The 243,004-nt window shown below is 36.9% G+C and overlaps 1 protein-coding gene across 8 annotated transcripts; it reads left to right on the top strand.

Moving 5' to 3' along the window:
* The first annotated feature begins 20,513 nt into the window (after positions 1-20,513).
* Positions 20,514-241,882, top strand: LOC120634676 (IQ motif and SEC7 domain-containing protein 1). 8 transcript variants are annotated; one of them, XM_039905432.1, is made up of 22 exons: positions 20,514-20,737; positions 116,671-116,990; positions 210,169-210,347; positions 211,683-211,827; positions 214,269-214,358; positions 215,410-215,627; positions 222,630-222,750; positions 223,329-223,458; positions 225,569-225,665; positions 226,453-226,603; positions 228,299-228,446; positions 229,239-229,433; positions 230,015-230,232; positions 230,720-230,900; positions 231,547-231,756; positions 231,988-232,125; positions 233,117-233,243; positions 234,006-234,209; positions 235,208-235,286; positions 235,906-236,036; positions 237,129-237,269; positions 238,167-241,882. In XM_039905432.1, exons 2-22 carry the CDS (start codon positions 116,842-116,844, stop codon positions 238,268-238,270), a joined length of 3,156 nt encoding a protein of 1,051 aa, XP_039761366.1. In that variant the 5' UTR covers positions 20,514-20,737; positions 116,671-116,841; the 3' UTR covers positions 238,271-241,882. The 8 variants fall into 8 exon arrangements, with proteins under 8 accessions (XP_039761366.1, XP_039761365.1, XP_039761364.1 ...); XM_039905431.1 differs by having other exon boundaries at positions 211,683-211,845; positions 237,132-237,269; XM_039905430.1 differs by having other exon boundaries at positions 211,683-211,845.
* Positions 241,883-243,004: the final 1,122 nt, after the last annotated feature.

Genomic DNA, 243,004 nt, shown 5'->3' with positions numbered 1-243,004 from the left:
AATTTCCAAATTTTCTGTGATCTGATCCGGTGGGCTTCAGCGGTGGCTGGTCACCGCCCTACCGCTCAGCGATTTAGCGTTCCGGCACGATGACGCGTGAAACCGATTCTGATATCCGAAACAAGTGCAAAGGCGAAAGTTATTTCAGGTTAACCTCAGTTTTTGTTTGATAAATAATATTATTTTCGAAACTAGCAATTATTAATTTAATACGACTGTTAATCTAGTAAACATTAATTATTTGTAATTAAAAAATGATGTCATAAATAAGTTTCACTTTTTACGTGTGTACAATTATATAAACACATATTTTTTTCATGTAGACTATCACAAGCGTTTAGGTGTGAAGCGTTCATACACATAATATGTTACCAGTAATGTACGGTGATGGTGATTACAATATTCGTTAACCTAAAACCAAACCCATAGCTTTAGTAATATTGCTATGACTACCGAACATTGATAGCTATGGCTTTAGTTTTAACTAATTAACTAACGAGATTTTTAAGTTGAGTTCCAAACGCCCTGCTGCTTGGTTTTTTTTAGTTATCACCATCTCAACTTAATATTTACCTATGAAGTTAGAGCAATTCATACCCAAACTTATTTATCATTCATGTGTCATTCTTAATAATAAAATAGGACTTTTCTCTAGGCTTACGTTTTATATAGACTCCGTAAAGACTTTGAAGTTGTGACTTGGACTTTGATTAGTATAAAAAGAGCCAAATGATAACACAAAGGAAGGTTTCGTTTTTGGGTCACCTACAGAGATCCCTGTACGCGTTTTCAAGTTGAAGGGAAAATTAAATAAATAAATATACTACGACAATACACACATCGTCATCTAGCCCCAAAGTAAGCGTTACTTGTGTTATGGGTACTTAGATAGCTGTTGAATATTTTTATGAATATAATACATAAATACTTATAATATACATAATATAATCACCCAGACACTGAAAAACATTCATGCTCATCACACAAACATTTTCCGTTTGTGGGAATCGAACCATCCTTGGACTCAGAAAGCAGGGTCGCTGCAAACTGCGCCAATCGGCCGTCAAAAAAAAAATTACCGGGAAAAGAGCAACCGGGAGAAGTGGTTGGACAATATAAGAGAATCTGAAGAAGATCTGATACTACTGATGACGTTAATGGGCTTTGAACTAATTGAGAGACATCTTTATTCTTCTTTATTAATCATTATTATTCTTTTATTCCAGTACAGTTGGCCCTTGACTGCAATCTCACCGATTGATTGATTGATGGTAGCGGGCTAACCTGTTAGAGAATACGGTAGTCCCTAATTAGTTTCCGCGCGACATCGCACCGTAACACTAAATCGCTTCGCGGCACATCTTTGTCGGTAGGCTGGTAACTAGCCACGGCCCAAGCTTCCCATCAGAGAAAATTCAGAAATTATAAATTCCCAATTTGACCCTGCGGGGGATCGAACACGGGAGCTCCTACTGAAATTCACAGCGCTCACCGTTGCACCAGGGAGGTCGTCATAACTCTTAAATCTTTCATCAGCAAAGGTGACTGGCTGACTGACTGACTGACTGATCTATCAAAGCACAGCTCTAATCAGTTGACGGATCGGGCTGAAATTTTGCACACAGATAGTTATTACAACGTATTACGTAGGAATGCCGTGAGCGAAGCCGCTGGCAAAAGCTAGTTTCTTATAAAATGATACAGGTACAATTACCCTTGAATGATTTATAATTAAGTAAAATGAAGATGCACTACCAATGCAAATCAGAATTTGAACAGAATAATTATCTATTTGTTAAGTGGAGTGCAAACACTCACCGCGGCGTGTGTTTACCGCGGTGACTGCTATCCAAATGTTTTCCCGGCGATGACACTGCTGACGACTCAAGCAAGTCCAATTTTCTGGGAAGTTCTACAAAAATTCCTGAGCCTATACTTACATACGTTGAACTAGTTGCCTTAATAGGGTTTAACAAAGTTCAGGTAACTTGCTTTCTTAATTATTTATTTATTTCTACTAGTGGTCAAAATATGACCAGAATTAATTGAAATTGTAAGTTTAAACATTATAAAGATTCTATTGTCAAAGACTATCCAACTAATATTACAAATCACGCAAAATCGGCTGAAAGGATTCGGATGAAATTTGGCATGCATGTAGCCTTTGGCATGGAAAAAAGCATAGGCTACCTCTTATACCGGGAAATAAGAGAGTTCCTGAGGTAATAAGAAACCTTAATCCACGCGAACGAAGTCACAGGTATCAGTTTGTACTTCTATAATAACAGATTTCTGTTAATTTGCCTATTTCTTTCACACAAATATGATATTTTTGCCTTTTTTAGACAATGATTGGGCCTCGTGAAGTTGTGGGCAATGTTAAGTGTGTGAGTCAATTTCAATTAATTCAGCACAATACATAATTTTACATTTATAATACAATATTTAAAATAAATAATATTTAATATAATGTAACGTATGTTCACACAGATTAGCGCAGCCTTTTTTAAATTAAATAATTCTATGAATTTAAAAATATAAGTAAGACAATAAAATCGGTTTCCCTAATATATCAGGGAAACTGATTTTATTAGGGATGCTCAAAATAAAAAAAAACATTTACAGAATAAAAGCATTGCTCTATGAGGTATTTTTTTGATCCGTATTAATATTATAAATGTCAATGTAAGTTTGTTTGTTACGCTTTCACGCGAAAACTACTTAACCAATCCTCATGAAACTTTGTACACATATTCTTGGAAGTGTTATAATTAATGAAGGATACTTTTTATCCCGACATTAAGCTCGGTTTCTTTGGGAGAGGGGATGAGTGTTTGACGATTTTACACCATAACTCCGACAAATACATTAAGTAAAAAAGCGATTTAAATATTAATTTGTGTACTATAGAGGTTATAATATATGTCTAATTTTGCCCAAACTGTGGTTAGAGATAGAGGACAGAACTCCTCAGCGGACAGCAGCAAACCTCTCATTTAAGGCTTAGCGATACTGAATACTTTAATTTTTTTTAGATCAACAACTAAATTGAATGCCACATCAAAAAACAAAATCAAACGCAGACGAAGTCGCGGGCAACAGCTAGTATTCTAATAAATTCATTTTCATTTTCAGTGTTCCTAATAAAATCAGGCAGATGGTTAAATAATTTTATAGACATTGCGTATGGACTTTGCTTGTGGATCGCTAATTTTGAGTAGGGGGCATTCTATTTATTTTTAGGACTCCGACTCGCACTAAGCCTGATTCAGTGTCCTTGGTCTTGCGAAGCTAGCATGACCATTAGGTCTCAGCTATAAACGTGAAGCCATGTGCCTACCTTTTCCTCTAAGGTCTACCATCGCTAATTCGTTCGATATAAAGACACTAAAGGTGGTTAAAGTGCTCAAGAACACTTTGTTAGAGCAACCTCTGCTTTTCGTTAAGCTTTTCGCACTTACTACAGGTTTATGAATAAGGATTACGTGGTTACTGAGCTGATAATCTTAATTAAATACTAAAACTAATCTTTCTTAGTTTATAACTAATATGAGTTAAGTAGTCAAGCATTTTTTTAACTAGGCCGTTTTAGATATTGGATAACACAACTGGAAAATGTTTGTGTGATGAACATGAATGTTTTTCAGTATCTGGGTGTTTATCTGTATATTGTAAGTATTTATGTGTATTATATTCAGAAAAAAATATTCATCAGCTATCTTAGTGCCCACAACACAAGCTACGCTTACTTTGGGGCTAGATGGCGATGTGTGTATTGTCGTAGTATATTTATTTATGTAAAAAAAAAAAAAGTAGGCGTTACTTTGCGGAAATCCATGACATATTACGAAAATTAGTACCTTCAAATCAAGAGTGAATAGGCACCTTCTAGGCAAGCGCGCTCCACCTTAGGCTGCATCATCGCTTACCATCAGGTGTGATTGCAGTCAAGCGCTCGTCTATAAATATAAAAAAAAAAAAAAAAAAATTAATCTTAATTTGTCTGACCTAACATTGGTAAGTAAACAACTCCTGAGGATGCTTCGGTTTCGGAGCGAAACGTGCGTAAAGGGGGTACATTGCCGAAGATCTGTTTGGTGTGGAGTATAAGGACTGAAGAAATTATAAATTACACCACACAGATTCTCCTGATTTTTGCGGAGTGTAGCAAATTAAACTTTATTTTCATAATAGGCCTTTTTAATTCATACCCCACAAAGCTATTACTAAATTCCTGGAGGCTGTTAATTATTACCTACTAGAATCCCTCGTTAGACTACCGATTTTAGTAGGTAATAATCCCGGATAAACCTTCCTTTATCCAGAAAAGGTTTCTAAGATGCTCTTAAATCTGAAACTAAGATACAGTAATACTGTCATAATAAAACTGAACTAAAAATCTTAATTGCTTAATTAACTAAAGTAGTCAGAAAGCCTAGATGGTCTCCAAGCAATAACAATCAAGTTCGGACACTGAAAACGTCAGCGCAAACATCTTGCGTGAAATCACATCACTCGCAAAGGATTTCGAATGAATCATGCATGAACCGACTTGGAAAACGAAGGTATAGTGCAATGTTAGTATGTCTTAATGCACATCCAACAAAAAGAGAAAATCCACATCTCGCATCGAACGTGACAATAACATCTTAACGAAAACATTCCCAACAACCTATCTTATCAACAACAAACACGCTATATTAACACCTACATCTCTGGAAATAAAGTTGCATTTTACACGCAGTGTCGTGGCTTTAAGAAGTTTAAAGAATTGAACAGGTTTACGTTACGAATGAAATGCTCCAAGAAAAGGGACGGGACTACAAAAAGCAATCGCGGTAAAGCAACTAAACTCGAAAGCTCAAAGGACTTGTGCTGTATTTTGTTTTGTCTGAGCGAGATAACTTGATCATTCTTTTAATTCAAAAAAAGTTATAACTAACAACGTCTCTATTTTATTTCCAACCTTATTCTATCACAAGTAAGAGTTTTAATTCTTCGTTGTAAAAATGGTTTAAGTCGTTACCAACCGGTCGTATCGTAAAAAGAACAATTTACAAGTTCGTCTGGAGCAAAAGAGGACGGATGTTGATAATGTATTACGTAAGAGAGGGACAAAAAGCTGCCTCTGACCGCAGTTAAGGCTGTGTATTTTTTCTGAATTATTATGCCGGTTTCGGTCTTAATTAAGACATTTGTGCATTTATAATGAAATAACAATATGCGTCAACTTAACGAACACCTAAACTCGTGAAATATTTAACCTGAACCACTTTTTATATGGACAAATGTGTGTTATTTATAAGCTCATTAAGTAGCCATAGTTTCTTTTTTTTTTCTGTGGCCACGGCGTTACAATGTAACGATCTATTGACGGCCAACTGGCGCAGTGGGCAGCGACCCTGCTTTCTAAGTCCAAGGCCGTGGGTTCGATTCCCACAACTGGAAAATGTTTGTATGATGAACTCAAGTGTTTTTCAGTGTCTGGGTACATATCTGTATATTATAAGTATTTATGTATATTATTCATAAAAATAACAATAGAAGTCTTTTCGTCTATTCCTACTTGGATCAGTCACGGAAAGCACGTAGGTAGGTCGAATAGGTTGATCTACATTCCTGATTTTTTTTTCAAAATTCAAATATAGAATTTCGGACTACGAAAGATGCCATAGTTGAGAAATAAAACAAAAGAGGAATCAGGGTTTAAAATGTAAAAAAATAAATAATAAAATAAGTAAATATACTACGACAATACACACATCGCCATCTAGCCCCAAAGTAAGCGTAGCTTGTGTTATGGGTACTAAGATAGCTGTTGAATATTTTTATGAATATAATACACATAAATACTTATAATACGGGGATAACCACCCAGACACTGAAAAACAATCATTTTCATCACACAAACATTTTCCAGTTGTGGGAATCGGACCAACGGCCTAGGACTCAGAAAGCAGGGTCGCTGCCCACTACGCCAGTCGGCTGTCTAAATTACAAAAAAAAAATGGGTATCTAAACGGTGGTATGAGGATTCGGTTGTTGGTAGTAACCACTTTACCATTAAAAGCGTGTCGCAAACGTTCCGGTACGATCACGCGTAAAACGGAATAGTGTAGACCTCCGATTAAACAGTCACACTGTTCTGCCAGGGAGGTCTTAAAAAAAACTCTGACATTAGTGTCCTTAACAGGTTGCAGAGGTTAGATAGCAATCTCATCGTGTCAAAATCAGTAGCCTGTCATATCTGTGGGTTATAAGAACAGTAGACCTTGGTTAAATACTAAGAAAACACTAGGACTTAAATGTTAATATTAAAGTATCGTATTACGTATACACCGAGAAAGGCTTGTAAGGCGTGGTAAACCTTGGGTTCCGCCGTGCATTCAATTTTTACTACCTCTTTATTAAGACTAAAATATAGGCTTTGATGAAATAAATCTCGAGTATCTCTACATGGTCCATTTAGAAATGAGGATATTCGTAAAATACACAGTGTTATCAACAGCTGTAAGATCGATTCTGTCGACTAAAAGTGAACTGTGGGACATATAGCTTGAAGTAATGATTGATATTGGAGTTATTTCGGAGACATCGTTTGTAGACCCCTTCTAGGTGGACAGAAGACATTAAACAAGTCACAGGGAATCATAAAACACATGTAACAAAATCATCAAGTGTGGAAATCCGAACAAAAAACTAAAATCCAACCATATCTTCAAATTATGGGGATGACGGATGATGAATTGAATCTGTTCTTATATACTCATCACCATACTGATGATCACATACAAGATGACCAATTGAAGACCATGACAAAGTCAAGTTTCAAATTTGGTTGGAAAAGGTATTTCTACTTACTCATACTGGAATTTATGCTAGTAGAGCCATACAGCTACCAGATATGACCATGAAGTTTTATTAATACGAGAGTTGTTACGTAAAAGGACATTTGCTATATTAGACAGTATTAAAAAGGTTTACCATCCCTGATAAAGAACGACCAGTGTTTCTTTCTGAATCCGATATTTTGATTAGGCAAGTATCTTTATATTTATTAATATGCAGATTTAACAGTAGGTAAAGATTTCATAGATCTACTTCAATATATCTTCGTCAATATTTTTTCCACCCAAAATGAATCATTAGTTCTGATTGAGATTTCGGTGTGAGGAATCTGCCGTTGCCTACGGAATGTTTGTCTGTCACGATCAAAATTAAATTCAAAATTCATTTATTTCAAGTAGGCCTAATCAATAAGCACTTTTGAAACGTCACGTCAGTCTCTACCACCGGTTCGGAAGGCAGATTCCACTGAGAAGAGCCGGCAAGAAACTCAGCAGATTGCTCTTTTCCAACATGATTTTAAAGTTTAACAATCTTTAGAATTTTTCTGTTTTGTGAGAGATGAAAGCGGAGTGGCCTGCTTCCAAGCAGCCTTGTCGTTAAGGAATTCATCAATCGTGTAGTAACCACGATTTGTTAAAAGTGTTTTAATATATTGTTTAAACTTAGGTAAAGGTAGATCTAATATTACCTTCGGTATCATGTTATAAAAGTATATACCCATCCCCGCAAAGGATTTCTGTACTTTTCTCTGACGATATGCAGATATCACTAATTTATGTCCGTTTCTAGTTAGTCGACTGTTTATATCGACTTTTTGTTTATAATTACTTATGTTTTGTTTAATAATGATTATATTATTATAAATATATTGCGAGGCTACTGTAGGTATATCTATTTCTTTAAATTTGGTAATCATGGTTATTTCAAGTTCTGGACGTTGTCTTATAGTCAAAGGTGTTTATAGAGATTTTCACGCTCGACGGTTTTGTGCTGCTTTTTTCTAGGGACTTGACCATCAACACCACCATGCTTATTTCTGCTGCTCAGCAGCATTGCTGTGTTCCGGTCTAAATTGCGTCTTTGCCGGTATGAAAACTTATTTAGGCTTAACATCTTCGTCTCAGGTTGATGGACGGGGCACCATTTTTAGAACGTGTTCATGCATGCCCTGCGAAGTGTTGCTTTGTTTATAGGCGATGTTTTTCCACTTAGCATCAGGGGGACCATCTGTTTGTTCTATCATTTATAACTATATAGCAATAACCTCGTGTGTCTAACTAGTGGTGGGCTTCCCAACCCTAAATACTAAATATAAATATACTACGACATACACGACATACAAAAAATATATTATAAGGTTTCCATATGAAATCTTAGAAATGATAAAAAGTAGATACCTACTTAGATACGTGGGAATGTAACTATAGGGGGCGTTCATAAAATACGTGAGATGTTTAAGGGGGGGAGGGGGCCGAGTCAAATCTCGTTTAATCTTAAGTTGGTGAGATCTCTGGGAGGGGGGTCTCGGCAAATATCACGCAATTATTTTTCTGATTAAAACAACAAAAAAAAAAAAATTATACTATTCTGGTCCATTGGTCTTTTTACAATAACAACCCAACGCGTTAACGTAAGAAATCCACATTTAGAAAAACTCACGCGAGATTGGGGGATGAGGGAGGGGATTGAACAAAATCTCACGATATCTCACCAGGGGGGGAGGGAGGGACAGAAAATTTAAAAAAACACCTCACGTTTGCGTTTTCCTACGTGGGAAAAATAGTATTAATTATGAATATGTACCGTATTAATAAGATAACTTGTTTACGTTTTCGCTGGAAATAGGTAGGTAACTTCTGATTAGGTAATCAATATGACAAAAAGTGTAACTTTCGCACGGTACTCCAAGTTCAAGTCTTGATAGTCGGCGTCAGCAATATTGCACGTGCATTGATACCTGTCAGCAGTAGGATACAGTTTCACTTACGTAGATAGGTAGGTAATAATGATTCACATAATATTGGTGGAGTGGTGATAGCCTGGCAGCAGTTTACATATAACTTCGTGTTTCAGGAAAAACTAAAGCTGACAACTTGAAATTTTGTCTTAAATCCAAATAAAAAATAAAGTAGGTTATTTTTTCTAGCTGTGCCCCAAAGTTTTCTAACCATTAAGTACATTATTTCAGACTTTCAAACAATATAAACTTTGCTATCTAACGCAAGACGTTAATGGATTTCGCCTTTTCAAATTCAAATTCAAAATTTCTTTATTCATGTATGCCTATCACAGGCTCTTATGAAGCGTGCATACATATGTGTTCACATAATTGTAAAGGGATGGAGATAACTTTGTTCGCCAACTTAAAACTAAAGCTACGAGGGTTCCAAAGGCGCCCTGGTCGTTGGAGCCCACAAAAAACTTAGCCGGATAAATTTTTTGTTATCACCATCTCACAGTAAAATTATATTAAGCTATGAGGGTAGAGCAATTCACAACCAAGCTTTTTTATCTTTTAAGTAATCCTTAATATTATAATAGGATTTTTCTGATCTTCGGGCTTAATCACACCTTACTTTATTTTAGTTCCACCGCCAGACCAGACCAGACCCGAAAAAATTCGGCAAATATAAATTTCAAAATTTCTCCAACGCGGCTACATTTTATATCCACTGACAAGGTATATTGACTTGTGCACCTGCAAAGCTCTGCAACATGGAAAGAGTAGAGTTAACCCCGTTTGAAATAACACGTTTAAATGCTTTGTTACAGGGCTATGAGATGAGGAGAAGGTCCCGTGCTGGATTCCCGGGACCTCCTACTTAAATATAAGGGGGCAATTTGGGCACTTATAATATCTGAAATTTCTCTGGTCTGGTCTGGTTGGAAGCTTTGGCCGTAGTTACCACCCTACCGACAAAGATGTGTCTCTAAGCGATTTAGTGATAAAAAAAGTACAAGTAAACTACCTACTACTCCCTAACAGGTTAGCCCGCTACCATCTTAGACTGCATCATAACTTACCACCAGGTGTGATTGAAGTCAAGGGCTAACTTTTAGTGGATTAAAAAAATATATACATAATATTAGTTAGATCTTATTTCCACCGAATATCAACCTTTTATTCTTTCTCCATAGAGAAAATGTTTTACTCATGCTATCCGTGCTGAGGTCAACACTATACAGAAACCGTTCATCCGTAAAAAACCTCGCTGGTTTAATCTCTCCCACATATTCCTTTTTATTTCCCCCATATGTTCTACGGGCAGGTGCCCCATTCTCTACTTGAGATAACCGATCACTGGAGACGTTATAGTTTTCTCTATTTTTTTTTCGATTCCGATTAACATAAATTCCTTAACAAGTGACATGCGTTATCGAAATGTTTATTTTTAACTTTTACGCCGGCGGGTTAATAAAACTGATCACTTATTTTCGGACCGGTTCCCGTCCGGGTTGAGATAAACACATTCCGGGTAAAATACTGTTGGTATCTAAGAATACTTACTATTAGAATAGTTTGGAACTGATTATATGAAGGTATATAATGTAATCAATTAGACAGATAAGTTAATTAGTAGATAGCTGTTAAAAACATAAAGGTATTTGGTCCCAGAGTTTTTTTTTCAGTCTTAGTTTCACCTCAATCCCACCTTTTTTTAATAGAGAAAATGCCGAAAGCATTAGGGGAAACAGAGTAGTTATGTGGGATTTGCACCCACCAAAACTCTACGTGTCCCTCGACAGACCTATAAGTGAGAGTACCGGATTCACTCACGTAATCACCGCACTACTCCAATCCCACCTGATCGTATCACAGTCATATTAAGCCAATACCCCTTATCGGTTTCTACCACGCGCGAAATCGTACCAGAACGCTAATTCCTGTTTTAACAACGAACAAGGCAATAAGTGAGTACCTAGGTAGGTAACGCGTGAACAAAGAAGATTCCTAGGCATACATACCTTCACCAATTGATGAGTAACTGAGTTTCTTGCCGGCTCTTCTCGGTAGAATCTGCTTTCCGAACCGGTGGTAGAGTCACTACAAACATACATACTTGACGTTTCAAAATTCAAATGAATTTTGACTTGACATATAACCTAACTTCTCTATGAGTCTCTTCACAAGGTGTGCCGTGTGGTTTTTTTTTTTGTAGTATCATATTTTTCATTTTTCGTATTGATTTAAGATTATTAACCAATAATTTAATTTTTTTTTCATCTATCAAAGTCAAAGACAAAATTGATTCAAGTAGGCCCATAGCAGTGGCGTGCACTTCATACACTGCCAGCAAAAGTAAAAGCACTGCCTACCCTAAAATTGATATATAACTCGTATAGGAGGAGGATTTCTTCCATTCTATGCAATATTCCTGCCTTATATGCCTAATATGCATACCCTGGCAAGAAATTCAGTGCACGCCACTGGCCCATAGGTGGCACTTTTGATGTGTACATTACATGAAAATACACGGTAGTGAGATGATGGCGATAACCATATTCGTAAACTTAAAACTAAAGCTACGAGGGCTTCAAACGCGTCGTGGTCTAAAAAGACGCCCACAACAAACTTAGCTGGGTGTTTTTTTTTTATCAAGTGACGGTTGCCGAGGTCCTTAAACATTATACGCGCCGCTGAATAAGTTTCGTAACTTTAGGAGGCGCCTAACTTCATTAGACAGCATCTAAGAGTTAGAAAAACCTTTTTTACCATCACCCAAATCATCAGGCATCCAATTTAACTAAGTATTTCCTTCTTCTCAGTCAGTTCGCTCTTTTCAAAGCGGTCGTGGTGTTTTGGCACGCTTGACTATTCGTCGCCACTCCTCAGCTGCCTTTCTAGCACACCCATGTATGGGGACAGCCACTGCAGCCTTTATTTGATCAGCCCATCTCATGGGCGATCTTCCGCGTGATCCGGTGCACTCGATTCTTCCTTGGACAACCAGACGTTCAATGGAGTCGTATTTCCTAGGTTTAGTGAAAACGAGCATAAATCTATTGGATAGAAGCAGGCGTTACTTTGCGGAAAACCATGATATATTATGAAAATTAAGCTTAATTTGCTATACTCCGCGAAAAGCAGGAGAATCTGTGTGGTGTAATTTATAAAATCTTTATATATAATCTTTATAATCCACACCAAACATAACAGATCTTCGGCAATGTACCCTCTACGCACGTTTCGCTCCGAAACCGGAGCATACTCAGGAGATGTTGTCTTTGCAGTGAATAATTGAATAATTGTAAAGTGATTCTCATACAGATTCTCCTGCTTTTCGCGGAATATAGCAAATTAAGCTTAGTTTTCATAATCCCTACTAATATTATAAATGTGAATGTAAGTTTGTTTGTTACGCTTTCACGCAAAAACTACTTAACTGATCCTTATGAAACTTTGTACACATATTCTTGGAAGTGTTAGAAATAATATAGGGTATTTTTTATCCCGACATTAAGCTCTGTTCCATTGGGAGAGTGTTTGACAATTTGACACAATAACTCCGACAAATTATAACCGATTTAAATAATTATTTTTGTACTATAGAGGTTACAATATGTGTTTAATTTTGCCCAAACTGTGGATGGAGATACAGGACAGAACTCCTCAGCGGACAGCAGCGAACTCCTCATTTAAGGCTTAGCGATACTAGTACTACATACTATAATTTTTTTTAGATCTACAACTAAATTTAATACCACATCAAAAAATAAAATCAAACGCAGACGAAGTTGCAGGCAACAGCTAGTAGGGCATAAAACTCTTAGCGACAGTTTTTGTCAGTAGTAGGGTCGTGACTAGCCAAACAAACAGCTAGTAATAATTGCACGTTTTCATCGCAGTTACGCGGTATTAGTAAAATGATCCAGCACAGGTGCCGACGTGGTATTTTTCCTGATCGTAAAATACTAAGAATAATTGCGTTTCTGTTATTAAAAATACATTACCATCGCAATTGCGAAGTTGAACATACATTTTATGTGAATCAATTAATATTAAAATTACCTATGTAGGTAATTATTTCACGTATGCATACTGGTATTATAAACAAGCTATTGCCCGCGACATCGTCCGGGTTTATTTTTTGAATTGAAACTTCTTTATAAACGTATGGGAGAAATTTTATAGCAATGTAACCGCCAATCCAATGTTATTCTGTTATGCGCCATCTTCATTTCTAAGTATTAATTCCCAAACTGCCCGGGCTGGGAATCGAACCCTACACATACTACGCCACGGCGAAACGATGAGCGCTGTGAACCTTTGCGCCAGGGATTTTGTCATACACTCCGGTTGCCGAGTCGTGGTCTTCAAGCGAAGGTCTTTCGGCTCAATCGCTCATCGGTCCTCCGATTAACGTAACCGTCCCGCGGCCACTTCAGCATGCTAGCCCTAATTCTTTGGCGAGTAACTTCGTTCTGAACGTTTTCCCTCTAAGAAATTCCAATCGTATCTCTCTCCATAGCACGCTGAGTGACTTGGAGCTATACCTTGCTGTCAGACGTCTGTGTACATGACTTGGCTCCGTTAGTCATTACTGGTAACTCACACAAAAAATTCTTGTGCACCATTATATACCACGAGGCGAGATTGCATTCAAGGGATAGATAAATTAATTTAACTAACTAAACGACAAAATAGCAAAAGTTAAAACTTTTAACGTACATAAACAGGATATATGAGTTTTTTTATACTTTTTTTAGGGCTGATCAGACCCAACTATTCCCATCCTTCATTTCCACATTACCCTAAAAGCTTGACAAATTCAAATCCTATACCGCCACCATTTAACTAAATCATATTCAAATTTTTGAAAAATCCCACAATTCTCACAAGGAGGTGTTAGAGCGAGATGGAAGATGGATATGTGATGTGTGAAAGGGACGAGGCGATATAAAGTCATAAATATCGCACAGCTGGGTGTTTCTTACCCGATACTTTTTTCTCCAAAAACGAAGATCACCTCGTCGCTTACGAGTAAAGACAGTTGTGTACACAAGTGCTTAAATAATATGAGATTAAGTTCAAAATTCAAGAAATTCATAATTCATTTATTGGCCTTGTCTGCTGTGGCTGTTTTTAAACACATTTTAAACTCTACTAGTAGTGACTACTACACCACCGGTTCGGAATGCAGATTCTAATGAGAATAAATCAATAAAAAACTCTTAAAAAGTTGCTCTTTTCGACCATCAACATATTAAGAATTTATTTTATTTTCTTATAAGCGATGAAACTGGATTCTTCTAAGCCAAAGGAATATACCTACTGATTTTTTTTTATGACAAGCTTTGTCATAAAAATATTTCAGCATATTCCCCAAATTCCCAAAAATAAAACAGATTTAGGATTTATTTTCAGCCCGGGTCTACTAATTGTTTCCCTTGTTGAAAGTAAAAAGCAGTAATATAGCCGTATCCATCATATAGGCTAGCCTACGCATTAATCTAGTAAAAAGTGACTAAGTAACAAAATAACGTTTTGTATCCCGCGAGAAAGGTATACTGTAAGTCGTAAGTAGTAAATAATTTTGTGACAGCGCTCTTTCGGCTAAGTACCATCGACATGCGTATTTTGCTGCTTGTATAAGGAATTTGAGAGTATATCTGTTTGTTAACAATTTTCTTCATGACAGTACAATAAAGAGCCAGCTAATAAATTCAAATAGGCTTTATTGGAAACCCTACGGCATCCGACACCGGTCGTATCAATGTAGTGTGTTTTATTAATTCCACCCTCCCTCCCTCGATTACTCACCGCGATATCGGGTTAAGGAGTTATTTGTATTGGCTATGCGATGGACGATTATTGTTTGTTGACTCTCGAGAGTTAAGTGGAGATGGAGGAATTAAATCATCTCGCATTGATTTAAAGTTTACTTCGAAAGATAAAGAAATTATGAACTTCAAGAGTACCTTAGTATCGTTAACACGTATCTAAACAATTATTCATTGTAAAGTCAACGTCTCTTGAGAATGCTCCAGTTTCGGAGCGAAACGTGTGTTTCATTGCCGAAGATCTGTTTGGTGTGGAGTATAAGGATTGAAGAAATTATAAATCACACCATACAGATTCTCCTGCTTTTCGCAAAGAATATTAACCTTAATTTTCATAATATATCATGGATTTCCGCAGAGTAACGCCTGCTTTAATCCAGCCGCTATTAAAAAATAAAATCGGGCAAAGGCCAAAGGTACGGTAGTCCAACCAGACGTACCATTATTGACGTTGCTTATGGGGTAGAAACTGAAGCGCAACTATGCTACTGACATACAATTATGTGCATAGTCTAGCTATGACTTCTCTATGAATTAATAAATAAATATATATTGACAATAACTGTACATAGAATTTTTTTTAGTTGAGGTGTATAACTGTCCATAGCTCGGAGAACCGATGGACGTTGGGGTTCCAAGGTGTTGGAATGGCGACCCCGCACAGGTAAACGCAGTGTTGGTCGGCCCCCAACGAGGTGGACAGACGACATCAAACGAGTCGCTGGGAGCCGCTGGAAACAGCCCAGGACCGTGGATTTTGGAACTCTCTACAAAAGACCTTTGTCCAGCAGTGGACTTCAATCGGTTGAAGATGATTATATTGAAAATCAGCTTGGATTGGCAATACAGCTTGTGTTATATGTACTAAGAGGACTGATGAATATTTTCATGGATACACAATAGTCCAGGATCCAAGGTCCATTTTTGCACTTCATTCCGTAGCTTCATTTTGATGCGACGCCCAACAATTTCCTCTACGAAACCCTCGATTGTGGTAGCTAACAGAGATCGCAAGGATAAGTTATGTCGATTTGATGATGCTCAAATATTACTAACTAAATTTATTGAAGATTACATCTTAGAGATGGTATAGTTTCTATCCTCAGAAATGTACGGCTCAAAAACCCCCGACGCATGTTATACCTACTAAACGCTTTATTAAAACATTCATCCAGCCATCATTCCACTTTGCTGATAAATCAGTTTCTCATTTTTTTTCAATGAACATTATTCTACTAGTCAAGCCCTTTAATTTCATACCCATATTTAGGGAGATGCAGAAAAATTTGTAATTTGCCATTTTGTGACGGCGGCCATCTTTCATGAAACATCTAAAGAACACTCTCGACTTTCAAACAAAAGAAAATCGAATTTGGTTGACCCGTTGGAAGCTATAATGCCACAGACAGACACGCACATAGACACTTCAATATTATTTTATTTATTTTTTTTTTTTTTTTTTTATCCTACGACAATACACACATCGCCACCTAGCCCCAAAGTAAGCGTAGCTTGTGTTATGGGTACAAAGATAGCTGTTGAATATTGTTATGAATATAATACATAAATACTTATAATACATATAAACACCCAGACACTGAAAACATTCATGCTCATCACACAAACATTTTCCAGTTGTGGGAATCGAACCCACGGCCTTGGACTGAGAAAGCAGGGTCGCTGCAAACTGCGCCAATCGGCCGTCATTAATAATAAACCCATGTTATGGGGTTCAAAATAAGAATCCAGGGTTAGTTCATAAACTTAACTTTCGAAGTTCATTTTAAAATTGTTATTTTCACGTGGGTGTGATTTTTAATAACAGAGAATGCGTTGGCCCCTAGCGGGGTCCATATCTACTAATTATCACGTCTAAGCCGATAGATAGAGATATTTTTGTTTCTTTTACTCTTCTGCTCACCCACTTAATAACATTCTTCACGGTCAGAACAGGGATGGTGTAGAGATGATATTCATGTTAAAACATTATTAATAATGATAAAATACAACTTATAATAATATATATAACTTATTAATTGCTGTAAAAGTCATGTCCGCGTGAAATAGTGCCAAAAATGACTCTATGGCCAACGGAACGCATTATTGTGTAAAAGTTTTTTTAATTTATTTAATGCACTGTAAAAGTAAAGGCTAACTTTATGCCTTGAGGCATCTTTTTGTGGTACCTACATAATAAATGTTCAAAAAAAAATCACCAATCTTTTTGTTTCTTTTTTTTGTTGAAATAATTTATGATGGATGGTTTACCTGAGTAAGTGGAAACCCATCGCCTATAAACAGAGCAACTCTTCACAGGGCATGCAAGAAGCACGTAATGCAACGCCCTATGACCAGCTATTTAAGGGTAGAACCCTCATGTACTCACAACAACGATGCTGCTTGTTAACAGAAATTAGCATAGCGGGAGCACTTCCCCGGACGAGCTTTAAATTAATATATAAATAAATGTACTACGATAATACACACATCGCCATCTTGCCCCAAAGTAAGCGTAGGTTGTGTTATGGGTACTAAGATGACTGATGTATATTTTTATGAATAATATACATAAATACTTATAATTTACATACAAACACCCACACACTGAATAACATTCATGTTCATAACACAAACATTTTCTAGTTGTGGCAATCGAACCCACGGCCTTGTACGCAGAAAGCAGGGATTACTGCCCGCTGCGCCAATCGGCTGTCGAAAAATACTCTACTACTAAAATATATTGTTTAACAACATCGTCTCTATTCCATTCGCTGTCGAATTCGCGCCCTAATGCCCTCGTCAGCAGCGGTCAATTCTGGCGGAAGTGAAGTAACCGTTCATTTTCCTTCCAAACCTTATCTTAGGGTTCCCTACCAAAATTATGAAACTGAAACCTTTGTAGTGTGTCATAGCGATTATTACACTAATGAGTTACTAAAACTACTGCCATGAAATAGGGAATAGTTGTATAAAGTCAATTGTTGGAGAACTTCTCGGGATAGGACTTGGAATAATACTTTTTTTAATTTTTTACATTTGACATATAATCGAGCAGAGTTTCCCCCTACAACTACTTGATACAGAATGAATGATTGAGAAGGTAATGCTTCTACTTTTATTCGGCTCAGGTACCGTTTACAATGTTGACGACGAAACGAACCAATGATATTGTTTTACGATATTAGTTTCCGGTAAGTTATTTCACAAAATATATTGTTATTTTTCTATTTGGAAAACATTAAATATTTAGATAAGTTTTATTACGAACTAGCGTACCCAGCACGCTTCGCCGGGCTAGATTTTGCTTTATTTTATCTAAACAATAAACTTACATCATTAAATTTTTTTTAAAACCTGTATTTGACAGTTCAAAAATATGAGTGCTCCGATCGTCAACAAACTTTACAGGATTACTCGCCAGGTCAATCCGGAGATTCCAGATGGAACTGGTGAGTAATCGGATGAAAGTTTCATTGAAATCGGTCCAGCCGTTTCGGAGCCTATACGGAACATACCCACACACTTTCTCTTTTATTTATATAGATAGATTATATAAAGCATATAGCAATAGTACTATTAAAGCAATTCAATAATAATGAATCTTGTAGTGACGTCACAACATGTTTATGGCGTAGCGTAGGTATCATTTAGGTGATCAACCGCTAACACAATATCACGATCAACCCATTGCCTTTGTCGGCCCTCTACAGAGCACGGGGCTCCTTCAAGCTTAGGTCATAGTCCATCACGCTGGCCAAGTGCGTATTGGTCGACTTCACACACCTTTGAGAACGCTATGGAAGATCTGGGAAAGAGAATAAAGATTGAACAAATAATAAACTACTGCCTGCTAGTAACTACATACAGATGATCCTGCTTTTCGCAGCTTTAAGCTTAATTTTCATCGTTCAATGAACGTCCGGCTATACACAAAATATAAAGCTGAACATACATAAATAATAAATATACTACGACAATACAGACATCGCCACCTAGCCCCAAAGTAAGCGTAGCTTGTGTTATGGGTACTAAGATGACTGATGATAATTTTTATGAATTATATATACATAAATACTTAGAAAATACATATAAACACCCAGACACTGAAAAACACTTAAGCTCATCACACAAACATTTTCCAGTTGTGGGAATCGAACCCACGGCCTTGGACTGAGAAAGCAGGGTCGCTGCCCACTGCGCCAGTCGGCCGTCGAACATAAATATTACCTATATCATGCATATTTTGTAGGGAGTTCCAAATACCACGGTCTTTTTATGATGCAGTAATCCAACTTAGATAGACAACGTTCGGGAAAGTACGCGAAAACTTTTGGTGCAAAATCCCAAAATTTATGAAGACCTAAGTATTTGCAAGTAATGTCTTATGACTTCAAAACTTGGTCTAATGGGGCCTCAACAGAATTCTCAGAGTCTCTCAACGGGCGATGGAGATTGCTATGCCCGGAATATTTTACGTGATCATTCCATAAATTAGGAGTTTCATTGTGAACCTTGTAAGTATAAAAGATGCGATACTGGAGTTGCAATAAGCAGGGGACCCAATAAAGACAGCGTTGATAAGCCACCAACTAGATGGTCTAACAATGAGCGGTAACGTAACCTAGTGCAAAAAATCCAGTAAACGCCTATAATTTGATATGATTACGATGATAGTGATTATTTTTATCCAATCCATTCTCATTTATAGTACGGAACCCTAGGTACACGTGTAGGATTTGTACTTTGCCTTTTTATATTTTCTTAGTGATCTCCTCCCAGAAAGTTTACGATTTCAAAAAGTGACAAAAAAACAAACAAGTCGGGTTGATTCTATGGGAACGATCCCGCATACCGATTGACTTATCCCGCCAGCTCAAAGTGTTTAAATGAATTAATTAGCACTTTTCTTCCAATTTACATGACTTTGTTATTTAGGTATCTATTTACTTTTTGTAATAATTGTGAAATATGTTGCTTATGTTCCTAAGTCTACGTTATTATTGATGGATATTGTATTTATGTAATTTTGTTTTAAATACCAAGAAACAGACCAAGCATGTAGGAGGTGGCTGTCCGGCTAGCATGGGCAGAAGACAATTACCTCCCCGGGGAAAGGATTAAAGTGTATCTTCTCCCACAGCTTTATCAACTCTCTGAGAGTTGATAAAGCTGTGGGAGTGCGCTCATCAAGAAGTCGAAACAATATCCAAATGATAAATGTGTTATAATAAACGTGGGTTAACTTGTCCTATCCCATGTTCCCGTGCTTTATTAGTTGGATACGTAAATTATTTCCCCCGTTAGAGGATATAATTGGGGGATACAATTTTTGTCTCCTACCTGTGCTAGCCCTGATAATAGTGAAATACATACTACAAAGTATCGCCCTGTCTCCATCAACTTGAGGATAAATATCCAACCCTAAAGATAACAAACTCTTTTCAGTTAAGAGAATTCATCAAATAAACAAAATAAGCTATTTATCAACAGAACTAGGTAGTAGATCTACAACAATTTTAATATTTTTCAAATTTAAAAGCGCCATCTAAGGAATTCTTATAAACTACACAGACATTAGTACAGTTAGCGCCACCTATGCATAAACTTGCGAACTACGATTCAAATGAATAAGCGAACATGGCTCCGAATGAACGATCCCGCTTTATACATCAAAAGGTTACGCATATTGTCAGTAGGTGTCGCAGTTATAACATTGCTATAGTAAATGTTCACTAAAAATAAGAGCTCACTAAACACTCAAGCGGCATTTCTATTTTGTTGGGTAACATAAAATGTAAGTTTCAAGCGGCGTAGTCAATACAGACAAAGCGCGCCCGTGTCTATGGGCGATTTGTTCCTTTCTGTCAGTTTGTAATCGCTTCTGCTGGAAGTTGTTTGTGTAACTGGATCGAACGTATTTCTATCGTGTATTGCTTATTGTTTTTTTAAATGTTGTGACTGACATAATTAAGGAATAGTGTTTTTGTTTATTGTAAATTAAAGTGCAGTGGTTTTTGGTGTTCGTGAGTTAACGATTTTGTGTTAGAAACATGGTGCAGTGGACATAATTCTTGGTAACACCAAGTTTGCCGGCAGAATTTTTGTTGTAAGTACAATCGATATTTACCCCCTTTTATTCCCGTACGGCCACCTATTCGGCTTTTAATTTACACTCGCTTCATTACCATACAGAATTTACAAAAGGTACGATTAATGTAACGTGAGTAAACATAATTTGCTTGGTACGGTAAACGTAGCGCATGATTGCTTTATTGTTTTTACTTGAATAATGACTTAAAACAGTCAAGTTATTTCTCTCTCTTGCATTATTACTAGTTTCTGGCCAATTAGACATCTAGTTGGTCGGCAAGTAACAAGAAAGATCGCGTCTAGCAGTTAGTTATTCCGGTGAACTTTTTTTATTACAGTTTTCCAGTTAGTACCAACTACTAAGTAAGCGTGTTAGTCGGTAGGTACATTACTAATAATTACCTACTCTTTCCGAACGCAGTTTCACATACATATGTAACTTTGTGATGAGATTTTATAACGTAAAAGTAAAAATAAGTGCATAGTTAATTACACTTTTTAATGGCTCAGTTATGATAACTTAAAAAGTTAATGGTATTATTTTAATTTGAAGTAGGTAATATTGCATAAAAGTTAATGAGAAATTTTAATATCAACCAGGTAAAAGTTTATTGAGGGATTTATTTGATGATTTGTTTTCAAATTTCTTTGCTTTCTTCTTTTATGTCTAAATAGGTAAGTGAACTCCTATTTAATTTTCGAGATTAATTATGATAATTTCTACAAAGTCTCCCTTGATACTAAAAGTTTTTTATTATTAAATAATAGTTTTTTATATTTTGAAACTGAGGATAAGAATCTATAACTTTAAATAGAAAATCAAACATATCCTCAACTTTGTAACTTATTCCAAATATTTTAGTTTTTTAATCTTAAAAATTTATTAATAAATTTTATACAATTATTGCTCAAATAGGTAAAACATACTCTACTCTTGTCAGAAATTAACTAACTATTCAAAACTGCTGTAGGAGTGAGAAATATAGTGCTATAACCCACCACACTGTTAAAAAGTAAGTGGGCAAACAAATTAAAGTTATTCATCATGACTGAAGATAAATGTTATGTCATTTCACACTACATTATACTGTATGTTTATTTTCACACCCTGTAGGCTGAGGGTGAACTGTTTATTTATAGATCAATTATATTCCATGATCAAGGGCTTTATAAATACAGGACACAGTTAGGTATGTATATATAGTATAATGTACCCTGTAAGTTTGTATAAAACTTGATTATAAAAAAAAATCTAAGCATCTATGTAGGTTATCTACTCATTTTTAACAGATGCTTCATATTTGCTTTTATTTTACATAAACTTGCATTATTCTTACCAAGAAAATTGAGAGGAAAACAAATGATTCCCTGATTTGTAAAAAATCATAATAAAGAACATTCTTCAGTTCTTTATTTGAAAAACAGATATTTGAAAAAAAAACATTAATATCTTGCATTGTTATGCTCACCGCCTCAGCTTATAAAAAATTAATTTAAGATTAATAATTTATTTATTTATTTATTATTTATGTACCATAAATTGTGATTGTGAACATAAGATACATGAAGTGTACAAAGGAAAGCTTATCTCTATAAGATATCTCTTCCAGCTACCCCAGGTTGTGAGTAAGATGATTTATTATAAATTCAAATAAATTCTCCGTACCCATGGGGTTACAGAAGAAAGCGGGCTACAACTAGTTAAAACATAAATATTTTGCATTGTAGTGGTCAATAGACTACCTCATCAGCTTTGTTTTGCAGTACCATCCACCATGGCAGTATCTGCTAAGAAAGATTTGTAGAATTAGTACCAGTGGCTTCCCTTACTTACATATAATTGCAGCATATCGATAAAATTAATTGTCGACAATCACAGACATGTATGTCAAATTCATAGATATTATATCTATTCTTGTGAGGTTATGAAGGCCACTGGCAGCCCTTATACGCCGTTGAGAACATTATGGAGAAATATCAGCCATGCTGTTGAGAACATTATGGAGAAATCTCAGCCATGCAGGTTTCAGGGTAAAACGCACATAACTCCGAAAGGTTAGAGATGAGCGCCGGGGTTCGAACTCGGTCGCTCGACAGGGAAGCCGAAGCCATACCCACTATCCTATCACCGCGTCTGGTGAGATTTCAGTTATTAATTTACATAAAAATTTCGTTAGATGAGATCAGTAATTGTAATACTAGCTTTAACTATTGACCAATTGACCTTGTTATATTGTTTTGTAACAATTGCGCTAGTTTTTGTGCTAGCTCGGTTTATTAACTGGCTATGCAATTTAATACAAACTATGACTAATAGTGCATTCGTTTGTTTTTAATTGAATAGCTAAATTAAAGATTATAATGGAGGTTGCAAGTAATACCTAGTCTTTATAATGGAAATAATAATTTTATTTCAAGCGTCTTATAGGCTTTCGATTACCGGGAGGGGCAGTTTGGGAATTTAAAATTTCTGAATTTTCTCTGGTCTGATCTAGTGGGAGGCTTTGCCCGTGGCTAGTTACCACCCTACCGACAAAGACTTGCCGCTAAGCGATTAAAGTGTTCCGATGCGATGTCGTGTTAAACTTTTACAGAGCCTTTAAATAGCTAACTTAGCTTTATATTGCGAAAACAGAAGTAAAAGGGCCATTATCGACCGCCATAACTCTAAGTCTTCGCGAACGCGTCTTGGAAACTAAGCGAAAGAAACCAAAGCGCAGTAAAGGATGCTGATTTACGATTCTGATGTGGGGCAGATAAAAGACGCTCATTGTATCTCACAACAGGGTCCGCTCGGGCATAATGAATGAGTGTACTCACGGCCTTAAAAATATTCTCGGGGTATATGTAGTAAGAACTGTGATGAAGACCAATGGGGCAGTGGGGTAAAAAAATAGTACCTATTAAATATATTGTGTATGTATTTGGACCGCAATTCTCTTTCGACGATCGCGTACTGAGTGCTTTGAAATTGTTATTTTGAAATTAAAATTTAGAAATTTAATTTTATTCATTTGCAAGAAACATTGTAAAAGGATGATACAATATTCTTTTCGTGTCCGAAGATGTTTCGTCAACTGACCTGCAAAATCAATGGGTAGACAATTTTTCGAAAAACAACGTTTTCGGTTTTTTTTGCCAAGCCACGGTCGGCATCAGTACATAAGTACTGTTGCCGAAATAACATATATATGCAAATACCTTGAAAGAAAATGCAATGTTTCCAACTTAAAGCTGAAAGACTGATAAAAAAAGGGGGCCTTTTTTTTTGCGCAAAGTTGCCGGGCTGTTTAGCGCGGAAATGCAGCCAGCATTCTTGGCACCTTGCGCAACTGCTACTGTATTTAATTAAAATATAAGTTTTATTGTAAAATCCTTATTATATTATAAATGCGAATGTTTGTTTGTTTATCCTTCATTGGCGCCCTAATTAAGCATCCAATGAACTAGTTTTTGGGCACATAGTTAGTTTCTTTTATCCATACAAGTTAGCCCATTGACTGCAATCTTACCTGGTGGGAAGAGATGATTCAGTCTAAGATGATATCGGGCTAACCTGTTAGGGTGTATGGTAGCCATACCCCTAATTGGTTTCGACGAGACATCGCACCGGAATTTTAAATCGATTGCGATTGCTATAGTCTCCTACCAGACCAGACAATAGAAATTCAGAAATAATACATTCCCAAAATGCCCCAGCCGGGAATCAAACCCGGGACCCCCAACTTAAATTCATAGCGCTCACCGTTGCGCCACGGAGGTCCTAAAAGAACGGAAAAGTTGAAAGAACTGAGAGTAACATAGGGTCCTTTTTATCCCTGGTAAACAAACGGTTTCCGTAAACGGGATTTGTAAACAAACTGTGATAAACGCGGACAACAGCAGTAGTTATAAATATAGGTTCAGGTAGTATATAAAAGGACCACAAGTAACTAATTACCTCGAACCGGTAAATAAGAGAAAACCGACTTAAGATGCCACGTAAGAGATAATCTAAAATTAGTATTCCTCTGGAGTGGAGAGCAACGCCCTAAGCGACTTCATTATTTTTTTTATGTGACACATGCGGTTCGGACCGCATGTTTACATTTACACAGCAGACACATATTTGGCTGCTTTATCTTTTGGCCTTCAACAGATTTCAATGCAGATCCGCATTGGATATCCTTGACCAAATTCGAAGGAGAAAATTGAATTTTCTGATCCCGTTTTAAGCTGAACATCGCTAATGTCCAGGGGACAGCTGAAAAAAGGTGGGAGGCTTCGCGCATGGCGGACACGGTTTTTTTCAGATTTTTCTTTAAATTTTTTATTAGTTTTAAAATTTAATAGTTTCAAATTTACAATATATACTGAAGAACTTGCCTACATAGGTGGCTAGCTACTGCGGGAATGTCGCTGGTACTGCGGTAGGTGCAGTATAAATAAAATAAATAAATAAATATACTACGACAATACACACATCGCCATCTAGCTACAAAGTAAGCGTAGCTTGTGTTATGGGTACTAAGATAGCTGATGAATATTTTTATGAATATAGTACACATAATTGCTTATAATACACAGATAAACACCCAGGCACTGAAAAACATTCATATTCATCACACAAACATTTTTCCAGTTGTGGGAATCGAACCCGCGGCCTTGGACGCAGAAAGCGCTGCCCACTACGCCAACCGGCTGCCAAATAAAATATAAACAGCACCAGTCCATTTCGGGGCGACTTTGCGGAAGATTTAGGAAAGTGTTTGGAGGGGGCGCGTCCGCCATGTGCGAAGTTTCTCGCCCCCTTTCGTCAGTCAATTAATTTCTCCTGATGTTTTATATTTTAAGTATCCCTAACTTTTATTAAAGATACACCTGACATTGGCTAATCTGTGTAAAGCCAGAAGAAGAAAAAAAAAGGGGACAGCTTTGCAGGACATTTTATTTTTAGCTAACGTAAATTCTTACGTATATCGTATATCTGATATAGTATAGACTTTGAACTTAGAATTTTTAGCTATTATGGAGGGGAAAAATTGTTGCGGAACACGTTAACATGACGTGGAAATGGTCTCCCGAAACGGAAATAAAGGTGCCTACCTGGTTTTTCCTGGATACCACTAAGTCCGAATCTCGGCTTAATTCTCAAATGGCTTAACATATATTCATCAAAGCCGTTTTTAGCTAAGAACCTTCGTCATTAAACACTATAAATCGAATTCATGAATGCCCATTGACGTATTGGAGATGCCTCTCAAAAAGTTCAAAGTTTATATTGAGTAAAGGTGGCCTAGAAAAGTCCTTTTACAGAGTAATGGATTACTTAACCGACATAAAAGCTTGGGTATAGCTTTTTGCTTTAACTGGGTAATTGTTTCGTCTTTCAATAGTTTGTAGTGACAATCTGAGATGGTGATAACAATATGAACACCCGGTTAAGCTTATTGTGGTCTTACCATCGTTTTAAGTGTTTTTTTTTAAATAAAGCTTGACTGCAATCACACCTGGTGGCAAGTGATGAGGTGCGTCTGCCTAGAAGATGCCTATTCACTCTTGATTTGAAGGTTCACAGATTATAGGTATCGGGGAAGACGGAAGATGGGAGGGCATTCCAGAACGGAATAAGAAAAAAGCTTAGTGAGTTTTGATTATGGTATTTCAACAACGTAACGGTGCAGATTCTTTCGGTGCCCCGCTTGACTTCCTAAACATAAGTGTTAATTCTAGAAACATCTTCAACAATATTAAAAGAACGAACTATCAACGAACCTATTTGTATGTTCGTATAAAAAGTGCTTTCTACAAACCTATTTGAATAAAGAAATATGTGAATTTGATATTAAACCATTTAAACTGTTACAGACAGATAAAGCTGTTAATTTTATAAACCCTTTTTTGCGTTGGAGGTTGAAGAATACGTAAAACAATTCATAAAGTTCAACATCCCATTCTTTTACCCGAAAACATTTCTAATATGGGGCGAAGTCCGAATAAGCAAAGTTTATAAAAGGCCCGGTTCGGTTTTTGTTTACTACGAGTATATCCATATACGATACGGTTAATGTTCCAAAGCTTTAAAATACTACCTAAAAAGGACAGATGTGAATTAAAATGTGGACCATGTAAGATGTGAATTAAAATGTAGACCATGTAACTAAAAGGTAAATGTGTGTACACTCGTTAGTGTAAACAAAAGGCTTTTAAATGTTTCTTACAAATGCATGTGTCCCGTCCAGACACATGCAGTCATAAGAGCCTCATTGGTCTATAGGAAATGTTTCTTACAGCAGCGCTTCTAGTCAGTGGCGTGCACTGGTTTCTTACCAGGGTATGCATACAGAAGGAAAAATGCATAAAATGGCAAAAATCCTCCTCCTATACGAGCTATTAAATATCAATTTTAGGGTAGGCAGTGCTTTTGAGCATGTATGAAGCGTACGCCACTGCTGCTAGTACAGACAGGAGACGAAAAATTTATCCCCCCGATATCGCCTGATAACGGATTAAATTTACTTATCCACCTGCCCGAACACTGCAACAGTGAATAGGAGAATTTTTACCTCCGATTATTATGTTATCTGGATATTCTCCACCTGTATGCCATTGCTTGGAGAGTTGATAAATCTGTGGGAGAAGATAACATTTTGTCATTTCCCCGGGGAGAAAAATGTCTCCCGCTCATGTAAACCGTTCTGGAGGTATTATTTCGCGGCGACCTTCTTACTAGCGAGTTTCTCTCTACGTGATGAAATCAGAGATGAGGAAGCTGAAGTGGCAATGGGCAGGGCACATAGCTCGGAGAACCGATGGAAGTTGGCGTCTTAGGTGCTGGAATTGCGGCCCCGCACCGGTAAACGCAGCGTAGGCCACGAGGTGGACCGATGACAGCAGGCGAGTAGCTGGGAGTCGCTGGAGGGCAAGCGGCCCAGGATCGTGGATTGTGGAACTCCCTACAAACCTTTGTCCAGCAGTGGACGTCCATTGGTTGAAATTATGATGATGATGATGATGATGATGATGATGATGATGATGACTATGATGATGAGCTTCTTACTAGTGAAGCAGAATAAATAGTAAATTATTGTAGGTATAACATACTTTACAATCATCTTCAACCCATCACCGGCCCACTACCGCGCATAAATCTCCTCTAAATTTGAGGATAGCTAGTACTAATTAAATAAAAAGACACAAATCATCATCACTTCAACCGATTGAGTCCACTGCTGGACATAGGTATTTTGTAGAGAGCTCCAAAATCCACGGTCCTGGGCCGCTTGTTTCCAGCGGCTCCCAGCGACTCGTTTGATGTCGTCTGTCCACCTCGTTGGGGGCCGATCAACGCTGCGTTTACCTTGCGGGGTCGCCATTAAAACACTTTAGTATCCCAACGTCCATCAGTTCTCCGAGCTTTGTGCCCCGCTCATAAGAAGGCTCAGAATCACTCAGCGGGCGATGAAAAGAGCAAACACACATAAATCCCAAAAATGTTGTATTCATGCCGGCGCACGAACTCCGAAAGAGAGATCGAAGTGTAAACCTCTAGGCTATCACCTCACACACTTAACAATACTTCACAAATACGGAATACACAGCCTGTACTGTATTTTACAATCAGTAAATAGCTCACAAAAAATATTATTACAATCTATGCTCTCAAACAATTTAACGTTCGCAAACCTTAGCGCTGTTACAGTTATTAATTGTAAATCTACTTATTTCTATTCTACTTCCACGGTTCTACTTTTATCAAAAAATGGCACAAGATAAACTGGATTGTAAGGGTGGTATCAGCCATCAAGCTTAATTATTAATAAAAACAATTATTTTATCCGGGTTAAGGACAACGTCAGATAGAACAGTTAAATATTATAATTGAAAACAATGACAATGGTACAGTTCTTCAGACCGTTAAATATATTATAGCCCACGACTTCGTCCGCCTAAACCACAACAAAGCAAAAATCATTTTTACCATTTGCCCTGTGTTTCCTGCCACGTATAACTTGAGTTACCTCCAAGGCAAGAGTGAAAAGGCTTTTTATAGGCACCGGTGCTCCAACCTAGACCTACTCATTGCTTTGTAATTTTGGTATCGGTAATAAAAAACGAAATACAAAAACCAATATATTATTCGTAGGAAACTGTACAGTATTCCAGGATGATGGCAGCATGTGTGTTATTGCAGACTATAATCCAGCCAGCCGCTCCAGCGTCATTTATAATAATAAAATGAGCAAAAGCTCAAAAATTTAGAACGTACCTCATTCAGTAATTAATGCATGCAGTGCATTGTGTCCAAAAAGAGAGAAAACGCCCCATGCACATCTCACTTTCCACCCGCGGAATGTTGCCAGCTCACAAATTTCTCCTATTTTCCCCATTTTATGGTAAGCGTTTAGAACATTAGAAGTAAAAAAATGACTGTCAACTGCTAAATCTAATGAACTAGTCTGTTCGATAAACACTTCTTAAGTGGTTCTGGCTTCAATATTAATCGTATACACGGTTTCTGTATCTTCTTTGTGTTTTACATTCTCAGGGTTTTACATGCAACTTTGTCGTCCTACCCTCATGTTAATGTGTAACAAGAAATGTTTTTGTAGTAATATAATATATAAGAATTAACTATTCAAAACTTTGTCAACGGGTGTACATAGCAAAATTCTTTTGAGTTTAGCTACGCTTAGCCCTTTAAATTAAGAGCTGTAATTTAGGTATATATTACGTGTGAAATAACATTGAACACAATTCATAAAATAAACGAATTACCATTATCAATAGAAATACGCAGACCAAAAATAATTCAAAAATTTCAAACTGCCAAAATGCCTCCTACTTCAAAGTCTTTTTACCCACAGCAAATGTTAAATCCAAGAGCAATAAAAATTCGGAAGCACCTAAACCGAAGGAAGCTCTGAACGTGGAAGCTCATACAAAATATTATCTAACTGTTTTTATCCAATGAACGTAACAATTAAACGTGGGTAAGTTCGTCCGGTGAGTTCATTACAATTGAATGGAATAGGCACAATCTTGATACTGCAGCATTAGTTCACAAAGTTTACGCGAAAGGGGCCAAGTATTGCCACGGTGTTCTCTGAGACCATTATTATTTGCTCTATGAACGTAAATTCAAATGCCTGTGAACGTTCTGTACGCGTTCGCGATTTGTCTTGACTTCTTGAGTTGCGAATAATAAATAAATATACTTTTATTAGACACTACAAAAAAAGCTATTACAACACAGTTTATACAATTTGGCATCCTGATCACTACATAGCGATATCTTCTTGTCCTTGTCCTCCTGGGCTTGTCTTCGAACTTAGATAGCCGGAAACTTCCGTTGTCCATACTGTCCCGCTGGGTCACTCCAGCCAGCCGAACTCACTCCAGAAGTTTAGCAGGCCGCCTTGATCGCTGAGTGCTTCAGGGAATGAGGCTGATAATCCTAAGCACGCTGCTCGTTGTTCTGCTACTCCGTTGCGTCGCGTCGGAGCATAACGTGTCGGTGTTACATCCGCCTCCATGCATGCTCTGCACAGTTATCATGCCTTCTACTATCCTTAGTTTGTCCCGGTTTAGTTGTAGTAGTTTGGTTGCCAGTCGTGGAGGTAGAGCTTCGATCAGGAAGGTTGAAGATATAACCTCAAGTTTAAGCAACTATAATATGTTTACATTTCAGGGAGATGATGGTGATAGCTGCATTCAACATTATGATCACCGATTACCGGTCCAATACATATCTCTGAGAATGAGAAGGGTTTAGGTCGCTATCCAATACGCTTGCCTATTGCAGATTGGTAGACTTTACACGCCCATGAGGACGTGAATCAGAACTCTCGGATGTTTTCCCTCAGCGTTAAAGCAAGTGATATTTTAGTAGTGCGTTCCTTCGAATGACAGGCCGAAGCACTAACCAGTAGACTAGTAGACTATCATCGCTCTTTTTGTTATTTTTGGAATCCCCTTGGTATCCTTAAAACCATATACTAAGCCCATCTTTAAACTTTCATAATTCAAGTAAAGAGGCACAATTAAATGTACCTACATATATATATATATATATATTATTGTCTAATAAAAAACCTCACAGCAAACTTAGCTGGGTCAAAGTTAATGGGGTGGCTACACTCGAGCAACTAATATGTCGGGCTACAATTCTCTAGTGTGCTCTTAACCTTATAGCTAACACTCTGTTTGTAAACGTGTGTGGCGTCAAAGCTCAAAACAAATTGGTCCAGGTGTACAATACAGCAAATTTACTGAGGCCCGCGTGTTTCATACACTTAAATACTTTGGATTTGCTTCAGAGAGTTCTATTGAAGTTGGTCCATCGAACAATAATACTGCAACTGTAATGGCGGTTGCATCATAGGATTCAATTGTGTGATGTGACTTAGTTTGTATTGTCATTGACATTCGATTTAACTGTGTTAGTTTTATCAAGGTTTTATCTGCTTATCTAGATTATCTGGGGAACATGTGGGGAAAAAGTTCTTGACATTCCTTTGTTATCAAATTGTATCAATAAAACTGTACTAGTTACAAATACGTACTGCCTAAACATAAATTTATTGTATTAATAGTTGAACCGTTTTTCATCATCGATGCTTTGCAGTTCTACCCAATCGGTCCACCGATTTCGAGGTCTTCAGACTCTCCAGTGCCCGTTTGCCGTCCATCAACATAGTACCTGTAGCGTAGCCCAGTCAATCTTGTCAAAATGCAGTAATTAGAATTTCCTATCCCTGCAGATTTCTTGATATTTGATGATTCCGATTATATATAGTAGATGTAGTTTATGTTATATATTTTTAAAATTTCACTATCCCGTTTCCATACTCCTTTTCTTCTTTCATTAAGGGTTGTCTGGAGGAGATCGCTTAAAGCGATAAGACCGCCTTTGCGCATTTTTATTCTTCTTATATTTATGTTTTCAATTTATATTATAAATTGTGTGCAATAAAGAATTTATCTATCTATCTGTCTATAAAATATTATGAAGCCTTACAATAAAAATAAAGCAAACGGATTGCTAAAAATTGTTTTTGATAAGATTTTTACTTGATTGAACATAGAACAAAAAACTTTTTCAGGAAAATATACATTTTACCTTTCTTGCTTTGAATCAAAAGAAAAGACTAAGTTTCTCGGGGATGGGGATGACATAATTGGAAAAGTTTACGTTACCTTGCCTAATAAAATATTAGACGAAGAAAGTTTGAGCGGAAAATCAGAAGAGAAAGAATTATATATTGTATATAATATATAATTAGTTACTTATAAATTAAAAGCTTTGAATAAAAATGAGTTCAGTTTTTACTGAATTATTGATAAACTTTTGCGAAGCGGTAACCTTTAGGGAACAAATCAGTTTCATGAGCTACTTTGCTTCTAACCACAAAAGACTGAATTTATGAAAAACTTATTTGACCTTTTATGAAGAACAATAAACTTTTAGAATTTTTGTTAACTAAAAAGTTTGACTTAACTGATTATCATACTTACTTTGACATTTAAAAGCCAAGGAGTTATATACACCGACATTTTGAATAGATTACTCAGATATCTATTTGATATAATAATATCGATATGACTAAGATATACTTCCTTGTTTAGTTCGTTGGTGGTATATTCTAGATTATTTAAAAGTTATTGTCCACTTCATTATAAAGGACGACCTTGAAACTCAACAAAGGTTATTTTCCGGACCAATCGTTAATATTGATAAATATTGTTAAAAAATCTGCATAGCAAAAATTTACTGACGAAAAAAGTCAAAGGTGCTCGCTACTAAGCTACACATATATGGAAATTTAACATGTTCTAGGAAAATTTCAGTCAGATTCCTGCCAGATTTAAGTTACAGCAAAGGGTCGGCGACAAAACTCATCAAGATAATTTTCCGGGCCACTAATAATTCATTAGGACGCGCTAAATCCGGGTCAGTGGCTGACTTGACCAGCCGAGCCGAACAAAAATCTTTTGACACCTCTCAATATGTTTCACATATTCCAAAGTAAGTGACGTGATTAATTTTCGTCGGTTTTGAAAATGCAATACAGTTTTAATTCATTATCGTCCTCAGATTATTATTTACCTTCTGCAGGTACAGGCCTAATAAGAGGAGAATAGAATTTAGCATGTTATACTTAAAAGCTGGTTTGCAATAAAGATTACTATCATATGCTAGTGATTATAATCGCAACCGACGGCATAGAATGTTTTTCGTAGTTTAGGGGCAGCAGTATCCAGTTCTTAACTTCGGGCTGGTATTGAGAAGACTATTGAATCCTTGATATCACCCAAAAATCATCGTGATCCTTAGTCGACATACTAATCACAAGACTTATCAAGGCGAGTTTTATACATTGGCTTCCAATAGATATCTGCTTGCAGACAACGTGAGAAATGAAACAGCGGTTTGTAACAAAAAAAAGCGAAAACCCCTTTATAATAACTGACCAAAACTTGAGAAACAGATCGATTCTATTCGAAGCTATGGCAATTAATCGAGTAATTACTTAGATGAAATAGAAATTAGTTGTTGGTTGGTAGTTATAAACATTGCGTAGCGGATAGAATCTCTAAAGACGAATTTTACTGGCTCCAAATATTTTGATTTAAGAATAAAATCTGTTTTAATTACTTTAAAACATGTATTCCTCGGATTTAGATATTATTTAGTATTATTGCGATCACTCTAATTTAAGAATACGTACGATCCTAATTACACACAATGATTTATTACATTTGATACTTGCCATCTTTCTTAACTTTTTATTTTCATGGGAAGAATTCTATATCCCATTTCTGATAAATCCGACCAATATCATTAAAATGGGAAAGATGTGGTAGTCGGGCCATAAGATGACATATATAATAAAAGCAAAATATCTAGTACAAATTTCAAAAATTCCTTGGCAGAAAATAGCTAGCCATTAGAAGTAAAGAGATTGCAATAATTGCTCACCGGGGTGTGAAACAAGTCGCCCGTCCGCAGCTGTGTCACCACTCTTAGTTTATTAGTTAAAGAGCGTATTTGTGGAACCTTCCACGTATAGAGTGGCGCAAATAAGATGTCACGTTGGAACAACAAAACTGGATCTTAGTTTGAAAATTATTTTTTAGATTTTGCAAAGACGACTCGGTGAATACATATTTATGTAACTAGTTAGGTGCTCTCCAAGGCTGTGTTCTAAATTGGTTTAGATCAGATATGTCTCTTGGGAGGCTTTTACCAAACAACTGACCTAATTTTAAACGTTTATCTCTCTACTCCTAAGGGATGTTCAGTACAAGATTACGTAGTTATGTTATCCAAGTTAGTTTTATTAAATTAAGAAAAAACCATCATTTATCATCTGGTGGTATACTTAGTTATAAAGGCACGTATGATGTCAAAATGTTATTTATAATTTTTAAGTAATTTGTGACCGACCGGATAACAGAACGGATTTCTCTTATAGGACGATGAAGATTTAACTGATAACCAAACTGCTTATTTGTTAGAACCCTAAACATTATATTTAGAAGTACTTACAAGGTTAAAACCAAGTGAAGTGAGGTGACCGAAGCACCGTTTTACACTTCACCGCGTATTTATCACGAGCTACGGGAGGGAGTATTTTAAGAGTGATATTTTTAAGTGACGATAAGTAGGTATCTCTGCCTCGTACGCCCACAGACAGATATGAGTAACATTGTCGATATTAAAGCGTTTAGTGACACCGTGTGGGCTTACACTACTCAGTAATGACTGACGATTGTGCGACATACTTTCATTATTAAAGTGTGGAACTGGGACTGTTTTGAAAGAAGATTTTCTTTGTCATCGAGGTTTGGTTCAATAGAAATAAATGCTTGGAATCTTGCATGGAGGCATAAGTTGCATGGCCCGAGCTTTATTTATTTTTCTCTGGATGATAACTAGATAAGTGCATGCAGTGTCACCGGCACAAGGGGCGTGATTGGAAGCTCTGTCAGAGATAAAGCCCTTTGTTAAAGTTGGGAGAAAGCTTTGCTGCACGTAAAATGTTGTATTTGAAACATCTGTTGAATAACAGGGCATTGAAACTAGCTTTAAGAGTAGACCTCAGGTACCAGAGGTATCAGGCTGCTTTCATAAGACAGTTTTTGGAAAACTGTCCTACCAAAATCCACACACAAATAATGACGTACATCCTAGTAATACAATAATAGACACAATGATCGTTTGATTAAGACAATAACACGATAATACAGTGTGAACCGCAAATTAATTAATATTCGTGATCTACAGTTTAGCTAAAGGCAGAACAATGTCTTATTGTATACACGGATACTTAAAAATGGGTTTCTAGGTTAGATACTCTGTTTATAGAAATTATTATAATTGCAAATAACGTATAACATATTTAAGGTTTCATATAAAAGTAACCAACAAAAAAAATTAACAAGTAATCACATAAAATCATATTTTATTCACGTATGTACTTCTCAACGTATTTGTAAACGTTCGTTTTAACATTGTATAGTGCCATATAGTTTTTGTTTTCGCCTTAGTAATACGTGATCCCATTTGACCTTAAATATTAAAACGGAGGGTGTTACGGTTGTCACTGCGTATTTTTATGACAACTTCGTAAGAGCTACGCACGGAGTATCTCAAATTGTGCTCTATGTAAATAAATCAGGAATGAGGAGATCCCTAAAAGAACCAGGGTTACCGAAATAGCTCAACGAGTCGCGAAACTTACGCGAAGATTGGCGGGGTACATAGCTCCGAAAACCGGTCCAAGATGCTGGAACGGCTACCTCGCACCGGTAATCGCAGGTACGGTATACCCCCGACGAGGTGAACAGATGACTTTAGAGGGTCGCCTGCCAGCCAGCCAACCACGACGAGTGGGTATGGGAAAACCAAATTGACATGATGATGATGACTTTGTACAGTTATTATTAGGTATCGATCCGAGGAAAAAGTTTTGGAACTAAAGTCATTACTGTAATAACCTATTAGATTAGTAGAAGTAGCTTATATCGTACATTTCTTTTACTTTATTTATGTACCCCTCCCCATCTATTAGCCAGTAACCACACCTTTGGCGGAAATTTAATCATCTGCCATATTGGATTCGCAGTGTCGTAATAGACCCATGGCACGCGCTTCGACGAAACTGATCGATGGGCAGTCACCTTATTGGTCTGAAGACTCATGTTTAAAATATAGACGTTTTTTCTATAAAACCAGAAAATATAAATTTAAAAAAAAATCCTAATCCTTGTGATAAACTTTCATAACAAGTTAAATATACCCAATTTTAATTATATCTATTAAATCGTAATTAGAATTATCGAAAAGGGTTATCGAGTCTACCGGTGATCCTAGAGCGGGCAGTTACCTTGGTCAACGAATTAGTTAGGCCATCCAAAGGGGCAATGCTGCCAGCATCTTAGGAACTGTGCCTCGCTGCGGTGGTTTCAAAGACATTTTAGATTTTATTTAGTCTTAAACAGTTTATTTTAGGTTATATTTATAAAACTAATATTTTAAAGAATGAATAAATTTAAAAGTTTTAATTAAATTATTGTTTAAACTAAAAGTCCTAGAATATAAAATTTAATATTGTCAACGCTAAGCTTAAATAAAAGTGCTATGGACTAGATAGTGTGAAAAGTATCATCTGTTTTATCGTGCGTACCTGAATTTTTAGGATCTGCTGATTGGGTTCTAATTTCTTCTAATAATCAACAAATATTAGAACTTATGTAACTATTGGTATTCCCTTTTAAGTATATGACACAATCGTATCGCATGCTGATTGGGTTCTAATTTCTTCTAATAATCAACAAATATTAGCACTTTTGTAACAATTGGTAACCCCTTTTAAGTTTATGACACTATGGTGTCTCATCATCGGTCCAAAATAGTTAGCTTTAAAGAGAATATAAACGATTCGGTCGGTACAGACATCACGCGAAATGTCCAAATCAAACCTTCCCGTTGGCGCGCCACATTTAGACGAATCTCCCCACCGACTACGATCGCGTGTATTCTAAGTCATCTGAAATAATACTTTGTATTATTGAAATTGGAAGTTGAGCCAAGTAATTTTGTGGGCTTGTTTTTCTTCGGAATTCAGTGTTTGAATTGACTTTGGAGTTAGAATTTTGATAACAATCAACCTTTCTAGAATACCTAGAACGGTAAAGGTCGGGGGCATTTATAACTGTCGGATGTTAATTATTTTAGAGCGAATAATTTCAAAATCATGCGAAAATCAAGACGTATTTATAAACAAATTCCTTAAAAGCTGGCAACGCATCGGTGGAGACTCTGGTGCTGCAGGTGTTAATGGGCGGCGGTGATCACTTATCTTCCGGTCGTCGGTCGTCAGACCCACTTGCTTTGCTTTGCCCGCTATTAATATAATAAAATAAAAAAACGTGACGCGTCTATGATGAGCAGGCTAGTGAACAGCAGCAACACTCTCATCAGTAAATCCTGGATAGCTCACTCTCGAGGTGCTGGAACAGGGTGAACACGAGTGTCAGGGGCGCTCGAGTAGGTTATTTTTGAGATTGTAATTTAGTTGTTAAGCACTTACATAGGTTAAGACAACATATTAACATGCTTGTGTGTAAATTATTGCTCTAACCAGGTTGCTTCTCGAATAGTTTTAAATGGCAATGTGAGATGGTGATAACAAAAAAACAACGCAACTAATACAATATTCAAAAATAGCACAAGAAAAGTCCATAGGTCATGTCTATAAAAGTATTTAACAATCTGCCAGGTTTAGTTAAGAACACTGAAAATGACAATGAATTTAACAAAATATTGAAAAAATTCCTCATACCTGAATGCTTTTATCCTGTATATGTTTTTTTATTTTTATTTTGAGCATCCCCAATAAAATCGGTTTTCTATACGATGTCTTATTATGTTTTTAAAATAAATTAAATTATTTAATTAAAAAAAAATGGCTGCGCCCAGACTGGGTGTACATACGTTACATTATATAATTAGAATTATTGTTAAATATTGTATTATAAATGTAACATTATGTACATTGAAATTGAAATATCATTGATCAGAGCCGTCAAGTCTAAAACCTCTAAGCCACAACAAGTAATTCACGCCACCCTCTTCCCAAAATAAATCCGGAGTCCGGACCGCCTATATGATATCGCGGTCTAATTCGATCAGCTCGATGTACTTGCACTTGACAGAATGATTCATGGTCGCGCAAGGCCACTGCACTCGCCTTAAAGCGGCCACACACGCACTGATTTTATCCCAGGAACAACCTGATGGTCAGGCTATATGGTATTGAAATCGTTACTGCTCTCGAAATTTTGTGGCGTTAATTTTGTTACCTTTTCGAACAAAGGTGGGAATAAAAGGTTCTTTCAATCGAAATGTAATAGACATTTAATCATCATCAATAGCTATAAGAGTCCACTGCTGGACTAGAGGCCTATCCCAACGGGATGGTTTGCCCATAATAACCACACTGGGCAGACGGGTTGGTGATCACAATAGATAGTAGTGGTAGGACAGAGGACGCCGCTGCCCGCTGTCCATTATGGTCCCTTAGTGGCACGACATTTGCGGGAACAAAAGGGCTGGTGGACCGGCAACAGATAATTAATGCCCAGGGTATTTTATTACTAAAGTTGAACGCTAGAGTTAATATAGGAAAAGAGGATTTTGATCGATGTTTTTAGAATGTAAGGACGATTTGAAAGAATAAATGTAATTTGTAAATTTATATAAACTGGATATTGCTGGGTTTGGGATACTCTGTTTAAATTGTCTTTCAGCTTAAAAGTCAGCATTGCAATGGCACTAAAGCTGTTATTCTACGAATACGACCCCATTAGATCAATTATTCGATCTATTTCTCGAAGTATTTATGATGCTCTGTTGACACTCTCTTTTTGCTTTGTATTATAATTCAGATATGCGCAGGCGCAGCCTAGCTGCCGCGCCGGGCCAAACCGACCTAATAAGTTTCTGGACGTGTGTAGCTTGCATTAATAACTTGAACATTTTGATTTAATAATCTCGGTTAGTTAGTTTGTTTGTTTATTTGATTAACTTAGTTGAATTACGAGCATGTCTATATACTTCTGAAGTCACCGCGACTTCAGCCGCTTACAAACTTTCGTCTGCTATCCTACACAATCCGACCGAGTCGACGTAGTGGGTCGGGGTACGGCCCTTTATGTCGACTAGGTCACCTGCCTACCTCATAATTTGACTGTGTAATACAAAAAAGATTTTTGGCCTGAATGGCCTGATATCTCGTGAGTTTGTTTAATCCCTTTAGAATTTGAAGACATTTAGAATTTGAAGACATTTAGAATTTGAAGCCCAATTTTGAGGAAAGCTGTAGTTTATAATGAAGTTTTCCTCAAAATTGGGCTAGCAACCAACTCTTCAAGTACAATCTTTACAAAGTAAGAAGGCGATGTTCTCAAGGTTTTGCGAGTTAAAAAATTAGGCCACTGTGTATATATGCTAAGCTTTCTTTGTGCTTTGCATACAAAGCTTTGTTAATGTTTACAACAAAAAAAAAAAAAAACAGTACCTACTTACCTAAAGTATTTTAATCGCGTACACAAGACTGCTTACATATTCAACGCAGACAGTGGTTGTACATTAAATTGCTTTTGTTCATGGTGAATTTTGTTTAAACAGTATTTCATAGATTGTAATCTGACTAGCTGTCATGTCGCCCCCGTTCTTCTTCCGCGTTTATTACGGTTTTTTTTTTAATCCTATGGGATTTTTTTTTCCTGGGATGAAAAGTAGTCTATGTTACTTTACGTCCTTTCGACTACGTTGATTAGTTGCTTAGTTATGACGTGAAGGATTGATAAATAAACAAGTACACTTTCGCATTTATAATATTAGTGAAGATCCTCGATAGACGGATGTATAATTTGGGGCCGAAAGCGCGGGCATAAACTACCTTTATTAATAAAAACTACTATATTTAGTTTTTTGTTTACATATCCTCTCAGTTTTGAGAAATTACCTCAGAGATCACCAAGCCTTAGAGTCGAAGTGCAATCAATGTTCGTTTAAAACACCCTCACTTCTTTTTCTTCAAGGTTTGCTGATAGACCAAAGTCGTGATACTTTTGATATTATTTCTTACAGCGTATGATAAGCAAATTATTAGCGGTGATAGCCCATTGGGTAGGAGCTCGAATAAACTTTCGGGGGGCTGAGTTCGAATTCCAGCACGCACCTCTAACTTTTCTAAGTTATGTGTGTTTTAAATAAATAACTATCACTCGCTTCAACGATGAAGGAAAACATCGTGACATGATGGGAGTTCTGAATAATGTTCTCAAAGTTTGGTGGAGTCCACCAATCCGCACTGGGCCAGCCTGGTGAATTATGGCCTTTAACCCTTTCCTATTGTGGGAGGAGTACCGTGCGCTGTTGTGGGTCGGGTTGACATGATGACGATTATAATAAAAAAAATTACAGAAGCAATATGTGGAAGATAACTTTCAACTGACACATAATGACTTATCCCTAAATGAAACTCTCTCTTGAATAAATAGTAAACCTTTAGAAATCTCATGTACGTACTTATTAGATAAGGCAGTAACTAACTCACAGATAAACCAATTTATTTGTTGCCGAGATCGGCCGGATCGGTCGTTCGGCCGGACCTTGGCCCAACAAATGTATCCATCATTGGAACCCGAGCAGTTAGACTAGGAAATACATTTACTCCTATGTATTTTAAACTTCTAGCTCCTAGCTTTAGTTTTAAGTTAACGAATGCAGTAATCACCTTAAGTGGTAACATTATACGTAGGAACGCTTCATAATTGCATGTGATAAGGTCTAAATGAAAAAAACATTTTTGAATTTAGAATTTCGTGACTAAACATGCATGCCTGGTTCGTGAGACAAAAGTACTGTAATAGACCGGACCCAGTCTGGGCAGGAAGAGACGTCTATCAAGTCCTATTTTATAAATCGCTCTAGCGGTAACAAAGCAGGGTTCAAACAGGATTGATTGGCATCCGTCACGCCCGAAACGCACGCCTCGAAGATGGAAGATAAATCAAGCGCCTCTTAAATAGTTAGTTAGCCCTTATTGTTCAATACCTATTTTATTAGTAGAATAACTGCCTCTATGGTTGGATCCATAGAGACAGTTATTCTGCACGTGGATTGCGAAGCCTTTGGTTCTATTCTCGGGTCGGAGCACAAAATTATCAGGTTAGCTTTTACTTACACCAAGATGCTGGAGTAGCGAACCCGCACTTAAAACCGCAGTGTTGGTAGACCCACGAGGTGAACAGACTACATAAAACGAGTTGCAGGAAGTCACTGGATACAAGCGGCACAAAACCTATGTCCAGCATTGGACGACTTGTGGTTGAGATTATGAAACATGAATGCAAAAAAATATTGCATATATACTTTGCAATTGTATGTTGTAAAGTCAAAATCTGAGGATATTTCGTTTGTCGAAGCAAATCCGGTTTTTGAGGGTCTGTGCCCACTGCTGGGCAATGGCCTCCTCTCACAGATAACGTTTTTACCACCCAGCTTCAGTGCGGGTTGGTAGCTTTACAACAATCGGGACCGGTGAATTAACTTGCTCTCCGAAGCACGGGAATGCACACCACTACTTTCCTACCTACGAGCTTGTGGCACGAGCACTAGACCAACCTGGCAGATATGCCTATAGTGGGCGACTGTGTACAGGTACACGGCGGTGACAATCAAAATCTGTTTATTAGTTTTCAAGACAGTCTTATTAGAACTGCAAGCGCCTATAAAGCTCGATAGTGTATTTCAATATACTGAAGTCGGTTCATTTGAAAATAATCGTGTGTGTAGTCAAGAGTTTGATTTCGATAGATTTTTGATTACGATTCGATTAAATTTAGTCGAAATAACTAATCTCGAATTGCCGTCGGAATGGAATAACACTCTGGAAAGTTATTTAATTTAAAACTTCGGTGTGTATGTATATCGTTGACCGCGTGTTCGTTCGTTTATCGAGTTTCGCAAATCAAACTCTGTACCGTTAAAGTAAAATGGACCTAATGGCACTTTTTTTTACTAATTTCTGTATTACAAACTTTCTGTCAAGAGAAGAGCTGAAGAATTGTAGGCAAATTTGAGCTTCAACATGATGCAGATAAGATCCATTTTACTCTGTGGTTCAGGTGGTGCCATACTCGATAACGACTCTTCGATTGCGAGCGAGCAAATCTTGAACTGAGGCCACTGGTTACCGCATGATATAGGCCGGCCCTTAACGAAATTGAATTTGTCCGAATGTCTATTTCTTCCGCTCGATGCGCCATATCCTTAATCCGTCCATTATCCACTGTGTAGAATACGATACGAAGACTGCTCCAGACAGTGGTTGACGCTGTGGTGCTATTGTTGCGAGGTGCCGGGTTCGATTTCTGGAGGGGTAAATTTGGTTATTATACCTATCTGAATTTCCTGTTTGTACTGCTGGGCGGCTTCGGCGGTGGACGTGGAAGTGCCGCCAAGTGATTTGACGTTTCGGTACTATGCCGTGTAAAGAAAAAGAAAGAAAGAAAACACATAACAATTTGCAAAACCTTGCGTGCTCATTAGGTAAATTACATTAGATGCAACCACCATATACTCCCACTACTAGAATAAAAGAAGCGCATGGATAAAGCTGTGTGTGTGTGTGTGTGTGTGTGTGATGTGTTATAGGTACAACCGAGTAAAAGGTTCCAGCTCAGCGTTGTGCTACATGTACTCAGTGGCGTGCACAGGGTTTTTGACCAGGGTATGCATAGAGCAGGTGCTTGGCATAAAATGGAATAATTCCCCTCCAATTCGAGTTATATAAAATTATTTGGGTATGCAGTGCTTTTGTGCAAGTATGAAGTGCACGCCACTGCATGTACTCATCATCATTATCATAATCATATCAACCCAGTACCGGCCCACTACAGGGCACGCGTCTCCTCCCACAAAGGGAAGGGGATAAGGCCGTAGTCCACCACGCTGGCCCAGTGCTGATTCGTATACTCCACACACCTTTGAGAACGTTATCTAAAGGACTCTTAGGCATGCAGGTTTCCTCACGATGTTTTCCTTCACCATTGAGGCCAGTGATATTTTCATAACTTAAAACGCACATAACTTGGAGATGCGTGCTGGGATTCGAACTCGCCCCTCCGAAAGTGAAGTCGAGCTACTACCCACTGAGCTAACACCGCTTGCTACGAGTATAATATGTCCTGCTAGGCATAAAAGCATGCAGCGATCATAATATTACTAAAATCTGGTTGCAAGTCGAATATACGTTGGAATTATAATAAATCAATTTTTTTTTTCGTGGGGAAATCCTCTTGGATACCACCGCACCACGGGGAGGCACAGGTTATCTCGGACTCGTACCGGCTAAAACCTTACGGTGTTCCAACAAGTCGCCTCGGAACGATTTCGCACACAACCGCGACCCAGCTAGCGGCGCCCGCCGTGGCAGACCCTCCTCTGAGACCCTAAAATGATTCTACAAATCGCCGAAGGCGTATGGGGAACACAGGCTGCACCTTCTGACCCGAGGTCTTATCTCCAACGGGAGATGGATTCCCCACATCCGTCCCCCGGAGGTCTTCATCAAAATTATGATCAAACCTAGGTTAAGTACCTACGGGAATGTGATGCGATGTGTTCAGAGCATATTCACAATAATTTGTCCCCCAATATACAATTAGCGTTGATTGTATACGGATTATATTAAACGAGATCGGAGGGATAGAGAATAGATTAGAGGATTTATGTCAAAGCCCGTTTTGCGAGAGATACATTATGTTGAAGGAATTTCCTTTATTACAAAGGATATTACTTTGTTGTTTGTAAGTTTTCGATGCTTCCACAATTTGGTCGTTTTGTTTTGCAATGTAAATACATTAGATACGTAACGATTGAAATCGTCAGATGTAAATGTATTATGATTTATCTTCTAACCCACTTTTGGTAAATTAATGTTTATTAAAAACTATAAATCAATTCACTGTTGCCAAATTTTTGTTTTGGCACTGAGGTCTTTTATAACTCAGGAAATGTTTCTGAAATCAAAACTTATTTCGCAAGTAAGAGATTTTCTTTGAAATAACTTTTTTTTTGAAGTCTCATCCGATAGATGCCCATAAGCTGGATATAAAGGTTTTTTAGGGTTTTTTCCTAATCCAAGGTTTGGTGTCCCTTGGCCTTTTGGCATCGTTGGTCGTCTTACGCCCGAAATTCTATTCTTTTTAATTTAGTAGTACAACTTCCGGATAGTACTACTAATTTATACATCTTTCATTTGATGATTTTGGATGAGATTAATTATTAACTTCTGTGTTAGTGAGGGTTCTACGGGTGATATCAATTCTGAGAGCATTGGGTCGCCATTTCAGCACCAAGGGACCATCATTATCATCATCGTCATCATCATCGTCATCGTCTTAACAACCCATTACCGGCCAACTACAGGGCACGGGACCCAAAATGAGATGGACCCAAGGCCAATAGAGCTTAACCCGTAGTCCACCACGCTGGTCCAGTGCGGATTGGCTTCACATGCCTTTGTGAAAATTATGGAGAATATTCATGCATGCAGGTTTCCTCACGATGTTTTACATAAGCGCTCATAAATTAGAAAAGTTAGAGCTACGTGCCGGGATTCGAACTCGGCCTGCCAAAAGTGAAGCCGGAGTCCTTACCACTAGGCTATTACCGCTAGGTATTATTCTATTAACTCTCCAAAATCATTTCCCGCTATATTATCAGGTTCCTAACTAGTTGAGCGGTATCGTAATCTGGTTCTTCTAATGAATCTCCTTTCTAAACTTCGGGCATAGCTGGCCTGATCTTACCTATTTATGTTACGTTTGTCACTTTCATCCATCCCATATGTTCGGGTTCAGAATAATTTAGGACACACCCATATGTTTTAATAGATGACATAACAAATCTGGCTGGGAGAATGGAAACCGGTCGGATCTTGTTTCCTTTTAGTATATATATGACTAATCCTTAAGACGAACAAGTATTATTTTAAATTTCAAGTCGTTATTCGATAGCGTTTGTAAACGTTTTACGTAAAAAACTATTTTGATAGGTCATTTCATTTCTATTAACATTCAAAGCCAAATTTTCCATCGATCGGTTATTTGACGCCAAAATTCAACCGCTTCATATTAATAATATCACAGTAATTTTGTGCTTTTAGATACATAATAACGTGTGTGCTAATTACCTACTTTCTCAATATCTGTTAACTACCATTTTTTTTTTTTGTATTAAAGGCCCTTTTGGCCGATTACTATTTAATAGTCTAAATAATAAAAACTGCGAGTATTTTGCCTATAATATGATAGTGAGCTAGCCGGCAGGCAACTTGGTCCGTAGCTGGGCAGCAATTCGGCTAATACTAGAACTGTCAGAAGAGACAATACCTGATTCGACTTCATTATTACGCATATCAATAATAGTGTGTAAGCAATATGTATGATAGTATTTTAGGGATGTAACTGATCGTAATGAATCAATGAAAAGCTACGTAATTGAGGGGGATGTTTTAAGCAACCTCAGCAAAAAACCTTTCGGGTTTGTCCTCCGTTCAAATGAAATTGAGCGTGAAACTATTGTTGTCTCTTGCATCGCGTTTTTTTTTTCAGACAATACAACTGACCGTAGTATCGGTTTATAAAACTGAATGAGAGCATTTTTCTGAGCGATAAAAACTTTGTTACACCAATATTGTCTCGGTTACAATCTTTTGGAGATAGGTGCTCTTGTGACACATTTATAGGTGTTTAGAAAAGTGTCTTGAAGGAACTAAGAGGTTTCGGGGTTTTAGCAAACTTTTTAAACTCAGATTTTTAGCGTCATCATCAACCCATGACCCTTCTACTACAGGGCACGGGTCTCCTCTCCGAATGAATAGTAGAATTTACACGTCTTTGATAACTTTATGGTGAATTCTTCGGCATGCAGGTTAAGTCACGATGTTCTCCTTTACGGTTAAAGCAAGAGATGTTTTATTGCTTAGATTTGAAACTCACGTAACTTCCGAAAACTTACAAGAGCGTGAGGGGGATTCAATTTGGTAACCCGAAAGGTTATCTGGAGCCTTACCCACGTTAATAAGCCGGAGGCTATCACCGCTACATCTTTAGCCTCAACTGACCATAATTAAGTGTTCAAAACGACCGTTAAGAAACGAGCCCAGTTGCCAAGTTAAAAACTGCTCTGGCAACGTTACTCACCTTTTCTTTATTATTGGATTTGTTACTAAATTGCGTTCCTTCAATGATATGATATTTATTTCCCTGTTTTGCCCGCTACGTACGAGAAAAAAAAAACATGTTTACGATACATTTACGACATTTCGTGACACTGTGTTTATTGAGTCGTGTTTTATTACTTCACTGGCTTACAGATGTTCTCAACATCGGCAGGTTCTGTTTAAACAAGTGGTTTCAAAATCTCCCAAGCCATTATATCCTCTAATGCGTTTTTCTTAAGTGTCACATTTATGTATTTTTATTGTAACATAAGCATTACAGACGGCAGTTTCTATACTGCGTCATACCGCTCTGCGGTGGCCGTTGCCCTCTTTTTCAGGAAATCAATACCAAGTTCATGGGAAGGTTCATCGCAAATCGAACAATGTTTAATGGTTTCCTATAACCTTTCCGCGCCATCGCCTTTTAGATCATACAAAGAGATTTATAGTTAAAAGAAATATGGTCAAACTTCTGTTCAAATGTGCTTGTTGAATACCCTTCTTGTAGTCAGCTTCATCCTTATTAATTTTATAAATGTGATAATGTGTTTGTTTGTTTGTCCTTCCTTCGCGCTCTAGCCTTTTTTTTGGCTGTGTAGTAAGTTGTAAGGACGGAGAGCATACTATTTCCTACACACACTACGAGACACGAGTCCCAAAGTTAGAAGGGTTTACTCAGACAGACGCCTCTGAGACCATTATTGAGAACTTACAATTTTCCTCACAATGTATTTCTTCAATATTGAAGATAGATTATATGTTTCATTGCTAAAAACGCACGTATCTCCGAATAGGCAAGGTGCTTGCTGATCAAACTCATTTCTTCTAATAAAAAGGCCGAACTCCTAGCCACTAGGTTATCACTAATAATACTACTATTTATTTACAGTTACCGTTAAAACACTAACTTTCTACCAAACATCCACTACAAAGCAAACAGCGACCCGGCAAGTTTTATTATAATGTAGAAAGAAATATATAGATCACGCAATAATGCATGTGAACACGTGGGGCCTGGCTTTTTGGAACCCCATGCGTATTCCCCATCATTGAACGTAAATCTGTTTTGACCCTTACAGCACTTGTAATAAGTGTCATGCAAACTTATCCCAAAGACCCCTCCCCAGTAAATCATTTGAAGCGGTGCAATTGCAGTATGCGGATCGATAGTGCGCCGAATTCGGACACAAATTTGAAGTAATACATGATTTCGGACGTTTTATTTAATTTGAGAATATCGCTATGCTCTAGAGAAACTGAAAAACAATAATTGGCGATCTATTTTTGTCCATCTCCAGCACGCACCTCTAACATTTGGTGTTATGTGCGTTTAAAGCTACTGAAATATCACTTGCTTCAACAATGAAGGAAAAAATTATGTGAAAACCTGCATGCCTGAGAGTTCTCCATAATTTTCTCAAAGGCGTGTGGAGTCCACCAATCCGCACTGGGCCAGCGTGGCGGCCTTAACCCTTCTCATTGTAAGAGGAAAAGGCCCTTCATTGGAAAAGGAACATTTTTGTATAAACTCAGTTTTGAAGGAATGATAAAACACCCGGCTAAGATAGTGGTGTCCTTCTCGTTAGACCAAGACGTGTTTGGAACCCTTATATTTATACGAATATTTTTTGATGTAACGTATATAATAAAATAATAAATAAATATACTACGACAATTCACACAACGCCATCTAGCCCCAAAGGAAGCGTACCTTGTTTTTTGGGTACTTAGATGACTGATGAATATTTAAATGAATAAAATACATACATACTTATAATATGTAACATATTAGTTTAACTATTAGCACGTAACAGTGCTTAATTTAAGGTGATTGGAAAAAGTAAGTTTTATCAAAAATACACACACACACAAATCATTATCACCTGGGTTATTAAATCTAACACTTCCATAAATTTTGGTAACTAATGCAGTATCAGTTATTGCAAATTGATACTCTTGATCAATAGGATTCTATCCCTCCCTTCCCCTTGAAATTGAAACCGATGAAGCTTACATTCGAAATACATTTCTGAATCGAAATAATCAACCATCATTTGTATCGGAGTGGTTAATAATTTAGAAATTTGTTCATCCCCATTACTTAAATACATTGGTTTAGTTTAAATTTGATTCAGGATAGACTAACGAATGTTGAGAGCTTTGAGCACGGAATTGGAGTTGATTCTACTATCGAATACTGATGAAGCAGTTTTGAATCTACAAACGGTAAAGCACTGGAATTTGGAATCGATAGCGATTTTGTGAGCCCGATTGTTTTATGTATAGACGTATCTTGTTACATGATAGCCCAAAAAAGCAGTGTTATGTTTTCGTAGTTAGTAAAAATAATGTAGTTTCTTTATTCAATATTATACCTTCTGAACGCCTGTATCTTTAATATCCTTACGACGATAAATTTGATGAAAAAAGTTGTATGGCGTAGTAGACGGCGGTTTTATGGCGCCATTTTCTAATTTAAAAATTGGCATTGTTCGGCCATCTGGTTACTCATTTTTTTAATTACGTGATTCTTAAGAGTGTGTTCCGTCTTCCAATGCTTGCTTACTATCGGATCTGATTAGAGGTTTGGCACCATTTTGTTTTATATTTTTGATAAAGGTAAGGTAATGTTATGTCTAATGTAGGTCAGGTAATGTCTAATTAATCTTTAGGGGCATAGATGTATTTTATTAACCTAATCCAAAATCATAAATTGTCAGATTAAATTTCATTGCGTTATTCCTTTTTTTTAGAGTTGAATTCTAAATCTGCCTTCAGATGTTTTTGAATTATAATGATTATTTTTTTTAGGTGTAAGTCTCCTTTCTTGTTGACATTGAAGTCGAAAAGATTTTTGACACCATCATACAAGAACTGTCAGCATGAACGTCTTCAATGGTATATTACAAAACATATCAATGCTAGTGTTACTCAAATTTTATTTAACGCTTTATCAGTGAAATTATCTTTTTGAAGTGTGTCAAGATTACTCACTAGATATTGGTATTTATTACCAAACAGTAAAGTTAATATGAGTTGATAAGCTATTCATATAACACAGGTATCAGTTACGTTTTCAGATTATAGAATATACCTAGAAAATTTTAACTTTCATTATAACACTTTGTTAGTCAACAATTAAGTTACATTGATACGTACATAATTATGTGCGGTTAAAAGTGGAGGGCATGCGGAAAAATGAGCTGTAAAGAACACATTTTAGTTGAGTTTTCTAGACTAAAGAAGTGTTAAGTGTGGAATCTAAAACCAAGAAAAGTTAACACATTTAAACTAAGAACGAGGTTCTGGTTTGCCACAAAAAAAAAAGTATCTTTTTAATTGCACCTAAGTTGTTACAAAACATAGACACAATTTTATGTTCAAAATGTAAATCAATATTAATATTATAAATTCGAAAGCGATTTAGTTTGTTTATTTGAAAACTATAATTATTGTAATCCAATATTATCAATCTCTTGACGATGCACGAATTTTGTCACATTGCAAATTAAAACATTTGTTACACAATCCTAGAGTCTATTTTCTTTCCTGTATCAAGTCGACGACCTCCTTAACGACGACGTAAGGTGTTGTTTTATTTCTACATATTGTATTCCCGGCCCTTTGTAAATTTGAAAGGCGTGACTAAAAAGCTATTGTTTTGTGAATGAGAGCGTTGACGTTATGTTATAATACTGCAACCTGTGCGCTAGGAGCTAGGGTTTCCTTGATAGACTTTCACTTGTTTTTGACTGCGGAAATAAAACGTACAGTCGCCCAAACTTTTTGACCGCTCTAAACTCAGCAGGCTTATTTTGCTTCTGCGAAACCCTTTTTTAAATCTGTTAAGTTGCCAACGAAGATCACGCCACAGGTACCTTGTGTATCTCGATTAAATGCGTAGATAACTTTTTATAATTTATAAAGTAGTTTAATATCCACTTAGATACAGAATAGGCGTAAAGTGCTATCAAAATGATTGCAAACTATACAACGTATCAACAATATAGTAATTCGCATGTATGTATTTAAAAAAAATTGTACCACCTGCAGTATGTTCTCCTCTTTTTTTTCCCATAATCTAAGGTTGTCTTGCGCGATATCTGCCATTCACCGCCGCCTCTTGTATTCTATTTCTTTCTTCATGTTTCCTTTTTTCATTTCTTGTAAATATTCTTGATGTGGTGTACAAATAAAGTGGTATAATAACAATTAACAACTCGATATGTTTGATCGCTCATAATGTTAGCTGTTATCGTAAAATTCATGTGTTCATTCCAAAGAGTGTTTAATCGCAATGGTTCGCTTAGACGCTCTATGCTTGATTCACATCTGTTTATCCGTTTGAGGATTAGAGGATTATTTTCTCAGCTGTCATACAATTGATAGTTATATTACTTCCACTTGGCTCTTGAAATGTATTACGCCGAGTAATTCCTAATGAGAGTGCAATAATACGGTAAACGTTGATGCCGATAATATCTGGACAGTGCGGACTGCGGACTACCCGTTCCTCGCCTTGTAGCAGGCGAAGATAACTCTTGTTTTGGTATTGATAAAAATGTTTTTAAAGATTACCCGTGGTCGCCCAGTGATCAAAATTCGATCAAAATTTAACTAATGAGTTTAAACATTATTATTAAAGTTCTATAATAACAGATTTTGGCAAGGCATTGACACTGCATATTTCTTTGAAACAAGTTCAAATTATCCAAATAAAATAATTTAAATTGAGTATATATCATGCGTTTGTTTGTCTCATACGCGGTATTATGTGTAATGTTTTTTTATTGATGAAATGTATTAATTATGTAAAATTAAAAAAAAATGTAGTATTCTGCACTCTTTGTCTATATCAACTATAAGTGTGGGAAATTTCATACTCCTGCGTCCGCGCAATTTTATTAAAAAGGGGTCCAAATTTTTTCCTTCAAGTTGAGGCATGGTTAAGTTTCGAGCATGGCCAATATTTTATATTTAAAGTTTTGGGAGTAAGATAAAGGTAAGTCATTATTATTATCACTAAGTTAGTACAGGCAAACTCTGGTCTAACGTAAAAGTAGTCGTGTCGACTTTACGACCGATAGACATCTTACAGTGCAGACATAGATCATTGGAGGGATGTGCCCCGCCCGTTGCAACTTAAGGTTTGCGAATCGCTGAGCTAGGTCGGTGACTATGGTTCTTATATGGATTACGTGAAAATACTGAATCGCTCGTTGAGTAACTAAACTTTGACGTTGCAAAATAAATAACTCCTATTTATTTAGCTACTCTTAGTACAAAATAGATTTTCTTATAATCTTCATCTATCTTCCTAACATCCTTTGTTTTTTAACAGTCCCAGTAGGTTCTGCTTCCATCTCCCCTATAGGAACGAAAGATTAAGATTTAATACAACCCACACAGCTTCAATGCGGCTTTATCGTTTTTTATCATATGTGTGTTTCTTGCCAGCTTCTTATCAGTAGAATCAGCCTTCCGAACCAGTCTCAGTGTCCGTTTTAAAAGTAGGCCATTTTGAAATTTGAATCTTTGTAATAATGATAAGGACCTACACCATTTTCTAAACTCCAAACTTGTACAGAGAACCCAGAAACCTACAAGTTTTATAACCGACCCCAATCAAATTCTTAATCTTTTGATCCATAGTCGAACATGCTAATCACAAGATACTGTGAAGGCGAACGCGCTCGGAGTTAGAGTTTTCAAGACACGATGAGAAAGAGTTATAATTTAAATTTAGCAAATTTGAGTATTAATGAAAGAATCCCTGAGAAACCTATTTCTTTAGCCGCAAGAGCCTTCTATGAGTTGATTTTAGAATGTATAATTAGATTTATATTTTTGTTAAGATACTTTTAACTAAAGCGCTGTCATAATCTCATATGTCACTAAGATGTTCAAAGAACAACAAATAAATTTAGAAAAAAAAACATCAACGAGGAAGTCGACTGTTTCAATAACGTGGTTCATCCATTCAAAGTCAGAACATGTGTGTCATTCAGGGATCAGATGAATGGTTTTATTGGGCCATTAACCAACATAAACATGATGCAAGCAGTAGTGCATTAATGCAATACTAAAACGCGTGAATATAGATAAACCATACTTTATTCTTAGGTTAAACTATGACGTAACCAGGGGTTCTTTGAGACTTCTTTCATCTATAACAACTTCTGAGAAGTCAATTTTTCCATTACAAACTTTCGCCCACTATTCTTACCCAATGAATCCTAACCCGCCTTCGCTATTAAGTAGTTCGTTTGCAAGGCTCTTAAGGATACGTAGTGTGTTGTAATCTATAACCTTCCGCAAATGTTGGGCTATCAAAGGCAAGAAATTATCTAATCCAACTAATATTTAAATAAGTTGGCTCGATAAAAAAAATTAAACTCTTATTAGCATAAACAAGTGTTCATTAGTACATACAAATATTAGAATAATTAAGATCGTCTTAAGAACAAGAGGTGAGGTTACAATGTAATTGTACCAATATTTAAATTGATAAAAATCTTACTTAAATGATGATACATGAAGCCATCAAGTTGTAAAATCACTCAATGATTTGTCTGTGGATGATATAGCTATTGTTTTGAAGGACCTGCTAAGAACACTGGTTCCAAATATAACTAAACATTACAAAGATTAGTACCACATCCAATAAACAATGTGGGACCTATAAATCCGCATGTTTACTACAGATCAGTATAAAGTTAAAAAGTATTATATTTTCCCGAGGGTTGATATAATGAATGTTGAAACTAATGTCATGTATTCCATTAAGGAATAATGAGTTGAAATAAATTAAATTATTTTAATAACGAAACATATAACTAAGGTAATAAACAAAAACTTAATAATTTTCGGCAATACATGAAAATTTCTTACAATTCTTTCCAAAACACAGATCCTACATTGTTGTAAGGGCGTGTTGGAAGAGTCTTGTCTTCATTTAATTCTGTCTACCTTTGTTAGAACCCTAAGCAGTGGCTGTGCACCGCTTGGGGGTAGGTCGGGGTATTTGACAAATTGCCCGAAGGCCAGACGGGGGGCCCTGAATGAGAACACCGGCGTGGTAATGTCGAGGGTGCGCCCAGGCCCCAGTATGATGTTTGTAATTTTAAATCAATAACGTGTTTCGGCTTTATTAGATGTTTGGGACTTGTTTTGGTGGAAGTAAATAAACTGTGTAGTTTTTTTGTGTGCTTTCATAAATATATTATATGCTACTAGCTGTTGCACGCGTTCATCGTCCGCGTTCATTATTTTTTTTTACAAATCCCGTGAGAATCGTTTCTTTTCTTCGTATAAAGAAGTTTCTAACCCATCTACGTTACTCTCCGTCCTTTAAACTAACTCTAGAAGTTAGCTAGTTAGAAGGCTTAGGAAGGACAAACAAACAAACACACCAGTTACCCGCGTTCTTTTATGAAAAAAGTTGTTGGTTGCTGAGTTAAAGCGTGGAGGATGGACAAACCAAAACACCTTCTTATATTAGCTAGGATTTCAATGACTGTGGAGTATTTTGTATATAACTAGTCTCTAAAAGTAGTATGGATCGTCTTATTTAATGGGCGTCTCACAGGGCTCACTTTAAGGTCTCGTTCTATATTTAATATATATTAATGATACTTATAAAGTCACACATTGCTTGCTAATTGTACCGACTTTCAGTAAAACATTGTTAATCTTTCAATTGATAGAATTACTCCTTATCTGGCATAAGGCATGTAATGCGGCAAGGTGAAGATCATACAGTGCGCTCGAGATAAATAACGTTCACTTCTTTTAGTAAATTGTTTATTTAAAACCGACTCCAAAATTCGATGTAAGTTATTGTAATTATTATTGTACAAGTGTTTTAAATGCGGTCGAGTATAATAAAACGAAATCAGCATTTGGATAAACACTTAAACGAACCAAATAACACGCAATATAATTATGTAATAAATATCTCAAGTCTAGACTAACAATTATGTGGGTATGCTCTTATATGTGTAGCGTGTAAATTGTATGCGGAACCAAACGATTTTCCTATCGATTCTCAGTTAAAGAGTTTTCTTGGCCAGCTCCCCTCTGCTTAACCTTAATGCTCGTGCAATTTTACTTAGTACCTTATTATTAAATGGGTAAAGTCTACTTTCCTTTAATTTTATACTTTATTTTAACCTAACGTATGCAACAAACGGATTCGGTCTCTATTTACATTGCAATAAGATTAGTTATACTAAAAACTAGTATTTCTTGAAAACCATTATGGTAGTAGCGGCCCCACGTTGGGCGCCAGTTATGAGATGTCATGGGACAATTTATAGCTTTAAATGTTTGTTAACACTCACATCCCTTGTTTGAGGTTTGCAACTTGTACTACTAATATACACAACCATAGTTGTATCTATATAGTTGTTGCATAGTTCAAGTAACTATAAGGTTGTTATTACATTGTTGTAAGTAGCAAACAGACATTCTCTAAATTTAATGAGTCTTCATAAAACTATTGCTCTGTCCCGTGCCTTGCGGAGAACGGTAAGCCATCGGTCCCGGTTATAAGCAGTACCTCGTGACAATAGTCGCTAAAGCCCACCACCCCGCAATGAAGCTGCGTGGTGGGTTTATGAAGACCGTCTCTCCTATGGGAGTGGGACTTTTAGCCCAGCTTTGGGACATTAATAGGCTGCGGATGATAATGATACTAATTGTTCTCTACACTCGAAGAAACAGCATGTAATAAGACCTTGCCAACTATTCTATGTAAGTCAGAATCTAAGTCAAGCACAGTTTTAGGCTATCGAATCGTCACTTCGAAAAACTATTTCCAACTGTAGGTGAAGTATAGTGTGAAAATATACATATTTTATAACATCATCATAATCAAATCAACCCATTACCGGTCCACTACAGAGCATGGGTCACCTCCCACAATTAGAAAGAGATAAGGCCGTAGTCCACCATGCTGGCCCAGTGCGGATTGGTGAACTCCACACACCTTTGAGAACATTGTGTAGAACTCTTAGGCATGTAGGTTTCCTCACGATGTTTTCCGTCACCATTGAAGCAAGTGATATTTTAATTACTTAAAACGCACCTAACTTAGGCAAGTTAGGGGTGCGTGCTGGGATTCGAACTCGGCCCCCCGAAAGTGACGTCTAGCTCCTACCCAATGCGCTATCACCGCTTTTTTATAACGTATATAAAGCCAAAAATATTAACATCACTAACCTACCAAAATGGCATCAACTATCGCTGACTCCTTTTTACACGCTTTTTATTAGTTTGTATGTTTGTAACCGACTTCTTTGGGCGCGATTTTGAACCACTTTGAACGATCAGATTTGATTCATTATCAATACCTCTAATTTTTTCCCTCTGTTTTGAGCACCGTCTATAGCTACAAAAAATACAAGTAGCTGGTATAGATAATTATCTTGTAGCGCGCATGCTAGCCCTATTGGGGGTTAGTAAAGACTACATGGGTATCATTGTAGACCCGAGATAACTCGACCAACGAAACAGTTTGAAGTTGGTATGTATGAGATAAATAATATTGGATATTGGATAGAAGTAGTCGTTAGGTATAAAAGGCATTTGGCAAATTTTTCACTCCCCTCCTATGGCGTCGAGCCCTGGGGCTCTTCTCATGGCGAGCTTTCGCGCTCGCCCTACTTCCCCGGTGACGCCGGAACAACCCCGAAAACCATATCGGCAAGTGTCCATCCGAAAATAGAAATCTAATTTTGCACTTAACGATTATTCATTGTAAAGTCAACATCTCCTGAGCCGGAGCGAAACGTGCGTAGAGAAGGTACATTACCGAGGATCTGTTTGGTGTGGAGTATACGGATTGAAGAAATTATAAATTACACCGTACAGATTCTCCTGCTGTTCGTGGAGTATAGCAAATTAAGTTTAATTTTCATAATATATGAGATAAATAGAGCGATGGTATCATCAGGTAGAATGTGTGTAACTGAAAACTTCAGCAAATGAAGTGTAATTGTCGACGTCCGGCACCCAGTAAATAGTCGTAACTCGTTAAATTACAAAATGTAGGTAAACAGTAGGTACTACTGTTATATGATTATTCGTCTCAAGGTTGTTTGAGAACGTCTTATCGCATAACCTTAACTAAGTATACTTGAGCGGTGATAGCATAGTGGGTAAGGCTTTCCGTTCTTGAAGACCGAGTTCGAGCCCCGGCTCGCACCACCGACTTTTCGGAGTTATGTGCGTTTTTTATTTAAGCAATTTAAATATCAAACAACTTCAAACGGTGAAGCAAGTGATATTTAAATCAGAGCACAAGCTTCGCTTACTTTGGGGCTTGATGGCAATGTGTGTATTGTCGTAGTATATTTATTTACGACTACCACACCACTACTTCCTCGACGACTGAGTGAATGCTTTGTACGTAACTGTTGCATAGTTCCGAGTTCTACCCTCGTTTAATTAATACATATAGGATTAATGTCTTTAACAATTAAATGCATTTAATTTTTATTAATAAACGTACTAAGTTCTACGTAAAACAAGTTATTGTCATCTGTTATGTGGCTCAATAAGTTGTTAAAAATATTTAGTTTATATGCTGTAAAGTTTTAAAAAGGTGTTGTAACCTGCTAAACTGTATGTAATATATTATTTATTTGTTCAACCTAGGCTAGTCACTAGGATATGAACTGTAATACAATTATTTAGGTTATAAAGATATTTTAAAAACAAACAAACAAAACAGTATATATTTTTTTTTTAATTAATATGAAAAATGTTTTGCAGTTTTGTACAAAATTTTAATAATTTTAATTTCTTTTCAAAAATGTTTGCATACGTTTAATTAATAACAATTATTTGAATGTAAAGGGACATAAGTAATTTTAAGAGCAAAAGTACCACATTCCAGCAAATAAAGATATTATATTCTCTCTCTCTGTCTTGAATAAAACAAGCTATTTCAATGCTCAATACCTCCTCATTACCACCTTAACTTCGCTACTTGCTGAACTATGTCAGTAACTTTGCGATTCTCAATGTTACTCAGTGTAGTGTTATCTATTGGGGATTTTGATTATGTTGGCTAAACTCTAGTCTGTCACATAATGTATTATCTATGTTCTACTGGTTGGAGACACTTACGACAAATATGCCCGTCAAGCGATTTAAGGCGGAAGTCCAGCCTACAGTTGCGTACCTTTTTGTAATAAAATCCAAATATTAATCAAAAGCTCTGAACGAAACAATTTCATTTTGTAAGAGCCGAGTTGGAGAAAATCATAAAATGCTTCACGGTCTTATAAATTTGGTGGCCACTTAAGCCATGGGCAAAGAGATTTACCTAAATGATAGAACGGGTATTAGTAGAATCACAACAAAATCTTGATCTTAGACGCGCACACGTGTCGAAAAAGTGCTTGAACATACTGGAGCATTTATCTAACAGACATATTTATAGTTAGACCAGTGTCGACGATATTTTGATGGTATTTTTCGCCCTTTACTGAATAATTAAAAAGTTCACGCAAATCAGTCCAAACGGCAATAAAATCCAAGCCTAAATATACTTCAACTAGTTTAATGGCTAGAATAAGAAAAGTGGTAAGTGTGAATAATACAAAAAATATCCAATAATAATTATTAATTAAAACAGTACCTATCTAACTTTCTTTTTTTTTGTTTGAGAAATTATTCATATTTGTACTCATTTTCACAGAACGTAAAAAAGTAAAAGTAATAAAAGTATTTTTTATTATTTTTGAAATATATCAAGTGCTTGACTGCAATCACACCTGATGGCAAGTGGTGATGCAGCCTAAGATGGAGCGCGTTTGCATAGAAGATGCCTATTCACTCTTGATTTGAAGGTACCCAAATTATAGGTATCGGGGAAGAAGGAAGATGGGAGGGCACTCCAGGCCTTTGCGGTGCGGATCAGAAAGGAAGAAGTAAAACGTTGATGGTATTTCAACAACGTAACGGTGCGAATTCTTACGGTGCTTCGAGTTCGATGGTAGAAAGGAGATGGTTTAACAAAATCGAATTATATATATATAATGACATTATTGTTAACGTACTTATATTAAACTAACATGAAATCTCTAATAAAGGTAACTACAGTAAAGAGAGTGAGATCTATGTTGGTTAAACTTATGAAAAAAAGGAGCCAAATAGCACTTTACACTTGTTCCTCTCTGTCGATTATGTAACATTTTCAGCCACGGGTCAAACTGTTCTCTCGCGAAAATAATTCATATCAAATCCGGTTTGGTGTCATGGTACGGTTCATCCAAATAAAAGTACGAGACAGTTGCATAACATTTACGAGTGTTATGGCAATGAAAGTGGAAAGCAGTGTTGTATGAATTCAAAATGCTTACGTTTTTAGCATACCTACTTGGCACAATCCTTGATTTAGAATTATTCTCCATACAAAAATCTGTGTCTTTTTGTTTTTGATTGTGTATGTTACTCTTGTTATAAGATTTAGAGATATGTATATTTTAACGACGGACAATTTAGCAATTTCTTATTTCCGAATTTTCTCTTGTCTGGTTTGGTGGTAGAGTTTTGTCTATGGTTAGTTAACCACCTTCAAAGCAGGCAATTGTAACAGTAGGCAAGTTTGTAGGAAAAATGGAAACATACTTAAAATTGCACTATTGCAGTTATGCCTTGTTAAATATACTACGACAAAACACACATCGCCATCTAGCCCCAAAGTAAGCATAGCTTGTGATATGGGTCCTAAGATACCTGATGAATATTCTTATGAATATAATATTCATAAGTACTGATAATATATTGATAATGTTCACCGCACAAACATTGCCCAGTTTTGGGAATCGAACCCACGGCCTTGGACGCAGGGTCGCTGCCCACTCCTGCGGGTGGCGAAGTTTGTCACCCGACTATTGACAGGCCCGAGAAGGCCGCGCGGCGTGCCGTGTAGCGTGCGCCTACCTGGAGGATTCGGCCATGACCAGGCCATCAACGGTGGGAACGAGAAAACTTAGCGAGAGTGCGGTGAATACGCAAGTGAATCCCGGACTTAGTTCTGTCTGAGGCAAAAAAAAAAAAAGGTTGCCGTCCACTGCGCTTATTGCTAGTTGATAACGCAAAGTCTCCGTCTCGATTCGCCGTGGACGAGATAAATAGAAGGGACTGAAAAAGATAAAAAACAAATTGCCACAAACAAACTTAGCCGTCCGTGATTTGTATGAAAACAAATTGCACATCGAAAGTTCCATACAAACTTTTTACCACACCGCGTTCGATGTTTGTCGATATATCAATCACGACACACGTCGATAAAAAGTTTAGTGTGATGTGACAAAGGAAATTGTGCGAGACGTAACGTTGACAATAATTGATTTTACTAGCTCGTTTATATTGATCACGAGGCTGGCCAGACCATGCATCCATTGATGCGAGAGTGTGTGTTTGTTTATTTCATTCTTTGCTACCAATTTTCGTCGCAACCAGTGTACTGATCTTGATGAAATTAAGACACATGCATAGTTTGCATCCTTGAGATGGGCATAGGATCTTTATACTTTCAGGATAGGAAACATACTGATATGTCATGGCGAGTGGTGCCACTACTGTTATGCACGATAATGAAAGTATGCTAGTGTTCCAAAATAAGATTGAAACTACAAAAGCCCATAATAAAATCTATATATGTATGTAGTTTTTAACAGCAAAAATGTTGTCACTCTTGACCATATTTCGGACTTAAAGGCAATATGAAGATCTTTCTGAAATTCAAAAGTTTTTTTTTATTCCTCTACAAGTTAGACCTTGACTGCAAGCTCACCTGGTGGTAAGTGGTCATGCAGTCTAAGATCATCAATCACCACCAGTCTGACCAATACCCCTAATCGTTTTCTACTCGACATCGTATAGGTGCGCTAAATGGCTTAGCGGCACGCCTTTGTCCGTAGGGTGGTAACTAGCCTAGAAGAAAGACCAGACCAGAGAAAATTTCAGAAATTATCAATATCCAAATTGCCTGCCGGGAATCGAACCCTTAAATCACAGCCCTCACCGATGCGCCAAAGTCCAATTTAAGGGATCATCTTGCCGGAGATCTTTATATATATATTTCTTGTGTGCGTGTGTATGTCACAGAACTCCTCCTAAACGGCTGGACCGATTTAAATGAATTTTTTGGTATGCGTTTGGCTGGCACCCTGGATGGTTTAGATTCACAAATCAGCCCGACAGATGGCGCTCGGGTCCGCTAGTGTTTATATATAAATGAAAGTTGTGTTAGTTACATCATTTATAACTCAAGAACGGCTGGACCAATTTTTATGATATTTGATTTTTTGGATATCTCTTAGACCGGAATAGGATAATAAACATTAAAATAAAACTCATAAAAAAAAAAAATTATCCGCTGTACGAAGTTCGCCGGGGCAGCTAGTATATATATATATATAAGAGTATTATCATAAAAGTGGCGGTGTAATTACCGGCGCATAAGGCTTAACACTTCGCCTCAATTTGATAGACACAGGGTGGCATTTTGCAGGGCAAGTTCCTTAAGCACCCTGCGAAGGTTTTTCCCTGTTTAAATGCGATGCTTACCAAAACTCCTTAAAAAAACATGTAAAACTAACAACCTAGGTAGGTACCTACTCTAGAAAGTTGCTCAATAAATCATATAGCAAAACTATACTAAGAGATTGGTATTATTACGAGTGCTGCATAAATAAATAAACTTAAAGATAATATAATTCCATACATATTTCATACAAGGTTTTTTATCGACCACACATCAAATATAATTCCATACAAGCGTATCTCTATCACCATCTTTTTAAATGCGCGTCGAATAACATGTTCATTAAGTGGAGAGAGAAAGGAAGGTAAAACAACCGATATGGAAGGTATACGTTACGGAAAATTTATGAAGCTAATGCATTGAAGTAAGTACGTGCGCTATTGGAGAAAACTGCAATTAATGATTGGAGATAGAATTTTTATTTAAGCGAGCAATCGTAGTGTATAATTTTATACAAATATCATTGTCTTTAATCTATGCTAATATTGAATGAAAGAAAGAACGAAAAATCGTCTTTATTGTCACACATTTGTATAAAACGTTGCATTTGTGTCATAAATTGTTAAAGAATAAAAATTTAAAAAAAAGGTGTGACAAAGGAGCTGGCTCAGTATAGCTGCATACTAAAACGCGCAGCACTGGTTTTCAGTTAGCCCCATTATCTTCGTCGTCACTGAATCCTTGCGACTAAAGATATTATAGAGAGGAAAGAGTTTTTTGATTGTTTGTTTGTACCCAATAGGCTCCGAAAGTTCTGGACTGATTCTAAACATTTCTTCGCCAAAAGAAAGCGAATTAACATAGGTAACATTAATTAAAAAGAAATTTGGAGATCATTAGGAAAATTACAATGATGTAACCAAAAGTAGCAAAATTTTGCCTATTAACTTCTTTTCTTGGCGTGCGCTGAGAAAACTATTAATAATGCATAAAAATGATGTACCTACTAAATAATTAAATGTAACCTACAAAATATAAAGGGCTTTAATTTTTTTTATTAATAAATAACCTACAAAAACGTCCGCGTGGGAATATATCTAACTCTCATAGTTACGACGCATTAACAGCTTTTGTTATCTAATTTTTTTTACAATTTTGTCCTATCCCCGGGTAGAAAAAAGTCTCCTGCTATCCGTGCAGTCCGGAAGGTTTGCACTTACTACAAAATATAATCAAGTTATATAAGAACGGTAGTGGGTACGGACTAATTGAACTAAATTGAACTGAACCAAAAGTTGAGTGACACATGTCACAAGCCAAACATAAAACGCCAATTAGTGTGACCCCCAGGGCAATCATTCAATTTAAGAGGCACAGATGCGCGCGCGCAGGCATTTCACTGGCGCTGTTTATTCCTTGTGTTGTGATTGAAGGAATAAGTAGTGTTGTTTTTCCTTTCTTTGTTAATAAATGAGTAGGTACTTATGATGCGTACCTAAATTACATGAGAAATGTGTACATGGCAATGAGATGATGGCGATTTTGAGATACATATATATATATATATAAGTATATATAGGGCATTTAAGGAACACGTCGTACAAAGTACCGTGTGCCATGAGGCGTATGTGTCGAGGCTCAGGTGCCTGTAGTTTCACCAGCAAACACGCCCTTGATTCGATTTCGATTTTCGGATGGACACTTGCCGATAACCACATGACCGGTTGCTACACGTCACCGGGGGAGTGGGGCGAGCACGAGAGCTCGCAATGAGAGCCCCAAGGCTTGACGATCGGGGGGGACTCCCTTGATACCGGAACATGTGAGCATGGCGATAGACGCCGGACATACTGAGACACAGAAAACTCTACTACCAGTTACAATAGTAACATATTCACTGTCACCAACGTTTGACGGCCAATTGGCGCAGTGGGCAGCGACCTTGCTTTCTAAGTTCAAGGCCGTGGTTTCGATTCCCACAGCTGGAAAATGTTTGTGTGATGAACATGAATGTTTAAAGTATTTATGTATATTATTCATAAAAATATTCATCAGTCATCTTAGTACTTATTACCTAAGCTACGGTTACTTTGAGGCTAGATGGCTATGTGTATATTGTCGTAGTATATTTATTTATTAAGTAGCCCTTTTTACTGCAATCTCTTCTGGTGGTGATATAGTCTGAGTTGGTAGCGTGCTAACCCGTTAGGTTTTAATAACTCGGTATCTTCGCGGCTTTAGAGCTAAATCGCTTAACGGCACGTCTGTATCGATGGGGTGTGGAAATTGTGCTATGAATATCCAATTTTAATTTCACAGAAAAAAAAACTAGAAAAACGTGATAAAAAGACACGTGGAGATAGAACGATCAATGCTTTCATATCAAGCCCCACGGCCTTTATTTTATATGGGTCATCGCTCATTTGTTAGTCCAACATAGAAAACTAGACGAACGTACAAAAATAACAAAAGCTTTATTGGAATTCTTAAACTTTGTATCGGAGGTAGATGCTTTGTGTTTACATGTTATTTTTGTTTTAGTTGATGATGTAATTCTAACCTAATCTAGAAGAACGAAGTCATGCAAGAATGTGGACGTACTCCGTGGCGCTGTGCTCTTTATTAATTTATAATTTCTGAATTTTCTTTTGTGTGGTCCAGTTCGGCCCTACCTACAAACACATGCCGCCAATCAATTAATCTGTGCTCTCCGAGGCCTTACTCCCTAACAGGATAGCCATGAATTAAAAACGTGCATAACTCTGAAATCTTTTTGGTACGTGCCGGGGATCGAACTCGTTCGTCCTAAAAGGGTAGCCGAAGCCCTAACCGCTAGGCTACCACCCCTAAAATACTCTCTCCTCATCGCGAAGCACAATCACGATGTTAGTTATTTGAGTCTGCAGGTTCAGTTGACAATAAGGGTGGTATTCAGCATTTAGCTCTTTACCACATATCCAGCGTATGAAAGCAAGACTAAGTATCTACTCAGACTTGCCTTCATAAATTATAAGTGTGGCCGCATTTAAAAGACGCCCGGGGAGCTGTTTTAAACAAACTTTCAAGAGTCAACGAGCACCTACAAATTTTAAGCAAGCTGCACAAACTTATGACGTGTATTCTATTCAGAATGTTTTGAATTTATTACTGCACTGAGTTTGCAATAATATACCTACATAACCATTTTTTTATTAAATAAATAATAATGCATAGGTACAGGGTATGCACAGGGTATGCAGATTATATAAAATAGAGAAAATTTACTGCACGATTTAAAAAAAAAAAACTTAAGGGAAGGCTATTTTTATGTCTAAGATTCCTCCTACCCTTAAGTTGTTTATAAATTGTGGTGCAGATTTTCTCCATTTTATATCATCTGCATACCCTGCATGCAAGCCACTGGCACCACGCCCCTTGCACTCTATATAGGATGCTTCTTGGATATCGCATATATGCGTTAAGTTAATTTTACTTACATAAATTATTCATTTTAGTCATTATCATATTAATATTGGCCAAGGTCTTAGTTAATTTTACTAAGATAAATTATTCATTTTAGTCATCATCATATTAATAATGACCAAGGTCTTAGTTAATTTTATTAAGATAAATTATTCATTTTAGTCATTATCATTTTAATATTGACCAAGGTCTTAGTCAAATATATTAGAAGACTTAGTATAGTAATTATTCATGTTAATATTGAATTAGGTCTTAATTGCCTTAGTTAAGTAACAATAATAGGCGCAATACAGTTGCCCAGTCCATTGAATTATGATAAACAATCATTATCATCTTATTTGATGTATCTATGTTCATGTTAGGCTCGTATGGGATCAAGATGCTTGATCACAACAATCACTATCTTGTTAGGAATAACCAATTTTTTTTAGAGTGTACTTTCGCCATTAACGTCTCACTCTTCAAACAATACACACATCGCTATCTAACCCCCAAGTAAGCGTGGCCTGTGTTGTCGGAACTAATTCACGAATAATATACATAAATACTTATAATATACAGATAAACACCCAGCCAACCAAAAACATTAATATATTTCCAGACGTGGGAATCAAACCCACAGCCTTGGACTATGAAAACAGGGTCACTGCCCACTACGCCAATCGGCCGTCGAAGGTCGACTAAAAGGTGGACATCGTCAATTCTTCTCCAATAGGTAGTAATATTTTTACAGATAAATGTGCAGTTAAAAAAAAACCAAAATAAAACAAAAACTTGGAACGTAGATTTTCTTTTTTTGACGGTTAAGTACGATAAGTCTGCGGTAAGGGCACAATACGCTACTATACTCTAGTAGTAAAGTCTCTGATGGTAATCAGACCCGCGGGATAGTAGTACCTAATAAATATAATAGCCTATTGGTTTTATGGTGGCATGACGTCACTTCCGATCTGCACGCGTGCGCGCGCACATGTCGCGGTCGGGTCTAAACAAAACAGTGGCAGGTGATTGACTTCTATCAACTGTATCTTTTTGTGCTCCTTAAGTGGTAAAGCGGGTTTGATTATTTGGGATTTTCTAATTTCTGAGTTCTGTCAGTCTGTGAGGCTTTGGCCATGGCTAGTTACCTACCACCCCAACGACAAGTACGTGCCACCAAGCGATCTTAGACTATATCGTCACTGGTGACAGGTGACTATACCATGATGTGCGATTGCAGTCAAGGGTACACTTAGAACAAAAAAAAAAACTTACCACCATAAAAAATACCTCCATAATAAATAAATAAAATTATGACGTTCTATTCAGAATGTTTTGAATTCATTACAGCACTGAGCAATAATATACCGACGTAACCATTTCTTATTAAACTGTATCCATTTTTCTACAAAAAAAAAGTCATTAAATTTAAAAGATTTTTTAATAGAATGACTAGCTTCTGCCCGCGACTTAATCTGCGTGGACTTCAGAAATAGGTCTTAAACTTAAGCGCTCGTTAACAATTTTTCCTTCGTAATTAGAAGGTTAAAATCATTAAAGATATATAAAAAAACCTACGCCTCTATGGGAGGTCAAAGGAAAATCTATTACGCCCACGTTCCTACCTTTGATCTTCCTATTTAAATATGTATGTAGCCTACCAAAGGTATCTAGTAATTAGCAACGTTGCTTAAAACACGGAACAAGCTAACTAGTAGACACAGCGAAATGGTAATAAATATGTACCTACTTACAAATAAATAAAGTGTCTATCTTTGATCCAAAATAACTGACCCTCATTAAATATTGAATAGAAGCAGAAACATTATGAAAATGAAGCTTAATTTGCTTAAAATGCTTAAGCTTCTTAACAATCATTCATTGTGCAGCGACCCTGCTTTCCGAGTCCAAGGCCGTGGGTTCGATTCCCACAACTGGAGAGTGTTTATGTGATGAACATGAATGTTTTTCAGTGCTGGGTGTTTATCTGTATATTATAAGTATTTATGTGTATTATATTCATAAAAAAATATTCATCAGCTATCTCAGTACCCATAACACAAGCTACGCTTACTTTGGGGCTAGATGGCGATGTGTGTATTGTCGTAGTATATTTATTTTTTTATTTTTTTTATTGTAAAGTCAACAAGGTTTCGGAGCAAAACGTGCGTAGGGCTACATTGCCAAAGATCTGTTTGGTGTGGAGGATAAGGATTACAGAAATTATAAATTACACCGTACATATTCTCCTGCTTTCGCGGAGTATAGCAAATTAAGCTTGATTTTCATAACGTCTCGCATTAAGCTTGCATAATCAATTGAATGGCAGCATAACCCAAATACAAGTTGCAAATTTTTTTTCCGGCCTAATATTTGGAACTGCATTGGCGCAACCATTTTCGACCGGACTTTTATAAGTTGACTGAGAAATGCGACACCGACCACAATAAGTCAATCAACCCAGTCAACGCTCATCAAGAGGATGATACTGATATAGGAAAACGGGCAATTTTGCTGCGATAAAGTCGCGGGTAGCTGTGATCTATTAGCAAGATCTGCTTCGTTGGTCTAGCACTCGTTGATTTCCGACCCGGGAGATAGTTTGGTATAGGATTTATCCGTTAAATATTCTCTACGCCTTTTAGAGCGCTCTAAGCCGTCAGTGCCGATTATTATCACGAAAATAAGGTAATCATTGTTAAAACCCACCAACCCGCATTGCAGCGACGTGGCGGGGTCTATCTGAAACTCTTCTAAGCCTGTAACCAGCGGTGATGTTAATGGCAACCAAGGTCTCAATGTGGGAGCAACATACCGTGTTTTCTTTGAAACCGCTAGTACTTTTTGTTCAACTATCATTCAATAGTGAGTTTATTGCGTGGGATGGCTTTAACGTTATGCCGCTGTTATGGTACAAAGTAAAAGCGAGATTTCTGCCCACGTTTTAATTTGTATTACCTAGGTCAAGTAAGCAGTCCAATTACATATTACAGCACATATATTCTAAATAATAAAATAAATATTCTACGCCAATAAGAACATCGCCATCTAGCCCCAAAGTAAGCGTAGCTTTTGTGAATGAATATTTTTTTTGTATAATATACATAAATTCTTATAATATATAAACACCAAGACACTGAAAAACAATCATGTTCATCACGCAAACATTTTCCAGTTGTGGGAATCGAAACCACGGCCTAGGACTCAGAAAGCAGGGTCGCTGCCCTCTGCGCCGGTCGGCTGTCAAATGTATGTGTGTGTAGATGTTGGAGACCTTTGCAATAATATAATACAAGCAATCTTATTTTATTTAGGTGGTATAATTTCCTTTTAATTATATTGATAACTAGCGGACCCACGCGACTTCGTCCGCTTATGAGTCAATCGAGAATCTAGAATATATCTAGTGCTAACATCCAGTGGCGTGCGTAGAGGGTATGCACAGGGTATGAAGAAAATCTACAGCAAGAGCTATAAAAAAACTTAAGGATAGGATTGTAAGAGTTTTAAAAAGCCTATCCTTAAGTTTTGTATAACTCGTACTGGAGATTTTCTTCATTTTATATCATCTGCATACCACTGTTAACACCATAATCATCGTGGCTAGCTATGTACATACTGCCTGGCAAACGAAGTAATAAATAGTAAAGGCGGGCGATAAGACACGGTTGGTTGGATTATTGTGTAGGATAGCTAATACATGTATGAGAAAAAATTACCAATCGTAAGTACAGCATTATGCGGACAAAGTTGCGGTGAACCGCCACTGTAAACATGTTCCGTACAAAAACAAAATAACGTAGGCGGTGCCATTCCATTTCATTTATTAACATTGTGTGGGTGAAATTGTTACAAAAATATGTGAACGTTGCACTCTTGCGGTTCGAATGCTATTCGAAAACAAATGCGCTTTTTCTGCTCAATCTGGTACATTCTAGTTTAATATTCACTAGTTAACTTTAACGTCAACTTAAAAGCGCATGGAATTTCCTTAATTATTTGGATTGACCATGTCTTTGCTTTTGGCTAAAGGCTAAAGGCTCTAGTTAAATACTGTGTCACATGACTTTTACGTGTAATTTTTTAAACGGCGGGCTTCAACGGGTTTTATTACGGGTTAGCAACGGTAACAGGTATTTCAATTTACTAATAATATATGTATATATAAATGGTAAATAATCTACTTAGTAATCGAGCGAATCAAAGATCAGTTTTAAGCTTCAAATTTATAAAGAAGTGGAGTGTTTAAACGCGACCTTTACAGTAATTATACACTGAAATCTTAACCCTTCTGTGCTCTAGTAAAAAAGGGGGCGAAATGTTGCTTGTTCCGAGCGTGCTTATTCTAGGTCGCTATTGATGTCTCCCACGCTGACGCCCGGCGGATTCTCTTTTGTTTACTTTAATAAGGTTATGGCGTTACGTTTAACTTGTTGCTTTGTAATTTTGTCCCTTTTGAGATAATTTTATGGTACTCGATCCGTGACGTTTGGGTACAATTTTAATTTCGTCATCGAATAATTAGTTTTACTTTACTTTGACGACTTAATTATATATACACTTATAGCAGGGCTTCTTAATTCGAAATTGTTAAAAAAAGATTTCATTCCAAACCATTTTTAAATTTAAATTACAGTTACTTCTTATGATGTCGTCTTTGGATTATGTTGTGAAAATTAAGCTTAATTTGCTATACTCCGCAAAAGCAGGCGAATCTGTATGGTGTACCTAATTTATTATTTCTTCAATCCTTGTAGGTACTCCACACCAAACAGATTTTCGGCAATGTACCCTAAATGTGTGTTTGGACGAGTAAAAACGGAAACTTTACTGAAAACTAGCTGTGCCCCGAGAAAAATATTATCCCACTTTTCCGGTGGAATTTCAAAACTTTTCATAACTAGGTATAAACCTCGTCCTGACTGACATTTTAGACCCGTTCTCTAGTGTTACTTACGTACTCTTTTATTTCATACACGCGGCAATTGTTTTTTGAAGTTGTACTTCTTTTGGCGCGTCAGGGAAAAATTATGAGAGTAAATCTATACGATGCGCGCGCACACCGTCACGAAAAACCGACACCTTGAAGTAAGCTATAGTCAATAATCTTGTTTTTCAATAAAAGGTTTGACACTGTAAACTTTGAATTGTCAAAAGCCTCATTCCGGTGATTTAATTGATTCAATTGTACAAATAAAAATCTCAAATTTTAATGATGAAACTTGGTTTTCCGATAATGAGATAACTAGATAATGCGCTATAATAAGTCTTTCAATGATGAAACATACCTTTTTCTATTGTTAGAGTAGTTTTTTCTACAGACGCAGAATAAGGCGATAGATACATTTTTTTAAAAGATTTTTATCCTGTTATGCCAAAGTATCTTGTGTACATATAAGTACACACACGTTTATTTTCTTTTTATTTATTTACATAACTTATTTTTCGAATATCGAATTCCTGATCGCCTGGCAGTTGGACATTTAAACAATTGACATAAGCTAGTAATTACAAATAAAATGTAAAAAAATGCGGCTCGTAGTTCAAGTCTGATTTCATTCCTCGAGGGTGTTCACTAATCTTTAAGAAATTTAACTGTTTCCTTTCGAGGCCTTGCGGTTATTAGAAAAGTAGTAAGTGGGTATATGAGTGAGAAGGTAACACAAGTAGAGGTATTTTCGCATTTATTATCACTGTGTCCCGCAGTTGTCCCGTAGTGGTCAAAATTCGACCATCATCATCATATCAACCCATTATCGGCCCACTACAGGGCACGGCTCTGCTAACACAATGACGGGTTAAGGCCGTAATTCACCACGCTCTCCCAGTGCGGATTGATGGACTCCACCCACCTTTGGGAACAGTATGGAGAACTCTCAGGCATGCAAGTTTCCTCGCAATGTTTTCCTTCACCGTTGAAGCAAGTGATATTTTAATTCCATAAAACGCAAGTTAGAAGTGCGTGCTAGAATTCGAACTCGGCCCCCACGAAAGTGAAGTCGAAATCGTAACCACTGGGCTATCACCGCTTCAGGTTTTAACATTATTAAAAGGTTCTATTGTCAACAGAAAGTATAGTCTACTTCTGTTATTACAATGTTAATTTGGCGATTTTTTACAGACAGTTTTTTTTTTGACAGATAATAATCCAAAAAATTATATAAAAAGAGTAAGCAGATATTATATATCTCCTAAAATATATATTATGCGTGTATGTCAAATACGTGGTGTGACACATGTGGTGTAACAGATGATGTGCATCATTTGCTGATGGAATGTGCTCGTTATGACGTAGTTAGGAACCAGTTGCATCTTTAAATCTAAACAAGTTGCACGTTGGCGTGTTTCATAACCTATTAGGAAGACCAGACTCCATCGAGGCGTGCCACTTGTTTAGATTATTTGCTGATAAAATATAGAGGTTAATGTTTATTAGGTTACAATAGGGCTGACATGCAGCTGTTCTGTAAAAGCCCTAAAAAAAAAAAGAAACGTGGTAGAATGTGTAATGTTTTTTTTTTTATTGATTTAATGTATTTATTACGCATAATTTAAAACGATATTAGTATTCTGCACCCGTTATTTATAAACTAAAAGTGTGGGAAATTTCATACTCTTCCGTTCGCGCAATTTTCGTAAAAAACTTTGTAGTTTTTTTTTCATTCGTATTAAAAGATAGATATATGGATTTACTAATCAATTCATATACACATAAGTTATAATAAACTATGAGATCTCGTTGGCACATACAACACTTTAAAAAAATTAGCTCATATCGAAAAGCTAAAGTGTTGGTCGTCTAAAAATACATTTTCAACTATTCGATTTCACCAGTTCTCAATTGGTGGTTAAACCATTTGCTGTGAAAATTTACTTTGCCGGAAGGGAGAGAGTATTTCATCCTGGGAAGCATCCCCCCTTCCTATATACCCCTCTAATATCCACCTGTCTACAGTGTTTCCCGATTCACTTCCACAAATTGTTCTGTGATTGGAAAGTTTCGTTTCCTAATGATTTTTTTGTTTGAACAACTAATCTGGTGCATTGTTAGAATACTCCATTCCAAAAACAATTACCACGAGTTTTATATACTTTCTATGACTTTATTAAAGATATCCTGTAATCTATATAGCATTATAATTTATGTTTGTAGCTCTATTTTGGAAATTGCACCATCCAATTGGAGTTGAAGTCGTCAGCGATTTAAATTCACGCATGAATCTACATAGGTTTAGAAAGTGAAACATTTTTTTATGGCGTAAGCCATTATGGATACCCATACGGAAAGGCACACAGGATTATGTTAGACTTACTATCTAAAACCGAACGCAGAGGGACGAAGTCAAATATTTCTTTATTCAATAGACGTGTACATAGTAGTGAAATAATGGCGATAACTGCATTCGTATACTTTGAATTTTGAATTTTGAATTGTTGTAAGCTATGAGGGTTCCAAACGCGCCCTGGTCTAAGAAAGAGAACACAAAAAACTAAGCTGGGTTTTCTTTTTCTTATGACCATCTCACAGTCAATTAAAACTATTTAAAAAGCAGCGTTGTTATAGCAATTATTCAAACCCAAGATTTTTCATAATTTAGTTAATTCTTTGTATTTTAATAGTAATTTTGTATAAATTATAGATGAAACATATTCATAAAAACTTGGAACATTTTTGATGAGACATCTCAAAGATGTGAAACGGGAATTAATTGTGAAATTCATATAATAGTACTGTGATTGCTAATGCTATGAAGAATAAGTTTACGTAACATAAAGTCCAGGTGAGGCCATTTCCCACGCCACTGTCTTTTGTTTACATAACATAAAATAACATGGCTAATGGAAACACACGTGGCGATTGGGTTTGTGGAATTCTTAATTTTTTAATATCTCCATCAATATACGTTGTTTTTTATGTATATTCTTACTACTATTATAAACTACTTTTTCTCCAGGGCTTCGCTCACATTGAAAATTCTTAAAATTCAAAATTCAAAATTCATTTATTTCAAGTAGGCCTAATATAAGCACTTTTGAAACGTCAAGTCTGTCTGTGTGTAGTGACTCTACCACCGGTTCGGGAGGCAGATTGTTCTTCCTGGGACAGTGGTAAACGCTGTGGTTTTATAAACGGTTACTCCTGATTTCGATCCTAAAATCACATGTAAAATTAAAATCATGTGACTCCTGTCACTTCATTAGGTACGCGTCGCGTAGCGTAGGTACTATGCTCGTGTCGGTCTTTTATCTTCAATAGGGTTCTCATAAGTACACACTCAGAATGTATTGAATTAGTTTGTATGAAAATATAAATATGCTTCTTTTGATTCAATATTTTTACGGGTTTTTTTTTTTTTTTCCTTATGAAATATACTTGTGCAGCCTTCAACAGTATTTCGTAATTCGGTTACACTTTGTATAACTGCCAAACTCCTAACAGATTAGCCCGACGCCATCTTAGACTGCGTCATCATTTACTTCTGAGATTGCAGTCACGTCACGTTCACCCGTCACGGGACGCCTGGCAGATGTGAAACATCGAAATTATTTTGTACAAGTAATAGGCACAAAAGTACAGGAACTAAATATGACATGATAAAAAATACAATATTACGAATTTTCTCTAGAAAATGATGACTGTTTATTTAATATGCATTTATTTTATTTGCATACAAAATGTTTAAATTCAAAAATTTCTTTAAAAATGTGACAACTCAATTATTTGCATCAACGTATAGTACATAATATATTCTATCATACAGCAAGGCGATGCGTCGCCACGGCCTGTGTCGCCACGCCAAAAATCAGGTTTACCCTCCGCCTATAGATGTTTCACATCAGAGTCATCGTGTGTTCAATATTACTATTAGCCTAACGGCATATCACTGCAAATCGATACGCACAGGTTAATCGATCGTGCGTACGTATGACATACCGATGCAAATTATTCGGTTTGCACAGTCCAACGCCACGCCGACTATTTGATTTTCTATTCGATAAATCGCTGACGATCGCGTTTTAGAGTACGCCGATTTATCGTAGCGTGTAGATTGCGGTATCACAATATCTCTTGGTTCGTTGAAGTTCGTGTTATCTTCATCGCTTTGCTTTGTTATTTTATCCAGAGATGGTAGCACTGACGCATTGACGAAAATATCGATAATATGTCATATATAATAACAGCTATCACCTTTTTAATTCAATTAAAAGTTAGTTAGTAGGCCTTAACTTCTAACGCACCTGATGATCAGTGATGATCCAGTCTAAGATAGAAGCGGACTAATCTATAAGTTGTTTGTCTAATCTATAAATAAGACTAAATCGCTTGGCGCCACGTGTTTTTCGGGTGTCGAGAACTATGTTTTTAGTTTAATCTCTGCAACTCCAGACAAATTTAGAATATCGTTCTTGAAGTAGGTTAAAGGCTACTTAGTATCACGCTTTACCCTCAGAAACCGAGCCAAAAGAATTCAGAAAGACCGAAGCTATAACGAAGGCGGGCGAGACGTCGCGGTTGGTTGAAATTTATTGTGTAGAATAGGGCTTATAAAAGTTTGTATGAAAATAATTATTTATTAGAAGTTGTCTGTTGAAACCGCAGTAACCGCACAAGCGGTTCCGTTTAGAGTGTGCATCTACAGCTACCCATCCAAAAGAATTTGCATTCATTCAAACAACCGCACGCCCACGCAAAAGTTACTATGGGGGAATGGAAATAAAATCCGCCAAGTCCTAGTTATGTAATAAATTTCGGGAAAGCTTTGCGTTAGAAAGGATTATGGCATGGCGCTGTGCCAAATACGCGGCGCGCTTCTCTCTTACCTATTTTCTTTGTGCAAAAGGAAACTAGAGGAGTATTCCGCAGCTATTTTCCCCTATGTAGTCCTCGAAAATCCTATACGTGTTGTGTTCCCTTACAGAAATGTGGCTTTTCAAATTCAATCGTAATTTTTGGGCATAGAATATTAATTTTGCCTTGTCCTGTAATGTACATAGGTACAAGTAATTTAGGAGATAATAAAATTCGGATTACGGGGCGTTCGATGATTTTATTTAAATTTATGTGAGCAAGATCTTTGCAGTGCGTTCTTGTAACGAAACAGGGTTGCTATTAAGCACTCCCTTTTTTCATACCACTTCAAGCTCCGGCTGTTAAGAGATGATACAGTCTTAGAAGGTAACGGGCATACCTAGAGCAATGGCAGCTGCTATAAACCGATAATCCTAATCGATTTCTACGCGTTATCGTACCGGAACGCTAAATCGCTAAGCGCCTCAGCTGAGGCCTCTCACCAGACCAGACGAAAATTCTGAAATTATAAAATAACCACGTAACTCAACGATGCACCAGGGAGGTTGTCGGAAGGATATCAAAAATGTAACGATGCAAAACCTTGCAATACCTCGCTATTCGATGTTACAAGAATACATTCTTGTCATTCTCCGAAACTCCAAGCCACCTGGTCTGATATGTCGTTAACTTACTAAAGCAAGTATTTGATTGGCCTGATGACGCACGCAACGCAATTCCACACCCCACGTTGAAAATTCACTCAGAAGCTATTAGGGATCAGGTGTTTGCGTTTCGGTAACCTTGTGTATCTTTCATTAGGTCCTATATACTAAGTGGTTATAAATTAGATTTTACGTGCTTCTCCTTATTGTCCGTTAAGCGTTCAGTTGTCAAGGAGCTCACGTGGCAGACCTCTGACGTCCGCTATTCATCTCTGGAAGTCACATAATAATATGGCGCTCATATTTTGTGAAAACTACGCTAGCTTGAGGCCATTTAGTTTAATAACGCAGTGACGGCCTCAAGATTATCAATTCTGGTTTGTTTTGTTCTGCCGGTCCCTATTGAGACTGAGTAAGTCTGTCCTTACGTAAAATAACTCTCGAAAAGAACTGAAATACAACTATCGATAAATTATCACAAAGCATTAAGCACAAATTACTAAATCGTGAAACATTCTTAGGGTATTTTTCAAAACCCAATGATTTAATATCACAATCATCATTCAGATGAATGTTGCGTGGAAAATCTGCGTTTAAAAGGAACTTTTGTACTCGCCAAAGTAGTGAAGGCTTAACTGCGATTTGCGAAACGGGTCACGAGTAGATTTACCATATAACCACAAAGCAGCTACACTGTTTCTGATCTAGAAATCCAGAAGTTTATGGGCTTTGATTGGTATTATGGAGAATAATTAGATACTTAATATGACAGGACACTTCATATATTACAGGATACTTAAGTAGTAGTAGACCTTTTTGTAACAGAGCTCGTCCGAGGAAGTACCTACTACCGTCGTGCTTATTTTTTCAGCTTTGTCTGAATGCCGTGGTTGCCGGTTCAGTTACAGATAGATGGACACTGGACAGCAACTTGTAGGATGTTCTTTGCATGCCCTACGAAGTTATCTGTTTATAGGACATGGTTTTTATATACCATCTGCTTTGTCACGTCAATTCTTGCACTATAAATGAAAGATATAAAAGACAGATCTGAAAGACAAAAGCAATTTCAAAAGCGATGCGTGGTTCAGACATTACTGAAGTGCGGTTTTAGCTGCTTTCGATGTGGTCACATAAATAACAAATGGCCATCCGATGGACGATAGTTTTTATTTGCAATTTGCAGTATTTTGCAATATCCTATGGATGGAACATTTTAGTTTTTTTTTTCTATGTAAACCCGGCAGAGCTTCGTTTCTGCTTATTCTGATATTAATTCTGTTTTTTTTAGGGATTAAGGGATAGAGAGTAAATCAACAAAAAAAAATGCAGCGCTGTGCTAAAGAAAAATATGTCGGTTACTCCATTCATTAAAAACGATTTTCAATATTATTTATGAAAGCTACCTACTTACATCTAGTGTGAAAGTGATCCCACTTTCACAATCTCAGGATCTGATGAGAAGACACATATAGAAATCGAAGAAAGTCCTCAAGTTTGACTGAGAGAGAGAGAGAGCGAGAGAGTCATTGAATTATGCAATTCTTTTGGGTGGAGTATATCGGATGAGCTTTTCGGGAATAAAAAGTACTTTATGTCCATCTCCAAAGTGTAAGGTATATATGTGCTAAATTTTCTCAAAATCGCTGCCATGTCTAAACTGAACATTGGAAACAAACATACAGTCAAGTGGTAACCTTCAACCAACTTTTTATAATAGTACCTTGTAATTTTCAAGTTATTTATAAAAAAAATCATCATACATCGAAAGAAATGAAATCGCTCCTGTTTTCAGCAAATGGCAGAATACAGTTTCCTGTTTAAAATGGAATACGAATGTGTGGTCAGGAGTGGTTATATCAAACGAACATCCAATTTCGTGTAATGAAGTCTGATGGAAGATAGATTCGTTTGTGGTTATTGAAACAATATCAATGCTTCTTTTCAATTTAGTCGTGCGGTGCTGTATTCCATTCTCAACGTTTGTTTTTCTGACGATCTCTTTGGCGTTATGGTGAATGCAGTGGTCTTATATTGTGAGTGTGTGGTTTGTATTGTCCACCTAATATCTGCGTAGCGTTCTTTTTCATTAGTAGGTACGTTTTGTTATTGATCTACCTAGCCTGCCTAAGACACAATTATTATTGTAATAACAAACTTGGAGCTTAGAAGGGGTAGGTACTTCTTTGACCCGTACTTTTCTTTGTCTCCACGTATTCGTCAGACCTCTGTGTGATTATCCTTCCATCAATAGCCCACTGCTGGACTAAAGGCCTCTCGCAACGGGAGGGTTTGCCCATAATCACCACGCTGGGCAGACGGGTTGGTGATCGCGGCAGATCGGGCAGGCCCGATGCTTCCGTCACCGTTTTTGACTCCAAGCTGACTAACCTCACCTTGTGCTAATAGTGTATATTTTATTGTTTCAGGTAAGTAACGGTGTTCCGAAGACCTCCCTGGCTCAATGGTGAGCGATGTGAATTTAAACAGGAGGTCCCGGGTTCGATTCCCGGCAGGTGCCATTTGGGAATTTATAATTTCTGAATATTCTCTGGTGTGCTCTGGTGGGACAAAGACGTGACACGTAAGCGATTCAGTGTTCCGATGAAATGTCGCCTAGAAACTGATTAGGGGTATGACTACCATTCTCCCTACCAGGTTTTTGATTGGGAGCAATTTGCGGAAGATCTGTTTGGTGTGGAGTATGAAGATTGAAGGAAACGAATTACAGTACGGACTTTCCTGCATGTTTTTCGCGGATTATGGCAAATTAAGCTAAATGTTCAATGTAGGTATATGTCGGCGATACGCCAGGGTTTTCACGCTCGGTGTCCATTATAATAAAATAACTCACAAAATATCACGTAGTTTATTTTCGCACAATTGCTAGTATAGAACAGAGCCGATTTACATAAATTAAACGCTTTTATAGTTTCCTTACAATGGCTAAAACGGATATAGTAAATACAACTTCTTTTGAAACAAACAAATAAAATTAGGTACTGCAAAATAATCCTTAAAATATTCCTTAATATTTATAATAAATGTTTAATCAATTTAAATGACTTAAAATGATTAATCATTTATATAATACAGAGATTTGTTCATTTAATTGCAACAAACATTAGTCAGTCTAAAGATGGCGCTGCAGGCCAGATTTAAAATGAATTAAAGAAAGACTTATTGCATAAAATAATAAAGTTTGATACAGAATAATGATATTAATTCTATAAGATATTAATTTGAACATTTTCACAGTAAATAAAGTAGTTTAACAATAAATGGAACATCAAACATCTTTAAAACATTCAAACAGTCAAAACAGTGTCTATTAAATATCAGGCCCTAATAAGTAGCGGTTTCATGTTTACAAATAACTATTTGAATTTAAATCTGATATATTTCAGATATTTTTATAATAAAATATTCACTTTAACGATAAACTAAAACGTAAATATCAATAGTCGCCAATTATTGCCGACAGGTGGCGATTTGCGCCCATATATATCATGGGATTCCGCAAAGTACCTACTTTACGCCTGCTTCTATTAAATAGTATCTGATCGTTTCTCAAGTCCGACAGAAACTCAAGCTTAAGTTTTTTTATTTTTTTATTTAGTTTTCTTACATTATCTTATTTTATATGCTTATAATTAACAGCTTCGAAAGGTACAATTTTTGAAAAAGTACAGCCCGGCTTCTGCGATTTGATACATCGGCTAGACTGTTCTTCCTATACACATAGACAAACTCCAAGCTCAAGTTAAAAAAAAAAAACGGACCAAACAGTTGAATTCGCGGGCAAAAAGCAGATGTAAGTAATATAATTTCCTATTGTAGGGTAGGAAAAGCTCAATGCGCGAGTCATTTATGCACTTTATGCCCCGCTAATTACCGCGACATTTTTATTTAAATAAAATCAAATATCAAAGTAACATCGCAGAATCGCCATCACTTTGGGAGCATTAAAATTTTAAAAATAACTCTCGCTAAAAGGCACCGGTAACATCAAAGCGGGGGTCCGGCGGGTTTTTATGTTGTGACGTCACAGCGAGCGAGTCAGCCGGGGTGCTAATTACTGTATCAAATATTCAAGAGGCGTGAAACTTTGAGCATACCGACATAGGGTAATATATAGGCTTTTTAAAAAGCAATAGAAGCGGTAAAACGCGTGAAAATTCATGCAAAAGTTGCATTTGGTGGATGTGCTGGACCTTGAGTTGGACCTAACATCATCATCATCATCATCATATCAACCGATAGACGTCCACTGCAGGAAATAGGTCTTTTTTAGGGAGTTCCAAATTCCATGGTTCTGTGCCGCTTGGAGCCAGCGGCTACCTGCGATGCGGTTAATGCAGTCTGTCCACATCGTTGGGGGTCCACCAACGCTGCGCTTACCATTGCAGGGCTGCCATTCCAGCACCTTGGGACCCCAAAGTCCATCCTTTCTCCGAACTATGTGCACGGCCCATTGCCACTTCAGCTTCGCGACTCGTTGAGCTATGTCGGTAACTCTGGTTCTTCTACGAATCTCCATATTTCTGATTTGTTCACGTAGTGATACTCCGAGCAAAGCTCTCTCCATCGACCGCTGAGTGACTCTGAGCCTACTTATGAGGCCCATAGTTAGCGACCATGTTTCTGAACCATAGGTCATCACTGACAACTCGCCAAGACTTTGGTCTTTGGACCTATACCTACTATTAATAATATTATCATTACCCATCAGCTGAACGAATCAGGAAGCTGAAGTGGCAACGGGCGGGGCACATGGCTCGGAGAACCGATCGACGTCGGGATCCCTAGGGGCTCTGGAAAGCGCAGTTTTGGTAGACTCCCACTCGGCAAAAGACCTATGCCCAGCATTGGACGTCCTATGGTTGTAGATGATGATAATCCACCCAGTACCGGTCAACAACAGAACACGGATTTCTCTGGAATGAGAAGGGTATAGGTTCCACGCTGGCCCAGTGCGGATTGATAGACTTCACACACTTTTCAAGAACATTATTTAACATCAATACACAGATAAACAAATTCGTTAACTAAACGAACAGAAATTTATTAACACTATTATTTATTCATAATATTATGAAGTTCATAATATTTGCTATGCTTTATCGGAAAATTTGCGACGAAAGGTCATTTCGCTTTTGTGCCACCTACGTAAAACCAGTCATACGTTTTCATTGTGTTTTCCACCAGGAGTAGGTACGTTAGTATTGATGTTACTTGCGCTGTATGTTGTTTTAAGTGTGTGTGTGTGTGCTATTTCTATATTTCTTATATTAATATGGGCTACATTATTTATCAACTATTTTACTGCGTATCTTACTCGTGCAAAGTAAAAACTTATTTTTATGCATTGGTTTGCTAGTTTCTCTGCGTTTATACGTTTGTATTGAAGCAATTATATCGAAATTTCACAGGAATAATAATAAAACAAGAGATCGTTCTTTGTATTAATAAGGATGTGTCACGATATAATAATAATATTGTATAATTTTTTACTAAACTCATATTTTAATGCGTAATTAATTTATTTAATTTCAGATGCGATCGAGTACGTACTTAGTGACGAACAACGCGGTCTGTTAGTGACTAGTAGTAGTAGCAATAGTTTTTGATAGTGACCAAATTCTATCATGCCATAGTGCCCCAACCGTATAAGTCCCATAAGATCTATCAAGCCATGGTATCAAGATTAGTGGCATCATTTTTTGTATGAGACAAAAATTGGACTTTACAATTATTTATTGTAACGTCAAAAGCGTGCGAAGAAAGTTTTGTGTGGAGTATAAAGTTCAGATTCTCCTGCTTTTCGAGGAGTGCAAATTTAGCTTCTTTTTCATCGTATTGTATTTGGTAGAATTTGTCTTTTTGGTACACTTCTGAACTATAACGATCGAAAGTTGTATTGAAGTAATAATATTTCAAGAATTTATGTTTAAAATTTGTGATTTCAGATGCAAATTTTAAACAGTGGCTCCAACGTATAGACCTGTTTTTTTTGTTTGTTAATAACCAGATATTTATAACAAATCCGATCTGGCAAAAGGCACCAAAATAACATTAATTTCTTTATACAAGAGAGTCCGAATAGTGAATACATAATTATGTCCATTATTAGCATTGCATGCTTATTTGCCATATGGTGACGTAAGCGTTGTTTCCCCTCATGACGCATTGCTAACTCGCATTAAAATGATAATAGTAGGTACCCTTAGTTAATGAACGCTCGAATAGTGAATATATATTTTGAAACACTGTCGTCGTCATCATTAGTCTTCAATAATCCACTGGTGGACTGGACTTTCCTCCCCAAGCCACACCCTTTTTTTTATAAATTGGAGAAGGAAAATCCTCATGGATGCCATTAACTGGCAGGTCTGACTTAACCATTATATTTATTATGAATTGGCGTGCGGACTAAAAATCCTCCATCCTCCACTGTACTTTCCGGTATTCCACTAAGATATTTTATCAGAAAGGTAGCTATTGTATTTAGATTTTGGTATTCTGCCTATCCCATTCGTCATCTTCCCGAATTTTCATACCGAGTTTTATTAATAGCAACTTTTCCTCATTCATCTTTATTTCTAATAAATCTGGCTATAAAATTTCTATCCGTTAAATTACTATCATTGCCTAAAGTCAGATTTCTTTCTTTTTCACTCTGGCAACTGGGTTTTGTAGCGTGACGTTAAACCTACTCGTTTCTGCCGTATTTAATAAACCAGGTATTTAAAGCACAACAAGAAGTTTAAGGTTAATGAAACTATTACAATACTTCCAGCTGAAAGAAAATTATCGAAATTTGACGGAGTGATGGTGTAAAATCGACAAATGCTTTCATTCCCCGTATACTGAATTTTAGGATTAAACGTACCTATCCTTGAAGATACAGGCAGTCACCTAAACAAAAATTTGTGTCGGGCACACAAATTTTTTAAACATTAAAAAAAACAATCTAAAGAATCGAACCTGTTACAGTTTTGTTTAAGAGTAGAGTAGTGAGTATAGAGAAAACGTTGTCTGATCCTAATTTTTTTTCTATTCGTATTTCATAAAAGAATTTTGTACCTTTACCGATCGTATTCCAATTTAAATTCAGATACTTTGAGCTTGTACTTCTGAGCTCTAACGGTCCCTATACACGAATCGCTTTGAGAAGATAGCTCCAACGATCCCATTTCAATTCAAATACTTCAGATAGGACTTTGCTATATAGTTTAATCGAGCTGGAAATATTTTAAGGTTCATTTTTGTGTATTTATAGTAAGTACGCAATAGTTTATTTATATTGTAAATGCGTTGCAAAAAATTAAGAATGTTTCGAAATCAGGGATTTTTTCCTTATTCCTAAGAACTTGCGTTGCGTAAATTGTTAAAGCTTAAAGAAAATTATCGAAATTTGACGGAGTGATGGTGTAAAATCGACAAATGCTTTCATTCCCCGTATACTGAATTTTAGGATTAAACGTACCTATCCTTGAAGATACAGGCAGTCACATAAACAAAAATTTGTGTCGGGCACACAAATTTTTGTTTTTGTGTTCGGGCACACAGTTTTGTTTAAGAGTAGAGTAGTGAGTATAGAAAAAACGTTGTCTGATCCTAATTTAAATTTAAAGTAAATTGTTAAAGCTTCGATAAAATCATGTATGAAGAAGTTTTTCCCCTTTAAAAGTTCTAAAAAAAGTCCGCGACAGCGTATGTCTATCTTTTAAGGTTTACTTATACGTGGACGAAGTCGCGAGGGATCGCTAGTCTATTATAGTTTGACATGACATTTTGATTAGCTGACAGGACCTGAAACGTAGTAGAAATGGCAACTGTACCGAAAATTTAATATCATGCTCGAGTTCAGGCGGTCGCTTACGTTTCAATCCTAGGTCCGGGTGACGCGGTGCCGTTTTAAAACATATAAAACATAAATTTCACTCGCGAAATGTAGTGTAATGCTGAGAGTTGTCTTGCTTTGCTGCTTGTTTTAAAAGACTACCTTGTGTCCAACAACGTTGACTTCAATAATAGTTAACATTAAACAACATTATCAACCCAGTTGCGAAATGTAGGTTAATGGTGAGAGTAGGTAGTCTTGCTTTGCTGCTTGTTTTAAAAGACTACCTTGTGTCCAACAACGTTGACTTCAATAATAGTTAAAATTAAACAACATTATCAACCCAGTTGCGAAATGTAGGTTAATGGTGAGAGTAGGTAGTCTTGCTTTGCTGCTTGTTTTAAAAGACTACCTTGTGTCCAACAACGTTGACTTCAATAATAGTTAACATTAAACAACATTATCAACCCAGTCGCGAAATGTAGGGTAATGCTGAGAGTAGGAAGTCTTGCTTTGCTGCTTGTTTTAAAAGACTACCTTGTGTCCAACAACGTTGACTTCAATAATAGTTAACATTAAACAACATTATCAACCCAGTTGCGAAATGTAGGTTAATGGTGAGAGTAGGTAGTCTTGCTTTGCTGCTTGTTTTAAAAGACTACCTTGTGTCCAACAACGTTGACTTCAATAATAGTTCACATTAAACAACATTATCAACCCAGTCGCGAAATGTAGGGTAATGCTGAGAGTAGGAAGTCTTGCTTTGCTACTTGTTTTAAAAGACTACCTTGTGTCCAACAACGTTGACTTCAATAATAGTTAACATTAAACAACATTATCAACCCAGTCGTGAAATGTAGGGTAATGCTGAGAGCAGGTCTACAGTCGTGCTTTGCTGCTTGTTTTAAAAGATTCGATTTTAAAATGAATTATACGTAAATTTAATCATTTATTTATTTATTAAAGGAACACCAACAGTTAATAAAATACTTCTTATGATTGAAGAAAGTTTTATCTTTAATTTTCAGCAGTCATTATCTTATGTATTATGTATAATTATTTTTATTATTTTATTTTATACTACTTGGTGCCCGCGACATGGTCTGCGTTTGATTTTGTTTTTTGATGTGGCATTAAATTTAATTGCAGATCTAAAAAAAATTAAAGTACGTAGTATCGCTAAGCCTTAAATGAGGGCAAAGGAAGGAACCGGGATAAAAAGTATCCTATATTACTTCTAACACTTCCAATAATATGTGTACAAAGTTTCATGACGATCGGTTCAGTAGTTTTTGCGTGAAACCGTAACAAACAAACTTAGATTGACATTTATAATATTAGTAGGGATATCGGTAATATAGATTTTTTATTCAACAGTAAACAACTTGATATAATTACAATTATTATAAATATAGGTACATTTTCCATGTACGAATAACAGTTAAGTGGATTTCCCTATATCGATAAACCTTTATCATTCTGAGGAGACCCGTGCCCTGTAGTGGGCCGGTAATGGATTGATGTTTTTTTTTTTAAATACAACTACAAACATATAACACAAGTTAGGTCGCGTAATGTTCTGTATTATTGAAGACCACACGACATAACATAAGCGAGATTTATAAAACTCAAACTCAACGACGCAAGGTATCAGTTAGTATTTTATGTCTGATATTATAATGCCCGCTTATCTTTAAAATACTGGTTTAAACGTGAATCTTAAGGCACGCGCCAGGTGCGACTGAACATCTGCGCGTATCTTTAAATATTATTAGTATATTGTACTCGTGCACGTCGTCTATAGATACCTTTTTATCTGTGGAAGGTAGGTTGATAGGTTTGAATACGATATGCGATATCACATCTTGCGGATTAATAAAAGAAAGGAACGAGTCTCAGTCATAACTAAGACAAACCTAACGAAATCTCTATTGTTATAAATATATTAACATTCTCACTCACTCACTGACTATCTCGTCGCCTTAATACAACGATATGATATCTTGTGGACGAATAAAAGAAAAGAACAAGTGTCTGCAACAGCGCGACTGCCATAACTAAGACTAATCTAACAAGATCACTATTATTAATCAATATATTAACGTTCCGACTAACTCACTGACTAACTCATCGGCTTAATATAACTATATGATATTTTGTGGAATAATAAAAGAAAGGAACAAGTGACAGGTACAGTGTAGTCAACACTAAGACAAATCTTACGAGATCTCTGTCATTACCTAATCAACATATAGAAGAACATTTTAACTCATTCACTGACTAACTCATCGACTGAATACGTTTAAGTTTTTGACGACCTCCCTTGCGCAGCCGTGAACGTTGTTTTTTTTTAAGTTGGAAGTAACGGGTTCGCTACGCGGTAAGGGTTTATAATTTCTTACCTTCTGTAGCCAGATTTAGTTGGAGGCTACGACTGATTAGTAAACAAAAAACTAAAAAGTTTTGGATAGGAATATATACAAAAAATGAAGAGTTAAATAATGTAATATGTCTCGTTAATCCAGTATTGCTAATCGGTTCTTCGATGGAGTTTAAGTAAAAATCAATACGTGTGATTAGGTATTCTACGGCCATTTTCCAGTCTAGTGATCCGACACCATAACAAAAGGCCGCCGGTTCGATGACCCGCGGATTACAATACCCAGTCCAGTTAAAGCTGGGCGTGATAATTTAATTACTGCATGTTTTGTGTACAATTATTTATTACGGTTTTTATTCTGTCAATTGGCAATTTCGTTTCACTAAGATTCGTTCTAGGATATTTTTTTATCTCAATACAAAATAGACTTTTTTTAAGGTAGATTTTTTACTGGGGTGACTTGACGATGATGATTTACTGTAGGTACACCGCGTAAAAGGCCTGGTCTGGTGTAATTTATAATCAAGAATCATGATTACCAACTTGACTTTTAAACATATTTAGAGGTACTTATGGGGCGGGAGGAGCTTAGATAGATAAGGTGGGGATAAGAAAAGTATAAAAGGCGACACATTTGGCGGATTTTTTTCTCCCCCCGATATCGTGGAGTCCTGGGGCTCTTCTCATGGCGAGCTTTCACCGCTCGCCCCACTCCCCAGGTGACGCCGTAGCAACCCCTCAGGTGGTTAGCGGCAAGTCCATCCGAAAATCGAAATCGGATTTTATACTTAACAACTATCAACATGTCATAACAATGTAAAGTCAACATCTCCTGATGATGTTCCGGTATCGGAGCGAAATGTGCGTAAAGGGTACATTGCCGAAGATGTGTTTGGTGTGGAGTATAATGATTGAAGAAATTATAAATTACACCATACAGATTCTACTGCTTTTCGCGTAGTAGCAAATTAAGCTTAATTTTAATAATATATCGTGAAATTCCGCAAAGTACCTAACGCCTGCTGCTATATCCTAGATAATGATGTTGAAATTGACTTCGAAGAAAAAGAGAGTCCTGTGGCATTTATCATTATGTATTCATTTATTGAAACAAAATATAACATACCTAGGTGAGACAGCCATTGATCCAAAAGGAATACCTTGTAGACTATGAATGATCGATCCTCCAATAAATACGTATCTAACAGTGAAGTGTGTAGTTCTATTAAACAAGAAAGAAACAACAAAAAACAAGTGCAAAAGGATCGAACCCTATCCAAATCCACATAATTCCAAGACTTTGACCCAGTAAGTAGAAGACAAAGCAGGAGTTTTAACAAATAACACTAAAAGTCTTTCATTAAATTTCAATAAGAAAATTAAAGAAGTTATGTTCAAATTTCAAAATAAGAACAAACAAACAAATTTAAAAGTTCACCCATTCCATAGATTATAATCCCCCATCATCAAAGGGCCAAAGAAGATACTAAATCATGTCGCAACATTTTGAGACATTGAAACGTTTTAAAATATAAAAGCCAGTATTAACTGCCGCTTTTAATAAAGGAGATTATCATCAGCTTGAATACTTTTGAGTACTTTTTTTACCGTCGTAAATGCTTTGTCGAGCTTTGGGTGATACGAATTGATCTTTTATCCATCACTTAATCGTTTCAATGTTTTCAATGTCATTTCTCGATGTAAAAAAGGTGGTCTTATTTTATAAAAACGAAAGTGTTTGTTTGTATGTCCTTCCTTTACGCCCTAACTAAAAAACCAATAAACTTTTAATCCGAGGAAAACAAACGGGTGCCTCGGCATTTGCAAAAAACTTAATAAATGCAAACCAAGAATGCGGGTAACAGCTAGTAATGTTATAAATTTTAAGACTCTATTTCATTGCGTATTTTTCCATAGGGATGGCATGCGAACATGCTCAAGGAACTAAGTCCCTACAGTACTAGTACAGAAATCCTTTGTAGGGATGGGTATTATATGCCTTTATAACATGATACCGAAGGAAATATTAGATCTACCTTGACCTAAGTTTTAACACGATTGATGAATTCCTTAACGATAAGGCTTGGTAACAGGCCACTCCCCTCTCATCTCCCATAAAACAGAAAAATTCTAAAGATTGTTAAACTATAAAATCATGTTGGAAAAGAGCAATCTGCTGAGTTTCTTGCCGGTTCTTCCCAGTGGAATCTGCCTTCCGAACCGGCGGTAGTGTCACTATAAACAGTGTCAAAAATGCTTATAAACTAGGCCTGCTTGAAATAAATGAATTTTGAATTTTTTTTTTAACTAAAGAAACGAAAAAAAAGACTAAGGCTAAGCAATTAATATCGTTGATAAATCTTTTACCTTTTTATTCTTGCTTCTAAGCCGTACTCTTTAGCATTGGAAGCATTTCTTGGTTAAAGTAAAGTATATTGTGTTGGGTCAAACAAACAATATTCTTTCTCTGTTATCGATTTCATACAAACCAACAAATATTTCCTCTGTATGGTATAAGTATTTTTATAAATATTGATATATACCTACAATACCTACGGTACATAATATAGATGTTGCTATGTCCATATACAAAACACAAATTGTGTACACAGGTTTTATAAATGAATAAAATTTGCATGAAGTAATTACAGTGACTGTCCGACGCTGGTATTGCATAAGCTTTGGGCTGCGGCATCAAATAATTGCTTTAATCTACGTGCTAACAATCATGAGCACTTAAAGCAAAACGGCTAAGATTAATTACGATCATCATCTTCAGCCTTTAATAAAGTCCCAATGCAACCCACAGGTTCCCGTCTCCCATATTACTCTCTGCTCTCACTTTCTTAATTAAATATATATATATTCTGTTTTCGATGTAAAAACAACTGGACAGTTACGCATATGTAGCTTAGCCGTTATTGCTAATCGGTTCTTCAATAGATTTTAAGATTTTGGCGACTTGGATTCAGGGTATCAGATCATAGACCCAACAAGCTGCTCCAATGAAAAAGAAAAAAAGAAATATCATCATCAGTATCAGTGGGCTTTATTCACCATTATCATCAGCGTCACTTCAACCGATTTAAGTCCACTGCTGGACATAAATGATTTGACTATTAGCATAACTTTGTCATGGGTAATGAGATCGAGGCTGATCCAACCAGCGAGGACTGCGACAGGGAGATGCCATCTCTCTAAAGCTGTGTACAGCTTCTGGATTGAAACGGGCAACTATCACAAGTTATATATAATGACCGAGACTATCCGAGCCTGAGTTGCTTAAAATTCGTAGTTCCACGTGAAGGTAGCCGCCTCCAAAACCAAGACTATGAATGCCAAAAACAGAAACCAATGTTGGTCAACATAGTCCTGTGTATTGAATGCAATTTCTTGCAAATTGCTTTCGTGATAGTATAGATATCTTCAGCGATAACAAACCTAGTGTTAAGCTTAGGTTAAGAAATAGTTAATTGTTTAAGTATTATAATTTCCGCAATATTTTTTTTAATTTTACATTTTTATTAGCTGTTCACAGCAGCCGCATTTACCCAGCGGATTTGCATACTATTTTCGCATCTAGAAGGCACTATTGTTTACATAAGAGTAAGCAGTGTTTATGGTCAGTTTTTATTTATTTATACTCTTATTTGCACACAAAAAAAATACAGAAGGAGAATAAAAAAAACACAGTAATAGCAGCATACAGAAGGCAGCCTTATCGCTTCGTAGCGATCTCTTTCAGACAACCTAAGGTTTGGCTTATTAAAAAAAAACGTGCGGTGAAATAAAAAAATTAAAATGAATAATTTTAAAATCTCAAGCGTAAAATTATCCCATTACGCTCATTAAAGCATAAAACAATCCCTACGCCTAAAACAGACAACCTTGTCATATGAGGGTTAGAATAATAAGCAGACATTTATTAATGCACAGACAAAGAAGCTTGTTATTAGATCATTGAGATATATCTTAATATATTTTAATTATAGCTTACCATCTCAAAGGGTTACCATGTTTAAGTACGAATCACGAGGTTCGAATCAACAATTATATGGTATTGTGTTTTTTCTCTTAAAGAAGTTTCAGTACCAGCCCGGAGTTAGGAAATTGGCGGTTTCAACCCCCGTGCCTCGGAGCTTTCGCTTTCGCTTCCGGTTATTATCACTAACTTGTGTCAAGAGCCGTTATAGCCCACCAATCTGCATTGGAGCAGTGTGATAGGTCTATGCTCTCAAACCGTCTCTTCTATGAGAGACTAGGTCTGTGGCCAGCAGTGGGACGTTAATATGCGGATAGTTATAATAAATAAATATACTACGACAATACACATATCGTCATCTAGCCCCAAAGTAAGCGTTGTTTGTGTTATGGGTACCTACTAAGATAGCTGATTCATATTATTTTTATGTATTTAATACACATAAATACTTATAATATTATATACTGTTAAATACCACCACACTGAGAAACATTTATGTTCATCACATAAAAATTCTCCAGTTGTCGGAATCGAACCCACAGCCTTGGACTCAGAAAATAGGGTCGCTGCCCACTGCGCGAACCGGCTGTCAAATATATGAACCACCTTAAATGAGCTCTTTATTTGAGTAGAAAATTTTAATATTGGGGAGGTCGCACCTCGCACCACACATGTACCTGTGTGCGTATAGTGCGTACCATATTATGTGCCCCGCATACTGCCACCAGCTATTCGTAATTTGGTCACGCAAAGATACTCCAAGAATAGCTTAGTGACTCTAATACTTTCTTAACAGGCCCATAGTTACCGTTCAAGTTTTAGAGTCATTAGGTACATACTAACAAGTGTCTAGAAAGTAGATCTCAAAAAAATCACAAATGATGATGATGCAATCTAAGATGGCAGTGGGCTTGTTTGGGGTATAGCAGTTAAAACCCATCACCCTGTTGGGTTTCTATGTAACGTCATACCTCGCTTGGGGGAACCTCGTTGTCGGTTGGGTGGTAACGAGCCACGACTTCCCTCCACTAGATTCAGACCAGAGAAAATTCACAAATTGTAACTTTCCAAATTGTCCCTGCTGGCAATCGAATCCGGAACCTTCTATTTCTAACACCACAATGCTAACCACTGCGCCACGGATATCATAAAAAGTTTGCTTGTGTATGTCAAGTGTTCATTATAAACAGAAGTAGGTTCCTACAGCTGCAACTTAACAGATGTTATCCACTGACTTTACATATCGTAATAGGTAGTAAGCTCGTACCTTCGAGATGTGAATGACCTGCGTTAGAACCTTAGCGTATAAGTGAATCACGAATCTCGTATAACACCTTTCTGTTTTGGTCTCTATTCGGTAATGATCGCTTTGGGGCTTATATAATGTGTTTAAAGAGAGTATCCGATCGGATTAACCTTGACTTAAACTGTCGTCATAATCATCATCAACGTCATCATAACAACCCATTGCCGGCCTACTACAGGGCACGAGTCCCCTCCCGCAATAAGAAGGGTTCAGGCAGTAGTCCACCACGCTGGCCCAGTGCGAATTGGTGGACTCTAAACACACATTATGGAGAACTCTCGGGCGTGCAGGTTTCCTCGCGATGTTTTCCTAAACCGATGAAGCAGGTGATATTTTAATTGCCTAAAATGTATATAACTAAGAAAAGTTAGAGCGTGCTGGGTTTGGAATTCGGACCCTCGAAAGTGAAGCCGAATTCCTAATCTATCTTCCTAAGCTAACACCGCTTATCACACAGCCACACCTTAAAAAGTCTAGCAGACTCCCAATTTATCAGGAATTTAGAAATTAAGGAATTATTTGTCTACATACCTACATATTTTAGAACTTTCCCTGAATAAAAGGAAAGCACCACTTTCACACCTACAATTTTTTTTAGTTTAGAGATTAGTGTGCGAAAGAACTGTCATTTATGGTACCATCGCATAAAATGGCAAGAAAAAGGTTCGATAAAATGCATGATAATAAAACCGTGTACTGGGAAGTCATAATCAGAAAGTTCGCCAAATAAAACTTTACTTAATATTTAAAGGAAGCCACAAAGCAGAAGCTTACCGGAAACAAAAATGGGTTAAAAGCATTTAAAAGAAAACATTTGCAGATGTGTTTTGTAGCGGGCATTTTGTGCTGTAAACAGTCTAAACAAAATCGTATGAAAAACTTTCGCCATGTCTGTTGGAAATTCTGGGAGGGTTGGAAATATTTCAAAGCAACATTACCTAACGATTTGTTTTAATTAAACCTTTCCGTTAAACTGTTCTTTTATTAATTGGCTGCCCGCGACTTCATCCGCGGACAATTTCAGTACAATGGTCGTATAAAATCTCAGACTGCAGATTTGGTTTCTCTTTTATTTTACCTTCTTAAGGATTCTTTGGAATAGATCTCACCGTACTTTGTTGATCATTAAGGGGTTTTGGGAATTAAGAACTGTGTTTCAAAGAAAGGTACCCCACCGTTGGCATCGCTGGGTTGCAGTTGTATTTGAGAGAGTTTTTACTTACAACTGCTCACCGGGAAAGAAACACCGTGGGGTTTTAGTCGGTAAGAGCCCGTCATTTAAACTGCGCCTCCAAGTTCTGCGTTAATGATGCATTTGGATGTGATGTAGATAAATAAGTATTAATTTCTTTATCTCTTATTTTATAGTATATCAGACGAGAAGCGGTTTTAGCGCATTGGATAGGAGCTCGACCTCGCTTACGGGGGGCCGAGTTCGAATCGCAGCACACACCTTTAACTTTTCTAAGTTATATGCGTTTTATGTAATTCAAATATCACTTGCTTCAACGGTGAAGAAGAACCTGCATACCTGTGAGTTCTTCATAATGTTCTCAAAGGTTTGTGGAGTCCACCAATCCGCACTGGGCCAGCGTGGTTTACTAGGGTCTTTACCCTTTCTGATTGTGGGAGGAGACCCGTGCTCCGTAGTGGGCCGGTAATGGGTTAATATGATGATGACGATGATCATAACAGATGGATGGATCGGAAAGCTATCGCCTACATACCTATATGGGTTACTTCGAAGGGCAGGCCAGAAATACATCCTGCATTAAATCGGATTCCTAATAATTTAGGTGATGCTTAAGAAAAAAAAACACTTCACCAACTCTAACAAAGTGTCTAACAACGTATGACGCCATGTAAAGCTACGAGACCGATTCGCCGGTGCGTTGGATAGAAACAGGCGTTTGTTTGCGGAAATCCATGATATTTTATGAAAATTAATCCTCCGCGAAAAGCAGGAGAATCTGTATGGTGTATTTTATAATTTCTTCTATCCTTATACTCCATGAAAAAAAAAAAGAAAGAAAACAATAGTTTCTTCGTTAAATAACCTTCCAATCCATACGAAAAATTAAAAATATGAGAATACAAACGAATATTAATGGCAGGAATCTTAGACAAGTTAGATTATAAAGTTAGGTTTGGTTAGTGAAAATCGATTGGTGAAAGGTAAATTTAGGATCTTCTTAAATAAGGTGCTACTTACTTAGGCATTGCGTTGATCTTTGTGAGAGAAAACGAGCATAAGAGTTGTAATAGTGTCTTTATAATACTCCAACTCTAACAGACTGGCAGACAACATATGGCTTTTAAAGCGGTGATACTAGAAGCATAATATGTTACAAAGGAATTCCTTATACTCGTATAACAAAGGTGAGCACTAAGCAAGCGTTTTCGTAAATCTATCCCTAAGTGGCTTGTGATGAGATAAATCGTCATGTAGCTTAGGCATCACCCGATATCGTTGATATAGAGAAATGCGTGGGTGGCGCATACCTAAACGTTAAGTTTCACTGAAGGTCAAGGCAACAATTTAAACTCTATACCAAATAATTTCATTAGAACTGAAATACGTTTTTCGTTATAGAACGCATTAGTTACCAAATTCGATATAAGGTTTCCAAAATTAACAAATGTTAAGTTCAATATGTATTGGTCGATATCTAATGGTCTTAACATAAGGTTGTACCGCGTGCTCGTAGACGTAAACTTACCACCTTAGATTTGTTTTTTTTTTTCATTATCCCTAAACTTTTTTTTTCTTTTTTATTCCACTACAAGTTAGCCCTTGACTGCAATCTCATCTGGTGGTAAGTGATGATGCAGTCTAAGATGGTAGAGGGTTAAACTGTTAGGGAGTATGGTAGTCATACCCATAATTGGTTTCCACGCAATATCGGAACGCTAAATATCGGAACACTAAATCGATTAGAGGCACGTCTTTGTCGGTAGGGTGGTAAATACCAGACCGGACCAGAGAAAACCCACTACGCACGTTTCGCTTCGAAACCGGAGCATCCTCAGGAGATGATGACTTTACAATGAATAATTGTTAAGTCAACATCTCCTGACAATTATTCATATCTTACTAAGTAGTTGGCTGGCGCAAAAACCTCCGTGTTATAATTATTGTAGCGACCCAGAATATTTTTTTTTTTACTGATATACCTACTTTAGTCCGGATAGATTAAATACCGTCGATATAACACGATAAAGTTAGTATAAATATGCCAAGCACGTTACGCTATGTGATTAATCAATACCAAATAAAGGTCAAGTGGGCCCTTTGTGCCAAAAACATTTTATGTGGCTCCTTGAATTATTACTCACGTCATATTCATTGTGGTCATATCAAAAGACTCCTCGCCAGAGTGGGCCCGAATGCCTATGAAATGTGTACTCCCTCAAGAGGACTTCGAATAGCAATCCTTATCTCATTGCTTTGATACTCCGATGCCTTTTGAAGGCAATTCTATCTAGCTTTATACTAAAAATATGGTTATGGAACCACTATTCACTTACAAGTTCACTTGATTTAGTTACGTACGCATTATAATAACTAAATAAACAAATAAATAAATCTTATATCTTTAAACGAGCAATTCTTGTATATGTATATATAATTGGAATCTTGTACGGCATCCGATTAAGGTAACTCTTAGGTTTAGTGGCATTAGTGTATGATGAATGATTAAATAATGATAATGATAAATGAAACAAACTATTTAATTATCTAATAGCGATCACTCCTAAGTTTTTTTTATTTTTTTATTAATGATAGGCCAGCGTTTGACGACAATCATGCCCGTTAGAAAGCAATGATGAGGTCTAGGTTGGAGCACGCTTGCCTAGAAAAAGCCTATTCACTCTAGCCTTGAAGGTACTTAAATTATACGTGGCAGGAAACACAGTTACCGGGAGGGCGTTCCACATCTTAGCGGCACATATCAGAAACGTGGATAAAAAACGTTTCGTGCGTGTTGATGGGATATCAACCACAAAAGGATGCCACCGCTCTCGGTGTCTCGCTTTTCTGTGGTTGAACGGGGAAGGGGGAACAAGATTGTGAAGTTCCTGAGCACACTCACCGAAGTATATCCGGTAAAAAACCGATAAACAGGCAACATTGCGTCGGTGCTGGAGACTATGTAGTTTCGCCTGCGTTAACGAATTGTCGCCTATAATTCTCCTGGCGCGACGATCCACCGAATCCAAAGCTTCAAGTTGGTACTTGGCAGAGCCACCCCACAGGTGACTACAGTACTCCATGCTTGTTCGCACTTGAGCCTGGTACAGTGCGAGGCGTTGACCTGGCGTGAGGGACCGCCTAACCTTATTGAGGATACCAAGTTTTTTAGCTGCCATTTTGGCTTTAGACTCGATGCACTTTGTTAAAACGGAGTTTGGTAAAACGGTTCTCAGAACGGACTGTCCTACTTTGTAGCATACATTATGGACACCCATTTGGCACATTGGGATACACTTTTACTTGCATTCCTAATACAACTGCAGCGCAGTTTCACTCGGCACGCTAGGGGCATACCGACCGTGATTTATCTGCTTCAGGTCATAAAACCGGCGGAAACATCAGCGCTGATGCTAATAACACGATAGACAACATAGTAATGGCGGCCTCAAAGTGGGAACGTAGGAGCGTTGATTAAATTATAAGATTTAATTACCGGGTGTCAGTAAGAATCCGTAATTAATTGTTTAGATTAATAATTGTAATTACTAAATATTGAGTATTCATATTTTGTTTGTGCCTCTCTGATAGATGTTAATGTAAGATTTTAAACGCAGATGTTTTCGATCTAATAAAAACAAATATACAATGTTTTTTCTTGTTGTTCGAAAACTTTTTCTATTGCTATTTGAACAAAAAAAAGTTGTAACATTTTAACATACCTCGAGCTTCCTAAATTAAATTTGAAATGAAAGCATCAAAAATATTAGAATATACTGGTAATAAGCACCTATGAAGATACCACGTTGTTTGAAATAAGTATATTAAACCGAATAAAAATTACCAGAAATCCAAGCATTTATATAATATATTTATATATATAAATCGCTATGCCAGTGGTTTCCCGCTCGTTTCGGAGCCCCAAACATAGCGCCATAGGAAACATAAACACACGTTTAACTTGTCAGTGTGAAAGTAATTAGAGCTAAAACTTAGAGTTAAGTTTCAATATTATCTCGACTTCGTTAAATAACTTTAACTACGAAAATTAGTCCTTTTCAAGAAACTTAATAAAATATAAGTCGCAAAGCAAATAAAAACGCGAGATTGTGACGTATCAAAAGTGCGTCTATGTTAAAACGTAGACGCACTTTTAATACGTCACAATCTCTTAATAGATTAGTCTTAATAGATTAGATAAATTTTGATTTTGATTAAATAATGTACAAAACTAAGCTCTGAAAAATGCACAGGACCAAATAAGAAAAGGTTTACAAGTATTTGAAGTCGGTGACGTAAAGAATAATCATGTATTTAAAAATACCGGGCTTAATTTATATTTGTAGTTTGTTCAAGACACTTCTACGTTGTATTGCACATCTTTCACGTTTTCTTTTAAAACTGTGCATACATAAAACAATTTTTTTAACAATCATTTAAAGAGGCAGAGAAATCGTCGTCTATTTATATCGGTGAATATATGAATACCAAAAAACTTGCGTCGCATTTATAAGTGTCACCTTTTAAGAAGTGTGCAATAAATCATGATTTCGTTTTAATAAACTTTATCATTATCATGATCACTTCAACCGATTAAGTCCACTGCTGGACATAGGGCTTTTGTAGAGAGTACCAAAATCCACGGTCCTGGGCCGCTTGTTTCCAGCGGCTCCCAGCGACTCGTTTGATGTCGTCTGTCCACCTCGTTGGTGGTCGAACAACGCTGCGCTTACCAATGCGGAGCTGCCATGCCAGCACCTTGGGACCCCAACGTCCATACTATCTCCGAGCTATGTGCACCGCCCATTGCACTACAGCTTCGCGACTCGTTGAGCTAAGTCGGTAACTCTGGTTCTTTTACGGATCTCCTCATTTCTGATTTGATCACTTAGAGATACTCCTAGCATAGCTCTCTGCATCGCTCTCTGAGTGACTTTGAGCCTTCTTATGAGGCGCATAGTTAGCGACCATGTTTTGGAACCATAGGTCATCACTGGCAACACGCGCCGTTAAGCGCGTCGCAGGTAGCCGCTGGACCCAAGCGGCAAAAACCGTGGAATTTGGAACTCCACCAGAAAAACTATAGAACAAACGAGGCTGTTTTGTAATAAAAATGTTTTTTTATAAAAACGATAAAAATAATAGAACTCTTATAAGTCTTACTAGAATTCTTACGGCCGACGGAAAAAACAAATTATTTTTCAATTTAAATCTCCGTAGCTTTGTAGCCTTTACCCTAAAAGCTTTTATGTACAGGGCTGTTTTTATTAGCCTTGAATTTTCCGGTATTTAACCTTCTTTTTATTCTTGTCCAGACAATAAATAAAAGAAACACTTTGGCTTTATTGTTGTAACAGTATTACACAAAGGCCCGTAGAACTAGAGGTTAGGTAAGGAATGGTTTCATGGTATTGGAGTGGTCGACCCCGCACCGGAAAGTGTATATAGCGTTGGTAGATTCCCCATTAAGTGGGCAGGTGGCATCGAGGGGCGAAGGAGTAGCCGGTTATATATAGGTATGCGGCACAAGACTGTGCTGGAGCGGTGATATCGCACTGGGTATGAGCTCGTCATCACCTCCCAGAACGCACCTCCAACTTTTATAACTCATGTGCGTTCGAAGTAATTAAAATATCACTTGCTTCAACGGTGAAAGACAACATCGTGAGGAAACCTGCATGCCTGAGAGTTCAACATAATGTTCTCAAAGGTGTGTGGAGTCAACCAATCCGCACTGGGCCAGCGTGGTAGACTACGGCCTTAACCCCTTCTCATTGTGGGACGAGACCCGTGCTCTGTAGAGGGTCGGTAATGGGATGATGATGACAAGACCGTGTAATTGAAAAATCCTTACATAAGAAGTATATTTTGGTTGCCTCGATAAAATATCTATGTATGTAATATATATATATACGACGGCCGAGTGGCGCAGTGGGCAGCGACCCTGCTTTCTGAGTCCAAGGCCGTGGGTCAGATTCCCACAACTGGAGAGTGTTTGTGTGATGAACATGAATGTTTTTCAGTGTCTGGGTGTTTATCTGTATATTATAAGTATTTATGTGTATTATATTCATAAAAAAATAATTATCAGCTATCTCAGTACCCATAACACAAGCTACGCTTACTTTGGGGCTAGATTGCGATGTGTGTATTGTCGTAGTATATTTATTTATTTATTATATAAAAGAGAAAGTGTGTGGGTATGTTCCGTATAGGCGCCGAAACGGCTGGACCGATTTCAATGAAACTTTCAGGGAATCTCCCGATTGACCTGGCGAGTAATCCTGTAAAGATTGGTGACGATCGGAGCACTCCTATTTTTAACTGTCAAACTGTCAAATACAGCTTTTATTTTCTATGATGATATTCTATTGTTGGGTGTACATGGGTGTAGATAATGATCTTCACCCGCTCGAGAAGAGTATAGAAGAGAATGAATACGGAGAGAAATAAATGATTTAATATATTATGAGACTAAAATTAAAAATTTAATGCTGTAAGTTTATTGTTTAAAGCAAAATCTAGCCCGGCGAAGCGGGCTGGGTACGCTAGTTATGAATAAAAATAAGGCGACATTCTACCTTATGAGCAAGCAAGTAATTCTATTAGCATCTTGTTATATGTATCTATAGAGTTACTATGTAGGTTTTTTTCAATTCATGTGCTATTTTTCGACTACTATGATGACGGGTCCCCACAATTTCTCTTGACGAATCTCTCATACAAACTTTCATCAGCTGTACTACACAGGACACACCGACTTACCGCGTCGCATTGCCCGTCACCTCTTTTACTTCGTCTGCTTGGTGCCTAAGAGTCGAAATATTTTGCTCTTTAGCCAATTAGGGTATCAAATGCAAAGAGGTATTGCAAATCCGACTAGTAGTTTTGGAGACGAGCGCGTTCAAACATACAAAATTTGTCTACCAGATTAATATTTTTATCTATTTTTTCTGGTAGGACCCGCTAAGACATGCCGCTAAGCGTACCGTTAACGATGTCACGTAGAAACCTATTAGGGGTAAGGGTTTTATAAAACTGCGATACCCCCTTCCAGATTAGCCCCTTAGTGGCATTAAAAAAAAAAAGGAATCAAAAGATAGGTTTGAACTATAAGGTAGTTTAGAAAAACTATTTAAAAATGCGTAACACAAGTGGGTGGCCCGTATAATAAAATTCAAATGGGTACATCGAATTAATTATTCCCGATCCGGCTCGCCATGATTGGGCTTAGGGCTGTCGATTTTATAGGGCACGCCATAAATCTACGTTTTACGCGACTATAAACCCCATACGGGATTAGGGGAATCAGATGCTGACCGCTAATCATGTGTTCGGTTCGAAAATCTTTTATAGAAAAACCACGACTGTATAGGTAATGTCTTGTAAACGGTATAGCTGTCACAGAAATGAGAACGTACAGAAACCGTTTACACGACTGATATTGAAGCATCAAAAACCACTCCCCTAACACTACTAAGTGTTTGTCGAACAGGTGTATAGTCACTAAATTCCATTTAGCAGTTGACAGTGATTTTTTACCTCTTATTTTCTAAATGTTTCCCATAAAATAGAGGAAATGTGAATGAATTATATAGATAACTTCACAACACAAGTTTGCTCACTGTATAATTATTAATAATTTCGAGAGTATTATTAAAAATAAATAAAATAAAATAAATATACCACGACAATACACACAACGCCATCTAGCCCCAAAGTAAGCGTAGCTTGTGGTCTGGATACTAAGATGACTGATGAATATTTCTATGAATAATAAACATAACTACCTATGATATACAGATAAACACCCAGACACTGAAAACATTTATGTTCATCACACAAAATTTTCCAGTTATTGGAATCGAACCCACGGCCACGGCCTTGGATTCAGAAAGCAGGGTCGCAGGCCACTGCGCCAGTCGGCCGTCTGTCTGCCTCTATTAAATTAATCATTCTACAATTTACAAATCCACAATGCAAATTCCCTTGAAATTATATTAATTACTCATGAAGTAGTTTCGAATATTTTGGATATACTTTTGCATGTTTTGCAATTCATAAGCTGCACCATTTCACATAAAAACTTGTCCGGGAGTTCGGCGGTATCGAATTTTATTTGGCCCGTTTCCAACGTAAGTCCGACGGGAAATGCTGCTAGTTCAGCAAACCGTTCTGTAACAGGTCAGAGATACTTGGCCAGCATTGTTCTATTAATGATATGTAAATATTATGTTTTCTATATTATATATACAGGGTCCTTATACTACAAGACCACCCCTCCTCGCGAGTGTCGTTATATGCGTCTGAGAGAAGAGTTCAAATCATGGGAATAGGCATCTTCTAGGCAAGCGCGCTCCATCTTAGGCTGCATCATCACTTACCATCAGGTGTGATTGCAGTCAAGCACTTGTCTATATATTAAAAAAAAAAAAAGAACAAAGGGACTGAATATAACAAAGACCGGGCAGCAGCGTCCTCTGTATTACAATCTACTGTAATCACCAGCCCAGCGTGATGATTATGGGAAAACCTTTCTGTTGAGAGGCCTTTAGTCCAGCAGTGGACTGCTATAGGCTACAGGATGTTCTTGATACAGCCAAGTGATTTATTTTACATGAAGGTTTTGTAATCCATCTATGACATGCAGAGCTATTATGAGCAGCATTCCACGATTTAAATCAAGCTTTTTTTTTTGTGAATTGAACCTGCGACAAGGCTATGAAACGCACTGATTAAAAAGAAAAACCCGTGGTAAAGTAACATTGGCGGGGGGACATGAGGAGAAGCAGTTGGTTTTCAAGTATTCTACTTGTAAAAAAAGGTATATTAAATGAACTTTTCTAAAATTGCTACAACGAAAATTATATCTTTCAGAAGATTAAAATAAGAACCTACTTGCATCCCAGTGTCGTAGTTTTTCACGGTTACATAAATAATGTTATCAATCTATCATAGCGCACAGTAAGAGCGATATCCAAGTAATCGATACAAATTTAACATTGTTTATTTTCTCTACTGTGCGCTTCGCCGTTTTTTTTAACTCAACCTTAAGAGAGATACAGTTTTTTTAACTATGAATCAGTTTTTCAGCGCAACAAAATGTCAAAGTTACAAAATTAATGAACTTAGCAGTACTGACTTATATCAAACAATCAAAAATTCTTTTTGGTAAAAACTGGGCTCAGTTTTTACATACACAGATTTGGTTGTAAAGCATTTCGTTCGCCCGCTCGAGTATGCTAGTTAACAGATGTTTGCTTTCAATTTGAGAGGGGCGGAAGAATTGAACACCCATTTTCGATTGTACATGCGATGGTGGAATCAATTTATGTCTTCAGCAAACTTTGTCTAATAACGTTAGGCTGGCTACACCATAGCAATCATCACTAGAGTTTTTGATTTAATTCCGACACAATAAATGTAGTCTGATCGACCAATTTTAATGCAGTTTGTCGGCTGATTGGCGCAGTCGGCAGCTACCCTGCTTTCAGAGTCCAAGGCTGTGGGTTTGATTCAAACAACTGGAAAAATGTTTGTGTGATGAACATGAATGTTTTTCAGTTCTGGGTTTTATCTGTATATTATAAGTATTAATGTATATTATTCAAAAAAAAAATTCAATCAGTTACCTTAGCAATCATAAAACAAGCTACGCTTACTTTTACTAGATTACTACGCGTGCTAGATTGCGTTGTGTGTATTGTCGTAGTGTATTTATTTATTATTTATGTATTATTATTCGTTTTTTTTTATTCAATTTAAATATGTGTCTTGAAGAGGATTATAGTATGGGCGGATTTAGTCTCTGTTGAACATTTTATAGATTGACAGGAGACTCTTCTGTTGTGGTTGCAGTTTGTAAACGAAGTAATTCTTATGTTGGTTCTCTTAAAATAACAGATGCAGCGCTAAGTTACATTTCAAAATGTAGATAATAATTAATTTGGCAGTATTCACTGAATTTAAACAATCAGAACCAATCCTTTTTGTTGAAAACTTGGCGCAGTTTTTACATGCACGTTATTCGTTATAATTCGCTGAAACGAAACTATTAAACTCGTTTGCCCCAGTATCCTAGATAACTGATGTTTGCTTTCAATTTGAGAGGGCGGGGAAATAGAAGACCCAATTTCGATCGTACCTGCGAACTTGGAGTAAGCCCATGTCTTCGGAGAACTTTAACTAATTACGTTTATGCTAGGCGCACTAGCACTAAACTAACTTGCTTGAATTTTTAATCAAATTTGATAAAGGAGGTTTTATTTTCGACGTAATTTGTAGAATGATTTTGAATAATCTTTTCAGGTTTGTAACAGTATTTCTGTCACTGTCGACGTAGTAATTTCACGAAGCCAGGATTTGATGAGGAGATTACATGGGAGTTGACGGAAATCCTTAAAAGTCTTAACTGTGTAGTTTGTTTGTTTAACTCTCTTCTCAAATGAAATATTTTAATGATTCTACTTGGCTTGCACACTGTATTTAAATAATATAAGTTCCGCAATAATGTTGTGACCTTGACCTAAATTAGCGTAATACCGATTTCGGCAATTTACAGCAATATAATTTATGAAGCGGTGATAGACTAGTGGGTAAGGCTTCGGCTTCCCTATCGACGAGCCCGAGTTCGATCGCCGGCAAGCCCCTCTAACATTTCGGAGTTATGTGCGTTTTTAATTTAAGCAATGAAAACACTGGCTTTAGCGGTGAAAGAAAACATCGTGAAGAATCCTGCAGAGTATAGCTGCATTCAGAAGACCGGTGAAGCCAAAACGCATTTTGACCACGTGGTGTACAACAGTATTTTTCATGTGTTGAATGAAATATAAACAATAACTTCAAACGTAAACGTACGTAACGTAATTTTAAATCGTTGTTTAAACTTAAATGATTTTATTGGTTATATAAATGTAAATTTTATATCGTGGACTTCCGCAAAGTAACGCCAGCTGACTTCTATTACAATGATTCGACCAACTACTTTCTATTTCCAGCATAAAGTTTAATATCCTTACCGTAATCATTGAATAATAATTCTTTACAGTTACAATATACGTAATTTTTATACTTAAGTATTATTTTAAATTAAATTTATCGTAGTCGTAATAGTAAAAAGTTTATTATGTGTAAAGCTGTTACCTGTGTCTTCGTCCGTGTTTGTTTAATTTTTTTTTAATTTCCCACTGTCGAATTGTTTTTCCAAGTTTAAAAAAGTATCCCAATGTTACTACCATGATGCACGCTATCTTTATGCAAAATTTCGTCACGGTCAGTATAACTGTTATGCCATGCCGGTAAAAAGACATTTTTTTTTGTAAACGCGGGTAGTTTTACAAAAAAAAGGTTGCGAGTCCTTTTTCGGGATAAAAAGTTAAAGCCTATCTGCAGGATCTCTCAGAACAGCTGTTAAGCTGAACAAAATTATATAACAAACAGACAGTCACCGTACACATTTTCAATATTAGTATGAATTATGACAACAATATTAGTTGTTCATTTGTTGCCTGTTTTTGGCTGAATCCCTGAACAAATCTTGACGAAATTTGGTAGGTAATGAGATAGTTTGCTTCCCGACTCTGACTCATCAGAGATACTTTCCGTCTCGGTAAATTTAAAGATTTGTACGGTTTTTTAATTGTTACAGAAGTTCCTTTTAAGAAATTTTTAATAAGAGAAGTTTACCTTACTTTTTTGACTGATCAAAAAATATTAAGCATTCATAAAAGTAAGTAGAAAGATCGGGTCTATCCCAAAATTCCGAGATTCTCTATAAAAGAGTCGGGATCCAATTCTCTACACAAGGGTTAACAGGCGAGCCACGTCTGGAGCACTGTGCACACCTTTCTGACACAGGTGTGCATATACCTTCATATTATATTAACGAACAAACTTCCGTAATAAACTGCTATCTGTTTCGGAATATCTTTCCCATAATTAGCATGGCAATACCATGGCAGGCAGCTAGTGTCTTGATAAGGCTTTATATGCAAAATACTATTTTTTAATCCGGTAAAGACTAGCAGCGACATCTACCGTGATCTGTGTGACTATTGATTCTTTAAGTGGCATAGTGTGGTAAATCTTTCACAGATGGCGTTAGTAGTGTTTTGCGATACGAATTAAAAGTTGAAAAATCTTTTCCGATATTTTGTTTTTTAATACGATAGCTAAATTGTGTGTGTGTGTACCTATTAAGAAAGAAATATTGCGATAATTAAAAATTGTATATATCTGATCTCGGCCGGTCCGTCTGGACCGGTTTAGAAGGGAATATCACAGCTTACAGTTTACAATAGTGACTAATTATTCTGACATATATAATATATATATTTCTACTAACACTAATTAGAATCCTAAGACAGAAATCGGGTATTTGTTATAATTATAAGGGTCAAACTGTTTCTTATTGCTACGCCCCGACAGGGCCTCATGACTATATTAAAACATGGATGCAAGTAAAATAAATATACAGCGGGTAACTCGAAGTACTTTTTATTTCGGAAATCTGCCCTAAAGGGTTAAACGTCCATGTTGCACGCCTCATAAGCGAAGCGTTGAGGTGGTTATTACTGTCAGTTTACGCACTAGTGATTCTTCAACTTAAAATGTGACTTTTTTTATTCTTTATTGCTTGTATAAGTGAATATAAATAGACAAATGTTGAGAAAAAACACTATTTTTAACACTCATGATATTTTTAAATCTCTTATTATTTAAACTGATTAAAAAATTTGTTTTAAAAAGTTCTGTGTTGGACGTCCGTGTGTCGCGGATCCCGTATCTTGTGTTCACGATAACGAGCGAAATACTTCACTTATCGAGTTTTTTTTTTTTTTAGGCTTCTGTATTTTGAGGAATAGAAGCCTATTACTTTTCACGGTATAATTAGATATAGTTTAATTATTATTTAGAAATAATCTCAATTTTATTGTAATAAATGAGATTATGAGGCGTGCACGTTTGGATTTTCCAACTATATCTTGTAGATAGAGCATTTGAATCCACAGTTGTAAATATCAACCTTAAAACCCCAAAATTTGTTATATAAAATGGTGAATACAAATTTGTATGAGAAAATTTTTCGTATTACTTCTTGATAATAATTTATTACACCAATATTTACGAAATTTCCATTCTATTTCAATACACTTACGATTTTACGAAGTTGAAGTAGGTGGGTTAGTAGTACATAATAGTCACCTACCTATTTGGGTATTTTAGTTAGTAAAATATGCCCGAGATTATAAATCGTTTATATCCAAGGTTTGCGGATTATTTTAATACCTGCCTAATATGGGCATTATTACCGCCTAATCTTTCAGCTCAGCTGACCTTCACCTGAACAAAGTCAAAGTCAAATATTTCTTTATTCAAATAGACATAGATGGCACTTTTGATGCGTACATTTAATGTAAAATATGACACAGGAGTGAGTTGATGGCGATAAATAAATTCTTCAACTTAATACTAAAGCTACGATGGTTCCAAACGCGCCCTGATCTAAGAAGAAGCCCACAACAAACTTAGCCGGTTGTTATTATTTTTTTGTTATCACCATCTCACATTGTCATTTAAAAACTATTAAATAAGCAACCTGGTTAGAGCAATAATGAACACCCAAGCTATTTTATCGTTGACATAGTCCTTAATACTATAATAGGACTTTTCTATGCAATATATACGGCTAGGTTTATTGTCACTGATTCATTGAGATTTGAGAAGCGGCGATAGCCCAGTGGGTAGGAGCTACACTTCATTTTCGGGGGGCCGAACTCGAATCCCGGCACGCACGTCTAACTTTTCTAAGTTATGTGCGTTTTAAGCAATTAAATTATCACTTGGTTCAACGGTTATTGAAAACATCGTGACGAAACCTGCATGTCTGAGAGTTCTCCATAATGTTCTCAAAGGCGTGTGGAGTCCACCAATCCGCACTGGGCCAGCGTGGTGGACTACAGCCTTAACCCCTTCTCACTTTGGGAGGAGACCCGTGCCCTGCAGTGGGCCTGTGGGATGGGATGATATGATAGTTCAGAAATCCATACTTGATACAGTTTTTATGGCTTATGATATTATTATTTTAGCGGTGGAAAGTTACAGCGGTTATTGTTTTTTTAGAATTTAAAAAAAGGTTAGACACATTTGATATACATAGGACTTAACACGATTGTCAAAAATGAGTTTTAAATTCAATGTTCTTATCCTACCGTATTTAATAGGCTGCGGTCTGCGGGCGATGCTGATAACAATATTGTAAGGTTTAAAAAAGTTCTGAAGAATATTCTTTTACGACTTAGGCGCTCTGGAAACTGACGGTGGTGTTAATTTAATCCGTGTAATCAAACTCAAAACCGTCACAAAAGGGAATGGGATTTAATTTACTTTTCTCGAGTTCAACGGATTTAACCAAGTAGGTAACCTAATTCTACTAACTTACTGAGTTAACAATTTGACAAACGCAGCTCCGAGTCGCGTCAGATCTTACTACTATCGTTGGCTAGCACTTCATATTTGCACAAAAGAACTGCCTACCCTGAAAATTATATATATAACCATGTATAAAAGGAATATTTTTCCTCCTTGCGGCTGCTTGATGCCGAGCCTGATTAAGAACCACGCTACTGCCAGCTATACATATATAGAGGGCGTTGTCAGCCGATCACACCAATTAGGCAACATTAACCCAATTAAGTAACTGGCTGGTCTAGTTCGACCGCACAAACAGACACAAACTAAAAAAAGGCAGTCTTAAATTTTAGGATGGGAAGTGCTTTTGTGCATTTATGAAATGCATGCGACTGCCCAGAAGGAAAATGGCATAAAATGGAAAAATCCTTCCCCTTTACGAGTAATACAAAATTTTTAGGGTATGCAGTGCTTTTGTGCATGTATGAAGTGCACGCCACTGCGACTGCCATGATGCCAGGGAGATGCTGGTTGCAATCCTGCAAGTTCTGAAATTTGTATATACCTACTTTTTATCATCATCATCAATCCATTACCGGCCCACTACAGGGCACGGGTCTCCTCCCAGAACGAGAAGTGTTTAGGCCGTAGTCCCCCACGCTGGCCAAGAGCGAATAAGTAGAGCTCACACGCCGTTTGAGAACATTATGGGGAACTCTCAGGCATGCAGGTTTCATCGCGATGTTTTTCCTTCACCGTTAAACCAGAGAAATGGCCTAGCATAGTATATCTTAATATATATAAATCTCCTGTCACGATGTTTGTCCGCGATGGACTCCTAAACTACTTAACCGATTTTAAATAAAATTGGCTCACCGTGAGCAGTCTGGTCCAACTTAAGAGATAGGATATCTTAGATCTTTAATTATAGTCGCAATTTTATTTTATTGCAAATTATTTGTCACATGTTATATATATATTTATATATATACTACAATACTCACTTAAGGCTTAGCGATACTGAATACTTTAAAAACAAAATCAAACGCAGATGAAGTCGCGGGCAACAGCTAGTAAAATATATAAAATTAATATATATTACGACAACGCACACATTGCCATCTAGCCCCAAAGTTAGCGTTGCTTGTGTTATAGGATATGAGATGACTGATGAATATTTTTATAAATAATGTACATAAATACTTAGAATATACATATAAACAGTGTCTGGGACACTGAAAAACATTCATGCTCATCACACAAACATTTTCCAGCTGTGGAAATCCAACCCACGGCTTTAGACTCAGAAAGCAGGGTCGCTGCAAACTGCGCCAATCGATCGAATATAAAGGACTACGCAATCGAAAGAAAGCTGGGGTCTTAATGATTGGTCTAACCAGGTTGCTCTTCTAATAATTTTAAATGACAGTGCATCTCACACTGATGATAACAAAAAAGAACACCCTGGCCAGGGCGGATTGGAACCCTCGCAGCCTTAGTTTAAAAATTACAAATATGGTTGTCGTCAACATCTCACTACCATGTACACTTTTGCCATGTAATGTATGCAACATAAGAGCCATCTATGATACTACTTGAATAAATATGTTTTTGACTTCGACTTTGAGTTTGAATTGCTTAAATTAAAAACGCACGTAGCTCCGAAAAGTCATTGGTGGGTGCCGGGCATCGAACTCAGTCTCCAATAAAGGACAGCGGAAGCCTACTTACTAAGCTATATTTAAATTTAAAATATATATTTAAATTTCAAATATATATTTAAATTTATATATTTGAATATAAGCATCATTAGTAGTGAATATAAAGTACCCATCCATTTTCCGAGACATCAGTTAAACTTATGACGCATCAGCGAGGCAATCTCCATAATTGCTCTCCAGGTGTTTTCCTCTTATTGTCTTTTAATATACCGACCTACTGTATCATTAGATAATGTTAATTTATTATTCACTAACTGTTCCCCGTAACTTCGTCCGATTTTCTTTGCGGTTTTATAAAATCCCGCAGGAACAGTTTATTTGCCTGGGCTTATTATACAATTTTTATCTTCATTATGCAAGCTACATCTATGCAAATTTATGTCACGATCAGTTTTGCTGCTAGTAAGTATTAAGATAAGATTTTTCTTTAACTATTCGAAAAAAAGGCTCTGCTTTCCCAGCATACTATGCACTTTCGCTGTACCTAATTTCATCAAGATCGGTGAATATCGAGTCAAAAATAGATAGCCAATAATCAGCCACACTTTTGTGAAAAACATTTTCAGTTGGGATGTTTAACCAACGTCGACTGCAATCTCAGTACACATATGTCCGTAAATGCAGTACTTTTTATCCCTGGAATAAAAAGGGTTACCACGGGATTTGTAAAATACCGTAACAAACGAGGACGAAGAACGCGGACAATACCTAGTTTTAAAAAAAAAATGGGAAAAAAATACTGTTTACCTTCTTTTTTGCTAACCAATTACAATTATGAAGGAAAGTTTCGAAACTTGATCGAGTGGAAAAGTCTGGAAGCTTTGTTCCGATAAATAATGTGAAACATCCATATTAAACATGTAACTTAATTTTTTGCTATTGTAATCTGTGACCGAAGTTGACCTCAAATACCGTGAATACAGCTGATGAGTTTGGTTGTCAACGCGTATATTTTTATAAAAACTTTCCAGTTATTTAATAAGAGGAAATTTTTATAGAAAAGTCAAAGTCAAAGTCAAATATATCTTTATTCAAATAGGCACATAGATAGCACTTTTGATGCGTTATTATATACAAAATGTGTACATAGCAGTGAGTAGTGATGGCGATAACTACAATCGTAAACTTAAAACTAAAGCTACGAGGGTTCCAATCGCGCCCTGGTCTAAGAAGAAGCCCACAACAAACTTAGCCGGGTGTTCTTTTTGTTATCACCATCTCACATTGTCATTAGAAAATATTTAAGAAGCAACCTGGTTAGAGCAATTGTTTACACCCAAGCTTTTTTATCGTTTACGTAATCCTTTATACTATAATAGGACTTTTCTATAAGCTTTCGCTTAATACAAACTTTGAACTTCTTTAGTGACATCCCCAAGATATCAACCGGTAATTTATTGTAAAATTGTGTACAATTTCCTTTAAATGAATTTCTTATTTTGTGTAGTCTAGTGTACTACACTGCAAGTTTATTATTGCTTCTAACGTTCAAATTATTGCAGTCACATTTTCTTTTAAATTTTGATATATTTTTGTGAACATACATTAAATTTTCAAATATGTATTGGCTATAGAGTGTCATTATTTTAACATCTTTAAATTTATCTTTCAATGACTCTCTCGGACCCATTTTATAGATCGCACGAACAGCCTTCCTCTGGAGCACGAAAATAGTGCCAATATCAGCAGCATTACCCCATAGTAAAATTCCATATGACATAATGCTGTGAAAGTAACTAAAATAGACTAGCCTAGCAGTTTCTATGTCTGTCAGGTGGCGTATCTTCTTTAGATATTCTAGGTGACTTGTAAGGTCCACCCTGTCCCAATTTAAAGGTGGGGTATGGCATATTCATCATCACTATCTGTAGCCTATTAACATCCCACTGCTGGGAACAGCTCTCCTGTCTCATATGAGACAGTTTGAGAACACAGACCCACCAAGCTGCTCCATTAAAATATATAAAAAAATTGGTCTAAAGTGACTTTCCGAAAGAGCTTAAACAGATAGTAATAATAAACTTTATTCAGCTTCCACACTTAAGTAAACTAACGAAAAATAATTACATTAAAACGAATTATACACTACATTACAAACTAAATGCCTTATCGAAAGGTGCTTCAGCTGAAAAGACTGCTACCTCAGCATGCTGCTGCAGTATTTGACAACTGCAGCGCTGATTTTCAGGTATAGCCTTGATTGGCGTCACGGATTTGCCGGGAAAAGTTTAAGAAGATGCGTAGTGAACTTTACAAGGAGTATACGGAAAAAAAAAGTAAAATAATACATATAAAATTATCAAACGATACAATAGAACCACCACCACATAAAAATAAAAAATATAAATACATAGATCTCTAGGTATTTGGTATAGCTCCAGTTGCGATTGTTTAACACAGCTTGCTTCACTATATGTCCGATTAAAAAGTAATTACTAAGATAGAGCAGGCTCTCAGGAGTTTGCCTCAGCATAATTATTAGTATCAATTCCCTAACAAGCTTTACCACATATTTTACCATAATTTGTGGTACAATAACAAGCTGTACTTATACATATTTTATGAGATCGGGAGTCGCTTCGAGTATCGAAATACTCGTATAGCCACAAAATCCACCCTGATGTTCTAAATTCGTATTTTAGTCTAGTATAATTTTACATCACTTTATAGCTTAACTAGCTGTTGCCCGCGACTTCGTCCGCTTTTGTTTTGGTTTTCGAAAGACATGTGCCTCATAAATGTGGCAGGCAGCACTTTGTGTTATTTATAGCTAGGCCTGCTGTAAAATCGTCAAACACTTTCGTACTCTCTACCGAGAGAACTGAGCTTAATTTTGAGATAAAAAGCTAGCTATATCCTGTATTACTTCTAATACCTTCAGGAATATGTGTACAAAGTTTCGTGATGATCGGTTTAGTAGTTTATGCGTGAAAGCGTAACAAACAAACTTACATTCACATTTATAATATTAGTAGGGATAGGGATTTTGTCTGCATATCAACTCAAGCATTCTAAGCGGAACAATTATTATTGTGAAAAAAATATATCTAGTAGGTACTAATTAGTATAAAGTGATGTAAAATTTGTTCGATATAATTAAGACACGTTTGTTGAACACTGCTAGAATTTCCACATTTGTAGCCATACAGTGGATTTAACGAAATTAAAAAAAAAACAAATTATAGTCATTAGGGATGTCGCAAGGATTCTACCGATATCTATCTTAGGTTTAGGCATTTAAAAATATGGTGGAATATATCAATGGAGAAGCGGTGATAGCTCCGTGGGTAGGAGCTCGACTTCACTTTCGAGGGGCTGAGTTCGAATCCCAGCACGCACCTCCTACTTTTCTAAGATATGTGCGTTTTAAGTAATTAAAATATCACTTTCTTCAACGGTGAAGGAAAACTTTTTAGGGAAACTTCCATGCCTGACATCTACTCTACAATTATTCTCAAAGGTGTGTCGTGTCCACCAATCCGCACTAGGCCAGCGTGGTGGACTACGGCCTTAACCCCTCCTCAGTGTGGGAGGCAACCCGAGTGGACCGGTAACGGGTTGATATGATGATGTTGAAATAAACTCAAATACTATATAAATATATGATGCACGAAAACATTTCGATGACGGCCGACGCAGTGGGCAGCGACCCTGCTTTCTGAGTCCAAGGTCGTGGGTTCGATTCCCACAACTGAAAAATATTTCTGTGATGAACATGAATGTTTTTCAGTGTCTTGGTGTTTATCTGTATATTATAAGTATTTATGTGTATTATATTCATAAAAAAATATTCATCAGCTATCTTAGTACCCATAACACAAGCTACGCTTACTTTGGAGCTAGATGGCGTTGTGTGTATTGTCGTACTATATTTATATTTATTTATTACACTCCTTTTGTGGGCATTCATGTGACAAGGTTTTTTTAATTCTGACGTTACAATTTATCTCGTAAAAGAAAAAACTCAAGCCAGCCCCGATCATTTACTGGCGCGCTAACAGTATGTCCGTCATCTGGCTAACACAGAGCTATAGCTCGTTCTCCTTTTGTACGAGTATATTATCGTCTGTACTGCTAATTCTATTAACTATTCTGTGCTTCAGAGCTAGAGACAATAATAATCTATGCCTGGAGGGAACCAGTTACCTGCGACAGCGGACTAACAGGGAAATAGCTTTGTTACATAAATCAGGCTTTCCAGTTGCCACAAACGGTCACTATTTAGGTCAAGAATAACAATCCGACCCAATAGAGACACAATAACACAATAGAGGTATTTCAATAGGTACTCACTTGCAGTAGGGCTGTCACCTAAGACAGTGGCGTGCACTTCATATATGTACTAAAGCACTGCCTACCCGATTTTTTTTTGTATAACTCATAAAGTCGAAGTACTTTTCCATTTTATTCCATCTTCCTTATTTATGCATACCCTGGTCCAAGACGCTGTGCACGCCACCGACCTAAGATATATTATAGTAGATTTTTTTTTTAAGTAAACCTTGCTGCCTATGCCCTTTTGAATAATGGTTAAAAGTACATCCTGACTACTAGTGTCCTACTTCAGCACACGGGTAGCACGGGCAGGAGACATTTTCCCCATGGGGAAAGGACGAAATTTTAATCTCCCATAGTTTTATCCAGTCTTAGCATAGGGTAGAAATAATAGTATTAGTAAAACAAGGATAAACTTCACCTTTTCGCATTCGCCGTGTTTTAAAGGTGGTCAACTAAATTGTATCCCTAAACGGATACACATGCATACATATCTTCTTTTTCGAAAGACGTATTTATACCAAAACCTAATCACTAACTCTTTATCTTTGTCTTAGAAAGGGTATAATAAAAGCGCAAGTTATAAAATGTACAAAGAATTATTTCCCATATACTTTTTTTTATTGCGTTCCCAGAATACGGTTTCTAAATTACGCGTTTTCTAGATAAGTTTTATTTTTATCGGGTGTTTTTCGCATACTCAGTTATTTTATCAACTTTATGGGTGAAATGTGAAAGTAAAATAAAACTAGTAATAATCTGTACCTTTTATGCTTATGTTTTAAGCGGAAAGATTTTTTTGTTTGTTTGTAATAGATACACTCTGAAACGACATATATTTAATTAAGGAATATATTTAATTAAGAAGTAATTTACTTAATATTTTTTTTATTAGTAAAAATAGATTTCAGACGGAATAATGGCAATGGCAAACCAGAAGAAAAAAATAACCAAGTTGCTTTACCTGCGTGCGTTTCCTAAATGATCCGTCATACGTTACTATTTACTACTTAGAAATATTTCTTTAGTAGATTTGCCCTGCTTGCTGAGCCCAAGGCCGTGGGTTCGATTCCCACAACTGGAAAATGTTTCTGTGATGAACATGAATGTTTTTCAGTGTCTGGGTATTTATATGTATATTGAAAGTATTTATGTATATAATTCATAAAAATATTCATCAGTGATCTTAATACCCATAACACAAGCGACCCTTACTTTGGGACTAGATGGCGGTGTGAGTATTGTCTTAGTATATTTATTTTTCGCACAATCGCGCTATTGCGGGAAGGGAGTTTATGACTATGAGTAAGTTATACGCGCGTCTCTTAAGCTTAGGTAAAACATTTCATTACAACCCTTAAATAACGCAGGTGAAACCGCGGGGAACAGTTAGAAAAGTATAATTTCATTCCATATACTTTAAAGGTATTATAAAGTAACGACCGAAAGTAGTTTAATTCCACGAGTTTTAAAGCATTTTCACTCGGTTATATTGCATTTTTTCGCATACAAACTTTATGGTTCTGTTTGAAAGTTTATCATCAATAAACTTCACTATCGTACTCTCTCATAAGAAAGGGTGACGACGGTGCCATACAGCTTAGAACCCACCAAGCTTCTCTAATGAGAATAGACGGGCTTTAATCATTATTATCACATCTTCCGTGTGGTGACGGCTGATGGGAATGCAGCTATCACCACTTTTCCTGGTGTCACTTCCCGCAGGTGTCGTATGAAGCGACTAAACCCTGTTTTCGGCTTAAAATGCTCAAAAGTACAGAGACAGACAACGCTATTTTCTAACTCGGGGCTTGAACTAAGAATATCAAGACAGAAAAAAGTCCATTACCAGAAATAGATCCCACGACCTCGAGAACTACGAAAACAAATTTGTCTATTACTTATATTTATCGAAATTTTATCAAAAATTTAAACTCAAACAGAAAATAACTGGCAGCAAGAATTGACACTATTGTAAATTATTCGTTTCTTTACACAAATAAATTGCGAGTAGAGCTGTGTAGCTCATAGAATTCATTCTAATTCAATAAATAGTTAATATAATTAATGTTTAAGTAATTTTTTCTGGTAGGAGGCTTCGGCCGTGGCTAGTTACATCCCCTTAAAGCCGTACCTCCAAACGATTTAGCGATCTGGTATGAGGACGCGAAGAAACCGACTATAGAGGTTTAATATTTATTCACGTTGTTGTAATGGGTCTGACGGTAGGTGGCGACACAAGTTACCTTAGTGCAGTGTTTAAGCACTCCTTTGTGCACAAATCAATAGTATTACTATGTCTAGTCCATAATGAGATTCCTGCTGTACACATTATTTCTATACGAAATAAATAGATCATTATTATTTTTGCGGCTGCTACCAGTGCCGAGAGGCGTAAATATGAAAACCTGGATTGCAGCTTCATTTTTGTGCCTTTTGGAGTAGAGACTTTGGGACCGTGAGGTCCGGAGGCAAGAGCTCTTTTCAAAGAATTATCGAAAAGGGTTATCGACTCTACCGGTGATCCTAGAGCGGGCAGTTACCTTGGTCAACGAATTAGTTTGGTCATCTAAAGGGGCAATGCTGCCAGCATCTTAGGAACTGTGCCTCGCTGCGGTGGTTTCGAAGACGTTTTAGATTTTATTTAGTTTTAAATAGTTTATTTTAGTTTATATTTATAAAACAATTATTTTAAAGAATAAATAAATATTATTCAATTATTATATAACTCTACACTCCAGTTAGCCCGCTGCCGTCTTAAACTGCATCATCATTTACCATCAAAAGTTGCAGTTAAGACATTATATTACAAAGTATTGGTTGCGAACCCTATATGAGCGTGGGATGTTCCTACTATTTCCAGAAAACAACTAATAAAGGGAGAAGCTCCTGTTATTTATGCCCCCCCATATTAACATAGCTGTCGAGTCGACTCCATACTGGACTAGTTTATGAACAAAATATTCTGAATTCTGATACCGACTGCGCGATTCTCTTTTATCCTCACTTGCAGTGGTTCCCAAACAATCAGCACAAGCTTAAATAATATACTAGGACTTTTGATCTTAATGTAAATCTGTTATGTAAATTTTATGTCTGGAAACAGGTGTCTTTTGACAATAACAAAAAAAATTAAATTTATAATAATAGCTATGGTTCTAATAATAGATATAACAAAATTATTATTATTAAAAGAACATTATTAAATGCTCTTTGAGAAACGAGGAAAAGCGTGGTAAACAAAGCATGTTACCTCCGAGCTAGTGGAAATATACTGATAATATTATAAAAATATTTTTTTTTCCATAGCTTCTAAAATAAAATGTGTTGTAACGATTTTAAAAGTGGAACTAACAGTAATGTATACACAATATGCTACATATTTTCTTTAAGAAATTTTTCACTGCACTGCATTTAGCTTAGTAAGCCTAACAATCATTGGTCCGCCATCTTTAAAAATCCGCCATATTGTATTTCGAATGTCATTAAATCTTTATCCAAACCAACCGTGTCAGCAAAATCTTAACTTATTTGGTCGGGGGTAGTGATAATTCTTTGGAGTAGTTGAGCTTTTTGCGACAAAGCTAGTCCGGGGAGGTACAACAGCTTGTTTTTGCCACCAAGCCCCACCGGTCTTAAAGGCTTGCTTGCCGGTGTAAATACAGGCACTATGAGGCTTAACCGAATCTAAAGCCAAAGTAGCTGCTAAAAACTTGGTATCCTTAATAAAGTTAGGCGGTACTTCACGCCAGGTCAACGACTCGCACTATACCAGGCTCAAGTGCGAACAAGCATGGAGTACTGTAGTCACCTGTGGGGTGGCTCTGCCAAGTACCAGCTTGAAGCTTTGGATTCGGTAGATCGTCGCGCCAGGAAAATTATAGGCGACAATTCGTTAACACAGTCGAAACTACACCTCCGTCTCAGGTTGATGGACACAGGGTCGTAATTATTAGGACGTGTTCCTTGCATGCGAAGTGTTATTTATTTATTTTCATTTTATTTATTAAGGCCCAAACAGTTTATTTAATACTTAGAATTAATACAAAGAAAATAACACATACACCAATTAAGAAGCCGCTAATAAATGAATACATAAAGATTGACAGCACACGTAAAACTTAATTATAAAACTTTTAAATATGTGTTTGATACAAACACATATTGTAATAAGGGAACATAATTACCCTTATTAACATTATCAAAGTGGATATATAAAAACATTTAAATTAATAAATATTCTACGACAATACACACATCGCCATCTAGCCCCAAAGTAAGCGTATTTACTTGTGTTATGGGTACTATGATGACTGATGAATATTTTTATGAATAATATACATAAATACACATGTACAGATGAACACCCAGACACTAAAAAGCATTCATCATTCACTGAATCTCAGAAAGCAGGGTCGGTGCCCACTGCGCCAGTCTGCCGTCAAATACCTTTAAGTGTTGCTCCGTTTATAGACGATGGTTTTCCACTTACCATCAGGCCACACACAGTCACACATTTTTCACTACCTTTTATGTAGAGGCGGAATTTGTGTGGTTACTTAGATCTTAGCTTGGAACTAAGGTTTTTTTTTTAATAGAAATAATTGACGGAGGAAAAGTGTGTGCGTGTAGTGTAACCTTTACGCGCGATTGAAGTAAAACTTTCATCATTATTTATTGATGAAAGAGTAAAATGTTCCTGGGACTCCGCCAGTTCATTTAATATTCACTTTTTCCTCATGTCAATATAACCTTGTCATTGAATATTATAGAATGTCGCAATCGATTTCAAAAATCTTTTCATTTTCAAATTTTTTTTTAAACTGTTTAATTTTAATTCACTTTGCAATTCAATTCACAATTGATCCGTTTGAAAATATTGGAAATAAATAATCCTAATTGATTATGATATTAGCCACTAGCTGACGTATACTTATGACCAATCGAAATTATTATTTTTATATAGCGAAAATGACACAGACGTCTGACCTAAGCGTTAATTAAGTCAGAAAAAATCTAAATTACTCTATAGTCGCGCCTAAAGAAGTTTTACTTCAAAAGCTAGTTAAAAATGTGTAGCTAGTGCAGTTAAAACTGAAAGTAACATAAAACTTTGAGAACCGCATCTCTAATGGAATGATTTATTGTTTCAGATGCCTGAAATGTAGCCGGCACGCGCTCGAGTCTGAATTGTCCGCACAGTGAAGTGAAAAAGTGTCGATAAAAAAAAATTGTTTTATCGAAATTAAAATGCGCGAACGCCATTGGCTGTTCAGCGTTTGAGTGATGTGCCGTGTCGATAGTGGGTACCGTTAGCCGTGGCAATGGCGTCGATGGATTTGACGAACGAGGTGGTTCGGCTTCGGGCTGAGCTGGAGAAGGTTTCCACTGAGAGGGACATGCTCCTCTGCGAGGTATCCAACTTGAGGCGCGAGCTGGAACTTAGTGAACTGAAGCATCTTCAGGACGACAGGTTGGTATTTCCTATTTATTAGATCGATTTGGACTTAATTTTTTATACTATCATTTTCATTTAAAAAATATGTTTAGCCTATTAACTTTCTGCGACCTTAAGTTAAAGCTTTTGATGACCCCTTTGACACAGTGGTGAGCGCTGTGATCTTATAAAAGGTCTCTGGTCTGGTCTAGTGGGAGGCTCTAGGCTGTGGTCTTTTACTTCTACCGACAAAGACGTGCTGCCAAGTGATTTAGCGTTCCAGTACGATGTTGCGTATGTATGGTTTTAACTGCCGTACCCCTAATAATTTAGCCCGCTACCATCTTAGACTGCATAATCACTTTTACATTGCTGTCAAAGGCTTAACTTGTAGTTGAATACAATAAATGAAACAGCAGGGTACAACTTACCAGACTGTTCTTAAATAGGTACCTAAATGATAAAGAATGTCGCCGATTTCAGAGTCATTGAACCTTAACGTTAGTTTTATTTAGCTCCCAAAGTAAACAAGACAATTTTTCTCAGCGCCAACGAACCTTGCGATGTTTGTCCCGACAAAACTAATTAAGACCTCAGCGAGCGAAGTGCCAAGTTTACTAAAAGTCACGATAACTTCACACCCAGTCATGTATGGATGGCAGATACGGTGTACATACAAAAACTATCCGGACAAACAAAGGGTGCCTTCATCTCGCGTTCTTTGTAAGGCTCGACAGTCGTAGGGACCTCTTACACCATGCTTGTTGTATGGCGCAAGTGATGATAGTTTTCATACATTGCCTTGAGTCCTTTTGCATAAGTTTAGAAATGGTAAACAAATTATCACCGTAGATACTTATAGAACTCGTCCAGTTCTACCGATATGCTTATATCTGCGTTCCGGTCTGGAGGGCGTGGTGATCGACGTAAAAGGCACATGTGGCTTAATACTTATTTGTCGTGTTTGTGTGTTCTGTTCATAGGCGACGGTTTTTCCATATACCATCAGCTGGGCCATAAATTATTACTATTAACCTACTGTAAATTTAAATACTACATAATCTCTGCATGCCTGAGAGTTAATAATGCTCACAAAGGTGTGTGGAGTCCACGAATCCGCACTGGGCCAGCATGGTGGACTACGGCCTTAACGCCTTCTAGTTGTGAAATGAGACCCGTGCACTGTAGTGGCCCGGTAATTGGTTGATATGATGATGATGAAAACTACTGAGTGTTTTTTTTTAATGAATTATTAATTAATTGCGTGTGCATATTAGCTATTAAACCAGTAGGTAATGATGAAGACACTTCCTTACTATGTTTTTTGATAATTATTGTTTCTTGAGTTTGCACTTTTAACTCATTAATTTAAGGTGACATTCTTAAAGAAACTACGGTGATTTAAAGAGGGGTATTAGTAAAGTTTGTATGGCATTTCTGACATTTGGGATGTGTGTTAGAAATTTAGCTTTTTTTTTATTCCGCTACTAGTTAGCTTTTGACAACAATCTCGTCTGGTGGTAAGTAATGCTGCAATCAATGAAGGCAGAGGGCTAACCTGTTATAGGTACGGCAGTGAGCTGTAATCGGTTTCTACGCGAGATCGTACGGAAACTTTCAATCGGTTTTATTTGTCAGCAGGGTGGTAACCAACCACGGCTAAAGCCTTCCACCAGACCAAGACATCGTGCCATACATTGTACATATGAAAGTTATAATAAATATAATGTTACAGTAAATTTATAAAGTGGGTAAATAAATAAACTTTTGATAACTATAAATTCATATTTGCCAGATATTTATGACATTGAGTTGGTGGGTATTTTGATATAAATACGACTGCATTATCGATGCACCGCAGCCTACATGGACTCGAACGATGCAAAGATACCTCCCGGTGTTTTAGTCGTTTATCAATAAAGCGGCGCTTAAGCTTATACCTTGTGACTCAGCCGACGCGTCCCTATTACCATTGTTCATCATGATTCTTCCGACGCTGACGTCACAAGTCTCCCTCTCAAGCCTGTCACATGATGAGCGCTGAGTGACAATGAGTACGTTAGTTTCGGCGCCAAAATAAAACATTTGGTTTTTGGAAAGCTTTTGGAAAACTTGAGTTGCCTCGTTAGTATTGCGGTTGGGGTTCGCTTCAAGTAGTAAGACCGTGAATAGTCCAGCTATACAATATTTTTACGATTATTCTTTGTTACCTATGGCGATCCAACTCGGGCAGCGTTCAGGGAACTTCGTGACATTTTCTCGGCCTAAATCCCCCAGTGCCTGAAGACCAAAGTCTTCGAAAAGTGCGGGGGCCAGTTATCACTTACGAATCTGAGACGTGGACGCTAACTATGGGCCTCATAAGAAGGCTCAGAGTCACTCAGCGGGCGATGGAAAGAGCCACGTTAGGAGTATCTCTACGTGAACAAATCAGAAATGAGGAGATCCATAGAAGAACTAGAGTTACCGACATAGCTTAACGAGTCGCGAAGCTGAAGTGGCAATGGCACATAGTTCGGAGAACCGATGGACGTTGGGGTTCCAAGGTGTTAGAATGGCAACCCCGCGCCGGTAAGCGCAGCGTTGGTCGACCGCCAACCAGGTGGACAGACGACATCAAGCGAGTCGCGGGGAGCCGCTGGATACAAGCCCTATGTCCAGCAGTGGGCGTCAGTCGGTTGATTTAATGATGATGGCGAATAGTCAAATTATTCGTGGTATTGAATAGAAATCATTCGCGTTTGGTGACAGCAAATCGGGATGCAATTGTCACCACCCATTCTCTTCCCGGGGATCGTACGAGGCGACTGAGGAGATATAACGGAGAACGTCCTATGCGCTACTTCTAGCAACTACTGCGATCACCAACCCGTCTGCTATAGCCTTTAGTCCAGCAGCAGGGCTAGCACAGACAGGAGACAAAAATTATATCCCCCGATTAAATCCCCCAAACAAGGGATATAATTGACGTGTCCACCTACTAAAGCACGGGAACATGGAATAGGACAACATCCTTTATAATTCTTCTTCTCCTGGTTATTTGTGTGAGCGTATAAAGCTACGTTTTCCGCCTACGAAATCCTTGCGGTCTTGCGTGTCAAAAAATCCTCTTGATGTCCCTTCATATAATACTATTTTCTTCCAGAAATCTTTCTCCGTCCACGCTACACACCTTTGGAACTTACTACCAGAACATTTTAGACACTGCCGATCGGTGAACTCTTTTAAACGGGGAGATAATTGTCTTCTGCCCATGCTAGCGCTGTAGCTGTTATATACATATGTATATTGTTGATAGAAAAAGAGACGATAGAAATCCGCCTTCTTTAAAACTACAAACAGACTGACTTGACGTTTCATAAGTGCTTATAGAGTACGCATACTCGGTATATCGTCGTAATCATCACCGGCCTATTACCGGTTCACTATTGGTTACGGGTCTCCCCTTAGAATGAGAAGGCTTTAGGAGGTAGTCTACCTCGCTGGGCAAATGCGGATTGGTAGGCTAACGCAGTTCTCCATAATTATGAAAATTAAGCTTTATTTGTTTTTATAGTCCGCGAAATGCAGGAGAATCTGTATGGTGTATCAATTTTACGCACGTTTCGTTCCTATACCGGAGCATCCTCAGGAGATGTTGACTTTACAATGAATAATTGTTAAGTTAACATTGCCCAAGATCTGTTTGGTGTGGAGTATAAGGATTGAAGAAATTATAAATTACACCATACAGATTCTCCTGCTTTTCGCGGACTAAAGCAAATTAAGCTTAATTTTTTAATATATCATGGATTTCCGCAAAGCTACGCCTGCTTCTATCCAATGTTCTCCGTAATGTTATCAACTATCAGGCATGGCGTTAAAGCATGTGATATATAAATTTTTAAAACGCTCATAACTCTGAAAAGTCAGTGGCGCTTGCCGGGGCTCGTACTCCGTCTCTACTAAAGCAAAGCCGAAGCCTTAATCACTAGGCTATCACCGATAACTTGGTATTATATCAGAATTCGAAATATACCTTTCCTTTTTATTGTGTGGTTGAAACAAAAGAAACAAACCATTTAGAACAGATTATTGTAAGTCCGGTTCACTTGTAGTTGAAGCCCTGTTTATTGCAGCCTTGTAGTTTCCACTGATCTATTTTAGTCGAGTGACATTTATTAAATTGAATCCATGTTATGCCAAGTGCACACTGCTTGTTGCGTATTTCTGGAATCTAGATAATAGCTATGATTAAGTAGGTATTATATCTAAAATCTTAGGATGTTTTCCACAACTTTCAAAGCTAATTATATTTAGCTTCGAAAAAGTTAGAGGTACGTGCCGGAATCGAACTCGGTACCGAAAGTTCGAAAGCCTTACATCTAGGCTATTAACACAACATTGCTATAATGTAGTCAATAAATTGCTCTATTTAAACTTACGTATTAGGTACGTTAAGCGGTAAAAGTCTTATAGGCTTCGACTTCGGCGTCCTTTCGAAACTCCCTTTCGAGCCTCCAACCTCTAATATTTCGGAGTTATGTGCGTTTTTTAAGTTTAAGCATCATCACTTTGCTTTATCAGTAAAGGAAAACGTTGTGAGGAAACCTGCATGGCTGAGAGTTCCCTATAATGTTTTTTGTGTACTGTATACTCCTTACTGTTTCTTTTCCTGTATGTTATACGTGCAATAAAGTGTTTTTTCTTCTTCTTCAAAGTTGTGTGTGTATTCTCAAAGTCTACCATTCCGCACTTGGCCACCGTGTTTGACTGCGGCCAAAACCCATACTGAGATCCGTGTTGGTCCGGTTACGAGTTGATAATAATGACGATAATGATCAGGTACGCATAAACAATTAAAACAAAAAATCCTTTGTCTTAATTTAATAACTCTGATAAGATTATAGTTTGCTATATCTTAATACCGACCTACTGTTGAATGTACACATAACCTTTAAAATGTTCGCGTTCAAAGGAATATTATCTTCTTAATAATCGTCGAGAACGGGCCCCTTCAATCTCTGGTTACGAAATGGGTACCTACTTTTTATCGGAACGTTACCTTCTTACGCGTACATCAAAGTGTATTGTTCCTTTTGCCATCTTTTGAATATTTCATTGAATTTAATCTCGGAATTATTTATTACCAGCGGTGGTTCGCGGCGTCGCCCGCTGCACAATTTCTGATTTATAATTTGTTTCGTTCAAACTTTCTATCCCATACCTCTTTTTTTTACTCCATTACAAGTTAGCCCTTGACTGCAAACTCATCTGGTGATAAGTGATGATGCAGTCTAAGATGGTAGCGGGTTAATCTGTTAGGGAGTACGGTATAGAAAAGTCCTATTATAGTATAAAGGACTACGTAAACGATAAAAAAGCTTGGGTGTAAATTATTGCTCTAACCAGGTTGCTCTTCTAATAATTTAAAATGACATTGTGAGATGGTGATAACAAAAAAAAAAAAAAAACACCCGGCTAAGTTTGTTGTGGGCTTCTTCTTGGACCGGGACGCGTTTGGAACCCTCGTAGCTTTAGTTTTAAGTTTACGAATGTTGTTATCGCCATCATCTCACTACCGTGTAATTCTTATGTACGCATCAAAAGTGCCACCTATGGGCCTACTTGAATAAAGATATTTTTGACTTTGACTTTGACTTTGGTAGTCATGCCCGGTGCGATGTCGAGTAGAAACCAATAAGTGGTCTTAAACAAAATCGCACTAAATCGCTTAGCAGCACTCTTTTGTCACTCTCTTAGGGTGTTAACTAGACACGGCCTAAGCCCTCCAACAGGCCAGACCAGAGAAAATTCATAAATTAAATTCTCAAATTGTCCCTACCGTGAATAGAACATCCTACTTAAATTCATAGCGCTCACCGTTGCGTTCAAAATAACGCATACATGTTATTAGTTTAGTTGCCGTTTTTAGTGTATCACGAAACCTCTTTAGGATAGATTTAAGTAAAATCCTTTCAGATGCATTCGTCCTTAAAGATTCTCCTTTTGTAGTTTCCGAAAAATACACATTTTGAAATCATAGCTCTAATATAACCATACTGCTAAAATAAGTGTCACGATACACTTATTAAACAATAAGGTTTATAACTTAAGTAATAATCAGTCTCATGCACACACATTTACACACACACGCAAGGACACATAACATACTCGCACACGCAGTGTATGTTTAATTTGCCTGTCAAAAATCTATATATAAATATAAATGTTATGTTGTTTTGTGTACACTTCAAAAACTCAAAAAGTTCTGCACCGATCGAGCTGAAATTTTAGCATGATATAATATCCGCATCAAGGATTGTTTTTATCTATTTTTTGCATCAGTCACATATCCGAGAGTCTTTATATCTACGCAGACAGTGGAAAAACAAAAAATATTGTATATCCACAAATATTGCAAAATTAAACTTATGTGTAATGTATTCTTTGTTTTGTTTTTCATTTCTCAACTATTCCATAAAAATGTGCCACAGCGAAGCGTGGCATGGTACAACTAGTAAATAAATAAATGTATTTTTTTACTATGACCGTTTAATAATATTTGTAAACTCTTACCTACTTGTATTTCTCTACTGAGTAATTGAAATCCTTAAACATCACACTAATCAGTACGCAACGCACGAATTGTAGCGCACTCCAAGGTCCTAACAGATGGGCAAAATGGACTTCCGGGGATCTTAAACGAGCTCAGTCCCTACTCGGAATAATATATTCAGTCCGGGTACAGTCCTGAGGGCATGAAATTACCTATCACTTACTTGAAGAGGTAGTAAGTACCTACCCTTAGAAAAAACGTTACCTTTTTACACGGCTAAATCTTTTATATATATAAGAGGCAAAAGTGACTGATTGACTGACTGACTGATCTATCAACGCACAGCTCTAACCACTTGACGGATCGGGCTGCAATTTTGCACACAGATAGTTATTTCAAAAATTCCATCCCTGAGAGGGTTAAGTGGGGGATGAAAGTTTGTATAAAATCCTTCATTTATCTATTTATTTTAGAAGTTACATCAATGAAACTTTGATTTTGGGTTTTCGATTAAAAATAAAGAAATATGTTCTTCAAAAATTTTAAAGATTCCAACTTCTAAGGCAACAAAATAGGGGATGAAAATTTATATGAAAGTTTCTAATTTTTTAAGTAATTTCCGTTCATATTTTTCTATTAGCAGCAAGACTTTTTTTAACCCTTTGCAGCTAAAATTTATCAAATCAAAAATTGAACTTAACGTGAGCGAAGCCGCGGGCAAAAGCTAGTTAAATATAATTCCGCTAATTCCAAATGTCCATAAGATCATATTCCATGTACCTAATATCACAAAAAAGCAAATTTCAAGAATATATATAATTCGAAATGTTTTTGGATCATTATTTTTGTTAACGATATCCGAATACAGAAGGTTCTAAGCCTCAGATAGCTATATAAAAGAGGGCGTGCTTCGCGTCTGGGTCTGAGTAAGCCTGCTGCTCTGTGAGCGAAGCGAAGTAACAGTGCAACAAGTGATCAAATGTGAAACTTAGTGACCTCGACTGCCAATCTGGACTACGATTGACCTCCGATTGGAAGGGTGCTCTGAAGCTTGGACTGAAGACTTGCTCGAAGTCTTACAAGACTCAACAGGTGTTCTCATTCTTCGAACCCTAGCTTGAAGCCACATAACTAAGAACCTTCATATTCCGTGTACACGACTTATATAGAAGCATCAAAAACCACTCAACTTTAGTAGTGTTTCTGGAACAGGTGGTTAGTCACTTTGTTCATTTAGAAGTTGACAGTAATTATTTTACCTCTAATGTTCTAAACGTGTAAAAGAAAATGAGGAGAATGGTAAAAGTTCGTGAGCTAGCAACATTTCTCAGGTGTACAGTGAGACGTGCTCGGGACATCGCCTCTGTGTTTGGACGCAATGCACTGAATGCAATAATGTCTGCATGGTCTTAATCCTGTGCTTCAATCCTAGAACTCTAATAAAAAAAATAAAGACAATAAGCAATTGGTGTTTGGAAAACCTTGATAAGCTAAGTTGAAAAGGATTTTGATCGACTCTTGATGTGTTACTGAACTGAACCTAACTAAACTTATGAAACACGAATCACCAAAACGAAATACATGTAACTTCATAAGTTTATAACGTTTCCGTTCAGAATTCAAACCGCGGTCCCTTGCATCCATTTTATAGTCATATGTTCCGCTTTATATGCAAAACGGACGCGCTGTCGCCACATGCATTTGAATAAAAATGGCGGCAACGAACGGTTCATTACCGGCGCTGAATCTCCTCCGCAAACCTAAATTTAATTTTGGAGTTTGAGACGCATATGCTACTGGAGAGAGATTCTTCAAATTAATCTTCTAGTAAGTTTTTAAGGCGGGCGTACGACTGCTACTATTACTGTTATAGAAAACTTTTTTTAATCGAATAATTATTATAATATACGAAATAGTACGAAAGTCTGATATTTTTTGCATGCATTAATCTAAGGCTCTGAGGGATCAGAGGTTAGAAAACTATCGCCTATAAATAGAGCAACAATTCGCAGGGCATCCAAGGAATACAAAGCACCGTCCTGTATCCATTAACCTGAGGCGTAGGTGTGACGTCACGTGCCTGTTTAAACATGCATTAAAAAATTTGGATGGCGGTAGTACTTACCCAAACGAGCTGTCACAAAAAACTCAACTACAAAAATACGGTCCGGTTCAAAAACGGGTGTCTTGATGTCTTCAAGGAACTCCGATGCATCACATTACACACATATGCAACCTCCGCACAGCTTTTTGCCAGTGAATACGAGGTCCCCGATTTCTGACGCGACCCGGATCCACATCAAAGAACTCGGTGGCGTACGGATAATATATAGTTTCCTTGACCGATTTCGGCCGCGGTGGTCAAACTCCGAGATGTTTCCAACTACGCGGAAGATATTTTATAAGTGTAGGCGCTAACATCGATGCCGATTACCGGAAGGAGATCAGGCGCAGGACCAACATTTTCACGTGCTCTCCGAAGCCCGGGGATGAATCACCACAAATTTAATTTCGACCCTCCAATGATCTGACCTGGGAATTTAACCTCTGAGTCTCAGATCTGCAGTTGAACATGATAGATACTATAAGACCAACGAGCGAGGCGTACTGACACCATCAAGTTTGTCGCAGCTATACCCTGGTCTTAAGGATAGGTTTTATTTGAACATTTGAACGTTTTGCATTGTAGAAGCGGTGATAGCCTAATTGTTAGAGCTTTGGCATGCCTTTAGGGGGCCGAGTTCGATTCTCGATAAGCATCTCTTACTTTCGGGAGACGTTAATTATATCCCTTGTCAAAGGATATGATCGGGGGCTATAATTTTTATCTCCCGCCCGTGAGATATGATCCGTGGCCAGTAATGGGTTGGGGTAAAGATGACCAGCGTGGTGAACTACGGCCTAATCCCTTCTCGTACTGAAAGGAGGCCCGCAGCCAATAGTGTAACGGTAATTGGTGAATGTGATGATGATGCGGTCGTGCCCAAAGGTCATAACTCTCGAGTGCAGAAATCACAAACCTCTTCCATTCCTCAGCCACATTTCACTTTCTAAATCGCGCGGCGTTTTACTCTAGCTCGTCGCCGTTCACGACGGATAAGTTATTTGCATGGTAAAAGTGTCGTTAGCTATAACACAGCGAGAAGAAATTTTTAGTCATTACAAAACAGTTACCGCACTGCCATTGTGTATGTGTGATAGTTTATTATTATCATTACACGAGTCGTGACTGCCTTTTTTGAGCAGTGAAATTTTGTCTAGGTTCCAGTGAGTTTTCCGGTAAGTTTTTACACAGTCGATGTTTCATTATCGTCATTACAATCGTTACCGAGCCTGTACAGGACGTGGATTCCCTTTCAAAATAAGAAGGGTTTAGAGCGTTGTCCACTAGGCTGACTAGTGCGGATTGTTATAAAAATAAAGCTTAATATGCTATATCTACTCCGCGAAAAGCAGGAGAATTTGTATTGTGTAATTCACAATTTCTTCAGTCCTTATACTCCACACCAAAGAGATCTTCGGCAATGTACCTTCTACGCACGTTTCGCTCCGAAACCGGAGCATTCTTTAGGAGATGTTGACTTTAGGTACAATAAATGATTGTTACTTATCATGGATTTCCCCAAAAACGTTTTATGCTTTTATTAAACTTTTTATATTAGACCGTTCCTGGTATCGAACCCGGAATTCCTGAAGGAGGCCAAAGCTGCCGAAGTATCGATCTTTGGAGTTCACAGATGACTGCAATTATTTGTGGTAAGCGATGCAGTCTAAGATGGTAGCGGGCTAACCTGTTAGGGGTATGGCCATTATGTTAAACCCATACCCCGTATACGTGAATTCCAATAGGCTACAGATAAAAACAATTTTCTTCCGATATTTTCCTTCACCTGCTTCTTAATTTCTAAAACGCACATAACTCTGAAAAGATAGAAACACGTGCCTCATCATGCTCGTTTCCCTCCATAGTGCGGCTGAATGCCTAAGAACTAGGCTATTAACGCTTCAATCGATATTTGCTAAATATTACATTATTTATTTATACTCTTTATTTGTACGCCACTCAGAAAAACGAGAAAAAAACAAACACATTGAGAATGAAGCAGGATACAAAAGGCGGCCTTATCGCTAAGTAGCGATCTCTACCAGGCAACTAAATTAGGAACAGGATTAGGAAAACTAAAAAGAAAAACGAATGGTGGGGTACACTATTTAATACATACATACAAATATCTACATAAATAAATAAATAAATAAATAAAATAAAAAAGCCATTTATTCTACTACCAATAAATATAGAAATACATATTACATTCATTACACAAACATAATTAAATTTATACATATTTTAACAAATTACATATTTAATTCCATTACACTTATTTAATAGCTAGTCTCCAATTCTTATTTGTTTTGATGTGTTGTGGTAGAAGTCGCCTCTCTGGCGTAGGCCTCCCCCAGCTCTCTCCATTACCTTCTTTCCTTAGCGTTTCTCATCCACAAAGGTCCACATACTCGAGTAAAAACGTCCGCCCAGCGTTTCCTTGGTCTTCCTCTTTTCCTTTTCTTATTCCGTGGCAGCCACTCTGTCAATATTTTCGTCCATGAAATGGTATTTGCTCTGCAAACATGTACATACTAGTACATAAACCAGACTACACAAATACAACAAATATCTACATACTAATACATAAACCAGACTACACAAATACAACAATACTATTGATAAATATAAAAAATAAATATACTAATACATATTTTAACATACCATAAATACTTAAATATAAGTTTGAGTAGATAAATAAATAATAATAGTCGTCTTTACATTGTTAGCCTATAACAGTCTACTGCTCTCCCAACGAGAGGATTTGTCCAAAATCGCCACGCTGGGCAGACGGGTTGGTGCTCGTTATATTCCCTTAGTCGCCTCGTACGACATCCGTGAGAAGAAGAGTGATGGAATAGACAACTGTATCCGATCTGCCGTCGCCACGCAGCAGACAAAATATAAATTCTCGAAAATGTCCTCCACCAGGAATCGTAGCACTAATGAATCAAAACTCAGTAACTCCCACAATAAGGTATCTCCAAACACCGCTTTGCAAAAAAAAATAAAAAAAATTAAAATGTTAGATGTCAGCAAACTAAATTTAAAACACACTGCTAACACCATGTAACAAGGTAAAACACCACCAGAGGCGTGGGGTAATCGAAACGACACTCCCCCGGGATCGGTGGAGGGCTTTCAAGGAAACATTAACCTAATTTGGACTAAACACTGCGACCGCCATCTTGTTTTGCCTCCGAGCCTATTTTAATTTTAGCCTTACTTTTCAGTTTTCGTGAGCGAGAGTAATCTTTTTTTTTTTGTTATGAATTGCGGGAAAACCTGCAAACGGGTCACCTGTATTCCGTTAGCAAGACATTATTTTCGCATTCAGGACTCTAGTATCAAAACAGTATGACGTCAGAGCAACATTTACTTGGCATTCAAGGATGTTTGGAAAAAAAAAGAACACTGTTTTAGCATATCAATTGAATGTTCAAAACACGTTCAAAAGGTCTTTTTAGGATAACGCACCTGCTTAAAAATTTACCGATATATTTTGTATGGTATATTATGTGCGCTAAGTGAATCAAATTCCAGATCCAGATTGCCGGATCTAGATGTTTATATAAACATTTCAGCTTTTTATGCAATCTAAATCACATGTTTTAAATTTTCATTTAGTGGTACTTGAACTAAAATTTCTAGTATTCAGAACATGTGAGAGAATTAACATAACTTGTACTCCCGACACCGATAATAAACGAGAGGACACCATAAATAAACACAGGTTGTGTATGAGAGCACACCAGCGACATATCGCTCGACAAAATGTTGCTAAGACAATATCGAAGACAGAGTCAAATATCTATTTATTTAAAAAGGGCAATAGATGGTACTTTTGAAGGTACATGGTAGTGAGATAAACATATTCATACACACACATGAATCGACTCGACACATTACAAGTTACCTAAAATAATAACTGTAGTGTAAGTTCATTAAGTATTACATTTAAGCCCACGGACGTTTCTAATACGGTGTCAATATTAATAATATAATTAATAGGAAAAGTTATGTTTTCTTAAATTATCTGATATATTACTAGTGTTGTAAATAGTAAATAGAGTTGATATAACCAAGATGTGCGGCATTATAATTGACATTTAAAAGCGAAATGGACATCAAAACATTGATAAATGATATATCTTCGGAGTCTCTTATCACTCTTTTTTTGTTCAAAAAAGAACTGAGGGGGGTTGTTTTACAGTTTCGTCGAGCTGACAGTCACGGTCAATCAGCTGTCGTGGTTAGTCCCCTATTATCACGTCCAATGGAAATTCGTAGCAAGGGAACAAGGCAAAATGTTCACAAACAAATTGTCTTTACTGTGGTCTGCCCCTTACGTAACAGTGGCCGTGGGTTGCATTACGTCACTGCGACCTTGCCTTTACCACTTTCCGTTTCATCAAACAGCCTAGCCCGTTAATCGGCGATATTGCTCCGAGTTTGCTAACTCGTGCCATTATGTTCTTACTCTTTTTTTTTTTAATAATCTTCGATACTTTCGTTTTTTATAGACTGGTATCGATTAACATTCGAAAGTTATGGTATATGGTCCATTAGAATCGTAGTAAAGTTTAGAACCTTTATAAATAAACTTGGAATAAAGTCGGAATAGTTATTCATCATTTTATCCATTGGTTTAATATGTTACTAGTTCACAGGTTTTACAAGGCTACCGGTTTTATCACGTGGTGCTCACTTCGATGGTCCGGTCCTTGTGACGCCCGATCTTTATTTCCGCAACTGGAAAATGTTTGTATGATGCACATGCATGTTTTTGGCTGGATGTTGATCTGTATGTATATAATTCATAAAGAGATTCATCAGCCATCTTAGTACCATTAACACAAGCTACGCTTACTTCGGAGCTCAATTGCGATGTGTGTATTGTCGTAGTATATTTATTTATTTAAGCAAGTAATGTCTTCATTGCGACAAACGCACATAACTCAGAAAAGTTAGAGGTTCGGGAGATTCGAACTGGGCTTCTCGAAAGTAAAACCAAAGTCCTAACCACAGGCTATCACCGCTTTTAATATCTGTTTTAGTTCATTCTTTATCTTTTACTACCTAGTTGTATTTCCGCATTTCTATCATACCAACAAATCGTTAATCAATGATACCAACTTACGTAGGACTAGATCAATCGATCAACTAATCGTTAATCATATTATCCTAATCTGCTAAGTCATGTGCGATTGCATACCTTAGCGGTATGGAGGCTAAGGTCAGGTTGAGGCGTCCATCCATATATTTCGTAATCATGACCATAATATGTTGACAGATGATGTCAAATAGTCAAGTGGTAACTCGAGTGCTTAGGATTCCGTACAATATGCATAATCATTATCCGCTAACGTCCCGCTGGGCACAGCCTCTGATAGGAGAGACAGTTTTAGAACGTAAACCCACCACGCTGCTCTAATGCTGGTTTGTGGGCTCTAACGACTATTACAAAAAGTAAGTGATCCCGGCAGCTTAACGTGCTCTCCCAGGCACACAGGGGTAGATACCGCCAATTTCTTAACTCCGGTCTGGTACTGGAAGTTCTTCATATAATTACACAATACCTTGTTATTTTTGGCCCGACCCGGGATTACAATCCAGGACCTCGTCATACTTACTTGAACCTTCTTACCACTAGACCAACGGCAGTGGCGTGCATTGAGTTATTTACCAGGGTATGCATACAGCAGGCAGATTGCATCAAATGGCAAAAATCCTCTTCCTATACGAGTTATATATATATATATCAATATGAGGGTAGGCAGTGCTTTTGTGCATGTATGAAGTGCACGCCACGGACCAACGTGGCTACTTCTTCTACTTCAGACCTTCTATTATTGAACCTTAATTCTTAGCACATCTAATCTTAGGCCATTAGTTACTTGTGATTGTGTAATGGATGCTCAACGAAATATTTTTCGCGTAAAGGTTAATGTTTTAACGAAGCCTCGGTTCTGCCTACGTAGATATTTGAAATGGTCTTTTGAGACTTTGAATCTTGTCGGCTTCTTAACAGTAGAGTATGTTTTCCGAGCCGGTGGTAGTCACTACAAACAGACAACATTGACTTTTAAAAAGTGTTTGCAAAATAAATAAATAAAAATACCTGTATAAATTGCGAGCAAGTACCTATTATCTGTTTTTCTCGTTTCGTAATAAAGATGAATCATGTTATAGTAACATCAATAACACAGTAAGTAAAATCTCTTTTTTACCTTTTTTGATAAATTTAGTGCTGATTGTGACAGATTGCGGTCCCTTATGTGTTTAGGGACCCGGCGAACCAGCAATCGATGCCCCATTAATGTACATCGGTTTTAAGATAGACGTATTTTTTCTCGCGACGAAATTGGCGGAGCTTAGTTGTGAGAAATTTACAAGCCGTATTCATATTTGTTTGATCAAAAATACATTTGCGGTGACAGACTAGTTAGTGGTTAGGATTTGGGCTTAACTTTCTTGGGGCCGAGTTCGAATCCCAGCACGCACCTCCAACTTTTCTAAGCTATGAGCGTTCCAATAAATTAAAATACCACTTGGTTCAACGGTGAAGGAAAAGATCGTGAGTAAACCTGCATGCCTGAGAATTCTACATAATGTTCTAAAAGGTGTGTGGAGTCCACCTATCCGCACTGGGCCAGCGTGGTGGCCTTAACCACTTCTCATTGTGGGAGGAGACCCGTGTTCTATAGTGGGCCAGTAATGGGTTGATTACACAGATTTAAAATATAGCCAAGAGATAGGTTATAGTCTGGAATAGCACATAGGCTTCTTTTTGTCTCGAAAAAATATACTGTCCTTCTGGGATAGATTTATTTTGGTTTTTCGACAGAGATATAAATGTCTCTTCTGGCATTGTGGTAGCTTAAATTTCACACTGATTGCTGCACCGTTGTCACACTGATTACAAACAAATAGTTGTAATTTTCCTCTACTATGTATTGTGAATAAGCTGTCGATGTTCCTTTAATAAATAAATAAAATAAACATATAAATGAATAAAGCATCGAAAAATAATAAATTACAAATAATCAAAATATCAACGCGAACGAAATCTCGGGCAATAACTAGTAATTGATATATTTGATAACTTGATGACAATATGTCATAGATGTAGCAAAATCACTATTACTCGTATATGAGAGAAATGCGATTCCCTACTCAAACTACACCCTCGTTAGTAATAGGTCGTTTTCTTCCCTGGGTGAACAACATTCTATTTGTTTGCTGTCTCAATATTATAACCCTTACACGGCTAAAGCCGCAGGCACACCCTTGTTACGTAAATAATAAATAATGTTTGTGGGGAATATAATTTAACCTTGTCGTACCTGGTTCCAGTAGCGACATATTCCGCCCACAGTTGCGTGGGCTGTATTCTGTTTTCTGAGGTCGGAGAAACAACCTCCCGGGGAATGCTTTTGATGAGTGAAGGCTCTCTGAAATAAGTACCTCCTTATATTTATCAAAGATATTCCAACGGGAATAACTCACAGACATGCCAACTTTTGTCGGCAGCCGACTTTTTACTTACACGGTTGTTTTATTCGATAGAAAGTACGTTGCGGAATTACAGGCTAAACAATAAACATTAAGCTTTATTAACATACATTAAGCGGGAGCTAGGTGGTAAATCTGCACAGTGCAATTTATAATTTCTTCAATATAACACCACACCAATTAGATCTCCGAAAATCACCATTCTATACACCTTTCGCTCCCTCACCGTAACATACTCAGGATCTTGACTTTACTATGAGTAATAGCCAAGAACTTATCTGCATAGGATTGGTGGATTCTAGCAAATTATTATACCTTATGTGCAATGTGCATTGGATATATAGTCACCCAAACTAAGCGATGATCATCAAATCCTTATTATTGGGGCTTATAGAACCTTATACAGTCAACCTCAACCAAAATAGAGCGGATAGTAGATAGGCGTATACCACAGGGATTAGCAACACTTCTCGTTTTTTATTATTAAAACAAACCCGTTCAAACAGCAGCGACACCGGTACATTAAAGTTAAAAAACTCAGAGAGCGGTTATTTTGACAATGCCATTACTGAAGATAAATATTTTATGCAGCGAGACTATATTACGATGAGAATAACTGAAATTAAAATTTTAAGTACACGTTAGTAATTTCGTTGGATGGGAGAAGAAGTAAAAGAACTAAGGATACACCGTGTGGTGACAGGAGATCAGAATACAGTTCCACCACCACCTCTTCTCTTCCCGCGGGTGTCGTACGAGGTGACTTAGGAAACGGAGAACGGGCAGCAGCGTCCTCTGTGCTACAACTTCCATCTACTGCGAGCATGGTGATTATGGGAAGACCGTCCCTTTGGGAGAGGCCTTTAGTCCAACAGTGGATTGTTATATGGTTATGTGCTGTAGATGATGATATACTGTATACACGCAGCAGACGCGTCAGATCCAGCTGTGTTATGTTACAACGATTGTAGTTACAATTTATAACCAAGGTAACTTACATAGATTATAATGCTGCAGAACCATTGATGTATCCAGCAGATTTAGGATTCTGGTAACTGTTGGTTAAGTATCTGTAGCCGACTTATACAACGACATTTATATGAGTTAGTTGGTTGACTTGTTGGCACATCTGTTAAATGCTTTAATGAAGTATTAAAGTGTTGGTGAAAATTTTGAATGAATTATTAATATAATAATTATCGCTCTCAAAGAAATTATAGCATTGGGTGAGCTTATTTCCTGTTATTTCTTATACTCATAGATTAAAGAAATGAATTAAAGAAGATCTATCATTTCCATTCTTGTATTTTAAAAGCCTTTTTTTGAAATACTTATTACGGTTGAATAATAAAATAATCCTACCCTAAATATAAGACATGGATAGTCTATAGTATGGTACGGATAACATATCTTTTATGATACTCGAACTGAGGAATTCCGAAATACACCATACTTGTGTGCAATATACTAGGCTACATAAAATAAGTAATGCATTTAAAGGAAGTTGAAAACAATTTTACAATAAACTACCAGTTGATATCCTGGAGATGTCTCTAAAATTTTCAAAGTTTGTATTAAACTTAAGCTTACGATAAAAATGCTTGCTATAACCAGGTTGCTTCGTGAATAGTTCTAATTGACAATGTGAGATGGTGATAACAATAAAAAAACAACCGGCTAGTTTGTCGTGGTCTTCTTAGACCAGGGCGCATTTGGAACCCTCGTAGCTTTAGTTTTAAGTTGACGAATTTAGTTATCGCTATAAAATCACTTCCATGTTATATTTTACATGTAATGTACAGATCAAAAGTGCCATGTATGTGCCTATTTGAATAAAGAAATATTTGACTTTGACTTTGACTTTTAAGTAGCTCTTGTGGGCTAGTCCGGGGAAGTATGTACTAGCACTATCCTTATTTCTTCCGCCAACCAGCATTGCTGTGTTCCGGCTTGAAGGGCATGGTTGCCGGTGTCATTACAGGGTTTACACCTACTTCTCGTGTTTGCCCTTCGAAGTATTGCTCTCTCTACAAGCAAAGGTAGTTTGACGGCCGAGTGGCGCAGTGGGCAGCGACCCTGCTTTCTGAGTCCAAGGCCGTGGGTTCGATTCCCACAACTGGAAAATGTTTGTGTGATGAGCATGAATGTTTTTCAGTGCCTGGGTGTTTATCTGTATACTATAAGTATATATGTGTATCATATTCATAAAAAATATTCATCAGCTATCTTAGTACCCATAACACAAGCTACGCTTACTTTGGGGCTAGATGGCGATGTGTGTATTGTCGTAGAAAAAAAAAAAAGAAAGGTGATGGCCTACTTACCGTCAGGTAGGCCATCTGCTTGGTCTGTCAATAAAGACTTAAAAAAAAATTTTAACATTTCTGTCCGGGAAATCGAAACCATAATTCCGTATCTGTACTCAACCCAGATCCACAAGACAGGTCAGAAAGCACTTAGAATCCTATAAAATACGTTGTATTTTCCATGATTACAATCATACCACACGTTGGTAAAATTAGGTGGGGTGTTTTGAGTATGATTCCACCTTTACCGTTTACGTAACAGCGATAACTGAATCGTTACTTTCGCTGGAGTGCTAATGTTTTTGTGAACTGACGGCGGAGTTTTGTTTTGATCTACCTCCTCCGCTTATTTTTCTTTGCTACCAACTTTTTGAATACAAAACACTCCGGGTTCATTGAATCTAAACGCGATGCTAACGTGTGCGTTGTTTATATTTCTCGTAAACAGTACTGGTGTGGTATCCTACTAATATTATAAACATAAAGTTTATGAGGATGTATGGATGTTTGCTTCACGCATTCTTTGTCTGATGGGAGGCTTCGGCCGCAGCTAGTTACCGACAAACGCGTGCCGTTAAGCGCTTTAGAGTTCCGGAACGATGTCGCGTGGAAACAGATTTGGGGTTGGGGTTTAATATAACAGCCATACTCCCTACCAGGTTAGCCCGCTACTATCTTAGACTGCATCATCACTTACCACTAGGTGAGATTGCAGTCACAAATTGAACTTGTAATGGAATTAAAAAACAAAAAAAACGTGTGTACTTTTGTACGCGCGTTAGAAGTTATACCTATCTACTTCTTCGGTGTAACAAGATAAAAATCTTTTCAATAATTATTTCTTTCGCCTTATTCTACGTTTGCTGAAAAAACGACAGTAACAATAGAAAAAGGTATTTAATACATTGAAAACCAAGTTTCATCATTAGAGTTTGAGATTTTTATTTGTACAATTGAATCAATAAAATCACCGTAATGAGGCTTTTGACAATTCAAAGTGTACAGTGTCAAACCTTTTATTTAAAAACAAAATTGCTGACTATAGCTAACTTCAGGGTGTCGGTTTTTCGTGACGGTGTGCGCGCGCATCGTAAAATTTTACTCTCATAATTTTTCCCTAACGCGCCAAGAGAAGTACGACTATAACTTCAAAGAATTGGATAAAAATCTAGTATGATTATACCCTTAATACAGAATAATTCGGAAAAAACCATGGTTTTCGGGCGATTTATGAATAACTGGGCCACGTCAATGAGCCAATAGCCAACTACCTCGAAATAAAATTTCTACTACCAATAAAAAACACGTACACATTTTCACGTACAGACTTTTTCACCGCAAATAACACCGCGGGGCGCGACTAGTCCAGTATATAGTGAACTAAAAGCTTTATTTTAATTTACGTGTACCTACTCCATTAGTATTATTTTTTGTTATGGAGAAGTTTTCCTTTGTCCTCGATTCTTTTTCATTAACCTAGGACGCAAAACGAGGGGAGTGTGACCTATTTTTCTGTTTTCGTAAAGTTGGTGCGATTTTAAGGCCAACGTGGGTTACCTGCGGCTATTTGTTTTCGCTGTTGGGTTTCCACACATGCTATTTTTAATGTTTCCACTGTACTGTACCTTTGAGCATTTTTTTTATCTGTGGACGCAAAAAAGTGGTGTGACAGACAAAGTGGTCAACTCTTTGTATGTTACGATAGCATAAAAAAGTAAATCGATTAAATACAAGTACGTACATACTTAATAATATAAATTAATGGTATTTATCTTAAAAATTGTAAACTGATGGATTATGTAAATTACGTTCAGAGGGGACCTTAAATTTCAGGTGTACGCAACCTTTTTATAATATAATCTTTTAAAATGTTAGCTCATATAAACTGCTGCGCCCGGTTAAGGAGTTTAGCGTTAAACAAACAAACACACACCATATTTATATTCACTGCCCGTATATTTAGAACACCTGCCCCGTATTTATAAAACTACGAGTATATCTGTCAGTAAAACCCGACTTCCGTGTAGAAAGTAGGGTATGGAAGTATGTAGGTACCAGAGTATAACTGGATTTGCTATTCACCATCACTTAATTATTATTTGTCACACTTTGTAATGATATTTACTAAAGCTACAACCCGCAAACCCGCATTAAAGCAGTGTGGTGGTTCAAAGATTAGGTTTTTAAAGTTTTAATGTTGAGTCATGAATTAGGCTTATGTTGATGAACTAAAGTAGAAATTATCTCGTACTTTTAATGGGGTCTATCTGTCTATATGTTTGTCCGGAGTAATCTTTGGAGCAGCTGATCTGTTTCTGATGGAACTTTTACAGGCAGCACGGCTAGCGAAGGGAACAAAAATTTTATCACCCGATATATATATTGGCAGTGGGCCAATGGAAATTTACTTAAATGCTAAAGCACGGTAACAGGGTAAAGAGAAGTTTACCTTCGTGTTTGAATACAAGTATATTATTTGGATATTATTTCCATTCGTGCGCTCATGCTCGGAGAGTGGATTAAACTGTGGGAGAAGATTAACATGTTGACATTTCTCCGTGGAGACAAATATCTTCTACCCATGCTACTCGGTAGGTATAGATAGACTTGAATCAGTTTTCAAGGTAAGCACAGCCGCAGGCAACTGCATGTTCTTGAGAAGGGGTATCATCCTTCAGCATGTTAAGCTGAGGTGTCAGATTTTATATTTAGATAATCAAAGAGGTCCTCAGAAACAGATTATGAAAGACCGAGTAGTAAAATTAATTAAAGAAAAGAGCATCAAAAGAATCTGCACAAAGACGATTGTCCTGAAACGGTCCTTTGTCAAGTTAAAAGTGTAAAAACACTGAGACTGAATTCCAAGAACCCGATGGAAAAACTCATTAGCGTAATGCTAAGTGATCCTCGGTACTTAGAGTCTTTTGGTTAATATTGCCAACTAGCGCGTACCTACGACTAAAGTTGCATATTTATTTTTAAAAAAAAAATTTTTTTTATACCCAAAACCAAGTTAACTTCAACTTGTGGTAGCTGGCAAGTGATGATGCTGTCTAAGATGGAAGCGGGCTAATCTATTAGAGGTATGGCAGTTATATATACCCCTAGTCGGCAACGAACGGGAGTCTTAAAAAAAAACCAGAGAAAGTTCAGAAATTAAAAATTTCAAAGCGCCGGCGAGTTCGAACCCGGGACCTTATAAGACAATAACGCGCGCTCCTACGCCACTTATGATGGTGGAGATTTAAAAAAAAAAAACTAGGCTAGGCATATTGTAGTATTAATACATTGTCTCAGATGTATTGCTTAGAAATTCTTTGTACGTCTCCGGTATGTATCTTTGTACTAAATTTCGTTCAGGTCAAACAGACTAACAAAAAGACACCCTTCACTTTTATAATGTTCATTATCTTCACATCAACTCATTACCGGCCCACATCAGAGCACGGGTTTCGTCCCACAATGAGAAGGGGTTAAGGCCGTTGTCCACCACGCTGGCCCAGTGCGAATTTGTGGACACCACACACCCTTGAAAACATTATGAAGAACTCTCAGGCATGCAGGTTTTACTCAAGATGTTTTCCTTTACCGTTGAAGCAAGTGATATTTTAAAAGTTAGAGGTGCGTGCTGGGATTCGAACTCGGCCCCGCCGAAAGTCAAGCCGAGCTCCAATCCAATGCGCTATCACCGCTCCATTTATAATATTTTTATAATATTAGTGTGAAAAGTAAAAACCGTCATAAATAAAGAAAAAAACATTTCAAGCATTTCAACAAACTTGTTTTTTGGTCTACTTTTATAAAATAATTTTAACTTAATGTAATGAAAGAGAGGCTGTTTAAATTATAAGACAGGGTAGATTAAATGCCGTAAACGTGGCATACAATCTCAACGCTAACGTCTAGTTGCGTTTAGTGCTAAATATCAGTAACTATGTTTGACGACCGACTGGCGCAGTGGGCAGCGACCCTGCTTTCTGAGTCCAAGTTCGTGGGTTCGATTTCCACAACTGGAAAATGTTATTGTGATGAACATTAATGTTTTACAGTATCTGGGTGTTTATCTTTATATTCTAAGTATTTATGTATACTATTTATAAAAATATTCATCAGTCACTTAGTACCCATAACACAAGCTACGCTTGCTTTGGGGCTAGATGGCGATGTGTGTATTGTCGTAATATATTTATTTATTTATTTTATTTAACTATAAACGGCCCATACCCTCATCAATACACATGTGTAATAACGAGAAAACAGGGCGTCTGTCGTGGCTGATACGCCCCCAATTTAATACTGGCAGACAATTAATAGGTCATAAGGCACGTTGCACAGTGCTCACGTACGATGCGACAATTTCGTTGCATGCATAAACAATGCTAAGTGTTACGCGTCTAGCGGTCTAGTCTTTGAGGTCGGCTCCGTTAAATAATGCACTGGAATCACTTGTGTTTACACGGCCGTATGATAAAATCAGTTATTTTTAGCAGTGGTAGAGCTTTTCTTGTCAGAGCTCGTAAGGGGAAGTAGGTACTATCGCCACGCTTGTTACTGCCGTCTCTTTTTTTTTATTTCTTTTATATAAATTAATATACTAAGACACTAGAGACATCGCCATCCAGCCCCAAAGTAAGCGTAACTTGTGTTATGGGTACTAAGATTACTGAGGAATATCATATCATAAATACTTACAATATACAGATAAACACCCAGATACTGAAAAACTTACACTTTCATCACACAAACATTTTCCAGAATCGAGCCCACGATATTGGACTCAGAAAGCAGAGTCAATGTCCACTGCGCCAGTCGGTCGTCTCTAACGAAGTATGGCCGTCGCCAAAAGCAGTGCTATGTTCCGATCTGAAGGGTGTGATTGCCGGTGTGATTACAGTCACAAGAGGCTACAACACCTACCCCTTAGAATAATTACATACAAAAAATATATAAATAGTAGATATAACAACTATTTATACTCAAAAACGAACTGTAAATAGTTCTACTTTCCAAACACATGTAGATCAATCCGAATACTGAATTATGTTAATGGTTGCGCGATATGATCTCAAGTTACTTCACGCTATAATAGTTAAGAACCAAATTGGGTTATATAGATAGATAGATAAAGTCTTTATTGCACAAATTAAAATAAAGCGAAAACATGAAATAACAAACTATTTATGTTGCAGCGTTCTGAAAAATATTTTGTATCCTATTTTCTTAAAATAAATTTTATGCTCAGGAAAGCTGACTAAAACTGCATATAATGTACTCGTGTATAAAAGCGTTTATACGTAAACCAGAACCAGAGTTAAATACAAAAATATGAAATTTCTATAGCGCCAGTAGTATTTTTTATTAAAGTACACATGTTATTTGACCGCATAAATTAGTCTACAAGCTTGATCACTATAAACAAATATTAGTTACACTGTATTATTTTCTTTCAATTAAAGTAAAAAGCAGAGCTAACTTGGTCATAAAACGCGTTGTTATTATGCACTTGTTGTACAATCCACTATACCATCACATGGTTCCAATTTGCGTGAGCAAAAGTCGTGTCTAAATAATTAGCTTTATGTACACGCTACACGGGCTCGTGTTACCGGATAAAGCATAGCTGGTTCGCATAATGTTTTAGTAACGTTGTCATTTCGATCTTTGTTCCTAAATTTTAATAATTTTAACATTTTATGATGTTATATTCTTGTTTATTGTATTCAGTAGTCTTATGAATTGTAATGTTAGTAAATAATAATAGTTTTGTTTTATAGTGAAGTGATGTTTAGATATTAATTGCGTTTCTTTATAAATTCTTATAGCCAAAAAAAAGGTTCATGATTTTCAGGAAAAAACTAAATAAGGTTTTTGTTAATTTTTGTAAGTGTTTTTACTTTCAAATATTAAATTTTATAAAACAAGTAAGGAAACTATTCTTTTTTTATGTATGGAAGGAACTGAATATATTATTTTTAAATATTTTTACAAGATAAAGCGCTTGAATACGTTACAGATAAATAAAATATAAAAAAGTTGCTCAACATAAAGTTAATATTATATTTTATATCGGAGTTTTTACTTTTTTACGCGATAAAACAACACAATCGCCTACACGGGCGTCGTTTACGCGTTTAATCAAGATATAAAAAAAAACTGGTTTACCTTTTGTCGAGCTAAAGAAAAGAATTGTCAATAATATAAGAAGTATCACTTGATTTAGTTTTTTAATTTCATAGTGAAACATTAAAGACTTTTTTTTTATGCCACTACAAGTGCAATCTCACCTGGTGGAAAGTGATAATGCAGTCTAAGTTAGTAAGGGGCTAACCTGTAAGGTTATGGCAGTTATATTGAACCTATACCCGTAATCGTTTTCGAAGCAAAATAGTATCGAAAACGCTAAATTGTTTAGCGGAACGTCTTTGTCGGCAAAGTGGTAGTGGTAGCCACGGCAGGAGCCTCACTTCAGACAAAATAGACTTTTTAGGGCGTTATAATTAAACGTGGCATAACGTCGGAATAGTTTTACAATGGTTTTTTTTTTTCACGTCTGACATTTGAAAGGTGCTGCCATTTAAACTTGTAGTGTTTTAAGTAATAAATGCAAACCTTTACCAATCGATCGCTTTAATGATCGACCGTTTTGACTCCTTGTTTTGACTCGACGGTTGGGTTTGGTGCGTGGACTGTTATGTTAGTTAAGTGGAGTGGAGCGTGTGCAATGCAATCTGACAGTACTAGGTGCTTCACATATGTCTGCGCTAACGATGAATGCAAATGCCCTTTTAAGAGGTAAGTGTTTCAATGTTATCTTTTTTTTTTTTTTTCATCTGTAACACCCTTGTTAATAAACTTGGTGTAAACGGTGAAGCTAAAGTGGCAATTTATTGGGCACATAGCCTGGAGAACCGATAGACGTTGGAATCCTAAGGCGACCCCGCACCGGTAAACTCAGCGTAGGTGGGCCCCCAAATAGGGGGACAGACGACATCAAGCGTGTCGCTGGGAGCCACTGGAAACAATCCGCCCAGGATCATGTATTAAGACCCTACAAAAGACCTATGTCTAGCAGTGGACGTCAATCAGTTTAACTGATGATGATGATGACCGTTCAATTAACCGTTCGGTGGAATCAGGTTAATTGATGATGGTGATGTTTGCGAGTTGTGCTAGCTTGCGCCCCGCGACGCGGGAGGCGCCGGCACCGTGGCCGGCGGCTTCGGGCCCGTGGGATAGTTTATCCCACGGTTGATATGGCGATAAGGGTGCAGGTTTATCTAGTTATTGTCGATGCATTCAGGAAATAGGTAGAATGTTTGCACATGCCAAACTTACATGTGCAAAATTCTTCAAAATTTAATTTAAATTCTAAATGAGTACTTATTTGATTGTTTGTACATTCATTATTATTGTTATTATTATTTCTACGATGTTTATTCAATGATTTTAATTATGTTAGGTACTAGGTAGGTAGTCAGGCTCTCTAAATGGCTCCAGATGTTAAAACAAGTTATAGATAACTAAGCCAACTTTTAAAGTTACATAAACAAAATTCAGAATATCAATCACCAAACACGTTTGTTTAGCAAAAGCAGGATATTGACGACCTGGTGAAATTGTGCAAATCCCCTAAGTTTTAGAGCTAGGTAGACGTTGCAACATGGTGTCCCAACTTGCATTAACAGATTGATAAAAAATGTGTGAGCCGTCACGGGATACATGGCAGATGAGAAACACCGAAATTGTTTTGTACCTATAGGTAATATGCATAAAAAAATAGATTATAACAGGAATCAGATGTGGCATACTGAAAAGATAAAGCATTAAAATCGTAGTGTGATTTTGCTTTCTTTGTAGGAGGCATTTATCTTAATAGTATTCCAGTAAAATACATAGTTTGAAGTTGGATTGTCTGTAGATGCTCTAAACGAATACCGGTTCAGCGCTAACCGTAATATATTCAAGATTACATAAACCTCTCGGTGATGTTTTGAAAACCCTGACTGAACATGCAAATCTGAGGACTTTAAGAGACCCGTTGAGAACCGCTTGTGAAATGATGTGCATATTGTGAATGGAGTATATCCTCTTTTATGTTATAAAGCAGACACTAAGCTCTAATGGGGTTTGAGACTAAGTCACTTGACATATAGACAATATAGAGTACTTAGAAGATTGTTTATGCGGCAACGCGATGCAACTTACGCCTGCGGTTTCGCTTGCGTGTACTTACTTTATACGTACGTATATTATACGTACTTTGTACGTAACTGTTGCATAGTTCCGAGTGCTACCCTCGTTTAATTTATAAATATAGGATTAATATCTTTAACAATTAAATGCATTTAATTTTATTAATAAACGTACGTCTGTACTAAGTTCTACGTAAAACAAGTTATTATCATCTGTTATGTGGCTCAATAAGTTGTTAAAAATGTTTAGTAAACTGTAAGTAATATATTATTTATTTGTTCAACCTAGGCTAGTCACTAGGATTTGAACTGTAATACAATTATTTAATTAATAAAGTTATTTTTAAAAACAAAAAAAAACAAACTTACCTTATATCTTATTTTTATCTTACTTACGTACTTACTTTTTACCTGACTTTATACCTACTTCCCTGCCAACGATATCATAGCATGGTACGTGATGCTTGACCCTTATTCATTTCCACAAAAAGCAGAAACAAAATATACAAAATAAAACAAAAATCCTCAAAAACCTAACCCAATGCAAAACAATAAAAAGTACACTTAATATTGACCTTCTTTATCTCTTTTGTACATTATATAGGAATACGCTTAGTGACAGTAGGTGTGAATTTATTGGTTTAACCAAGTTTCCTCTGATGATTTTAAATGACAATGTGAGATGGTGATAATAAAAGAACAGCTGGCTAAGTTTGTTGCGGGTTTCTTATTAGAACAGGGCGCGTTTGGAACCCGTAACGCGAGTTTTAAATTTAGGAATGTGTTTATCGCCATCATCTCACTACCATGTACACAATTTTTATGTAATGTACCTACGCATCAAAAATGCCATCTATTACTTGAATAAAACATATTTTTGACTTTGACTTTGACTTTGATGAACGATCCAATCGTTTTCCTTCTAACATCCGGGTTTTCATATGCAGAACGTAGAAATATGAAACTACATCTTGTGGTAACCTAATTATGGAAATGATATTTAACATTAAAACTTAATCCGATTCTACACGGCATCGTACCGGAACGCTTATTCGCTTGGTGGCATGTCTTTGTCACTAGGGCTGTTGGCTAGCTGACTGACCAGACCAGTGAAAATTCAGATATTATCAATGTTCCCTGCCGCTGATCGAACCGAACCCGGGACCTCCCCGCTCAGAGCTCACCGGTCAAAATAAAAATTCTAAATTCAAAAGTCAGAGGTCATCTATTCACAGAGCTACTCTATTTAATTCTGCATAAACTCGCAAATAAAGGAACGTATTGCAGTACTTTATCCAAATCTAAGTTATTCAATATGACTCGATTTAACGATTTGTGTTTTTTTTTTAATTTTTATTAAACTCCTAGGGCTGCCTGGACGCAGAAATTTTAATTTGTAACTTTTTTTTTATATTGCATATTAATATTTAAAGTAAGTTTTTTTTTTAGTTTAGTTTTTAAATATTCTATGTATGTTATAGTGATGGGTCATAGATACAAAATAAATAAATAAATAAATTAACGGTGAAGGAAAACATCGTGAGGAAACCTCCAGGTGCAGAATGTTACTGAATGGCGTGTGAACTAGTAGCCCACGGCTTAAACCCTCTTAGGAGATAACCGGGCCATTTAGTTGGCCAGTAGTGGGTTAAGACGTTGGCTGTTGCAGAAATAATTAGCCCTTGATTGGGTAAACCCCGGACATGAAACATAAGAAAATCGTAACAGCCAGTTCACGGATTTTCTTGAGCAAGTGCGTTTTTATTGCACAAATACGAGTATATATGTCACTCTTTATAGCTTTGCCGTTATGTAAGCAGTAGGTATGAATGCCGGTCAGTTCTACAGGTGGTGTAATGACATCGGCTGTCAACTCACTCCGCTTGTATCACGTAGCCGTAGTTAAACAACGTTTGTGTTGAAATGCCAATTAAAAATAACTGCACGAATTGTTTTCGATATCATGTTTTCATATTTTTTTTAGAAATGCCAGCCGTGAGACGTTCGTCCGATACCGACGTAAGCTTACTACATCGAATGTTGTCCTTTTACGACCTCGCTGGCATCCCGGGATCCCCCCCCCCCCCCCCCCCCTAAACTAAAACTCCCTCGGTGGCCGGCCTCAGCAAATGAAGGAGGCTCAGGAAAAGAAAACTATCTCCACGGTATTATAGCATTTTTTCTAGTGTAATATTAATCGAAGCTTAATGCCCACATAGCATTTTGTATTGACTATATCGGAGTGAATTTATTATCTTTAAGTAGGCTTTCACGAGGAAAGCCACATAATTTTTAGCCCCTCGTTGCTCCGGTTCATCAATCTACTGCTTCGTGGTTCCATCGATCAGATTTCCGATCACGTCCTCCGCTACTTAGTTTGCATCGATTCACCTTATTTCCACCACCTTTGAGTGCTTTCAAGTCCTTTGTCTCGCTCTTATTACAGTGATTTGTACGATTTAGAAAGAGACAGATGGGACCACCGTGGATAATTTTATGAAAGATATATCGATACGGAGTGCGCGTAACACGTTCACCTAGTTAATGTTATTACCTGCTGTTGCAAATGACCCGTTGTCCAACACTTGTAACTGTATAAGGACTTGTTTTTATCGAATATTATTAATGAAATTAAAAACCACACTAATACTAATCCGTGGCAGTGGGGTGGATAGGTTTTTTGAAACTGGCAATAAGTGGAAATATCATCGCTTGCAAATTATTATTTTTTGGGTAGGCAGTGCTTTTGCGCACGTATGATGTGCACGCCAATGATTCCTAATTTCAAATGTGATTACTTGTTTGCTTGTTGCACTTTCTCGCATTAACGTCTTAACGGATTATCATGGGATTTCGCATGGGTTATCAAGGGTACACACGAGGACATAGGGTAGCTTTTATCCAGAAAAAAGTAGATACCTACCGTTCCTCAGGGATGAAAAAAAAAAGTTACAACAAAATTTTAGGACCAAACCTGCATTACGTTCGAAATCATCGGTAACTCTGTGGCACAGAAAACATTTTGATTTTAGATTATGTTGTCTCACTAACATTAGAAATCGCCAGTCAGCATTAGAACAGCTTACACTCTCTCTCCTATGAAAGGTCTGAATCAAGCAATGCGACATCAATTACCTGAGGTCGGTAATGTTTCTCTCCGATACAAAAAACATCTTCATTCTAAAGGTAGCGTACCGGAAAATATTTCACTTTTCCGCATGAGAAAATAAATGTAACATAATCTAAAAACATTATAATTTTATTCGAATAATAAAATTCAAATGTTATCTTATTTTTAAAACTGTTACGTTGCATAATAAAACTAAGATTATTCCATATTTGTTATATGACTATTAACAAATCTAGGAAAGAAAGTTACTGTTGCGTCTAAAATTATAATTGCGATATAGGAGTCTCACTAACATCGCGCAGTATTATTACAATATTGTTGACGTTTTGTTTCATATTTATAATCCTTAAGTCAGAGTAAGTTAAATAAACTGTGTTATAATTTAGGTTTTATTGCATTTTTTGCAACCGCAATGTTATTAAAGTGCCAGATTCGCTATATATGAGATGCTACACTTACAGGCAAGAAATGTTAAGACCTAAATAAATATCAATCCCGATCTTTTGCGCATGCGTTGAATGGTGATTTAGCCATTAAAAGGCTTTTCATAAAACTTTTGCCTTTTAAACCGACTAATGGAGATCTTATGGATGGAAGCGGTGATAGCTCAGTGGGTAGGACTTCGACTTCACTTTTGGGGGTCCGAATTTAAATCCCAGCACGTCTAACTATTGTAAGTTATGAGCGTTTTAAGCAATTAAAAATATCACTTGATTCAACGGTGAAGGAAAAACATCTTTGAGAAACCTGCATGCCCGAGAGTTCTCCTTAATGTTCTCAAAGACTCAGACTGGGCCAGCGTGGTAGACTATGACCCCTTTCTGATTGTGGGAGGAGACCCGTGCCCTGTAGTGGGCCGGTAATGGGTTGATATGATAATGATGAGTAATGGAGATCTTTAAGTGTCGAGGAACTCAGATTTTCATCATTTGAACATATGCGAATTTCCAACGCAAATAAGTTGATGTAAGTTATGCTTTAACGAATCACCATCAACCTAATTGATTCTCATAAGAGAGATGAATATCTTATGCAGGTTGGCGTAATACTGGGTAATAGTACTGCAACTCTTCAAAAAATTCAAAATTCATTTATTTCAAGTAGGCCTAATATAAGCACTTTTGAAACGTCAAGTCTGTCTGTTTGTAGTGATTCTACCACCGGTTCGGAAGGCAGATTCTACCGAGTAATTCTACTTCGTAATCATAATCCTATTAATGTTGTCTTCTGTTTACAAACTGCCTCTCTCAATGCGCTGCAACTCTTACTTCACGACTGTTATTAGAATTTGTGATAACATCGGGACAGGTTGATTAAAAATCCAAACCATCAATCCAGACCGACATACTGGCTTCTATAAACGTTGCTTAACCATCGCAACCCTGTTATATAAACACACTAGCTGTTGCCCGCGACTTCGTCTGCGTTTGATTTTGTTTTTTGATGTGACATTCCATTTAGTTGTACTTTTAAAAAAAATTCAAGTATTCAGTATCGCTAAGCCTTAAATGAGGGGTTTGCTGCTGTCCGCTGAGGAGTTCTGTCCTCTAACTCCAACCGCATTCATCAGATCTACACAAAGTTTGAGAAAAATTAAACACATATACCTCTATAGTATAGTAGTAAAAATAATTATTTAAGTCGATTATAATTTGTCGGAGTTATAGTGCAAAATCGTCAATTACTTTCATCCCCTCTCCCAGAGGAACAGAGCTTAATGTCGGGATAAAAAGTATCCTATATTACTTCTAACACTTCCAAGAATATGTATAAAAAGCTTCATGAAGATCGGTTCGGTACTTTTCGCGTGAAAGCGTAACAAACAAACTTACATTCACATTTATAATATTAGTAGGGATATTAAGATTTAAACAAGAATGACGGTGTTCATCACCGTCATCATCAACATCACCGTCATCATCATCATCATCGTCATTATCATCCACCCGTTACCGGCCCACTACAGGTCCCCTTTCAGAATGAAAAGGGTTCAGGCCGTAGTTTACCACGCCGGCCAAGTGCGGGTTGGTAGACTTCACACGCCCTTGAGCGTTATGGAGAACGCTCAGGCATGCAGGCTTCCTCACGATGTTTTCCTTTACGGTTCAAAGCAAGTGATATTTACATTGCTTAAATTAAAACAATTAAGATAGTTCATACTGATGGCTTAGTTATCATGATCAAACGCAAATCTATGCTTTTCGGAGAATTCAAACGGCTAAGGCCAGCGATCGGTCCGGATGGCCGTAGCAGTGGGTCAACCGCAAGCTGCGTTGGAGTTGGCCTTGTGGTCCCCTTTTAAAGTTTAAATAATATCATAATGCTTACATTGGCCAAGGTAACTTAGATACTTGTCTAAGTCAATATCTATGTTGTTTGATTTTCAAACTACAATGTCTGTATTTTCAGTTTCGCCTGATTAATTTCTTTTGAGTTTTGCTGTAGGTGGTGACTTCATGACAGGTTAACCAAGGTCACCTTCATACAAAAATGATATGAAAGCGGTGTTTGTTCACTAGTCGCCAATTGTGTATGGACGTTACGGCCTAAAAAGGCCTCTCCCAATGGCTTACCCATAATCGCCGCGCTGGGCAGACGAGTTGGTGATCGCAGTAGACAGGGGTAGTAGCAGAGTTGACACCCGGAAGAAGAGGATCTCTGTTTCGTATTCATGTACTAAAATATCAATTCAAAAATCAAGGTACTGAATACCATACACAATTTTGCTAGCGTGGTGACGACCGTAAAAGGATAATATGCTGATTATTTTGGACAGCTACCGTGACATCAAAATGGCAAGTTGAAGGATTTTATTTCCTCACACACTCGTAACTCGTTAAAATGTAATTTCGCGGATACGGTGTTGGCCAATCGGGTATTGCTCCAAGCTAGAACTGCCCTGAAGTTTGTGTTTGGCCAACCGAGGACCGGTTTCGGCGACCTTGCCTCTCGCACGTTCACTTGCTGATCTTATGGATGTTTTATGGATTGTGGCATATTTGTCAATGCATTTGTTTTTTTTCTTGGGTAATTGAGTCTGTGTTCTAATAATTTCAGTTCGTTAGTCTTGTAATTGAACTTTTAAAAGAACATTTAAAAGAACTTCTGGTATTCTGTAAGTATCAACTTATATGTTTTATATATAAGTTTCAACTAAGAAGTGATTACTCTGTCCTTAGAACGTTAAGCTATAGTCACAAGAACACTCAACCTCTACGGGTAAGTCACTTCCTCAAAATCATTTTACTCAATCATCATTTATCATTACTGTTGCTGCGCTTTAAAATATGATTGCGGATAAATAGCGTCAGTATTGTTGCCATCATGGCATTGACCTTCAGATGTAAATCACCTTGACTAACTCCTATTGTTGCCAGGCAACAGGTGTTTTTGGTTGGTTGTACAATGTGACGCACTAAAACAAACTTGAATTGCACACCAGATGGTTTATATAAGGCTTCACAGATTAACAGCAAAACGGGAAAAAGCAGATGGTGGACGGAGCAAGGATGCTCACGCCGGGTTTAATATCCTGTCAATTCTGTTATAACCAGGAATAGAAATCACTTGCAACCTAAATATGTACACTTTTTCTCCGTAATAAGTTGTGGTTACTGTTGACATCCATGAAAAGAAAACCGACATAGAAAGCATTTCTTTTTTACACATAACAGCGGAAACAGCGCTGACTTTTAATTTAACATCAAAACTATATTGTGCGCTGGCGCACGCTTTCCAGTTTCCATAAAGCGACACAACGCTGAAAAACGCATGCGTCAAGCCAGTCGCTCACGGGCGTCCGGTGTGGCCGCACGCGTTGTCAATAAAATTCGCGAAGTCAATAAACAATTAGCGTTTTCACACGTCACCAACATTAATCCAAGTGCAGAAGTGAATAGTGCAATAACAAATGTTTTGTGCTTAAACACTTGGACTTTCCAAGGTTATATGTGTTCCAGTGTTTAAATATAATCGGAGAATCTTTAATGATTTTCAACAGAGATCGTCACGGTTGTTGACTGTTTTTTATCGGTTTGCATTTATTGTTTTTCTCATTGGCTTCAAATTACAATATAATTTTTTTGTGCCTTACTTACTGTTCGCGTTATCCTATAAATAATTCCTATTCATAAATCAGCATGATTCATATGTCCAAAATTCATGTGGGATTCGAAACTTGCAATGTTGTAATATAGTAGGCTTCGTCGAAGGTGAAATTCAAGATCTAATAGAATATGGGATAAATTTTAATCAGCTATTGTGTTAACCTCAGTCTTGGTTCACAACAATGGAAAAAAATTTCGCGCTCTTGAGTTGGGATTGAATCATACATGAAAAGTCATACCTATACGGTTATGAGAAGTTTAGCATTCCGTAAAAGCGTAATGTTATTGTTACTCCACTCACAAAAACTCAAAAACAATTTCATGGACTTCATTCGTAACAGATATCACGATAACATTATATGATTACTTTATGAGAATGAATGCTTTATTCACTTTTATCACACCTATTGATAAATTCATCAATTTTCTCACGCATTATCTATCAAGTGAATTTTATCTTGTGTGAATATAATCATAGATATATCGTTCAATGTTTTGTTATAAATTAGAACGTCTGTTATTGTTAGGTTATGGTGTTATACACTACACCTTATAAGATTGCCTTGGTTGAGTAACGCTGGCCAAAGTTGGTCATGGATTCGTCATGTTAAATTACAAACATTGAAACTGTAACCACCTACGTTATCTTTAGCTACGTCCTTCCTTAAACGCTTTTGGTACTGGAAGAGGATAAAGTCAAAAATTTGTACAGTCTAATTACTTGCTTTAATACTCCTGTTTTTTTTTTGGAGTACCTAACGGACGTTACTTTTTATTCTCTTATTGATTTAAATGTGCTTATGATTTAAAATTTATGGGATATCTTCCTTTATGAAAAAGCACTTTAAGCAATCCGTGATGTCATCAAACAATAACAGATTTATGTAGGTCTTTTTAGAGAGTTTAGATCTACTACACCACTCACCGTTATCAAACAAAGCCTTAATTGACAAATTCTTAGTAATTGAGGTACAAAATATATGCTAATAAGGGTTAAGTCTTACTGTATTTTGTACATACATGTATTAAAATATCGCATGGCATTCACCATAATATGATAATTCATTACTGTGACAGTAGCCTCTTGAAAATTAATCAGTGTCATTTATTTGATTGATATTTAAATTACTGAAAGGACAGTGACTTACTCCTTCCTCAATTGATGCTGTTGGAACTACTTACTCTGTAAGTTTATTGTTAGCTGCGCATTAATTTTGTTTATAATTTTTTTTCTTTATATTGATTCTTCTTTTCCCCTCATTTAAAATTGTAGTAATTTGAATAATTTTACCTCTGTATTATTAGTTCTATTGCTAACAGAAGGTAGATATTGACTGACCGGGGCATTGGTTGAAACTACGCGAGCAAAGCGCTTGGTGGTGGCAAATTTAACAATTCATAAATTACTAAATAGAGATATTGATTTACTTTTCGTAGCGAAAAGTTAATGTTCCTGTTTTTATAGAGGTATGTCGTTTGAAAACACGTTGGCGGTAATTTGACGCTGATGAAATATGTCAGTCAAAACACTTAGCCTACTATTTTGACTTGAGCTCAACATTTGTGCTTCTTTAGGAATTCATATATCTCGTAAAGCTAATTTTGACATAAATGTTTTGGCATAAAATCAGTGCTATAGCTTTTCGGTGTCATCTTATGATTGAAACGTACATTGGGCAACTATATAATATTATATTTTGAAAGCCTGTCAAATCTAGGTTTATGTTGTTGACGATGAAAAGTTGACTGATAATAATAAAAGATATTATAATATACTAATTAGTAATCAGATTAAATTATCATCTGTAATAATTACCACATCAACATTTGATTAGCTCAAAAGATGCCAAACATTTGCATAATGACATAACTACTCACGTTTGAAATGCTTCACTAAGAAATAGCCTTAAAAAGACATCACAATTTATTAATAGAATGCCAGTGGGACGCTGTTCTTAAAAAATTCCACCAATTTCATTTAAATCGTTTGATCTCAAAAAAGGCTTTGAGCGTGTTATCGTTTAATTACATCATGTTTAAGCTTTTATTGTCTTGCTTTCTTTTTTATTTATTTACGAGGTTTTGTTTGTAGGTTTTCTTCTAATAAATGGAATTAACGGCTTACGGTAATAAAACATTTCTAACGTCAATAAAGCGTATAGAGTAGATTTTGTCCATCAATTCAAGTTGTCCCTGTCTAAAACTTCTACCCCAGCGAGCACAGTACTATTTTTTCTGAATATAAGGTTTAATGATAATCACGAAAACGTTTCATTATTACTCGTTCAACTGTTTCTTACCACCTAATAGTATCGGTACTGGACTTAACTCAACGAAGTAAAATGTCTCAAGTCCAAACTACTGCTGCACAATCAGTCATTACTTGTGCTCTAGTTTTATTTTCATCTTGCTGCCCTTGACAGTCTGACTAACCTTCAGCCCTTTCGTCCAATTTCATTACTGTTCCAGAAGGCTTCTAAAAGTCCTAGTGAGGGGCATTATCATTTCAATGTCGCTTTTGTTTTGTAATCCTTCCTCATTTTTTAATTACGATATTTTTGTTTCGTGAGCGTTTATCAAAAGTTCAAAACAAAAGGATCTAATCGTGGTTTATATCTCACAACTCGCTTTCAAACTTTAGAGCCGGCATGAAAGCGGAGTTTTCGCCATCTTTGTTTTCATTTATAACTGCGGTCTCACTAATTAACTCAAAAAATACGTTCATGCTAATTTATTGTATTGTCGTACTCTTATGCAACTACTTGCGTGTATTGCAATGCACCTGTGACTTTACTTGAGTCTAGTTGTCTTTAATCGATGACAGGTATTCATTTGACTGCTATTTTACCTGATGCTGAATCGAAAGCTCCTTAAGTCTAACTGTATTGTCTGCCGTGTTATATTGGATAGAGTAGCACAGGCTCGACATTCGCACTTTATCAGACGCGTCCACTCTCGCCTAAGCTGTCGTATTACTAACGCGGTGCGCTCAGGACAGTGTATTGCGTGTACAATGTATGTTTGTGTATTGATGTGTATATAATATTATTAAACAAATAAATATTATAATATATAATGGACATTATGTATTTACAAACACTACACTACCAATCCTTAAGAAAAGTAGTATTTAAAGTAGTGTGATATGTGGTGACGGCAGAGCAGTTGTAACAACCTTCACGCGGGTGTCGTACGCGGCGACTAAGGGAATACGTCCTCTGTGATACTATTACCCTGCGATCTCCAATCCTTCTGCTCAGCGTGGGAATTACGGGCTCCTGTTAGGAGAGGCTATTATTACTATTATCTTCTGGACTTGGACTATTATAGGCTTTTTCTGAATGGCCGTGACGTTTGCGTAGAGTTTCTGAAAGCATTATCTAAGACGGCCGACTGGCGCAGTGGGCAGCGACACTGTTTTCGAGGTCGCCTGTCGTCCAAGGCCATGCGTTCGATTCCCAGAACTGGAAAATGTTTGTGTGATGAACATGATTGTTTTTCAGTGTCTGGGTGTTTATCTGTATATTATAAGTATTAATGTGTATTATATTCATAAAAATATTCTACAGCTACTAAAAGTAAGATTTTTTGGGGCTTGATAGCGATTGTGTTGTCCATTGTCGTAGTATATTTATTTTTTTATCATCTGAACTTTTAATAGGTACCAATAACTGGAATTAAACGTGATCTTCAAGTAACTATTTGTTAATTTAACTAAGCATTGCTAATTAAAAGTTAATTAATGAATTCGACTACAATCTACGTCTTAACATCGTTATATTGTCGTAAATCGATAACATCATTAGATAATATTAAAGAACGAGATATGTTTTGTTCAATGCATAATATATTGCGCTCTAGAATATACATTGAAATAAATGAATTTGAATTATATTGACGTTTAGTTAGATTTATAATGTTTGCTTAAATTCGTACTTTATGAATGAATGTTTAAAGTTAATTTACTGAGAGAAGCGAAGTCTTACTTTAACAAACTACAAGTGTTCTTCAAAAGATCTGCTCGTTTGATAGTGGACTCTCATTAAATCGTTATAATTACTTCTTGAAACATCAGCGCTGTTTGTGTGATTCAAAGAAATGTCCGTTTCCCGTTTTATAGCTTGGCTAAATCTAGTAATTAGGTAACTTATTTCAGAAGAAATAAATTAAGTCGTTAATCAGGGCACCCGACTGTCTGTCGGGTCAAGTTATAGCAAGGCCGGTTGAATTCTGCCGTGTTATAGTGACGATTTAACGAAGAAACCGACACAGCTTTGAATCTATAATTAGTATGAAGATTTGAGGTCAGGTCTTATATATTGTAGCAACAAATTTATAATTGCTTTTTGCTGGGCATGCGCGCTCCACCTTAGGCTGCATCATCGCTTACTATCAGGTGTAATTGCAGTCAAGCGCTCGTCTATAAACATTTAAAAAAAAGTCCTATTATACTATTAAGGATTTTACGTAAACGATAAAAAACTAGGACGTGAATTATTGCTCTAACCAGGTTGCTCTTCTAATAATTTAAAATATCAATGTGAGAGGGTGATAACAAAAAATAACACCCGGCAATTTGCCCGGCGAATGATATCGCGATCGTTCCGGTACGATGTCGCGTAGAAACCGATTGGGAACCCCTAACAGGTTAGCCCGCTATTATCTAAGACCGAGATAGCAGAAAAAAAAATATATCTCTCAACATAAAACTTGATTTGCAGAATATAAGGGTTTATGGCCACGGTGGCCAAGTGCAGATTGCTAGAATTCAGACGCTTTTAAGAACTTTATGGATTACTCTTGACGATATCCTCCTTCACAGTTAAAGCAAGTGACAGCAGCGGGGATCGAACTCAGTCCCCCGAAAGAGAGCCCTAACCACTCTGCTATAGTTCTTAGTTATTTTTAATTGCTCAGTTTAAGTTAAGCTTTATAATTCTCAAGCACTGAGCTCATTATATGATCATTACCAGAGTTTAGTATTTCCGCGACTTTATGTGAAGTTCTAACAAAGATATTTAAGCGAAGAGTAAAGCGGCTATAGGCAACATCGACAAAATATATTAACTGCACAAAAGCACAGTTCAATGAATCCCATAATTAAGCTATTTTCTTAGATTGGAATCATTTGTCTTGCCAAAGCATTATACTCTAGTCTTAAATTCGATCCAAAGATTGGTTATCAAATTATTATACTGTCGTAGATAAAATTTTGTATAAGCAACTATACGTAATTTCATTTAACTCTCGTGCTGTCCTATTTTGTATAAAACTCTAATTCAAAGTCTTATATGTAGTGATAACTTCATATAAGTAAAGCTAGGAGGGTTCCAAACGCGTCTTGGCCTAACAGCCCACAACAAACTTTAGCCTCAAAAAATACCACTTGTGTTAAAATAACCCTCATACGCTACAGTTGCATAAATTATACGTAGCATTTAACTATTAAAATTAAGAAATTGAAAAGATTGGAAATTCATTACATTTTCATTTTCAACTTCTAAATCTACTCTTCAACTATAATTGAGAAAGTATTTGTATGAGTTATTTGTCATTGTCACTTCTTTTAGTCGACAGCGATGAAATTAGTCAAAGAAATTTAGCTCTCTTTCTGGACAGTTATAATTTATTGATGAAATATTATTTGCAAAACGGCAATATTCTAACATAACAATAATTAAAGACTGTTTGAGCAGCCAAATGGCTCCTTTTTCTGCCTTTTCTAGCTATGTCCTATCTGTCATTTATATAAAGTTTAATCCTCTAAGGTTTTTTTTGCTTAATAAGCAACGTGAGCAGGTACGTACGTGTTCTCTTAAATCGATCTTGTTTCGTATTTGACTCTCATTAAATATTATAATTACAAGACGGTTAAACAACGTCCGTTCGATGTTTTGTGCGAATGCTAAACTATTTTGTATGAGAATTAACTATTCTACGGTTTGCGTAATTTGATTAACCAACAGATTATATTATCTCGTAATGTTATAATAATTAGATAATTTTTGAAGATAAACATTTTCTTGATCATTTATAGTGAAATCATTGGTTTGCCCACCGACAGCCCTTTCCGTTATCGCCCTTTGTCCATCAAACCGAGGTGTAGGTGTTAAGCTTCTTTTAACTGTAACTACACCGGCAATCACGCCCTTCAAACCTGAACACAAAAATGCTGCTTGGCGGCAGAAATAAACATGGTGGTAGTACTTCCCTGGACGAGCTCCGTCACAGAAAACTCTACCTTTAGATTATTTTTTTAACTAAGCGAACGATACTTCGGCATTTAGAGTCCTCGTCATCATTAAAATCATCCTTTTCCACTGTTAGCGACCGCTTTTCTCTCTCATCGCAGAAAAGGAATTAGTGTTCAGGCCTCTAGGTAGGTTAATTATCTTTTAACGATTATTATCACACCTCAAGTTGTTAGCATCAATCTACAATTTTATGTGGCCTACCTACCCAACAGACGTCATTCGACAAATCAAAAAATTAAAAATTAATTTATTCAAGTAGGCATAATAAAGGCACTTGCAACGTCAAGTCTGTCTGTTTGTAGTGACTCTACCACCGATTCGGAAGGCCACTGTAATGTTTGTTTTTACCGCACAGTAAATGGGGGCTCCCATATAAATAAACGTGGCATAACGTCGCAATAGGTTATGCAGTGTCTTACGCACTTTCAACTAACCGCTCCTTTCATATGTCAGAGCGTGATAAAACTTTGCATAAAAACTCCGATGTTATGCCAAGTTGAGTTATAATGCCAGTGCTGGTGAACCTACCAGGGTCGCATAAAAGAAAGAAAGTATCCCCTTACGAACATGCTTCGACATTTACCGTGAGTTGCTAACCTATTACGACATTTTGTTCAAAATAGCGACGAATTTAGGTACTGTTTGAAAAGGTGTTCCAAAAACAAAACCAAATTTCACCTATCACCAAACCTTAACTGAACCGGGAACCAGCTACTAGTGACAGTATCGGTTGGGAATTGTTGAAAGTGGTATTGTCATACCAAAGCCCTGCTATCTGAAGAATCTGGAACCAAAACTCACATATCGCTTGCAATCGAACCGCATTGTACCAGGGAAGTCGTCTAATGGTGTTACTAATAAAAAACAGCTTCCTTAATAAGCCAGATCTATTATTTATTTTCTTGCGGCTGTTAAGCTCCGGTGAGTTACAAACAAAAACAATATCGGCTAGTATTGTGAAACCTGCAACGCTGCTGCCAGTAATTGTTACTCACTGAGACAACGGAAATAGATTTCTTTTAGCGATATAAAAGAAGTAGTTGATAAAAACTGTGACAAAATATTTTCATTCTTTGAATTCATATTACCCTTAACGTCATAATTGAGAGAACGGATTTTTGTTGTACTCTTACTGAACTCTCACGGGTTGCTATGTGGTTTAGTTGTTCTACTTGATAACATAATTTTGTAGTTCTTTTAGCTATATAAAAGAAGTAGTCGATAAAAACTGACAATATATTTTCATTCTTTGAATTCATAATTACCCTTAACGTCGTAGTTAAGAGAACGGATTTTTGTTGTACTCTTACTGAGCTCGCATGGGTTTATCTGTTGTTTATTTGTTATACCTACTAGATGACATTATTAAGTACTTATATACTTTTAATTCATATTACCATTTACGTCATAGTTGAGAGAACTTATATTTGTTGTACTCTGACTTAACTCAAACGGGTTGCTCTGTTTTTTATTTGTTACTAGCGTACCCAGCCCGCTTCGCCAAGCTAGATTTTGGCTTTACTTTATTTAAACAATAAACTTAAATTTTTAAGTCTCATAATATATTAAATCATTTATTTCTCTCCGTATTCATTATCTTCTATTCTCTTCTCGAGCGGGTGAAGCTCATTATCTGCACCCATGTACACCCAACAATAGAATATCATCATAGTATATCATAAAGCTGTAATTGTCAGTTTGACAGTTCAAAAATAGGAGTGCTCCTATCGTCACCAAACTTTACAGGATTACTCGCCAGGTCAATTCGGAGATTCCCTGAAAGTTTCATTGAAATTGGTCCAGCCGTTCGGAGCCTATACGAAACATACCCACACACTTTCTCTTTTATATAATATATAGATAGTTGAAAACATCATTGAGCACAATAAGTATAGAAAACTGTTTAAAATGTATGTAATAATGGAAATGCTAATGCTAGTTTAACTAGTCTTGATAAGTTGACTAGATATAAAATAACTCGCAAACGTAAACTAGCTGTCTTTAATTTATTCTAAATTGTTTACAAAAAGCAGTAAACAATTCTTCCGTACAAATGTAAGCAGTTTTATTTTTTAATAGCAAACATTGTTGTAGCAAAGAGAACAAAATATTGTGTTTTGAATTTTTAGAATGCGTTATGTTCTTACAAATAAATTCAGAATTATCTACAGATCTTGGCACCCGTTTAGATCTCAATTCTGTTTTCAGTGAAGCCGACAACAATCCATAGTCGTCATATGGAACTTGGCTCTCAATTTTTACATAAATTATGTTTTTGAGGGGATCCATTTTACTCTGACGTTCAAGTATTTCCATACTCGAAAACTCTCCTCAATTCCGCGCGTAGCAAATCTTTTGCTAAGGCTTAGCATGTAGGTACTGTAGATGCAAATTGTTCATAAATTGTGTTTTAGGTGACTCTACTTGCGAAGGTGCGAAACGTGTCGTAACTCAGAATAAAGGGCGTGAAAGTTACGAGCTCACGTATCTATTTCTTAGTTTGCATTGCAAGCGGGATCTATATCGAGACTGTTTGTGTCACGTTTTATTTTATATCCAACATATTTATTATATTTATATTATATTACGTAAAATATGTTCTGTTGTGACAGTTAATAAGCATCTGTATCCTAGTGGGTGAAGAATGTGCGGTTCGGCTTTCGGGGGAAATGTTTTCAATCCCTTGCACGCACCTCTAAATTTTCGTAGTTATGTGCGTTTTTGATTTCAGCATTTAAATATGACTTGGTTTAACGGTGAAGGAAAACGGAATGCCTTAAAGTTCTCCATAATGTTCTTAAAGGTGCGTGGAGTCTCTCTGCACTGGGCCAGAGTGGTGGTTTTCGGCCTTTACGACTTCTCATTGTGGGAGGGGACCCGTGCGCTGTAGTTGGCCATGATGTGATGAACCCTCAGAGAACCATTTAAGCAGTTGAGCCGTTCAATAATCTCTGGAGATCTTGACCACCAAAAAGGGTCAATGAAACTGTATTATTTTATTAATGTAAGATGTAAAATACGTCCCAAGATGAGGGTAGATTCCTTTATTTATTCTGTGGATAAAGGACTGTTTGAATTTGTATAGATATAAAGGAAAAGTAACTAAATAAGAAAGATTTTAAGGGTTGACGGGTAGATTTGAATATTACAGCTTCAATCCACGAACTGGGTTACGAATATATACTGTGTAGCTTCGTTAAAGCAAAAATAATATTTTTCCATTCCTTTTGAATCAAAAATAGAGCGAATAGAATCTTTAATGTCATAAACTCACAGCTTCGCTGCATACAGTTTTCATTCAGATTTCGGATCAATAGCCTAGGTGATTGAATTTGGAGCCAATCAGATTTTTTTACTTTTATATTCGAAAATAATAATTTTGGTAGGGTAAGTAGTTTATACGTTAAAAAATACGATAAAACCATCAAACCCAGAAAAGCTTGAAAACAAATAAGCAATGCCCTGATTCCCCCTTGCTAGAGATAGGCCTTTGCCCAGACGTGGGACGTTATTGGGCTGATAATGATAATGTACCATAAAAAAAAATACAAACAAAGCCAACCAAAAAAAACTCACTAACTCATAAATATATATATATTAGCTGCGCCCGCGGCTTCACCCGCGTTAAATTGAGGAAAAAATACTTACCTATATAAAACCTCTAGTCCTTTTACCCGCGGCTTCGTTCACGTGGTAATTTGAAAAACTTTCTCTGGAGGAAAAGGACACCGATCATGGATACATAACATTGCACTATTTCGGGACGCTTGTGTCGCCTTTATTCTGCGTCCTTTCAAGTATTTCCGAATAAATGTAAGCAAGCGAGCAAGAAAGCAAGCAAGCGCGAGCGTAAGTGTAATTACCATAAGAACTTTGCTTTTTCTGGGATAAAAAGTAGCCCATGTCACTCTCCGGCCCATAAACTATCTATACGCAAAAAATCACATCAATAATAAATATTTATGTTGATGGACAAACAAACGCATTTGTAATATTGCACGGATTAACTACTGCAAATTTTTGTGTCTCTAACTCCAAAAACATCGGAATGTCATACAAACTTCAAACCCCTGATTCCCCTCTCCCCTCTGAGGTATAATTCGATTAAATGTTTTCTTTACAAATGTATATGCTTTAAAAAAATCTTATTGCAAATATATAAACAAAAACACAAATCTTTATTTCGTCGGTAAGAAGTTAAACATAATATCATAATAAGTTAACCGTAGAAATGATAAATAAAGTCCATTGTGGTTAAAGCAATATAATTCTGTTACACCATTGTTTTCACTCCATACATTAGCCGCTGTTATTCAAAATTACAAATGAATTAACAATTAGTGCTTACAATTAGCGGGATTGTTTGTATGTATCGCTGTTGTTTACCGAGTTGTGTTTGTACGCCTAACAGAAATTGAATTGTTGAACGCGACCTCTCCAAGTTTGAGGTTATTACTATTCCAGCTTAAGGTTTTATAAAGATCTAGGCACACTTATAACACCCCACGCGACGCATGTTGCAACGAACTGAGAGTACAGAGGGAATTTACACTCGTGTGTTACAGTTAAATTTAATTTATAAAGTGGGTAAATAATTAAACTTTTGATAACTATAAATTCATATTTGCCATCTGCCTTATTTTATTAAATAGTTTTCAAGAAACAATTAAAATTCTATTTTATTAACAACCAATGTTCATGACATTGAGTTGGTGGGTATTTTGATATTAATACGACTGCACCTCAGTCCTACATGGACTCGAACGATGCAAAACTACCTCCCGGCGTCTTAGTCGTTTATAACGTGGCTTATATTGTATTGTAGAGGCAATGCGAGGTAGGACACACAATCCGGATGTGTCAAGTCAAGTAAAGTAAGGCTTTGTGTTCCTGCAGTATACACGGCTAGTATTCATGATCATCCCCTCAACCGATTGAAGTCCACCGCTGGACTTAGGTCTTTTGTAGGGAGTTCCAAAATCCACGGTCCTGGGCCGCTTGTTTCCAGCGGCTCCCAGCGACTCGTTTGATGTCGTCAGTCCACCTCGTTGGGGACCGACCGACGCTGCGTTTACCAGTTCGGGGTCGCCATTCCAGCATTTTGGAACCCCGACGTCCATCGGTTCTCCGAGCTATGTGCACCGCCCATTTTCAATTCAGCTTTGCGACTCGCTGAGCTATGTCGGTAACTCTGCTTCTCCTACGGATCTCCTCCTTCTGATTTGATCACGTAGAGATACTCCCAACATAGCTCTGTCCATCGCCCGCTGAGTGACTCTGAGCCTTCTTATGAGGCCCATAGTAAGAGACCACGTTCCGGATTCGAGGGCTCCGGATCCGACTTTTTTACGGCTAGCATTTGTAGGAGACAATCATCTACCCGGGGAAAGGATAAAAATGTATCTTCTCCCACGGCTCTATCAACCCTCAGAGAATTGCCGCACTAGTGGAAATAATATCCAAATAAGATAGGTGTAATAAAAGTGTAAATAAAATGTTAATTTGAATTAAATCGTCACTGCGTGTTTCTGTAAGTCAATCACTCAACTTGATCAATGAACTTTTAGCATACAGTAAGTCGAAAGGACGTAGAGTAACTTAGGATACTTTATATCTCACGCAAAAAAATCGATCCCTACAGGATTTTGCAAACAACCTTAATAACCGCAGACGAAGAACGCCGGCAACAGCTACTATATATATACTATATAATATAGACTATCGTTTGACTGCAATATGACGGCCGACTGGCGCAGTGGGCAGCGACCCTGCTTTCTGAGTCCATGGCCGTGGGTTCGATTCCCGCAACTGGAACATGTTTGTGTGATGAACATGAATTTTTTTCAGTGTCTGGGTGTTTATATGTATATTATAAGTATTTATGTATATTATTCATAAAAACATCAGTCATCTTAGTACCCATAACACAAGCTACGCTTACTTTGGGACTAGATGGCGATGTGTGTATTGTCGTAGTATATTTATTATTTATTTATATATCCACGTTTAAATATATAAACGCTATAGAATTAAAAAGAAAATACGCATTTCTCGCTTGACTGAAATTAAATCGTATATGCGAATGCGACCTTTCCCAGTTTGAGGTTGGGTTTTCCCAGTAGGTAACTACTCTACGATCACGGTCAACCTTTTTTCTCCCTTTCTTTTGATCAACCTAAAAGCTTTTTGTTGTGATTGCCTTACTACTCTATCTAACTTTTTAGCCGGCCACCGTAATTGAAATTAACAATTTATCAGGCCATTAGTTCGGCCTGAAACTATTCTAAAACTAATTACGTTTCTATCTAAGTGATTAAAATATCTATTATATGTTTTAAGGCAAGGTTTGATAATGATAGCATTCTAATAAGTACTTTCAAGTCACGTGATGTGTGCAAAATGTATCTTATTGTAGCTTTATTAACTCTCAGAGCACTGGTGCATAAGTGGAAATAATATCCAAATAGTAACATGTGTAATTATAAATTGGGATAAACCTCCCTATTCCGTGTTCCCGTGCTTTAGGTGGTGGACACGTTAATCCCCTGTCAGGGGATATAATTTTTGTCTCCTGCCTGTACTAGCCCTGCTGAAGGTCCATGCTCAGCCGTGGGAAGTTAGTATGCTACAGATGACCCACAGTCACAATTTCATTAACTACTGTAAATCAAAACATTATTAATTAAATAGGAATTAGCAAATTGGTTTAAATGCTAAACAATTTAGTAAAATATCTGACACGTATCTAGTTACGATAACTATCTATATATATAAAAGAGAAAGTGTGTGGGTATGTTCCGTATAGGCTCCGAAACGGCTGGACCGATTTCAATGAAACTTTCAGGGAATCTCCGCATTGACCTGGCGAGTAATCCTGTAAAGTTTGTTGACGATCGGAGCAATCCTATTTTTGAACTGTCAAACTGTCAAATACAGCTTTTATTTACTATGATGATATTCTAATGTTGGGTGTAGACAATGATCTTCACCCGCTCGAGAAGAGTATAGAAGAGAATGAATACGGAGAGAAATAAATGATTTAATATATTATGAGACTTAAATTAAAAATTTAATGATGTAAGTTTATTGTTTAAATAAAATAAAGCAAAATCTAGCCCGGCGAAGCGGGCTGGGTACGCTAGTATATTATAAGTTTAACTATGTACCCGCTTTACTAAATCACTGCAGCAATAAGTGACGGATGGATATATTTACTGCAAAAATATATAAGTAGTGCAAATAGATTATTTTTTGAATTTTATTTTATCGCGGATATGCAGGGTTTTACCTAAATTGTATCCATTTCAAACATTATCTGATTCGTTCGCAATACCTACTTTGCGGTGCGGCGGCGTGGAAAGATATATTGGACGTTGACCCACAGCCGCTTCGGATCTCGCCAGCCTCTTCGAGCAAATATTCACGTACCTACACTGTACACCTACTTAGCTGATTGTTAATAATGTAAACCTTATGAATAGTTACGTCTTGAATTTTTTAGCTGCGTTAGAATGAATTTAGGCACAAACTTTAGATGTATAAAATTGACCTTTAAAAGTGTAAAACAGACTTTGTTCTACCAAGTGTACGCAAAAGGACATAGGCAACCTTCAATCAGTAAAAAAATAATTTACAAGAATACCAAACCCTATATAATTAAGCACATAATATGTGTGAATATTCAAAAACATTCAAAAGTGAAAAAATACTAAACTTAAGTAATATTTATGAAATTTACCAGCTATTGCCTGCGTTCTTTTTCCGCATTTATTAATATTGTTTACAAATTCCGTGGATCCAGCCTTTGTTATTATTCTCCGTCCTTTCCACTAACTCTATGTAAAAATCCCATCGATTGGTTGCTGAGTTAGGGCGGAGAGTAAGGTCATACATACACACTTTCACATGTATAATATAAGTAAGGATTGTTGTGTTACTTTTAGGGGTCATTAAGCAAACGAAAGTTACGAAAATTTATTTATATTTTAAATGTTATTATCTATAGGTGCATACTTATTCAGATGTTTTGTATATTCGAAATGTGCCTTTTCGAAATTGCAGTTCAATTAAACATATATTTATATAACCGTTTAATTCTCTCGCCATTCGTTGCTTCGAATTGAAAATCACAGCGATAGTCTCGCTTGTAAAAACAGTTTAACAACCTCTTTAAACAACTATCCTTGTTTTCGGCACTTGTGAATAAACCACTCTCTTATGCACTCGTTGTACTATAAACCATTGCTTTGTTTTTACCTTCAAGTATTTGTTGCGTTATTAAATTATTGAATAAACTAACTGCATAATTTGCACTTATACAAACAAAACTCTACGTAGGCATCGCCAAGTCTATGTTGTTTATATTAGCCTAAGCGAAATATTATACTTGATTTAACACAGCTTTCTACTCTATGAGGTAAGTGGTACATCGTTTTTACACCGTGATTAGCACCATTTGTGAGAATACATACAGATTTTTTTATAATTAATATTGCCTGCGATAGCCCCTGCTCTTAAAACGATTTTATAAAAAATCCGTAACCGTAATTTTTTCGGGTTAAAAAGTATTTTATGGCTATCTTAAAGACGTCCGCTGTATATACGCATTTTTTTATAACTTTCGTTATATATGTTAGAATACTTTTTTTGAAAATCCCGCGGGATGTTTTTCCGGGAGCTTTCCTGGGATAAACAATCGTAAATCAGTTTTCAGGATTAAAACACGCATTGTTGGTGTCATATTTAATTTAGATCGGTGCAGTGATTGAACATAAGTAACAAATAAATAAACAGGCACACATTTGCATTTATGAAAATAGTATTGGCTTACGGAAATATTAATAACAAAAAACATAAATAAAGTCCTAAGTCCGCTAACCCATGTGAGAGCAACATTGTCTGTCTAAATTATCTATTACTGCTTTTGTAAAGGAAGGACAAACAAACAAACACATTTACGCATTTATAACATTAGTTACGATTCGTAAACTTTATATCGTTAGTTTAGTCCTAATTCCGCCAGAAATGTGGTTATCGCCATCATCTCACTACCGTGTGGTTCTTATGTACGCATCAAAAGTGCCACCTGTGGGCCTACTTGAATAAAGATATTTTTGACTTTGACTTTCCGCCATCAAAATTTCAAAAAGCGCTTTTACTGTTTATTTGCCGTTTTACCTTACTTTGAGTTTGCGTAACACAACATGAATAAACAACGCGGCAACGTTTGTCGTCTTTTTGCTCAAAAAAAAAAGTTTCCCGCCATCCAACTTTCATCGAGTTACGTACATTTTATCTTTCATTACGTGTCTGGAGTAAATTTTCAGACACGATAAAGTTCAAAGTCCTTAAAGGCAGAAACATACTGACTATACGTCCTGCCACAAGACGGATTAAATCCTAATATTACCTGTAACCCTTCTAGGGCATTTCATGCATCGTTAATCTATACAATTGGTGGTGGATCGTTTTAGGCAAACCTTCTGGTAGTGTGTTAAACTTTATTACCATTAAAATTAACTGTCATTATTTAAAACATTCTATTGTAACAGAATCATTAGATTATGCAACTTTAAGTTGAAAATTATCTATCTGGTGCGCTAATCTAGACAGGTAGAGTAAAAGACACACACACATTTTTTTTTTATTATTTGTACTGACTAATATTAAAAAAAACAATCACTCTAATCGAATATATTCAGATAAATTTGTGAGTGCTATCCTCATTACTAATGAATTAATAAATATAATAAATATACTACGACAATACACACATCGCCATCTAGCCCCAAAGTAAGCGTAGCTAATTCAAAGTCAAAGTCAAAGTCAAAAATATCTTTATTCAAGTAGGCCCGTAGGTTTTGATGCGTACATAAGTATTACACAGTAGTGAGATGATTAAATATGCCAGCTATATTTTTTTAATTATTTTGATTTTTAATTTTAAGAAAAAAGGTGCACTGTCCTTTCTACGAACAAAATTAAAAGAGTGCTTCAAATTCAAAACCAACTGTCACGCGTTGCACCTTACAAGTGTGGGGCTATCTTTAGATGGACGAGCGTTAAAGCGGTACGCTGACATCAAACGCATATAAAGCAGTAGGAATTGTGACTGTTTTATTTTACTTTACAATTCAAGTTTTTAATGCGCAATTTGTTCCCTCGTCCACTTCGTTAGTATATTAAGGCTTTGGGCAAAACGATTAATATAAATTAGTTCACTGAAAAACAGATCGCGCACACGTTCATAGCCAGCGTTAAAAGACCCACTACTAGGAATAAGGGATTTTGAGCTTAGATCCACCAAGTTAATCCAATGCGAGTTGGCGGACTTTGAATTTTATTACCACATGTTAGTACTTTTTAAAAAACGGTGATAGCCTAGTAGGTAAGGCTTTTCGTGGAGACCGAGTTCGAGCCCCGGCATGCACCACTGACTTTTCGGACGCACATAGCGTTTTAATTTAATTTAAGCAATTTAAATATCACTCAGTTTTTTATTGAGCGCAGTTGTGTGTCGCTCCAAAAATATTTGACAAAAATCGCTAGAAAAATTCTGCATGGTAGGAAAAATCGCGGATTTTTTTGCAGTCCCAGGTTTAGTTGAAGCATTGTTAGTAACCTCGTTTTTCTATCTAGAAGTTCCCAGTACTACCAACAGTATGAAAGTACCAACATCATCATCGTCATATAAATCCATTACCGGCCAACTACACGGCACGGGTCTCCTCTCGGAATGAGAAGGGTTCAGGCCGTAGTCTACTACGCTGGCCAAATGCGGATTAGTAGACTTCACACGCCGATTATGGAGAACTGTCTGGCTTTTGGGTCTCCTCAAGATGTTTCCCTTCGCCGTTGAAACAAGTGAACAAACTTAGAAAAGTTAGAGGTGGATTCGAATTTCGAACTCGAACTTCGAACGATTGTCTCATTCTGATTGCGTATTAATTATATTTGGCTTTTCGTAATGCCACGTATAGCCCAGTTGTTAGAACTTTTTGGGGGGCCAAGTCCGAATCTGAGCACTGGTGCTGGAATGGACCCCGCACCGGTAAACGCAGCATAGGTCGGCCCCCAACGAGGTGGACAGATGACCTCAGGCGACTCGCTGGGAGCCGCTGGAGGCAAGCGGCCCAGGACCGTGTTTTGTGGAACTCCCTACAAAAGACCTAGTCCAGCAGACGTCGATTGGTTGAAATGATGATAATAATAAATAATAATAATAAATATACTACGACAATACACACATCGCCATCTAGCCCCAAAGTAAGCGTAGCTTGTGTTATGGGTACTGAGATAGCTGATGAATATTTTTTTTATGAATATAATACACATAAATACTTATAATATACAGATAAACACCCAGACACTGAAAAACATTCATGTTCATCACACAAACATTTTCCAGTTGTGGGAATCGAACCCACGACCCTGGACTCAGAAAGCAGGGTAGCTGCCCACTGCGCCACTCGGCCGTCATAATGGTGTATAAGCGGCCCAGGTGTATTGTGGAACTCCCTACAAAAGACCGTTCTGGGATTCGAACTCGGCGAAAGTACAATCGAGCTCCTACCAACTGGGCTATCACAGCTTCACGTCTCACATGTATAAAACATGCATATTTCAAACAACTCTCGTATGTAACAGGACAACCTTAAATAGAGCATACAATTCACAATACAAGTTTTAATGTGCAATCCAACGTAAAGTGTCGCACTTGCTAAGTTCACTTGTTCATTGTTGTGAACCGATGTACACTAAAGGCCTCGTTGATGGCTGCCATCGTTTATACTTGAGTGTCGCATCGCGGTGTATTGTCTACGTCCTGGGAATTGTTAAAATAGTTTTGGAGTATTTGCGTTTTATTTCTTGAAGTTGTAATAACTAAAAGAATTTTGAAAAATAAACGTAAATCTTAAATTTTATAATTATTTATGATAATTTCTTATAGATATTTAATTCTTTATTTAAAGATTTTATTTAAGTAGGTAGTTAGTGTAGTGTAGTAGTATGCTTAAAGAACTTTTACATTTTCTTTATCCAAATAAAATAAGATAAAGCAGTAATATGAAAAAATGCGTTATTTCGTAGTAGTTTCTATGATCTCAGATTTAGCTCATATCACATGACAAATTAGCAATCTGTTTCTGTATTAAATGTGTTGCATTCAAACTTTGTTGATATCATCTTATTACGTAGTTTAAAACTACGTTCAACGAAAGGGTAAAATAGCTAGTACAATTCAGTATAAAAGTTTTAATGTGCAATCCAACGTAAAGTGCCGCACTTGCTAAGTTCACTTGTTCATTGTTGTGAACCGATGTTCACTAAAGGCCTCGTTGATGGCTGCCATCGTTCAGGGCCTGAGTGTGGCATCGCGGTCTATTGTCTGCGCTCTGAGAATTATATTTTACTTAAGTGCTAAATAGAGTCTTTAAGGTCCCTATGCACGATACGATCGATTTTTGTTTCGATTTATCTGAAATAACGCGACGGATTTGCGTCATTTCAGACTGATCGAAACAAAAATCGTCTCTATTATAAGATCTGCCATCTTGAGATTTTTGATCGAATTGATTATAAGTTCAAGGCTTTTTGACGACGACAGAGAAAGATTGCAACAAATCTGGCAATCTTGAATGACTGTCATTCGACCAAGTACCTATAGCTTATCAACGATTCGAACGATTGTCTAATTCTATTTCTTCATATTTTGGCTTTTCGCAATGCCACGTCTAGCCCAGGTGTTAGGACTTCAGCTTTATTTTCGGGGGCCAGGTTCGAATCTCAGCACTGGTGCTGAAATGGCGACCCCGCACCGGTAAACGCAGCATAGGTCCCCAACGAGTTGGACAGATGACCTCAGGCGAGTCGCTGGGAGCCGCTGGAGGCAAGCGGCCCAGGACCGTGTTTTGTGGAACTCCCTACAAAAGACCTAGTCCAGCAGACGTCGATTGGTTGAAATGATGATAATAATAAATAATAATAATAAATATACTACGACAATACACACATCGCCATCTAGCCCCAAAGTAAGCGTAGCTTGTGTTATGGGTACTGAGATAGCTGATGAATATTTTTTTTATGAATATAATACACATAAATACTTATAATATACAGATAAACACCCAGACACTGAAAAACATTCATGTTCATCACACAAACATTTTCCAGTTGTGGGAATCGAACCCACGACCCTGGACTCAGAAAGCAGGGTAGCTGCCCACTGCGCCACTCGGCCGTCATAATGGTAATGAAGTTCGAAACTTTTTAAGTTATGTGAGTTTTAAGTAATTAAAACTATCGCTTGTCTTAACGGTGGAGGAAAGCGTCGTTAGGAAACCTCCTGAGATTTCTCCATAATTTTCTCAAAGGCGTGTGGAGTCAACCAATCCGCGGTGGGCTAGCTTGGTTGACTTGATGGTGAAGTGGTAGGAGACCCGTGCCTTGTAGTGGGCCGGTAAGGTTGATATGATGATGATGATGCATGCCACGTCTCTTTGAAAACACATAAAATATCAAATGCAACTAGCGTTATTTTTGGTGTTGAGGTTCAGAAGCGATGAATCGTCACGAATTACCTTCGATTAATTGAAGCGGTCTTCGCTTGCATGGGGCCCTTTAAAATGCTTTTAAAGCGCGTTTTATACATGCTTTACTCAGCATAATGATAAGCTATGGGCATATAGACTAGCTAAAGTCGATAAACGCTATGGTGACTTATAAATCCTCGTTAGAAAATACAGATTGTAGTCTATATTTATACCTCCTTTTAAACGGTACCTATTCTTGGTTAGTTCGTGAGATAAGAGTTTAATTTTTTTTTTTTTTGATAAACAAATTCTTGAAGAGCGTTATAGGCTATTAAACATAACGGAATGACCGTTAGGAGCCGTTAGGATCCAACGAAATGATAGTGCGAAAGGGCGATGCGACGCGGTGTGTATGGCGTAGAATAACTGATCAAAGTTTAATAATAATAATACTAATATCTTTAGTGTGAAGCCCTGGCTCCTGCGGTAGTTAAAACAGGTTACAGGATGTGTATATCAAACGTTTGAAAAATTATCAGGCGAAATTATATACCTATAGGGAAAAAGAAATAAGGAAAAAGAAAGTTATACATTTCTGAGGTGGGTGTGTTGGTACATTTGATTGTTGTTTGGGTGTGAGCGTGTTTGAGTGTGTGTGTGTTAGGATGATTTCCCGGGGAATTGCTTGACTAGTATTTTATAAATTTATAATAGAAGAAAAACATCGTGAATTCTGCACGCCTGAAAGTTTTCCATAATTTCTCACAGGCGTGTGGAGTCCACCAATCCGCACTCGGCCAGAGTGGTGCACTACGGCCTAAACCATTATCATCGTGGGAGGGAACCCGTGCTCTGTAGTGGGCCTGTAATGGGATATGATTATGATAACTAATTTGGTTCAAGATCAAAGTTTTGGTAACCGACAGTGACTGTATGCTAAGAGTAGAATTTAGTTAAAGACTTAATAGTCCTAAAGCCGTTAAACAATTACTCCTCGGTGTTGAAAGGTCTATTGGACGGACAATGGCCGATTTGTTACGTTACGTCACCGCCAGATGGTATACCCACTTTCACTGCGCCTGCGCGTGATCATTCGGACATCGGGAAAAATAGTGTAAATAAACAGTGCAGTTACACTTAGGTATCTATCTACCTGCTGTTTTTTACGGCCCTTGGGCATGGAAAGTGAAATTACTTTTCCACTTGTTATATTTAGGATGTTTCTTAAATGCCTGTTGGTTTTATACAGCTTTTGACTGATGATGACTCTTCTTATGAGTTCTTCTTATCATCACCATCAACCCTTTACCGACCCACTACAGGGCACGGGTCTCCTCTCAGAATGGGAAGGGTTAAGAGCCAAGGTCTACCGACATGGCCAAGTGCGGATTGGTAGACTTCACGCAGTTGAGAACATTATCGAGAACTCTCAGACATGCAGGTTTTCTCACGATGTTTTCCTTCACCTTTTAATGCAAGTGATATTTAAATTACTTGAAAAACGCACATATCTCCAAAAAGTCAGTAACCGAAGCCTTACCCACTGGGCTCCACACTCTTACACTCTTGGCACTATCCCGTTCTCTTGCTGTAAGTCCTATCTTCAAAGGTTGCCTGTAAGAGATTGCTTGCAGCAATAAGACGGCCTTTGCATGTCTACATTGTGTACTGTTTACTCCTTATTGTTTATTTTCCTGTATGTTATACGTGCAATAAAGTGTTTCTTCTTTCTTTCTTCTTAGGCTATCACCGCTTCAGTAAAACATAGCTTTGTTTATTATGTTCCGCAAGGTCCGTGTTTCTATAACACAGCTCATCCGCGAGGCTGAAACAGAGTGTTATGTTTATCCACGCGAGCGTATCTCGCAAAAAATATCCTTGGAAACATGTCGCTACTCGCTTGCTAGTACACACAGCGTTAAATACCAACATCGTGATTAAATTAAAGAGAATAAAAACAAAGTTAGTAGATAGAGGAGCGAATAAGAAACAAAAGGAATGTAAGATAATAAAAAGCAAAAAGCACGACAAATATAAGAAGCAATTATTTTTAAAGAAACAAATTATAAATTCCGAAAGTCCTCCTTATTCCTACAGACCTACCCGATCGTCCTATTAGGTATAAACAGTGTAACAAGTGATAACAGAACTACGCTGCAAATATAAAAAACATAAAAACTGTATTTTTCTACGATAAATAGTAGGTCATAGACTATCTCTGTGCAATATTATATCCTACTAATCACTAATTTCCCGTTGCGTGAAAAAAACACAAAATGAAAAATTCACTGATTCTTTTCTTATATTGGTAATCCCAATCTTTGGTGCTGCCTGTACTAACGAGTAGTTTTGGATATTACCTTGAATTATATAAAGTCTTATTGTCTACAGTTTCTAACAACCTGTCTCGCGATTCCTATAGCGATTATAATTGTCGGCCTTTTAAAGTCCTATAAATTGTTCCGATGCGGGTTGGCGGCATTAACGATTTTTGACGACCTCCCTGGCGCAGCGGTGGGTGCTGTAAATTTAAGTAGGAGGTACCAAGTTCGATTCCCGGCAGGGACAATTTGGAAATTTATAATTTCTGAATTTTCTCTTCTCTGTTCTGGTCTGGTGGGAGGCTTTGGCCGTGGCTAGTTACCACCCTACCGACAAAGACGTGCCGCTAGGTGATTTAGTGTTCCGGTGCGATGTCGCGTAAACTAATTAGGGGTATGACTACCATACTCCCTCACAGGTTAGGCCGCTACCATCTTAGACTGCATTATTACCACCAGATGAGATTGCAGTCAAGGGCTAACTTGTATGGAATTTAAAAAAACACATAATATTAGTGATATTAACTGAGCCCGAGAGTTTAACGTGCTCTGTGCGGCAGGGGATTGACCAGCGTCAATTCCCTAACTTGGTTCTGGTACAAAAAAATTTGTTAAAGCAAAATCCACTTCAGTATCAGACTATCAAATGACGATATGCCTCACATTGAACTACAAAAGGTCGTTCTCAGAATGACCTAAGTCGACCTCGCCGACCGAGACTGGTTCCGCGATGCTACGTGTGGTACCTACTGGTTTTGCCGATCATTGTTTACGAGTATAATGCAGCGCTTTGAGTTTTCCGGTCTGATTGCAATATCCACTACCTACTGACATCGATAACTGTTGCCAAGTAGTTACCTCCTGAAAAGAGGACGGGTTTTTTTTATTTATTTATTAACTCATCACACATACTATACATAACAGGAAAAGAAAGAAAAGAGTTTTTCCGTACACCCAGCCGTATCACTATCATCATCATTTCAACCAATGGACGTCCACTGTTGGATATAGGTCTTTTGTAGGGAGTTCCACAACTCGCGGTCCTGGGCGCTTGTCTCCAACGTCTCCCAGCGACTCGCCTGAGGTCATCTGTCCACCTCGTTGGTGCCGACCTACGCTGCGTTTACCGGTGCACGGTCGCCATTCCAGCACCTTAAGACCCCAACGTCCATCGGTTCTCCGAGCTATGTACCCTGCCAAATGCCACTTCGTTCACAACATGTTTACACACACACGTTCTTCTACGGATCTGCTGATTTCTGATTTGATCACATAGAGATATTCCAAGCATAGCTCTCTCCATCGCCCGCTGAGTGACTCTGAGCCTTCTTATGAGGCCCATAGATAAGTGTATTAACATTCACAATTAATGCTACAAAATCGTTACTTATTATCTTATTACTTAAAATCATTACCATTTTAAATGAGGGTAAAAACCTTTTGTTGACGTTCCAATAATTTATATAGATCAGTATAGGTAGGAACGAAGTACGTTAATATGCCTTCACGTCATTTTTTATTTTTTTATCAAAATTTATGATTAAAGTTGGAAAAGGGGTTACTAATTATACCGATGGGATATTTCGATATTCATGATAATAAAAAGGCCTTTTTCCATTCCTTTGCTTACCGAGTTTAATATTGAAAGGGAAATAACTGTACAAAGTTATTATTAATATTACGCGGTGACAGCCATCGACTGTTTGCATCCAAGGTCAAATGAGGTCACAAATTACTATGGTAACAGAAATACTATTATTACGTAACACACGATCTCTTAATTACCTAGTAAATCCGATAGTGGTTAACTTGTTATATAAATCGCCCGAAACCATTTACACTGGTCCGCTTTTGTTTTTATTATTTATAATTAAATATTGAATAATTATTTTACATATCATTTTATATTTATTTATTCGGAACCAATATTTTGACTAGTGTGGTTAAATTTTCGCTCACCGTCGCCAATTAATATTTTATTCGTTCATTTTATAATATACCGTAAAGAACTAAAACAATAGTCCACGCCAACGTCAACACGCACACACGTACACTTGTAAATGTGACGTCAAAATATAACAATTTGTTGAACTCCTCGAATAAGTCTGTGTCGAAAAAGAAATGATTAAATTTTTCCTACTAAGTTACGAAAACCTCAATACGTGAGTACTTACTCGCACATGGTTTTGTAATTTGTAATACAAATTAAGACATAAACAATTAAGTATTAAGTTTACTTATCCAACTTTTATTACCGGTTTCTTAAGTGGCCCACTTTCCTGAATTATGTGTACGATACAATTTTATTGTAAAAGTGTATGCTTTAATTATCGCGCTGTCTGTTCCAAGAAATTAAAAATATACAATTATCAATATTACTTAATCTTATGTATTTTTTTGTATTACGGTTACGGCAATCTCGCTTGTATAAGTTACATTCCACATTCCTACCATCATTTCCACAGCCTGTCCAACCAACCCCTGTCATTTCATCGTTTCGTAAATCATATTTCGTAAATATATCATATAGCTGGAAGTGCTTTAGGGGGCACGAACAGATTTAGGTTAATTAGTCACTATTTCTGCTCGCCTGGTATAAGGGGTTCCGAGTCAGTCAAGCGGCTCGCCGAGAAGAAGTTACTCGAGCGAGCGAGATACATGTCGTAATTTTTAAACAACTTCAAAACGAGAAGATACTTGCGGACCGATTGTTTTTTTGTTTTTAATAAAACCATCTGGCACTACTTTTACTTACAATAATCGCATTGCCATAATAAGAAGGTTAGGTACTTCAACAGAAATATTGTTAGTTCCTCAAGTACCTTGTAATATAGATCTTCTTAGGTTCCGGCCAACCAACCGGAGACACGCCCAGAGAAAGAAGAAGAAGAAGATAGATCTTCTTTTTAAAGGAAAATAGGAACTGCAGAGTTTCTTGAGAGCATAGAGCATCTTTACTTTATAATGTACCTCACGAACCGGTGGTAGAGTCACTACAAACGCATACACTTGACTTTTCAAAAGGCCACTGGATAACTTCATCCAGTGGCCTTTTGAAATCTTGTCAGTGAATACAAAAATTTGAGTAAGTAAAGTATTTTCCGCCTTTTCAATGTATAAAAATGTAATTAATACATTGAAAGTTTTATTATAACGAATTATCTAGTTAAATAAAGTTTATTTAAATATCACAAAAATAAAAATTTGAAATATAAATGGACATAATAAACATAATTAAATTTGGAATACTAATATACTCAATATCGGACAACCACGTCTCACTCAAAATTAAAATTTGAGTTTTTTCTACAATTGAAAAATATCTCGTAATGATGTTAAAAGGTTAATGTTCGCCGAATTATTCATTTCGGTCGTATAATAAAAGCACTACTCTCACAAATCCACTGCACCGAATTCCGTATCTTGGTCACTGGATTGAGCAACTTCCCCATCGGTTGTTATGCAAAATTGACCGGATTACATCATAAACAAAAGACAATAAGTCCGCTCGATCTCTTTACGTGTAACTGTGCAACACCTAATTCCCAGTAATGTCGGCCTCACACGACTGTTACGTGTACGGGGAGCTATTCATTATGCGCTCGCTTATAGACAATGGGTTAAGGAGGAGTCGTGTGAACGGGTCATAAGATTATCGGACCGGACCGCAACTGTTTGATATGACTAGGTGATTACCCGTCGTGTTTGAACTTCCTCGTTGGCCTAGGTTATGTATGCGTATAAAAAATCAATTATCAAGGGGCAGATATCCACTTCATCCAGAAGCCGTCAGTCCTGGATATGACTAATTTAATAGAATAATTTTTAAAGCCCGCATTGGAGCAGTGTGGTGGGTCAAAGCTCTATTTTTTTCAATGCTATGAAAAAGTAAACCTCTGCCGTTAAACGAACGATGGCGATGATGATTAAGACTAAAATAAAAATAAAAAATGCAATATCTAGCGTAAATCATTTCATGGACTTTCGCAAAGTATTTCCTGCTTTCGTCCGATATTACTAATCTTATACTATATAAAGCTGAAGAGTTGTTTGTTTGTTTGTTTACCTAAACGCGATGAGGAACTACTGGTCCGATTTGAAAAATTATTTCAATTGTTGATGGCCCATTTATTGACGAGGGCTTATATCACGCTAAAATCAATAGGAGCATACATCAATCGAGCATATTTCCAACTTTTAAGGTTTATTTATAAGCGGACGAAGTCCCAAAGGAACGTTTAGAAAAAAAAAATTATTTGGCAAATATATAATATAAACTGATAATGTCAGTAGGTAGGTACTTACTACCCCTGTGTAGGAAGACTGTGTATCTCTCAATTTATGTTAAAGTGAAGGTATGCAAACATAAATGAATTGATATGTTATGTAAAACAAAAAAAAAAGACAATGTTACACAGAAGAAAATTTCTGTGTGTCTGTACGTGTGACAAATTAAGAGTCCCAGACCAGAAAATGCGGTGGAACTTCTGTAGAAAAAACCTTAGTAGTAATTCCTAGACTTGAGTAATTAATAGAAACCACGTTATGCCCATATAAGTAAAGGCGACAGGTGTCGGCCGGAATCGTCTCAACCACTAACGTGGGTATTTCAACTTACTTCGCGTGGCTCAATCTATTAAATCGACTGGTGTTTATAATTAAGTAAACCAGTATTTCTATTATTAAACGCTTATGAAACCAGCTCCCATATACTAGACATATATACTTTATAATGAAGTCATGGTTCATTATTAAAATATATTTACAAGAAGGCGAATCAGTATTGCAGTACTGGTTTATGTTTTGTTATTTGATGGCCGATTTGCGCAGTTGGCAGCGACCCTGATTTCTGAGTCCAAGGCCGTGTGTTCGATTCCCACAACTGGAAAATGTTTGTGTGATGAGCATGAATGTTTTTCAGTGTCTGGGTGTTTATATGTATTCTAAGTATTAATGTATATTATTCATATAAATATTCATCAGTGTTCCTAGTAGTTCCCATAACACAAGCTACGCTTACTTTGGGGCTAGATGGCGATGTATTGTCGTATTATGTCTTCAATAAAGGAAATTTGTCGGATTCATCACCATCAAATCAACCCATTATCGGCCCACTATAGGGGTCGTGAGTCAATGAGAAGCGATATAGGCCGCAATCCACCACGCTGGCCCAGTGCGGATTGGCGGAATCTACACGCCTTTGAGAGCATTATGCAGAAGTCTCAGGCATGCAGGTTTCCTATGAAGCAAGTGATATTTTAATTGCTTAACCAACTAAATAGTCTACTAAATACTAAATTAGTCGTGCCTGTTGGGATTCAAACTCGGCCTAACCGGAAGTTAAGTCGAATTCCTACCCACTGGGCACAGGTAGTAAAATAAATGTTACTATCTTGAATCTATGTTCTAAAAACCTTATCTGATAAGAAAGAAAAGGTCTGAGCCCAGCTGTGGGATGTAAACTGGCTGATGAACAGTTCGGACTATTTTTTTCTTCCTTTTGCCTCTGAACTGCCTTCCTGACTCGTTATTTTTGAGAATATCTCGTTAAGGATTTCTTGGAATGTGACTGAACCTTATTTGCAGCACTAACCTTGCTCGTGACATGACGTCATTATTAAAATACGTGTCCATGACATCTTACATTTCTTTGGCTGAATTGACTTATGATCTCAATTTAAATTTTTACAATATACATTTTTGGTATTTATGTATATGTTAAAGCACTCTTGGCACTGTCCCGTTATCTTGCTGTAAGTCATTTCTACAAATGTTGCTCCTAAGAGATTGCTTGCAGCAATAAGGCCACCTTTGCATGTCTACATTGTTGACTGTATACTCCTTAATGTTTCTTTTCCTGTGTGTTTACGTGCAATATAGTGTTTCTTCTTCTTTTTCTTGTTCTCAATATTGGGTCTACCACGATGGCTTCGCCTTTTTTGTGAGCACTATATATTTAGTTACAGTTAAACGGTCATTGTTATCTACTGCACTCCAAGGGTGCATTGTATCGTATATATATTGTATATTGTATTGTATGTATCGATTACAATTAATTATTTGCCCTACGAATGCCTAACGATTGATCATTAATACCTATATTTCTAATATAAATTTACACTAAAAACCTTGCACTAATTTTAACGTTAATATTCTTAGACCAGGGCGCGATTGTAAGCCTCTCAAATGTAAATAGCTGGTTTTTGCGGATAATAGCAAATTTATATTTATTACGATCTAAAATTTCTATAGGTACTTGCACCAAATGTACCATTAAGTCTATTTGAATTTAAAATATTTAACTTTAACCTCTCAAATTTAGCGCTACCCACTGAAACCTATTCACCTCCAGTTCAATAACCTCGTTTTGTCCAATAATTCGTCTGCATTTCAGACGGTAATGTGCGATCAGCATTACATACTTAGTGTTCTCACTTCATTAAACGCACTGTAACGTAAAGTGTTGTTTTTCCTGTCGTAACTAATCTTGATTAATATTAACACGGACGTCGCAGTTTTCTCTGCGTGCGCGCAACTCGACTCGTGCATATAATGCGTAGACGATGCGCTCTGATTGAAACTTTCTTGTCCCTAAGAGGTGGTAAAGGTGATATGGACTTCAAGGTTTTAGTTTACGCTATAACTAACTTGGCCTTAAAACTATGTTTTGATGAAGAAGTTAATGGTAACCTTATGACGGTAATTTATAATTTCTGAATTTTCTCTGGTCTGTGGCTTCGGCTGGGATGGCTCTGCCAAGTATCAGCTTGATGCCCTGGATTCGGTGGATCGCCGTGCTAAAAGGCTCATCGGTGACCTAGCCAATAAAAAACTTCATAGTTTGGAACATCGTCGCAAGGTAGCCTGCCTTTCGGTTTTCTATAGGATATATTTCGGAGAGTGTGCTCAAGAACTATTTGATCGCCTTTTTGCCATCTAACCGCGAGGCACCGTGATCTGCATCCCTACGTGGTCGATATACCGCGGACGCGTACGAAGCGCTTCGCATCTTCGTTTCTGATCCGCACCGCTAGGATCTGGAATGCCCTTGCAGCTTCCATTTTCCCCAGTACCTACAATATGAGTACCTTCAAATCAAGAGTGAACAGGCATCTTCTAGGCAAGCGCGGCCATCAGGTGTGATTGCAGTCAAGCGCTCGTCTGTAAACATAAAAAAAAGAACTAGTTAGTATTAGATCTTTTTGTGACAGAGCTCGTCCAGGAAAGTACTATCACCATGCTTATTTCTGCCGCTAAGCAGCATTGTTGCAATGCTGTATTCCGGCATTAAGGGTGCGGTTGCCGGTGTAATTACAGGCTCATGAGGCTTAACACCTACGCCTCAAATTGATGCACATTGCATGTTACAGGATGTACTCCTTGCAACCCTTTGTGAACTGTTGCTCTGTTATGCGATGGTTTCCACTTACCATGAATTATTAAAAAAAAATTGTACCACCCTGCCGCCAAGCGATTTAGTTTGATGTCTCGTAGAAACTGATAGGGGTTTGCATTTAATTCATCTGCTACACCCCTGATAGGTTAGCTCGTCTAAGCAAGACTGCATTACCAGTTTGGATTGCTGTCAAGGGCTAACCGTGTTATTTTTTGGCGTGGTGTAAGCTCTTTGGTACCTCCGACCCTTGGGCAGGATGGAGGTTATGTGGGACTCCCCCCTCTAAAGGGGGGTATATCTAAACTTAAAACCACCACGGCATGCCTCTTGTTGGCTTTGTTAGACGCCCGGGGAATCCTGGGCGTCTAACACCCGGACGTCTACCAACTACCCCAGCCGATTGCTAACGAGGAGGGGATCAGGACAGCTAGAGCCCCCCCCCCCCTCAGAGCGTAGGGAGGCTTGTTTTGCGACGGGTAGCTAGAATCAAGTGCTAACCTGTAATGGAATAAGAAAAATATAAATACAAAAAGATTCGGCACCAATGGAAAATGCTGCTTGGTAATAAATAGTACGTATACATTACAATATGATTGAGTTACATTAAGTGACGCAAAAAACCACACACTAGCCACAATCTAATCTGTTCGCCCGCAATAACGGAAATTATGGTTTGAATCAAGACAATACCTATAAGTAACTAAGAAAACTTCTTCATCCCCTTTTGAACTATTAACCTATTCAATGACAGCGAAAATTTTTTGCACTTGTCATAAGGTTCAAAATTAGATAATTTGTCAATTTTTCTTTTTTTTACTTTTACGTCATTGTTCAAATGCGTATAAACAAATATCCAGACCACCTATCATGTTTCTTTAAACGGCTTCGGAGGATTTTCGGAGTTTAATTGTCAAGGCTAAATAATAAATTCCAATCAAGTTTCTACTTCACAGATAATCAAACATAGTACTTGACATAGATTAACAACATTCCAACTGCTGAGTTTCTCGTTAGAAACTGACTTCCGAAAAGGTGGTACTTAGACAGACTTGACGTTTCAAAAGTGCTTATAGAGAAAGGATATTGGAATTAAATCCCATAAATATGATTATACGGGACCTCAATAAGGACTTTGCCCGAAATCCTTTCCGACATACGTAAATCAGACATCTTGTAGCCATCATATTTTGCTAGCAAATTACTAAAGTTTTTCAAGAAGTTAAGATGATTAAAAGAATTTTAATTAGTTATTTAACTCAGTAAAAGTAAGCAGAAAATGTAGTTGGCGAAGTTTTTACAAAAAGGTATTTAGATGATTTAACTCGTGATACCTGGTAAGCGTGGGAAAATTACCAGATGTTTTGCTCATACCGTGGGTTACTCCACCTGTCTTCTGCATAGCTGCATACATTGTTTCAAGTTAGATCAACTGAAACAGCAAACTTTAAATTGCGAATGTAGATTTTAAATCATTTTACACCACCCTTCTGTTCTCGTTTATGTTCTCCTAGTACTGAATGTCCTGACAGCGATCGCTTCTTCTAATGATATAAATTTCTTTTTATTTTTCTTCCTTAACCTGTAAAGGTGCTAAAGGTAAAGGTGCTGAGTGTGCAAATGTATTTGTACACTCAGCACTTGTACTATGTTAGCGTGTTTATTTTTATTATTCCCAAATAATAATCTTTTGTCGGTAGGGACAGTGGTAACTAGCCTCGGCCGACTAAAAAAAAATTGGTTGTCTGTAAAGTCGGCTTACTGACGATAGTTGAACGTGACAACGTCGTTAGAAAATACTGATGGAATGGTTGCATTTTTCACAAGAAAATTTTAATTTTATTTGTTTGACAGATATTATCGTTGCTATAACCGAACTGCACTTCATCCTTGCCGAAAACATGTAAATGTATTATTGTATAGAAGCTGTCCACGCGTACGCATCGCTCACTCAAGTACGCGGAGGCCGGCTGTGCCTCTTTGTCGCTCGTTCCGCGCTCTCGCTTGAACTTCAAGCCTTGAATGGAACGCCTCAGAGGTAACGCCGCATACGTCATGTTTTTTCGGGCGTGCAGCCGGCTCCATCGAATTATAAGACATTGTCACGTCAAAATTACATGATATAAGCTTTTCGTGCTAAAATCCATTATGACCGGTGCAATGACGAAGTTACGAACATAAGTTACAAAAAAAAGACATCCTGTCGCATTGAAATTATTACTATGGATCTGTCGAATTTCTTACATTCCATAGTAAAATCTGCCTTAAATAAAATACATTAAAATAACACACCCTTAAATAAATAAATATACTACGACAATACACACATCGCCATCTAGCCCCAAAGTAAGCGTAGCTTGTGCTATGGGTACTAAGATGGCTTAATGAATATTTTTATGAATTATACATAAATACTTATAGTATACAGATAAACGTCCAGACACTAAAAAACATTTATGCTCATCACACAAACATTTTCCAGTAGTGGGAATTGAAACCACGGCCTTGGGCTCAGAAAGAAGGGTCGCTGCAAACTGCGCCGAGCGGCCGTCTTTGGGCGCTTTAAAAGCCTAATAGATACGATAGGTATTTCTAATTCCTAGATCATGGCAATCGGAGGCCTGTAGAGGCAATCGGACACTTTTGCCATCTGTTGGCAGGCAGGCAAAACCGATGCCATTGGGGCGATGAGAATTACCTACCAAATTACATTTTGGATTATGTTTGAGATTTACTATGCACTAATTATATTGTCTCCCAGAGACGCAGAGAAAATCCCCCATTACGAAAATGTATATAACAAATTGTAATAATTCCCAAAATGTGTCTGTAAACAAACAGCTCGATATTTTATTCGACGTCCGTGTTTCTTTTCTATCCCAAACATGTAGTGTTGTGAAAATAAAATAAATAAAAATAAACCACACCGTTCATTCACACCCAACCTTTTTGCCACTTCAAAAGCCCAACAAATACGATGGGCATTTCCAAACCTCAGATAACGACAATGGGAGGCCTGTGGAGGCAATCGGACCGTTTCGCCTTCCGTTGGCAGGTGAATACCGATGCTATGGGGGCGATAAGGCTGTACTCGCTTTCCAATTGTTTACCGAACGTGCTTTTATGAATGACGTCTTTTGTATTAATTTACATAATTTCTCAGTGCACTCTGTTAAATGAAATTTATAGGCTAAATTGTGCTACTTTGATTTATTTACATTATTGCAATTTTCTTAAGGATCTCCGATCTTCTTTCTTTTTTTTAATAATTAATAGCTTATAGCCTTTCTCGTTAATTGGGGGTATCCAACACTGAAATAATTTTTCAAAGCGGACAAACAAACTCTTCAGCTTTACATTATTATTGTATGATTTTATGGACTTTCTTCATAAACCTACCTATACTATTGTTCATTTAATAAATGTTTTATTTATATACGTTCATTAAAATAGAAAGATATCCATTCTTCGGAATAGTTGCGTAGTTGAAAACGGTTGGAAAACATAGTGTGAGAAATGATGTGAAACAAAACAAAAATGTTTGTATTAATTTCACTTTTACACTTTCTAAAGTTGCAATATAATGTGTCGTCATATTAAATTCAATTCTTCTTTATGGCTTTATCTGTGCCAACTGGAAACAAGGTACTTCGCTTATGTCTTGTAGATGGAGATTGTTCATCGAAAACAATGAAATGTTAAGAACCTTAGTAAAAAATTGTAATTAGATTGTAAGTTTTTAATCCAAGTAAGAATATTATGTAAATTTATTTATACATGTATGTTTTATGCACCTCCCACTATCTAATTTAATGGGCTTCGCACGCTCAGGTTGCCTTCAAAAGATCACTTTTAGTGATAAGGCCGCCTTTGCATTCTAACACGAAGTACTATTACCGTTTTCCTTATGTTTTTCATATTGTGTTGTGTTGCAATAAAGTTTTTCTATTATATTCTGTTTATAACACTCTAATAGGTCATCATAAGTTATTTTCATCTAGGTTCAACACAAGTAGGCGTCATCTACATTTGAATCTACTATGCGTTATATATAGGTACTATTGTTATCTATTTTTTTTATTGTATTTTATTTTATTATTACCTAGAATAATTCTAAGAGTTATTCTAAAGGTACTATTACCATAAAAACCTCTTCTGTATTTTTACCTATTTTATCATTTTACCTATTTTATGTGCTGAACATAGAATTTTAATACAGATATCCACACTTTACTTATATTAGTTTAGTTTTTCTATTAAAGAATTTTCAGTAGGTAACAACCCGGTCTCAACCCCGTGCCTCTGAGAGCACGTTAAGTCGTTGGTTCCGGTTATTACGGCTATTAAATCCCACCAACTCGCATTCGAGCAGAGTCTAGTGGGTCTAGGTTCTATAAGCGTCTTTCCTATTACAAACGAGGTCTGTGCCCAGCCGTGGGATGTAAATTGGCTGCAGATGATGATATAGTCCTTATAGTCCTACAATTTTATTGTTTGCTTTCAAATAGAAACATAATAAATCCGTTGACTTTTAGTATTAAATCTAGTTATTTTTAAAGAGCGAGATATCAAAGTTTCGTTATATAATTTAAGAGATTGGAAACATGATATTTATTAATTGTTTTTCATTGTTATTGAAATGATATCGCAGAATGAGATCAAGGTCTTTAATGACCGACTCCGGTATCGACCTTTGCGTGGGATACGAGAATAAAATAACCAATCGAAAATATAGGGTGATAACGGAAAACACATTAACCTTTTTATGGGAAAGTCATTATAATCATTTGTTGGCATCGAGATAGTTAAATGTTGGGGTAATATTGAATTTGTAAGGTTATCTGACTTTCATATTATTTATATTTGCAATAATTACTGTATGTATTTTTCATTGTTGTTTTGTTTCTTCTTTGTTTTCAAGGACAAATAAAAATTATTATTGTGTGAAATAAAATTGGTCAAATACTACTACCAGAATTTTCATATCCTTGTTCTATCTAGTCTTTGGAGACCGCTCAACAAAAGTTTATTTCTTATATAGATAAAAATATTCACAAATCGTAGATTCCCCTCGTAAAAACGCGTAAACAACATGCTTTGCATAAGAAATTAATGACGTTCGTACCATAAACAAACAACGAAACAAACTAAAAATGTAGTTTTTCCTTTTTTGAAGTCGATGCATTTAATACTTAATTGATACAAAAACAACCTGTTACAACAACAACAAGATACCACATTCACAAGTGACAAAAGCATTGACAAGGATATATATATATTTTAACAACAAATTGATAGTAATAAATGGTATGAGGTATGTATACCACACAAACCAGTATAACGAGTGATAAAATCGAAACAAATAAAGTGGGCAAGGTTGCTAGACAGCCGTTCGGCGCAGTGCCCAGCTACCCTGTGTCCAAGGCCGTGGGTTCGATTCCCACAACTGTAAAAATATTTGTGTGATGAACATGAATGTTTTTCAGTGTCTGGATGTTTATCTGTACATTATAAGTATTTATGTGAATTATATTCATAAAAATATTCATCTGCTGCATGCTATCTTAGCACCCATAACACAAGCTACGCTTACTTTAGGGCTAGATGGTGTATGTATGTATAGGGTATAGATGCGTGTATTGCCGTGGTATATTTATTATATTTTATTTAATATTAAACAAATCAAAGTATGATACATACTATCAAATGTCGGCGACTTTGTTGATGTAGAATTTATGACTTCTCTTGCTATTTAACAGATTGATTAAAAATATTACACACTATTATACACCCTCAACAGGAAAAAACTTCCTAAATTTAATTCTTGTATAACTAAATAGGGAAAACGTATAACTACAGGTATAGGGAAGCGGGGATAGCCTAGTGGGTGGGACTTCGGCTTCACTTTCAGTGGGCAGAGTTCCAATCCCAGCACGCACCTAAGAGGTGGCCTTCTAAGTTATGTGCGTTTTAAGCAATTAAACTATCACTTTCTTCAACGGTGAAGGCAAAAATGAGGAAACCTGCATTCCTTAGAGCTCTCCATAATGTTCTCAAAGGTGTGTAGAGCCCACCAATCCGCACTGGGCCAGCGTAGTGGACTACCGTCTAAACCCTTCTCACTGTGGTATCATTCTTAGCCCGTGCCCTGTAGTGCGCTGTTAATGGGTTGATATGATGGTGATGATGATTGTGATAGCTAAATAATAAAAAAAAAATACAGCAACAACTTCCATTACATATTTTACCGTCCATAAAAGGTGATTTACAAAAAAAACTGACATTAGTATTTTTTATCTGTAATCATAAATCTAAATATCCATGTTCGACTATCAACCAAACTCAAAAGTCAAATTCAAAATTTCTTTATTCATGTAGGCATATCTCAGGCACTTATTAAGCGTTGTAAGGGGATGGTGATAACTTCATTCGCCAACTTAAACCTAAAGCTACGAGGGCTCCGAACGCGCCCTGGTCTAAGAAGAGCCCACTACAAACTTAGCCGGGTATGTTTTTTTTTCGATCCTAATATCAGTAGATGTTTATAAATCGAACCTTCATTATATTCCCTTTGAGATTGATACATAAAACATGCTTTCTGAACTGATATCTGACACTTATAAACTCGCTACTTACCAAATTCTAGCTTAATGCTTCGAGTATCTAGTCTCGAGATTTTTTGTCGAGTCAGTGACCTTTCGCTATCTACACTTATGTTATAAAAAATAATTATTCATTTTTTTATTATATTAATATACAGCTAAATTACATAGCATGGAAGAACCTGGGGGTGGCCTATGCTAAAGCAAGGCAATCAAGCGTAACCGTTGTCTCGATAAGGAAATAAGATTGTTGAATAGGCTATAAATAAAATAAATAAATAAATAAATTACATATCTCTTATGATAAATAGCATAACTAAGGCCTCTAGAGAACCACTGCGGTAACTCACAAGTAGTCAGTATCGCTCCGAATATCAGCAGTAGGTACATTCCCCAAAGGATTGCAGGCTACACAAGTACACTCGCAAGCCCTGGCTAGTCTCCAAGTGACAGAAGTGAAACGGGGAAGTGGTGCCAAGGTCGTTATTGATTATGTCAGTGTATATGTCAGTTGTTAAACACCGCAGATATCGTTCAGTTTTCGTGTTTCGCATAATTGTTTTGTGGAACCTTTTAACTAGGCCACTTTGCATGCGTGCGATATTTAGTCGTGCGAAAGATTCCGATCTTTCTAGTACAATTGCATTGTAGACGGGAAACTCGAAAAATATTAACATTTTTCGTACGATTACGTGCGTAAAGCACCGAAGTCCTAAGTCGATTTCGTCTTGTCTATATGTTATAAGTTCTTATGTATATTATTCATCAGTTATCTTAGTACCCATAACACAAGCTACCTTACTTTGGGACTAGATGGCGATGTGTGTATTGTCGTAGTATATTTATTATTTATTTATTTTATGGTGCCACGTGGTGACGGCAGACCAAATGACAGTCTTCAGTTCAAGAATGTAAAGGAGAACGACTGGGATCACCAACTTGCCCTAGCGTGGATTATGTGCAAACCCTGCAGTTGAGACTTGAGAGGCCTTCAGTCGTCGTTTAGTTTAGATGTGGACAGAAATAAAGAAAATATACAAACAAACTCCCCGCTACTGGTTGGTACCACTAATGGTTGGTCGGCTTAAACGATTGTAAAGCTACATGTTAGTGATCATCGGGACCGACGCGATAGTTTCACATGCTCTCCGGGTATGGGGGAAGACTTCACCAATTGCCTAACTGTGAGCTACATCTGAAGGTGTTCATCATTAGAACACAGTACAGCCTCGGGTACCGAACCCAGGACCACGTGATTAATTGAAAATGAAAATTAACCACTCGACCAAAGAGGTAGATTTAAAGAACAAGTGTTATGAAAGGTCTATAAACGGCCTTTACAATCAATCAAGGCCACTTAAATGATTTCTTGCTTCACGAGTCACGTGCGAACAGCGCAAACAAAAACTTTTACTGTTTCTCTTACACTGGACGTCATGTTTTTATGAAAACGGAATAATTGGTGCAGATTACATTGAGAAAATCTTTTATTGTGATTATATAATCCATACAAAAAAAAACTTGGAAAATCAATTGGTTACATTATATTAAAACCGCCTTATCTCACACTTGTAATTGCAATGACGTCATCATATTGTTGTGGTTGTATTTTTTTGTTTTAGGTTACTGGAATATGTTATATATATCTTTATTGTGTGCGTGTGTATGTCACTGAACTCCACCTAAACGGTTGGACCGATTTGAATGTTTTTGTATGCGTTTGGGTGGCACCCTAAATGGTTTAGATTCACAAAAATCAGCCCGACTAATGGCGCTGGGGTCCGCTAGTACTTTTATAAAATTATAATTATATCTCTAAATCGAGCGATAAGGCCGCCAAATTATACCCTTTTATATTATCCTTCTTTTGTACTTGCATTTTTTTTTTGGTTTTCCATGTTGTGTACAATAAAAGTGTATCCATTCATTCGTTCCCCGGACGAGCTCTGACGCAAAAAGCTCCACTACTACTAGTACAACGCATAGTTACAACACCAAATAGTTAGAGGTCCGAAGTTCTAACTACTAGGCTACCATCACTTCGTTGGTACACTAATAAACCGTGAGAATTTTACTGTTAAAATGTAGTTTACGCACAATTTATCGCCTTCTGTTAATAACTTGCAGCCCGCGCAATCAAACAGCGACCGATACTGGCCGGAGATGTCGCCGCCTTCCACTAAGCTAACGCAAACAAAAACTCACTTAATTTGAATAGATTTAAAACACAAAGTCCGTTATCCGTGTTTTTACTACTTGTGTAAAGGAATTCGAAATGTAATGAAAACTTTAAGGTTATACTAAAATTATTGATTTATAATTGATTTCGAAAGGCATATAGACACTTAAGGTTTAGGGTGGGTTGAAATCCCATATTAATTACTGACACCAATAATAAAAATATATAAAATCTCTTTGACGTGTCATACATTTTTTTTTTGGTTTTGTGGCTCCAAAAGTACTGCAAAATTTAAAAAAAGTTTAAAATTCTAAATTCATTTATTTCAAGTAGGCTACTTTATAAGCACTTTTGAAACGTCAAGTATGTCTGTTTGTAGTGACTCTACCACCGGTTCAGAAGGCAGATTCTACCGATAAGAAGCCGGCAAGAAACTCAGCAGTTGCTCTTTTCCAACATAATTTTAGAATTCAACAATCATTGTTCTATCTTGTGTGGTATGAAAGCGGAGCGGCTTGCTTCCAGACAACCTTGTCATTAAGAAATTCATCAATAGTATAGTAAACCCGATGAATTAAATGTGTTTTTATACATGTTTTAAACTTACGTAATGGTAAATCTGCTATTACTTTCGGTATCATGTTATAAAAGCATATACTCATCCCCACAAACTGCACTGATTATGACAATTTTTCAACAAAAGGTACATGAACTCTATTTTAATTCTTCAATTATAAACTCTTTTAACCTTAAGAACTCTTCCTCAATTCACCCCATTAATTGGATACTACTATCGTAAACCTAGATTCAGGAGTTGTATTTAGTTTTTATAATAGTTTCTTGTGGCCTTTTTTGCAATGACTTTTTGCTTAGCTTTTTATACGGATTGGACTTTATCAAATTTATTTTTAATTTATATATTTCAAACAGCTTAAATAACATTCGGAGTTATGGTTTTAAACTTCTTTCAATGTACGCATTGCGTTTGGATGTTACTGTGTTACTGAAACTGAGTTAGAAATGTATTATTTAATACAGTATTTGATAGTCTCAGTTACTTACGAATGATGCAAAACAGAATATATTCTCTTAAAAAATATTATTTTTTTGCGAGCCTAAAAACAAAGACATTTAGTGTACAATTATAACTAAACTATACTAAATTGACTTAATTAGTAATGTAATTTTCTCAATATTTTTCGTGAAAAAGAATAGCACTTATTTATAAACCTGTCAATGTTGTTAATTTTTTTTTTAATTCGATTTTTTACGATAGCCCTGAACTGCAATATCTGCTGCAATTCATGATGCACTTCACACTAAGAAAATTAGCGGGCTAGCCTGTGAGGGGTATGGCAGTTCTATTAAACCCATTCCCCTAATCGGTGTCTAAGCGGCATCGTACCAGAACGAACAACCGCGACACGCCTTTTTAGTGCTTTTCCGGGTTTGCCCGCTACCATCTAAGACTTTCCACCGGCTGAAATTGCAATCCAAGAGCTAAAATGTACTTGGTAGAATGAGGAATAAAAAAAAATACTAAAAGACACAATGCCATGTCGAAGCCGATTAGTGGCCTATTAAACGGCCACGCCTCTTGCGTGCTCATCGTGATATACGATAATAAGGGATATACCTAATAAGTATCTATAATCTATATATATACATTTAAAACAAAATAAAAAACCCCTAACTTTCATTATCATGTACGTTATTCTACTGAATATGTAAACTGCCATTTTTAGCGGCGGCTACATGGACCGATTTTCATCAAACATAGCTAAGAAAGCTCACACACACACGCACACACACACACACACACACACACACACACACGCGCGCGCGCGCGCGCGCGCGCACGCACAGAAACACACACACGTACGCATAAACTAATACTTCGATTTCGTCAGGTTTTATAAATATTATTTTGAAATATCGCACTGCATTTGATATTTGCTCCAAACGGTCCAACTGCCAAGACATTCAATATCAAGTAATCGAAACCTTCGTGGGTATGATGACATTGAAAGATTATATTGCGCCAAGTAATATTACACCGTTTAATACTGTCCCATAATTTTAATTTACGCTCGGCACCTGTTACTGCTGGACGATATTCATATTTATATGGATAGAACTAGAGTATACCTATATGGAAGCAGGCGTTGTTTTGTGGAATTCCATAATTTAAAGTGGAGTTGTTTTTGATGCTTTAATATTAGTGTACACGGCTTCCGTGTGTTATTAGTTTTGTGTATGGTAAATTATCATATGAAAAATTAGCTAAGACTGTTAAAAATCTAAGTCTGATAATTAGTTTAAAATCAGATAATTGATTAAATAAATTATATCTTGGTCTTATTCGTTGAGTGTTAAGTTATGTACGTGTGAGATTTTATAATCATATTGTAATGGGAAATTCGTGTTCTTTCTTTATACCTATTGCATGCGCCGGATACGTTACGAACTTAGCTCGAAAATAGGGCGTGATTCGGTTTATTCCAACAGTTTGTTTTCTTCATTTTATTTTGTTTATGATTAACGCTGGTAGTAATAAATGTAGGAATAAAAACGATTTTCTGTCGCTGTAGAAAGAACTCTCGGCACTATCCCGTTCTCTTGCTGTAATTCCTATCTACAAAGGTTGCCTGTAAGAGATTGCTTGCAGCAATAAGGCCGCCTTGGCATGTCTACATTGTGTACTGTATACTCCTTACTGTTTATTTTCCTGTATGTTATAATAAAGTTTATCTTCTTCTTTTTCATTATCAGCATCGTCAACCCATTATCGGCCCACTACAGGGCTTGGGTCTCCTCTTAGAGTGAGTACACCACGCTGGCCAAGTGCGGTTTAGTTGTTCACTCGTCATTGAAAATATTACAACGAATCCGTGAGGCACGTAGGTTTCCTTCACCGTAAACATGCCTTTTGCCCGTTATGTAATTGCTTGAATTAAAAACGCACATAAGTAAATTAGAAGGTGCGTGCCGGAACTCGGTCCCCCTAAAGGGAAGCCGGAACCTTATCACAATGTTATCACCGCTTCTAGAAAGAACAGTGAGATGGTGAATAAATACCAAAAAATCATCTTAACATCGAACGATACTCCGTAGAATGTTTAACCTAGTAGCATTGTAAAGAACCGAATTCCATTGTGTATCCGAATTGTGAAAGTTTTTTTTGAATAACTATTGTGCATATCTTTGTGCAATTTCGTAAATAATAAGTACGATTATAATTATCGTACTCATTATTTTATGTCTGTATTGATTCAAAGACGCTGCGCAAACGTCGTTTTTTTTGGGTCGTGGATACCATCTCAGGAAACTGCGGGAGTTTTGTTCGGTTTGCGACTACCAAACTCTGGTGGCATTTTGACACTATGTTGGTGCTTGCTTCCCATCAAATAAAGTGTCTTAATTATAAATAAACGACAATAGACACATCGCCATCTAGTCTCAATTTTTTTTTTATGAATAACTAGCGGACCCTCGCGACTTCGTCCGTGTCAACCTTAAAAGATGAACTGTTTTTTTGGAATTTTTAAAGTTTTCATTACTTTTTATTCCACTGCAAGGTTAGATCTTGACTGAATCCTCACCTGCTGATAAGTGATGATGCAGTCTAATATGTGCTAACCTATAAGGGGTATGCCAGTTATAATAAACCCATATGTCAATAAGCGACATCGTGCCGATCGCTTAAAGGTACGTCTTTGTTGGTTGCGTTGTAAAAATAATAAATATTCTATTTATATATTTTTTTATGCAGTATGTATATTTTTGTAATTTATGTTTATTATTTAAGTATTACTTTGTGTACACCCTAACCCTTCTTCTTAACTTCATGTACTCAATTTGCTTTGGTAGGTTGCCTGGTACAGATCGCTTTTAAGCGATAAGGCCGCCTATTGTACCTTTTCTTCTTTATTTTAATTGTTTTTTTTTCTCTCTAATGCTTGTTTTTTTTTATTTTGGTGTACAATAAAGTGGATTTTATTAATTCATTTCATTCCCAAATCCTCTGGGGGGGGATTGAACTCGCGACCTCACACGTAAATACTCAGCGCTCGCCGCTGCGCTAGAAAGGTCAAGCATTACTCGCATAAAGCACATTAAATTCCGCGTTTCATTGTAATGGAGCGGCTAAGTTGGTCACTGTTTCGTGCTAGTCACGGACAGACAAATTACGCCTATGATGGATGACTGTTGAGCTCTTGATTTCAGGCATTCATATGTTAATGTGGTATATGGTGCCTAGTCATTGTACTTTCTTCTATTATTATAGAAGTTTCCCCATTTATTGCCGCATTGGGACCGCATTACGTTTGCAAATGTGCTTCTTTGTGCGATTTTTTCATATATTCTGATTCCAGTTTTTTTTTAATGACCTGCGTTACCACAGACATTAGTTAGGAAAGCTTTTATTGGCTTTTTTTTTTAATCGAGGCTGTATTCAACCGTGAGATATGTATGACTAAGATAACTATCAAATATTTTACTCTATTCATCATTACAAACTGGCTCTTAAAAACTTAGCTGTAGCTACACAATTGATAGTTTTTTTTTTAATTTTGCTCGCCTTACTGACTCTCCCGAACATATTATACATAAAAATTTGATACTAAAAGCGTTTTATTTCTTGCTTTAAAAAGAGTTTTTTTAGTTATAATTGCATAAATAATGAAAATAAAATAAGTATTTGTAAAATCTAGTTGGTACATATATTTATATTAGTTTATTATATATGTTCCTGACATGCTTTAAAATCTTAATGTAAATTAAATCAATGTTATCTAAATTATGTATTTTATTCATCAGTCATCTAAGTACCCAACCTACGCATAGTTTGGGGCTAGATGGCGATGTTTTTACTGTCGTAGTAGGTATATTTATTTTATTTATTTATTAAAATGATATCAGAGTGGTTCTTTGACAATTCATTGTCTTCTGATTTTTCGTAAACCCTAATAACTTTGAAGTAACAAAAATATTGGTACAATGTCCGACTTAACTTTCCTCGGGCGTATTTTTTTATCGACGAAGCCTTTCTTCACATTTACGTTGTTCGTTGGGTAATAGTTACAAATTGAGCGTCGTTAGGAAATGCCATTAGCGACGGCTTGTTTGGTAGACTACAGGCGGTCGATAACGCACCGTAAATTAATAACTATCAAGCCTACCCATATTGTTAATAAAATATCGCTTCCATTTGCTGATACATTTGTAACTACGTTTTAAGTCTCAAAAATCATCATCATCATACCAAACCAGTACCTTCCCACTACAGTATCGCTAGCATGGGCTGGAGAAAATTACATCTTCGGGAAAAGGATAAAAATGTATCTGCTCCCACAGCTTTATCAACTCTCAGAGCACTGGCGCACAAATGGAAATAATATCCAAATAATATATGTGTAATAATAAACGGTGGCAAACTTTTCTTATTCCGCCTGCAGCAGCTATTAGAAGGTGGACAAGTTAATTCTGTCACCTGTCAGGGGATATAATTGGGGGATATAATTTTTATCTCCTGCGTGTGCTAGCCCTGCTGAGCACGGGTCTCTCCCACAGTGAGAAGAGTAGTCCACCACGCTGGCACAGTGCGGATTGGTGGACTCCACACATTTTTGAGACACATACATCCTTAATATGTTTTCCTTCCCCGTTGAAGGTGAATCGCACATAAATTAAAATTAAGAAAAGTACTCGAATTCAGCCCCCCGAAGTCCTAACTACTAGGTTGCCACCGCTTCCGATTTTTATCTCAACAATATTTGTTAATAATTAAACCTCTCCAGATTCACATTGACATAAAAGCGACTCGAATAATTAAACAGTTCGAATTTATTTCGAAAGTGCATAATTGAAACTTTATCGACAATAAAGTGCGATCATAAATACATCCAGTTACGAAGGATACTTTTTTAAAACGTTGTGTAATGTGATTTGAAGTGAAAAGTGTTTGATCCTAAACGGAATTCAGTGCCAATAATTTATATGATGAAATTAAAATAAATATCTTAAGCACCGCTTTGCTAACACGCCAAAGTGGCGAGATCAGAGTCGAGGCTTGTGTTAGTGGGGGATGGAATTGAGGATGAATGCTGTTGCCCTGGCATGAGGATCGGTGATATTGGCGGAGTGCTCCTTGAAGCTGCGAAACTGACGAGATCTTGGTTCTGTCAGAAGCCTGGTTACGGGTAAGTTTAATAAATAAATAAAGTAGCAACAGAGAGATCGCCACAAAGCAAGCATAGCTTGTGTTATGGGTACTTAGATAATTGATGAATAATAATGAACAATATATAGATACTGAAAAACATTCACGTTTATCGCACAAATATTTCCCAGTTGGGGGAATCGAACCCAAAGCCGTAGATTCCGAAAGCAGGGTCACTGCCCACTGCGCTAATCTTCTGACAAAAATTATAACCCTATTAAGGTTTCAATATAATTAAAATTTTTCAATAAAAAAGATGATAGTTTTAAGATTTTTCAACCTCACCTGAGATTATATTTAAAGTAGCGAACAATTTAGCTTTATTTTTCATCAAAAAGAATTATTTGAAAGTGGACATGATAATGAACGCTTCATGTGCTGACAGGCCTAAATAAATATTTTTTTTAATTCGAACGTTCATTTGAAATTTGCATCGTTGATTTGGACGATATCACGAAAAGAGGCTTTAAACGGTTGAAATAAAAAGCCATATAGTTTGATGGAAAATAAATCGCAAGAAAATGACGAAAACACAAACTGGGGCTTACAACGTTTAACCCCGAGCGAAATGTGTGTTTAAAAAATCCAACCTAACCAACTTTTAGAGAAGCAATTCGCTTTCATCCACCGCATACTGGAATCGTTGAAAAACGAAAGCCGCAACCCATTTCGTCATAGCAGGCAATCTCGTTCACTAACAACGCTGCCCACTTTAATAACAGACTATTTTTCCTCAAAACTGGGTCGTTCCTGCGCCGAGCCGAGCGCATTCAACCGTATTAATCAAGTCGGTGCAACTGAATAGTAGCCCGTCCCCCCCACTCACAATGGAGGGGATGTCTCGCTCCATTTGACAAATAAACTGTGCTCGCGATACTCAGCCCAAAGCTCGGGCAAGTGATCTAAATAGCCCGACAGTTATGAACCTTTAGAAGAAACTTGGAAGCACGATCTTCGATCAGCTTTACCATCACCATTTTACCATCGTGTGAAACAGTGATAGCCCAGTGGGAAGCACTTCGACTTCACCTTCGGGGGGCCGAGTTAGAATCCACGCGCCTCTAACTTTTCTAAGTTATGTGCGTTTTCAGCAATTCAAATATCACTTCGTTTAACGGTGAAGGTAAATCGTGAGGAAATGTGTGGTGGGTATTTTGATATAAATACGACTGCATTATCGATGCACCGCAGTCCTACATGGACTCGAACGATGAAAAGATACCTCCCGGTGTCTTAGACACTCCTAGACTAAAGGCCTTTCCCAACACGGGCAGACGCGTTGGTGATCACAGTAGCAAAGATAACGCTGCTGTCTGATCTCCGTTCTTGAACCTTAGTTACCTCTTACGACACCAACGGGAAGACAAGGGTTTGGCGACCACTGTATGATCTGCCGTTACCGCATTACACGGAATGCATTACTGACCAGCGCGCAACAACGGCAGGGCAGAGCATTTTTAGCTTTACCGAACTTAAATTCATACGTAAGTAATAGAAACAAATTACAGATTCCAATGTCTAGACATTGGCCCTAAGGCATAAAAGGGGTTTCCCCGGTTCGGGTAGCATTCAATTCGCAAACTTATCTTCAGTAAAAAAATAACTCTTGTACTTTTCGCAGCCATTATTATAAAATATTATTCGCATGCGGATTTTAAAGCATATTTTTAGTGAAGTCGCATTTTAATGAATCCTCACAACGTGACCTAAAATCTTTTTAATTGAAATACGCCGCAGGAAACCTGAATGATAACCATTCTTCAAAGGTTCGCGTTAACCAGGAATATGTTAAATGCGCGGTTTATTTTTTAAAAGAAATGTTCCATGATATGTTTTATAATGGGTAACTATATATTCTGTGGACTATTGGAATATTTCCAACGGAGTGAAGATGTTAATAATGAACTATTTTTGTAAACTCTTATCGCTATTTATTTTTGGGAGCCCATCTATTCAGTGACTAACTAGTCACCGCCTAATAACTTTGCCACGTTTGTCTTTTTGCTAAAATGTTTGTCTACGGTCACAGACAAAAAATATTATATCCCCTGACAGGGGGTACAATTAACGTGTCCACCTTCTAAAGCAAGGTAATATATGGAATAGAAGAAGTTTACTGTTCACCCCCGTTTATAACACATATATTATTTGAATATTACCTATTGCCACTTGTGCACCAATGCTCTGAGAGAACCTAATGTTAAAGCTGAGAAGTTAATTTTTTATCGTTTCGCCGGGGAGTTAATTTTCTCCGGCTCATGCTCGCCGCGCTGTTCGGATCCTATTGTGTAAGCAATGATCGCGAGTGCTACGCCTGCCGCAAGCTTGTTGTGAGATACGTAATCACCCTCCGACCGGCGAAAAAACATAGTATTTGGTAGTAACCTACGTATTTGGTTTATTTTCAAGAACAAAAAATTGCGTCATCCACCCCCTTGTTTCGGAGAACGCATTAAGGTCTCAGTAATTATCACTAATAACGCTTAATATGCGGTCGCCACCCCCATCAATAACAAAGATCCCCTGAACATGGGAAAGACAAGTCACATTTACCTAAGACATTATTATTATTATTATTTTTAATCGAGGAGTAAAAAATCCCTTCGGACTTCTGCCTGATGGCAGGCATGTCCGACTTGCACGGACTAAAACAAACCCCCCCCCCCCTGTCTGCCAGGTCTGCACGGAACCGCTTGGCATTACTTCATGCCGACCTTCTTTAAGCGTTTTATCTTTTCCTTCTCATCTCTTTCTCGTTCCTCTCTTCTCACCATTAGCATTCCTCTTCACTGGAGATCATGCGCGCTATCAGATTCGGGGAGTCTACATTACTGCTCGCTCCCTGTGCTAAAGATCTCAAGTCTGTGCAAGCAGGACATTCAAAAATAGCATGCGTTGGGGTGTCTTCCTCTCCACAAAAGTAGCACTCCTCTCTTGGGGCTTACCCAATTGCGAAAAGGTAGGTGTTGAACACCCCGTGGCCACTGAGCGCCTGAGTGATCCATCGGTCCACATTTCCGTGACCTATGACATTATGTAAACAAGTTAGCGGCCAACGCTTGGCGATAATGTTAAGCCTATTGTGCTTGTAATTACACCAGCAACCACGCCCTTCAGGCCGGAACAGCACTACAGCTTGGCGGCAAAAACTTCTAACTTCAGAACTACTTCCCTCGAGGAAATCATTATTGTAAACCCATTGCCGGCTTACTACAGGGCACGGGCCTCCTCCAACTAAGGAGGGTGGAGGTCGCAGTTCACCACGCTGACTTTACGCGCATTTGAGAACGTTATGCAGAACTCACAGGCATGCAGTTTTCGCCTCGATGCTTTCCCTCACCGTTAAAGCGAATTACATTTTAAATTTATCAAATAAAAAAAACGGATATAATACCGAAAAGTAAGAGGTGCGTGCCGGGGATCGAACTCGGTCATCCTGAATGGAAGGCCGAAGCTCTAACCACTACGCCATCACCTCTTCCATAAAACTCCACTACCACAGCGGAAAACGCAATGACCCGACTTCATTCCAATAAGTGGGGGGTCGTTATAACAACACAGTTGAAAAACACTACTGTGCAGTTTAATTGGAACATACACTTTGAATTTTGCCATTTAGGCCACGCTGAGGCTTTGTTCTGGCGCCGCTCCAACGAAGACTGGAAACCAGCGTATAAACGAATGAGCTTGGATTGTTATTTTTCTTGGGAAAAATAACGAACACGTATTTCACTATTGATTTTTATGGAGATCGTTACCGTTACCATAAGAGTATAAGATAACTCGGAAATAAGAGTTATTAGTGATTAAAGATTTTAAACTATGATTTTCGTGTTTAATCAATACTTCTTATAGTTGAACTATATTATGAAAATTAAGCTTAATTTGCTATACTCCGCGAACAGCAGCAGAATCTGTATGGTGTAATTTATAATTACTTCAATCCGTATACTCCACATCAAACAGATCCTCGGCAATGTACCCTCTACGCACGTTTCGCTCCGAAACCGGAGCATCCTCAGGAGATGTTGACTTTACAATGAATAATTGTTAAGTCTTGTCATTGCCGAGGATCTGTTTGGTGTGGAGTATACGGATTGAAGTAATTATAAATTACACCATACAGATTCTGCTGCTGTTCGCGGAGTATAGCAAATTAAGCTTAATTTTCATAATATATTATGGATTACCGCAAAGTAACGCCTGCTTCTATCCAATATTTATAGTTGAACGTGTACACCACCATATCATTTTGGGAATTGCCCATATTTCGACCCAGTTGCATCGATCGTGATCACGAAGGTACTGCGTAGGTACAAGATGTCAAGTTAGATGATACGGGATGAATCTGACTACCCGCTTTCGTGTGCTTTTTGTCGGTGTTTTACGAACTGTTCGACTTACGAACTACACTGACAACGTCACTTTTTTATTGAGACACTTTTTACTTTCTTGGTTTGCATAATTGTACCGCTGGATTCCACACAATTGCTATTTTAAACCGGAAGCATAAAAACTTCAAGCGTGAGGACGGTTTTAGATTAGCAAATACCTAATAATTAAAATACCTTCATAATAATGCGAGTAGGTATATCAAACCTCTACCTATTGCCGTTATCAATATCGAGTAATAACGAGCCATATAATCACGTTTGTTGTATGGGACTCCCTTAAATACTTATTTTATTCGGTTTTTTAGTATTTGTTATTAGCGGCATCGGAAATACACCATTCGTGAACATTATCACGGTTCATGAGATAAAGCCTGGTGACTGTCGGACAGACAGACAGACAGACGGCCAGTGGAGTCTTAGTAATACGGTCCCGTTTTACCCTTTAGGTACGGAACTCTAAAAACTTTTGGTAGATTAAGAAAAAATAACTTTAAATTTGAATTCGGTTATTTCGGTTATCGTCAACATAATTAAAAACACTGCAATAAGTAATTGAATTGTAACATTAACTTTTCCGTTTGGGCCGCTGCGAAGCGTTATTTTGGCGCATCTCCAACAGAAGCGAGAGGGCGGTGTATAATTGGCAGGCAATATTAATTGTTAGCGGGGTTTATCGCATAATACGATCTTGCTGATGTTATGCAGTATATAGGAGCTGATGCCCGTGGCTTTTTTCGCATAGAATTTCTGGTTTTCATTCACGGTCAGATGCTGAAAAAGAGTAGCTGCCGAGTTTCTTGTTTTATCTTCTGAGAAGGACTATAATAAATAAAAGAAAATATACTACGACGATGAACACATCGCCACCTAGCCCCAAAGTAAGCATAGCTTGTGTTACGGATACAAAGATGACTGATGAATATTTTTACGAATATTATACGTTATATTATATATATATTATTACTTATAATATACAGATAAACACCCAGACACTGAAAAACATTCATGTTCGTCACACAAAGATTTTCCAGTTGTGGGATTCGAACCCACGGCCTTGACTCAGGAAGCAGGTTCGCTGCCCACAGCGCCAATCGGCCGTCAACATGCCGACTTGCTCCTCTGACGAGATTTTGGAGCAATAATTATATATAAAAATAGCCATATTTTAATTTTCCTATGAATATAGATTATTATGTAAAACGTAATGAAAATATGCGGCAATATTATAATGAAAATGCTAATTTCAGTTGTAGAGAAATACGGGCGGATGACCGTAAAATTACTAAATAATCTTTATATTATTCTAGCTGTGCCTGGTGGAGTAACCCGCCATAATACAAACGAACAAATTTTCAGAACGGCGGAATTCGAACCCGCATCTTTCCGACAATTGCGGCGTGTTTTGCGGTTTGCAGATGTGGGTTAAAATACTGTTTGTTACGATATGTTACACCTTCTTATTTATATATATTTATTTATTTATTTAATGGACAATCAACAGGTTACAATAACTCTTATAAAACTAAACAAAAAGTGAAAAAACATATTAATGTAATATTGTAGACCCACTAAGAGACTGCCACAACTTGCGAATAAAAAACTAGAATATCAGTTAGCATGAGAAAAAACGATTAAGAAGAGTGACATGAGAGTTGTAAGATCCATCAAGCTGTGACATAAACTAGCCGGATCTAGCCGCGAACAAAAACATACATTTTAGAATTAATTACAAAGAAAACAAATACTTAAATTATATATAAAATAATTTAAAAAAAATACCCTATTCTCTCTCTAGTAAAACAATTCTAATCACGAGGGCACATATCGCGAGTAAATAACCTCTTGCCACCAAAATCAATATAGCGGTCCAAGAAACTTTCATACCGTAGAAAAACAGCAAAAATTGTCGATTATGTTCTAACCCTTTATGCCTATATCGGGTGTAAAATACAATTAACAGTACTTATTTCATAATGTACTATTTTAAAACTTCAAGCCTATTAGTTAGTACTCTATCTCCAACATAACAATTTACTATTCATTCCTCCTCCAGCACTCTGGCCAAATGGGGATTCATGGACTTCAAACGCCTTTGAGAACATTATGGAGAACTCTCAGGCACGCAGATTTCCTCGCAATGATTTTCCTTATCTTTAAAGCAAGTGATTTTTAATTGCTTTATATACACAAAGTCGGGGCTCAAACTCGGTACTCGTATACAAAAGCCGAAGTCTTACCCACTAGGCTATCGCTGCTATGAATCTATAGAAGCCTTCAATTTCAAACCTCATTTTGCATTAAACTCAAACATCTACAGAATATGCAGTAAATCGGAAATCAATTTAGTTTTGGAATTGCTTGCGACGTAGATATTCACGCTAAGCTATAGGATATGCGTCTTAGGAAGTTGGATATAACTTATATGAGGTTTTGGTGTCGATAAAGTTCCGCGTAAGTAAGCAAATTCATATAACATGCTAAGCTGTTTGGCGTGCGCTTTAGTTGGACTTTGTAACTTCGAGGGGTAAGCTGGACCTTGTTATTATGATTACCTAGTTCTGACGACCTCCATGGCACAGTGGCGATAGCTGTGGTCTAGTATTTTGAAGGTCCCGGATGAGATTACCGAAAAGAATTTTCCCTGCACTGGTCTGGTTCTTCGGCCCTTAGTAGTTACCACCCTACCGACACAAAGGTGCGTAGCGATTTTGCGTTCCGGTACGATGTCGCGTAGAAACTTCTATGCGACATCAGATAAGCCCGTTACCATATTCGACATCATCTCTTTGCAACGAGTGAGATTACAATCAACGGCTTACCTGTAGTGGAGTTTAAAAAGTCCCCCAAATTAAATCTCCGGCTACTTTGACAGCCTTGAAAATCATGCCCGTGGTTTCTTTTCGCGGAACAAAAAGTAGCAGTTTCTTGTACTTCATACATCTATCATCAATGTCAATCAATAGCCTTTAACAGTCCACTGCTGGGCTAAATCTCTCTCTCTCTCTCTGGTCGTTTCTTCATCATTGAAGAACGTGGTTCTGGTGAGATCACAACTTCGCGTTGGTAAACTGTCTCCATCGGCTTCTGTTGGAGGCCATTTTGTAGATTGTCTATCAAATCGCTGGGCTAAATACCTATTCCAATATCAGGGTTTGCCTATGATCACCACGCTGAGCAGACGGTTTGGTGATCGCAGTAGATGGTAGTAGCTGCACAGAAAACGCTGCTGTAAGGGGCAGCTGTTTTATCATCTTAGTCGCTACGTACGAGACCCGTTGGAAAAGAGAAGGGTTGATGGCAACTGTATTATCATCTGCCGTCATCACAAGGCACTCGCCACATCTATAGGTACAAAAAATTTTGTCGTCTACTTTGTTCATTGCTTGTCAGTTAGTAATGGACAAACGGTGCAATCCAAGAAACACGCTTTCGAATTTATAATATCAGTACGATAAACGGCCCGTATCTAATATCGGGAACTGTTCAAATTACAGTGTGCATCGGCTGCCAACTTTCTACAACTAACTTCGTGACTATCCGCCGATGTTCTCAACGCTAAGTAACAGCACACGACTTTGGGATTTCTAGCAGACCTCAGTAAACATGTCGCTTAATTCGTACGTGGATTTTAACAATAAACGAAAGACCAAATCCTGATGTCTAATATGAGTTTTTTAGCAAGTTTTGCAATCAGTATTGGGTTTTTGTATTAAGAAATTTCCAGTACTACCCCCCCGTGCCAAGTTTGAAAAAGAATAATAATAATAATATATTTCTTGAATCAAAAAAAAAAGTAGACATTTCTCTTGCGTTAGTTTAAACTGTGTTACAGGAGACAGTGTGATCCCTTAATATATGAGGTTAATAACTAACATTTGACAAATTAACAGGCAAAATTATATTAGGGAAAAACAAAATAAAAATAAAGAATTATATAAATTTTAGAGGTAGGTGCGAAGGTATATCATTTTGTGTGTGTGTGTGTGTGTGTGCGTGCGCGTGTGTTTGTGGGTGCGTGTGTGTGTTAGTGTGTAGGTAACGGAACATTTCATATTTCTGTCTGGTAAATTGGCAGCGCAGTTCTCTTTCCGGTCGTGTTGGATCTACCCTCCCATCGGACAAAGAGAGTGAGAGAATAAAGTGCGCGATTTGTACCTACCCTTTGCACTTTAATATCTCACTCGTAGTTGGATAATCTCTCTGGAGATTAACCACAGTAATCAATAATCTCTCTGGTAATTGGTCGGGTAAACTGTTGTCATATGTTCAGAAGCTATTGAGGCATAAAAGATGAATATTAAATGAACATTTTTCACCGAAGCGATTGCACTTGACCGCGCCTGGTCAAGGAACCACGCGTCGTTCCGCGTTGCTAACTGAATTGAATGAACGAATAGAATAATTACATTCCATATACAGTCATGATAATATGCTGAATGCGTTGAACCTTTACGTTTGTTGAGTGTTCATAAGAACTTCTGTCCGATTTAGCGACTTTTAAAACTAGTTGCCCACCGGTTGCCTAAATTTATACTATTTTTATATAATTTTCTTTTTTTTTTTACTGTGAATGGAAACATCTTGATGGAACCTGCATGCTTGATAGTTCTCAATAATGTTCCCAAAGGCGTGTGAAGTCCACCAATAGGCTTAAACCTTTCTCATTGTGGGAGGAGACCCGTGTCATGTATTGGGCCGGTAATGGGTTGATGTAATGATGATGACGACATCAATTTTGTTACGATGACGTCAACCATCTTCATATACTTTTAAAATCAGTCGATAGACCTCCAATGCTGATCGATCATATGTCTATTGTAGGCAGTTCCAAAATCCACTGTCCTGGGCCGTTTATTTTCAACGGTGACTCGTTTGGTGCCTTTCCACCTCGTTGGGTTACCAACGATGCGTAATTCCTAAAACTTGAGAGAGTGCCTTCGTGAATAGGCATTTTGTAGGCATGCGCCACCTAGTCCTCATCATTGTTCCTCATCAGTCAATCATATTAACTCTACCCTTATTAATGTATGCCTAAAATATAAAAATGAAGTCACAATTATTGCCATATAGTTATAGATGCTAATTAAAAAACTACGTCGGCGATTTAAATAAAATTTGCATGGGATCATTTCGAAAGTTCGCTCTGTCGTGTAAAAAAAATACATGTGGTCATACAGCACTGTAAGTAATATTACGGTAATTTTATTACGCTCCGACAGCCACTCGCGATGCCGCGGGGAATAATATTATAAAGTACTGTTAAGTGATAATTTACTCCTACTTTATTAGCTTTCTCAATTATCGACACGAGTTTAATTATTGAATTAATATTTGCGTTAAGTTATTTGATTTTCGCGATGTTTGTTTTACCGTTAAATCTGTCAACAGTATTAATTTCAGACCCCAAATATGTATGATATTAACAAATGAAATATTCATGAATAATATGAAATATATTTTTCTTCTTAAAGTAGCTCGCTCTTTACGAATATCGATCGGTATTCAATTTTCTATACATAGAAGATTTCTATTTCATTTTAAGCCTATGAAGGTGGTATAAGTTTTGGAACTATTAACAAAAGAATATTTAAATCACGCCTTTGGATAGATATACTTATTAAAAAGATACAAATGTTAGTGTAATAAAAAAAAATAAAAGTACCTGCTTTGTATTGTTATAAGTCGGTCCTGAATTTATTCTTAACGCATACCTAGTTTCTTCGCGTCTTAAACTCCGTAGAATCAAAGTTAAGAATCAGTAGGTACGGGATTCATTCAGTTCTTCAAAGATTGTAATTCCAAAGACATCTTGCAAAGCCAATTTGAATAAATCTTACTTACCACTTTGTATTCGGACGACGAAATTTACGACATATTTTAAAATTCGAACCGGAGATTTTCTTGCTTCTATTGAAAACTGAAACGGATTTTGCAAAGAAATAGCAGTGGAATTCCAGACATATTTGCTGGAATCTAAGTACAAAATAATTCGGGTCAACATTCCTTCGTATTTCAAACGGGAGAATAAACGCGCGGCATTTTGAATGTCAAAGCGAACCGATCTTTGGAGTTTAAAGAGAATTCTGTATTACCTTTGATTCAAAATTCGAGCCCGCAAAGATTTAAATATACCACGTACTCGTAGTTTCTGAATGCCAAGTGTGAAATTTTCTACCAACGTTTACTCATTCGATCGCGTGAAAGTTTACTAAGATTTGTATGGTATCGAAGGATAGCCATCTAGTTCGATGATTGGGAAACCGTACTGTCAAAAACGGCGCTCAAAATTTGAAATGATCATTTAACAATCATTCATTTCTACTTGGAGGAAGATGAAAAAAGCGTTTCAAGCAACCTGGAATTTATTAAAAAAATTTTGGCGAATTTTTGAATAATATACCTAGCTACTTTGATCTAGAATCAAGTTGCAAATTTTCTGCAGTGTAGAAAAATAAAAATCCCATTGCAGCAGCGTGGTGGGTTTCAACTCTATAAGCCTAAGCCAAGACATTAAAAGATCTGATGATCCTGAGGTAAACACAATAATGAAACTAATAAAACGAGAAATAATATACCAGGAGTACATAACATAAACAGAGGGATAAACATGACTTTAGATTCAGGATAGCGGCTGAAGTTACAACATCGCCCGTGTTTTTCCTCGCTGTGCAAACACACAAGATAGTGGAAATATTTACGCAAGGTAACATGAAGCCGGGTTATACCGTATAATAAAATAGGTCACCCCGAAATGATTTTATCTTCCCAGATTGTGGGATTCCGAGTAGATAAACATTTTGCGGTGCAAGCTACAATGTACTTTGGACTGCGTGTTATAATATTCTACTTACTATATATAACATTTGATGCTGTAAACTAGGTTGTTGTGCCACATTTTGTGGGCTACAAGTAAAAAGTATATCACTTTAAATAATGTAGTAGTTCTGAGAGCAGTACCAAGACCTCGCGAGCGCAATAACTCCGTTCCTTTCCGGACTGGTAGAAATCTAAAATGAGCATTACGCCAAAGACCCTCACCAGTTCTTCGCCAACTTTATTTTTTTTTTTAAATTTTACCCGTTATGAGACCAAAAATTAAACCATCGAAATATTTATTGGTAATCAAGTCACATATTTTTCTATAATAACCGACGATTAGTGACATAGTGCTTTTGATGTGCTTTTGTGACAGAGCTTATCCGGGGAAGTTCTACTGCCGCATTTATTTCTGCCGCTAAGTAGCATTGTTGCAATGCTTTGTTCCGGTCTGAAGTGCGTGGTTACCGGTGTAATTATAGGCTCATGAGGCTTAACACCTACACCCCAGGATGATGGACATGGGACGGCACTTTGAAGGATGTGTTTCTTGCAAACCCTGGGACATGTTGCCCTGCAAAGGAGAGCAAACCCTTCCGTAGGCCGAGAGGCCTTTAGTCGAGCAGACTGTTATTGGCTTTTGATAATAAACCCCCGATGTTCTGTGTAAAATTTATGAAAATCTTTTCAGGCGTTTAAATGTCAACAGTTCATTTCCTACTTCACAAAAGGATACCCAACCAAACCAACTTTCACGGGTCGGATCGATTTGAAATCTGTTGTATACTGTAACGTACTGTTAAGGTGGTATTTCCAAGACATGATAACTGAAGGTAATGCGGCAGTATCAAGAAATCTGCGTGATCCCCAATCTCGTTAGAATAATCTGAAGGAGTAGGTGTTACATAGATCATGATCGCTCTCCCATTTAGTGGCGTGCACTTCATATATGCACAAAAGTACTGCCTACCCAAAAACTTATTTATAACTTGTATAGGAGGAGGATTTTTCCATTGCCAATGCCACCTTTCTGCATTATGCCTACCCTGGTCAACAATCATGTGCGATAAATTTAATTGTATCTACAATGGGACCAGTGACGCTAAAAAACGGATAAAATTACGGGTTTCATTTTTAAACATTATATTCCCATAAGGGTTCTATTCGTGAGGATGGGGATGGGGACGGTGGGGATTTCCCCGCCGTTCCGTAATTTGAATTATTATCAAATTAGTAAAGATATATTATTATCAAAATAAACCCACTTATTTAATCTAGAACCTGCAGCTTTTTGGGTGGTTAACATAAAAAGGTTATCATTGCTGTGTAAAAAGTAGGTAATTTTGATAACAGGTCATTCACCTGCAATATAACATCGCATTGGCAAAAAATAACATACGCGTTAAATAGATAAAATTCCATTTTATTTTAGACTGCGGTAAAACATGATTTTGTTCCCTTAATTTTAATCTCTTTAGTTTTTAGGAGCTGTTTTGTATATAAATATGTAAAAGATGTGTGTATGTCTGTTACCTATTTTGTATCTTTACCACTTGACCGATCACAAGCAAATTTGGCACAATGATAGTTCATATACTTGTGACGGACATGGTCTGTGTACTAATCGATACTTTGACGGCCAATTGGCGCAGTGGGCAGCGATTCTGCTTTCGGAGTCCAAGTCTGTGGGTTCGATTCACACGACTGCAAAATGTTTGTGTGATGGACATGACTATTTTGAGGCTGGGTGTTTATCTCTATATTAAAATATTTATCAGTCATCTTAGTGCCAATAACACAAGCTACACTTACATTAGGGCAAGATGGCGATGTGTGTAACGTAGGCTTAAATGGGCAGAAGACATTTTTCTCCATAGGGAAAGGAAAAAATGTTATCTTTTCCGATCATCGAGATTTCCATAACATTCATGTTGATCACACAAATATTGTCCAGTTGTGGGAATCGAACCCACGGCCTTGGACTCAGAAAGCAGGGTCGCTGCCCACTGCGCCAATCGGCCGTCAAATATATCTCTTGTCCCTTGTATCATCCCGTTAATTATATACCTTGTCAGGGGATATAATCGGGGGACACATTTTTTTATCTCCGAAACGTAAGTTTTATCCCTTGTCAGTGGATAATCAGAGTATATAACTTTTATCTCCTGCCTTCGATAGACGTGCTAGCATGCGCGCTACTAGATGATTATCTCTGCCCGTTACTCGTACTTTTTCTATAGCGATAGAAGAGGCAATGCGAAGACCTAATTTTCTCGTGGTGTGCATACTAGCCCCTTTGAAAAGCGTTCGCGCGGCATGTAAAAATATAAACTTATATCTATATAACCTAATATAGATAGCTTGCATCCCAGATTAGGACATAGAATTGTATTTGATGTATGTTTGTAAAAAATAGAATTTGTATGTAGGAAAACAAGCGGTTTCGCGAAATTTAAAAAAAAAAACTGAACCAAACGAGTCGATTTCACTGGCAACAGCTATTAGAAAATAAACGAAATAAATGAAAAATCTTTAGTCAATCCTTGAAGTTATAACTTAACGTTGAAGATATGCGAAACTTAAACACTTAAGCGAGTAATGTTGAAAGCCAGTTGACCTAACCTACAAACTGACTTGCTACAGAGCTCTTTCTTCCCTACTTTCATATAAATAGCTATAATGAGGTCGCAGTTAGATCGTAATTTATATGGTAGCGCTTTTTTGTCCCTAACATTTTTTTTTCTATGAAGTAAAATGTAAATAAGATATATACGGGCACGAGCTCGTGGCGAGGACGTGGTTCTTCCATGGACCACACAGGTCTGGCACACAGGTTGCATATTTTGTGCAGCGTTGAGCCCATTAAAAAAGAATAAATCGGACAGAACTGATTTATTACTGATTCTGCCCGTCGCGGGCGTCTTCGTGGACTTCAGAATTGATAAATATTGGACGGAAGCAGGCGTTACTTTTCGCGGAGTATATAGCAAAATAAGCTTTATTTTCATGGTATTTCAGAATTGTTTGTAAAGCTTCGTTCGTTAACAATACACAATTATACTGCGGGAACGTGCATACCAAATCTCAAAGCTGTCTGCCCGCGGTTAAGCTCGTAAACAGTTTTTTCAAATTATCCCTCGGGAACTTCTTAAGAAATCGGGATAAAAGGTAGCCAATGTTCTTTTACATGTCAAAGGCTATAAGGATGCCAAATTTCATCCAAATCCCTAAGCCGTTTTTGCGTGATTGATTAACAAACATCCACATTTTCACATTTATAATATTACTAGCACCCTGCGGCTTCGCCCGCGTAAATTTTGGGACGCAGCGTACTGCTACATAGTCTTCATGTAGCCATACATGAGATTTTAGACAAACATTTTTTTTTCTTTCGTAAAAAATATATTTCTTTTTTAAAATAAGTATCCTATGTTACTTCTGATACCTCTAAGAATACGTGTACAAAGTTTCATGATGATCGGTTGAGTAGTTTTCGCGCGAAAGCGTAACAAACAAACTTACATTCAAATCTATAATATTACGAGGATATATATAAAGTAGGATTTTATTTTATTTCCTTGCTTAATGTTTAATTTCCTTTGTCCCCAGCTTCTCCCAGAAGGTGGACGAGGAGGAGGGCGGCGGGGGGGTCGCGTTGCACCCACCGGACGGCTTCTACTCCCACCAGCACAGCATTCACAGCGGCCATCATGCCCACAACGCGGAACCTGACCGGGGCTACATGGAGGGCAACAGATACGTCACCGCTGTTCACAGACCCTTGCCTGGTGAGTTTTCTTCAAATAAACGTTTTTCCGCTTGGTGGGATTTTTGCCTTTTATGAGTCTGTGGCCTACACATTACCAAACTAGATGGCGCCATAAGATCTTGAATTGCTTGAATCTTATTTCTACAACTAAGCATACCCAGCTTTTGGTCTAGGGAGGGGGCAAGTGATTTAGGTTTTCTTTAAGGCATATCGTCAGCGGCTGTTTTGTGAATTTTTTTATAGGGACCCTCCTATAATCGGTACCGAAGCCAAAACTGTACTTTTTTATTTTTCTCTGTCTGTATCTTGGCCGCCATACATTTTTTAATAGAGTTCATAAATCATCATCATCATTTCAACCAATTGAAGTCCACTGCTGGACATAGGTCTTAGATTTTTTTAAGAGATTTCTAAAATCCACGGTCCTGGGCCGCTTGTTTCCAGCGGCTTCCAGCGACTCGTTTGATGTCGTCTGTCCACCTCTTTGGGGGCCGACCAACCCTGCGTTTACCTGTGCGGGGTCGCCATTCCACTTTGGAACCCGAACATAGCTCGGAGTTCATAAATGTTCTGTGAGATTTCCAGGATTAAAATTTCTCACCTATGATAGAGGCGATGGCCCAGCAGTGAACTGTTAATAGTCTGGGAATGATTATGATCACTTCACAATTTGCGCTATTTCAGCTATTTTAAACCCCGAAATGAGTATCCAAAGTGAATGCTTTACTAAATACCGCGAATATCGCAGACGGAAGTTTGGCAGCGCTGGAGAGTTACAAAATTAGTTTAGCGAAATGTTTCGAACAGTTCCGTCGATAGCAGGCTGTGCATAATGCTCACGTTAATTACAACATCGGACGCTTATCTTTCGCGTTTCTCGTTATTTTCAACTTAACCTTGAGTTTTTATTTCTTCTGTACATGATTTACATATTAAGTAGGTACGTGTCTATTTTTCATTGCAAATAATAGTAACTAAGAGTACTGTCTAAGAATGTATCGACTTAAGTGAGGCAAAAAAAAGTGTTTTCTATTTCTCAGTAACGCGCGATGTCTTAAAGACGAAATAATGGAATAAAAACAAATTTTTCGGCTCAGGGTGGAGGCCGAAAATTTTATTTATTGATTGATTCCACACACCTTTCAGAAGATTATGAAGAATTCTCAGGCATGCCGGTTTCCATGTTTTCCTTCACCGTTGAAGCAAGTGATATTTTAATTACACAAAACGCACATAGAAAAGTTAGAGGTGCTAGCTGGGATTCGAACTCGGGGCCCCGAAAGTGAGGTCGATCTGCTACCCAATGCTAGCACCGCTTCTTGTTTTTTTTTTATTATTTATTTATTTGTTCCAGCATTGAACCACTCCAACTCGTCATGCTCGTCAGCGTCGAACGCGTCGACGGGCGCGGCGTTGTGCGCAGGCGCAGCGGAACCGGCACCCCCGCTCTACATCGCCGCACCTCCCGAGGGTTTCGGGATGGCCGTTCATACCAACAGGTATGAGAACATCATTAGGTATGAAACTCATCTTTCTTTCTTACCACCTAAGGTTTGCTATACAAAGTTGATGGTTGCTTCGAGTCAGCTTTTTTGTGCAATATGGGTAGTGCCTTTTAGTTCGCCGCGTAACAGTGACCTAGTTAATCTGACCATTATCTACTATTCATAGTTAGACGAAAAAAATATTTAAAAAATTAAGAAAATTACATTAGAGTTTAGTATAAGAAACATCCTTTATGAATCCTTATCGAATGTCAGTGGCGCCGTGCGGAAACGGTACCAATTCAGTAAATTGCGATCGTTTCATGCAGCAGAAAATATACCTATTAGATTTATATTTTTTCTTTTATTCCACTATAAGTTAGCTATTGACTGCAATCTCACCTGGTGGTAAGTGATGATGCAGCCTAAAATGGTAGCGGGCTAACTTGTTAAGGAGTATGATAATAATAGATAGGCCCTAGTTATGCAGAAGTTATGTTAGGCCCTCAATCGATTTCTATCTGAAAAAAACGCGAATTCTCGTCTCGACGAAAAATTCAAGAAATTCAAAATTCAAAATTCATTTATTTCAAGTATGCCTAATATAAGCACTTTTGAAATGTCAAGTCTGTCTGTGTGTAGTGACTCTACCACCGGTTCGGAAGGCAGATTCTACCGAGAAGAAGCCGGCAAGTAACTCAGCAGTTGCTCTTTTCCAATATCAACAATTTACATTTTACATTTTAAAATACATTTTTCTATCTTGTGAGAGATGAAAGCGGAGCCGGATGCTTCCAAGCAACCTTGTCATTAAGAAATTCATCAATTGTATAATAACCTCGCTATAATCAATGTGTATTAACACATTCTTTAAACTTATGTATTGGTAGGTCCAAAATTACCTTGGAGGCACGTCTTTGTTGATGAGGTAGTAACTAGACTCGGTCGTAGACGCACACAGTTATTATGATAAATCTAAAATTAGATGAAGAAGCTCAACATTATAATTCGTGTAAGTATTGTGGAAGGTGAAGCTAGCTTTGACCAACAAATCTGACCCGAAGCAACTAACAACTTGAGCTTATTGGCTTTCATCCGGTTCGATCGGTCGAACCGCCTGAGATTATCCGAGCTCCGGCTCCGGCTCCGGTATCGGTTTATGCCAATCTGCATTGAGATAAGTGCGGAAGTATAATGATATGCTCGACCTTAACAATAGGAAGATCATCCTGCTAGCGGGTTTTCTGTGCTCGAGGACCGAAGTCCAAACGTTCATCTTTGGCAGTTGTATAAATGACGATGTAGTGCGATGCAGGATCTTTGTGGCGCCATCTAGTTAGGTAATGTGGAGACCACCACAGATATAACAAGCTTTAATCACTTTCATTCAACATAAATGCCTGTTTCGTATGGAATAATAGAAGCGATTTCTTCTGTGGATTTTCTATTTATTCTGGATTTTAACTAGAAAATTTACATGTTATAATTTTAAAACTTTCAGTAGTGTTTTACCTCCACTTAGAGAAAATATCAATTTTATAAATTTAAAATTTAGAATTGATCGATTGAATCGATTGTCAGAGACTCGCAGGTTCAAATCCTATCGACTCCGAAATATTTTATATGCGTTTTTAATTTATAAAATTTACATGTTATAGATAAAAGTGAGTGTTTATGAATTGGGTTTATGGTTGGGTTGCGCCAATCATTGGGCCCGATCGTTCGGAAATTAATTAAATAATAAAATGAATAAAGTATTTTTATATTTTTCTAAGCGAGATATTGAAAAGTTTTAATTAGCGATGATAGCTAATTATTTTTATTTAACGTCCCCTTCAGTGGTAGATCATTAAATATTTCATCCATTTTGTTGGCTTAAAAATTTAATGATGCTGGCGCAAACCCAAAATCAATATCCGAAAATCACAATGCTGAAATATCGCAAAATGATGATTGGAAAAGCTAGCCGGCCAATTCGCCAATTCAATTGCAAAGACAATTTTTTTGTACTACTTTTTTGTCAAGCTATAAATTAGAAAGTTTGCACAGTAAATTATATACGTTACGTAAAGTGGCTATGGCCCGTAATTTTGAATATTGTATTAAGTTCTTGTAACTTTCTAAGTTATGTTTAAGAAACTTTGAACAAAAGCACGATAAATCTAAATGTAAGATGTTAGCGAGATTATAATTTTCGACTTATTATTTATTAAAAGCGTTCACGTGTCTTGGTTTCACAAGAAAGACAGATTTTATTGTGATTTATTAGGTACGTGTAAGTTAGTTACACATGTTACAATTTAAGCGTATTTGATTTACTGTTACACTTGCATTATTTATTTATGTATGAATATATTAATAATAATTGTATTAGATTTAGATGGTGGTTTGGTAATTCTTCAAATATTACTTTAATACAATTGTAGATAATGTTTTTTGTATAAAATCTTCTTTAGGCGGGGCACAGATGTGGGAATCATTGGCACGACCGGAATGACTCAAAAAGATCCTTCTTTGCCTCAAAAACGGGGCAAATTGACCCGAGGGTATGTCCCTAACCTTAGGAGTACGTTTTGCAAGCCTAAAATTCCATAACACTGTTCCTACAAATTGTATGCGTTCATCTCTCCAACGAATGAAGCTTGTAATTTAATCACTGCCTCACTCACTAAATTTCGCATTCCTTTAAAGTTTTCCTGAACCTCAGTAACTCTTGGTCAATCTGGATCTTACCCATGAAGCGCATGAACTAAAACAAATTTGTGAACTGTTAAAATGTTCCCTTACAAAATGTAATTATTCATTAAAAAACAATTCGTAGCATGATTAAAATCTCTCTAATTGCTTACCTATCTATGCGTTTAAGATAATCAAAATTGTCTGTCAAAATAATTTAAAAAAATGATAAATACTTTTGTACTTTCATAAATAACTAGTAAAATTCGATTTCTAATCTTCTACGTTATCATTGGCATGAACATAATCAATCTTTTCTAACTCTAGGTATAATCGCTAATGACTAATATAAACTTGGTCAGTCTCTTTACGAAACCCTTTCGTAATAACTTTTCATATATATCTCATATTATATCTTTGAAAACCTTACATTTTAGCAAAATAGTTTATTTGCTGTCGTCTTATGGTCGTCTAAAAAAGTACATTATAATTCTCATTTGTAAAGCTACGCTGACTTTTCATTTCATTAAAGACTTTTCCATCCATATTTATTTCATTATAGACTTCTTCAGTACTAAATGAGACATTTTTGAAAAAATACACCAAGATTTCAATATTTTGTATATTTTATTAGAAATTTCCTTCTCAATTATAATTGTTAGCTTATAAATATCTTCAGTACTTGGAAAATGATAGTTCGAGACGTCTAAACTTTACTAAAATTATACCAGTTTTACTATATTTGAGTTTTTATTTAGAATATCCTTTAAATGAATACTTATCCATTCGTTTTGTTATGAACTTCTTCAACTCCTTTACCTACCCAGAAATAGATTTTAAAAACCACTAAAATTTTGCATGGAACTTTATACTTGACTTGTTTTAATATCTGATGTAAATATATATTTATTGAATTTTCAGTCGCTATGAAATGTCTCAAGACTTGTTAGACAAACAAGTCGAGATCTTGGAGAGGCGGTACGGCGGTCTGAGAGCGAGACGAGCTGCTGTCACTATACAGAGAGCGTTCAGGAGGCGACAGCTTCTGAAGAAGTTTAGCGCTATTACCGCCATGGCAAAGGCGGCGGACTCCAATGCCAGGAGGCTTCAGGATGGCAGTGACCATCTACTTGTTAACGGTAAGAGATGACTTCGTGGTAGTTATGAAATTAAACTTAATTTGCTATACTCCATAAGCAGTGGAATCTGTATGGTATATAATATATATTAATACTTAATCATTGTGTTGTTGTTTAACAATTAGTCATTGTAAAGTCAACATCTCCTGAGGAAGGCCCGGTTTCGGAACGAAACGTAGAAGGTACATTGCCGAAGCTCAGTTCGGTGTGGAGTATAACGATTGAAGAAATTATAAATAACACCAAAAAAAATTTCCCGGTTTTCGCGAAGTATAGCAAATTAAGCTTAATTTTCATAATTTTGCAATGTAAACACCTGCTGCTATCCAATATTCGTGATAGTTTTAAAATTTTACCAGATCAGACTATTTAAGCCTTGCTATCAAGGACTGTCAAGCTCGTGGCTCGTTCAATCCCCAGCACGCAGCTCTTCCAAAAATATTTTCTATAATGTTCTTTTCTTGGTAGAATTTGCTATTCAATCCGGTGGTAGGTTCACTTCAAGCATGCAGAAATGACGTTTCAAAAGTGCTCAACCATATACTTGGAAAAGATGAATTTTGAATTAAAAATATATTTATCCTCTAGGGTCATAGTAGTCATAATGGACTCTGGAAGACCTTAATGCGATGCTCAGCAGAGCAGAGTTTCTCAACAGGTGGGACTTCGTATGAACATGAGCTAGACGAAAATTATGTCTAACGCTCATGTTCCGCTCCACCCAATAATTGTTGGGAGCTCTGCACTCAAATTGTAGACGAGTATACAATTTGAGTGCAGGAGTGACATCTTCTCGTCCAAAATCCCCCAGTGCCTGAAGACTAAAGTCTTCGAACAGTGCGAGTTGCCAGTGATGACTTACGGATCAGAGATATGGTCGCTAACTATGGGCCTCATAAGAAGGCTCAGAGTCACTCAGCGGGCGATGGAGAGAGCTATGTTAGGAGTATATCTACGTGATCAAATCAGAAATGAGGAGATCCGTAGAAGAACTAGAGTTACCGAGATAGCTCAGCGAGTCGCGAAGCTGAAGTGGCAATGGGCGGGGCACATAGCTCGGAGAACCGATGGACGTTGCGGTCTTAAGGTGCTGGAATAGCGACCCCGCACCGGTAAACGCAGCGTAGGTCGGCCCCCAACGAGGTGGAAAGATGACATCAGGCGAGTAGCTGGGAGCCGTTGGAGGCAAGCGGCCCAGGACCCGTGCATTGTGGAACTCCCTACAAAAGACCTATGGCCAGCAGTGGACGTCAATTGGTTGATGTGATGATGATGATGAGGGTCATAGTGAACCAGTTCTTACTTACTAGTATTAAATAACCGGTTACTTAATCTGTGACACATCGAACAATAACAACCTTGAAAGTCTGATATCATAAATTATTATGCATAGGCTTGCATCGCTAATTCCCGAGGCTTAGGCGCGAGCGACGTCTTAATTATAATTTCAATATTAGGTTAAACTCGCTTTGCCTTCAAGCGAGCTGCTCGATGAAAACCTTTGAATAAAACTTGAGTTTTGAATAACATATTCATAACCAGGCAATCGGTCTATTATTTTCTTTGGATGTTTTATTACGTAAGCGACAGGCTAGTATTTATTATCGACTAATTGTTGCGGCAAATTTATTAGAGTACAATTTATCTTCATCATATAAACCGGTGGACCTCCAGATGGGAGGTTTGAATTAAGAAATAAATTTATCAACTCTACATGTATTAAACATATTGAGAGGTACTAATGTGGTGGGAGGGACTTAGATAGATTAGGTGGTTGCAAAAATAGGTATAAGAGGAGACACATTTGGCGAATTTTTGACTTATTTTACAACAATTATTCAATGTAAAGTCAACATCTCCTAAGGATGCTCCGGTGTCGGAGCGAAACGTGCGTAGAGAGTAATTGCCGAAGATCTGTTATGTTTGGAGTATAAGGATTGAAGTTTATTAAAAATTACACAGAAAAGATTCTCTTGCAGTTCTTAATTACGCTTAATTTCAAATAAAATAAAATAATAGGTATATGATTTGCAAAATTTGCAAATTTCAAGGTCTATTTGTGTATTTATTTCATTATTCGGTATAAGCTTTATTAATAGGCTACGTATGTTAGAACTTTAAAAAATACATAATTAACAACAATAAAGGGTAATTAAAATAATGTGCTGCTTGTATCCAGCGACTCCCTGCTACTCTTTTGAACCTCTAAGGTTTGGAGCGATCTTCCGGCATCTGTGTGCCACACACAACCTGAATAGGTATTTTCTAGGTTTCCCAACTTAGTCCTCGCAATTGCTTTCCATCAGGCATGATAGTCGTCATATAAAACCTCGCGTAATCTTCTTGTATAAAAAAAGTGCTAATCTATTTCGGGGGTCTACTAAACGAACCTTACGTAGCTATACACCGTTAAACGCTGGGTCGATTTGAACTGAGCATCAACACTAATGGCGATACATTACTCAACTTAGGTTTGCCGATGATTTAGTCGTTATGACAGATTCTGGAAGACCTTAAACGCAATTCTCTTTTTTACAATTAAAACTTCATTTACCTTCATTGTAAGTGTTGTCTTTCTATTTCTGACGGCCGATTGGCGCAGTGGGCAGCGACCCTGCTTTCTGAGTCCAAGGCTGTGAGTTCGATTCCCACAACAGCAGGGCTTGCACAGGTAGGCGCAGGGGACACAAATTTTATCCCCCGACTATATCCTTTGACAAGGGATATAGTTAACGTGTCCTCCTGCTAAAAACATGGAATAGGAGAAGTTTACCCCCGTTTATATATATTATATATTACACATATTATTCGGATATTATTTCCACTTGTGCGCCAGTGCTCTGAAAGTTGATAAAGCTGTGGGAGAAGATAATTGTTTATCTTTTTTCTGGGGATATAATTGTCTGCCCATGCTATTTCTGCCGTGCTGGAGTATGTTTGTGTGATGAACGAACGTTTTTCAGTGTCTGGGTGTTTTTATGTTTATAGATATAAGTATTTATGTGTATATTATTCATAAAATTATTTCATCAGTCGACCCATAACACATCCACTGGGTCGCTGCCCACTGCGCAAATCGGCCGTCTAAATAAAAGTACATGTTCGGTCTAGCTATTCTAAAGATCAGCCTGGACAGTAATCTGACCGGAACTTTTAAAATATCAGCTTAATAATGTATTAGTATTACTTTATATATAGAAACTTGCTAATATTTAGATATATTGCATTTTTTTAGTAATTAATTTTTAGTATATTGTCTCTTATAGAGGTAAACTTTAATTTGTAGAACTCATGTATCATATGTTCTCATTCACAATTTATGTTACATAAATAATAAAAACAAAAATAAATAAAATATAATAATAGGCAGCTAGTTAATCCGAAATCACAGACATACACTTAATTTTTATTTATTTCTATAGATGTATAAAATATCGTCAATTTTACGAGTTTGTGTATACTATCTAAATTATACGAAAATATCATCTCTTGTGGAGTTGTAATAAAACTGAAACAGCAGTTTCGTTTTATGACACAAGCTTAGCATGTAGGTTGAAGCCGTTTTATTTATTAAAAGGGACTGTAAATAATATGTTTGGATAATTTCTTGCTGAATATAAATTGAAAGTTTAGTATAAATTTATCTCTACTAATATTAATGTAATACCTATTACTTATTATCTGTATGTTAATATGTTATTTAAACTTCAGAACCTTGTTTCACCTATTTAGCAAGCTATATTTCAGTTAAATAAGATTTTAGTCTGAAATATAGATATTTTTAAAGCAAGCAAGCAGAATGAATTCTACGGACCTGCTTTATCAACTTCGTAAATAGTAGTAGCATTTAAATACTACAAAATGGTTGATCCACACAAAAAAACCGAACAGCCATGTATTATACCTATCTCACTTGTTTATGCCACCATACGCATTTTGTGTCGAAATTAATTTAAAAAAAAATAGTTTATTTTCAATCGTAATTATTAGGCATAAAATAATAATCCTTACGAAAAAAAATACCTTTTACTATGTAGATTTTTTGCAAAGTATAGTATTATCAATTATTATCAAGTTGTAGTTTAGGAGATAGTGGTAAATCAAAATACTCAAAATGTTGGGTCTATTTAAGCAATAAAACCCTATCACTTATGAGAGAGGAGTTCTGCTCCCAGCAGTGGAACTTAAACAGGCTGATGATTATAATGGAGGTTTTGATAATCTTGAATTTATGTAGTCTAAGACGGAACATGTGACGTCGTTGTTTTAGCGTCAGTCAATTGATAGCGCTTGTTAAGGAACTTTTATCAAAGCCAGTAACTTGATGGGTGAATGACTTTAGTGGTCCAAATTTGGCCTTCATAGTTTCTGTGTAGCAGCGCATGCATAGTCGTCGTAAGCAGATTATAGGAGCTCAAATCCAAAGCCCGCCGTCCCGAATTGCGAAAGCGTGTAGGGATTAAACTGTCGTCTATTCTTGTACTACAAGTCAGGAAAGTCTGTCTAGATGCAAGTACTAAGCCTATAGATACAGTAATTACTATCCCCGTCCAGACTCGGTGGATCGTCGCGCCAGAGGAATCATCGGCAACGATTCCCTAACTCGGGCGAAACTACTCAGCTTGCAGCGCCGACGTAATGTTGCCTGCCTGGCGGTTTTTTACAGGATTTACTTTGGCGAATGTGCTCAGGCATTTCATAATCTTGTTCCTTCGTCGCCATTCTACCACAGAACAGCGAGACGCCATGAACGGTGGCATTCGTATGTCGTTGACATACAGGCAATACACACGAAGCGCTTTTCATCTACGTTTCTGATACGTACCGCTATGGTTTGGAACGCTCTTCTGGCATCGGTGTTTCCTGATTCATACCACTTGAATGTCTTCAAGGCAAGAGTGAATAGGCATTTTCTATCTATCTCTCTTCAATTTATCTCAACTATAAAATAATTCAAAATTCATTTATTTCAGGTAGGCCTAGTTTATAAGCACTTTTGAAACGTCAAGTCATTCTGTTTGTAGTGACCCTATCACTGGTTCGGAAGGCAGATTCCACCGAAAAGAGCCGGCAAGATTGCTCATATATATATATATATATATATATATTTATAAATATTATATTTTCTATCTTGTGAGAGATGAGAGCAGAGCCTGGCTGGTATAGTTATGCAGATGACACTAACTTACCTATGTCCATTTCGAGTAAGACGTTTGTTTATATCCGTTTTTCGTTTATAAAGAGTAACGTTTTGTCTTACAAATACTATATTGCAATAAATATATTATAAGTTCCTTTTAGTGACCCCGAATAAACAAAGTTTTGGGCGAAGTGGTCTAGACGCGCGCAGACAAATATCACATATAAACACATTTATAGCTGTGATAAAGATAACGAACGTAGTTGTCGCATTTCTCCAAGTAGTTTATTCCCAGGAACTATGCTATCGTCGTTTTGTCCTTGATCAAACATTAGATAGCAGTAGATTTACTGCGATATTATGGGAGCAGTCAGTGAGATGGAGACTTAGGGCCAGCGCAAACTATGATAAAGATAACGAACATATCTTGTGAGAGATGAGAGCGGAGCCTGCTTCCAAGCATCCCTGTCGTTAAGAAATTCATCAATCGTATAGTTTCCACGATTTATAACAAATGGAAACTTAGGGCCAGCACACACTGGAGCTTACTTTCATCTCTACGAGATTTTTTTTATCTTTACGCAACTTATACTATATTTATATTGTTAGCTGTTGCCCGCGACTTCGTCCGCGTTTTTTTTTGTTTTTAAAGCATCCCGTAGGAAAAATTTATGAGACGATTGGCATTCAACTTATGTGTAGTTCCAGTTCTAATGATATTTTTAAGTCGTGTATTATTGAGAAAAATTCGGGTATAAATTCAAATTCATTTATTTCAAGTAGGCCTACTTTATAAGCACTTTTGAAACGTCAAGTATGTATGTCTGTGTGACTCTACCACCTATAGGCCTAAAAAAAATCAATTCACTGAATAAAAAGAATGAAAATCGGCAAAGAACTGTTTTGTTTAGGTGTAGTCTTTAAATTGAATGAAATATTATTGGAATAGTCTTGGATTGGAATGAAATAAAAAATATTTTACATCTATATAAATGATGAACATGGGCTATGTTACTTTGTGATAATTTAGCATTATTGTAGCAAATTCTATGAATGAATACACTTTTATTGTACACCACAGAGAAAATTTACAGAGATACAAATTCAACAGCACAATAAGGTAGAACGTACAATTTGGCGGCCTTATCGCTAAATAGCGATCTCTTCCAGGCAACCAAAGGCATACAAGAAATTGCTATACGAAATGATTAATGTATTTGAAATTAATTGTATAATATCATCGTAATATTATAATTCTTTATTCTATCATTTATTATTTTTCTTTTTTTTTAAATTATTAACAATGCTTAAGAATAAATTAAAAAACACTATTAAAAATTTATAATAAAAAACTAAATTAAAGCGTGCATAATTATAATTATTATTATTATAATTATTATTATTCATTATTATAATTATAATAATAATTATTATTATTCATTATTATAATTATTATTAGTTTTAAAATAATGCTAATGATTTTTGCACGCCAATTTTGGCTGAAAATGTAGATCATGAATTACGCATAACATCTATTTTTTTCTGTACAAGCAAAATTTAATAAATAAATAAATATTAGCCAAGAAATGGTTAAATTCGGTAGAGTTCTTTCCTTGTTGGGTACAAACAAACTAATAATCTTTCCTGTTTTTATTATTAGTATAAACTAGTGGTTACCAGAGACAATATTAGTGTGCAATGGGATTTTCAAGGGCGGCAACCTTTCCCTCCTTCTTGATGGCTTTCAGCAACTCTCTCGACGCGTTGGGTACTCTCACGATGGAAACGGTGTCTAGCTTATGCGGAGCATTCTGCGGTTGCACCAAGATATGAAATAGATGATATTTATTCCCGTTTTCCAGGTAACGACATCTACGCGAACACGTTGCTGCAGAAGAGTCCGGGCAGCTCGGAGAAGGTGCTCGCCCTGACTAGGCCCATGAGGTCCATGTCTTTGCGGGAACGCCATGATATTGATATGAGGTAGTTATCGAAACGATATTTTACGTATTGTATGACAGAACTTATTAAAATATCCTTAATTGTATCCTTAAAACAAAGTGTCTGTCGTGCCCACTGATCTTTTTTATTAAGTACTAGCGTACCCAGCCCGCTTCGCCGGGCTAGATTTTGCTTTATTTTATTTAAACAATTAACTTACATCATTAAATTTTTAATTGAATTCTTATAATATATTAAATCATTTATTTCTCTCCGTATTCATTCTCTTCTATTCTCTTCTCGAGCGGGTGAAGATCATTATCTACACCCATGTACACCCAACAATAGAATATCATCATAGTAAAAAAGCTGTATTTGACAGTTTGACAGTTAAAAATAGGAGTGCTCTGATCGTCACCAACCTTTACAGGATTACTCGCCAGGTCAATCCGGAGATTCCCTGAAAGTTTCATAGAAATCGGTCCAGCCGTTTCGGAGCCTATACAGAACATACACACTTTCTCTTTTATATATATAGAAGATAGATATAATTTCGAACCCGTCGCAAAAGTTACTCAGTCTTATATTTGTTGCGATAAATAAATTATTGTTTTTTCCAGCAACCACATGTCCTGTGACCCCCAAAGCGAAGTAGAAGCAATGGTGGCCCGCGTGCACCAGTCCGCTCACCAAATACACATGATCGCTTCAGAGTTACCCCCTCACCATAGAGGCGACGCTGACAGTGGGGTAAGTTTAAATAGGTTCGGAATAGTGCCGCCTTTGCAAGCAATATTACTTCACAGGCTTTCGAGACACATTATTTACTGTCTCTGAGGCTTCTCTGTAAAACGAAAACGCTAATAGTTTTTAAGTAAACAACTGCGATAGTTTTTAATAAAAAAGTAATGCACAGCCCTAACATCACATGCGAAATTAAAATCACTCCTGTCACTTAGTAAATCTACTGTAAAGATACTCGTCGCGTAGCGTAGGTACTATGGGCGTATCGGTCTTTTATCTTTAATAGGGTTGTCATAAGTAAACCCTTGAAATGTTTTGAATTAGTTTGTATGGAAAAATAAATATGCTTCTTTATATTTAATGTTTTAACAGGGTGATTCCTTATAAATAAATAAATATACCAAGTCAATACACACATCGCCACCTAGCCCCAAAATAAGCGTAGCTTGTATTATGGGTACTAAGATGACTGATGAATATTTTTTTTTATGAATATTATACATAAATACTTATAATATACATATAAACACCCAGACACTGAAAAATATTCATGCTTATCACACAAACATTTTCCAGTAGTGGGAATCGAACCCACGGCCTTGGGCTCAGAAATCAGGGTCGCTGCAAACTACGCCAATCGGCCGTCAAAAATAACTACTGTGTTACGCTAAGTCAACTTAACTAAAACAATATTCACGGCACTGTACGCAGATTTGATTTAATAACAACATGTGCAAATATTTGTGGGCATAATTACCGAATACCTCACATAACTTAGCAAAATTTAGAAATCAATGCATAGCAAAATATACACTAATGTGATAGGAATATTCACGATTTTTCCTTGCGTCTATTGTAGATATTAAAGTGATAGTGATGTCAACAAGAATATCGTGCGTAACGATTATTATCAGTCAGTCGCGATTCTGTTCTGTCATACAACGTTTTTTGAGATTGTTTTTTTTTTTAGAAAATGGACCATAAAACGGAAAGGTTGTTGAAGAAAGTTTTTAAAAATAGCAACTTCGTGTTGATAAATCGAGTGTCTAAAATACGTGTGTGGCGAGGTGGTGGGAAAATGAAACATGATGTTTGTATTAACAATTTTCTTGCTATGAAAACAATACAGAAATCTGTTGTGTAAAAATTTAAATATGATAAACTTAAGTCACATCGTACTCGTAGAAGTACTGTTTTGGGTTACAAACTTTCATTTGTTATTTTATTTAATACACCGCGACTCACTGCGTCGAATCGCCCGCCCATATCTGTTACTTGGTAGTAAATATCCCGTAACCATCTCGAGAATTGGACTGTCGAATGCAATAAATATTTTAAAATCTGTATCTTAATTTCAGAGATTAGTTCGTTCCTTTTAGCTTTATTAATAGTATATAGATAAACAGCAGAACAGTATGTTTGTACATTACCTTGGTGCTTGGTACATAGTACCTAAATTTGGCAAGTTTTATCGTTATCAGTGCAGTGGTTAAACCGAACATAAAAAATAAACAAACTAAATATTGTAAACATTAAGTACGAGCGTTTCCTGCGTTTTTGTTCGCGTTTCTTACGGTTTTTTGTGTGGTTTTTGGGATAAAAAGTAGCCTTTGTTACCCTCCGTTCTATTAACTTTGGACGGCCGATTGGCGCAGCGGGCAGCGACCCTGTTTTCTGAGTCCAAGGCCGCGGATTCGATTCCCACTACTGGAAAATGTTTGTGTGATGAGCATGAATGTTTTTCTGTGGCTGGGTGTTTATGTGTATATTATAAGTATTTATGTAAATCATTCATAAAAATATTCATCAGTCATCTTAGTACCCACACCACAAGCTACGCTTACTTTGGGGCTAGATGGCACTGTGTGTATTGTCGTAGTATATTTATTTATAAAAAAAAACAACCTTTATGCAAAAATCAAGTTGACTGGCTGCTGAACAAAAGACAAACAAACAAACACATTTTCGCATTTTGTAATCATAATATTGGTAAGGACTAATAAGGTTAAAAAGGGTATAAGTAAGATTAACGCTTCATAAGTACTGTGATAGGGCAACACGAGTAAAGTTTCTTTGAACTTTTATTTAAGTATTGATAAATTATTTCTCTTTACAGGTATGTAGCTGTTCAGTGAGTGGATCAGTAACAAACATATCGACGTCGTCTTCTCATAATGAATCTCTACACAATCACCAGTTGTTAAACAATACAGGTAAAGGCATTTCTATTTGTTGATTTCTAGAACTCCAGAATCCTAGATGGTGTTTATAGAAACATTCTGTTGGCAAAGGTTTACAATCTAAATAAACGCTAGGTTTATCCGTTTTTATCTATCCCACCACAAGTTACTTCTAATTGCAATCTTCATCACATCAACTCTGTACCGGTCCACTACAGGGCATGGGTCTCCAACCAGAATGAGAAGGGTTTAGGTCGAAGTCAGTTATGCACTAATATATATTTATGATATACAACGTATCAATAAAAACCAAAATAATACTTCTCTGGTTTAAGGCTGAGGTAATTTATGTACTGTCTCTGAGACTTATCTGTGAATCCGAAACGCTTATAGTTTTTTAATAAAACACTGCCATAGTTACTCCTGAAAGAAATCAGATACAGCCCTAACATCACATGTAAAATTAAAATCGAGTAACTCCTGTCACTTTATTAGATACGCGTCGTGTAGCGTAGGTATTATGCGCGTGTCGGTCTTTCATCTTCAATAGGGTTGTCATAAGTAATTTAGAATGTTTTGAGTTAGTATGTGTGGGAAAATAAATATTTTTCTTTTGATTTAATATATTTACTGGGTGATTCATTATGATACATACTTATGCATCCTTCAACATTATTTCGTATTTCGGTTACACGTTGTATATGCTTACACAATACATAGTTACAAATTACGAAGTAGTAGTAAGAAGTATTTTTTAAAGCGATGTTTGAACAGGTACTGCTGCAGGTATAATATACATCATAACACTATTTTCTTCCAGGACCCGTATACGGAAACCTTCTATCATCAGGCGGTAAGCCGCTTTCATCACCCACCGCTCGGCAACAGCAACAACTTGCCGCGATACAAGCCGCCAACGCCAGACGATTGCCTCCCGACGTCCCCAAGCGGACTAGCAGCATCACACTCAAGTATGCACCCTATTGTCACTTTGTTAGAGCTCAAATTATATTTTTAAGAAGATTAAAACCGCTCTCCAACTCGATACGACATTTTGTACCTACATTATGAACCTTATTGATAAAGTTTTAGAGTTGATTAGTTTAAAGTCCTGTTGTATACAACGGTGTCACTATTCCCTACTGTGATACTGTTAAAGATCTAGGCTTACATCTTAATAAACAACTATCATGGTCTGTGCATGTCAACGTATTGAGTAGGAGGATGTTTGCGACTATTAGGTCATTGCGTCGCCTGCGTTCTGTTCTTCCAATTCCGACCAAAGTTATGTTGGCACATTCTCTTATTCTCTCTATTCTTGATTATGCGGACACAAGCTATCTTAACCTGACCGAGGACCAACTGAACAAACTTGAGCGTCTTCAAAATCTCGCTATTCGGTTCATATTTGGCTTACGCAAATATGATCATGTATCTGAATTTAGACTAAAGCTTAAGTGGCTCCCTATTCGTCGTCGCCGGGATCTGCATGTTCTGTCGCTTCTGTACTGTGTGTTATTTAACCCTAAAACTCCCTCTTACCTAAAGGAGAAATTTAATTTTCTTGGAGTGCAGTCAGATATACGTTCTTGTCGTACGCTGACTTTGAGCATGCCGTTTCATAAAACTAAGTTTTATAAGCATTCATTCATTGTTCAAGCTACTGAACTGTGGAATGCACTCCCAATAAGCATACGACAGTCAAGGTCACTAGACATATTCAAAAATGCTGTTAAAGCCCATTATCTTGAACAATAAAGACGACAGTGATTAACTCTTACTCATATTTAAGTATGTTTTAGTATATATTAGTTTATTATTTTTTTATATTTATTATTATTAATATTTTATGTGTGTAATCTTGATAAGTATTAGTGTGTAATTGTTCGTAAGTATGTATATAATAATAATACACCCCACCAATCGGTTTCCCTTGGTTTTCCTAATCCTAAGGTTGCCTGGAAGAGATCGCTACTAAGCGATAAGGCCGCCCTTTGTATCCTACTTTTTAAGTTTATTTTTGTTGTGTGCATTGTTTTTTTTTTTTACTATTTGTAGTTTACAAATAAAGTGTATAAATAAATAAATAAATAAATAAAGTGCCCTGAAAAATACAACAAATACCTACGAAAACGAAACTCTGCGGTTCTTTTCAAGACATGAGGACAACGGCAAACATATGGTATTAACAGCTGTAGCCCGCGGCTTCGTAAGCGGTTTTTTTGGTTTTTGAATCTTGTAGCAACCGAACATTTTCCCGGGTTAAAAAGCAGCCTTTGTGTATATCCAGCGTATAATCTATCTCCATTTGAAAATTCAGTCAAATTGGTTCGGTAGTGTGAAAGAAAGAATTTGAAAGAGTAACAATCATCCATCCATTCAAACTTTCGCATTTATAATAAAAGTAGGATATTGCATTTTTTTTTAATTAAGCGTAGCTTGTGTTATGGGTACTAAGGTAGCTGTTGAATATTTTTATGAATATAATACACATTAATACTTATAATATACAGATAAACACCAAGCACTGAAAAACAATCATGTTCGGCACACAAACATTTTCTAGTTGTGGGAATCAAAAAAGGGTCGCTGCCCACTGCGCCAGTCAGCCGTCATCGAACCAATACCACAAGAGTTTATATTGACCTACCCTACCCTTTAAACAGTGCGGAGAGCCCCGTGTCGTTACGTCGTGCGGAATGCGGCGGAGCGGTAGTGCGGGGAGGGTCAATGTCCTCGGTACAATCCTCATCGTCATCGTCCTCGCAAGAACACCGTCATCATTACCACCAGCCTTACCAACAAAGGCCGCCGGTAAGTTAATACGACGTGATTTCTTCATTGTCGAACATCAAAGCCCCTTGATCTATCCGACAGTAGCTCTAAGCGATATTTAAAATCATTGAATTTTACAACACCAGTCATAAAAAATTAAAACACTAATTTCTGCATTTGTGAAAGTTTTTTTCATCATTGATCAAATTCTTTTTCTATTGCATGAAATTACTACAATTGATTGAATTGAACGTCACCGCTCCGTGCTACTGACAATCGATGTAGGATGATTCTAATACACCAAAGTATTAATTTAATTTATTTCATTAAGTTTAGTGTAACGACAATTAAGCCTGAAAAAATAGTCGTGCGGTCTAGGTTCGATGCAGCACACACGAACCTAGACCGTACGAGCATTACATTCTCGCTTTAAAGATACCCAAGTTGTACGTGACAGGAAACACAGAGGCCGGAAGAGCTACGAGGAGCGTTTGAGATTCTCCATCTTTTCGCAGCGTACCTATGGCCAAGCGACAAATTGACTACTTTCCTATTCCATTATCCTACTTAAACCTTTCTATACCTTAAACCTTGTTTTTTGGAATTTATGAGTCCTTATCATCATATCGCAGAAGCTCTGTACCAATCTTAAATAAGATTAATATTTGGACTTCTCCATTAAAACAGACACAAAAATATAATTCAGGTCTACTATCTTCAAAGCAAACCTTCATTCGAAGACTGAGCTTTTTACAGAAAAACCATGTCAGAATCTCCCTCTAAAGTTATCACGTGAGAATTGATATTGAATAATAACGCTTGTTATTATAGGAACCTCACATACACATCCCAGAGCAGCAATTCCAACAACACTCGAGAACTGCCTCGGGGACACTGTACGAGGGCGAGCGATACGCGGTGTGGAAGAGACAAGAGGCACCCCCCTATTACGAAGCACCCCCGCCCGCTGCCTGCTGCAGACCCCAGCATGACCACCATCCGCATACGCACCAACCACCTTTAAAGGTGAGTACAGTCTTACTTGTACTGGAGAAACTCTTTTACCTCCTTTTCGAAGTTTCTATCTCCCTCCACTTCCAGAATATCTTCAAGGGTGAGTATAGTTTTACAACCTATGACAGAAGAAGAGTTTCTTATTTCCTTTTCGCACTTTCTGTCTCCCTCTAGTTACAGAACTTCAACGTTGAGTTCAATCTTACAGCTTAAGACTTTTATATGAAAAAGGCAATTGCTATATACTTTTGGAAGTTTTTGTCTTCTTCAAATTTCTGCCAACCACAGCCCTTACCTATGAAATATCTTCCACTTTTTTTTTATCCTCTTCCATTAAACCTCTATTTACAGCAGCAAAAGTTCTTTTTTTAAGAAATGCTACAAAAATGCATCCTTCGATATGCTACAAAAATGTTTGCGCCCTAAAGGTAATACACTAATATTACCTTTACGGCGATAAAATCGCGACGAGTCTCTTTACGATTATCCTTGCTTGTGAAATTGCGTTTTAACGTTCCGTATGGCTAAGAAAACAAAGTTTTGGACCTCTCTACGTGTAACATAAGAATAAAAAAATCTTTTCTCCTTTATAGGTATCCGAAACAGTCAGGAAACGCCAATACCGAGTGGGTCTGAATCTCTTTAACAAGAAGCCAGAAAGGGGCATAGCGTACCTGATCTCGCGAGGGTTCCTAGAGAATTCTCCACGAGGTGTTGCCAGGTTCCTCATCACGAGGAAAGGGCTCAGCAAGCAGATGATTGGAGAATATCTGGGCAACCTTCAGAGTCAGTTCAACATGGCTGTATTAGAGTGAGTTTAAATTTAGTTTTTTAATTAGCTGCTTTAACGTTGAGAGATTATTTTTTAGCATAGAGTTAATTTTAAACGATAAACTGGAAGGGTAACTAGTGATAAAGCAGATTATGAGAAACATTTGTAAATTCTGTTAAATTCCCTTAAACGATTTGGCACATGTTCAAAATTCAAAATTCATTTATTTCAAGTAGGCCTAATATAAGCACTTTTGAAACGTCAAGTCTGTCTGTGTGTGTTGAGGAGGAATGGAAATGGAGGAATTACTGAGTAATGACGAAAACTTTTAGTCATAACTTCAAAGAGCCTGGCTCAAATTTGTCACAAGGCCGAGTTTAAACAATTACTGTGGTGTCCGTTTTTATAGGATACGTTTTTAGAAATAATTCTGGGTAGGTCAAACACCATCTTTTTCCTTGGGTTGACTGATGTGAAGTGGGGCTATACTTCTGGAACTTACGTTCATAATCTCATGCTGTTCCAGATGTTTCGTGAACGAGCTCGATCTATCTGGCATGGCAGTAGACGTAGCTCTGCGTAGATATCAGGCTCACTTCCGACTGCCGGGAGAAGCACAAAAGATCGAGAGACTAGTAGAAGCGTTCGCGAGGCGATACTGTGTTTGCAATACGGACTTCGTACAGCGGTTGCGGACTCAAGATACGGTGCGTAGCTTCATTTTCTTATATAACGTTTATTATCATTGCTATTGGATAGAAGCAGGCGTTACTTTGCGGAAATCCATGATATATTATCAAAATTAAGCTTAATTCGCTATGCTCCGCGAAAAGCAGGAGAATCTGTGTGGTGTAATTTATAATTTCTTCAATCCTTATACTGCACACCAAACAGATCTTCGGCAATATACCCTCTACGCACGTTTCGCTCCGAAACCGGAGCATCCTCAGGAGATGTTGACTTAACAATTATTCATTGTAATGATAATATATCATTGCTATTTTCGAGATTTTGGTCTGGTAGAACATGCAAATTTATTCCGTCATCACGCATTAAACCCAGCTCTTTCAACTAGGAAATGGATCTAACACGTAGAGTCTTTAGGAGAGAGATAAGCTAAACTGTGTGATGGATGTAGCTATAATCTGTTTTCTTGTCTACTAATTTGCGGTATTAATGATGTGCCCATCTGACAAAAGTTTCTTCATAAAAATCTTTTGTTATTAACTTATTTTTTATTTATGATGAGGCAAACGTATTTATTTATTTTATTTATATTTGTATGTGGAAAAGTATTTCTATTCACATTTTATATTCAATTAAAATATGTGAGAATTTCTTATTCCTTTACAGATATTCGTGCTAGCGTTCGCAATAATAATGCTTAACACGGACCTCCATACACCGAACCTCAAACCGGAAGCGCGGATGTCGCTGGACGACTTCGTGCGAAACCTTCGCGGTATCGACGACTGCGGTGACATCGACCGGGATATGTTGGCCGGGATTTACGACAGAGTTAAAGCGAGTGAATTTAGACCGGGAAGCGACCATGTTACACAGGTAATAAGAGCTTTTTTGCAATAAAAAGTTTATCTTTTGAAGACTTAATATTTGATACATTTTTGAATACTTTAATGCATAACAATAAAATACTATTTGTGTGTGACACAGTGTGGCAACCTAATTCAACGGGAAACGCTAGTTTTTGTAAAAAGTAAATTTGTGTAAGATATTCGTTCTGTATTCTAACGTGAGTTCTGACGTAAGATTTTTTTTTATTTCTTCTTTCAGGTGATGAAAGTACAAGCAACGATTGTTGGTAAGAAGCCACACTTGGCGTTACCGCATCGAAGGCTGGTCTGCTACTGCCGGCTGTACGAAATACCTGATATACACAAGAAAGAAAGACCGGGTGTTCATCAGAGAGAGGTCAGTGGAATATTAACTTTAAGAAGTTTCTAAATTAATCGGTGATAAAATTTTCGGAGCCACTGACAAACAATTAAAATATCACTTGCATGCATGCTCCAGAGATTTCTTAAGTGTTCTCAAAGGCGTTTTAAGTCTGCCAATTTGATTGAATTTGATTTACTTATCAAGATCGATATTATTATATTTTGGTAAAGTCAGTCGTACGATTACTTAATGTCAGAAAAGGAACCTTTGTATAACACTGACTTTTGTAGAGCTTTTTGTGACAGACCTCGTCAGGGTAAGTACTATCACCATGCTTATTTCTGCCGCCGAGCAGCATTCTTGCAATGCTGTGTTCCGGTCTGAAGTTCGTGCTTGCCGGTGTACTAACAGGCACATGAGGCGTAACACCTTTTTTTTTGTTTTCGGGGGGGAAATCTTAAAAGATACCCAATTCTCTGTGGGAGAATTTGGGTTATGTGGGATTTCTACCAACTAAAACCCCCTCGGTAGCCAGCCTCAGTACGTAATGGGAGGCTCTGGGATCTCCTAGGAACGCACCCGTGCCTCTTTTGCACAACGCTTATAGCTCGTCCCGGGAAGATTTATGATTCCCGATTTCCTGTAGGTACGTCACTTTGAGGTAAGGCAACACCTTGTCTCTTCTTGTCTTCACAGTCGTAAGTAGAGGTGATGACGTGAGTACTAGTCCCCGTCATCACCTCTACCTACGACCCTGGGAAGACAAGAAGAGACAAGGTGTTGCCTTACCTCAAAGTGACATGGCTTAACCATCTGTTTGGTCCGTCGATTATTACTATAAAAAAAGCAATTATCGTAAGGAGGGCAGTGCAGTTGAATTGAACCTCCTCCTTTTTTAAGTCGGTTGAAAAGTAAATCCAGCAATAAACTTTTCTACAGAAAGCAAAAAAAGCTGATTATTTTCCTAACATTCGTCGAATTAGTGTGAATTGACACCTCAGTATTATTAAAAACTGCTCTTCAGGTGTTCCTCTTCAACGATCTCCTAGTGATAACGAAGATCTTCAGCAAAAAGAAATCGTCAGTGACGTACACGTTCCGGCAATCTTTCCCGTTGTGCGGAATGCTGGTCAACCTTTTCTCTGTGCCACGTATGTATACATTACTTTTTTTTAATAACTGAGTTTTTTAGGGTAAGAACTAAACCGCGTTGAAAATAAGGCCAGTGGCGTGATAGCTGGAGCCCCAGGTTCCAAAGGTCATCCGCCCAAATGACTGGCGATATCAATACAATCTTCTACTCTAGGCTAAAGTTAAACTTGGGCAAGCCTAGTTACTTAAAGGACCTATTTGATTTATCATGAGGCAGTTCTTGTTGCGACAAATGATAAACAATATATAATAAATTTATATAAACAATATATATAAAATAACACTTCGGTTTTGCTCAAAAAATCACGCGCGTTATGATTTAAATATCCAATTTGCCGCCATGATGCCAAAAAAAAAAAAAAATATGACATTACTCAAAAGTGTTTTGTTGTGTTTCTGTGAATTCAGGGATAAGTTGTTTAAATCATTATAGCCAGCAGCGTTCCAAACATTTTTAGCAATATCAACCATACAATTTATTGGAGCATCCAACAACGCAATGAGTTGCATATATCGATTTTAAATTTTTTAATGGTTTTACTAATTTAAGAAATACACAAGTCTAACGTAGGTTTCGGTGAATTAAAGGAGCTGGTTTAACAAAAAAAATTAAGGAAATGATATATTTATAGTAACGCAAGCCCGACTTTTCAGGGTCTATCGATCCTATTTTCAGCATAGCCAATAAATTGCTCGAGCAGCTTTTGTGTGTGCTACGTTAGGAGTCACCTATTCCTTTACGAGTACTTTTTTTTTGTCAGATTACCCATTCGGCATCCGTCTGTCGCGACGTGTGGACGGGCGCAGACTGGCCACGTTCAACGCGCGCAACGAACACGACCGCTGCAAGTTCGCCGAGGATTTGCGCGAAAGCGTCGCCGAGATGGACGAAATGGAAGCAATGCGTATAGAGGGCGAACTCAATCGGGGCAAGGGGAGGAATACTAATAATTCGGCGAGAAATGGTAAGGCGACATATTTATATCTTTTTGGCTTTAGATCTCGAGTAATCATATCTATTTGTCTATCTAGAAAGTCCCAGTCTGCCTGTAATTAGGAAAATGACGTTTTTCATTCCCATGCCTGAGAGCACGTATAACCATTTGTACCGGTTGTTGTCACTAACTTATGATATTTTTTTATCGTGATCGCCTGTCTTCCTTTAACTTAATTTCAACTACACACGCAGGAAATATGCTTATAGCTTCTTCAGGTGATCGCATGATGAAAGAAAGAAAAAAAAAATTCTTAATGTATCTTAAATGTAGTGAGTCAACTCAGCCGCCCGACAACTTCTGTTCTGTCTATTGACCGAGACGCCTGTGGAAATTTGGCTCGGCTTTGCTTGCGCGCCGCTACTATCTATGAGTATATATTGTTTTAGAAACTATACTTATAGCACCATTATATCAGGGATCTAAGCTCTACTTATCCTCTCTCATGTCATAGTGGAGGACAGTGTCCATCAGGGGCCTCGTGTTATTGCACATTGATTTGCAAAACGTAATAAACAAGATAACACTTCAAATTCTGATCAACAATAAAATATACAATTTCAACAAAACACTTCGACCATTAAAGGAACATATAAAGTCAGGAAATCGGAATACTTTTATGGCGAATGGCGAATGTGCGTGTGGAAATAAAGATAGGGCTAGGGCTATTCCTCAAGAACCCTTATGTTATAGTAAGAGGGCTGAATCAAACCATTATTGGAAGATGACTGGATCATTTATTGAATAACCTTAAGGCCTACCCTCAACACCTTAATAATACCCACAACACCTTATTCGATCAAATATGCCAACGATGTAGATTTAATCCAGGAACAGGACATAGGACACTTTCTATTCCAAAAAAATCAAAAGGGAATACAATACTGGATTTTTTAACAAGTTTTGTCCTCGTGGTAAAGATCATGAGTCTCAGCTAATTCAATATAAAAATGTTCTTATCATTACAGTCATGGAAAATCGGGACAGCGGTGTAGCGGATGTTGAGATTGATCATCAACAATGTATGGACCACGTACACGTTCACGGGTATGTATTGGCTTATTCTAATATTAATAATAATCGATCGAAGATGAAATATATATTAGTTTTGTTTATACAGTAATAATTGACGGTTGTTTTTTATTATTTAAACAAATTAATTAGTTAATTATTAAGGAAAAATAGCTACCAACTTACTGACAATCTATAAATACACCTTTTAAATATACTTTTTACGACAATACACACCGTCATCTAACCCCAAAGTAAGCGTTGCTTGTGTTATGGGAACTAAGATGACTGATGAATATTTTTATGACTAATACTTTCATAAATACTTATAAAATACAGATAAACTCCCAGACACTGAAACACATTCATGTTCATCACACAATCATTTTCCAGTTGTGGGAATCAAACCCAACGGCCTTGTACTCAGAAAGCATGGTCGCTGCCAACTGCGCCAGTCGGCCGTCAATTCTATGGATGGAAACGTCTGATATAAATTATTATTTTTTAATTATCATTTTCAACAGTAAATTATAAAAAAAAACATTTCCTGTTCATACCGGGGCCTCTTGTGTTTGTTCAGTGCAATGGAGATGCCGCGGACATGGCTTGGACTACTTACTTTGACCTTAGATTTATGGGTACTCTTCTTTTACAGAGTGGTGGTACCACCGCCTCCCTCGTGCCCAGCGCCCGCCGCTCCGTTGCGCCTGTCCCAAAACCCACCACCCACTAGCATCATCAAGCGTAACGTGCTCAGCAACTCGCTCGTGGACATTAACGATCCCGGTAAGATATATAATAGTAATAACTTTTTTTATAATTTTTATTAGTGTTTTATAAATTTAAAATGCATATAAAAAATTTCGGAACCGACAGGATTTGAACCTGCGACTCTCGGGCAATCGCGGCCTGAGCGCTTTCACCAATTAAGCTACGGCTCTCCTACCATCGATGCCGAAATTAGTATATGCCTTTCACATCAGTCTTATAGCGACTGTACCATCATCTAGTAGGAAACGTTGCAGTTTCGATCTACTTTTTCAAAGGTCCATATTACAATGAGACTCGTTTGAAACAAGAGATGACACATTCCTTTTTTATATTTTTATAATTTTTATTAGTGTTTTTACCTACACTTGGAGGAATTATCAATTTCACCGCATCTATAGTTATATTTCAAAGAGAAAAGATTTTTTTTTCGTTGTTTGTTTGTACCCGACAGGCTCCGAAAGTACTGAACCGATTTTAACCATTTCTTCACCAAAAGAAAGCTAAACTATCACGAAGTAACATAGGCTATAATTTGTTTTCATACAATACCTACAACAAAGTGCGCTTGCGAATATATCTTACTATCATAGTGATTTTTAATTCATTCCTATCTGATATTAAATTAAGAAGTTATCGCGAGCTTATAAACTTAATGGACTACACCTAAACAGTTCATATTCCATTTGTTTTCATTTAATTGAATGAAAAAATTTTTTTTTTTGGATTACACCAGATCTTTTTTACAGAAATACACCATTTAAAAATATCTGTAGAACTACATCAAAATATAATACTGCACGTCTCTCAAATAATCTGTTCCTACGTGATGTTTTAAAAGCGTGGAAAACAAACGCGGACGAAGTCGCGGGAAACAGCTAATAGTATATAAATAATAAATAGTATATATATGATAAATAGGCATAGTAATTAAATTCGTGGACTCCCAAAAGATCCATTCGCTTGTACCCGTCGCATTAACGAAGCAAATGCTCGATAAACTCAACGACTTGGAGTGCTTTAGACCTTCTATTTTATCTCATTTGGCATACGTTGATTGCTGGGGCCCTAAATTATACTGTAACTAAAATGAACCGTTTGTATCGGCAGTAGCTTTAGCAGCGGAGCGTCTACAGCGGCGAGGGTCTGTGGGTTCACTGGACAGCGGCATGTCTGTGTCCTTCCAGCAGGGCAGCCGCACAGCATTGCACGCCACGTCACCGCGCCACCCGCCTGAGCAAAGGTCACCAGGTAAGCTGTCAAAGGAGCAAAATGTTGGCTCTAAACGCTTTTTTAAAAAAGAGTAATCGTAGGAAAGCTGGAGCAACATTACATCAGATTTCGATGGGTGTAGGTAACACCCATCCAATTCCCAACAAGTGAAAAGAAATAGTCCCGCAAAGAAAATCCTTCACTTAGTCAAACCTATAAATCAGCGCCATCTCTTGTAATACTCGTCATTTACCATAGACCATTAAAAAAATACGTCATATTTTGGACATAAGTTTATACACTTACTATAACCTTCGTTGGCAAAGCAAAGTTATCTTGTGCACTCGCCTGGTGCTCTTTTAATGTTTTAGCACCAATAAGCCGAGATCATTTTGTTCATTGATCCAGTCCATTTGAAGTAATGAAATAAGTCTAATTATAAGAATTTAACAGCTTATATTTAAATCAAAATATCATTTATATCCAAATCGTTCGCAAGGCAGATTTTACAGAGAAAAAATAGGCAGTTGTTCTTATCCAGCATTAAGAAATCCATTTAAATCCCCCAAACCATAACATTGCGAAAAACCTGAACTATCTAGGTTCTGCGTCAACGGAAACCTCACCATTTTGCTTAATAACTTTACACTTGATAATTATTTTTTTCCTTTTAATTAGACGGATAGTCCCATTTTTTTTTCTCAAGGTTATCATTTATATCTTACATCTTTTATATCATAAGAATTTTAAGAAAGTATTCGTTTGCAATTGAACAATAATTATTCATCTGTCCTAGCACACATTTTCGCTTTTTACACAGTTTATATTAGCTTCACTTGTATGTTTGTTTGTAAACGACTTCTCAGGGCGCGATTTTTACCAGCTCAAAAGTTTAAAAAATGAGTTAGATAAAAATCGAGTCATTTATTTTTTCAGGTCGCTTGTTCGGAGGCATATTTCCAGGACGTCAACGAAAACTGAGCGCATCAGGAGTTCCTGACACGAAAACAGGTCAAGTCGGAAAGAGCACAGAGGTCTAACCACCATCTGAATAAAATCGATTAACAATTCGAATCAAAAGGAAACCTTCGAAATTACTCAAGGGCTATCAATTTATAATAACGACTTCCAGCCAATGATATCACGTTTATCTTCGTGTGACATCGATCATAGGTTTCGTGAGTCGATGTTTTTTCAAATTGATTTTAATCTAAAAGCAATTTTTATGAGATCGTTATCTGATTTTAAATCTATCTTATTGTAACCAGATAGATTTTTTTTTGATATTTGCTATTTCGGGTTTTTCTTAGTGCCATCTTTGTAATAAATCGGGGATTCCCCATTGGAATTGACTTATTTAAGTGCATTACACTTACCCATTGAACACTATGAGGTTATTCGCAAATATATGTAAGCGCAAATAGTCTAGGTAATCAATTTTTGAAAGTTTAGAAGCCATTTGAATAACTATTACGTAGCTTTTAATGCGAAACGTTGTAAGTCACAACATTTATTGTGTTTATATCAAAACTACTACATGGAAATGTATTGAAATTAGTTCTAAAAGAGGACATATTGAATATTTAAAAATATACTTACTATTATTTGATACACAATAGAAGTAATCAGGAAAGTTCCGCATCTTGAAGCTATCGAGATAATAAGAATATTTTTAAATCATATGTCTCTCTAAATTTTAAAAATCCAAATCCAAATATCGATTTGACTGTTGATAATTACACCGGTATTTGATATAAAGATATTTGGAGAGTACTAAACCGAATATACAATTGTATATTTGAAGAAGTAATTAATTATTCTCATTTGATTGAATTTAGAAAGTTATGTGAAAATAAGTCAAAGTAATTAAATAGTATGACTTAAACGTTGAGGAGAATCACTATCAGGGTAAAAAGGTAGGGATGTTGCGTATTTTATTTCGAATGACTAAGGAAAGTACGTGCCAATACTATTCAAAATTTGTATTTTAAATTACAAGAGACAATTTTGCCTGAGAAATTTGGGTGCGACAGGTGTATCTTTTTAAAAGCATTGTTGCTTTAAAAATAGTTTCAGTTTTGCGTTACAATCACCGTTAGAGTTATACGAAATAAAGCTCATTAGATGCAAAATATATCGTACACAAATCTATATTTTAAACAGAAATTTAGTCTGAAGTTTTTAAAGTCGGCAAAGTCGATTAACTTTAGTTTTGTGTACGGTATAGAGGCCAAAATATCCAAAGCAAGTTCTTCATATAGATAAACTACAACGAAGTTCTGTGCGGGTAAGAAATTTTACGGTACACGGTTTTGGAACCCTGGCATTAATTAAATATATTTCAAAGATGAGTATAGTTAGAAAGAGTTACACGAGCACGATTCAAAGGAAACAGAATTTTGCTCCAGAGACATCTTTAAATCTCGATAAAACTTTTTGTTGCTCATTTTTCAACACTTTCAAGCTAATGTTATGTGTACAAATTTGAAAGTGCGAGAAAATTTGCAACAAAACGGGTTGAACATTTTCACTTTCGAGGTCGATGTGAACACACAGCTACGCTGATTTTGCGTTAAATTGGGAAAGCATACTCGAGACATAGTCAAGGTGACTATTTCTCCAGTACACAGATAGATAATTAATGAAAATCACTCTTATTTTACTACAAATACTGTTGTAAGTAGTATGTAAGATTAAAAACAAACGGAAGATGGAAATAGTTCTTACACTATTCGCACCTTTATTTAAATTGGGTAAGGATGATATTTTATTATCAGTGAGAGTTGGCGCTTGCAATAACTCGCGCGACAGCGACCTTGAAAATAGTGCCAATTTTGCTATACATCAATTTATACACAAAACTTAATTGATCAAAACTACAAGTAGTGCTATCTCAATCTCTCCCGTGAAAAAAACACTATTTCCAGAACTACCGCCGAATTGGTACCAATACCAAGCATTGGGAGTAACATCTGATCGTTCACATATAAATCTCAGGTATATGCAAAAAATTCACGGTTATTGTCGTTATTCCACTGTGAACATGGCATTACGGTTCACTTAGATTACCTAACAAATAATTTAAAAAGCAACTCGTCAAATAACTAAATGGCGAGTAAATACTATGCTGTTAACATTTGCGGCAATAGTCTAAAGCCAACAAGGCACAGGGTTACGCGAATTTGTTCGTAAAGGTTACGTAACCTTTTTATAAGATTGTTCTTTATCTTTTCGATTCTTGAGAGAAATAGATTAGGCGTATTTCGGGGTTTATAATATTCGATATATTAAAGTACATACGTTATTGTGCACTTTTAGAACGGAAGTGACCTAAAGTTTTTAGTTTAATATTTCCTTACTACATCTTATTTAGCCTTTAAAGAGTCTGTAAAACCCAGATAAATTATAACTAGCATATTGGGTTAGTATTAAATTACCTTTATTTGTTGTATAGAGAGTATATTTTTATATTAATTATTGCTTTTACTTGTACTCCAAAATAAAATTGGAAGTATTCTGATATTGTTAATTTTTAAGGTCACTCTCGTTCATAAAGCGCGATTTTAGAATCCATTGCATAAATGTTACCACGCATAAAGTATTAAAGATATTTATAATTAAAAAAAAGTAATATCAAAGAGTTTAATCTTTCTTTAGTAATAGTTGTACATATGTTCAGAATAGTTGCAATAGAAAATATTTGACATCACAGTATTTATAAAAAATCCTTTTGGCACATTATTATTAGAGCAACACATACAGTAAGGTATATGGGAAATGTAATCATACCGTATATAAAATTTATAGACTTATTGAAATAAAAAATAAACTCTTTTGACACATTTGTCTTTTTTAATATAAATATTATATTTAGCAGTGGCACAATATTACATCAGAATATTATTGATTTACACTACATTACAATTTTATTTTAATAAAATAAAAATATTAATTCGTCGCGAAAGTTTTTTTTTAGCTGTATTAAATGACATTTGTGTCAAAAGGGACTTGCTTTTCGAAAATGACTTTAATTATCTTACGAGTTTATTCAGAATTTTATTGAAAAAAAAGATATACACAAATTAATTTCTATAAAGTTTCCAAAATCCTGTCCATGTATGGTCCTAAGAATATATACCAAATAGAACTCTTGTCCATTTAAATTATGAAATTATATTGACCTGTTATAGTATACCTTGTGCCACGTAAAGCCTGTTGCGCCAAATTAAATAGTAGTATTTCTTAAAACCAGGAACACGACCAACTCACGACTTGATTTGGTTTCTGAATTGTTGCGGTAGTTTTAGAAAATATAGCCATTTGATTTTACTCAACATGCGTCACTTGGCATTTTATAAATATGGCAGCGCTGTTATTGTCCTTTTCATCGGTAACGTCTTAATTCTGACAATAATCGGGCGACTATATAAAATTACGCACCTTATTAAGACTCCGGTGTATTTTTTTTTTCGGTGCCATTATCTAATGGCCGGCAAGGTTTTACGAAGCCCTTAGAATAAACATGCTACTGAAATTCAAAATCCACGCTGTTTATTTCAACAACTCAACTAACCAGTGTTACCATAAACAACTTCCCATAAAACCCTAAAAATATAATATGTCGTATAGTTCAACAAATTAAATAATTACCATTAATGTCTTCTCAATTTATTTTCTAATATTATTGTATTCAGAAATTCTTTATTTATTTATTTTACATTTTCTAAAATGTTACCATTATGTTAAAGATTAGTGCTAGTTGAAAAAAACAATTATATTAAAAAAGCCGTTCCTTTTGTTATCTCCTGAATACTGAAAAACATCTGAAAAGTTAAGGCGGCCCTAGCCAGCCGCATCCCGATACAAAAAAGTATCAGTAGATCATCAAATATTTAATTTCTCGACTTTCCGTTTGTTATTAAAATTAACGTGCATATTTTCCCCTATTGGATATCCAAAAAAAGAAAAATCAAAATCCTTTTCTACTGAAACATTGTGAAAATGACAGCACTATTTTAGCCTTATCAATTTATTATAGTTTAGACATTTATTTGCAACGGTATATAAGTTTGTTTCATTTTGGATATTCAGATATCCTAATATTTTCGAAACTCTGTAAAATTAAGTCCGAGTCCTTATAAAACTGATTTTATTTTAGAACTGATCACTCTGTTCGAAAACGTCTTCTATTACGGCCAAATATTACAAATATTCCATTTTTAATATTATATTGTATCTAAAAAATAATTAGAATATGAATAATGTTGACTTTGTAACGTTTACGTAGTCTTGTTGTTTCTACTATTTGATACGTGGGTAGATAGACAAATAATTGACTTGTTATTGGATTTGGACTCTAATATCAGGGGCGTAAAGGTGATTTTTGATGTGGGTATTGAAAGGTTATCTTAACTAGGGTCTATGGTTACTAGTTTGAATACTAATCGTAAAAAATATTTTAAAACATTTTTTTTTTGGTGATATTGAATACCGGTTACACTTATAACATATTTTGTATACATAATTTGGGCTTGATTGAATATTTATAATCGATTTCTTAAACTACCTCCTTCTTTTAGTAATCGGTTAAAATGACTGAATGCTTCACATATTTTGATGTTAGCTGATTTGTTTTAAATATGTTATAAGTTCTTTGTTCTCTAAAAACGACAAATTTGTACAAGTTTTTGAGAAATCTTTCTACATAGACCGGATTAAAATTTAAAATTTTGTCAATTTTTTTTCACATTAGAATGTTGTGTACAAAATGTATA

The sequence above is a fragment of the Pararge aegeria genome, chromosome 24, assembly GCF_905163445.1.
Source record: "Pararge aegeria chromosome 24, ilParAegt1.1, whole genome shotgun sequence".
In the NCBI taxonomy this organism is placed as follows: domain Eukaryota; kingdom Metazoa; phylum Arthropoda; class Insecta; order Lepidoptera; family Nymphalidae; genus Pararge; species Pararge aegeria.
The sequence above is the reverse complement of the archived record's forward strand: the minus strand, read 5'-3'. Positions and strand labels throughout refer to the sequence as shown.

Bases quoted from the DNA above. Each gene is read 5' to 3' on its own strand.
- LOC120634676 (XM_039905430.1), top strand. From the start codon at position 116,842: ATGGCGTCGATGGATTTGACGAACGAGGTGGTTCGGCTTCGGGCTGAG. The intron at 211,846-214,268 runs GTATGAAACTCA...AATCTTCTTTAG, and splicing joins AGGTATGAGAACATCATTAG to GCGGGGCACAGATGTGGGAA. The intron at 237,270-238,166 runs GTAAGCTGTCAA...TTATTTTTTCAG, and splicing joins GCCTGAGCAAAGGTCACCAG to GTCGCTTGTTCGGAGGCATA.